Raw genomic sequence first — 288,358 nt, forward strand, 5'->3', positions numbered from 1 at the left:
AAGAGATATATAGTCTGCAACAATGAAAGGAAAAACAGAAATAGTATCTATCCTCTTATGAAATCTATATAAAAAATCCATCAGGAACTATATGACCAACCATCTACATTCACTGAAAACTTCTGTGTAATGTCAGCAGAACCAGTTTTGAAAGTAAACTGTGTCACTGATTGAGAACCTAATACAGATCCTTTTATGAGCCCTGTCTCATCAAGATTTCTACATAGAGTTCTGTCAACTTCAAAAACACCCACATTTCATTTAAACATTTTCCATACAAAATTCTGATTTCCCCTTTAATAGTTTCTTCACAGCAGAAACAACAAAAGAAATTGAAAACCCTGTGCAACGAATCTCAAATGATGCCCCCATTGGTGCCAATGGCCTCTATCAATGCTTTATCAGAATCTGCAAGAATTACATAGTAATACTTACTTTTCAACTCAACAAGTGTAACAGATCCATCCCTGCTATTTGAAGGTGACAATCATAAAAACACTGTCAAAAAAAGAGCATCAATCACAACTGAACAATTTCAGTCTCAGTCTGTGAAACCATAAACAGTTTTTTTCAATTAGAGAGACATATTGAAAAAGGTAAAGTGTGTATAATTATACAATTTTTGCGTATATACAGAAATTATATATAGTTATAGACATATACATATATGTGATTTCTGCTGAGACACAGACGACAGGTGAGAAGGTTTATAAAGCATGCATTGCATGGGTATAAACAGTTACAGACAAATTCATGTATCTTTTAACAAATATATATAGGTGGCTTTGGTTGCTTACAATACAGACTTAGGCTTTGAAGTACTTTAGCAGAGTGTGTGTGTGTGTGTGTGTGTGTGTGTGTGTGTGTGTGTGTGTGTGTGTGTGTGTGTGTGTGTGTATGCAATATGAGAGCACCTTAGAAACTGTGCTAACCCTAACCCTGCCTCTAACCCTAACCTTGCAGGAAATTTGAACAACAGCAACATCAAAGTGGTATATATAAATGTGGCCATTGTGCTTTATGTAAATACATTGCAGTGAGAGCATTATTTGAAGTTAATGGGATTATGTGCAGTATAAATAAATACCATAACTGTAATTCCACCAAGGTAGTTTATTGTGCTCAGTGCCAACAGTGTCCAAGATTTTATGTTGGCAAGATAGAGAGATGCTTACGGGATAGAATTTATGAGCACAGCTATGATATTAGAGTTAAAAAAAATTCTAATGCTCTCTCTAAGCATTTGTTGGATCATATGGATCGTGATTTTAAATTCTTTGTATTGAAGGGGTTAAGTCCTTCCAATAGGGGCGGCCCGTGGTCATTACACTTGGAAAGACTGGAACTCTGTTGGCAGCTAAAACTGAATGCTAACCACTGGCTAGGTTTAAATGATCAGATGTCTATTAGCTACATTTTAAAACTGAAATCTCTGGAAAGATAATTTATGTAGCATAACTGAGTGGGATTTAACCACTTATTTAATATTTATCATTATATTTTTTTATGAAAGGTTGTGGTAAAGTATGAGCTTATTGTCTTGAATAACGAAAACCACAGAAAAGAGTCACAGTCCAGTTCAACAAAACTAAAAATCCAAATCTTGGACCACAAAGGGCACAAAACTGCTGGCTGGTAAAGAGTAAAGTTTATTTAACGCCACTGAAATTACACACACGTTTTCGTCCAAATAACTCTCAGACTTCCTCAGAACTAAAAAAAAACATTCCACTTAGGTTGATTTATACAAGCATCAATTAAGAAACACTGGGGAAGATCAGGAAACAATACATGTGGTTAGTAGAGCTGGGTTCAACATATTCAGTTACAGTGGACTAGAAATCACTGATGATTTCTTCAACTTATTTATGAAAGGTTTCAAGTTTGTACCCAGTGGTAAAAGTAAACTACCACAAATCCTGTTGGATCTCAAAATGTTCACTAGATGGTTAAATCTTTTAAACATTTTTGGGGAAAACTCAAATTCATCGGATTCATTTCCCCCCAAGAAATTGAGTACTTTCAACCCCCCACTTCACCCTCAACTTAAAAATCTGGAAAACACTATTGAACATGAGATACGTAAAAACTTTGATTCTTTCAAAATTTTTTCCAACCTTGATATTAGGGACAGAAAGTTATTGGATTCCCTGTGTTCTAATCCCAATATTCGTGTTATGGAACCCGACAAGGGTGGGGGGGGTAGTAATCATGGATAAAATCTTGTATGATAGTAAAATGCATACTCTTTTACATGATGAATCCAGATATAGTAAAGTTTCTATCAATGAAATCAACATCTCATATAAGAAGATTGACTTAGCACTAAAAGATCTGTTTGATCAAGGTGTCATTGATCACAATACTTACCAATATTTGTACCACACTCATCCTTGTGTACCTTCTATCTTCAGGATACCTAAAGTAAATAAATGTGCAGATGACCCCCCCCCCCCATTCAGACCCATTGTGGCCTCAGAAGGAGGTAAAATCTACCCCATAGCTAAGTACTTAGGCTGGAAACTTAAATCTTTATGGGGTGGTGAAGTACACATTCTCAAAGATTCATGGGAATTTCTGAGCAAGGTCAAACCGGAACTGTCAGTTCATGATCTTTAATTTACTACAATAGATGTGGTTGATTTGTTCTTGGTCATTTCTCATGACCTAGGTTTGGTTTGGCTTGAAGAGGCCCTAAGAACTAGACCAGGGGTAACTGAAAATTATATTTTTCTATGTAATGAACTGGCAGAGCTAGTGTTGAAATAAAATTTCTATTCTTTGAGGGTGAATTTTATCGCCAGGAGTCTGGGGTAGCCATGGGAGCTAGTTGTGCTCCAACCTTTGCAGATATCATTGTATCTGTGTGGGAGTGCAAATTTGTACATAATTGTGTTTCCTTCCAATATTGGAATTTTTACTCCAGGTTCCTGGACGACATTTGTATTTTTTTGTTAGGGGGTGAGGATCTTTTGAGTGATTTTATTTCCTACCTCAGTCAAACTACTGATTTTTTCAGGTTTACTCATCAAGCCAATCCTTCTACTATTCACTACTTAGATGTTACGTTACAGAAAACTGACTATCGTTTTAAATCTGTTGTTTTCAGAAAGCCTACTTTCTCCAATACATATATCACTTACAGCAGCACAAATCCTTTTTATCAGAAAAAAGGTATCATCAAAGGTCAATTTGTATGCATTTGTTGTATGACTTCTGATGATTCTGATTACTTTTCTCAATGTGCTGTGTTGCAACAGATGTTTTCTGCACGAGGTTACCCCACTGAGCTTATCAACTCTATCAGGACAGAAGTTACACATGGTAGGAAAACTATTTACAGGCCCATCCTAGGTATGGGAAGTAGTTTTTCCAATAAACACAGCTGTATGTATTCCAGTGAGACAGGTTACAACAGGGCATTTGTTACCAACTTCAGCTCTAATGCCCAACACATCAAGAATTTAGTGTTAAAAGAATGGGATACATTCTCAAGTTTTACTGATCTGTCTAACTTAAAAGTTAAATCTATCAAAGTAGTCTTTAGGAAGGGGCAAAATATTAAAAACATGCTCAAGATGGTAGGATATGATGATGTGTTTGTTCATAGAAAGAAGGGCACCTTCAAATGTGGAGCCTGTAACCAATGTTCTTTTATAAACAATAAGGAACAGGTATCATTACCATGTAGACGAAAAACTTTAACTGCTAAGACTTACACCAATTGTAATTCCTAGGGTCTGGTCTATTTAGCCACCTGTGGATGCTGTGACAGTTTCTATGTTGGCAAGACAGAGAGATAGCTCAAACGTAGAATATATGAGCATACAAATGATATCAGTAGGTGTAATGTCAACAATGCATTGTATAAACATACTTTATCTTGTATCAATGCTAGAGGCGGACCCTGTGAACACAAATTGGAATACAAAGAAACCTATTGGCAGTTATTTTTGGAATCTAACAAATCTCTGGGTCTTAATGATCATATTTTACTTGTGCCCCTACTCAAATTGAGGGCAGCTAAATTATGATTCTATGTTTCTTTTATATTTTAACATGGTTGTTTTAATTATATAATTTTCAGTCCACGATGATACATACCCAGGTCATCATGTGATATTTGTGTATATTTTTAAACATACATCATACTTTTATCAATTTTAGTTATCAAGTTTCTTATTTCAAAGCAGTACATCAGTTAGATATTGCAGTTTATTTTCAATGTCCATTTGCTTTTCATGCCTGGCTCTTTACATTTTTGGTAGTTCATTAATTTTCTTAATTGATGCTTATATAAATCAACCTAAGTGGAATGGTGTTTTTTTAGTTCTGAGGAAGTCTGAGAGTTATTTGGATGAAAATGCGTGTGTAATTTCAGTGGCGTTAAATAAACTTTACTCTTTACCAGCCAGCAGTTTTGTGCCCTTTGTGGTCCAGGCTTTGGATTTTTATTGTCTTGAATAACTATTGGCTAGTGGTGTTAATACAAGTTAGCGAGTAGGTGCCATCATGGGGGGGCTTGGTTGTCATGTGATTGTCAAACATGGTAGTTTTGTATAAAAGGAATAGAACTTAGGTAAGATTTTTATCAGAGGAATTCTAAATTAATATAGACGCAAGTGCTTATCGCTTGTGTTACCTATGTTTGATTTTATTCACATTTCTATTGAGTTTCTTGAGTTAATTAAAAGTTTTTACAATTCATATTTCTACTCTGGGTTTCACATTCAGTTTTTTTTTTGTTTTTGAACAGTTTGCCTCTTGGTTCTTAAGTTTAATATATTAACCATTCCTGATCCAGCACATGCTCATCACCAGGTTAAGACTTTGTGTTCAGTGTATGATTTTTTTTTTTTTTTGTGTCTTTTCGGCTTTTCCTGGTTAGGGGTCGCCATAGCGGAAATCCGGTCTGCTAATGATTGGCAGTAGATTTATATGGTGCCGAGTTGCCAGCCCGACACCCAACCTTCAGTGAAGGCACGCCCATTCACACATGTCTTTCGAATGCCACTCGACCGCGGGGAGGACATGCAGACTCCACACAGAAGGCACTCCGGCTGAGAATCGAACATGAGTACCTCTTGCTGTGAGGCAACAATGCAACCGCTGCACCACTGTGGCTGCTACTCTCCAAATATTCTCCTTAAAAATAATATACATAACTGCTGCCTGTAAAATTCACTAAGTTGCATGTTGTTTTCTCTTTAGAAACTTCTACCTCTTTAAATCTTAGACTATATAAATGTAACTACTGTATATGTATAAATGTAAACAGAAGTGTAACTACTCTGTGTTTAACTGGAACTAAGTATAATGCAATGTAAACAAATGGAGCTTTTCTCCCTTGGCCTCTGCTGAAAATGGGTATTACCCAGATGGACCTTCCCGGTAAAGAAAGACAAATAAATAATAGCACTGTTAGCCAATCAGATTGTTTGGTTTGATCATTTTTGTTTATCTGTACTCATAGTACATCATGAAAAGTTACTCTCAACTCTTAACACATTACAACAGTTTCTTCATCATTGGTGTGTCAACTACCCTAGTAAAATTTCTCTAAACCTTCTTGTTTATGCTGCTTAATAAAACTAAAAGTCACACTGCCCACATGAAACACAGACACATACATACATATACAGAGCCGAATTCCAAAAGACTTGTTATTGGTGTAAGTAATTTAGTAAACCTGCTTTATAGGTAGGCCTTATGCCAGACTAAGTAATTTACACTGAGAGCAAGTCTTTTGGAAATGGGGCAGGCTTACACCACCATAAGGAATCTGCCTCCCACCCAACACACACACACAACACATACACACACAGCCCCAAAACACCCTACACCACATAAAAGAGCTCATACCCAAATATAATTTTAGTTTTAATGAAAAGCACTAAAACATGGCCTGTATCTCCCATTCAGTTAATTATTACAAAAGTAAATGCACATGTTGCAGATAGAAGATGCACATAACCCTTAACCCCCCCCCCCCAAAAAAAAAACTGCACATGCATCTAAATCTACTCATAGAAATGAAATTCCTTTATACTAAAATAAAAAAAAGTTGAAAGAATGAAAAGTGAAATAGAAAACACTGACCACAATTAACTAAATGAAAAATGCCATTACTGTCAAAATAGACACGGTTCTATGTAAACTAATTAAAACAATTTAATAAAAAACTAAAAACATGAACATACCCAAACACAACTCTAAATACACCTACTACAAAAAATAAAATAAAATGTCCTTACCACAAGCATTCATGAGAGGCTTTATGTATAAAAACTTGCACAAGCTATCTAAAGCCCTCTTCAAAGTAAACTTAGCCTACTAGAGTCACTGGGAAATACTCATCTAACCTAAAAACACAAAAACAATGTTTTGAATTTGATACATGAAATATCTAGCGCTGTAAAATTACAGAACTCTGTTCATGACATTTGTCTCTGCCAATCTCGATGAAACATGTCCCTAAAGCATCAGTGGAAGAAATGCCATGTACCACAATCAGGCCTTCACATATTCCATTGCCTTTAAATATAAAACTCATTCCCTAAGCCTACAGTGCAAAATACTGCATACACCAGATACCAACCCTCACTTATTCCTCAAATATTCATACAAAGCTTGTTCTCTAAGCCTACAGTACAGGATATTACATGTATTACATGCTAGGTTTCATGTCATAACATTACATATCCATCTCCACTTATTATAAAACGCATTCCCTAAACATAGTGTGCAATATATTACACCTATTCTATGCCCTACCCCCTACATATTCTATTGGTACTTATAATAAAACTTATTTCCTAAACTGCAGTGCAGAATATTCCATTTATCACATACCAAACCACCACATATTCCATATTTATGAGTCTAAGTAGTCTATCACTCCTTTAATAAGTATCTCCTTTCTCTCTCCATTTATACCACTCTAACCTTAATCAGGTGCAGACTTGTGCATGCATATGCATATACTCTGTTGGGAAGTGCCTCACTATACAAGCTAAGCAGTAGTAAGCTGGCAGGGAACCTGTAGAACCCCCTCTGTGGTCTGTTGTAAAACAACTCACTGAGGCGTTTGAGGTTATACCTTAATAACTTTATTGATAACAACCTGTGACTCATTATTCTGCATTTCTCTGAGATATTTGCTATGGTTATGCCCTAAAACCTCCCCCAGTGCCAAGCTAGGAGCCATCATATTGCAGAGCACCAAGATATTTTGTGCTGTTATGTTTTATCTTCTCAGCTTGCTGGAAGATTCTCCTAGGTGATTGTGCATATAGGCATTTCGGGGAATCTCCTCCCTCTGCATCGATGAGTCCTCCATTTTCCTGTTCATTCCATGCTCACTAATGTCTGTCACCTTTTTGTCTCCTCCAGGAGCTCTGCTGACAGGTGCGTCCAGAATGACCCACACTGTTCTCCTAAGAAGAGAGAAGGCATGATCCACACTGTCCCCCTGAGAAGAGTAAGGCATAACCTTCATCACTCCTCTTCTACTCCCAGGTGTCCCCTCCCCCAATGTCCAGGCCTCAAGCTGAACCAGTTCACCTAGAAAACTATTCCAGACTTTATTCCTCTTCACCATGGAGCTGACTTATAGCTTTGAAAAAGTCAAAGTCCAACATGGACATGGTAATTTTTTCAAAGTAAACCCCAATGGGACACAGTAATGTTAAAGAAATATAAGGATTCAGAACAGCAGGTAATGATGTCTTTGCTTGCAGCTCGAACAGCACAGAAGGAGCTCCCAGGCAGAAATGCTTGTACTCATGGCTGCATGTACAGGATCTTTAATACAATATAATATGCACCACTTTTCTTTCTTTTTTCAGAAATTGAAGTTCTGTCTCCAGAAATGTTCACCTAAACACCTAGATAAAATCACATCATGGATGGTATTTATTAAATGTCATAGTTCTTTATATGAAAGCATAAAACCCAAATGCTAATAGACTTTTCTGTTATACATGGTGCAATGTACTATCCATATTTAATTGTATTAAGCCTCTTACATATTTTGCTTTATCTCTTTTATGTGTCATTTCATTTATTATGTATATTTGCTTGCTACTCGGGCATATTCGTTGGAGTGTAAACCATGTGCAGTAGGACCCAGGAATAAAAAAATGCAAATAAATTCAGATGAGTTGCACAGGGTAGACAGTTCTGCAGCAGTTAGAATTGCTGTCTCACAAAGCTTATTGCTCTACTCTGATTCCAATAAGAGGTGCCTTCTTTGTGGAATCTGCATGTGTTTTTTTACCAGGGTCTCCAATTTTCTTCTTTTTCTAGACCTCAAAGAACTGTATTTAGGTGTGCATGCCATGTGTAAGTGTGCATGAGTGCGCATTGTGTGAGTGTGAAATGTTGGGGTATTTCATGTATAACTGTGAAGTTTAGGAGAGAGAGAGAGAGTGTGTGTGTGTGTGTGTGTGTGTGTGTGTGTGTGTGTGTGTGTGTGTGTGTGTGTGCGCGCGCATGTGTGCATTGTGTAAGTCTGAGGCACTTGAATGTTTTAGGTATGAGTGTGAGATGTAGAGGAGAGAGAGAGTGTGTGTCTGTGTGTGTGAGCGGGCGTGTGCATATATGCATTTGTATAAGTTCTATCACAGACTGGTCTCCTATCCAGGATTAGTTTCTCTGCCTTATAGCTGTTCAGTGCTATGATTGATTCTGGCTTCCATGTGACCATGAAATGGATAAAGTAGGTATCTGAAAAATGTAAATGCATGTATTTGTAGTATAATTAATACTATTAGCATAAGACAGTCATTCTAAAGTGTAGTTTAATGTATGGTACTAAGTCTATTGCATGTAAGCTAAACTATTAAAAAGTCCATCTTTAGCAAATACAGGTAAAATACTTCAAGCTGTTGAGGTCTTTCCCAATTTATAGTAAGTCTAAAGAAAGGTTCGTAAGCAAGTACAGACCACAGCAGCCTAATTCAGAAAAACAATATTGCTTCACCACAAAGAGCAGTTATAGCTAAACAGTGCCTGGGTTTGTTGAACATAAGCAGCTTGTGGCATGGCACAATTTGCTTATGCTCTGCAAACTCTTGTGGGTTTATGAGCAATTCATCCAATAATATTGTTTAATCGAAGCCAGAGATCAGGCTGCCATACCCTTCAGTATAGTAGAAGAAACATTGCTCTCCATTTTTGTGCATGCAGTGCACTGTAGAGGCTGCATTTTATTGCAGTAAGTTCTGATTGCAACTAAATGAAGTATCAGCATCTGTAGTGTGTGCATTAACTTGAATAATCAATTAAATAAATAAATAAATAAATAAATATACTTTTTCCTCATTTAGATAACAGTTTGATGCTGCTGCCCGCGCCACTGATATCATAGCAACATCAGGTCACAAGGTCAATGGCTCACTGATTTCTGTTGGCTGAGGTACACTACTTTCTGACACAACCTAACTTGCTGACCTACTTAATTATTCATTGAGCTCCAAAGACCTATTACTGAATCACAGTATTAGACTGAAACAGAACATAATAGTTTGGGAAAAGCCTTTTTCAATCTATTGGCTAAGCATAGTTACCATTTTCCATCCATGTTTTGACATTGTAACCTGCGTCTTGAACTAATTGTTGCAGCATATTCTTGTATCTGTAAATATTTATTTTTTAGCACATCCTTGTATTTGTAAATATGTTTTGTTCATTTCTAATGTGATCCTTTTCACCTGGGCTGTGACTGCAAATGGTTTGGTGAGCTACCCTGGTAAACAAATAGAAATAAATAACAAATAAATATTACTCTCAGTTTCTGACTCTAAAACATGGTCATTAACACTGCATTTTATTCTGGCAGAAACAAAGTAGTTATTTTTTGGGATTACTAGAAAGAATTTCTATTAAAAGTATGGGATTAACGTTAAATCCTAACAGTGCTGGTACAGACAAGCAGAAGGTGAGAGTGTAGAAAAGGGAAATATAACAAGTTTAACCCACAGTCAGACGTAGTGGAATTTATCTGAGTTTGGGTATTTGAATTTACTTAAAATGCCTATGTAAATTGACTTCTGAGAAACATTTTACTAGGAATTTGTAAACTGGATTACTTGAGTTAAAAGAGGTATTTAGAGTGACATTTAATCTAGGATTAGAAGAGTTGTGTGCTTTGTCCCTTTAAATGGAGGTGGTCACCTCTCAACACATTGTACTTCCTGTGCTCCGAAAATGAAACTAAAAAGGACAAAACTGCAATAATCATGGCTTGCAATGTGCAGAATGAAGTCTATGAAGCTATGAATATGCAATTATTTGCCTGAAAGTTAAGTGATTCTGGATTTTGACACTAGTGCTGCCTGCAGTCTGTGTTTTAACAGGATTAAAACAACAACATTGACCTGTTATGAATTTAGACAGGAACTTCAGATGAACAGTTGCACGGTGAACTGACAGCTAGCAGATATGGTTCGAAAGTCACAGAGACTGAAGCTGGAATACACAAAGCAAGAAGAAAAATGCAGAGAGAAAGCAGAGATGCAGAATCTGTGTGGCACAAATGGGAGACCAGAGCAGTGCTGTGGGGAGCACAGACGGAGAATGGAGTTGTTCTGCCAGGAGGATGAGGCCTTTATCTGTGTCCTGTGTGTTCCCAGGCATTCATGTCACAGTTTTGTACTTTTACGTGAGGTAGTCAGTGTGTATAAGGTAAGCTTAGTGCCTGATGACTAACATAAAATAACGTAGGATGTGTTTATATGCTTTTTTGTGAATTTTCAATCTTAGAAATCTATATTGCTTAGTTGTTATTATTATTATTATTATTATTATTATTACCACTAATACTATTTTATTAGTGCTTGCTGACAGCAGAAATATATCTGTTTTCATGTTCATGTTATGAGCTGGGCATTTATTACTGCAAGCTTCTTTTCAAATCGTGAGAGGTGCTGGGCTGTCCTAAACATATCTGCAGGTGTGTGAATTCATAATGTAGATTGATACATAGTCAGAAAAAGAGAAAACAGTAGGCTTTTACCATTGTGACGTTCGGTGGTTAGTAGCTTAGATAGTGGTAAAAGTTCAGGGCACCATATTAGAAAAAGAGGCTTCACTGCATTCAGATATTCCAAGGCAGGTGGGTTCATGTCAGACACAACCTAATTCAGTTCTTTTGAGTAGCAAACAAGGATATTAGAACACAAGGAAGCTGTGGATGTGCCTGATTAGACTTTCAAAAGGAATATAACATGGTTTATCACAAATCATGAATAAATTAGAATGACTTGGACTGAGTTCCTAGGTAGTAGCATGGATAACACATTAATTGGGTAAGGTCATAAAGGGTCATAGAAAATCCATCTCAGTTTGAAGAAGGCTGGTGACAAGTTTACCACATGGGTCAATGCTGAGGCTGTCCACCTCTGTGTCGGAGATGTTGTATAAGGACTGAAGGGGAAAGTTAACCTTTATGCCAATAGTGCAAAGTTGTAAAATAGGCTGATACAGCTTAGAAGTCAGTCACAAAATGCAATATAATGAATGCATCAGGGAAGAACGAGAAGGGATGGAGAGGATAGATAGACAGGAAGTAGTCATAGTAGCAAATCTCTGTCTGTCTCTCTTTAGCTAGGAGGACCCTTTTCAGCCATGACATGGGCCAGCAGACTGTGCTCATTGCACAGGTATGACAGTGCCTGGAATGAAAATATTAACAGTAAAATGGTGTGACACAGGTAATTGTTAATGACACTCTGAAAACAACAATCAATAGTCAGAAAGAAACAACACTGTGAAGTCGATCCGGGAGAAGACAGTAACATGTATGGTAGATAGACAAGTACATTAAATGACAAATTGATGTTCAGGTGACACTCGTAATTTTGGATACTCTTGGATAAAACATGAGAGCAGTAAGTGCAGCTATTGTACCTAGGTGTGAGGGGGCTTTGATCCAAAGTTTAAAAAGCATGCAGTGCGTGAGGACAGCAAGAAAGAAAGAAAGGCGGTGGGGGTACAGTGGATATATAGGAATGGTCATTAGTCATAGAAAACTATCTCCCTGAGGACAGCAAGAAAGAAAAGCTCTGGTGGTATACTGCATATACATGAACACGCACGCACTCACGCACACACACACACACACACACACACACACACACACACACACACACACACACACACACACACACACACACACCTATATAAATACATAGAAATGGTCATCAGTGGTAGAAAACTGATATTTCTCCTTTTGTATAGACCATTTTTAGATCCTATCTGGATCTCTTTGTGAAATTTTGGACGTTTCATCATTCTAAGAACAAAGATCCAATAGAGGAAGGTGACTCAACTGTGTGTGATGATGAGAGTGAGGCTGAGCAGTCTTTTTGGTGCAGAGAACAAGTTCTTGTCTAAGCTGTCTGCAACTCAGATGTGATTAGTGAACAGAGTGCGTAATGGGTGGGAATCCAGTATTAAAAGCCAAATCCTGTTTTGCTCAGGGTGTACATACCTAGCAACCTCACGTTAGAGATTGTGGGCTCTGTTTAGGCTAGAACATAAACTGGAGCATTTCGGGTATATGTGGTCAGTAGTAGTTTGCGTATATTGTCAGTAAACTATACTGATCTCACAACAAACAGTACACAGGGTCAGTGAGAAGGACATGCCGTAGCATAAACCCAGGGCTTCCAGTGTATCATTGATGGATCTGTAGTGTAGTCCCCAGGTTATCTAATAGACAAGGAAATGGGCAACATAGGTTAGGCAAGCAGTCTTCACATGCCATGAGAATGTACTGTCTTGTATCTGAGCCACACATGAAGCATAAAAAAGTTGAATTGCTTTGCAAGGAGGCCTGGTTCTTATCTTTTTCATCTGTAATGTATAAGATCTGTCCTTCCCATATGAAAGGATGCAACTGACATGTTTCCATTAAGATACAGTATAAACAGTTTCTTCTTTTGCACACACATTTTAAGTACTTATGGTCATGCTCTGTAGTTGGCCTTTACCTGACCTTTATTCAGTCTCATGCAAGGTGAAAAGTCTTTCTTAACCCTCAGACCAGTCACCTGGAACAGTTTCTTATTGAGCCATGATATGTACCGGATGCCCTCACCTTTAAGCATAAATTACTTTCTCACCAGAACAAGGATATTTAAACTTGTGCTGCTGTCAACGAGGGGGAAAATGGTCCATGTGACCGAGGTTCAAGTACTGGCTTGGGTGCTTCAGTGTACAGGCAGGGAGGTGGAGCATGCCCATCCTGAGGGTGGTTGTACTCTGGGAAATACCATTGTAAGATCCCTTGTGAAGGCTGGGGGGACATGTGAGGGGCTGTACTGTAGGGATGCAGGGCTCACGGCTGAGGCACATGCAGTGCCATGGTCAGTTTGCACTAGGAGCCCATTGCATGACAGTCCCTGGAATGAGATGGAAGTCTAAAGGGCAGGGAACTAGCATCAAAAACACTTGCAGGCAGCAGTGCAATGCTGCCCAGGTTTCTCAGTCTCCTGATTAGCTCCATACATGGTTCAGATTTACCCTAGAGGAGGTAAAGTAGGTCGAGTGGACCTAGTGAATGAGGAGAGGACCTGTTGTCAGATGAGGATCAGCTGCAGTGAGCCAAAAAGAAACATGAAGCCTTGTACAGGTATGTTTTGGCACTGATAGTCTTGTCAAGCTGTCCTGCAGATTTTCATGTAGTACTCCCCTGTCCTCTTCTGAGCCGAATGCTTTCCATCCTTATGTTATAAGTAATTTTTGGTTCTGCACAATAAGTTGTTGTAGACTTACCTTCAGTTGTGTGACTATGTGTTGCTGTGATCCGGATTAAGAACAACTGAAGTGCTGCCAACGACACAACCTGTTATGTGTTTGAACAACACAACTTTACACTATTATAGTGTAACAACAACACAGGGAGCCGGGAAACCTACAGCATTTACTTCATCATTCATAAGATATAATGGCATGTCCACAGGAACATGTGTGTAGATATGCTCATTCTCTACACAAAACAAGGTAAGGAAAGAAATGTAAAATAACAGGGGCCTACTACTTAGTGTTGAACATTTTCTTGGATTTTCTCAGATGTGTGACCCTTGGCTCTAGATGATTGTCACTGTCGAAGTGACACCCTAACCCCATGTGCAAGAAATGGGAAAATGGCTTGTAGATGGATGGATGGATGTACACTATTGGCATAACTTCTATGAACTAATGTCCTGATCCCCAGTTATTATCATAAACAATTTTTCATTATTTCTGAATTTGAACATGTAGTAGTTTTGTTGTTGATGTAGCAGTGCTTCATTTTGCTGTTTCATATCATTAGTAATTTTTAATAGTCTTCAACAGCACTTGTCAGGTTTTCTCTAACAGAACATATACTTCACTTGTTTATAAATAATCCTCTGAGCTCAGAATACCACAGAAAAAAAACATGACCTGCAGAAAGTGTGTGTGCAGATGTTAAACATGAGCCAAGGAAAAAAAAAGTTTGATAGCAAATCCAGCACTTTCATTGGGTCTATATCAGTTAATTGAAGATTCACCTCAGTGAACCTAACTTCTTCGACCCCAAACTACAGCAAACATTCCCATCTGTGAAAGATTTAAGTAGGGAAAGGAAGCAGTTGGCCAACAGCACAATGTTGCCCTTTTCCCCACTGTAGTCCAATCTCAGAATTGGTATGTATTGTTAGGTGGGTGTAGGGGGCTGTGCCCCCCACTTGGGTGGGCTTGACATACTGTTGTGTGTGTTCTGTTGCGCTGTTGGCCAAGTGCTTTCTTTTCCTGGTGAAATCTTTTTTTGATGTGAACATTTGCGGAAGTGAAGTTTGGTCATTTGGGTTCGATGAAGTCAGGTTCGCTGAAATGTGTCTTCAATTAACTGATATAGACCCCTTTCATTAAATGATTGAGCACTTTCTTCTATAATTTGTTAATACAAACACAGCCAGAGTGGTTAAAAGTTAAAAGTAAGCTTATGTATGGGTGTAGTGGATTTGGTCCACTCCTCATTAGGCTTAATGGTGTTTCTTTGTGTAAATACAAGTGAACACCAGTAGTACTGGCTTCGCATTAGGTTATCTGGAGTACTAACAAATGGTTTGAGTAAGTGCAGAGAGTGTATGCAGAAGTGGATAGATGAATGTGTGGGTTAAGTAAGGTTAGATAATGGTGCTGTTACTTGTGAGAGCTGGCTGGTGTCTGTTTTTTAAATGTGTGACTTCTCAGTGTGTGTGTGTGTGTGTGTGTGTGTGTGTGTGTGTGTGTGTGTCAGTGATTCCATTCTAGTAGGTGTTTCTCTCTCTCTCTCTCTCTCTGTTTTTTGTGTTTGTGTGACCTTGGAGTTAGCATATATAAGTTTTTGTGATGTGGCGGGCTACATTTTACATGGGAGTACAGGGTGGCTTGCCTCATGCAAAAAAAGGTGATAGGTGTTTTTATATGCTGTTGTATTTTTTACATCATAAAATTTTATAAACAGATGCTGAGAAAAAACAAAAACATTTTACTTGGTTACTCCTTCAGTCTTTAATGTCCTTCTAAACAATAATGACATAATGTGGGGTTTATGCTTTAGAATTTACCAAACAGTTAACAAAGTCAACGAACTTGCAGTCCTTCCCAGCCACTCCTTTCAAACCCACATTTCATGTTTCTAATCTTATGTTTAATGGGATTGATAATCTATACTCTCCCATTTATTCATTAATTTCACTTTGTTGCTGGTCTTCTTCCTGACCATCTCCTTTTCCCAATACCCTTTTGTGGTTCAATGTACTATTGATTCTTCTAGTTTGCTCTTTTTTTTTTTTTGTTTGTTTTTGTTAGCACTTTTCTTTGGGACAATGGAAAAGGTTTCTGTGACAAAGTTTGTCTGTGTGCATTATTGTTGTCAGAAGAATGAGAAGCAGAATTCAGTTTTGCTTGCTGGCTCATTGTTTGTTCGGTAAACTTTTTGTATCCTCCTTAGCCTGTTCTGCATCCAATAATGTCTTTGTGTTTCCAGGAAAAAAATATTCTGAAAAAAGATGGATATATCAATTAGAATTTCATGCCTGTTTCACGACATTCCCTGATTGCTGGGATAAAGTTGCTTCTCTTCTGCCTGGTGTACAGTGAATAATCATTTCCCACAATCTGTCCCCAACATATAATACTGTTCCCTTCAGCCATGGTTTTGTTAGGAGCAATTGTTTCTGTTGATATGATTGCATATTTAGGAATACAGGTCTTGGCTGCTTTCTTTTTTTAACACCTTTATTGAATTAACACAAGATGTAGGCAAACATACAGCTACATAAAAGAAAATAAACTTTAACATGTTCAGTTACAAATGTTATACATCACAACTATTCTTTTTTACAATTATTATAAATCCAACATTACATAAATTGTTTAAGTCCTTCTTTCCCTTAAACCTCATTCCTCCTCCAAAACATTATTATGCATGCATTGTTTATACAATTTCCATTTTTTCTATGTAATGTGATGCTACCCTTTTCTAAAGATCCCACTTAAAGATCTCACTTCCAGTTCTTTTATCTCTGTTACGATATTCACTACTTCAAATACAGATGATTTACAGTTTGATTTCAGTTTTCTAGTAATTGCTTTTTTGTTAGCCTCCAGAATTAAACTTAACAAAGCCTTACTATGTCTAGCCAAGTCAGATCCTGTATCCCAGCTCAAAAAATAGTTTCCTTAGTTACACCCATTTGCTCATCCAATATTTCTGACAGAGTACTCTATAAAGAATTTTTAAAGTCTGCCAGCTCATTACACTCCCAAAGCATGTATCCCCAGTTACCTCTTTCTTCTCAATCACACCTCCCACATTTGCCATCTACCTAGGAATATACTTTAGGGTTTGCTTGGGTTATATAAAAAAACCTATGCAAACACTTCCAATCAAAAATCCTAAATCTTCTAGACTTTGTTGTATATTTAGGAGCCAAACATACGTCTTCCCATTGTTTTCTTGTAAACTGGTTATCCAGTTTCTCCTCCCAATCTTTTCTAACCTGTTTTATATGTTCTACTAATTATCTGTTTTTAACAGTAGCTTCTGTTCTAGATTCAGCTAAAAGCTGTACCAGAGCAGGTCTTTAGTATTCCCCTATCCCTTTTTCTGCCTATACTCTGATAGCAATCCCTAATAGGGAAGGCAGTCTCTAGCCTGCAGTCTAAATCCTATTGTATTACCTTTCCCTCTCTAGTTATTTCCCCCCATTGCATTGGATCCTTTGCCAGTTTTCTGCAGTAAATTCCAGCCCCCTCTTGCCTGTTATCTGTACCTTTAATTGCAGTCATTTCTATAGGCAGAATAGCCTTTCTCCATTCCCAGGTTGGCTTATTTCTGCTACATTCTAAATATAATATTCTGTATGGCTGTTGTTGTTCTCCATAAGCATCCTTCCATTCTGAATTATAGCTTTCTGCTTATAGTGTGCACGTGTGTACATGTGTGTGTGTGTGTGTGTGTGTGTGTGTGTGTGTGTGTGTGTGTATATATATATATATATATATATATATATATATATATATATATATACATTAGTCTTAACTGTGTATCTGCCAAGTATAAATATCCCTTCAAATCAGGTAACCACCTTTTTCTGTTGGAAAGATTCTCTTATCCAGACTTGACCCTTGCCCTCTTCCCTTCCCTCATAAAATCTTTTAACTCTTTATATTTTTAAACACATTCATTAGCTATAACGTCTTAAGGAATTTCTACCCTATTTTTAAACTCCATTTTCATGTTATCCCACTCACTAGCTTCTATCTTCCCCAGTAACTCTCAATTAATTTCTACTACCCATTCCTTAAATTCCTCTGTTTTTCACAGGTAGGTGAGGAAGTGCCATTGTCTTATTTTTACTTCATCACCCTGCATTTTCATCTTGGTTGTTATTGGCACATGATCTGAAATAGTTATCAGCTGTGTTTTGAAGCTTTCAATTAAATGCATATACTCCTGTAAAATATAGTTTCTGTCTAGTCTAGACCAGTTATTGTACCTTGGGAAGTAACATGCAAATTCTCCCCAAGTTCCTACTACTGAGTTCATGTCTTCCATACCAAATATTTTTATAAAATTCTTCAGAAATCAACCCTCTTTTGTTATATTTTCCCTTCTACATCCCTCAAACACATCCTCACTGTTGCAATTCAAGTTCCAGGCCCACATATAAGTAATATTCCCTGCAGAAACTGATTATTTCCTCCCAATTTGTTTAAAGTTCCATAATAGTTTAAAGTGGAATATAAATATATACAGGAGTAATCCTCCTCCATTGCCAGTAGCTCCTTACTAACACAAATCTACCATTACTTTTTTCCTCTTCTGTAACTATTAGATCTCTGCCAGCAATTAGTATAATTACTCCCTTTTCCTTTGTCCCTGATATTGCACTGAATGTCTATCCTGACATCTTTTCTTTATTAAATTTACATGCTAACTTCTTTACAAAAGTGTTTCCTAAAGCAGTGCTGTTTACACTCTGCATTTCTAAAGATAATTCAGTACTTTTTGTCTATACCTGTAGGTCGTTCATGCTACAAAATAATATGTTTAGTGTAACTATTATAAAATAAAGTTGTTATTCTCAACTATTATATATGTCATCTATTTAAATATCTATTTTCAGCTTTTTTGTTACATGCATCCACTAATATTTGGCAGGTTGATACTTTATACAGTTGTTTCTTGTCAAGTCCATTTGAATATATGCTACATTTTACAAGACAGTTTGCTTTAATGAAAACCATCAGACAAAAAAAGCAGATACACCCCAGAACTCCCTCATAATCTGTTAACTTAAAAGACACAAAACTATGTACACATTCAAATAATGAAGTTTAACCCTTCTGAAAGGAACAATTGCACCCACAGGCATTAAAGGCATTAACTAACATAAAATTAAAGTTATACATGCTAAGGCACATGTTACAGCCTGTGTTCCTACTTACACTAATTGCTGTCTGCTCTTGTCTTATCTTTATTTCCCTCCCAGATATGACAACAGCTTGTATGCTTACAGAAAGCATTAATTTTTAGCCTTAAGAAAAAAGTGCTATTTTTAAATAAAACTAAGTTATATACTGTTCTAGTAAAATCATTAAAATGATTAGTTACAAAAAAGCTGCTATTTCTTATTCACTTCCAGTAATTTCTAGCTTTATTTTTTACTTATCTACTTTTCCCTGTACCTTATAATTTTACATTTCTCTTAGGAAGCAGTGTACATACCTCTTGATTTATTTCCTTTACCTTTAGTCAGCTTGTTTACATGGAAACATAAGAACAGAATGTACTTCTCAACTCTCACTAAACATTTATTTGCAAGAGGAAAACTATTTGTTACATAGCCTAGTATGAACCTATGAACATATGAACCTATCTGCCCTAGGGCATTTATAAGCCTAGACAGAATGTGTTTGGCTTTCACCACCCATTTTAAATTTATTTTGCTATGCCCTTTTTCGAGGTTAGTATACTGTGCCTCTGTCTAACAGTGACACAGAAGTGATAGCCGGGGTAAACCTACGATCTCCCATCCACTCATCAAGATTCCTCTTGAAGAGAGTCAATGAGGGACTCTGCCTAACCTGGACTGGGATTTTATTCCAGAGTGAAGGGAGCCTCTGGGTTATGAATCTGTCCCTCCAGCATGTCCTATTTATTTCAGTGCTGAGGTTCAAGTCTCTCGAGCGCGTAGCTCGATGGGATTTGGATTTTCTGAGGTGCAGCATGTCCATTAATTCGGGGTTGGACATGGCTTTATCGTCAGGCACAGATCGCCTCTGAACAGGTGGTATGCCACTGAGTAGAGCTGGAGTTTCTTTAACCGGGCAGCATATGGCATCTGTTTGAGCCCTTTGATCCTCTTGGTGAGGTACTTTTGGGGTCTTTCCAGTTGCTGCAGGTGTCTGGTAAGGTACATCCCAAAAGGGCATTGTACTCAATTATGGGCCTGATGAGGGATGAGTAAAGAGGCATGATGACCTCCCTGATCTAGATGTGAATCCCTTCATGATTAGGTGGGCTATATAAAATGTTTTTCTAACCACTTTGGCCACGTGGTTGTCAAATGAGAGATTGCTATCAACTTGGGTCCCCAGGTCCCTAATTACTTCTTCTGTACTTAATGGATTACCACCTATGTGGTAATTTGTGGGCACTTTGTTTTTGCCAAAGGGGATGACTATACACTTTTTGGCATTTAGCTTGAGGCCATGGCTCTGGCACCAGTTGTCTGTTTCTATGAGGCCCTTTTGGAGGTTGCTTGTGTCGGCTGGAGAGTCGATTATGGCGCCCAGTTTGCAGTCATCTGCGAACTTGGTCAGCCACAGTCCTTCCGTGTTGGCCTGTACCTCCGAGAAATATATACCGAACAAGAGAGGTCCCAGGACTGAGCCTTGAGGGACACCACTTGTAACTAGTTTGGAGTCTGACATGGCTCCAGCAATTCTAACCATGTGGGTTCTGTCCTTGAGCCAGTTTGCAATCCATCTAGTGACATAGGGGTATATATTTAAGCTGGTGAGCTTATCTATAATGCCCGAGTGGGGTATTATATCGAAGGCTTTAGCGAGGTCCAGGTAGGCTGTGTGGACCACCTTCCCCTCGTCAATCGCCTTGGTGACTGTTTCAAAGAAATCAACCAGGTTTAAAAGGCAGGATCTGCCCTTAACAAAGCCGAACTGGGTAGGATCCAGTGTCTGTAGGTCCCCAATATCTTTATTTATGAGGTCCATGATGATCCTTTCCATAGCTTTACAGACTAAGCTAGTCAGGCTTATGGGGCGATAGTTTCCAGGATCCGTTGAGGCACCACCTTTATGGAGAGGGACCACTGTTGCTGTACGCCACTCTTTGGGCACATATCCTGTAGTAAGGCTGAGATTGAACAGTAGTTTTATGTTTGGGTTTAGCTCTTCTTGGAGTTCATGTAGGACGCAGCCTGGGACACCGTCTGGTCCCACTGATGCTGTGTTTTTTTGCTTTGGAGAGGGTGGCTCTTACCTGAGCATCTGAGATGTCAGGGGGGCAGCACTCTGCTGGGATAGATATTTGCCCTTTGGTGGGGAGGGAGGAGGGAGAAGTTTGCTGAACCTGTCAGCTAGGATGTTGGCAATGTCTGTGGGTTCAGTGTATTTTTGTCATTTTGGACTAATTCTGAGCATATCTGAGAATTACCACCCAGGTTCCTAACATAACTAAAGAAAGCCTTGTGATTATCCTTAGTGTCCTGTGCAATTTTTCTCTCAAAGCTGGCCTTAGACAATTTTATGAGTGCCTGTAGTTTTTTGCTAATACTGATCAGTGATGCCTTCCCTTTTTGGGATTTTGTTCTATCATTTAGTAGCTTCCTCCTTCTATTGTATAGTTTGTTTATGGCTGGGGTCCACCAGACAGGACGTCTGCCTTTGGAGGATTGGGTCTTGGTTTTATTCGGGATCACATGATCCATGCATTCCTGAAGGTGTTCATAGAATGCGTTTATAAAGGATTCTGCGGTCTGGGCCATATTTTCCACAGGCCGGGGCTTTGAAGGATTCCACCTTGGTTTTGAGGAGTGTGAAATTTGCTTTAGAGAAGTTTTTCACTGTGGTTTTCTGGGCAGGGGGTGGGGTCGGGATGTGAATATCCAGTGAGATTAGTTTATGGTCTGATCTTACCAGTGAGGGATACACTTCTGGTCTGGAGCATAGAGTACCCATGTTGGTGATGATCAGATCCAGTATGTTTTCCCCTCTCGTGGGAATGGTAACAAGTTGTTCCATAGCATTTGAGTTTATAAATTCTAGGAACCTTTGGGCTAGGGTGTTGGAGCTAGAGTAATGCTCCCAGTCTATGTTTGGGTAGTTGAAGTCGCCTAATATAATGGTGTTTGGAGAGACCTTCATATTTTCCTGTGTTCTCAGGAAGGCCGAGTGGGGTTCCTGGGTTTGGGAGGGTGGTCTGTAGCAGGCTATAAACTGGAAGGCAGTTTTACCCACTGTTAGTTGCACATGGATAGTCTCTGATGCTTCGTGCTTTGCCACCAACCTGGAGGTGTGGGTATCTTTGATGAATATCGATACTCCCCCTCCTTTTGTGGTTGGTCCAAGTTTTGGGGCGAAAAGCATGGTATGAGGTATAACCTGGTAGTGCTGGGGTGCTCTCGGAGCCCTGAACCAGGTTTCTGTTACTGCACAGATATCGATGTTCTCCATGCTAAGGAGAGTTTTGAGTGCGTGCATCTTGAGGTTTAGACTTCTGGCGTTGAGTAGCATTACTCTTAGTTTCTTATCCCTTGTGATATCTATGGAGGTGGGTTTGTCTTTTGAGCCTTGCCTAAAAAGGCACTATAGGGGTAGCAAGAGCCTTTGCCAATATCCGAAAGCCCAGGGGTGACAGGTGCAAACCGTCCCTAGCGAAGCATCGTGGCTTGTCGAGCATATCATCCCAAGCTGACAGGCATTGGATCCCCTTTGAATGACACCAGTACTTAAGCCAATTGTTGAAATTGATCATCTTGTCTTCATATTGTGGCATCATTCTTGGTGAGGGTAAGATGCTACTCAAGGTCAGGGTCATACCGGCCTGGGCTACATGCTCATTGTGGTATCTCATACATTGTGGTATCTCATTTTTAAAACCCACTTGCTTACATAAAAAAAACATGATATTAGATTAAGCTATGTGTATTAATCCAGATATTCACCTATGAAACATTTCATTTCTATATACATTATAATCAGTGTGTACATTTACATCACCCCCCTGACCAAACAACCCAGAAATATAACCAATTAACTTAAACTTGCTGTTACTCATCCTTTCTTCTCTTTTCACATTGCCTACATTTCTTAAAACTGAAAAAGAAAAAATGCATTTATTTGGTATATTAATCACATACAACAACCACTGAAAATGCTTTACTATATAACATGCAGTTTTATATTATGATATGCTTTATACACACATTGTTTTAAGAACAAAATTGTTTTACTTACAGTTCCTTCCAGACATTAATAATACAAAGTGCGGCACAGGCCTGTCAGTCCCCCAACAAGTTTAACAAAGTCAACAAAAATCTAATCTTTCCCAGCCACCCTTTCTTGCAAAGTCATATTTCATAAATGTCACTGATGCTTTATAGTCTTACATGTATTCACTAATTCAGTGTTGCTGGTCTTCTTCCTGTTCATCTCCATCTACCGACTCCAGACTGTGCCTCAAGTTCAGGGCACTCCTTTTTCCTGTCTCTCAAGCATTTTCCTTTACAACATTGGAAAAGGTTTCACTGGCAAAGTGTCTCTATGAGCTTTATTAGAAGAATGAGAAGCAGAGTCCCTTTCTGTTTGATGACTCACTTTTTTGTTGGGACAGACGTTTGTATTTTTCCTCCTTAGCCTGTTCTGCATGAAATAATGACGTTGATCCTCCAGGAAAAAAGTATTCTGAAAGCAGCTTGATGCAATAACTTGAATCTCACACCTGACTCTTGACATTCCATGATTGCTGGGATAAAATTGCTTCTCATCCACATGGTATATAGTGAATAATAATTTTCAACAAACGACGTATTGTCTCCAGTTTTAAATATTTTGTCCTTCTGCCACAGTTTTGTCAGGATCAACTCTTTCTGCTGATATAATTGCATCTTTAATAATTATTTTGGTTTAAAGTTTATTTTGTTAATGCTGCACCTTTTTTGTATTTTATTATGATTGTATCTTTACTAATACAGGTCTTGGCTGCTTTCTCATGGCCACGTTTAGAGCATACGCATGATGTGCCCTTTCAATTAACAAATCCTGCTGTGGAATATTAGTCCAGTTACTTTTTTGTGGTTTCATAAAATTAATACAGTCTGTTCCTTCCAGTTTCTGTGGTGCAGCAGAAAATGTCAGGTTTTCTCTGCTTGTTCTGCCCTCTGTGTGCCATTTTTTGAAATGGCTATTCTTGAGCAGTCTCATACTCAGACATCCTTTTTTTCATTTCTACATCTTATTTTTTGTAGTTTTATCAGTTCATCTGCACAGCTCTTTAAAGCCTCTTCCAGCTTTTTTTCAGAATTTTGTTATTTGAATTGATATACTCCTTCAGTGTTGCATTTATTTTAATCAGCTCTGAGCACATTTGACTTCTTTTTTTTCCTCAAAATTACTGGAAGCCATCTCTTGTACTAAAGTTGGAGTTTGAATTGCTTTTTGCTGATCAGCTGCAGAGTTCTTCCCAGTCAGTGTTTTCTCTTCACCATTTCTAGTTGACTTTCTTTTGGGCTCTCTGGGTTTATTCCTGGCACCCAGGCAGTGTACTTACTAGCCAGTAACTGAATTTTACTAAATCAAGCAGTTACTGGCTCTTATACATCAGTTTCTTTTTTCCTACTAGGAGACCTGAAATTAAGCTGCTGTTCATTGTGCAGCCATCTTAGATGGCCCTTATATCCTACTGTTTTTGGTGTATGACACTGTATTGACATAACAAAACATTAAAACACATGCATTCAGTGCCTGCACAATAAAACATATTTCTCATAAAAAGAGCGAGATTGAAGCTGCACTAGTCACAAAAGGAAAACAAACAGTTGCCATCTGCTTTTGTGACAGTTTTTTTTTTGTTGACACCATTTTCAGTCACAGTGTTAATAGTAGTACTAATAGTAGTACTGTTATGTACAGGGATTTTTGTAAGGGAATGTATATCGTTTGTGTTAGGGATATGGATAGGGGCAGGTTAGCACATGTAAGGATGAATGGGGATGAGGGCTCCCCCACACCACCTAACTAATGTGCCTTAACCCAAACCCTGCCCCTAACTCCAGTCGTGCCTAGAACCTTATAAAAAAACTCTTCAGTAACAGCACCACAAAACAAGATACTTCACACACAGTAGCACACATGGACAATACTAAATCTATCCCCTTCCCTACTCCTTACTCTAACCCTAACCAACTAATAATCATGCATACTCACTCTCATCCATAATGAAAAAACATTTGGTGTATCAGAAGGTTTTGGAATTAGCACGCAGTCTGACATACTATGACTCCAAGAATATCACCTACAGGAAAAAAACACTCCGTATTCCTTGCTACTGAATTATGACATCAGTAAATTTTGTCTACAAAGTAAACTGCCCTGGTTTTAACTGTGATTTTTCACTTTTACATGTAGGTGATTGCTATCTATTTTCACTGATTGAAGGTTGCTCCCATTATATAATCATATGGATATAGTTCACTTCACTGTCAGGTTGGAATATTGACCATTGAATCATTGAATCATCAAAGGAGTAATACTGAAAGGGAAAAATGTTAAAAAAAGGCAAAAAAATATCTTTTTTGTAGGGTGCACAGCCTCCTTCATCCCAACCACTTGCTAGTTGTATATATTGACTCTCTGATCACACTACAGTCAGGAATAGCCATTCCCTGTTAAATGCTGTTTGTCAGTATTGTGCCTTTTTGATGATTTGAAAGTCAATATTCATGCCTGTGGATAACATGAAGTGGAAGCATATATATCATTGTCATCAACCCCCTCTTTCCCATTTTCATCACTGGTCATGGTGTTACGTCAACTGCTAGCATCTCTGTTGATGCAATGCCACTCTCCAACCTTCTTCACAGACAGACCCGACTGTCACAGATCTTCTCTCATGCAATCCATCCATCTCATTTCTTCTTGCCTTTTCCTTGCCTCTCTGAAATCTACTTCACAAGATCATTTGCTGTCTTGCACATATGCCCAAGCCACTGTAATCTGTTTTCTTTGACGTTATTGACAATTGGGAGCTTCTTTGGCTTCTGCTCTGATGTCCTTATTTCTTCATCTGTCCCACATTAAGCATCCATCTACCCATCTCAGGCACTTCATCTCCATCAACTCTATATTCCTTGGCCATTACTGCTCAGGTTTCTGCACCATACAGAACAAATGACCACTCTACTCTTTATATGTATATTTATATTTTATATAGAAATCTATGTCAACTATGTTTATCCATTTTATGATATATAAATGTACACATATGTGTGCACACACACACACACACACACACACACACACACACACACACACACACACACACACACACACAGGTGTATGTAGATCTCTATCAGCAGCAGGAGCTACATTGTCTTCTGCTTTGATGCCTTTATTTTATCATCTGACATTGTGCATCCTACCACCCATCTCAGGTACTTTAGCTTCTTCTGCCTTCAATGCCTGGGTTTATGCACTGACTTTACAGCTGTTTGTATTTATGCATGTGGGTGTATGTGTGTAAGAGGGAGATAGATGATTAATTTCTCTGTAAGGGTTGGGAGAAAGGAATAATGGATTGTCAGGTATTGCAACATTTAAAGGTTGATAATCCCAAGTGACATATGTTTTATTTGCTTCCTAAGATACATGTGTTGCATTCCTAGTCCTAGAAGACATGTTGTCACGGAACCCCTTTCAGCTTTTCTGTATAAACGTTTGATGCCTACTTTAAAAGAGCAAAAATATCATTTAAAAGATAGTGCTGATTTTATTTATGTTATAGAAAAGTGTAAAGTACAATTTACATCTGTTACGTGTACTTTGGATGTTCAGTCATTGTACATTAGTATCTTATGTTCAATCATTGTACAGTAATATCTTCCACGGGATGGGGCTTAAAGGCTGTTAGATATTTTTTGGAAAAGGCACAATTGCACTCTAGAAGGTTTAATGATTTTTTCTGTTACCAATGTGGGAACGTGTCTTGAATACATTTTTTTTTTATTATGGACAGAATTTTTCTACAGTTAAATGGTATGGCTATGGGTGCTATATTTGAAGCCATACGTGTCGACTTCTTTTTTATGGGTTGTATATAAGAAATATACATTATGAATGGTAAATGTAACTCATTTGTGAGGAAGATTTGTTTGTGGGAGCATGTTTTAGATGATTATTGGTTGATTTGGGATGGAGTTGAGGATCCATTATTAGCAGTGAGGTGCTGAATAGTAATGAATTTAATATCAAATTTACATTATATTACAGTTTATGGGAGATGGATTTTTATTTTTTGGTGTTAAAGTGGTAAAAGATGACGTTGGCAAAATAGTGACTAGAATATTTTGCAAGTCATTTGCTAAAAAACTCCCTCCTATTGGCCACTAGTTTTCATCCTAGACATGTTCTTAACACTATACTAGAATCACAGTTTATTAGATTAAAGATAATTTATAATGCACAGGAGGGTTACAGTAAGGAGGCAGAATAATTAAATATTTCTGGAGGGTAAGATTATACGCTGATGGAGTGTACTACAATATCATACAGATGATGATGATGAAAAGCAGACCTGTAGATTTTTTATACATATGGGGAAAATAATACTTTTATTAGCTCTGCTTTGAATAAACATTGGCATATATTGTTTGCTGCAGATTCTTTCATACTGTGGTTACAGACAAATGTACGGTTAGTTATACAAGGGGTAGAAATGTGGGTGAACATCGTACATCCTTTAATAGAGGGTGAACTGCCAATAACATTTGTGGAAATTATTCATATTGTCAATACATATTAGAAATGGACAGTGTTTCATTGGTGAAAAGCAGCAAAAGTTTAACAGAAATAAAATATGTTGGGGTACAAAGTGGGTGGTCTACACGGTCATGTCTCATTCTGTGGCATTATATGTAGGTCAAATCTGCTCTTATAAACAGAGCATAGTGTTACACTTCACTAACATTAGATGTAAGAGAGAGAGAGAAAACATAGTGTGCTATATAAACATAAGATGACACATGAGGGGACTACCTTTGTGCTTGTGGCAATAGATAATGTGATTGGGGAATATCCTTGACAGATAAGCATACCCTTCAATAACAAAGAAAGGAGGTGCATTATTTTATTCGGATCATTATTTTCCCTGGGTTAAATAGGGCATTTGTTTAAATAGACCCTTTTTAGGATAATGAAATAACAGTTAATATATAATTTTTCTTTCTGTATTTTATGTAATATATTTATAAGTGTAGAAAGTGTTTTGATTGATGCAGAGAATGTCATGTGGTCTACTTTGCATACTATATTTTCTGACTGTTGAAATGGGATTATACTATTAAGCATGTATGGTGAAAATCTGGGTCTACTGCTATAAAACGAACCTTGTTTTGCATGTTTTTGTTGGAGCTGGTTGCATTTTTTTTGCATTGTGCTGTATCTATTAATTAATTTATTTCTACGCACACACACACACACACACACACACACACACACACACCTGCAGACATGCACTGAGTAATAAGGTAAATTTATAATTAACCTACCATAGTTTTCCCTTGTTAAAAACTTGAAGCTTTACATCATTTTAAAAATGTCTGTCATCATAAGATACTTTTCAAACTAAAATATTTTTTTAAACCAGGGAAACACACTTTATCCAAAAGTAATCTGCCAATTTCATTCATTATGCTCTAAATCTGGAACGTAGCAAACACCTCTTGGGACCAGATTATAAGGCAATATTACAGAGAATAAACACTTCTTTTGCATTTGGCATGTCATAGTGTGCCTGCAAAGAGTATTGTTTGAATTCTTATTTTGTGTTACTATGTTCATATATGCATGAGCACGCTTTTGTTTTAGCTTTGTTAGTGCAATATATTGGCAGCAAAACCCAGTCCACTTCTGTTATAATTAAAGTATTCATTGGTACCATACATGTAGTTCAAATGACTATAAAACACCATTGAACCTCATATATGCAGACTCCTTTAATTGCATTGTTCTGTAAACAAAGTCATTCTGTTTTAACAATGGGCCAGATTCGATAATACCTACACTAAGTGTACACGATCTGTTTCAAGAAAATCCCAACCACATTTTTTCAGCTTTCTAGTCACTCAGAAAAAAAATTACATTAAGTGTACGTGTAGTCTACTCTTTGTGGTAACCTTTAGGAATCCCCCTCAGTATTTAAAGCTACAAGAAAATCAGTTGGAAAACTAAAATTAGGAGGAAGAAGATGTGAGTTATGCTTGTGTTGTCTGTTCACTCATAACAGTGTACACTTAGGTAGGCATTAATGAATCCCAGGGAATGTCTTTAAACTAGATACTTTCTTATTTATAAATTTGGGCCTATTTCCTACAATTTTATACACCTTTTGGTTGCTATTAAAATCTTTTGATTGTCAGTAGCTGATGTTTCTGATACTCCACTTAGCAGAATTGTAGGTAACTGATAGTCAAATAATATTCACTTTTTTCCTAGAATATTTTTGTTAACGCATGTTACAACTTTTATCACCTAAAATAGGCAAATGTTTTCTGTTCTTTCTTTTATTTTTCAACTGTTTTATGTACTGTGTCTCAGGAAACCATTTCGGCAGTTGCTCAAAGTATAAACCGTGTTCAGCCCTTTGGGGTGTCTTTTTGTAAATGCTGTATTGATGTCCTTGCTGACTGGTATGGAGTGAGTTTGATCATCCACCCTCTTTTAAAAAGGTCTGATCTCTCACCCTTGACTGCAAAACTGGTAAGGCATTTGCCCGGGAATTCTCTTGACTATACAATCCAAATTGGGATTGGACTTCATTTCTTATTTATAGGCAGTCATGAATTCAGTGGTATCGTCATATTCCCCTTGAGTGCCACATTAGCAAATTTGGAAGACTAGACATACAGCCCACCGTGGTACTGCCACTCTTTATGGTACAGTACTGTGGTAGAGCTGTTTCTGAATTGGAAATGGTTACCGTCAGGTTTATATCAAACTTACATTTCACTGCAATCTTTTGGAATTGCGCTCAATATGTTTTTCAGGCCTTTTTGATTTTTAGCAGGAGGTGAGAAACAAGAAAATATTAATTATGTTTTACAGCCATGTGTGTGTGTGTGTGTGTGTGTGTGTGTGTGTGTGTGTGTGTGTGTGTGTTTATAGATGTATATCCTAGCACTTGCACAGGCTTTACATCACATATATAATTATTTACTCTGGACAGGGACATAACAGTTACGCACACACATGTACATATACAAGATACAGTCAGAATGTCAAATGCTTATAGTATTGGTACACAAAAGATCGACCGCAAAAGGTTGAATCATGTAAATTCAGCCAGCTTTAGCAGTAGCTGTGCAGAAGCCAGTAACTTGTCTGAGATTAAGGTACACTGAGGGTTGGGCTTTTGCATTTCCTCAGTGAAGTGAGTTCTTGGTGTTGGTACATATAAGTAGCAGGAGGTGTGGGTCATGTTTACAGCTGAAGTTTTGTGACACAACCTTTTGTGGTTGATCTTTAGTGCATCATTCTAAAGGTATCCCATATATATCAATCTATTAATCTATCTATATATCAAAAAATATCTTTTTTTTTTACTGTGTTTCAGTTTCTGCACTTACCTACAACCTGGTCTGTTAGAAATTATGCCTTCCCAAAATCAAGGTTTTAAATGTCTCCCTAGTTAATCTTTAGAAAAAAATGTAATTCTGGACTTGGCTGCATTTACAGTGGTGATGTAAAGAGTGTGGGGGTGTGTTCAGAAAAATTAATCTTGCAAGTAGCTTCACATGGCCTGATGCAGATTAGTGATGGGTGATTGCAGGCATAGAGTCATCTCTGTCTGACTCGGTTGCATTGTACAGAATTAGATCCCCATTTCTGAGGTCCAATACTGCAACATATGCCAAAAACTTGAACATTGAGCTTGCTGTCGAACTTGCATTTTCTAGAGGTTTAGTGGCATTTGCTCATGTGTATCTGCACTTAGCATGTGTGTCCTACAGAAATCTGAGATGAGCAGGTTTAGAAGTAGGGTAGTTATCTCAACAACCAGCACTACGTGGGCGATGCCACAGTGCTCAGCAGATTGATGGTGATGTGATATGACTGAGAAACAAAGTAAAGCTTCATAGAGCAATGTCTCATTAGTGGCTCATCATCTTGTCTCTGAATACAACATTACGCAGTTACAGTTAAATGTGTGAGTATTCCCCTCAGCCAGTCCATGCAGTGCAGTTATACACGCACACAAACACACACACACACACACACACACACACACACACACACACACACACACACACACACACACACACGGCTTCAACAAGTACTTACCTCTTACAGAACTAACATCCCAGCCCTGTTATAGAACTGAATGGGTATACATCATCAAAAGATGTACAATTTTTTGCTTCATTCCCAAATAGCGTTGTTTAGCTATTCTTTGAATTATCATACTGCTCTGTTCTGATCTTGGTGATAATTTCCAGGGAAGTTCACACAACTGATCAGCCTTAGCTATGCTCCTTGCCTGCTGCATTTGTATTCAGCCTTCTTCACTGAGACTGGCATAATGCAGCAGACTCGAATCTTTATACAACTGTAGCACTGCAGTGTCCCTGAATCACACTGGCATAATGCACTGAGCAATCCTGCTACAAATGGGATATTGCAGTGTATTGTTGAATCCTGGCCTTAGCATTTCTAACATTAAAATTGTTGTTTAGCTCTTTCACACATATAGTACTTTTCCTGGGTGACTTACCAATTTATAATAGGCAGTACAAGAAAGAGAAATACATAAGTAACAAACCGGCATAGCATTAATAATTTAGGACACCCTGTAAGTGAGAAATTAATAACTGCTTGTCACTTGTTATTCATATTTTTAATCTTTCATAATACATGTATAAAAATGGTTCAGGCATGGGCAGCAATGCCCTTCTAGCCTGCCAACATACAAAAAGAGGCATTCCCATACTAAATATCCAAGCTGATCTTAAAAATATCTTAAGTAGTGTTTTCTTTAATATAATTCGGTAGTCTATTCCATGCATCAACTACGGTCTCAGAAAACCAATTAGTACAGCCTTCATTCCTATATAATCTTCTACACAGATTGCAAGGAGAGAAGTACTTTTGAAAAGCCATGCTGGCAGATAGAAAAATCCATTGTCATTGAAAACTCTTTAGATTTTGATACAGTTTTACTAATAATTATGAAGATATTTAATTTTCCATATGAACATTTAATATTTACAAAAATAAGTGACTTATATTCTCAAATCCCCTCATGTGGCGTTATGTTTATATTGTTAATTATACAATTAAACATAAATGTTCATATTTCTGTAAATATGTTGTGAAGAAAATTAAAAAACTGTCATCTGTGTTAGCATGTCTGGCAGGAGATTTGTGTGTATTTTCAGATTAACTTGCATTGTATTCCAGCATGTCTAATTGTGAAATGTAAACATTTTTTAAAATGTTGAGTATTTCCCTGTTTAAACTGAATGTTTACAGAATCTGACAGTGTTTTATATATTTCTAATTGTGTATGTTTGAGAGGGAGATTCTAAAGTACTATGGTGAATCAGCTGAACAGCAGGTGATGTCATTAGAATGTTCCTGGTTGCTAGGTGATTATTTGAACATCTGATTGACAGGAAAAGAACCTTTTCAAACAGTTTTTATTTTTAAAAATAAGACAGTTGAGGCTGTTAAGCTGTGCAGTTAGTCAAGTACTGAGCAGTTTGTGAAGCGCTGCAGTCAGTTACAGTGCTGTGCAGTGACACTCGAAGAAAAGAGAACTCACCAAAAACTGTAAGCCTGCCTTTGACTTGCTGTTATGTGCTAGATTAGATCAGGGACAATATTCTGTAGTTAGATTAGAAAAGCTTAGTTACTAAGATAAAGTTTTTCTGGAATGATGGATTTTTATCCTACAGTTTAATTTTACATTTGTGGTGATTGAATTCTTGTGTTTGTAAATCAATAACTTTCAATATTCTTGTAATAATTTTACCTATTATTAAATGTTTTTCATTACTTCACATTGTGGATGAAAATCAGTGTTTTTTTTTTTTTAGAGAATAGAGAGTGTTTATACCAGTTTGATACTCCCCAGGTCTCCTCAAAGGCCTGTCTGCTCTTGTCATAGCTGTCATTTATTTTGACATTTAATTTTCATAACTGGACACCCAGAAGGGTGTGAAGACACTCTGATTGATGGCAGCATTACCGCATTATTTTGGGGAAGGGACACAGCTGAAAATCTATATACGACTTTCCCAGAAGTGTTTGGATGTATGAGATTTAAATTTACTTTGAGTGCGAGTATATCAGAGGTATTAAACTGGGACACATTGCTCTGAAGTGTGTAATAAGGAGTTGCATTGGGGTGGACAGAAGTGTACAGTCCAGTCCCAGATTATAGAGCTTGTTCCTGTTGTGCTCTTAGGGGAATTGTGGAATTTCTCTCTGATATTTTCCGTGGTGCTCCCACACTCCGGTCAGTGGTGAGGATTGAGGCTCCTTAATTACTTATCTGGCTTTTAAGTGGGAGATGTCACATTTTATTGTTGGCAGTCCAGTGGGGTATTGGCCAGACATCACATTAATTGGTGGCTGTCTAGTGGAATATTTAGCTGCACTTCACATTTATTCATGTCAACGGTGTGAAATTTTTAATTGAATCTCAGTAGCCTGTGTGTAGTTGTCATTAATGTGTGCACTTTTGAATGCCACAAGGTAATGATTCAGAATTTCAATCCACCATTACTGTATAACCCCGAAAAAACTACAGCTGTCCAATGCTTACTACAACCTTACTCTAATACTCAAACATTATGATCATCCAATAAATCTTTATTACAACTCTCTAAAACTAATAACACTGCAGGAGACTCCTTATACTCTTCCAATATCTCAAAAACATGGAACTCCCTCCCCCATAATATGATTTTTCAACTACCACTGACAACACACACCAGTTTAAAAAACTACTCAAAAATTATCTGACACTTGGCTCAGCTCATGCAACATCACTGGCTGATCTCCTGTTATCATAAATACACTCTCCATTAATTATTTAGCCTGTCTCATGGACAATGATCTTATTTGTATTATGATTTTTCTTTTTTTCTTTTTATTCTTAAATTTGTGATAAATCTAGAATTATTTTCCCTTTACAAATGTAAACTAATACTCATAGGTTCTATGTTTATATCACTATGTTAAGCTCCATATCAGATGATGTATCTACTGTTAGATTTGCTGTATCTACTGTAACTTATGTTCCATATATTGTTTGTCATCCTGTATTTACTGTTACTAATGTTGTATGCACTATCACTTTTTGTGGAGCTTTTCTCTCTGGGCCTCAGCTGAAAATGGGCTCTGCCCAGTTGGACTTTTCCGGTAAACAAATGTAAAATAAATCAATAAATAAATAAATAAATTGGGAAGAGCAAACTGTGGAACATGCAGAAAGACAATGTGAAGGGTCTAGTCAGGTGGCGGGAAGAAGGGAGTTTTTTTTCTTTTTGAAACTGGTACATATGTTAAAAAGGGTCTATGGGATGACAGTTACTTTACAATCTCAATCACTGACAGAGCCTTCTTACAAAATGTATCAGTGGTATGGAATAAGTTTCCATATAATATTAGAAGCCTCACAGATAGAGCCGTCTTACATAAAACTATGGAAAGGACACGTGCTATAAGCCACCACCTGTGAGTGCTGTACCACACCAGGTTAGACATGCCTACACTACAACACAGTTTATACTATCATGACCTATATTTGTAATGAAGAATGTAACAGCGGATTCTCTTCTACTCTGTTTTTATTGTTAAGGTTTCGCCATGTATGTACATCCATGTTTGTCTTGCTATGCATCTGTTTGCCTTAAATATTCTGTAAAAGGACTACACTGTGATACAGTTTAGTTCTATATTTCTTTTACCATGTGTTGCTGTACCAACTTATTTTGATTTTTGTCAGTAAGGCATATGCAGTGGCTGGAAAGGGTCATTAAACCAGTGCAGCAATATGTTAGCAAATGGTAAGTAAATAAATTAAAATAAAACCAGGTGTGGGAAGTGGGTATAGGAAAGATGGCAGGGATTCCTAGACAAGTACATGCAAAGACTGACAGGATAGGTAGTGAGACATAATGGAGACAAAAGGGGATAGACATTGACTGACAGAGGATAGGCAACTGGTGATGTGGAGGGACAGAAAAGGATGTGGAACACAGTGCTGGGGATCGACATAGATAGGAGTATCTGACAGAGCAGCTTAGGGCTGAAATCCCTCAGGTCCAATTGGCAGTGCTAACTGGTCATGCATTTCAAACAGTCTCACAAGGAGATGCTCCAGGGTACCAGTTTGGGTATCTAGTTGTCAGTCCACCCCAGTAATCCCCAGCCATTACTCTTCCCACTAAATGACTCGGGGGGGGGGGAGGGGGGTTCTTCACAACTTTCTAGTAAGGAGTCTTTGCACTCACCTGAGAGGAGGCCACAGAGACCACCAGTTAACCCCTCTAGGTAGTCTTCCACAGGGTGACTTTCATCACCTTTTGAAACACAACCCTGTGGGCTGCTTTGGACCCAGCAGTAGGTGTGATGGCCATTGCAGAGGACAGCGGTCACTGCCTTTCCATATTCTGTACCATGGCTGATCCTGTAGGAAAAGATAATATGTGATGAAAAAGCATCAATAAAATTTAATAAGTACATAAAACAGAAAGAAATACAACAGATTGCTAATGTATGTTATACTTTGTTAAAACTGTACAGAATGCACAGCAGTACTGTACGCTTACCTCACTGCCTGTCAAGCCTGTCATACTTTGACAGGCCATCCTATTTGCCTGTATCTCCTGGACTAATAAACAATGTAAAATAAAGATTAATCAGCACAGCATGTCCCACCAAACTGAAGGCAGTTACAGCTGTAGGTGTTAGGCCTAATGTACAATGTCAAATCAAGATCAGAATGCTAAGAATAACAAGGGGGCTTCCTCTCCGTAACTGCTCTTTTCCACTGGTGTAGAAGGTCTGGGTGGTACTTTTGCAGGTCACTACATTTGTACCTTCACTGTTTGCAACAGTAGGTAATTCTGGTGACTTCACTTAACACTCTGCCAAACTGTTGCTAGGCATTAGCTTTAGAAAGGTGGCATTCATACTTCCCCAGCAGGTACTCTATATAGTCCCTGTGCAGCAGGTGAAGGAAGATTTTACACTGTCAGCTGCACCATTTAGGAGCCTTGATAATGTCAGTGTATGAAGAGGTCATGTCCACTCTGCTAGTTTGATTCAGAAGAAAAATGGTCACCTGATACACATGGTTGCACTTGATTGGACACCATGTGATGTACATTGACATGCAGCAAGGTAGCACAGTACTCATTCAATGTAGCATAATGGAAATGAACACTGGGGCCAAGATTTACAATGGCTGTGCACATGCACTACTTGTACATGGTCTTCCAGCCAAGGAATAGGCAGCCATGAGCACTATAGCATGGGTGTGGCTAACACATTATTTTAAGCCACATTTCAGAGATGACTGCACCAGATCACCTAATTAGAATAAGTGCAGCGCTATGAGGCCTGTTTGAGCATGACAAGATTTTTGATCATTGTTGTGCCAAAAAACAGCTTTAAGGTGAGTAACTAAATAGTGGAATACAGAGTCCCACATTCTGGCATTATACACAAGCTAATCAAACAAAATATAAAGCCTTATGTAATCCACTGGATGTCAAACTGACTCATTGATACAACCTAAACTGTTAAAAAGGGTGTTTCCTACTGGCTTCCCTCAGTGACTGGTCCTTGGGCCACATTTCTTCAGTATATACTTCTCTGCTGTCACAGCCAATGTTGAGGGCCTGAGGCTGACCAGATTTGCAGTTGACTGCAAACTCATTGCTATCATAAACTATCCAGCTGAGTCCCAGATTCCCCAAGATGATCTAACACATAGAAAGAAATGGTGCCATTATCATGTTCTTAAGCTAAAATTCAAAGAAATGCAATATAGCCATCTTTGGCAAATATATAGAGCCATGCACCTACTACATAGATGACACTTTTTGAAAACTGACACTTATTAGGGACCAGGACACATTCACTGATCATGAACTAACCTTTGATTACAGTATATCTACTGTGGTTAAGAAATCATTTTATGTAGCCAGACTGATTACAAGGAGTATATCTTCTAGGTCAAGGAAAGTTATCATCCCTTTTGTTATGTAGTTGGCCAAACATATGAATCAACTCAAAAGATGCCACTGTTTCTTCACAAAGAGAGTCAATAGTCTGTCTTCCATTTGCTACACAGAGTGCTTTAAAGCACCTTCTGTCTTTGCTGTTTTTGACAGATTTTTGCATCACCTAATATGGTCTCTCAACAGCCTGGTATGAATCTACTGCTGTATAGGCAAACTGACACCAGACAGGACTACAGGTAATAGACTTCAACACTATAGTGCCAGATAAAAACAGGGACAGTTACTGAGCAGGATCGTGTGGGAGTCATAAATCATAAGGTATTACAGGAGACTGACATGTTTTGAGAAATACTAACGGTGAAGAGTACAGAGCAGGGAAATTATAGTTTTCCTGGACAGGTTCCTGTTCTGCCTGTCAGGAAACGTAGTACAGGTAGGACAAGTAGCACTCCTGCACTGAGGCTGATTACTGCAACAGGGAATGGAAAATAGTACAGGACAGATGGGTACGCAGGGGGACCTTTACAGAGAAGAAGCTCAGTCTGGAGAACTATCCTGCTATTTAGCATTCACAACAGCATAGCATTTGTCCACACACTGCAAATCTCTGCCTCTGCTGTGGTCACAAGCCCAATGCTGCCACACTATAGGAAAGTATCTGAATTGTAGCTATATAGCAGCACACAGGGCTGTGGGCACTAACTAGGTGCAGGGGCCATTCATGCAGGCTTTAACTGATCCACAGATATATTGGCTGGTAGACAGATATTGTTATCAGACAAAATGAATGACAAAGGTTGGCAACCTTCACCACACCAAAGATGATATTTTATACTAAGTAGACACATATGGCAGTCATGTCATTGAGAAGGGCAAGGCAGACAAGGCCTTGCATGGCCATTGGTGAAGGATGTTAATGCTGTAGGTGGAGATTGTTTATAATACTGACAGCTTATGTGCATTACAGTACATTACAGCATGCTCTCTTTATACTGTACACAGTTGTCATGTAGTTATATGTGTTGTATTGTGGTGGGAGTTGTATCTCTGCTCCTGCATTGCCACAGATATGTTCTGTGTGTGCATTCAGTTTCTACTGATGGAGGGCCCATTGCATCAGTAGGTCACCAGTAGCTGACAGCGATGGCACCATGCAAACAGCATAGTCCAGCAACACACTGGCACTGTCAGCAGTGCTAACATTAGAGGGCAACTTTCCATTGATGCCTGCTGATATGACAGTGAAAGGTCAAGGTGAACCTCTGATATTCATGGTCTTTAATGGTGGGCAGCTTGTCCATGTTAGCCTAATCACCCAAACTGCAAGGAGCTGCCTCTGTGGTACATGCACTCAGAATAACAGATGCTAGATGGCCACGGTGGTGCAGCAGTTAGCATTGTCGCCTCACAGCAAGAGGCTTTCCAGTTCGATCTTCGTCTGGGGTGTCTTCTGTGCGGAGTCTGCATGTCCTCCCTGTGATCATGTAGGTTTCCTCCGGGTGCTCTGGTTTCCTCCCATATCCCCAAAGACATGCTACAAGTAGATAGGACATGCTAAAATTGGCCCTAGGCATGAGTGTGTGCAACTGTGTGCCTTCCGTTGAAGGTTGGGCGCCGGGCTGGCAACTCCACACCGTAAAAACTCTATTGCCAATCATAAGTGGACAAGGTGATCCGCTGTGGTGACCCCTAACCGGGAAAAGACAAAAGAGAGAGACAGTCAGTGACAGTTTCCTCATGCCTCTAGGGCATACCCATATCTGGGTGTCACCCTTGGCATCAGTCATTGGATATGCAGGTCATTGATTCAGACATAGACTCGCACCATGTCATAGTTACCAAGTTTGCCAAGTGGCACATGAACAGTTGCAACCACACTGTAGGGACTGAGTGATAGCCTGTAACACACATAGAGTAACATAATTCCACATGAGGATAGCACATTTGCTGACTCCCATATGATGTCTCTACCAGCATGGTAATGGTCTGTTATCGAGTTGATGTTGCGTTCATTGTTGACAGACATGTCTGCATTACAGGGGGTAATGATGTGCAACACTGTGGACACGGGCTATGAAGACGACCACTCTTAGATGCTGCTCAGCTGATTCTGATACTTCTCCTAGCATCATGTCACAATTATTGTTCATATAAACTGGGAGATTCTGCCACTCAGAATAGATGACTGATGTAGCTCATTGGTCCAAAAATGTATAAAATTAGAACACTCTCCTATGTTTGATTTTGTCATTTGCATATGTGATGGCTCTCATTAGCATGATGGCATCCACGTGCATGTCATTATGTTCCCATTTGCACTTCACAGCACTATTTCTGCAGTAGTGTAGTCACATTACGTGTCATTGAAGCACACCTCCCTCTGCAATTACCATTCATTATACTATCTCACATAGCACAGTGCACTAACATTCTGTGAGTGCACTGACATTTTATACAACTGCTGTTTGTTGTTGTTGTTTGTCTTTCGGCTTTTTCTCGGTAAGGGGTCGCCACAGCAGAACTCTGGTCCGCTAATGATTGGCAGTAGATTTTTACGAAACGCCGAGGTGCCAGCTCGACACCCAACCTTCAATGAAGGAACACCCATTTACGCACGCATGTCTTCCGAATGCTACTTAACCACGGGGAGGACATGCAGACTCCACACAGATGTATAGTTTGAATAGTCTTTACTGTTCAAATGATGTTTACATCTTTTTTATGGGAGACCAAAGATCTAAACTATAATGTCAGCTGATAACAGAAAAATTCTGTTTAGACATATACATGGTAGGGAATTGTAAATGTTATGTATATAAAAGACATACATTTTTCTACCTGTCCTATGTCTTTTTAAATGCCTTTGTGGATTCCCTCTTCATTGACCATTCCTATAGTTTACTACCTGGTTTCTTAACTCTCTGTATGAAAAAGTGTTAGGAATTCCAGAGAGTAGTTAACCCCAACAATCCATTACCTGTAGTCTCTACTTCCCTTCTGTTCTTCCTGTTCTAATGTCCCTTTTGCATCTCCCAGATCTAATCATGTTCACTAATGTCATCCTGCCCCCATCTTTTCTGGTTTCAATAGAGAGCAGCTGTTGCTTCAATAGCTTCTGGTTATGTTCCACCCATTTCATGGATTTTTGCGGTAGTTTTCCATTGAATCTCTTCCATCATTCTGATATCCTTGTCCATATATGACCTCCAGAACTGCATACATTATTCAAGGTGTGGTATAAAGATACTCTGTAGAGTGGAAGCATGCCCCTCTCTGTGTCTGGAATCTACCCCTTAAAATATACCCCAGCATTCTGTTTGCTGCTGCTACTACCCATTCACTGGACTCCAACCCAAATGTCATAATCTCACATCCTTTTCTCTTGTATTTGGTTCCATTCCTCGCAGCTGGTACTTCACATTAGTATCGCTGCGACCCAAGTGCAGGATGTTGGATTTGTCTGCACTGAACCACTACTGCCTCATTTCTACACACTTGTCCAGCCATTCCAAGTCATTTGCTAGACTCTTTCCCATGTCTTCCACTGCTGTATCTACCTTTGGGTCATCAGCAAAGAACTTGATCCTGTTTTCTGTTTTTCTTGTATATGTCTGAGATTAATACTCTTTAACTGAACAAAATTGACTTGTTTGGAAGCTGAGTTGACCTAGTATCTGTAACAAGTTGAATCAGTGTGGGCAGGTGGGGAAACACAATAAAGGAAGGAGAAAATTAATAAGTGGTTTTCAGTATTATTTTTAAATGTAAGGTAACAAATCTCTAATTGAGCTGTTGTTTGCTCCTAGAACTGTAGTACCCTTTATTAAGTTTGTTCTGTTGAGTCATTAAGAGTTACAGTCATTGAAATTTCTTCACACTGCTGGACATCTGGTGAAGAGGCTATTAACTGTACACTGACTATATTTACCAAATATATTTCCTTAAAAGTAGCAGTCATTACAGCTGCTTCTTAGTACGAAATCCTGTCAGAAAACACCACAAAATTGCTGTTGTGTCAGTGGTAAAGATATTTTCCTCTACTAGCCCCAGTAGAGACCCAAGCAGTCTCATTTCTAATGCTGATTTCCATCACATGTGGGTGGGGGGAGTGAGCCACCCCTATTTATTTATTTGCACATACTTAAATTTCTACTATTATGTCTTTGTATTTTAGTATTACTACATTGTTGTGTTGTACTGTGCTTAGTGTATAGCCTCTTAAAAAATCTGAAGATACAATCTGAATTTAAACTTCATAAATATACTAGATGTGACTTGACTTTGTATATTATTATTTATTTATTTATTTATATTTGTTGATCGGGAGTGTCCGACTAGGTATAGGTCCATTTTCAGCTGAGGCCCGAGGTGAAAAGCTCCACAGTTAAATATACAGACAGTAGTTACATTGGATTTACATAGCAATTAACAGTTTGATCAACATAGCAATTAAAAATTACATAGTTACAGATAAAGAACATAGTACATCAGTAGACAACTAGAATCTTTATCATCTGCGAAGTACATAACAGACATTAACCATTGTTACAATAAGAAGTTCCTGCTGTATAATAAGTAGTTAGGCTTATGAGCATCCGAGCATGCTACAATCAATGTAGTTAGTAGGGTGGAAAGAAAGGTAGTGGGTGGATGGGGTGGGTGATATTAGAGGGGGAGTTGCAAGGGCATAGCCAGCATGTTTTAGGTGCACTTTTAGTAAAGTTTTAAAGTGGGTGCATGATGGTACAGAGGTAATAGTGGGTGGGAGGGAGTTCCATAATTTGGCTATGGCGCAAGAGAATAGTGCTTCTCCAGCAGAATTATTGGCTTTAGTGACCTGTAAGTAATTTTTGTTGCTGGATCTTAGTGGTCTGGTGGTGCGGTAGGGCTGGAGTAGATTCTGGAGGGATGGGACTTTTAGTGGATGGTTTACTAGTTTGTGGGCGAGTGCAAGTAGATACCATTGAAAGAGGTGAGGGAGTTCAAGCCAGCCCAGTTCAGCAAGGGGGAGACAGTGGTGACTACAGTAGGATGCCCCTGTGGCAAATTTGGCGACTTTGTTGTAGCAGGTCTCAAGCTTGTTTAGATTGCATTGCCTTAGGTTGGTATATATTGGAGAGGCATAAAGTAGGGTGGAGATAAGGTGGGAATTTGCTACTGAAATCTATGCTGCTTTGGTGAGAAGTTGCTTATTTCTGTATAACACTCCTAGTTTTTGTGGACTTTTTTTATGGTCATAGATATGTGAATGTCAAATTTTAGTTTGTCTATTTCAACTCCTAGCAATTTGGTGTGTTCTGTTGGGTGTATAGTAGTGCTGTCTTTTGCTGTGATGTTAAAGTGAGAGTTGTTTTGAGTATGTTTGGTGGGTTGGAAGATGAGTAGTTTAGCTTTGTTTGGGTTGAGTATTAATTGGGCATTGGATAACCAAGTTTCAACAGAGGAAAAAGCTTCTTGTGTCACTTTTTGCAGTTTGGGTAGGGACTGCCTGAGCAGATGATGGTTGAGTCATCTACGTATTGTACGAGTGTGCCATGTTTGGTGGCAGAGGCTAGATTATTGGTGAAAGTAGAGAAGAGTAGGTGTCCAAAGATGGATCCTCGGGGAACCCCTATAGAGACAAGTAGTTGGGGAGATATGTCATTCTGCCATACAACAGATTGTTGGCTGTCAGTTAGGTAACTCTGAAACCAGTTGGTGACTGATTGAGAGAAGGATAGGTTATTGAGGACAGAGGTGAGTTGTTTGTGTGGGACCATGTCAAATGCTTTAGATAGGTCTAGGAAAGTAGCAGAGGAGAGATAGCCATTGTTTTTATGTTGCAGGATAGCGTTAGTAAAGGAGACTAAGGCAGTGGTGGTGGTATGGTTTGGTCAGAAACCATTTTGAGTACTGGAAAGGACGTTGTTAGTAAGGAGGTAGTCTGAGACCTGAAAGTGAATGCATCTCTCTAGCATTTTGGAGAGTGGAGAGAGAATAGCTATAGGGTAGTAATTGGTTAGTTCTGTGGAGGGGCCACCTTTGAGGTGGGGAATTATATGTGATACTTTCCATAGTGTGGGAATGTAACTTTCTGACAGAGATTGGTTAATCAAGATGGATACTGGGTAGGCTAGAGCATCAGCTGCGATTTGTAGGTATTCAGTTGGGAGGTTGTCTGCTGCTAATTTAGTGGGCTAAGTTTAGTTAAGAGTTTTTTTATGTTGGAGGTAGGAACAGGAGAAAAAGAGAAGACAGTGGGGAGATTACTAGTTGAAGGTGTGGGTTGGAGTGGAGGTGGGTTGTGTTGTCTAGCTAGTGATAGTATGGTTTGTGTGAAGTGTGTGTTCAATGAGATAGCAATATTTTCGGAGGAGTGAGGGATGTTAGGAGGAGGGGTACTGACTTTACCTGGGTGGAGGATGGAGTTTATGGAGGACCAGAATTGTTTGGGGTTGTGTTGGGAGGAGTTTAGGGCAGACTGGTAGTATTGGACTTTGTACTGTTTTATTAGCTTTTTGACCCTATTGTGTAGTTCTAGGAATTTCTTTCTAGTTGAGGGGGTTTTGGTTTTGTGCCAGTGCTCCCAGGCTTTATCCCTGTTTTTCATTTCGGACTTTGTGGTTTTCTGTAGCCATGGGGAGGGTTGTGCTTTGGTTCTGGAAAGTCTTATGGGGGCATGGTAATTAAGGATGCTTAGGAAGGTAGTATTAAAAAATTCAACTGCATCATCAAGACTGAGGTACTGTAGAGGATGCCAGTTACATTCTTTGAGGGATGAGATGAATGGGTTAAAGTTTAGTTTTTTACGTATTTGATGGTAGATTACAGGTTTAACTTGGTATAGGTGTTTTTTGAGTAGGAATGTTGTATATTTATTTAGTCATCATACTGAGCTCATTGTTAGCAAGCTGGTAAACCATCTGAAGGTTACTTATAAATGGATTATGCAGCTCACATCAAAGTCACTTGCTTCTTATCATCTTAAGCTCCTCCAGTTACACTTGTTTGCTTAAAATGTTCACAACATTATTATGATGTTAAAGGACACGTGGAAAGGGTTAAGAAAAAGATTCAAAGGCAGTGCTTTTTCATCTTTCCTTTGTTTATAACTTTATGTGCAAAGGTTTGGGAAAAAGTACATTTTTCTGTGGAAGGTTGTGGGACAGAAGAAGCTTTAGGCCATGTTTTTATACAGTGCAATAAAATAGCAGATTCCGGAGAAAATTAGCAGAAAAATGGCATTTGAGTAAAAATTAATAAGAAAGCTGTAACTATTTGTTATGGAAGTTATGAGAGATGTTCACAAGTTAATGAGAGGAAATCCAGTCTGAAGAATTTGAGGTGGGTGATGTTGATTTGTTGTATACAACAGATTATGGACAAGGTCTCACATAAGATAACATATTTCTTAAGTATGAAAAATACTAATTTATGGGTTGAATAGGGAGTTGTACTTGAGGATCTATGTTATTTACTGAATTGTTGATTTTTTTTTTTATTTGTTATTAATTTAATGTGTTTCCAGTAGGATAAAAGTGTGATTACACAAGCACGCCTGTTAAATAAAGCAGCCTTACTCATTCTAGGGTAGAGGAATTATGTTGGTGCACCTGGGTTGAACAGTTTTTGTTTTCACACCAAGATGCAGAAGCAGGAGAATCGGGGTTTGGTTGGAGGTGAACAGCCTTGTGGGAAATGATACTGTGAGTGAAGGTGGACTGGGTGATGCAGTTTCGATTAAATGGTTTCTAAAAATGAGCCAAACGTGGGAATAGAGTACAGTGCTGGAGTAATGCTGTAGAAAAATGTCATCAAATGAGGAACTGGAAAATGCAATTGTTGCTTGTTTTTATTAAGAAGCCTTGAATACAATGTCTAACAATAGTCAAGAAGCAGCAAAGGATCATTGGAGTGAAGGAATGCTACACTGTGTTCTAGGTAATGCTGGAATGCCAAGAAACATTTTTAAGACTGTCCTATGCAGAAGCATTCACAGAAACTTAGAAATTAATGCAGTAAAGGTGAGGGATGGGAGTATGATATGGATTAAAAGCAGGTGGACAGTAAAATAATTGGCTGTTTAATGTGGGAAAAGATTATTGGGCCTTTAAAATGTAAAGTTCATTATATTAGGTCCATAATACATCTTGAAACTGAGTCTTTCTGTAATATTGCATTTAAGACTTCTTTTTTGTCTGAAAAGTTTCTACCTGCTTAAACACAGAACAATATTTTCTGTGGAATAAATATGTGTTTGTAAATATAAATGTTAAAAAAATTATATATAATGCAAAACTGATGTGATTAAAGAGAATCTATGTATATGTTTTTAAAGCAGGATACCAGTTTATGTAATGAAAGTACCAGATAACACAAAATGTAGACTAGCATTTGAAAGATGTGGACTCTGAACTTTGGCACACCAATATCATTATTTAGAATAGAAAGCTAGGAAATGTAAACTACTGAGAGCAGCCAAAAGTATATTTCTTTTCTGCAGAGATACTTTAAGATAATTTTACTTAATTATGGAAAAAACAAGACAAGTAAGAAAAAACTGTAAGTTAGTATATTTTAAATGTTTCCAGGATGGTAACCTCCTGCTTGACCGTTAAGTGGTGGAAGATTGTAATGTAGAGGAAATTAAAGATGTGTTGTATGATATTAATAATTGTATGGATACTGACACTGAAATAATTGAAAGCAGTAATATTGTAGGTGCTCTATAGTAAAATGAAGATGTAAACTCTGTATGTAAAGATATAAAAACTTTTCTTAAATCTGTATAAGGTACAGAAATAGCTGCTGCTAAATTAAAAAAGAAGTGATGTACTCACCATAACGTTCCATGTTTGTTGTCCAGTATCTTGCCTTCATTCTTGCTGGTTGGGTTCGGAGCCGAATCTTGGCCCGACTCGGCCGTATATCAAAGCTTGAGAGCTTCTACTGGCTAAAGGCTATAACCTGTCCCTTGGTGCTTAGCGGCTGTTCCCCAGATCTCGTTTGTGGGATAGACCTCCCTATGATATGATTAACATACAGAAAGAGAAAATATATAAAATATATTGGTCATAAAGGTAAAAGGAAGGCAATCAGACCATATTCGCCAATTGTAAAAATTCCTCTAGATCCTCCAGGAGGGGGATGGCTGGGTGGGGCGCAAGAATGATGGTGAGACACTGGGCAACAAACATGGAACGTTATGGTGAGTACATAACTTCTTTATGTTATGTTGTCTTATCTCACCTTCATTCTTGCTGGTTGGGACAGAGTTGCCAGCACCTTTCTCTTGGGTGGCTCAAGGGAATAAACTCTTCAGGACAGAGGTACCAAAGGATGCCCTGTTCTGGGAGGATTGACCCATGTAGCAGCAGCACAAATTGAATCCAATGGAAGTCTGGATTGAAAGGCAATGGAAGTAGACACCGCTGTAGTTGAATGTCCTTTCACTTTACCTGGCGTTTTTTTATTATGAGATAGATAAACATATTTGTTTGAATCCTTTCTTGAGGCAGTTTTGCCAACATGTCGTTTGTGTTTAAATCTGCAACTATAAAGTTAATACGCTGTGATGGCAACAAAGCAGATTTTTCTGCATTTATAGTAATGCTTAGTTTTGAGAATAGATGGATGTTGTAGTCCTTGGCTTTGATTAGTAGCTGCTTGGTGGTGGCAGTTAGGAGCCAGTCATCTAAGTATAGAAACACCTGGAATCCTTGACGTCTCAGATGAGCCGTGACTACTGCTATGCATTTGGTAAACACTTTGGGGGCTGTGGTGAGTCCAAAGGGCAGAGCTCTGAACTGGCAATGACTAGCTCCCAGCCGTAAGCGTAGAATCTTCTGGAGCACCTGTCCATCTTTATGTGGTAGTACGCGTCCTGAAGATCTAACGAGCACATTCAGTTGTCTTGTCCCAGAAAAGAGAGTATAGACTGCAGTGTTACCATTTGGAACTTTCACTTCTTTACCGACTTGTTTAGTCTGCTGAGATCCAATATTGGTCTCCAGTTGACTTCTTGGATGACTCTTATTTCTAGTGTTGCTTTATCCCTTTGACCAGGTGAAATGTCTGAGATAAACTTTGACAGATGAAGTGAACAGTGAAAGGGAATGTTGTAACCCCTGGATATAATGGACTGTACCCATTTGTCTTGAGTCAAATTCAGCCAGGCTTCTGGGTACAGTGATAGCCGCCCCCAACTGCCTCCAGAGGCGGACAGTTGGGCCACCTTTCAGGAGCACTGGAAGGGCTGACCAGAGAAAGTATCTCTGTCACCCTGGTTCTGCGGACCCCCTCTGTCATGTGGATGGCATCTTCCATTATTATTTCCCCCTCTGCCCCTGGGGGAAGGATCACCACGAGCATTAGATAAGGCTCCTTTGGACTTCCAGAACCACATCTTTCTGCTCTTCTGACCTTTAGAGTAGGGTCTGGTAGGAGTGGAAAAACAGACTCCAATGGCAGACAGAGTCTTAACATCTTGTTGGCTCCTGGTGAGAGTCTCTTTCACTTTCGGCCTGAACAAGGACAAGCCATCAAAGGGAGCATCAATGAAGGAAGATCTGAAGGGTTCGGCAAACTCACAAAGGCGCATCCAGGAATGTCTCTGAAGAGCTATTCCTGTGCCTGCTGCCCTGCTCACTCCATCGGCTGCATAGGAAATGAGGCGCATGGAGGAGTTAGTGATGGAGTTTAAGGTTGCAAGCTGAGAATTAATCTTATCTGATAAATCCTGGGCTGTAGCACCTTGTAGGGTATCTCCCAGCTCTTTTAGGAGGTCCCTCTGAAGTCGGGTGAAATGTGATAAATAATTCAGTGACCACAAGGTAAAGGCCACTGAAGAGAAAGTACGCTTCCCATACCTGTCCATCATGTGATACTCCTTATTCGGTGGATGGACATTTGCAGATGCTTCAGCTAACTCCTTCTTTGTGGCCGCAGCCACCGCATCTACTGGAACTCCTTTAGATACTGTCTGTCTTCTGGGGCCGTAATAAATTTATTAAATTTATTTGGCATCCGCGGAATGGGGTCCACTGATCCTGGACAGTCCCACACCTTCCAACTCACTGCCTCCCAGGAGAGGATCGAAAGGTGAAGACAACCAAGAGATGGAGGGGCGAGAGCCAAATGCCTCCAGATATACCAACTCATCTTCAGAAGGGGAAAGGTACTTCCAGCTGCCCCTCTGCTTAAGGCTCTCCAGGATGTCTAAAAAAGAGACATCCTCAGAGGGTGACTGTGGGGACCCTTCTGAATTCTCCAAGTCAGTATCAGAAGTGACAGACTCAGGGGAGTCTACATGCTTCCTCTTACACTGTCTCTTCTGAGGGACCTCCTGGGGGGGATGTTCTGGGAGGTATTGGAAGAGGAGGTTCCACCCATTGGGGTTTCCTGGGGCACTGACTCTCTACTCTGGGGGTGATGGAGGGATGATGAAGAGGTGGACACCAGCCCTTTTTGACGAAGAGAAGCTGGAGCCAAAGGTGAACCAGATTCAATGGAGAGCACACTCCGCATCACCTCAAAAGCACCTCGATCATGGGCCAACAGAGACTCCGGTCCCGAGGGGCCAGGAGATCTCTCTGGCACCGAGGAGGGTGTTTCTGAGGCTGATGTGGGAGCCAAACTCACCCGAGCCAAAGTGCTGAGCGGGAGAGTTGGTTCCGATATGGGTCCGACTCGACTCTCCCCCTGGGAGCTGACCAGGGAGTGTCATAGGTTCATAGGTTCATACTAGGCTATCTGCCCTAGAGCATTTATAAGCCTAGCCAGAATGTGTTCGGCTTTCGCCACCCATTTTAAATTAATTTTGCTATGCCCTTTTTTGAAGTTAGTATACTGTGCGTCTGTCTAACAGTGACACAGAAGTGATACCCGGGGTAAACCTACGATCTCCCATCCACTCATTAAGATTCCTCTTGAAGAGAGTCAATGAGGGACTCTGCCTAACCTGGACTGGGATTTTATTCCAGAGTGAAGGGAGCCTCTGGGTTATGAATCTGTCCCTCCAGCATGTCCTATTTATTTCAGTGCTGAGGTTCAAGTCTCTCGAGCGTGTAGCTAGATGGGATTTGGATTTTCTGAGGTGCAGCATGTCCATTAATTCGAGTGTAAACTCAAATGCCATGGAGCAACTAGTCACCATCCCCACAAGAGGAGATAACATACTTGATCTCATCATCACGAACATGGGAGCACAATGTTCAACACCGGAAGTATACCCCTCACTGGTGAGATCAGATCACAAACTAATCTCGCTGGAGGTCCTCATCCCACCCCCACCTGAAATAAAAAAGACCACAGTAAAGAACTTCTCAAAAGCCGACTTCACACTTCTAAAGACTAGTGTGGTCTCCTTTAAGGCCCCCGAGCTGGTGGAAAACAGTACTCAAGCCGCTGAATCACTTACAGACGCCTTCTACCAGCACCTGCAGGACTGCATGGATAAGGCAATCCCAAACAAAACAAAGACTCTTAGTACCAAAGGCAAGCGTCCAGTCTGGTGGACCCCAGCCATAAACAAACTCTACAATAAAAGGAGGAAGCTACTACAAGATACAGCAAAATCCTTAAAAGGTAAGACACCCTTGATCACTATAAGTAAAAACTAAGAGCTCTCATAAAATCATCCAAAGCAAATTTCGAGAAAAATAGCTAAAGACTCAAAAGACAATCATAAGGCCTTCTTTAGCTATGTTAGACACCTAGGAGGAAACTCCCAGATATGCTCAGAACTAGTTCAAAATGATGTGAAGATTACTGATCCTACAGACATTGCCAACATACTGGCTGACAGGTTCAGTGCAAACTTCTCCCTCCCCAAAAGGAGAGATATCTATACCAAACGATTGCAGCCCCCAAACATCTCCAGCCCAAGTGAGAACTGCTCTCTCCAAAGCAAAAACACAGCATCCATGGGACCTGATGGTGTCCCCGGCTGTGTGCTCCACGAACTCAATGAGGAATTAAACCCACAGCTAGGACAGCTGTTTAATCAAAGTCTTACCTCTGGATACGCACCCAGGAGTGGCGCACTGCAACTGTGGTCCCACTTCACAAAGGCGGTGCCTCCACCGACCCTGGAAATTACCGCCCATTAGCCTGACAAGCCTTATCTGCAAAGCCATGGAGAGGATCATAATGGACCTCATAAATAAAGACATAGGGAATTTGCAGACTTTGGATCCAACCCAGTTTGGCTTTGTCAAAGGCAGATCATGCCTTTTAAACTTGGTTGACTTCTTGAAACAGTCACCAAAGCCATTGACGAGGAAAGGCAGTCCATACAGCCTACCTCGATCTGGCTAAGGCCTTCGATACAATACCCCACTCGGGTATCATTGAAAAACTCATCAGCTTAAATGTTAACCCATACATCACAAGATGGGTTGCAAACTGGCTGAGTGACAGAACCCACAGGGTCAGAGTTGCTGGCGCCATGTCAGACTCAAAACCTGTCACAAGTGGTGTCCCACAGGGCTCAGTCCTGGGCCCACTCTTGTTTGGCATCTACTTTTCCAAGTACAAGCAAACACAGGAGGGTTATGGCTGACAAAGTTTGCAGATGACTGCAAACTGGGCGCCATAGTAGAAAACACATCTGACACAGATATCCTTCAGAAGGGTCTCACAGAAACGGATAACTGGTGCCAGAGCCACGGCCTGAAGTTAAATGCCAAAAATGCATAGTCATACCCTTTGGGAAAAACAAGGTTACCCCTAGCTACCAAATAGGTGGCAATCCACTGAGCACAGAAGAAGTTATCAGGGACCTGGGGACCCAGGTTGATAGTAGTCTGTCATTCGACACCCATGTAGCTAAAGTAGTTAGGAAGACTTTCTACATTGCCCACCTTATCATGAAGGGATTCTCATCTAGATCAAGGGAGGTCATAGTCTCCCTTTACTCATCACTCATCAGACCAATGATTGAGTACAATGCCCCATTTGGGATGTATCTGACCCGACACCTGCAGCAGCTGGAGAGGCCACAAAGGTGCCTCACCAAAAGGGTAAAGGGTCTCAAAAATCTGTCCTATGCTGCCCGACTGAAAGAACTCCAGCTCTATTCAGTCGCCACCTTGCTCAGAGGTGACCTTTGCCTAACATACAGGGCCATGTCAAACTCAGATTTGATGACTATGCTTCACCTCAATAAATCTAGATCCATCAGAGCCACAAGGGCGGGAGACTTAAACCTCGACACGGCTATTAATAGGACGTGCTGGAGGGATAGATTCATTACCCAAAGACTCCCTATGCTGTGGAACAAAATCCCGGTACATGTGAGGCAGAGCACCTCGCTGGCCTTGTTCAAGAGAAATCTTGACCAATGGATGGGAGATCGCAGATATACCCCAGGGATTACCTCAGTGTCACTGCTCGACAGAGGCACAGCAAAATAATGGGTATAGTTCCCCATACTAAAGGGGTGGCGTAAGCCACAAAACGATGGGCTAGGCTTGTAAATGCCCTCGGGCAGATAGCCTAGTATAAACCTATGAACCTATGAACCTATAATAGTTGGACATGGCTTTATATGTCAGGCACAGATTGTCTCTGAACAGGCGGTATGCCACTGAGTAGAGCTGGAGTTTTTTTAACCGAGCAGCATATGGCATCTGTTTGAGTCCTTTGATCCTCTTGGTGAGGTACTTTTGGGGTCTTTCCAGTTGCTGCAGGTGTCTGGTAAGGTACATCCCAAAAGGGGCATTGTACTCAATTATGGGCCTGATGAGGGATGAGTAAAGAGGCACGATGACCTCCCCTGATCTAGATGTGAATCCCTTCATGATTAGGTGGGCTATATAAAATGTTTTTCTAACCACTTTGGCCACATGGTTGTCAAATGAGAGATTGCTATCAACTTGGGTCCCCAGGTCCTAATTACTTCTTCTGTACTTAATGGATTACCACCTATGTGGCAATTTGTGGGCACTTTGTTTTTGCCAAAGGGATGACTATACACTTTTTGGCATTTAGCTTGAGGCCATGGCTCTGGCACCAGTTGTCTGTTTCTATGAGGCCCTTTGGAGGATGCTTGTGTCGGCTGGAGAGTCGATTATGGCGCCCAGTTTGCAGTCATCTGCGAACTTGGTCAGCCACAGTCCTTCCATGTTGGCCTGTACCTCCGAGAAATATATACCGAACAAGAGAGGTCCCAAGACTGAGCCTTGTGGGATGCCACTTGTAACTGGTTTGGAGTCTGACATGGCTCCAGCAATTCTAACCATGTGGGTTCTGTCCTTGAGCCAGTTTGCAACCCATCTAGTGACATAGGGGTTTATATTTAAGCTGGTGAGCTTATCTATAATGCCCGAGTGGGGTATTGTATTGAAGGCTTTTGTGAGGTCCAGGTAGGCTGTGTGGACCACCTTCCCCTCGTCAATGGCCTTGGTGACTGTTTCAAATAAATCAACCATGTTTAAGAGGCAGGATCTGCCCTTAACAAAGCCAAACTGGGTAGGATCCAGTGTCTGTAGGTCCCCAATATCTTTATTTATGAGGTCCATGATGATCCTTTCCATAGCTTTGCAGACCAAGCTAGTCAGGCCCTAGATCCCTTGATGGAAGACAACATCGACAAAATCGGAGCAGACGTTGGAGCCGAGATATCAGGAGTGATTACTGGCTCTGCCGATTCCAGCACAATGACTTCCATACTCTCTGGCTCCGAGCTCATCTTAGACGAAGGAGGAATTAACTTTATCTGAGGTACAGTTGTTGGCTCCATGATCCGATGGGCTGGGCTCAAGAGAATTTCTGCTAGGGCCCATGTCCGTAGCAACCTCTTCACGACCCACTCCACATCATCATCCGATAATCTGGAGGATCGCGAGGAATGGCTTGACAATTTGTGGTTACATGCCACAAACTGTAACAAAGGAGATTGTGGCACCGAATGAACAGGTTCCAAGGATGGTGACCAACTCCTTTTTTGGCTCCACAATGGTTCCAAGGAGACAGATGGAACCGAGAGAGGATCAGATTTGTCAGAACTGATAACTTTTGGATCCGAGGATGCTGTATCTTTGAAACTGCTTGACAGCTCAGACACAGGAGCCGATGAAGCAGCCTTTTTAGACTTATCCAATTTTGAGGTGTGATTACCTTCTTCATCTTTCAACAATCCCCTTAAAATGAGCTTATTTTTCATCTCCTGTAAAACCCTTGCACTGAAGCTATGACAAATGGAGCAGGAGTCTTGCAGATGGACTGGTCCTAGATGACACAACTTGTGTGTCCGTCTGTTATAGACATTTTCTGAGTGCATGAATCACACTTTTTAAATCCAGATTGTTTGTGCGCCTTAACAGATTCTTTAGACATGATTACCTGTGAAAGAAACTAACACAACAGTAAATTTTGTGTACTGTAAAATGTAGAAGCAAGTTTTTTTTTTGTTACAAAAAAAATGGAAAGGATAAGGAGGAGGAGAAGTCTCTAAATTAAATGACAACCTCCTCCAACCCGAGGAGACGCCAAAAAATGGAAAGGATAAGGAGGAGGAGAAGTCTCTAAATTAAATGACAACCTCCTCCAACCCGAGGGGACGCCAAAAAATGGAAAGGATAAGTAGGAGGAGAAGTCTCTAAATTAAATGACAACCTCCTCCAACCCGAGGAGACGCCTCTAATATAAACGGTGACTCCTTACGGGAGATAAAAAGGTGAAAGAATCATCTAACTGAAACGGATGGAGACGCCTCTAATATAAACAGTGACTCCTTACGGGAGATAAAAAGGTGAAAGAATCATCTAACTGAAATGGATTCTTTAACTAGATAAGGAAATGAGAGAAAAACAAGGCCCAAAAGGATAGCTGCAAGGAAAATATAGTCAAGAATACTACAAACACACAAAAAGGCACTATAGTGTAACTGGGAAAGGTAAACTAAGAAAAAGTAGTAAGTTTTAGGAAAGTTATCCAAAAAGCAGAGTATAATACTAAATTTTACTAGCCTGAGCCAGCAAAGACAATTCTGAAGCTTCAAGCAGCAAACAAGATCTGGGGAACAGCCGCTAAGCACCATGGGATAGGTTATAGCCTCGAGCCAGTAGAAGCTCTCGAGCTTTGGTATATGGCCGAGTTGGAGCTGAGATTTGGCTCCGAACCCAACCAGCAAGAATGAAGGCGGGATAGGACAACATAACATCTATATTTGTATAATTAGAATCTAAGGAGGGTAATGGAACATGTTCTTCATTGGATATCGTTTTTAGTAGCTGATAAAAAAGAAGAGAGCTGCAAAAAGAAATCATGGTGACAAAATGAAATAAAATAATAAAGGAGGTAACAGAAAATAGTTTACCAGGAGTAGGTGGCATCTGGTGTGCATCTTATAAAGGAACAAAAGTAAAACACAAGGAATGTTTTGTACAAGTTCTGAATGACTGTCTAAGATGTGAAATAAAGGAAGAAAACAAATTGGTGAAAATATTGTAAAACATTTATTGATATAACTGGAGATATTATGAGTGATTGCACTTATGATATTAAATGAAAACAAGCAAAAGAAGGGAACAAAACAATTGTATATTGTTTTACTTTATGTGGATAAAGCATTTTATTGTGTTTGCCATGATTAATCTCAAGCAATAATGGGAAATTATGATGTAGGATAGGAGGAAATAAATGTGTTCAAGTTAGGTTATTAAAGGTCATGGGCAAAGATTTTGATTAACGGATGGTTTGGGCAAGTACTAAGATAGAAAAAAGGGGTGTGAGAAGAATGCTCTATGAGCAGTCTTGTCTTTATATTAGTAGTGAATGCAGTCATTGAGAACTGCAATAAAAATATAAACAGCTATATGGCAGAAAGTGAGAGAGATCCCATTGGTTATCTCCATTCTGATTATTTAGAGTTAATTATTGCGAATAAATGGTGAGGTAACAAAAGAGGCAGGACTATGGTTAGGAAACATGGGGTACAATTAAGTAAAGAAACTGTAAAAGTTCAGCTGAGAAGGTTAAAACAGGAGGTTTCTATTTTTCACAAACAGGAGTGTTTGTACTAAATGTAAACTTTGGCAAGAAGTGGTAAAAAGATAATAGGAGATATATTTGATAGACGAGAAAGACAAAATGGCTTTGTGGAGAATGTTAGCATTGAAAGTTACAGTTATAGTAGTCAGAGCTGTATATGTTGGAAGAATATATATATATATATATATATATATATATATATATATATGTATGGTTTACTATTGTTTGTTCAAATGGCAAAACATTTGCCATTCGAACAACGAAAAGTAAAACTGAACACAAACATTCTGAATGGCCACAATGTCGACCCAAATGATCGACACATTTCAGTTGACATTGTTAGCGAAACCATCACGTGCTAGCTGTATAGGAGCTGATGTAAATCAGACTCCTATATGGCATATCACATTTTTGCCCCCCTGCACCCCCCCCCCACTACTAATATATTCTAACTCCGAGATCTCATTACAGTGGGGATATGGATTAATTTCCAATCCTCACTGTACATCGATCTCCATGCAGATAGTCGAATACACTTATGTGAATGCACTACTGCATTCGCATAAGTGTGTTCGACTATCCCATCCATTTAAATTTTGTGCACGACATTCTGATTTTCTGCAGCAGTGCTGTCGACAGAATGTCATTCGCACAAACAATAGTAAACCTATATATATATATATATATATATATATGTGTGTGTGTGTGTGTGTGTGTGTGTGTGTGTGTGTGTGTGTGTGTGTGTGTGTGTGTGTGTTGTGCACATATATATATATATATATATATATATATATATTGCTTTCAGAAAAAAGAAATATGTGTTTTTGTGATGTATCAATTAAGCAAGAATTAAGAAGATGAATTATCTGTAATCATAAAGTAAAAGGGTTCTAGGATATTTTTCTTTTGGTAATATATGGCTCAAGACAGAATCCTACTAAAAAGATAAGTGATTTGTAATCGTAAAGTGAAATGATTCAGTTGTCAGATCCAGTGGTTCATTTAGTATCACTGTGTATTGTCCGTCTTGATTAAAGTGAGGTTTGATGAAATAATGAAGTATAAACAATTTAGGGATAATGTAAAACAGTAAACAAAAATGTTATGTGAGGAAAATTATGTATCAGAATATTAGAAAAACACTTTGATGTTCATCGTGTTTCACTGCTACAGTCATTACACTTGAGTTATCCTGCCATCAGGCGGGCCCACAGTCGGCCAGAGTTCCAAAGTCTTGGTCTGGCGTCGGTTGCTGTCGCTTCCTCCCTGACGTCAGTGCGCCAGGGGTATATAAGATGCAGCAGACGCCATTTTCTTCAGTTTTTCTTGCCGTGTGGTGCCCGAAGCAAAAGCAGTTCGCAAGTGCCGGTCGGCCGACTCCTAAGATATCAAATTAGATTTTCAGAACCGAAGTCTTCAATAAAGCTAAGTACCCCATTGGGGAAACTTTTTCTTGCCTCAGACTAATGTCAGTAAAAGTTAATAATTGTATTTCTTGTGGGAAGCAAATACCTCATAAGGATTTTCATTCTTACTGTATTCCATGCCTAGGCCCAGATCACGATGTCACTAGTTGTCGGTTTTGTGCTAGATTTTACAAACGCACTATTAAACGTCGGTTTGATTTTGCTCGCCATTACTTTGGCCGAAGATTTAATTATACCATGCCGTCTGAGCAACCGACGACCGGAATACACAAAAAACGCAAAGACAAGGATAAGGACAGGCATCCGAGGCCCAAAACTGACGATGAAGCCACTTCTAGGCCAGTCGCCAGTTCGCCGGTTCTCAGTGAGGTGCTTTCGCAGCCCCTGACACCCGCAACCTCAGAGCCACAGGCCGCCTCCGACTCCCACTTGGAGATGTCTAGGCCTCTGGATACTCAAGGTGTTGGGCCTACGGAGACTAACCCTTCAGATGGGCCCGGAGCCACTGAGCATGCATCGGCGTCTGAGGGTGTTTTCAGACCTTCACAGCTTACCATAAAAACTACAGCCAAGTCTAAAACTCCATTAAAGACAAAGAAGCAAGTACAGCATTCACCTGGACAGGCCTCCATGCCTAAAAAACAGATGCTCAAAATGGCCGAAGACTTAATTACTCTGATCAGGGGTACCCATCCCCCTCCGGATAAAAGGCCTAGGCAGGATATACAGACTATGATTCCTCTGACCAGGTTTCCATATATTCTGATTCCTCTTCAGACCAGGGATACTCCTTACTCCCCATATGCGGACTCTGATGCCGAAGAATCAATTCCTTCAGCCTCTCCTCCTGAGGAACATTTTTTTTGGGAAACTTTACATACCATGAGGGAGCATTTCCATTGGGAGGGCCAGGATTACTCAGAATCCAAGAAAAGGCTCAGAGACTTTCTTTTATTGCCTCAGCACAGGCCCCTTGCTATTCCGCCAGTGTTGGATATTGTGGATGATGTGTTTTCTGAATCCAGTTTAAATCCTGATTCTTTACCCCCTGCTCCAGTCAAGCCAGGCAGGTACTACAGAGTCCCTGACTCTCACAAATTTCTTCATAAAAACCCTATTGCTGACCCAGAAACTATTTCCCAGGGTCCCAAAGGGGTAAAGGCTTCCATGGCTAAAAATCCAGTTCCCTCTGACAGGGATTCTAGAGCATTAGACAGATGGGGGAAGAAAGTTTACACTTCTGCAACTTTAGCAGTGAGAGCTTTAAATTGCCAGTTTCACATGCTTAAATACCAACAATATTTAATGTCTTTGTTAAAACAGAAAATGATTACAAGTTCAGAACATCCTGACTATAAGGAAATGCAGGAGTTATTGCATGCAGCTGAACAAGTGGGCAAACATACTCTGCAATGTGGTTTTGATTCATTAGAGGCTTCTTGTAGAGCAACAGTTACAGGATCTGTGATTCGAAGGCATGCTTGGTTAAAAGAACAAAGTTTACCAGATCATGTTAAGGCAAAATTATTGGATGCCCCTTTACAGCAAGACATTTTATTTGGTGTTAAGGCAGAAGAGGTATTAAAGAAAATGGAGGATAAGGCAAAAATCTATGCAAACAGTGAAGGGTTTCTTACAGGTACAGCCACCACAATTTAGCAGAAATTGGCCTACAAAGAATTGGTCTTTTCCTGTGTCAGACAGGCCACAAAGAGGCAGATACAGACGCCCAAGAGGCAGATCTCAGCCCCAAGGCTCTTAGACCACGACAGTGGGGTGCTTCAACCCCAAAAGGAGGTGAAGACAAGTCACAACCTTACATACAGGAAACAGTCCCAATGACATCCCCCTTCGAATGCCAAGCACTTCCCTTTTGGCAACTCCCTTAGGGGGGAAACTAGCACTTTTTTCTCAAAATTGGCAAACAATCACCCAAGACAAATGGGTTCTGAATATTGTCTCAAAGTTACAGGTTCCACTTTCACACTTTTCCAAGGCTAAAAGGAATGCCAGACCTGCCACAAAATCAATGGGCAGAGGCACAAAAACAAATTACAGCCCTCATGGACTTGAGAGCTATTCAAAAAGTGCCACAGCAAGAACAAGGACAAGGATTTTACTCAAGACTTTTCCTGGTCCCCAGAAAGGACAAAGCCTGGAGAACCATACTAGACCTTTCTACTCTAAATACTTACCTGGATGTTCCAAAATTCATAATGTTGACACTACAGCAGCTTCTTCCCATGCTGGGCAAGAAGGCTTGGCTGGTTACTTTGGACCTCAAAGAGGCATACCTGCATGTCCCTATCAGACAAAATTGCAGAAGATACCTCAGATTCATAGCTGGTTCAATGCACTACCAATTCTCTGCACTGCCCTTTGGCTTATCTACTGCGCCCAGGGTCTTCACAAAGTGCCTGGCACCAGTAATTGCATTTGCAGACAAAAGGGAATTCAAATATATCCATACCTGGACGACTGCCTTGTTCAAGCAAAGAGCAAGGACATTCTTCTAAAGCATCTGGCATTTGTAAAAGGTTGCTAATTTGCCTAGGGTACACAGTAAATGAAAAGAAGTCAAAACTAGTGCCCTCACAAGAGATAATATTCCTGGGTGGCAGCTTAAATACAACGGCCCAGATGGCTTATCTCACGCCAGACAAACAAGGACAACTGACTCAGTATTTTCAATTGATGGCAACAAAGTCTCATCTCCCTGCAAGAAAAATTTTGCAGACCTTGGGATTCATGGCATCCTGCATACTACTAATTCCATATGCCAGACTGTATATGAGGAAATTACAATGGTACCTAAAAAAGTGTTTGGACTCAACACTCTCACAGTTTGGAAACAGTAATACCACTAATTCCCTGCCTACAACAGGAGTTTTGATGGTGGGCACAGGCATGTCACCTCAACAAGGGTCAGCCTTTCACTCTACCCACAGCCAGGCAGACTTTAACAACAGATGCTTCGGATTACGCCTGGGGAGCACACATGGCAGGAAAATGTATTCAGGGCAAGTGGACCACAGACCAAATGCATCTTCACATCAATCAAAAAGAGATGTTGGCTGTACAAAATGCCCTAACAGCTTTCCTGGACCTTCTGCATCCAGGACAATTATTATTAAAGACAGACAACACCACAGTAATGTGGTACATAAACAAGCAAATGAGCACTCATTCTTACCCCCTATGCAGACAAGCCATGACCTTGTGGAACAAAGCTCTTACTTATCAAGTTCATCTGCAAGCACAATTCCTGCCAGGAAAGAAAAATACTCTGGCAGACGACTTAGGCAGAAACATCATGGATCCTCACGAGTGGAAACTAAATCCACAAGTCTTCAGCATGATAATGCAAAAATGGGGGTGCCCAGACATAGATCTTTTTGCCTCCCCACTGAATTGCCAACTACAAAAATTCTACACAAGGACTTATCACACACAAGCATGGAAAGTGGATGCTCTTTCGTTCAGCTGGAAAAACCTAAAAATTTATGCCTTCCCACCACTGCCTCTCCTTTCAAAGGTACTCCTAAAAAACAGAAAACACCTCTCTCTAAAGCTGTTATGGATGTCATTTTGGAGGCCAGGAGGCCTAGCACCAGGAAATCTAATTCAGAAAAGTGGAAGAGATTCTGTGCCTGGAACCAGGCTCAAAGCCTTGACCCTCTTGTCCCAAACATTCCTCAGATACTACAATACTTAACTGAGATGCTGGAAAAAGGACTATCCTTCTCATCCATTAAGATCCACGCCTCTGCCATCTCAGCTCGTTACAACACAGATCCTCCTATTTTCTCTCATCCATTGCTAAAGCAGTACCTCAGAGGGGCTAAAAACATAAGACTGCCCCGGAGAGCACCAACACCTACTTGGGACCTCAATTTTGTCTTGGAAGAACTCACTTTACCTCCTTTTGAGCCAGCCAATTCAGCAGAATTAAAATATGTATCATGGAAAACTGCTCTGCTTCTGGCAATAACCTCAGCACAAAGAGTCTCAGAGTTACAGGCACTAATGGCAGTGGAGCCTTTCATCATTTTTCACCAAGACAGGGTTTCTTTAAGAACAAACCCTTCTTTTATGCCTAAGGTGGTATCCAGTGTGGCTCTTAACCAAACTATCCACTTGCCAACTTTTTATCCAGATCCCCAGAATAAAGGGGAGAGACTTCTGCATTCCTTGGACATACACAGACAGTTACGTTTCTACTTGGACAAAACAAAAGCTTTCAGAAAAACTGAGCAATTGTTTGTAGCATATGCTGCAGGATCACAGGGAAAGGCTATTTCAAAGCAGACCATTTCAAAGTGGATAGGACACTGTATCCGGTTCTTCTACACACAGCATGGGAAACCTGTACCTAGTAACATTAGACCACATTCCACCAGGGCAACTGCCACCTTAGAGGAGTACCTACCAAAGATATCTTGGAAGCTGCAACTTGGAGTTCAGTGCACACCTTTACCAAGCATTAACATTTGCCTCTTTATTCTAGATCGAGAGCTGGCTTTGCCACTGCAGTGCTGCAGGGCCTCATAGCCACACCAAATCCTCTATACAACCAGCCACCCTGACTCAGCTTTGGGATTCAACCCAAGGGTAAATAATGCAGCAGTGAAACACGATGAACATAGTACAGTTTTGTACCTACCATAAATGTAGATGTTCGAGTGTCTTCACTGCTGCAGTCCAGGTTACCCACCCGCCATCCCCTCTTTCTTAGCTGGGACTTATCTATACTACTCAACCGTATACTACCTATGTGGTGTATTTGCTGCTTACTGAAGGTTTTATTTTTACCTTATTGTATGTTTTATTAGCAATATGTATTGCCTACCATTTTTGGGGGCACCTGAAATCTGGGGCAAGAAAAACTGAAGAAAATGGCATCGGCTGTATCTTATATACCCCTGGCCCACTGACGTCAGGAAGGAAGCGACAGCAACCGACGCCGGACCAAGACATTGGAACTCTGGCTGACTGCAGGCCCGCCTGATGGCAGGATAACCCAAGTGTAATGACTGCAGCAGTGAAGACACTTGAACATCTACATTTATGGTAGGTACAAAACTGTACTTTTTGTAAATTCCTATACAGAATATATTATGTGAAAAGCAAACCATGGTATGAAAGTATTAACACTCAGTTTCATTAGATTGATTCATGGTACATAAATGATGATGTATAGTTTGTGTAATAATTTGTGTATTATAGAAGAAACTAGAATGTGTATTTTGTCACTGTAACAGAGGTAACAGTTTTTGGTAAGGAGGCAGATATCTTTAAAAATTAACATTTGAATGTGTATATGGACAAAATATTTACGGGTTGTATGATAGACAAAATGATACCGATGTTGACAAACAGAAGTGTTTGTACTAGGATAAAATTATGTTTGGCATGTTATGGTGTACATGGAAGGGAAAAACTAAAGCAGTTCTGTGTAGTAAGAAATGGAATGATAAGGATTGGATTAAGCAGATAGTTTTGGTTGTGACAAAATGGTGGGATTGTAAGATGTAAGGCTCTAAATGTATGCGATCATGGAAATGTATGAAATTGTTAAACATATCATTATATAAATAACTTTTTGACAAATATGATGTGATATTTAGCATCCACCCAGACTGAAATCAGATCAAGTAGATTTTTTTCCAACAAACATCGTTATTAAATGTTCACATATGATGTAGACAATCATACATTTATATAAATAAAAAACATCCAAAATGACACTTTAGTTGCAAACATTATACATCTCAGACACTACGGAAACAACTGTAGCTGCAAACATTGTACATAACTTATGATCTATCCAGTCATTGTCAGTTAAGCATTATATGGTTCATTCAGACCCTGCCTCTTAAACCTCGTTCCTTCTCTGCATATATTGTTGCCACAATTCCCATATTTTCTTATGTAGTTTGCTTCTTCCCTTTTCTAAAAATCCCAATTCAGGTTGTTTTATCTCTGTTACTATATTCACTACTTCTAGTGAAGTTGGTCTAGACTTTGATTTCCATTTTCTAGTAATTGTTATTTTAGCAGCCACCATAATTAGACTCAGCAAGGCTTTACTATGTCTTGGCAATACCAATTCTGTGTCATAGTTCAAAAATAAAAAAAAATTTCCATAGTCAGTCCAGTCCACTCACCCAGCATTGATTTATTATCTCATCCCAAGGTTGGCCCCTCAGGAATGCAGTCCCACCCTGCATTCCCAGGTACCCTGCAGTGTCGGTACTAGGACATAAACCCAAGTACCAACAATCTTCTGATCTTCCCATTCCCAAAGCCATGTTCTGAATGCACTACCAAACCCTGTTTATTCAAATCTCTTTTATGTTTTCCTTGGATTGCAGAATGTGTACTTTGCAATGCATCTGTTTTCTGCATCGTGTCTTCCTATTACTTCACTGAACTTATGATATGACGTCTTGTCTTTTTTCATCCTCCTGCTTTTCCTTGATTGCTCTGTTTTGTAGAGCAAACTACCAACATATTTTGTAGGAAAGGGCAGATATCTCTTCAGTATACTTTCCCAGTGAATTCCTTAATGATCTTTCTGATTTTTGCTTTTTCCAATTAATCAATGAGCATGGTTTGAGGAGTATAATTCTTTAATTTCTGTATGTATTTGTTTTATCTCTCAGAACTCTACTTGTTTCATTTTCCATCCTAAATTGAATCTTCTTTAATGATATATGATAATTTTTTTAGCTGGTAATCACCCAGCATGATTTAAGGGGTACAATTATTTTGTTTAATTTCTGTATGTGTTTATTTTATCTGTCAGAGATATACTGTTTTGCTGCCTTCTGTATCTCAAAGATGCTAGGAAATGGTAGAATGGCAGAATGTGATAGAAGTGTGCAATACATCACTGGTGACAATGACGTCAAAAATGAAGCCGCTTTTAGGGGAAAATGAAGTGCATCACAAAAATGAGTTTGTAGTTAGATCCTTTCAGCTTCTGACCCAAGGAAATCTTTTTTTCACAAAAGGGATTGTGAATGCTTAAAACTGCTCTCCTTGGGTAGCAGTAGAGTACAGAAGATGTTGGAATGCAAAATGCATACATCAAAAATAAGCAAGCCTTTTGTGGTGCTAGAGGAAACAGTTGTGTAGTGTTGTGTAGGTAAAACGTAGCATAACAGCAGATGTTTGAATGATTGCTGCTGCAGTAGCTTTAGTTATACTGGTTATATCCTGCCAAGGATATAACAGCCAGCCACCTTCCAAAGCTTCAGGGCCCCTTCCATGCACCCAAACTGTTGGACAGCTCAAGCTGAGCTGATTAGAAAATAAGTTTGGGTACGAAGTCCTTCATAGCTTTCTTACCAACAGAGGGAGGCTGAGCCTTGAAAGGACAAGGCTAGGAATAACAAAACTAAATGTCCACACCCTGGCATAAAAAAACAACAAAAAGCAAAGGGGGTGGGGGGAGGAGCGATTAATGCAGCAGTGATCATTCGATCGTCTACTATACAATTTGTACTATGTTCATCATATTGATCACTGCAGCAATAGCTTTAGCTATATGAGTAGATTACCTTAGATTAACTACATTTGGGAGTTGGAAGGAGGGAGGCCACGGTGGTGCAGTGGTTAGCATTGCCGCCTCACAGCAAGAGGTTCTCCGGTTCAATCCTCGGCTGGGGTGCCTTCTGTGTGTCTGCATGTCCTCCCTGTGGTTGCGTGGGTTTCCTCCGGGTACTTCAGTTTCCTCCCACATCCCAAAGACATGCTGTAGGTGGATTGGACACTCTAAATTGGCCCTAGGTGTGAGTGTGTGTGTGTGCCTTCTGTGGGAGGTTGGGCGCCAGGCTGGCAACTCAACACTGTAAAACTCCACTGCCAGTCATGAGCGGACAGGTGATCTGCTGTGGCGATCCCTAACCAGGAAAAGCCAAAAGAAGAAGGGCGGTGGAAGGAGAAGAGTCCAGAACCCCTGGAGAATGGTCTTAACACAGTTTGATGTGGACCTAGAGAAGGAACCAAGCTTATAGTGCTTTGTAAAATTATGTACAAAGGACCATATACCATCTTTTAAAATACTTCTAGAATGCAACCCTTTCAAAAAGAGTCATAGATGAAGCCAAGGACCTGGTAGAGTGGTCCTTGACCCTGCCAGGAATAGTCTTGTTATGGTGAGTATAACAAAGCTAATAGCCATAGGCAACCATTTGGAAATAGTCTGTTTTGACACAGATTGTTGCTTTTTCTTACCTTTTCAAGAAATGAGGAATTGATCCAAATATCTGAATGGTTTAGTTCTGTCAGGATGGTACCTGAGTTGTCTGTGGACATCTAATGTGTAGAATATCCTTTCTCCCTCATTTTAGGTTCAGGAAAGAAAACAGGGAGATGGATGGTTTGGCTAAACTCGGATACCACTTCAGGCATAAAAGAAAGATTAGTTCTCAAAGAAGCCCTGTCCCTATGGAAAATGAGATAGGGTTGTCTCACCATAAGAGCTCACAACTCAGATACCTTTCTTGCAGGGGTCAGGGCAATCAGCAAAACTGTTTTCCATGTTAAGAACCTGAAGTTAGCCATATTAGGTGGTTCAAATGGAACAAGTGTTTAACTTATGTAACACAAAATTATGATCCCAAGGAGGTACTTCCAGTTTTCTTGGAGGCCTCTTAAGCCAAAACCCTTTCAAGAACATTTTGACATGAGACTGCATGAAAGAAGAGGATCCATGCGCAGACATGCTGAAATGGCTAATAAATTAACCTTGATGGAGGAAATAAGAAAAGCCATAGAATAGTAACTCACACAAATATTGTAGTACCAGAGCACAACAAGGCCGGAATGGGTGCTGATTATGTTATTGGCACCAACTAGAAAACCCTTTCCATTTGCTAATATATGATTTTCTAGTTGCGGGCTTTCTTGCCTCCATTAGTACATGCTACTCATCCTCAGTAAACAGATGCCTAAAAGGAATTATGACTATATCATCCAGGCAGTCAATTGAGGATGACTGATGTTGTGTTGGGGGTGTATCAAACACAGCTTTTCTTGTGTGAGTAGATCCAGTCTATGAGGAACCTTATAGTAATTGCCCCTCACCATTTACAAAAGACACAAAAACTATAGTTACCTGGGCTAGCAGGGAATCACCACAATGATCTTGGTGGATTTTTTCTGAATCTTAAGAAGTACCCAGGATATTACTGGAAAAGGTGGAAAAGCATACAGAAACATTCCTGTCCAAAGAAAAGAAAAGATATCTGTCTTCCAGGCCTTCTTGCATGGAGTCCTAGAACAGAATCTTACCAGCTGATTGCAGAGACAGGAACTGAAAAGCTCTATTTGAAGAACTCTCCACAGAGGGATCAAATCTTGCAAGACTCCTCCCAATCTAGTTTCCATTCATGAGGGTCTGTCCTGCTCCTAATCGGCTTGTCTGCCACACAATCTGTCTGCACCAAAAGATTTCTCTTCTATCAAACCCAAGGACTGGGATTTGAAAAGATAAAGGGTGTTGATACTGTGACCAAAGAGATTTTGAATACCACTGTATCTTTCTCATGTGGTGTGTTTCCATGGGTATCATGAGAATAATAGATGCCATGAGGCCCAAAATCTTGAAGTATTTCCTTTCGGTGACTGAAATCTGAGTGGAATACCTTAGAAATAGATCTAGATAAAGATCCACTTTTTCCTGTGGAAGGAAAGCTCTTTGAAATGAGATGTCTAGTTGACATTCCAGGAACATAGTCCTGTGTGATGGAGTCAAAAAAGACTTTTGCATGTTCTCTTGGAATCACCCAAGTCTTTGCAAAAGTAAGCAGGTCATCTAAATGTGGAAAAATGTGGATACCCTGTAGTCTGCAATGAGTTATAACTGGAGAAAGACACTTTGGACTATCCACTGAACCAAGACTGTTCACAAACGATAAGGCAGAGAACTGATAATGTGATCAAGACACACACAACCTTAAGAAACATCTAAGTCTGGATGAATAGGGATGCGATGATAAGCATCTTTTAAGTTTAGTGTTGGCAAGAAAGTTGAAAGAGGAAGATGAGATAATTGTTAAGTGAAATAATTTTGGCTTTGGACGCTATCACAAACAGGTATAGGAAATAATGATCCAGAACTGGTCTCCAAGAATCTTCTTTCTTTGTCATTAGGAACATTCTTAAATAAAAACTCTTGCCTACCTGGGAAGGAGAAACTTGTTCTATCACTCCTTGGGCCAGCATTTGATAAAGAACTTGTGGGAAAAATAGTGTTATCTGAAGGATGAGGAATAATCCCCTGTAAAGGAGGAATTTCTTTCCACTGCCATCTGTAACCTTGATGAATGAGTAATTCCCAAATGTCTTGTGGAGGCTGCAACTAAACAGCAAATACTTCTCTACTTCTGAAATTTTTTAACTCACACAACAAACATAACAGCTGTTTAATAGTGAAGCTCTTTCATTCTGTAATTTATTAGAACTTCATCAGAGCTGAACTAAATCTAAAAACAATAATTTAAATAAAAAAAAAGTTGAAATACCATGCTTAAAAAAGAAACATATCATGTGACCTACAAGCCCAGTAACTTTTAAAAACATGTTAACTTAAATCAACACATGAAAACTTCCTAACAGGTGTAGTAAAAGTGAATATAAATATAAATGTAAACCAAAGAATATTTCATATGTTTTATTTATTTATATATATATATATATATATATATATATATATATATATATATATATATATATATATATATATATATTGCGATTTCAATAAGTACCTCATATTAATATTTTCATTTAAACCTGGCAACTTGTCTGCTTGTAGTAAACTCTGCTAGTTAAGTTCTTTAACTTTGAAAATATTATTAGCGTCCCCCAAAAAGGAGTTTCTCTCACACAAGCTTGATTTTCAGAACACATTTGTCTGAAACTATTTGTTGCCAAAGAGAAAAAGTGAGAGTCAGACTTTCTGGAATAAAAAGGTACCAGGGTTGGAGGGTTTCACAAGGTCTCTAGAATAGTTATTAAGCCTTGAATTGATTGCTCTTGGTTTTGGGAAGTTTGAGACCTAATTTAGGAAACCCCATTGACATTTCTTCTTAAATGTCTATTTACCTGTGTTTTGATGAGCCTATTTATTGTTATTGACATTAATTGCTTAGCAGCTGTGAGATCAACTGAAGCTATAGCTGCTAGGTCAGATTTGGGAATGGTGTATAAAAATTGAAAGGACTGAGGAACCTTATGCATCCTATCTGCCTTTATAACGGCAGCTAGCTAACTCCCAGGAAAATGAAGACAGTAACACAGAACAGGAGGAGTGGGTATAGGTTCTGAAAAACCCTTCTGCAATAATTCAGTGTATTTTCTGAGGGACTGAGAAATATCACTGTTCTCCCACTGAAGACACTGGCAGATTTAAGCAATGGTCTCAGAGAAAGTGACCCCCTCCCACAGGGAGAATTAGAAACTGAGCTGCTCTCCTCAGACTCTGAGTCTGAATCAGAAACCTGAGGGGAAAAAACTGCATCTGTCCCTGCATCTTCCTGTTCAGATTCAGTGTCTTGAATCTCTTCAGGAAAAGAGGTATTCCTCCTTCTTTTACCAGAAACTACTTTACTAGAAGCATCAGTAGCCTGAATTAAACCCTGAACCAGATCCAGTGAACTACTCCTATCCAAAGAAAATTGAGGAGGACTAAATACATACATGTTTTCTGTTTCTTTTTTACAGGAAAAGTTGGGCCAGCATTGTTACTAACAGCAGCAGCTTCCCCAGAAATGGGTACAGCAAAAATGACATAACCGGGAAACCTTCACTAACGACCACACAAAAAAAAAAAAAAAAATATATATATATATATATATATATATATATATATATATATATATATGAAACATGGTAGGCATGATTAGCGAAATTAAAACCTTGTTGTAGACATGTACATTTAATAAATATGTGCTGTACTCAGCAAACCGTATGTGCTGTATAACGTTGTACACTACTTCTGAGTTGCTAACATTAAGGACATGTTTATTCAATGTACATGTCTGCAACAAGGTTTTAATTTTGCTAATCATGCCTACCATGTTTTGGTAAGTGTAGTATATATATATATATATATATATATATATAAACAACAAACAAATAGCCAACAGTACCAAACAGTATAAAGTTTTGATAAAATTCCTTAGCTCCTCGGCCAGTAGGCCTTCCAAGAGTGATTTTATTACACATACAAAACAGCTTAAATAGTCATGGAAAAAATATAATTAGCAAACACTTAAACAATTATCCAATCACAAATATCCAATTACACTCTTTATTGAACCCAAAAGGCTCTAAAGTGCCATAATTTAAAATAAACAATGTCTCCTTCCTTAAAAGTTTTTACTTTAAGCTAGTACACTCACCCATACATACCTCAACTTTTTCCAACACACAACTTTTCAGAAATGCAGGATTAGCATGATGAAAGGATAGAAAATGACCCCCTAAAGGGCTATCCGGTTTCTTATTTCTTATATCCTTAACATGCTCCTGAAACCGTACTTTAAAACTCCTAGTAGTTTCCCCAATATAATACAAATCACATGCACATTTCAAGACATAAACAACTCCTGCCATATTGCACGTGTATTCACTAATAGCCATAAACCTGTTGCCATTAATATTTGGAAATAACTTAACCAAATGTTTACAAATAGAACATTTGCCACAAGGTATAGTTCCTTTAGTGACTGTAACTTTATTACTCACACTGATATCTGGTGGAAGAAAATGGGGGTTCATATTAGAACAACGAAAATGCATTTTGTCTAATGCATTTTCGTCAACACATGTAGGGCGAACAGGCAAAACAGTGAAGCTGCTTGACCACTTTGTTGCTTTGCCTGTTCTGGAGTGTAGTGTGGTCCCTTGTCCAGTATAGCTCCAGAGCGTGATTGTGCAACAGTTACTGACCTTAGGGTTAGGGTGCGGGTTAAGATAAGTGCATTTGTATGAAAGTGTTTACTATTTTCTATTTTGCGTTACATGTATAGTTGAGTTACGTGTGTGTGTTTTTAGCTGTTTACTTTTGTTTTGGGGGGTAGGATTAGGGTTAAGGTAAGTATGTTTGTGTTTGGAACTGTTTGTGTAAATGTACGAGAGTTACTTACCTTAGGGTTAAGGTGCAGGTTAAGGTAGGTGCATATGTTTTAAAATGTTTACTGGGGTTTTTTTTGTTAGATGTATGGTTGGGTTACGTGCATATGTGTATTTAGTTGTTTAATGGTTTTTTTTGGGGGGTTGGAATAGCGATTTCTTTCCCTAGGAAAGAAATCGCTGTTCTGTGGTTTTCGACATTTTCAGCGTTCGCTGAATATGTGTCGATGTAACACCGTTCGCTGTTTTCAGCATTCGGTGTTATAATATGAATCCATAAACGGTTATGAATAACCATAATGTTTTTATAACTGGGAAACCTTTCCTGTTCCCTCTTCCAGGACTGACAAGAGTAGCTCTCCCTTGCCAACTGATGGGGCCCTAAATGCTGCAGAGGATGTGGCTAACCCACAGTACATAGTGGCTGCGTAGGTGCTAGACTGGTGTGCTCCAGGGTAAAAGATGAGTGATCTGAGGTACACAAATGGCCACAGCAGAGTCACCCACCTGCAGCCGAGGCAAATTGTTAACTTGCTATGGTAGCAAAGGTTGTTTGCTTAAGTTTCTTTTTGTGGCTGGACCAACTGAGAGACTGGTAGAATGTTCCATGTTCAAGCCGAATATGATGCCTGTTTCCCACGGAAGTCAAGCAGCCATTACCGCTTATCACTGCCAGTCCACAAAAGTTACTTTTTGACAGAACAGCAAAGTAAAAAGCACTTTAAAATACTTTGCAAGCCTAACATAAGTAAAATAAACACAATTTCTCTGCAGAAAAAATATATTCAGTTATTTTACACCACTTTTAAACTGAGTGAAAAAATTAGTACTGCTTTAAAAAGTATGTTGCGGTTTCAAGACATGCATTAAAACACAACACACCTAGCTTAAAAATAACTTTCCTGACGAGGAAAGGAATAAAACATCAACACAATTAAGAAAACGGAAGTTTTTTTTTACCAAAATTTGGACTTATTTGTCTCAGCAAAGGAAAGCACAAATCAACCATCGATCCCTGAAAGTCCTAGAGGAGCATAATCTTTGGTGGCAGTAAAGCTCAGAAGGGCTTTTGCACGAAGTCTTGCCTTTTAGTCAGCTCAGCTTGAACTGCCTAACGGTTTGGGCTACTGCAGCAGTGATCAGTGTGATGAACATTGCAGAGTTTTAGAATCTGTCGCTCAATCCATTACATATAGAAAATGACCAGCTGTCAATTGTAGGATCTTTACCCATTGACTAGTACTGTTTCTGAATAGGACTACCATCTAAAGGAGAACTATGTTTTCAGTTATTTTTCTCAGTATTTGTCTCTTCCTTATTTTATTTGGATGAAAAATCCATTTGCATTCTGAGACTATACATTTACTGTCCTTTAAATGTGATTAAGGGATTTGTTCATCCTGTACTTAAGTTAAATATATAACATTTGTCATACCTGTGCCTGCATCAGTGGGTCTTAAAGCACACTGCAGTCTTTGTGTGTGTCATCCTCTTGATGGCAGGTGTAGTTCCCCCGCATGTATGTAAAGTTATCAATGTACATTTGCAGCCAACTGGTTTGTTATGTGGCTTAATCATCTTTTTTAACCATTGTTTTAATCCATAGGACAAGATGAAAACACCTTTGAGAAACTTAGAATCCAAAGTAGAAAATTTAAAATATGTGCAAAACCATCAGGAGAAGGAAATCCTAAGTATACAAGTGAGTGAGGTGAATGATTTTTTTCAAATATTCTAAATGCAAATAATTAATTACACCTGTCTAAAGCATCTGTTGTGCCTTTGTGGTATGTCTCATGTTATTTTAAAACTTATTAATTTAATGGCATGTATGTTGGACTGATTATCAATGAAAAGAGTTTACAAGAATCTTGTTGGCTGCGTCATATTTTTTATGACTGGATAGTGTTGAAGCTAAGGGGAACTGTTATAAACTGTTAACAATACGGGCTGGTATACTGTTGCTAAGTCTGACACATCTTAAAATTTATTTTTAACACATTATTTATTTTGTATGACAGTGGTTTGTATGAGGCATTTCATAAAATAAATGTTTGAACCACATAACCTATGTATTATGGCATAGAACTGATAATATCTTCCCACAGCTCTACCACAGTGTATTGTTATTATATAATGGCATTGTTTGAAATATAAATGACTTATCTGTTTAAAATTTTGCTATTATAATTTACACTTCCTCTTGGTTCCATCGCTGCATGTCTACAAGTCAACAGGATTATTAAATGATGCACTGCATCTGCACACTGAGGAATGCAGCAGTGCTTAGTATGTAGTTTGACACTGTAAGTCTGTCAGCCAGAAGTGAGTTAAGGTGTGATTCCCGATTGCACAGGATTGGCCTGATATACAATTGAAAAGCCGACTAAAATATATATCCGAAGTTATTTAAACAACAATTTCTCTGTTAAAAACCCTAAATATTAGATATTCCTTGATGCTTAAAGGTAAAGAAAATAGTCATTTTTGAAATAGTTAGATACATGAATCTGTTTCAGTTCAACAACTACCAAACTCTGTACATTGTCCTTTGACTTCTGATTAGAATGCGGTCCTCTTCATTAGGAGATGAAACCAAGCCGTCATGTAATACAGATTTGTTTTTCAGCTGCATAGATCCACACAAGGCATTCTGCATCATAGGAGTATGTATTACAAATCCACAAGCCCACATAAGTCTTATATTTCATAGATATTTTTCTATCCTCATTGATCATTCATGTTATTTTTGGCCAACAGACCAACATGAGTCATTCTGTATTACATATCTGCTCGTGAGACCAAAGAAATACCCAAGGTTCATCATGGATTTGCTCCCCAGTCCTACTGACTAGTAAGAAGTCCATATACCCACACAAGTGAATTCTGTCACAGATGTGAATAATTAAATCCTGTAACCTGCATAAGCATTTACCAGCACAACTGTATTCACCAAACTAACCAGCCATCTGACATGAACCATTGTGTATTTCACACATTTTCACAATTGCACAGGCCAACAGATTTATGTAGTTTAAACCCACAGGCATATTTGAAGCATTCTGTTTCTCATATTTATAAAGCCCAGACTGATAGAACCACATGAGACATTTTGAGACACAGATGTATTTCTTATTCTTACAGGCCTAGAAGATTCTTCATCTCTGCAAAATCACATGAGCCACTGTGTACCACAGGTGTATTTCCTACACCATAGGTACAGAAAAGCTATTCATATCAGAAACACTGGTGCAACCCCATTAACCTGTAGGACCACTTTAAATTTTATATGCCCATATCTCAGGCCCATTAATCAACATAAACTGTTCTATATCAATTGTTTGTTTCCCATCCTAGAAACCTACTGCTGTTCTGCATCCATGTGGACCAAGTCAAATTATTCTGTATCTCATACACACACACAAATATATATATATATATATATATATATATATATATATATATATATATATATATATATATACACACACACACACACACACACACACACACACACACACACACACATGTATCACTTCCTCAGCACCATCTTAGCTCACGTCTGGTTTTGTCACTTAGATGTCCTTGACTGGTTATGCATTGCAGATATGTTTTTTAACCACATAGGTTAGTATGAATCTTTCTCTCATCTCTTCTTTATCTAGTGTAACATGAAATGTCCTGCATCCTAGATGTGTTCTGAAACACCACAAATCCACTATAGTCATTCTATCTCACATGACTACTCCCAGACTTCAAACACAGACCACATAATGACCCTGTGCAAATAGTGACTGTTATATTAGAAACCCTTTGAGTATAGTGTGCTTGAATGACATAACAGATATTTTAGTGATGCATGTGAAGATTTTTTCACATTTTAGAAGTGGACCTTGGATTCAACCTCCCCACACAGTTCATTTTAAACTCTATTATAGTCTGTAAGATACATTGATGTCACAAGTATGGCCTTCATCTGACATTGTAACCTGCCTTCCACCAAAGTCACAGGTCTTCCTAATGGGGTTATTGCCACTTTGTGACTTGGCACGTCTTGTAAGAAGGCCTGGCCTGTTGCACATCAGAAATGTCAAAGGATAGTTTGTTCAATGTGGATCATATTGCTCAAAGAATGTTTTAAAATATATCCCAAAATATCTACCCATCAGGCAGCTGCATCCTTCTTTCTTGAAAATGTTTTTATCCCTTTCCATCTTCATGTATTTAAATGTGCAACCACCTCTCTGCAGTGATTCCTGATCTAGTTTGGGGAGCTATCTGTGTACTGGGATATACATCCCCATCTTCTCTGGAGAGCAGAGCATCTCAGGCTGGTTTTACCTCGCTTGACAGACATACTTTTTGACTTAAGTTTGATCCCAGCCTGAAGTCATCAATAATGCAGAAAGAAGACTTTTCTCTGTCAATGGGCTGCCATCTCCTCATATGTTATGTAAAACATATATTTATTCACCTAAACTGTAATATAGGTCTACTCGGTATAAAACATTCTCCTTTCATTGTTTCTTAGGAGGATATATTTAGTTTGGAGCTATATATTGGACAAGAATTTGCAAAACTGCATCAGTTTCTCAAAGACAAGGAACAGAAACTCATCCAGCAACTTAAGAAAGAAAAAGCAAACATTCTAAAAGAAACTGAAGAAAGCCTTAAGAGTGTTAAACACGGTATTTCCTTCCCTGTGACAGTGTCTGGCACCTTGGAGATCAAGAATAAAGAAACAGAAGCAGAGACTCTGAAAAAGACAGCACAAATTTTTGAATCCATTGAAAAAGATTTTTTAGTCACTCACAAGACATGTGACAGTTACTTGGATCTCAGACAGCAGGATTCTGTTAATATACTGACAGTAAGTATGCTTTTTATTTTTGCTTTTATTTATTTTTGTTCCAAAAATTGACTGTGGCAGTTGAGATGAAGAAAAAATATTTATAGTTCTTTTTTATTGCAGCCTATGGAGAACTCTAACTCATATATTTATATTTATATATTTTTTTCTTTTTCCAGTAGAATCTCAAAGGGTAAACTCCAGTATAGACCACATACAGTTGTGCACAATTACAAAAAAAGTGTGTGTGTGTGTGTGTGTGTGTGTGTGTGTGTGTGTGTGTGTGTGTGTGTGTGTGTGTGTGTGTGTGTGTGTATATATATATATATATATATATATATATATATTTCAAATATATAAATCAATCAGAGTTCTCCGTAGGCTTTCACTGTCAGTTATGTATTATCATTAATAATCTAGTATTACATGAGACTTTAGAGTTGGTAATAACTCATTTGTGTGACAGCTGCCTTACTTAATGACAGATGTTTAGAGACAGGCAGTTGAGTGTACTATTACTGATATGGTACTAATTTGAAAGAGAACTTCACATCGGAATGTTCTTTGGAGAAGGTTAACACGAACATTAATGTACTGATTGCATTTGGGGGGGTAACTATGGATGTCAGCAAACAGTTACAACTAAAATACCTCGGTAAGATCAGGTGTCCCCTTAAAGAGTTTGAAAAGGAGATGGTGTTTGCATTGTCTTTTAGATGATGCAGAAGATTGTTTCAGGCTTTGGATGTGGTGAGGGAGAAATGTGGGACAAAGTTGTGGTTAAAGTGGTGACTGTTCGAGGTATGGCAAAATTATACCATTGGCTTATTTAGTGGTGTGATGGGCATTTGTCATGCTTGTGTAGAACAAAATGAGCTATTGTAAGAGTTAAAAAGAACAAATTTTTTATTCATGTTAGGGTTAGTTATTAATCAGTAGACATAAGCAGGGATATAATGTAGGGAGTAACTGGAGAATAAATGATAGTCTGTGATCAGCACATCTGTAAAGGAAGAGTTTAGGTTGGTAAAGGTGGATGAGAAATATAATATAATTGAGAGACAGAAAAAAATAGGTATGTTTGGAAGTTCACAGTGGAGTATGGAAAGAGTCTACTTTATCACTGAATTTGTTTATAGCCAAGTCAATGTGGTGGTTTAGATCTGAGCTGGGGCAAACTGAAGCCTTAAGGGTTTAAAATTATGTAGTTGGATGTAGTTGTTATCTGTAATTTTAGGAACTATAGCATTTTTGGGGGTATGGTTAGATGGCCATGCTGTTACAGCAACTATTATTGCATTTGAATTTAATATTTTTAATGTATTATATTAATATATATTTTACATATTGTATATGATACTTGGCTACTGGATGTGAAAACAGGGTTGGTTTCATCTCTGTATTTTATTACTTCAGTTGGATGTTAAAAGGGGATATATTATTGACAAATATAGCAAATAAACAGTTGTGGCCCAAGAACACAACATTGGGATACACCTAGGCATACAGGGTGGAGAGTGAGACACTGGTATAGTATATGAGTGCCTGATTGCATTCAGCGAAGTAGCTGTTGAACCATTTTAGGGTTTGGGAATTAAGGCCAAGATTGGTAAGTCTAGATATAATGATATTATGGCTGACTATGACGAATGCTTTTGGTTGGTCAAGAATAATGACATCATTTAAGCAGATATCATTAAGCTGTGATGTAGTAACCATAAATACTTGTAGTCTCACCGCGATCAAACAGATGAATAAAATGCCAAATAAATCCAGAAATGCTTCAGATAAAAATACATTAAAACAACGCTTTTTTTAAATACGCACTAGAAGGAATTAGAACCATGGTTACTAAAGTATACAAACATCAAATAATATATGAAACTAAAACCAGAAGCTTCATTCTAAAAAGTAATTAAATTAAAAATCAATTAGTTTAGTTAATTGCACATTTGAAGCCATGGTTACTAAGGTATATACACATCAAATACAGCCTGCATAAAACACATAGAATAATCATTTCTATTTACATCAATGCAATTAATACAACCTTCCTTACACCTTAAATGAAAGGACATAAAAACTACGATGACAGCAAGACGCTGCTATCGTCTCCTTAAAACTAGTCACATGATCCCTAAAGATCAAGATATAAATAAATAAGTAAAACTGAAACCTAAATAACAAAGGAGCTTCATTCTAAAATATAATTGAACCATTATTGTGGTGGAAATAACATATTCTTTACTACAATGTCTCAAGCAAAGGAAAAAGATGTCCATCACCTAATACGTGAAGTAAAATAACAACACATTGACGTCCACAAATACAATGTACAGAGAGGCCAAATGATGTGAATGATGGACATGATCAAATGTCACGTAAGAAAAATGATATGTTGAGAGTATGAATGTATAAGTGAATGTGTGACTAAAACAGGAAAAATTGAAAAAATAAAATAAAAAGAAATGAATTGACACAGAACATGTGTCAAAGAATGTGGTGGTGTGTAGTGTGGATGAATGATGATGGAATGTGACAGTGGCATATCGAAACAAAAACCAGCAATATAATGTTGCAAAGCATTGGGCCACCAACAGAATATAATAAAAAAGCTGTGATGTAATCTGATTGTAAAGAGAATGAATGATGTTTGTGTACCATGACCAGGCTGAAAACCATGTTGACAGTCAATTAAAAGGCTGTGTTTATTGACATGATGTAGTAATTAATGGTCACATACTTTCCAAGAGTTTTGGAAAGGGAAGTATTGAAATAGATTGATATTATCCAAGCTCAGTTGGGAGGCCTTATTTGTAGAGTGGATAGTATACGGGGCTTTCTTTAATGGGTCTACTTAATAGTGTAGACAGTGGGTAGGCAGTGTCTTCTGTGCTAATTTTTAGACAGTTGGGAGGTAAGCTGCCCGATGCATGAGGACAAGTTAAATTTTTTTAGCATTTTACAGATTATTGTTTAGGGGTAGTCTGTTAGGTGTAGGCTTATTCCTCAGAATCTAGAGATGGAGCTTTATTCTTTGGAGTTTAGAAGTTTTCATTGCATATGACATTCTGCTATAAAATAGGATATAAAACAGGATTTGGTTTGATGGATATTTCCTTCTAGGTTGAGTGCATACTGGTTGCTGTACTGAGAATTATTGTCCTCAGTATTACTACAAGCCCTGTTCTCAGGATTCTGTCCACGATTTTCCCTGTGACTGGTATGAAATAAACAAGCCATTGGCTCACTGGGTTTGTTCTGCCCCACCACCACCACATTGCCCCCAGTGTACGAGGCTACCACAATTGCTATTTTCCAGTTCTGTGGCACATAACTGAAGTGACATTCAGCTTTATAGACATATGGCTGTTACAATTTCCTATGAACAAAGAGAAGTATGCTGTGCCATGCCCAAAGTTTCAGCCACCAAATGCACACGGCCTCCAAGGCAATAAGAGTCAGCAGGCAGTATGGAAGGCATCAGCAGCAAGCTGCCCAGTGGGCATATTAGTGGCAGTAAACATGTGCAGTGCAGAATGGGCAGTACCTTTATTGTTGGTTGATGTGGACCATTACCCCCTTCACTTTGTCTAGGGAACATTATCTAAAACCCATATTGGAGCATATGTGTTACTACTGTAGCATACATGATTTCCTCCATGCTGTATCACACTTCCGCATGTTGTACTGTACATCAAACAAAAACACAATACTTCCCCTGCTTAGATGCACTTGTTTATTGAAGCTGTGGGCATGGCACTACATGCCTTTCTTTGTTCACAGGGAATTTGGAGCAGCCAAATGTCTGTGCAGCTGAATGTCACTTAAGGTATGTGTCCCCAGTCAAATGTACCTTAGAGCCTGAATGTGGCTGGGGATAGAAGTGAGTACAGCAGCTGTTAGTCCCAAGGGCCTGCTTTTTGGCATTTCTTACTATAGCCTATGTGATTACTTTTTCGGAACATTGGAACATAAACTGCATAAAAAGTTATGTCTTTCTATTGACAAAAAATTGCAAGAAACATGTGAGGGTACTGTGAATTTTGTGAGATGTAAGGACAGGAGATAAACCCAAAGCTACTTTAGTAGTCTTGTCTCTTACCAAGGAAATGATTTCAGATGGTAGCCGTGGACATTTTCAAGCTTGTTAGCTTATCAGGTGTCATAGTTGGCCTAGCAATCACTTTTATGTACTCAGTGTACTGTCATCAAAATAAGTTTTAAAACACCGCTGCAAGAATGTTAAGAAAAACTGCCACATACTTGTTTTTCCTGTTCTCCTAGCCAATTCCAAGTGAATTCTGGCTAGTGACATCTGAAAAGCTGTCCTTCTCAAGGCCCTAAATGGAGTGGACTGCCCAGGCAAATATTGCTCCTTTTTAACAACTGCATGCTTTTTGTCTCTTTTCCCTCTAACAGGAGAATGTGCAGGCCCTTGTGGCATTATGGATCAGCTTTTGTCTCAAGATAACCATCGACCACAGTGATGACACTTGCATTAGCTGCCTCACATGGTGTTTGTTCCTCACCTTGTCAGTGTGGAGAGTTGGGACATACATGTCCCACTTGGTTACACTGCAAATATAAAATCCAAATACTTTTGTGTGTACTGAATGCAGTGGTCTCTCCATTTGCTTGTGGAACCTGCTGTGATGTTTTAGGCTACACTCGGTTGACATGCTTTTACCCATGTGTAGTGCTAAGTAAATCTTTCTTCTGTATTTGTGGCTTGCTGACTAGACAGAATTCACTGTTTTTGCCCATTTCTTCAGCAGTGTTTTACTCCTGTTCTGGCAACCAGATTCTTCCATTCTTAGGCAAAGTACAGAGTGCATGCTACCTTATCATAAGATCTCTAAAAATTTCAAAGGTAGTAATATGATATATGCTCATGTATCTACTAAAAATTAGTTCTGCAATGAAGTCACTTGTCCTATGTTTCTAATTATTTCCTATAAGCTTCAGTTCACTTAAAACATTCACATGAACAATCCCTCACTTTAATTCAAGACAGTAAACATGTTCATTTCAAATAAAATATTAATTTTCTTACCAATAAATAGATGGGTTAATACCTTACCCATTACACACAGTTAGACTGAATCTAATTACACACGCATTCCTGTGTGATAGCAAGACTGTTTGTCTTCCTGTTATACATACATATGTGTGTGTGTGTGTGTGTGTGTGTGTGTGTGTGTGTGTGTGTGTGTGTGTGTGTGTGTGTGTGTGTGTGTGTGTGTGTGTGTGTACTGAGGAAGCAATTTACTACTAACATTGGCATCCAGGACTACGTTTTCACCCCTGTTACTGGCAAAGACTGAGCACCTTCTTTTCATGCAGCTGTTGTTTTTCTCAATTTTGTACCACACCACTTCATGATAACAGACCCTTGTTTCCTCTGCAGTTTTGGACTCTTCCTGCTCCTGATGAATTTGCTTTCAGCCAGTTCACCTTTTCAAATTGCAAGTGTTTCATCTTCAGCTCCAGGTCAAGTTTGCACAGTCCAAAACGCTTTTTGAGGCCATCTGGAGATCTAATAAGTTATGTTAATGCATGATCTTTATTGCTATGCGCCATTGTACTCTCCCTGTTCAGTGCATTGAATTTCAGTGGTACCTGAAGTGGCTATTATCTCCTCCTAGATTATATGAACATGTGGGATTCCTTTTTATTTGTAGTTTGTGTTCATCTGTGACACTGACATTTTTTGTATTATATACACCTTATTTTGCATTTCATAACTCATTTTGCCTAAAATAAGATAACTGGTGTGCAATATATACTTTTGATAGCTACCTTGTGGCTGCAGAGGGTATATACACTTTTGGTAATAGAATTGTTTTGCAAGGTACACATGTCCAATGCACAATATCCACTTTGCTACCAACAATCAACATGTCAGAAGCATGTAGTGCATTGTCTGTCTGCATTGCTGTTCCTACTATGGAGTATTAACAATATGCATATGTGAAAGTGGTCCTATGAGTGCATAGAAATACATACTGCTGCCTTAGACTGTGATTAGCTCCAGTTACACCCAAGCAGGCTCCACATTGTGCAGCTAAGGGCAAAGTTATAACCACTGGCGTGACAGTGGTTTGCCTCCCTTACAGTGCTATATTATGAAGAGTATCTGTATCGTGGATACAACTCTTGTATTAACATATACACAATGATTTCTATGAGGGATTAACAGTACATGTCAATGTCACAACCCTTTCCTGATTTTTATGGGAAGAGACTACCTGCAGCCAGTCTAGTTTCGCATACCCAGACCCAATTACTGTGAACTCTTAAAATGAGTTAACTTATAATCTGCAACTAGTAAGTCTTTCTCTCTGAAAAAGGCAGATGCCAACAATTAAAATGCACAGCTGTGTAACTACTTTAATAAACTGCCAGACACAAGCTTTTGAAATTCATTAATGAAATTATTTGCTTTAAAATAGCAGTCCATCCACCCATCTATTCCCAACCCTTTTTCCATTTTTTTCAAAGTGTCTGGGATGTCATATCAACAGTGACCATCACCTAGAGGCCAATGTTCACATCACAGGTGGCCAACTCTGCTGTGGTTGTTATAGACAATGTAGTTTACAAATTAAATATACAAATACGTATGTATTTTCACAAAGTAACATGATATCAAATGTTCATACATATATATTTAGAGAGAGAGCACTAGAAAAGCACAACCAGCTTGCTGTTTTTGTCATTAATGGAACTAAAGGAGATTTATCTAGCCCTAAGTTAAAAGTAACTAACTGGCAAAGTCCATAAACATGAGCTCACAGGTTTTAGAAGCAGACAGTCTCTCTTCTCAACAGAAGTTCACAGCATACTTCCACTGGAAAATACAAAATCTAACTGGCCTGCTGGCTGTGAACTTCAAAAGTAGAATTATATTAACTTGAAGAGGTCCCAGAGGGGTATCCCAGATTTAGACAATACTGGAAAATATTCAGTTCATTCAGCCTTTTACAATCCCACTTCTGTATAGGAGAAAGAATTCAAGATACTTTACTTTTTGTGCTGGGTCAGTTTTTCACACTAAATAGCTTCTCCACCCAGAGCAAAGCTGCCTAGTTAACTGAAAAGGTTTAACCAAGTAGAGTAACTTCGAGTTAGATAGAAAATAAGATATGTTAGTGTGAATGAGGCAGTTTATTTTTCTAGGCAGTGCTGCATTTCTGTAAGAAAAAGTACTTACTTTCTACAGCTTCACACATTTCACATCTTGGCTGTACGTTTAGTACAAAATAATGTAGGTTTTTATAAAATGTCTCACACTTTCTACTCTGCTGCATGTTTACTAAAAACGATTAAACATTTTTATACAGCTTAACCAAAGGATCTTTACTACTGCTAGGAAGTCTACTTGCTTCTGTGTAATTTGTGCTTTTCTTTCACATCACATTTTGTTTGCATGTAGGCTTTTTCAGTATGTTTTGCAAAAGATGATGGTCTGTTTTCACGTGAACTTTGCCATAGACATTTGCAGTATACCTTGTATCCATACATCACAACTTACATGATGCTCTGATAGAAAAAGAAACCATATTTATCCATCTGTAATTACTTTTGATCCAGAAGTGACTGGTCTCTCCATTTGCCAGCTCACAGCTCTTGTGCCATTCTGAGTAGCATTTATTTACAAAATTAATTCCTTATACACCTCATATTATTTTAATGTTGGTGCATCTGTGTATAATTTTTTAAATGATTCACATTTTTCCTGATTGTGGTTCCACTCCCAGGCTGCATCTTGCTTTGACAGCTTTCTTAGAGACATAAATATTCAGGTCTATATTATAACTTCAAATGATTAAAAGAGCGAACGCTCTTTAATCGACCCCTTAAAATCGAAAGCACTAAATCCTGAACACATGGAACAGCGATTTTTTCCCTAGGGAAAAAAAATCTCTGGGCCGTTTTCGGGACTTTGCCATTTCCTCCACTGTGGTGCGATCTCGGAGTTGGTATATTTAAGTACAGGGGGAGGGGGGGGCGAAGCCCTCCACTTTATTTTGTGTTTGGATTTTTTTTTTTGCTGACCAGTGATTTTTTTCCCTGGAAACAAATCACTGTTTTGTTTATTCGGGATTTACTGCTTTCGATTTTAAGGATTCGATTAAAGAGCATTCGCTCTTTTAATCATTTGAAGTTATAATATAGACCCAAATATCCCAAGTCTTATTTTACATTTGATTTATTTAAGTTGAAGTTGCACTGTTTCACTCTCAATATTTACATAATCATGTTAGTGTATGTGTAATCACTTTTCAGCAATTCAGAGCATTTTTTCTGTTCCTATTCCATTGCTAGACCACACCTTGTGTCTAATAGCTTTCATACAGGCATAATTCTCTGAAAAGGTAGCAGTGTGAGTAACTCTGAATATTTTAAGTTATTTTTATTTCTATAGGTTACTTAGGCTTACTGGTAGATAAAGCTGAAACAAATACTCACATTGTGTACATTTTATATAGATTAGAAAAGTACTAATTGCAAAGAACAGTTGCACAAGTAATTGGGAGCTTGGAAGGTGTTGTAAACATAATCAATCTGTTAGTGTGGGGAGGGGATCTCCCCTTCTGCTACTTTCTCCATTTTCTGTGTTAGATCTGCAGAACACCAAAAGAGAGGCTTGTTTGACATTGAAAAAGGCAATCAAGTATCTGTTAGCCTTGCCTGTCTTTTGGTTGGTGAAATTCCCCAGGTTAGTAACATTCCTGGCGTTTCTGTTTTGGTTTTGATAGTGTGCGAACGCCAATGAGGGAATAGCTAGAGTTCTTGCAATCTTTAAAAAAAAAACAGTCATAAAGTACCAGCAAGTTCTACACAAAACACTAAACACACTTAAGGAGCCAAGCAAAAACATCAAAGTACTTTAGTACTTTTGTTCTTTACTTAAAATGACATGGACACCTTCAGCCATTTTGTGGTACTCCTATGCCTTCTTCCAGAAAAGTTTTCAGTTGTGACTCAGTCTGTTTCAGTGGAGCTTTTGACGTAGGTCCAAACTATAATACTACTGAAGGAATTGTGTCTTGTCTTCTAGTTTCTATTTGGGGAGGGGGAGGGGCAGGGGTAGTTGCATACCTGATTCTTTTGTGGTTTCAAAAGTGATTGAAGAATTCTGCCCTATGTATGACTTCATTTACTTCAGTCATTATATCAGGCATGTTTGAATCCAGATGTATACTCTGCAGGGGCTTATTTCACTGCTGTATCTGAAAGACCAAATGGTGCTGTTAGATGTGATGGATGTCTCTGGCACAGAGTTGGTTGGTGTCTAAACAGGAGATTCTTCCATTTTGTTGTGTGTAGTCATCAGTTCCAGTAAAGAGTGATGTTATTTGGGCTTTTTTTAGTGCATATAGTCTTGAGTAAGGTTTTGTCCATTGTGTCTCCTGCCTGTCAAAAAAATGGTCTGGTGTTCCTCTACCTAGATTCTGGATTCTTAGCCTCATCCAAGTGCATCTTGGAATATGCTTTTTTGGGTGCTCCATAGTGGCCTCTAAGGTCATTATAATTTAGATGTCCTCGCTGGTCCTAGCTTAGAGAAGGACATTCACTGGGCCAGAGGTGAGCACTCTAGTGTTACTCCTTATGGGCCCATGATATGATTCTCTTGGCCATTTGGATGACATGGTGAAAAGGGGTCAAGTTTCAGATTTCGATGCACATTCTGGATTCAGTGACTACTTAGTCTTAATAGTATAATTTGTCTTGAAGGAGCCTATGTTGTAGCTGATCGTGAAAAGTCATTGGCTTCAGATCCACCACCTACTCATGGAAATACTGTTAGTGTTGCACTGTTGTCATGATGCACTGGAATTGTGTACAATCTGCAGGAACTTTCTGGTGTTTTTCCTTCTTTTCTGTTGAATGTTCATTGATAAGACCAAGTTCACATGCAAGCTGTGGAGTTTACTAAGGCTATCATAGCATGAAGTGATTAAGGCCTGTCTGGGATGGGATTCCACATTAACTAATATGAGCTCAGAGCAGTTTTGGTCATGCTTTCAATTCATCATGTGGTATCTAAACAAGCCCGGGTCTACAAGGTCATGCCTGTATACAGACATGCTGTGTTCATGTGCCAGTGGGTCGTAAGTGGACAGTCCTTCCCTAAACAGTTCATATTATGACGTGAATGAGCATGTACAAACGTTCAGTCATCTGGTAGAGATCTAGAATAAAAGGACATACTGTGACAAGGTCTTATCAAAACAGGTGCAGACTGATCTCCACATTTCCTATGTTTAATAAGTTCAGAAGGCAAATGGGAGTAACTGTCAACACACTCTCTTCCAGTGGCACAAGGAGTTGTGTACTTTCCTGACATTTTCTTTAATTTCATACCTCGTTGCAAAGATAAGAGAAGAAAGACCACCACTCATTCTTGTTATCTTTTCATGGAAAAGAAAGTTATGGTTACATGTCTCAAGGTCTGTCGTGGTGCATGAAACCTCTCTCACCCCTAGCCAAGGATGTCCCACTTAGCTGTATTGTGACTGGCTCTTCATAAGGGAGTGGATTCTGAGAAAGACTTTGTTTTTGTCAGACTTGCCATGGGCTTTTAGGGCTGATTTGGGTTACAAGGAGGGCTTCTCCTTGGGGTTTGCCACTAGGTGGACAGTGTTCTCAGTTTAAACATGGCGGTACTTGGTTATCTCCTTATCATGTCAGTTTTCAGAGAATGGTGACATATCTCATGCACCTGTATCATCTGGGCCTCAGTTTCACGACAGTCAAAGTCCATGTATGAATAACTTCATATGTTAACCTACTGTTTTGGTTCCTCATAACAATCGGTCATTTGCAATTGCTGGTGCCCATTCTCAGCCTCTGGATCTTCCACTTTGGACTGACCAATTTACCTCTGACCTGTGGTTACCATGCTTGTGTTCTTAAGCCTGGCAGAGGCCATTTGTCATTGTTGGTCGGTAGTGAAAAGATTGGAACATGCTGGCACTAGGCCAACTGTATGGGGCTTTGTGATGTGTCTTGCTTGATTCTCTGGGTTACAGAGCATGCAGTGGCAGTAGATATGTATGCATGCATACTTGTCCACGTGATTCATATATTAACCAGTCTGTCCCTTACACTAATGCATGTTCATTGTACTCTTTTTGTTCTCTGCTCTTCATCAGGGGGTGACACAGTCATGGTACAACCATACTTTGCCCGAGGAAGACAAGCTGTCCATTGAGGGTATCGAGCCGGTCCTCTACCTTTCTATACTTTTGACTGCTTTGGGGTTGCTTGTGTTAAACATATATGTTATGACCAGCTGTCTCCTTCAATCATGACATTGTGGACAGTAAATCTGTGGTCCAGCAGTGCCTGTTTGGGCATTGCTTCATTAAGAAGCACACCTCATCTGTAAGACTCTAACTTTGTTATACAACTTTAGCTTTCCTCTGAGTCTGGGAACATGCTAGATTTGGTGACATCAAAGTGTGTTTCTTGGAAAACACTGTTCTTGATGGTCATCTGCTGTAGGCAATGCATCTGAGAGTTTCAGGCCATTATGTGCACAGAACTATATCTGATATTTCACAAGGATAACAGATAAGTATTACAGCAATATGCTTCACATTACCTCAGATGAGAACTGTCTCTACTGGAAAGCATTAGATTGTTACATATACTAAAAGCATTATACTATTAAACTTTGTATAGTGGCAGACTCCAAATCAGACGTCAGATCAGTGACAAGTGAAGTACCACAGGGTTCAGTCCTGGGTCCTCTCTTGTTTGGTATCTACTTCTCTAAAGTACAGGCTAACACAGAAGGTCTTTGGCTAACTAAATTCGGAGATGACTGCAAACTAGGAGCCATAATCGAAACTCCTAACGATGTGGACATCCTACAAAAGGGCCTCACTGGGACAGATGCCTGGTGTCAAAGCCATGGTCTCAAGCTCAATGCCAAAAAGTGCATTGTCATCCCCTTTGGTAAAAACTCTGTACCCATGAACTACCACATAGGTGGTAGTCTACTTAATACTGAAAGTGTGATAAGAGACCTTGGGACACACGTGGACAGTAGTCTCTCCTTTGATAATCACATCGCCACAGTGGTCAAGAAATCCTTCAACGTGGCACACCTCATCACAAAAGGTTTCTCATCCAGAAAAAAATAGGTCATTGTCCCCCTCTGCTCATCACTCATTAGACCCATTATAGAGTACAACGCCCCTTTTGGTGTGTACCTCACAAGACATCTACAACAACTGAAAAGGCCACAAAAATACCTCACAAAGAGGATTACTGGCCTCAAACAGATGCCTTACACAGACCGTCTCAAAAAACTCCAGCTTTACTCCGTCGCATATCACCTACTCAGAGGCGATTTCTGCCTAACATACAAAGCTATGTCAAACCCAGAGTTGTTGGACATGCTCCACTTAAAGAAATCCCAAACCCTCCGAGCTACATGCTCTAGGGACCTAAACCTTGTCACCACAATAAACAGAACATGCTGGAGGGATAGATTCCTGTCCTAGAGACTTCCCATACTCTGGAACAGACTACCTATCTATGTCAAACAGAACTCTTCATTAGCACTCTTCAAGAAAAATCTTGATGATTGGATGGGTAATAGGAAATTCACCCCGGGGATCACTTCTGTGGTTCTGCTTGACAGGGGCACAGGAAAATAATTTTCTTGGGTGGCAAAAGCCAGGGTACCTTTTTGGCTAGGCTTGTATAGGCCCTAGGGCCAATAGCCTAGTACCTACCTATGAACCTATGAATTCTCGGGTATTGTATGTATAACGACACAGACTCATAAAGACTGTATTGCCTACAAGCCAGATACTTTATTTCATTACAGATATGATTTGATTGTCTTCTATCCCAAGCTTACAGCTGAAAGGCTAGTGTAATATTACACTGTCCTCCCCACTAAGTACATTAGCAAAGGGAATACTGCTCAACTGTCCAGATTTTCACATAATGTCCAGATCTGTGCCTCATATTTTTGATCTATTTGTCATAAAATTTTGGTTTTCTGGCAAATCATTTGCAGATCATTGAGGAATGAAGTCAGAAAATAATGACAGATATTAGAGTTTCAGAATGTATTCCCTTCAGAAAATTCATGTAAATGCAAAACCTGTTATTCTGTCAACTTTTGAAGATTGTATGAACAATATTTAAAAACTGTCCCTATTTTGGGGTCTTTGTCCACCCATTATGTATGGCTTTGTTCATATTTCTTGCTCTAAAAGGTTGAAAGGTATAGCAGAGAGTGCTAATTGTTTTTGCTGAAAATTTACAGCTTGTACTGTTCATTTTAATAAATTAAAAGTTAAGGTCCACTTTGTGTCTTCTTAAGGTCCCAGAAACCTTTGAGGATGTTGCTGTTACTTTCTCGGAAGAGGAGTGGAAATTGTTAAGAAAACAAGATAAGGAGCTTTACAAAGAAGTGATGGTACAGAACTATGAAACGTTGGTATCAATAGGTAAGTAAATTCTGTCTTAGGAAGTGAGATATTCATTGTGAGAGTTACAAGTGTAACGTTAAGTTCTGTGCTACAATAATTCCGAATTGTACACTTTGCACTTGTAGCATATCTTATCCTTCTCACTTCGGATGATTCTGACAATATCAACATCTGTATCTGTACTGACCCCTTGTGGCCTTATGAGAGCCTTCTCATTCTTGTTCAAGTGTGCCTGTCATTGGTGAAACCGGGTCTATATTATAAGGCTGAATTATAAGACCAAAAGTTGAAAATCGCAAACACTGTCAATGCCGAATATGCCAGACCTCGAACTGCATTTTGTGAAATTGTAGTACTGTGAAGATTGGAATATTTGCCTTTTCCTCACTGTAGTGTGATCTCGGAGCTGGTTTATATATTTAGCGGTGGGTGTGGCGGGGTGCATCCCCTCACAATAACAAGTTCAAGATCCAGCATTTTTGACATTTACAGCGTTTGCGATTTTCAACTTTCAATCTTATAATAGCTATAGAAGTTTAGTATTTGTTTAGTCATTTTGCTTCATTTTTTTAATTCATCTGCTATACTACACAATGTCTTTGACAAGCTTTTCCCTTATTTTCATGAAGCAACCACCTATAAAGTTGTTTTTTTTCCTCTGTTACATAGTTAATGCCTCCTTTTCCCCTCCTGACTCCAAGGAAAGCATATTATGACCCATCATTGTCTCTTCATGAGTGGTATAATACCTTTTTTGTTTCAAACTAATTGTTTATCATGAGTGCTTGGCCTGCTAGCTTTCTGCGGACCATTTTGTAGATACCAAGGGCACTTTGGCTTCATTAAATTAATTATTCAAGTTTACATGGTATGAAATTGGGGAAGGTCTGAAAGATATGGCATATTTACAACTTTTTAAAATGAAACACTTATCTATGTTGTCATCCATATCTGCACTATCTTTGCGTCTATATCATAACATCGACAGCTTAGGCTGTTGAATGCTAAATCATCGACACCTAACCGTCGAACGCTTAAAATACCGAACGGCCACATCATCAGATTCATTCCTCGGAATTTGGGTGGCGGTCCATAAACAAAATAAACAAACACACCCAAACATAGTGGGGGGCTGCTCCCCCCACACCCACCCTACCTAAATATACCAACTCCGAGATCGCTCTACATTGGGTAAAGGGCAAATCCTTAATAACGGCCATGCAAATTCTTTCCCGAGGAAAGAATTTGATAATGTGGCCGTTCGCTATTGTAAGCGTTCGATGCTTAGGTGTTGATGATTAAGTATTTGACAACCTAAGCTGTCGACAATTCAGTAGGAACCCGTCCTTAGCTGTTCTTCACACCAATCCAAGTGGTACTTCCTATGTCAGATGTACAGTTACAACTACCACTCCATCCTGCTAAAGGTGCCTCATGTTTTGGAGTGATGTCACTAGTCCCACCTGCTGTCATGGTCTGTTGCACCTACCTCAAGATAGTTATAATTTATTTGTTTATTATGTAGTTACCTGAGGAACGATACCGTTTTTTTTTTTTTTTTTTTTTACCATTTCCAGATACGAAACTGTCCAAAAACAGGATGGCACAGAAGCCCACAGTAACGGAATGCATTATAATGATGTAGAAATGCAGTAAATAGTTGGGAGGGCATGACATGGGAAGTTATTTAACTTCTACTGCATGAGTACAGTCTGAAGATGGTACAGATAGAAATGCAGTAAATAGTTGGGAGGGCATGACATGGGAAGTTATTTAACTTCTACTGCATGAGTACAGTCTGAAGACGGTACAGATAGAAATGCAGTAAATAGTTGGGAGGGCATGACATGGGAAGTTATTTAACTTCTACTGCATGAATACAGTCTGAAGATGGTACAGATAGAAATGCAGTAAATAGTTGGGAGGGCATGACATGGGAAGTTATTTAACTTCTACTGCATGAATACAGTCTGAAGACGGTACAGATAGAAATGCAGTAAATAGTTGGGAGGGCATGACATGGGAAGTTATTTAACTTCTACTGCATGAGTACAGTCTGAAGACGGTACAGATAGAAATGCAGTAAATAGTTGGGAGGACATGACATGGGAAGTTATTTAACTTCTACTGCATGAATACAGTCTGAAGATGGTACAGATAGAAATGCAGTAAATAGTTGGGAGGGCATGACATGGGAAGTTATTTAACTTCTACTGCATGAGTACAGTCTGAAGATGGTACAGATAGAAATGCAGTAAATAGTTGGGAGGGCATGACATGGGAAGTTATTTAACTTCTACTGCATGAGTACAGTCTGAAGACGGTACAGATAGAAATGCAGTAAATAGTTGGGAGGACATGACATGGGAAGTTATTTAACTTCTACTGCATGAATACAGTCTGAAGACGGTACAGATAGAAATGCAGTAAATAGTTGGGAGGGCATGACATGGGAAGTTATTTAACTTCTACTGCATGAGTACAGTCTGAAGACGGTACAGATAGAAATGCAGTAAATAGTTGGGAGGGCGTGACATGGGAAGTTATTTAACTTCTACTGCATGAATACAGTCTGAAGACGGTACAGATAGAAATGCAGTAAATAGTTGGGAGGGCATGACATGGGAAGTTATTTAACTTCTACTGCATGAGTACAGTCTGAAGACGGTACAGATAGAAATGCAGTAAATAGTTGGGAGGGCATGACATGGGAAGTTATTTAACTTCTACTGCATGAGTACAGTCTGAAGACGGTACAGATAGAAATGCAGTAAATAGTTGGGAGGGCATGACATGGGAAGTTATTTAACTTCTACTGCATGAGTACAGTCTGAAGATGGTACAGATAGAAATGCAGTAAATAGTTGGGAGGACATGACATGGGAAGTTATTTAACTTCTACTGCATGAATACAGTCTGAAGATGGTACAGATAGAAATGCAGTAAATAGTTGGGAGGGCATGACATGGGAAGTTATTTAACTTCTACTGCATGAGTACAGTCTGAAGACGGTACAGATAGAAATGCAGTAAATAGTTGGGAGGGCATGACATGGGAAGTTATTTAACTTCTACTGCATGAATACAGTCTGAAGATGGTACAGATAGAAATGCAGTAAATAGTTGGGAGGGCATGACATGGGAAGTTATTTAACTTCTACTGCATGAATACAGTCTGAAGATGGTACAGATAGAAATGCAGTAAATAGTTGGGAGGACATGACATGGGAAGTTATTTAACTTCTACTGCATGAATACAGTCTGAAGATGGTACAGATAGAAATGCAGTAAATAGTTGGGAGGGCATGACATGGGAAGTTATTTAACTTCTACTGCATGAGTACAGTCTGAAGACGGTACAGATAGAAATGCAGTAAATAGTTGGGAGGGCATGACATGGGAAGTTATTTAACTTCTACTGCATGAGTACAGTCTGAAGATGGTACAGATAGAAATGCAGTAAATAGTTGGGAGGACATGACATGGGAAGTTATTTAACTTCTACTGCATGAGTACAGTCTGAAGATGGTACAGATAGAAATGCAGTAAATAGTTGGGAGGGCATGACATGGGAAGTTATTTAACTTCTACTGCATGAGTACAGTCTGAAGATGGTACAGATAGAAATGCAGTAAATAGTTGGGAGGGCATGACATGGGAAGTTATTTAACTTCTACTGCATGAGTACAGTCTGAAGATGGTACAGATAGAAATGCAGTAAATAGTTGGGAGGGCATGACATGGGAAGTTATTTAACTTCTACTGCATGAATACAGTCTGAAGATGGTACAGATAGAAATGCAGTAAATAGTTGGGAGGGCATGACATGGGAAGTTATTTAACTTCTACTGCATGAGTACAGTCTGAAGATGGTACAGATAGAAATGCAGTAAATAGTTGGGAGGACATGACATGGGAAGTTATTTAACTTCTACTGCATGAGTACAGTCTGAAGATGGTACAGATAGAAATGCAGTAAATAGTTGGGAGGGCATGACATGGGAAGTTATTTAACTTCTACTGCATGAGTACAGTCTGAAGATGGTACAGATAGAAATGCAGTAAATAGTTGGGAGGGCATGACATGGGAAGTTATTTAACTTCTACTGCATGAGTACAGTCTGAAGATGGTACAGATAGAAATGCAGTAAATAGTTGGGAGGGCATGACATGGGAAGTTATTTAACTTCTACTGCATGAATACAGTCTGAAGATGGTACAGATAGAAATGCAGTAAATAGTTGGGAGGACATGACATGGGAAGTTATTTAACTTCTACTGCATGAGTACAGTCTGAAGACGGTACAGATAGAAATGCAGTAAATAGTTGGGAGGGCATGACATGGGAAGTTATTTAACTTCTACTGCATGAGTACAGTCTGAAGACGGTACAGATAGAAATGCAGTAAATAGTTGGGAGGACATGACATGGGAAGTTATTTAACTTCTACTGCATGAATACAGTCTGAAGATGGTACAGATAGAAATGCAGTAAATAGTTGGGAGGACATGACATGGGAAGTTATTTAACTTCTACTGCATGAGTACAGTCTGAAGATGGTACAGATAGAAATGCAGTAAATAGTTGGGAGGGCATGACATGGGAAGTTATTTAACTTCTACTGCATGAATACAGTCTGAAGATGGTACAGATAGAAATGCAGTAAATAGTTGGGAGGACATGACATGGGAAGTTATTTAACTTCTACTGCATGAGTACAGTCTGAAGACGGTACAGATAGAAATGCAGTAAATAGTTGGGAGGGCATGACATGGGAAGTTATTTAACTTCTACTGCATGAGTACAGTCTGAAGACGGTACAGATAGAAATGCAGTAAATAGTTGGGAGGGCATGACATGGGAAGTTATTTAACTTCTACTGCATGAGTACAGTCTGAAGATGGTACAGATAGAAATGCAGTAAATAGTTGGGAGGACATGACATGGGAAGTTATTTAACTTCTACTGCATGAATACAGTCTGAAGATGGTACAGATAGAAATGCAGTAAATAGTTGGGAGGGCATGACATGGGAAGTTATTTAACTTCTACTGCATGAGTACAGTCTGAAGACGGTACAGATAGAAATGCAGTAAATAGTTGGGAGGGCATGACATGGGAAGTTATTTAACTTCTACTGCATGAATACAGTCTGAAGATGGTACAGATAGAAATGCAGTAAATAGTTGGGAGGGCATGACATGGGAAGTTATTTAACTTCTACTGCATGAGTACAGTCTGAAGATGGTACAGATAGAAATGCAGTAAATAGTTGGGAGGACATGACATGGGAAGTTATTTAACTTCTACTGCATGAGTACAGTCTGAAGATGGTACAGATAGAAATGCAGTAAATAGTTGGGAGGACATGACATGGGAAGTTATTTAACTTCTACTGCATGAGTACAGTCTGAAGATGGTACAGATAGCAATGCAGTAAATAGTTGGGAGGGCATGACATGGGAAGTTATTTAACTTCTACTGCATGAGTACAGTCTGAAGATGGTACAGATAGAAATGCAGTAAATAGTTGGGAGGGCGTGACATGGGAAGTTATTTAACTTCTACTGCATGAGTACAGTCTGAAGATGGTACAGATAGAAATGCAGTAAATAGTTGGGAGGACATGACATGGGAAGTTATTTAACTTCTACTGCATGAGTACAGTCTGAAGATGGTACAGATAGAAATGCAGTAAATAGTTGGGAGGGCGTGACATGGGAAGTTATTTAACTTCTACTGCATGAGTACAGTCTGAAGATGGTACAGATAGAAATGCAGTAAATAGTTGGGAGGGCATGACATGGGAAGTTATTTAACTTCTACTGCATGAATACAGTCTGAAGATGGTACAGATAGAAATGCAGTAAATAGTTGGGAGGACATGACATGGGAAGTTATTTAACTTCTACTGCATGAGTACAGTCTGAAGATGGTACAGATAGAAATGCAGTAAATAGTTGGGAGGGCATGACATGGGAAGTTATTTAACTTCTACTGCATGAGTACAGTCTGAAGACGGTACAGATAGAAATGCAGTAAATAGTTGGGAGGGCATGACATGGGAAGTTATTTAACTTCTACTGCATGAATACAGTCTGAAGATGGTACAGATAGAAATGCAGTAAATAGTTGGGAGGGCATGACATGGGAAGTTATTTAACTTCTACTGCATGAGTACAGTCTGAAGATGGTACAGATAGAAATGCAGTAAATAGTTGGGAGGCATGACATGGGAAGTTATTTAACTTTTACTGCATGAGTACAGTCTGAAGATGGTACAGATAGAAATGCAGTAAATAGTTGGGAGGGCATGACATGGGAAGTTATTTAACTTCTACTGCATGAGTACAGTCTGAAGACGGTACAGATAGAAATGCAGTAAATAGTTGGGAGGGCATGACATGGGAAGTTATTTAACTTCTACTGCATGAATACAGTCTGAAGATGGTACAGATAGAAATGCAGTAAATAGTTGGGAGGGCATGACATGGGAAGTTATTTAACTTCTACTGCATGAGTACAGTCTGAAGATGGTACAGATAGAAATGCAGTAAATAGTTGGGAGGGCGTGACATGGGAAGTTATTTAACTTCTACTGCATGAGTACAGTCTGAAGATGGTACAGATAGAAATGCAGTAAATAGTTGGGAGGGCATGACATGGGAAGTTATTTAACTTCTACTGCATGAGTACAGTCTGAAGACGGGACAGATAGAAATGCAGTAAATAGTTGGGAGGGCATGACATGGGAAGTTATTTAACTTCTACTGCATGAATACAGTCTGAAGATGGTACAGATAGAAATGCAGTAAATAGTTGGGAGGGCATGACATGGGAAGTTATTTAACTTCTACTGCATGAATACAGTCTGAAGACGGTACAGATAGAAATGCAGTAAATAGTTGGGAGGACATGACATGGGAAGTTATTTAACTTCTACTGCATGAATACAGTCTGAAGATGGTACAGATAGAAATGCAGTAAATAGTTGGGAGGGCATGACATGGGAAGTTATTTAACTTCTACTGCATGAATACAGTCTGAAGATGGTACAGATAGAAATGCAGTAAATAGTTGGGAGGGCATGACATGGGAAGTTATTTAACTTCTACTGCATGAATACAGTCTGAAGATGGTACAGATAGAAATGCAGTAAATAGTTGGGAGGGCATGACATGGGAAGTTATTTAACTTCTACTGCATGAGTACAGTCTGAAGACGGGACAGATAGAAATGCAGTAAATAGTTGGGAGGACATGACATGGGAAGTTATTTAACTTCTACTGCATGAATACAGTCTGAAGATGGTACAGATAGAAATGCAGTAAATAGTTGGGAGGGCATGACATGGGAAGTTATTTAACTTCTACTGCATGAGTACAGTCTGAAGATGGTACAGATAGAAATGCAGTAAATAGTTGGGAGGGCATGACATGGGAAGTTATTTAACTTCTACTGCATGAGTACAGTCTGAAGATGGTACAGATAGAAATGCAGTAAATAGTTGGGAGGGCATGACATGGGAAGTTATTTAACTTCTACTGCATGAGTACAGTCTGAAGACGGTACAGATAGAAATGCAGTAAATAGTTGGGAGGGCATGACATGGGAAGTTATTTAACTTCTACTGCATGAATACAGTCTGAAGATGGTACAGATAGAAATGCAGTAAATAGTTGGGAGGGCATGACATGGGAAGTTATTTAACTTCTACTGCATGAATACAGTCTGAAGATGGTACAGATAGAAATGCAGTAAATAGTTGGGAGGGCATGACATGGGAAGTTATTTAACTTCTACTGCATGAATACAGTCTGAAGATGGTACAGATAGAAATGCAGTAAATAGTTGGGAGGGCATGACATGGGAAGTTATTTAACTTCTACTGCATGAGTACAGTCTGAAGACGGTACAGATAGAAATGCAGTAAATAGTTGGGAGGGCATGACATGGGAAGTTATTTAACTTCTACTGCATGAATACAGTCTGAAGATGGTACAGATAGAAATGCAGTAAATAGTTGGGAGGGGAGGACATGACATGGGAAGTTATTTAACTTCTACTGCATGAGTACAGTCTGAAGACGGTACAGATAGAAATGCAGTAAATAGTTGCGAGGGCATGACATGGGAAGTTATTTAACTTCTACTGCATGAGTACAGTCTGAAGATGGTACAGATAGAAATGCAGTAAATAGTTGGGAGGACATGACATGGGAAGTTATTTAACTTCTACTGCATGAGTACAGTCTGAAGATGGTACAGATAGAAATGCAGTAAATAGTTGGGAGGGCATGACATGGGAAGTTATTTAACTTCTACTGCATGAGTACAGTCTGAAGATGGTACAGATAGAAATGCAGTAAATAGTTGGGAGGGCATGACATGGGAAGTTATTTAACTTCTACTGCATGAGTACAGTCTGAAGATGGTACAGATAGAAATGCAGTAAATAGTTGGGAGGGCGTGACATGGGAAGTTATTTAACTTCTACTGCATGAATACAGTCTGAAGATGGTACAGATAGAAATGCAGTAAATAGTTGGGAGGGCATGACATGGGAAGTTATTTAACTTCTACTGCATGAGTACAGTCTGAAGATGGTACAGATAGAAATGCAGTAAATAGTTGGGAGGCATGACATGGGAAGTTATTTAACTTTTACTGCATGAGTACAGTCTGAAGATGGTACAGATAGAAATGCAGTAAATAGTTGGGAGGGCATGACATGGGAAGTTATTTAACTTCTACTGCATGAGTACAGTCTGAAGACGGTACAGATAGAAATGCAGTAAATAGTTGGGAGGGCATGACATGGGAAGTTATTTAACTTCTACTGCATGAATACAGTCTGAAGATGGTACAGATAGAAATGCAGTAAATAGTTGGGAGGGCATGACATGGGAAGTTATTTAACTTCTACTGCATGAGTACAGTCTGAAGATGGTACAGATAGAAATGCAGTAAATAGTTGGGAGGACATGACATGGGAAGTTATTTAACTTCTACTGCATGAATACAGTCTGAAGATGGTACAGATAGAAATGCAGTAAATAGTTGGGAGGGCATGACATGGGAAGTTATTTAACTTCTACTGCATGAGTACAGTCTGAAGACGGTACAGATAGAAATGCAGTAAATAGTTGGGAGGGCATGACATGGGAAGTTATTTAACTTCTACTGCATGAATACAGTCTGAAGATGGTACAGATAGAAATGCAGTAAATAGTTGGGAGGGCATGACATGGGAAGTTATTTAACTTCTACTGCATGAGTACAGTCTGAAGACGGTACAGATAGAAATGCAGTAAATAGTTGGGAGGGCATGACATGGGAAGTTATTTAACTTCTACTGCATGAATACAGTCTGAAGATGGTACAGATAGAAATGCAGTAAATAGTTGGGAGGACATGACATGGGAAGTTATTTAACTTCTACTGCATGAATACAGTCTGAAGATGGTACAGATAGAAATGCAGTAAATAGTTGGGAGGGCATGACATGGGAAGTTATTTAACTTCTACTGCATGAGTACAGTCTGAAGACGGGACAGATAGAAATGCAGTAAATAGTTGGGAGGGCATGACATGGGAAGTTATTTAACTTCTACTGCATGAGTACAGTCTGAAGACGGTACAGATAGAAATGCAGTAAATAGTTGGGAGGGCATGACATGGGAAGTTATTTAACTTCTACTGCATGAATACAGTCTGAAGATGGTACAGATAGAAATGCAGTAAATAGTTGGGAGGGCATGACATGGGAAGTTATTTAACTTCTACTGCATGAGTACAGTCTGAAGATGGTACAGATAGCAATGCAGTAAATAGTTGGGAGGGCATGACATGGGAAGTTATTTAACTTCTACTGCATGAGTACAGTCTGAAGACGGTACAGATAGAAATGCAGTAAATAGTTGGGAGGGCATGACATGGGAAGTTATTTAACTTCTACTGCATGAGTACAGTCTGAAGATGGTACAGATAGAAATGCAGTAAATAGTTGGGAGGGCATGACATGGGAAGTTATTTAACTTCTACTGCATGAGTACAGTCTGAAGATGGTACAGATAGAAATGCAGTAAATAGTTGGGAGGGCATGACATGGGAAGTTATTTAACTTCTACTGCATGAGTACAGTCTGAAGACGGTACAGATAGAAATGCAGTAAATAGTTGGGAGGGCATGACATGGGAAGTTATTTAACTTCTACTGCATGAATACAGTCTGAAGATGGTACAGATAGAAATGCAGTAAATAGTTGGGAGGACATGACATGGGAAGTTATTTAACTTCTACTGCATGAATACAGTCTGAAGATGGTACAGATAGAAATGCAGTAAATAGTTGGGAGGACATGACATGGGAAGTTATTTAACTTCTACTGCATGAATACAGTCTGAAGATGGTACAGATAGAAATGCAGTAAATAGTTGGGAGGGCATGACATGGGAAGTTATTTAACTTCTACTGCATGAATACAGTCTGAAGATGGTACAGATAGAAATGCAGTAAATAGTTGGGAGGGCATGACATGGGAAGTTATTTAACTTCTACTGCATGAATACAGTCTGAAGATGGTACAGATAGAAATGCAGTAAATAGTTGGGAGGGCATGACATGGGAAGTTATTTAACTTCTACTGCATGAGTACAGTCTGAAGACGGTACAGATAGAAATGCAGTAAATAGTTGGGAGGGCATGACATGGGAAGTTATTTAACTTCTACTGCATGAATACAGTCTGAAGATGGTACAGATAGAAATGCAGTAAATAGTTGGGAGGGCATGACATGGGAAGTTATTTAACTTCTACTGCATGAGTACAGTCTGAAGATGGTACAGATAGAAATGCAGTAAATAGTTGGGAGGGCATGACATGGGAAGTTATTTAACTTCTACTGCATGAGTACAGTCTGAAGATGGTACAGATAGAAATGCAGTAAATAGTTGGGAGGACATGACATGGGAAGTTATTTAACTTCTACTGCATGAGTACAGTCTGAAGATGGTACAGATAGAAATGCAGTAAATAGTTGGGAGGGCATGACATGGGAAGTTATTTAACTTCTACTGCATGAATACAGTCTGAAGATGGTACAGATAGAAATGCAGTAAATAGTTGGGAGGGCATGACATGGGAAGTTATTTAACTTCTACTGCATGAGTACAGTCTGAAGACGGTACAGATAGAAATGCAGTAAATAGTTGGGAGGGCATGACATGGGAAGTTATTTAACTTCTACTGCATGAATACAGTCTGAAGATGGTACAGATAGAAATGCAGTAAATAGTTGGGAGGGCATGACATGGGAAGTTATTTAACTTCTACTGCATGAGTACAGTCTGAAGATGGTACAGATAGAAATGCAGTAAATAGTTGGGAGGGCATGACATGGGAAGTTATTTAACTTCTACTGCATGAGTACAGTCTGAAGACGGGACAGATAGAAATGCAGTAAATAGTTGGGAGGGCATGACATGGGAAGTTATTTAACTTCTACTGCATGAATACAGTCTGAAGATGGTACAGATAGAAATGCAGTAAATAGTTGGGAGGGCATGACATGGGAAGTTATTTAACTTCTACTGCATGAATACAGTCTGAAGATGGTACAGATAGAAATGCAGTAAATAGTTGGGAGGGCGTGACATGGGAAGTTATTTAACTTCTACTGCATGAATACAGTCTGAAGATGGTACAGATAGCAATGCAGTAAATAGTTGGGAGGACATGACATGGGAAGTTATTTAACTTCTACTGCATGAATACAGTCTGAAGATGGTACAGATAGAAATGCAGTAAATAGTTGGAAAGGCATGACATGGGAAGTTATTTAACTTCTACTGCATGAATACAGTCTGAAGATGGTACAGATAGAAATGCAGTAAATAGTTGGGAGGGCGTGACATGGGAAGTTATTTAACTTCTACTGCATGAGTACAGTCTGAAGATGGTACAGATAGAAATGCAGTAAATAGTTGGGAGGGCATGACATGGGAAGTTATTTAACTTCTACTGCATGAGTACAGTCTGAAGACGGTACAGATAGAAATGCAGTAAATAGTTGGGAGGGCATGACATGGGAAGTTATTTAACTTCTACTGCATGAGTACAGTCTGAAGATGGTACAGATAGAAATGCAGTAAATAGTTGGGAGGGCATGACATGGGAAGTTATTTAACTTCTACTGCATGAGTACAGTCTGAAGATGGTACAGATAGAAATGCAGTAAATAGTTGGGAGGGCATGACATGGGAAGTTATTTAACTTCTACTGCATGAGTACAGTCTGAAGATGGTACAGATAGAAATGCAGTAAATAGTTGGGAGGGCATGACATGGGAAGTTATTTAACTTCTACTGCATGAGTACAGTCTGAAGATGGTACAGATAGAAATGCAGTAAATAGTTGGGAGGGCATGACATGGGAAGTTATTTAACTTCTACTGCATGAGTACAGTCTGAAGATGGTACAGATAGAAATGCAGTAAATAGTTGGGAGGGCATGACATGGGAAGTTATTTAACTTCTACTGCATGAGTACAGTCTGAAGACGGTACAGATAGAAATGCAGTAAATAGTTGGGAGGGCATGACATGGGAAGTTATTTAACTTCTACTGCATGAATACAGTCTGAAGATGGTACAGATAGAAATGCAGTAAATAGTTGGGAGGGCATGACATGGGAAGTTATTTAACTTCTACTGCATGAGTACAGTCTGAAGATGGTACAGATAGAAATGCAGTAAATAGTTGGGAGGGCATGACATGGGAAGTTATTTAACTTCTACTGCATGAGTACAGTCTGAAGATGGTACAGATAGAAATGCAGTAAATAGTTGGGAGGCATGACATGGGAAGTTATTTAACTTCTACTGCATGAATACAGTCTGAAGATGGTACAGATAGAAATGCAGTAAATAGTTGGGAGGGCATGACATGGGAAGTTATTTAACTTCTACTGCATGAGTACAGTCTGAAGATGGTACAGATAGAAATGCAGTAAATAGTTGGGAGGGCATGACATGGGAAGTTATTTAACTTCTACTGCATGAGTACAGTCTGAAGATGGTACAGATAGAAATGCAGTAAATAGTTGGGAGGGCATGACATGGGAAGTTATTTAACTTCTACTGCATGAGTACAGTCTGAAGACGGTACAGATAGAAATGCAGTAAATAGTTGGGAGGGCATGACATGGGAAGTTATTTAACTTCTACTGCATGAGTACAGTCTGAAGACGGTACAGATAGAAATGCAGTAAATAGTTGGGAGGGCATGACATGGGAAGTTATTTAACTTCTACTGCATGAATACAGTCTGAAGATGGTACAGATAGAAATGCAGTAAATAGTTGGGAGGGCATGACATGGGAAGTTATTTAACTTCTACTGCATGAATACAGTCTGAAGATGGTACAGATAGAAATGCAGTAAATAGTTGGGAGGGCATGACATGGGAAGTTATTTAACTTCTACTGCATGAATACAGTCTGAAGATGGTACAGATAGAAATGCAGTAAATAGTTGGGAGGGCATGACATGGGAAGTTATTTAACTTCTACTGCATGAGTACAGTCTGAAGACGGTACAGATAGAAATGCAGTAAATAGTTGGGAGGGCATGACATGGGAAGTTATTTAACTTCTACTGCATGAATACAGTCTGAAGATGGTACAGATAGAAATGCAGTAAATAGTTGGGAGGGCATGACATGGGAAGTTATTTAACTTCTACTGCATGAGTACAGTCTGAAGACGGTACAGATAGAAATGCAGTAAATAGTTGGGAGGGCGTGACATGGGAAGTTATTTAACTTCTACTGCATGAATACAGTCTGAAGATGGTACAGATAGAAATGCAGTAAATAGTTGGGAGGGCATGACATGGGAAGTTATTTAACTTCTACTGCATGAGTACAGTCTGAAGATGGTACAGATAGAAATGCAGTAAATAGTTGGGAGGGCATGACATGGGAAGTTATTTAACTTCTACTGCATGAGTACAGTCTGAAGACGGTACAGATAGAAATGCAGTAAATAGTTGGGAGGGCATGACATGGGAAGTTATTTAACTTCTACTGCATGAATACAGTCTGAAGACGGTACAGATAGAAATGCAGTAAATAGTTGGGAGGGCATGACATGGGAAGTTATTTAACTTCTACTGCATGAATACAGTCTGAAGACGGTACAGATAGAAATGCAGTAAATAGTTGGGAGGGCGTGACATGGGAAGTTATTTAACTTCTACTGCATGAATACAGTCTGAAGACGGTACAGATAGCAATGCAGTAAATAGTTGGGAGGACATGACATGGGAAGTTATTTAACTTCTACTGCATGAGTACAGTCTGAAGATGGTACAGATAGAAATGCAGTAAATAGTTGGGAGGGCATGACATGGGAAGTTATTTAACTTCTACTGCATGAGTACAGTCTGAAGACGGTACAGATAGAAATGCAGTAAATAGTTGGGAGGGCATGACATGGGAAGTTATTTAACTTCTACTGCATGAATACAGTCTGAAGATGGTACAGATAGAAATGCAGTAAATAGTTGGGAGGACATGACATGGGAAGTTATTTAACTTCTACTGCATGAATACAGTCTGAAGATGGTACAGATAGCAATGCAGTAAATAGTTGGGAGGGCATGACATGGGAAGTTATTTAACTTCTACTGCATGAGTACAGTCTGAAGACGGTACAGATAGAAATGCAGTAAATAGTTGGGAGGGCATGACATGGGAAGTTATTTAACTTCTACTGCATGAATACAGTCTGAAGATGGTACAGATAGAAATGCAGTAAATAGTTGGGAGGGCATGACATGGGAAGTTATTTAACTTCTACTGCATGAGTACAGTCTGAAGATGGTACAGATAGAAATGCAGTAAATAGTTGGGAGGGCATGACATGGGAAGTTATTTAACTTCTACTGCATGAGTACAGTCTGAAGACGGTACAGATAGAAATGCAGTAAATAGTTGGGAGGGCATGACATGGGAAGTTATTTAACTTCTACTGCATGAATACAGTCTGAAGATGGTACAGATAGAAATGCAGTAAATAGTTGGGAGGGCATGACATGGGAAGTTATTTAACTTCTACTGCATGAGTACAGTCTGAAGATGGTACAGATAGAAATGCAGTAAATAGTTGGGAGGGCGTGACATGGGAAGTTATTTAACTTCTACTGCATGAGTACAGTCTGAAGATGGTACAGATAGAAATGCAGTAAATAGTTGGGAGGGCATGACATGGGAAGTTATTTAACTTCTACTGCATGAATACAGTCTGAAGATGGTACAGATAGAAATGCAGTAAATAGTTGGGAGGGCATGACATGGGAAGTTATTTAACTTCTACTGCATGAGTACAGTCTGAAGACGGTACAGATAGAAATGCAGTAAATAGTTGGGAGGGCGTGACATGGGAAGTTATTTAACTTCTACTGCATGAATACAGTCTGAAGATGGTACAGATAGAAATGCAGTAAATAGTTGGGAGGGCATGACATGGGAAGTTATTTAACTTCTACTGCATGAATACAGTCTGAAGATGGTACAGATAGAAATGCAGTAAATAGTTGGGAGGGCATGACATGGGAAGTTATTTAACTTCTACTGCATGAATACAGTCTGAAGATGGTACAGATAGAAATGCAGTAAATAGTTGGGAGGGCATGACATGGGAAGTTATTTAACTTCTACTGCATGAGTACAGTCTGAAGATGGTACAGATAGAAATGCAGTAAATAGTTGGGAGGACATGACATGGGAAGTTATTTAACTTCTACTGCATGAGTACAGTCTGAAGATGGTACAGATAGAAATGCAGTAAATAGTTGGGAGGGCATGACATGGGAAGTTATTTAACTTCTACTGCATGAGTACAGTCTGAAGACGGTACAGATAGAAATGCAGTAAATAGTTGGGAGGGCATGACATGGGAAGTTATTTAACTTCTACTGCATGAATACAGTCTGAAGATGGTACAGATAGAAATGCAGTAAATAGTTGGGAGGGCATGACATGGGAAGTTATTTAACTTCTACTGCATGAGTACAGTCTGAAGATGGTACAGATAGAAATGCAGTAAATAGTTGGGAGGGCATGACATGGGAAGTTATTTAACTTCTACTGCATGAGTACAGTCTGAAGATGGTACAGATAGAAATGCAGTAAATAGTTGGGAGGCATGACATGGGAAGTTATTTAACTTCTACTGCATGAGTACAGTCTGAAGATGGTACAGATAGAAATGCAGTAAATAGTTGGGAGGGCATGACATGGGAAGTTATTTAACTTCTACTGCATGAGTACAGTCTGAAGATGGTACAGATAGAAATGCAGTAAATAGTTGGGAGGGCATGACATGGGAAGTTATTTAACTTCTACTGCATGAGTACAGTCTGAAGACGGTACAGATAGAAATGCAGTAAATAGTTGGGAGGGCATGACATGGGAAGTTATTTAACTTCTACTGCATGAATACAGTCTGAAGACGGTACAGATAGAAATGCAGTAAATAGTTGGGAGGGCATGACATGGGAAGTTATTTAACTTCTACTGCATGAATACAGTCTGAAGATGGTACAGATAGAAATGCAGTAAATAGTTGGGAGGACATGACATGGGAAGTTATTTAACTTCTACTGCATGAGTACAGTCTGAAGATGGTACAGATAGAAATGCAGTAAATAGTTGGGAGGGCATGACATGGGAAGTTATTTAACTTCTACTGCATGAGTACAGTCTGAAGACGGTACAGATAGAAATGCAGTAAATAGTTGGGAGGGCATGACATGGGAAGTTATTTAACTTCTACTGCATGAATACAGTCTGAAGATGGTACAGATAGAAATGCAGTAAATAGTTGGGAGGGCATGACATGGGAAGTTATTTAACTTCTACTGCATGAATACAGTCTGAAGATGGTACAGATAGAAATGCAGTAAATAGTTGGGAGGGCATGACATGGGAAGTTATTTAACTTCTACTGCATGAGTACAGTCTGAAGATGGTACAGATAGAAATGCAGTAAATAGTTGGGAGGGCATGACATGGGAAGTTATTTAACTTCTACTGCATGAGTACAGTCTGAAGATGGTACAGATAGAAATGCAGTAAATAGTTGGGAGGGCATGACATGGGAAGTTATTTAACTTCTACTGCATGAGTACAGTCTGAAGACGGTACAGATAGAAATGCAGTAAATAGTTGGGAGGGCATGACATGGGAAGTTATTTAACTTCTACTGCATGAGTACAGTCTGAAGATGGTACAAATAGTTTACAAGCATTGCCCAGTTAGACAAGGTGTACATGATAAAACTGTATATTCCTGGTTCCCCTACAAAAATTATGAAGATATCTGACAGTATACTAACATCCTCTAGCATGAATGGGGTAACTTCATGAGTTACAGCCATGTCACGTGACAGTGAATGATATCAGATGAAAAGGGTCTTATCCACAGCTGAGAAGTGAGAGCACAGCATCATCTTAAAGGGCCCAGAGATGTAGAAGGCAGTGCAGTGCACATGTAAGTATAACAAAAACATAGGAGACTGAGGAATTAGCATACATAATGTATGGTCTGCATAATTCCACAAAATGTTAGCCATCTGTGTGGCAGTGTCCTCTCACAGTGACAAACCAGCACTCTTTATTGGAGATACACCTGTTACAGGTAGAGATGAAGTAAGAACAAGAGCAGCTGGTGTGTCACTTTAGGGGTTCTGCAGCATGTAAGGATAGAGCCACCCATACCAACCACAGCTGATGGAGAGGAGATTAAAAGGTATTGGGACAGAGCCAGTCTGCATCATTCCCACTGCTGCAGTAGCCTTTAGGCTGTGTGGGTTCTGTCTTGCCAACTTACCTGCCATTTTTTTCTGTCAGACTAATTTTTACTTCTAAGGAGAAATGTCAGGATTTTGGTGAACTGCTTTTATATTACAGTGTTTTGGGACTTAGTCTTTATGGATAAGTGTAATTGTGCTGCTTGTGTAAACTTTAGACAACTTACTTTCTCACTGACTCATTCCAATGAGTCTAACAGTATCTGACGCATCCTGCTCAGTCACAGCAAGGATACTTACCCCACTCCTGATGGCCCAACTTCTGCAATTGCTTGAAAAAAAAAATAACTTACCGAAGAGAGCTCTTGCTAACTACACAGGCTCAGTCTGCACCTCAGCCAATAGTGGGTGAACCTGCAGTAGACATTTGTTGCTCACCAAAACAATAATTTACCCCTCTCTGGCTTCCTCTAATGTAGAACTTTTGGCTACCAAGAACCGGGGATCATCGACGTCCACTTTTGCTGCTTCCACTGACCACATCCGGGCAGAGGACAACCATCTTTACTGGGACACAGAGTATGTCTAGGGAATTCTACTGGATATTGCCTAGGGAATTCTACTGGATATGTCTAGGGGAAACAGTCCTATTGAAGGGGCACAGATTCCTCTTCTATTCAGTCACACAAGATACCTATTAGGAAAAAAAAGTTAAACATTATTCACCAGAAGACATGGTACCAGTAAGAAAGATGTTTTTCTTATCTTAACTGAGTAGCTGTTTCAGTTAGTCAGTCCAGGATCATAAATTTCAGTACCTGCCAGGCAGGTCAGTCATAATTTTCTGAGGAACACAGATCAGACGAATCTGGCATATGTGGAGACAGGGCTTTGTATGCTACAGATTTCTGAGCTCATTGCTCAGATGTAGAGGAAAGCTGTTCCAAACAACTTCCTTGGAGGTGATTTCTTTCCCAAATTACTGCCAGGATGAATGAGATGTCTTTATGGGAACTAACTGATGTTCCCACTATACTGAGGATATATTTTTAACACGTTTTAAGTGAATTTGCCTCATTCTGTGCCTATTCCTCCTGTATTGCCAGCCTTAGAAGAGGTATATTATACTGCCTGTAACAACCCTAACTGATAATCTACAGTCCCCATAAAAGCAGATAGGTAATGGGCTACTGTTGCATTCCAATACTTACCTTTGTATATAGACAGGAAGGCATAGAGACAGATTTGGCATTAGAATTTTTTTATTCTTCCACTTTGGCATATGAAATTCTTATCTATGAGCCCCATATGTGGAACCTAATGTGTTTGTTAATCTTAACTATTTTGACAGGTCTTCATTTGCAAAGCATACCTTAAAGTTTTTGGTAACTGTGCAGAAGTTATATCTAGGGCTCCTACTGCCTGTCTTTGAGAAGATATACCTGGGTGTAATATTGGATGTTTTTCGGGTAGCAGCTCCATCAGGGCTGGATTTGAGAGTACTTTGTAGGTAAGGCATAGGTCATCCCTTAATAGTCAAACGGAGACAGAGAAAATGGAAAGGGCTTTTAGTCTATCAGCAAAGGACATGTTGTTTACACCCTGTATTTTATTTGTGAGGAACCTCTGAGGTTGCTGCGGCTGCTATAAGTGCCTAGTCAAGTACATGCCAAGTGGTGCATTGTACTCAGTCATTAGTCTAAGGAAGGCTGAGCATATCTGGACTGTAATTTCCTTGAGTATGGAGACCATACCTTTACTTATAAGTTGTGTTACATAGAAGGTCTTCCTCACCACTGTGGACACATGGTGGTCAAAGTTCAGGCTACTATCCATCTGTGTACCTAGATCAGTCACCTCTGAATCTGCTCTTGCAAGTGTGCTATTGATGTTGTAATTCACAGGGGAATTTGACTTCCCAAACGGTATGATAATACATTTTTCTGCACTGAGTTTTAGGCCATGGCTCTGGTACCAATCATTTATGTGAGCTAGATCCTCCTGAATGATATCTACATTGTTGGGGGATTCAGTGATTGCCTCCAGCTTGCAGTCATCATTAAACTCTGCCATCCAGAGGCCTTCCACGTTAGCCTTGACTTCAGAGAAGTATATTTTAAACAGAAGTGGTCCCAGCACTGAGCCCTGTGGCACACCACTAGTAACTGGTCTGGTCCCAGCACTGAGCCCTGTGGCGCACCACTAGTAACTGGTCTGGTCCCAGCACTGAGTCCTGTGGCACACCACTAGTAACTGGTCTGGTCCCAGGACTGAGCCCTGTAGCACACCACTAGTAACTGGTCTGGTGCAAGCACTGAGCCCTGTGGCACACCACTAGTAACTGGTCTGGTCCCAGCACCGAGCCCTGTGGCACAACTCTAGTAACTGGTCTGGTCCCAGCACGGAGCCCTGTGCACACCACTGCTTACTGGTCTCTTGCTGGATCTGTATTCACCCACTTTAATCACTTGTCCTGTCAATGAGCCAACTGGCTATGCATTTGGTGATGTAGGTATTTATGCCCAGTTTTGTGAATTTATTTATAATACCTGAGTGGAGAATTGTGTCAAATTCCTTGGCCAGGTTAAATATAAATCTTAATGGGCCTGATAATTATGATTAAAGCTGTTTAAGAGGCAGCTTCATATATTGTCAGGCCCCATTGAAGCCATGTTTTTAGCTTTAGAGAGCACATTGGCACAGCCTTTTGGTCTTTCAATTTCAATGGGTGGTTTGAACGTAAGAAAGGCATTATAGCCATGCACTACTGGAGTCTTTTCCATGTTTTTGAACCATGTTTCAGTAATTACACAGACTTAACCATTCTCCAGGGTGAGGAGAGCTTCTAGGGAGTGCAATCTCTTGTTGATACTTATATTCATATTCAGTGATTGTGCTAATACAGGCTGAGTAAATGGAGTGCAATCTCTTGTTGATACTTATATTCATATTCAGTGATTGTGCTAATACAGGCTGAGTAAATGGGACAATGGCATCCTTAGATCTAGACACAATCCCTTTGTTTATAAGCTGTACAATATATAAGAACTTTCTTACAACAATGGACACATGTTAGGTTATAACAAATGTTTAAGTCACTGTTGCATAGGTTCCCAAAACCAGAACAACTGGGTCAGCTCCTGGGGATGTATTGTCAATAATGTAGTTCCCTGGAGTAGATGACTTCCTAAAGGATACAATAATGCATTTTTTGGCATTTAGTTTCAAGCTATGATTTTAACACCAGTTATTTTGTTCTTGCAAACTTTCCTGCAGGATGTCCAAATCATTTGGGTACTTGTTGACTGCTCCTAGCTTACAAGTCATCTGCAAACTTAGCCTGAGCCCTTTGGTATTGTTTTTTTAATTTAGAAAAGTAGATTCCAAACTGGAGAGGCCCTAGCACAGAACACTGGAGGACTACCACGGTGACTAGTATCTTTGTGGATAGAACTTCCCCTGTTTTGAATTCCTATCTGTGAACCAGTTGGCAATCCAGTGGGAGGTATAGGGGTTTATTCCCAGTTTATTTAGATTTTCTATGCCTGAGTAGGGAATTGTGGCAAAAGCTTTACCAGGCCAAGGTGTATGGTGTGTACCATTTTACTTTCATCCATTGCTTTGGTGACCTTTTCAAAAAATCCAGCAAATTGAGTAAGCATGACCTGCCCATGATAAATCCAAACTGAGATGGGTCCAGTGTTTGGAAGTTCCATATGTCCTGATTGGCTAGTTTTTGACTGCTTGCAGGATACAGGTGCTTTTTCAAATAAGGATCTGCCCTGTTTTCTCTAAGGCTTTTGTTTTTGCACTTGCTTAACCTGCATAGTAGAATTAGGCCCGGATGACACTATCATAGTTTGCATATGCAAAAGGAATTTAAACTTACTTTTTCATAGCACAGTCTGTCTAAGCAATTTATTTTTCTTGTTTCACTTTGCGTATTTGTAAACTGGAACAGTGAACTACATCAGAATTGAGTGCATTTATTTATCATTTTTCAGTAATACTGTGTGACTGCCTAACTTCCAGTATGGCACTGAACTAATTGCCAGCTCTGTTCTTAGAACTATTCTTGATCTGCATCACTTCTCCCAATTTACATATGATGATACATGCTTAATATCCACAGCACAGGCACCACATAATATGCAAGGATGGGCAGCACCAGGACAGAGTTATGACCATTGGTTTTCCATTATCCTACACACCTTGCTGCCTTCCCACTTTCTACCATTGCTGTCTTATGAACATTAATAAAAACTTTATCCAAGATTATTTTGAATACACATACATTAATTTTCTGAAGGAATTAATGATATCTATCCAGGAACAACACCTGCTTTCCTGTCATCAGGGTAACATGCTGCCATCAGTCAGACCAATCTGGCACACCAAGAACACAGTGGCTGTTTACCTTAAAATAAGCCAGCTGGTAAATATTCATATGTAACAATACCAGCCACTTTTCGAATAACAGATGTCAAACAGCTGAAATATCACCAGATGTACAGGCATACCTGTATACTAAGAAATGAAACACCACCTATGACTTACTGAATTAAAAAAATATATAAACAATGGTGCATTTGCAAAGTGAAATAGAATATAAACACACAAAAGTTAACATATGAGTGACAAGTAGCTCTAATAGATTTGCTAGTCATGTCACTACCACTAGCCAGATATGTTGTAGAGTTCTGTCTACCTGTGATTTGCAGTTTTAAACACCAGTTATGCAGCATCATAGGTAAAGAATTCCAGGTTTGAGCTTCTGTCCTAGAACTACAGTTCACTGTGCGTACTTCAAAATCAAGGCAAAAACTAATCAGCTAACACCTGCTGTGTTTGCTTAAGTGCCACTGGATTTATGTTTCCTTTTGGCATTAATTTTGAATGCTCAGTGCATTTTCTTATCTCTGCAGCCAAATGATGCTGAGGGGGATGTAGTGTAAATAAGTTAATGCATCTTTTGACAAACATTGAGCTTGAGGCATTGCAAATATATGCACATTTCAGATGCAAGTTTCACTTTTTAACAGTCTGTACAAAATGTAAAGTGTATACAAAATATTTATTACTTTCAATGAAAATGCAGCATTCTGTATGTTCTGCTTGTTGCAAGATTACTGAAAACTACAAACAGTTTAACAGTTTTTCATGAAAGAAAATAATTGCATTTAACTTGGCATAATATAGTTTTTTAGGTTCTACTGAAAGGCAGTTGCAAGCTTCACTCAGCCTTTCACAGTCCATACACTTTGAAAGAATTGTGTTCGTATATTTACATAGTTCATACGATTGTATATCAGAGATGGTCTGTTTAAAATTCAATGTGAAAGTGGTAAGAGGTGGTGAATTTATAGGTTTATAGGTTGCTTCTAAGCTAACAACCACTAGGGTTTTATAAGCCTAGCAGTGCACCCCAACCCAATTTTGTCCCCGAGTAACTTAAAAATCTATTAGGAGGGGGAGAATGTTAGTAAGGTGGTAGCTAAGGGACTTGTTAGGAGGATGTTAATTGGAGAAACATTATAACTTACTAATGGCCTCTGTCCATTAGATACATGGTAGCTATACAGGAGGTAAATTTACTGTTTCCCATCCAGTGGTCAAGGTTTCATTTGAATGGAATCAGTGATGAACTCTGCTTCATATGGATGGGGATTCTTTGTATAGGGCAGGGAATTTAAGCCCTGGATTCTCCTGGTGAGGAACCTCTTTCAAGTTTTGCAAGTGTCTGGTTAGGTACATGCTAAGGGGGGCAATATACTCAATAATGGGTCTGATAAGGGCTGAGCAGAGTGACACTATAACCTCCTTGGACCTGGATGCCATACACTTACCTATGAGTTGGGTGACATAGATTTTCTTACTATCTTTGCTACATGTTGATCAAAGGCCAGATTATTGTCTACATATGTTCCAAGCTCCCAGACTCTTAGGGATGTTTTCCTTGATGGAGTAATTAACTTGAGTGGACAATTTCCCAACAGAATTGTAGTGCATTTCTTGGCATTGAGTTTTAAACCATGGCTTTGACACTAGTCATTTGCCTTTGTTAGACTCCCTTGCATGATGTTGGTGTCATGTGGGGAATCTGTGGTAACTTGATGAGCCAAAGGCCATCGAGATTTGCCTTGTCATATACCTCTCAACATCTTAGAGCAAGAAATCTGGACAAAGCCATAAATAATGGGGGGACAAAGGCCCAAAAATAGGGACAATTTTTAAATATTGCTCATATAAACTTAGAAAGTTGATAGAATAACAGGTTTTGCATTAATATACATTTTTGAAGGGTATGAATTCGGAAACTCAAATAACTGTCATTATTTTCTGACTTCAGTCCTCAGTGATTTGCCAGAAAACCACAATTTTATGAGAAATACACCAAAAATATGAGAAAAAAATCTGGACATTCTGTGAAAACTGTACAGTTGAGAGGTGTGCATTGACATCTGAGAAGTAGATGCCAAACAGGAGCAGCCCCAGCACAGAGCCCCGAGGTACTCTGCTGGTGATTGTTCCCTTGTTAAAGGTGGTCTCACCAGTTCTGACTTCTTGGGTCCTTTCATTGAGCCAGCCAACAATCCAGTGAGTTATGTAGGGATTTCTGCCTAGTTCAGATAGTTTACCAACAATACGTGAGTGGGTGTTGTATCCGTTGTCTTAGTGACCTTCTTGATGAATCAACCAGGTTATGTAGGCATCCCAAACTGGGATGGGGCCAGTGTCTGTAGTTTACCAATGTCCTTTTTTTCTTTTTTTTTTTTTAAACAAGAAACATCTTTATTAAACTATCACTTATGACATAAGCAATCAGACATTTATATAAATGAAAACAAACCACACCAAAGCATTCCTAGTTGCAAGCATTTTATATCACAAACCATACTGAAACACTCCCAGTTGCAAACATTATATATCATGTATAATCTACCCAATCATTTTCAGTCAAACATTACATAGCTCATTTAAGTCCTGCCTTCATTTAAGTCTCATTCCTCCCATGTATGTATTGTTCCCACAATTTCCATTTTTTTCTATGCAATTTTCTCGTACCATTTTCTAAATCTCAGTTCCAGTTGTTTTATCGCCGTTACTATCTTCACTACTTCTAATATAGTTGGTTTAGATTTTGATTTCCATTTTCTAGTAATTGCTTTTTTGGCCACCACAGTAATTACAGATGGCAAAGCCTTAACATGTCTAGGCAATTTTCATTCTGTATCATAGCTCAGAAGAATCATCTCTCTTGTCACACCAGTCTGCCCAACCAGCATCTCCAACAGTACACCCCACAAGGGATCCTTAAAGTCTGCCAACTCACTGCACTCCCAGAAAATATGTTCCCAATTACCTCTTCCTTCCCCATCACACCTCCAACATTTGCTATCTACATGAGGAAAAATTACCTGCAGTCTACTTTGGTATAAAAATATCTATGTAAACATTTCCAAGCAAAAATCCTAAATCTTCTAGATTTGTTGCATATTTGAGAGCCGTACATATATCCTCCCATTGTTTCTTTGTAAATTGCTTATCTAGTCTTTCTTCCCAATCTTTTTAACCTCCTCTGATTGATTCTTATAGTTATCATGCAATATTTTACATGCTGTACTAATTATTCCTTTTTAATGGCAGCTTCTGTTCTAGATTCTACTAAAAACTCTACCAGCACTGGCCTTTCATTTGGGACCCCCCTATTTCTTTCTGTTTGCCTATTCTCTGATATCAATCCTTGATAGGGAAGGCAATCTCCAACATGTAGTCAAACAAATTATTGGCATCTTTACATTCTATCATCTTTCCCTCTCTAGTTATTTGCTTCCAATACCTTGGTTCCTTTGCCAGTTTTCTCCAATAAATTCCAGCCCCTTCCTGCCTGTCTATATCCCTAATTGCAATCATCCTTATCAGCAGAATCTCCTTTCTCAACTCCCATGTTGGCTGATCATTTCCAAGATAATTTATTCTATGACTTTGCATATTAAATTTTACAGACTGATGGGTCTGTAGTTCCCAAGGTCGGTTGATGGTACACCCTTATGAAGAGAGATGACCGTTATGGTCCTCCATTCACATAACCTGTTTTGAAGCTGCAGTTGCAGAGTGTCTCAAGTGGTCCTGATGGGTTGTGTTTCAAACTATTAAGGAAGCAACCAGGGATATTTTCAGTGGCCCACTGAAGCAGTGTTTTTGTCCTTAGCAATCTCTACCAGAACCTGATTCCTGCTAATATTTGAGGAGATTATGCTAGTAGGACATTCACAGTGGGTAGCTGGGGTTGACATTTGAGTTGAATTTATCAGCCAGTAGATTCATTATGTCTCCCTGATCAGTGAAGGTGGTGCCATTAACCACCATTTCAGCACAGTGCTGTGTGTTACCTTTATATTTTTTTAGAACTCTATTTATTTACCTTAAAAAAGAATGGATTCCTTACCTGATATCCTGCAGTGTGTAAAGCATGACATCTACATATTCATTTATGATAGGGAACTTTGAAAGCGACTCACACACCATGAATTAATCCAAGATGGTAGTTATGAAAGAACACTTATAAGTTGACAAAAGAAGTTGCTTCAGGTAGACATAAATCAAGTAATACATGCACTCTGAATGAAAGGATAGAGGTCCATTGTAAAATACATAGAGTTCTAAATGCAAAAGTAAGTAAAATTGCAGAGGCAAAAATTCCAAAGGCATTACAGAGAGATATAAGAGATAAGGTGAAAGAGATATAAGGGATGAAGAGATAGAGTTCCAGGAGTGGGCTACATAGCAGGTAACTCTGTATTGCAGCTATGTAACCCACTCCTGGAAGTCTATCTCCTTATCCATTAAACAGGCAACCTTTCCAATTTCAAGACCAGTCTAAGAAAGTATTTATCTGAACCTGGAACTGTTCAGGCACGATGCGCAAAATGGATACGGGACCACCTACTCACTATAAATATGCCTTTATCACTCTAAATTCACTAACAACTCCATATCTTAGCATGTATTTATAACCTAACATCAAAATAAGTTCTCTCTTTAATGATCCCATGTTACTAATGTATACTGTTCTACCTCTTCAGCCGACACTTTCTACTATTTACTTTCGTCTCTAATGTCCTTCAGTAACATTCTCATCTCTCTAATAATAGACACTCTCTCTCTCTCCATGTCCCTGATTTTTCTGCCAGGTCATTCCTCCTCATCTCATTCTATTACACTGTTTTGGCAGTAGAACACTCTAATATTCCTCTGCTCCATATATTATCAGAAACATAAACAATATTTAGAAAACTGTGCATCATTTTACTCGACATTGGCTATCCACTTATGCAAAGCGCCTTGCTATTTAGAGTTCATATTGTGTTCTTGATCATAGTTTATCCTAGTAGTTTTCTGAAAATGTATCTCAGTCTGTTTGCGTTTCATCTGTTGTGGGTATTTCCTGTCATTGTATGTAAGTTACTTATTGGCTTTTGTAAAATGTGTTTTATGTATGTTTTGTGGACCCTTTTCTCTCCAGCTCATTGTAAAATATTTAATCTGTTACAGGTCTTTTCTTCCCTTGTATACAATTACTCATCAGCTACTGTTTAAATGTTTTTGAATTTGTTATGGACCTTTTCTCCCCAGGCCTCCACTGAAAATGGGCCATCGGTACACTTGAAGTTTCCTGGTTACCAAAGATCAAATAAATAAATAAATAAATATACTGATCTTACTGAATGCCTTTTCAAAAAAAAACCACACACGCAGAAAGAGAGACCAGTTGTTCAGACAACCAGAAATGTGATTTACCCCATAGAGAGGAGAAATTAGAAAGACACAGGAATCTTCTGGTTTAAGCATGTCTTACAGTTGAGAGAATATCTGCAAAAAGAAAGTACCATTGAGAACCCTGATACTAAGGGAGGGCAGAATAAAGGACATTTGAAGTCACAGAGATATTTTCAGATGAAATTAACAGATATGAATATGTAGGGGGATATGTCCATAATAGTTAAGCTGCACGCTGGCCATTTTGTAAATTTATAGAGCAGTTATAGACATAAAAATATGACTTACCTGGGTCTTCTTCCACTACAGGCTGTAAGGGACCTGGAAATCCTCCCTGGAAAGATGTTGGGCAAAGAAGAAGGGTGAGGGGATACAACCTCATTATGTTAAAATGAATTCCCCCTCCTGAAGTAGACTCATGAGTATATAAAATGTGCACCATCTAGCCTTTACATTTAAATCCTGAAATGCCATAATACAAGCTTCACCTACTCCTAAATGGTACAGATTCTATGAGACTAACATGCAGTACTTGTGTATAATTAGTTTTAGATATGTGATGAGTTATAAACCTGAATATCTTAGGAATTCTTACTCTGCAATCATGGTGAGTTCCAGTTTCCAAAGGTTTAGATGGTTGTCGCTCTGGCTAGGAAACTTGTGAAATTTACTTATCATTTGGATAAAGGGGGTTTGCTCTATACTGACTCCTATTGGTGGGAGACACGTTACATCACATAGTGTATGGGACCATTGAGTATGGCTCTATACTAACTCCTATTGGTGGGAGACCTGTTACATCACATACTATATGGGACCATTGAGTGTGACTATGGTAATGTGTTGCTGTGATTAGTGTAATGTCCAACAGAGGCACTTATGGAGCACTTACTATATTGTTTTCTTATTTTCTTTATGCATAACATTGATATTTTCTGCTAAAAAGTTTGCACAGCCATGTTCTATTGTGCATATCATCAGTTTTTCAGATGGGATCTAAATCATAAAGGAATGTTAGGCACCATTAACAATAGATGTTCATCATTAAGCACATGACTACTAGATGTTATAGATGTTATTTATGGTTATTTATATGGATTATCAAAAAATAAAAAAAAATGGCTAATTTATTTATTTTAAAAATTTTAAAACAAAAACTCTTTCTTTACTAAAAGGTATATCCCACAGGGACAATTCATGAGAATAGTTAGAAACACTACAGACATATCACTGGCAGAAACAGAACTGGCTAATGAAAAAAACTCTTCTCTTTACAATTTTTACTAAAAACCTCAGCTCCTCAACCCAACTAGCCTCAAAAGTCCAACAGACTTTACATTAATCTGCACCCCCCCCAAGGATCTACAAACAAAAATGCAAAAATCTTTCCAGGACATACAAATCTACCTCACTAGCCATCAACTTAACTTAACTTAACTCCAACAAAACCAAGTTAATTGTCTTCAATTACAATAAACCCAAAACATGTCTGACTCCACTTTCTATCCTTGCCACAAATGGAAACAAGATAAATCCCACCAGCCAATCCAAACTTCTAGGCGTCACAATCAATGATAACCTAAGGTTTGACACCCACATCTCCCTCACCATCAAAAAAGTCGACTCCAAACTTGTCACCCTTTACAGAATTAAACCTTACCTTACAGAGAACGCCGGACTAGCCACTGCCCGCACACATCTACTCTCCACCCCCCTCTATGGCTTCCTAGTATTTACAAACATTCGTAAATCTGACCTAAATAATCTGGAATCATGCTACAAAAAAATCACCAAGTTTGCCACAGGCCACCCTTACAGAACCCACCACTATTCTGTACTGTCCCAACTTAAAGGTTAGAACTACCAAACATTCTGACATTTAACCAACTGTCCATAGCCCACAATATAATTCACAAACCTAACAACTTCCCGGCACTCACCAGTCTAGTCTAACCCAACAGCAATCCTAGAGCACTAAGATCCTCAAATAAACTATTGTTAAAGATTACCCAAGCCCACAACACACAGGGCACCGCCCTCTTTTCCCATAAAATTGCCAAACTGTGGAACACTCTTCCTCAACCTATGGCTAAAACCCCAGCATTCATGAGTTTAATAGCCTCCTTAAGGAACATCTAGCAAAAGACTGGCTCTGTTCCTGCCATACTCCTGGTTAAGCTATCTACTACTCCCTTACATTACTCTAAACTAGCTCAGTCTCACAGCTACAACTATTAACTGCTGAAGGCCATCTTGCTACACTTGGTTTCAGTTATCAATGTATACATACATACTGCTCTGTCTTTAACTGTTATGGTGACTACATTTTTCTATCTTGCAATTACTGTATCACACTGTTTTCACTATAAACTCATGCAGCCAGTTTTTTATCACTGTGCTATTTTTTTTGTTAAATTTAATTCTTTGCTAATTATTGTTATATAACTAATTTCTTTACTGACTTGCTTTGTACATTGTTGATTAGTAAGTGTTCATTTTGATTAATACTGTCTATTTTATGTATGGGGTTTTCTCCCCGGGTCTCCACTGAAAATGGACCTCATGCCCAGTCCGACATTACCCAGTAAACAAACAAACAAAATAAATAAATAAATAAAACTCATTTAAATAAAAGTCAATATCCAGGTGGCTTGTTAAATAATAAAGAAAGGAAGGTGAGCAATACCCTAAGGGAAAGTGTAATTAAGCATTTAATTGAGAAATAAAGTTAGAACGAGGAGTAAAAATTAAGCATATAAGAAGAATGAAAATTTACGAGGAACTCCAGAGATGTTAAGATGTGTTATGCAGTTTGGACTACACAGTTGAGTAAGGAAAATTATAAGAACCGGGACATTTTACAGGCGTATGATGAGTTTAAAAACTTAATTACTTCAAAGCCACTGTTTACATATAGAAGGGTAAGCAATGTAAAGGAACTGTTTAAATGAAATATTAGTAATAATAGGTACAGAAGGGGCACGTGCTAATGTAATGGGTGTACAACGTGTGGATATATGGAAAGTGGAAATGCTTTTATTCGTCATATTCTGCAACATGTGAGGCAGAGGAGCTGGTTTACTTAGTAAAATGCAAGTGCAGCAGTTTTTTGTTTATGTAGGGAATACAGAACACATTTTTAAGTCAGAATAAAAGAATATATTTTAGATACAAAGAAAGAACAGAGACAAATGTACTTCATAAACATAGCAAACCTGCAGATCGTTGGTAGAATTTAAATTTCAAGTTTTACAGGTAGCTAAAAACTCTATGAGAGATGGTGATTTTAGAAATAAACTTCTAAGTGCAGAATCAGAGTAACAATTATGTTTGAATAGTGTAATGAATCAGGGATTTATGATGCTGTATGTCTAAAACCATACATCAGGAAGAGATTTATAAAAAAAGTTTGATTCTTAATTTTTATTTTAATGTGCAGTGTAGAATATTTATCTGTCTGCAAAAATGATCATGTGTAATTTTCATGCAAAGTGGTTTGCAAATAATAGATACGAAGGTTGATGCTCTGATTTCCTTCATGATTTTAAGTATAGTCATGTGAATAAGTTTCTGTTTAAATTTATTGATCTGTTATTGGTTTTTGATGCCTGAAGAAATATTTGTATCAAAAACAAGTGATGAATCATTGTTGTGCACAGTGAAGGATGCTTAATAATGTATAATTTTTGGTTTACTATAATAATTTCGAAGACAACTCGGTTGACTGCTCTATGTTCGAACACGGAAAGTCGAACACGGCAATGTCCAACTTCAAAAGCAAGCCTAGGAATGGATTTTAACATGGGTCGAGATAGGGACGAGGTTTGTAGTTTGGCAATAGCAGTGAACCCCTATCTCGACCCATGTTAAAACCCGTTCCTAGGCTTGCTTTTGAAGTTCGACATTGCCGTGTTCAACTTTCTGTGTTCGAACATACTGCGGTCGACCGAGTTGTCTTCGAAATTATGATAGTAAACCATAATTTTTATATAAAAGATTTGAAAATAATAGATATCAAAATTTTATGCAGGACATTATGATTCCACATGCAGTGAATCAAGTGACAACATTTTTGTTTAAACTGACTGTTACTGCATTTGATTCTTGAGGCCTAAAGGATTTCTGTTCTATCCAAAAGCAAGTGCTAGCAGTTTGTTTTAGTTGCATTTCAGTTTAATAAAAATTTTAAGTTTTGTGAGGCTTACAGGTTATGAAGTCCTCCAACAGATAGCTGTCAACCTCTTAAGAGGCCAGTGACCAGCACAGACCCTAGCAATGTATGACAAGCAGTAAAAATGTGGGACACCCTGTTTTCATAGTATTCAAAAACGTACCATATCCGTAGTGCCAGGTTGAAGTTGTCTTTCAATCAAAAACATTAAGCTGAAGTATAGCTCAACCAACAGTTAACACTGTGCAGGTATAAATATCTTCTATAAAAATACAGCTTGTATCAAGACAAAAACTTTGTTTTATAATCTGCAAGAACATCATAACCCAGTATGGAACAGCACTACTATACATTGTTGTTTGGTAGTAGTGTTACCATTGTTTGACAAACGATTAATCTGCCCATTAATACCACTTCCTGCAGCATTTGCATGGCTCTAATATGTTTTCTAGACAATATTGTCCTACAAAATTTGTATGAAATGATTCAGTATTTGTACAATGTTGTCAAGCGCATAGACAGATTCACACTATGGACATATGTACGATTCACACTCCCTATTGTATGACGTTGGGGCTTTCTTAGCAGCATCTAACACATGCTTTGACTGTTTAAGCTCTTTAGTAGTGATATTAGTGTCTTTACATCAGGGACTGACGCAGTTCCATCTTAGCTTTCTGTACCATGCCGGAAGCTCTTTTAGCTTCAGCATTCGAATGTGGTAACCAAGGTAAAGTTATCAACTGCTTGGAAAGTGTCAGTTTACCATCACAACAAAGGTCCTTCAGAAGGTGTGACATGTACTTTAGAGTACAAGCGGGGGCCATTAAGTGGACCAGACAGTTTCATGTGTCCTAAATCTGATACTGAGTAAACTCATCAATTAATTGTTCGGCATCAGCATTGTTTCCACAGACACCTACTCAGAAAATAACATCCCTGACATGTCTGGAAGATATGTTCAATTTCCTTGCAGGGTTAACGAGAGATGCAGCATCATCCAGTAAAGAGTTGTGACTTTTTTGTAAGAGTAATATCTTCCTCATGACTACCAATATGCTGCTCACAGTTTGGAAGAACAGAGCATTTTCAGCATTTTCTCTACAATAATCAGTAACTGACAGCCTGCACTGTAATTCCTTTAAAAAGTTAATGCAACATATTTTATTTTATCATTAACCAACATTTTCTTTAAAAAATCACTGTGGACCTCATCAGGGTTTATATAATTCATGTAAACAGTTAATATAACAGCTGCTAATGAAACATGACAGTCTGAAATTACTAACATCCTGCAGTTCTTACATGTATTTCTAAGGGAAAGAAGAATTTTAACATGGGTGCAGGGCAAGTGTAGAACAAATAACTTAACTATCCGTCCAGCACTCTTTTTTTTGTTAAGGCAAACCTAGACCTATTCATAATCAGCAGTGCCTGAGCTAATCTATTACACTTAATATAACTTCAGGCACTTACCTTTAATACAGGTATCAAAATAAGCTTTACCACTATAGCATGTCAGCAGCAGGAAATCCCAGTCCAGAGTTCCAACACAGGCACTCAATCCCAGTAACCACATATCATAAGTAGTTGTACTACTACAGCAAACCAGTAGCAGGAAATTCCAGTCCAGGGTTCCAACAGAGGCACTGAAACACAATAACAGCAGACAACAAAATATCCCACATGCTCCCATACAGTCCAGCAACAGTAGTAGTACCTTCTGCCCCAATTAAGCTCTCCCAAAACCACAGATCTTGTGTGTACAGTAAGTGGGGATATCTTGATGGACTACTACTAGTATACTTCAGGCTCCAAACTCCAACTTCTGGTGATTATCTCCTTTTTCTTAGTGCTGAACTCCAGATACTCCAATATTCAAAAAGGTGATCCTCTTCTCCCAAAAATGCAAAGCAGCAGCACTCTCTGCCCTGCAGTACCCACTTTTCAACGTATCGCAGTGGTGCAAAAATTGCAGCAGCATCATGATTGGCCACATTGCTGCAGGAAGTCATTTGACAATTGGTCAATTTCCACATATCTTCAATGACTCAGTTTGCTACAAAGGTTGGATTTTGATTGGCCAATCACAACATGCAATTCAGAACTACCACCTGTGAATATGGACTCAGCAGAAATCTGCTGTTCTCTTATCTAAAATGTAGAGTCTTCCACACAAAGCTGAGCACTTAGATGGTAAGCTCCTGCACTTTTATGCCTCTGTGTGGTTAATTGATCATTTTTATTTAAAATAACCCACCCAGAGACTATTCTGTGTAAGGGGAAGTCTGATACAGAACATTGGAAAAATAGAAATGTAATATATTGGTTAGAGTGTTAATTCTTAAAAAGAATGTATAACATTAACAGTACAACGTTTGGAATTTCAGTGGAATAAGTAACCGTTTTCCATCATTTGTGTGGAATAGCAAACTCTACAGATTAGGTTTACCTAAACCAATCCAAAGCTCAAGGGAGAGTTCCATATTTCAAATTTAAAACTCTTGTTATTCTATTATAAGATCACATTTGAGGAAGCAGAGACCCTTAAGGAGAATAGCAACAACCATACAGAAAATTTGGTCCAGATAGAGAGATGAGGGGTCCGGTTGGAGAGATGATAAGTCAGTAAGCAAAGGACAGTAGTATTGCTGAAACTGAATTCATCCTCAAGTCTTGGTGAGTACCTTCACGAGGTGGACCCTGTTTTTCACAAAATATCACCAAGATGACACTGATATATAGACTGTATTTATATAGCATATATCATGGACAGAAGTAGGTCAAAATGAAAAAAGATAGCCGGGTACACTAGACCCCAGATAAAAATTGCCCAATCCTGGTAGACACACTGGTGCCAGAACTAGAAAAAAATGACAGTGTAGAATCCTCAAAATATGGAAACATTCCTAGAATGGGGCCAGGCCAGGCCCAGGGGGATCGTCTCACCCCCTGTTGTAGAAGAATGTAGCAGTCCCAAAAATCACAAAAATTGGTAGGCCAAAGGAGCCTTAAAGACAATAGAGTGGACTGTTGAGGATAAGAAAGAAATTATGTATTGTTACTATTGTGCAAAAAGCCCAGAATTTCCAGACACAAGATATACAGAAATATTAAGAGAGAAATTAGAGGAAAGAAATACATTTCCATAGGAAAAATATATCAGAAGCTTCAAATAAAAATTTGTGTTCATTAATACAACAAATTTGTAAAAAAAACAGTTTATAGACCAAGAAACTTTGATCTGTTTGGTAAACGAACTATCTGAGGAAGTGCAAAAATATAAACAAAAAAACCCAGAGATTTTTGAAAAGTATAAAAAAGAAATATGGACATGGGAAAGAAAGAGAGATTTGATGCAGTACAATATTTATGCAAAGACGAAAGCCAAATTAGTCAGTAGAAAGAAGGCAGCTCCAAAGATATTTAAAGAGAAATACAGGCGAAGGCATACAGATATGGAAAATTTCACAATAAAAAAATAATATCACAAATAGGGAATGTAGAAAAGAAGATTAGTAAAGTAGACATTAAAAAAATAGAAGTTGAAGTTATGGCGTGCCTGTGAAGTGAAGGATTTGTTTTAGAAGGTCTAGCACAGGTCACAGCATGATGGAACGAATCCCCAAAGTAAAGAGAAACAGGAAGATCAGGTGACATCTGAAGAAAAATTGGACAGGGGAAAGGAAAAGAGATTTAATATGGTGTACTATTTATGCAAAGGAGAAAGCAAAACTTGCTAATTCAAAAAGAGCAGCACCAAAGATATTTGAAGAAAAATAAAGGCAAAGAAATCCAGACATGGAAAACTTTACAATACAAAAAATAAGAAAGAGGAAATGCAGAAAAGGAGATTAGTAATGGAGATGTTAAAGAAATAGCAACTGAGGTTATGGAGTATTTGTGAAGTTAAGGATTTAGTGCAGAAAATCTAATTCAGAAATCACCACAACAGGATAGAGCAATCGACATCCAAATTAAGGGGAGGCCAGTGGAACAGAAAGCAATTGGTCAGGTGCCATATGAAGATATTATGGAGCCTTTCACAGGAAACTAGCATAAATGTTCACTTGAAGCCGGACAGGAAACTGGAAACTCTGACACAGTTGATGTTGAGGAGTGATAGGCCAGTGAGTTCCCATATGACAGAGCAACGGATTACACAGGATGAAATTGAAGAGAATGTGCCACAGGAAGATGCTATAGAATGTTCTATAGAATGCCCGCAGGAAATGGAAGACAAAAAATGTGCCTTCACTTTAGAAGAAAATAAGCTAAGAGAAGAGTTGCTTGATTTAATACGGATAGATAGGTATATTAAGCTCAATGAAAGAAATAGACTGCAGAAGGTCAATAAAACCCAAAAAATCAGAAGTTTAATAAAACAAATGAACACAGTAATTAGGACTCTCCATAGAGTTTCAAGTGAAATAACAGAAGTAAGCAGGATATATTACTGTGCAGGTAAATTAATGACAGATAAAATTCTACCACAAGAACACAGGGTAGTAAGGGAAAGAAAGGGGAAAAACTGAATACCTTCATGGAAGTATTGAACTGAGAAAACTATAAAGCAGTTAAGACAAGTAGTGTCATTGTTAGAGGACTATAGAAGAAGTAACAGATCAACAAAAATACTCAGAAAGACAGACATGATAAAAGCAATGCACAATATTACAACAGATCAAGATTTATCATGCACTATCACAATTGAACTAAAATGTCAGCAGAGGCAGAAAAACTTAGAAGATAAATGTAAAGGAAAAGTACAAAATAAGCAATTTACGGATGACCCCAGAAAGTTCTATAGAGAATTGGGAAACAAGGTAGAAGGAATTGAAAGACGAGCCAAAAAATAAGAACTAGATATATTTTGAAAAATTATTTATGAAGATCCTGTGGAACATAAGAAAGATGCTAAATGTATAAAAGAAGTAAAAGACACTATAAGAAGTTCAAATGTACAGGATATGAAATGGGACAAAGTAACAGCTACAGAGATTGAAACAAAGTTAAGAAAAGCCTCTAATTAGAAAAATCCAGGCCCAGTTGCAGTACCCAACTTCTGGTTAAAAGTATTATTATCTCTGCATGAAGATTTAGCAATAAGTAAGAATTATTTATATGCACACCCTGAACAGACACCAACCTGGCTAACAACAGTAAAAACAATGCTCTTACTTAAGAATGAGCCTGCAAGCTACCCTAAAAATTATAGACCAATAACTTGCCTTCCGATGAAGTATAAACTATACATGGAAATTGATGCCAACAGAGTTTATAATTATTTAGAAGAAAATTCAATTATGACAATAGATAAACAAAGAAAGTGGAAAAAAGTGCCAAAAGTAAACTGATAACCAAAAATAAGGCACTGGAAGGTTCACCAGAATAAAATCCACTGTTTTATTGATCGCACACGATATTAAAAAACATAAAACACATCCATAACGCATTAACTGCATCACCGTGTTTTCATCACAAAAACTTCTTCAGATGAGCATTCCAGCTTCTGAAACCCCTTTATATACAGAAACATCCCCAATTAATCAATTAACAAACTGTTATACTTTTAAAAACACAGTGCAAAAAAACTATATACACAAAAAATGAAACACAATAAATACATAGAAAATCATTTGTTGGTCAAGCAGGAATGTTGTAAAAAACATACATTATTTACAATTTGTAAAAACTTATAAACAAAAAATGTTTAAAAATGTTTGAAAATATAAAACCTTTTTAAAACCACATTTAAAACACTGTTGTGTAGGTCATACAAAATGTTAAACACCACCATCTGCTGGAAAGTCACATAATTTAAAGTTTAGCTGACCTAAGCTTTAAGACTGGCTTCAATGAAACCATCTCATTCAAACCAGGATACCTAGTAGCTTCAAGGACTAGTTGCCAGTACAGTTCCCTGTATTCTAGGCGTGTTACCCAAGGGAACCCCTAGGATCAATGGGCAATCTTTCTATTACATAAAAATGAAAAGCAGCTCCTGCACAGTTCAGAGTATGTTTATACAGAGAATTGTTACTGTTCATCTTTTTTATATTGTACCTGTGTTCATACATTCTTGACTTTAATTTTCTGTCAGTTTTGCCTATATAGAATGCTTCACATTTGTCACACAAGGCTAAATAAATAATTCCATTAGTATTGCAATTAGCAAATCCATTTGTCTTAATAAGTCTGTCTCTACTTTTCAGATGAACCATCCTTCCAACTTTGACATAAGGGCATTAGGCACAACAACCACACTTGTATGTCCCCCTTTTGTTAGAAAGGTGTTTAAATGTGGTTTTAAAAATGTTTTATATTTTTAACATTTTTAAACATTTTTGTTTATAAGTTTTTACAAATTGTAAATAATGTATGTTTTTTACAAGATTCCTGCTTGACTAACAAATGATTTTCTATGCACTTTTGTATTTATTGTGTTTCATTGTTTGTACATATAAACTGGTAAACACTTGAAAAAATCCACAAACGTCTGAAAGCAAGGAAACCAAAGAACAAGGCAGAAGCCCTCACAGTATAATAGTTTGTTAATTGATTAAAACAGAAATTCACAGCGTTTTTGCCACACACATATGGTGGCTTCTTCAGAGGATACAAAGGCAACCAAACGCAAGCAGTTAAATACTTATGTTAATTTAAGTCAACTGCTATCAATTGACCACAAATTATTCTGGTGAACAAGATGCCTGCATTAAACTGAAGAAGTAATAAATGAATCATATCGAACAAAGGACCATTTTGTTGCTAAATAAAGTCAAAACAGAGAACTGTAAAAAGGGGAAGAATCTAAGTATGGCATGGACTGACTACAAAAAAATGTGATATTATCCCACATTCATGTATGAAAGAGTGCATAAAAATATATAAGATACATCCTACACTGATCAACTACATTACAGTGACCATGAAACAGTGGCAGATCACTTTTCAATTAAGCCACGGTAAAGGGAAAATTGTTATTCCAGTGATAAAAATCCAAAGGGGGATATTCCAGGGTGACTCCCTGTTACCTCTGCTATTTTGTCTTGCCCTTAACCCATTAAGCTGTCTAACAGATTAGGCCATGGCTGTAATTTGGCCCCTAGAAAACAAAGTCTAATTTTTTCTATGTCAATGATTTAAAAGGTTTACTATCAAAAGGGTGATCAAACTTTGGATTGGACTTCAGTCAAATTCCGGATGCCCAATTGCCCAATTTGACAATCTGAAATAATGAAAAAAACAATACTGAAATGCACAACAGTGAATGCTAGTGTGCATTCATTGTTTTGACTTAGTCATTTTGCATTAGCCCACTATGTGGAAATCTGGGTATACTGATTCTCTCACTTGGTGGCACTGTTTATATATATATATATATATATATATATATATATATATATATATATATATATATACAAAGTATCAGGGGTGTGGGTGCAGACCTAGCAGGGTTGCAGGGGCTTGTTATATTCACACTTAGTACTTTTACTTAATTGGAAGTGTAATATTTTTGGTAAAGTCGACATTTCTGAGATGTTGACTTTACCAAAATGCTGCATTCTAAATTTATTTTGTTTGTTCTTGTGATTTCCGATGTTCGGATTCGGAAATCTGAACACTCGCACAATGTCGGTGCGAGGATATGACAGTAAACCAATTTAAAACTATATAGCTCATCAGATGAGGAAAGCACAACTGAAAGTTGTCAAAACTTTTTAAGATGATATAAGAATGTCATTTGGTCTTGATAAGTGTGCAAAAGCAACCTTTAAAGCAGGAAAACTGCAGCACCAAAAAACATCAGTTTGGGAAAACAATGTGATAAAAAAGAACTTGAGCAAGAGAGAATGTATAAATATTTGGGAATTGATGAAGGATCAATAATAAAACATGAACAAATGCAAATAAAACTTAGTAAGGAATATTTTAGAAGACTTAAATTAATCCTGAAAACGGTGTTGACATCTAGAAACAAAATTCAAGCTATAAACCAATTTGCTCTTCCTGTCCTAAGTTTTTGAGTGATTGACTTGCCCCAGAATGTGTTAGATTAGATAGGAAAACAAGAAGGATGCTTAATGCTTACCAAATGATTTATAAAAATCCATGCATACCAGGATTATATATTCCCATTCCAAAGGAGGTGTGGGCTTCCTTGAAATTGATTACATGTATAGATCTGCAATCGTGGGACTAAACACGTATCTGCTGACCTCACAAGACTCAAACATAGTATAAGTTTTGAAACATGAGGAGAATAAATTTAAGATGACCTCCCTGTTTAGTCTAGCAGAAGCATATTGGCATCAAGCAGGAAGCGGAATCAAACCACAAGTAGGTAAAAAAAACAGGTGGCAACTGTATGTGCCAAAAAGCAAAATAATTAATATAAGGTAAAGGACTAGAGAAGGCCAGAAATGTGGAAAATGCATAAATATAGTTGCAAGTATAGAAAACTTCTGTAAGAACCTCATGTTGATCAGGATTGAAAGCAGGAATGAATGGTTAAGGAGAGGCGAATTCAAATCAAAAGATGAAAGGTTAATATTGGTGGTCCAAGATAGTGGACTATGTACACATTGGTTAATAAAGTCCACTGAACATGTGGGAGAAACAGACAAATGTAGGTTTTGTAAAACAGTATTGGAAACAGCTACACACCTCATTGCTGGTTGCATCAGTTGATAACAATGGAAAAATGCATACTAATTATATTATGAATAAATTTGATATAAATAAAGAAATGTGACTAGATATACAAATTTGCAGACAATCTGTTAAACATTAGATTGAGTTAATGCAACCAAAATAAGAAACACAGTTCCTAAATTTATAGAATCTTTAATTCGTTTAGTATGTCAGAGCATAATAAGAAAAGGTTATTTATCTAAAATATACAAAATGGTTAAAAGTATGAAAATATATTATAAAGAATATTGCTGAGACTGTTTTAGATCAGCTAATAGTTATTCTCCAAGTGAGGATGGTAAAAATAATGTTATCATCAAAACAAACTACTCTTTCATTACACTAGAGACTATTCTCGTGAAATTTTGACATAGAAATGCCATTACACCACATAAAGTTTAACTAATATACAAAAAAGAACTTGGATGTTGGAGATGTAAATCGGATATAAAAGCTGATTGGCAACATATGTTTTATGATTGTATATTGCTCAAGCCATTTTGGGATAATATGAATTCTTTATTACAGGCAATTTTTAATGATAAATTTATTTTAACTAAATTGTTTGTTCTGTTTAATGTATCATTTCCTATTTGTGTTGATAGAACAAACTACTCTCCTTTGGAGTATATTGGCAATGGCAAGAAAGGTCATTACCAAAAATTGAAGAATGAGACTACTCCTACTTTGAAAGAATGTATGACCTTTGCTAATAATGCATGTCAACTTGAACTAGCCACAATCAAGAAAAGATCAGATAGGCTCACTTCACATTATATTACTTGGTTGAAATTTAATGATCTGTTAGAAAAAATAGATAATAGCCAAGTAATGTTAGAAGCTGAAATTATCAATAATGTTTTATTGTTTAGCAGACACCTTTGTAAATAACTGATGTTGTTATTTGTAGATAAGAAATGTTGTCTTTATGGTTATTTATTGTGTTAAAGTTTTAATGGTACATATTGTTAATTGGATTTTAAAAACTTAATAAAAAGAAGTAATAAAAGAGGATAATAAGTAGGGCATATAAAATATTGCTTGGTATATATAGGAATTGATCAGAAGAAGTTAGAAAGGATCTAGAAGAGCCATTGTATAAGCAATTCCCAAAGAAGCAATGAGAGGATATATGTATGGCTCCCAAATGTAAAACAAAGTTGCAAAGATTTAGGATATTTTCTTGGAAGTATTTGCATATATTTTGTTATACCCCAAGCAGACTCCAAAGAATTTTTTCCTCAGTTAGACTGCAAATGTTGGTGGTGTGATGGGGAAGAAAGAGGTAATTAGGAGCATGTTTTAGGAGAATAATAAGTTGGCAAACTTTAAAAATTCCCTGCAGACTACTCTGTCAGAAATACTGGGTGAGCAAATTGGTGTAATGAAGGAAATAATTTTTTGAGCTGTGTTACAGAATCTGATTTGCCTGGACATGGTAAGGTCTTGCTAAGTTTAATTCTGGTGGCTGTCCTAAAGCAATTTCTAGAAAATGGAAATCAAAGTATATACCAACTGCACTATATGTAGTGAATATTGTAACAGACGTAAAGGAACTGGAAGTGGGATCTTTAGAAAAGGGTATCAGCAACTTACATAGAAAAATGGGAATTGTGGGAACAATGCATACAGAATAAAGTTTTGGAGGAGGAATGAGGTGATAATTCAATAACGATGTTTCTTGTTTAAAAATGTACAGATTAAAACATTTTGTTATCTGTAAACATGTTAGCTGGAGGAAATGACTTCATAAACTAATAGTATGTGTTCTCTGCTTCTGGCAATAAAGAGCCATTATCCAATGTCTGTTAATGCACGCAAAAGAAATGGCCAGGTACAGTGCAGTACTTGAAAGACAGACTGCTGGATGCTATGATAAGCTTGTATAATATATGTTGTAATTACTAAAGTATTAGCCTTCTTATCATAGATATTAACAACTCTATTCCTTATTTATGGATAGAATGGCAGAGTATCAAATGGATCAGAAAAAGAAAGGGTAGCACCAACACATGAAAATGTACAATTCAGATGAGATGAAACTATTGACTAACAGTCCAGTTTGTAACACTTTATAAATAAGTGAATAGAAGCCCCTGCCTCACCTTTGTATTTAGCCAAAAGTTGAAACATTCCTAAAGGAAAAAGGGTGCAATCATAACTTCTTTAGCAGAGAAAGAGAGTGCTGACCACTCCATTTAAAAAAAATGTTTGTTGTAAAAATAAATTGCAGTTAGTAACCATGTGGAAAGTGTTTGCTTTACTTACTTGTTTTGCTTTCAAATTTTGTGAAATAGATACACAGCTGATAAGAAAATGTGATAACCTCAGTTATTTGTGTGTAATTCTTAAGTTATCTGTAGATATCAAAAACACTGGTAATTATAACCTCATTTTCCTAGTTTAGAAAGAACACTGGATTCTGTAAAAATATATTATATAAAGATGATCTGGAATGGTTAAGGTGGATGTAAGCAATAAAAGGAAAAGAATTACACCACATTATCATGGCAGATAACATATGTAACCATCCCTTGTTATTTTAAATTTCTGTACTTTCTAATTATTTAAGTTTTAACTAATTTACTCCAATGGGGCTCCAGAGGTTTACACCCTAACTTCCAGTGCCTGTATCCTGGGCTTTTTGACAAAATCAAATTATGTTCTCATGTTTTCAAACAAATGCTCATATCTCTGGAGCCATAAGGGTTACAAAAGAAATGCAAATGGCAAATTGTTTAACACAAATTGACCCTTTTTCTACAACAGTGTGCTCTTGGATTTAGTTTATAGGTTTATAGATTAATACTAGGTTAACTGCCCTTGTGAGCTATTTTAAGCCTAGCCAATTATCCCCTTGAGAGAATCAAACCCTGCACCTTATGTTTGTAAGGCAAACACCTTAACCATTAGGCCACTCTCCCAACCCAAAAATGTTTGGTTTTCAAGGATCATCGTTTCTGATATTGTGGTATTGCCTTGTAGGCCAGAGTAGTCTTTTATTTATTCATGTTCATAGATTAGTATTAGGCTATTTGCCCATGTAGACTATTTTAATCCTAGCCAATTACCCCATGTGAGAATCAAACCCTGCACCTTGTGTCTGTAATGTAAACACCTTAACCATTATGCCAATCTCCCACCCAAATAAATTCCCACTGTCAGTCTCGAACCCAGGACCTTGGTAACACTAGTCTGTATGACCTACCACTAAGCCATGACTCTCATAGTATATGTAATTAGCATGTGAGCAGGGGGCACAGGGGGATGTCCCCTGCAGAAATATTTTTTTATTGTTTTCTATTAGGATTAGAACTTCTGACTATTGATGTTATAACAATTATAGGTTCATAGCCAAGTACTAGGCTAGCTGCTGTTGTGGGCCATTTTAAGGCTATCCTAGTTCCCTTTTCAAAGGTAAGAATCCATCCTTGTACCTTGTCTTTGTGAAGTAAACACTTTAATCATTATGCCAACTCCAGAACTTAGACTGACCTCCCAGACTCATGGAGCCACAGGCAAATGGATAACAGATAATAAAATAAAATAACGTTATTGACCAAATGCACTAAATACCAGTTAAGCAGTTTCGCCCTCAAGGGGCTTCATCAGAACTGGATATAAGCCTTCCTCCACAACATTAAATTTGAGTTCAACCCTTATTATGACGCTATAGCACATTATAGCCTTATTATGTTTTGACATTTAAATTAGTAGCATGTTTTCCAGCCTACCACAACATTGTCCTACGCCATGCAAACATCCTGCTATAACATTTTAAAATCTGTTATCCTGTTATCATTTCAAGCCAAAATATTGCTGTATTCTGCAGAGGTCGCTACCCAGTACTATCCATCTTTACGTGTTATTTAATTTAATATCTATAAGCAAACCAAAACTGCCTTATGGTAGGAATTATGCTATTTTCATTGGTTACATTGGCCTCATTTTTAGTTTAATTTAGTAATTATTTAACAACTTCTGCCCTGAAATGATTGTATAGTTCAAACCTCAGGTTACACCTATATCTCATAGCTTTTTCTCAACTATTTCAGTTCAAGTTTAAAAAAAACATCAGTGGTGTCATTTTTTCATTTGTGGGATCAAATAATTGACTAATTCTGACACAATTTAAGAGGCTAATTCAAAATGAGTTTATTTCCTTAAATTGTGTCCACATTTTATTACATAATAGAATTCCCCCATTATAATCTATTCCTAATACTCTTCTAACTAACTACTGTTAGCCTTGACATCACATTTTGCCTTCTTACCCAATGTACTGTCATGGTGGTGCTGCGGTAGTGCTGTCGCCTCACAGTAAGATGTTCCGTTCGATTCTCAGCTAGAGCGTCTTCTGTCTGGAGACTTGCATGAATGGGCGTACCTTCGTTGAAGGTTGTGTGGCAGGGCTGACAACTCGGCACGTAAAAAAATCTACTGCCAATCATTAGCGGACCGGAGTTCTGCTGTGGTGACCCCTAACTGGGAAAAGCCGAAAGATGCAACAATAACCCAATATACTGTCCTACTGTTTACCTAACTGCAGTAATGTCTTCCAGTGCTACTTAGTTCTCGGATGTTTTCCTGTACTAACTAGTCCATAATGCCTACTTTGTGTTATGCTCATGTCCCACAGCTTCCTTTTTTACCCTGTTTTGTGCTGATCACCTTCTGTTCTTACTTATCTCCCCTCTATTAACTCCTCCTCACAACCACACTATAACCCACTGCTCTGCCTCTGTCAGTGTCACAATATTATTTCCATTGCCTTTTCTTATCACATAAGTTATTTAGTTCTTAACTTCTGTCTGTTCTTTCCTAGTTTCCTTCACTTACTACTCATGGTGTCTTCTTTTCACAGGGTCCTTACACATAAATTCATTTGCCTATGTCTGTGTTTTTTGCCTCCTTCTTCTTGCTACACCCTCATATTTTTTTACTTGTTTCTGCTCTGCTCTACTTTCTGTTGAACTCCTTTGGCATTGCTGGATCCATTTCAGGTAACATATACCTGTGACATAAAGTCTGGTCTGCAGACCAGTATCAATCTTTGAACTGTTTGTTACCAGTTTGTGAGCTATTTTTATATTTTACTTTATTTTTTTAAAGAAATGTGGTATTTTTTTAGTTAGAGATAAAATATAAATGGCATATGTAACACATTAACTGGGATGCTGGCAGCAGTTGATTTGTTAAATGCACTGACCTTTGGGAGATCAGTGCATTAACCAATCGATTTTACATCTTTGTAGTCCTTGCTTTAGCAGTAAGTCTGCGAAGATAAATGAGGGAATGGATGTTCACTGGCTGGAGAAACAGCTACTGGGACATGAGCTAAGGTTGTTGTTATTATGATGATGATGATGGTTATTGCTATTATTATTATTATTATTATTATTATTATTATTATTATTAATGGTGCATTCTCCAGGGAAGCTAGGGCTTCAAAAATGTGACTTTTTTCCTGCCAAATCAACAAGTACTGCATTCAGTTAATAATGACAGACACTTGATTTTCAAAGTTGGTATCCTTCAGAAAATGCAATTTAAAGCCTTTTGAAGCACCTTTTTAAATGCAAAATCTTGAGCTAAGGGGTTGAGAAAGCAAAGAAGGTTTGCATTGGCTTGCCATGTATGGTTTGATTAGCAGCAAGCTGAAAAATGATTTTAGGCCATTATTTTATGCATGTATTTGACTGCAAGCAGATATCTTTTGTTTATCAAATTATACAAGTGGCTATAATTTCATGGTTGTATGCATACATGTTCATGACTGGGTGTGTTTGTTTGGGCTGGGGCATTGTTCTTAACCGTCTCTGATTATAACACATGATTTTGTGTGTTCCGCACAAAATTTGTGTTCTTCTGTCAAATTATTGTAGGTTGCAGTAAAGAAATAAAGACAGACATGAATTTCTAGAGTTTGTATCATCCAGAAAATGCTTGCAAATTCAGGACCCTTTATTCTAACAACTTTTTTAGCTATGAGACCAGTATTTAAAATCTGTTCCTGATCTGGGCCTTTGTCCCTAACTGTTTTGGGAGTAGGGGTGAGGAGATATGTGTGATGGCAAACACTTCAAAATATATCGCTGTGTCCATTTGTTCTTTCACTTTAATCCCAATCTAACACCAGATGGTTGCATAATACGTGCCTGTTATTTTCTGGGATAGGGTGGCAGGCGGTATTTCCATGTATACCTTCTTTGTATCCTTGTAATCATCTGTCATATAATTTTATTGGGAAATACTCATTTTGTCAGCTTTGAATATTAAAGCTTGGGCACAACTTATTTCTTCCTTGAAAGAAAATAAGACTGGATTTCTTTCCTTAATCAAGACTTTTGTTAAGAATGTCATTGAAGCAAAATGTTGGGGAAAAATGTCTGAAAAATTCACTGACTATCTAGAATCACATGGCTTTGGGGATAATAGTGGACCGCAAACCCAGTGGCTTAATTCAGTGCAGTTTTAGCCAGTCTTACCACTTAGCTTAAGATGAGGTATGGAAACACAAGAAAAGAGTCATCCAGGTGGTGTGATTTCATCACTGTACATCTCTAAGTACCATAGTCGTTTTATTATTTTAGAGAAGTACCAATCCATAATGGGTCAGAAATATTAAAAAAAAGGTCCTTCAGCTGACAGTTTGAGAAGCACTGGTATATAGCATTGACTAATTAAGATTATTAATAACCTGAATTTGTTTTTGTAGTTTGTCTACTGTGCAGTGCCTATGTTGTGTCTAATGTGCTATGATATTTTGTACTATTGTTTAGAATTTTCTAGTGATAAATACATGTGTGTTACCCTGTTAATGTGCTGCTGTCAGCGTATATAGGGTTACCGTTTGGTCCTCTGTTGAAATTAGTCTTGTTCATTTGGACACTCTGTTTAATAAAGTAAAGTAAAAATAGTATTACATTTATATTTTAATATGCAGGATACAAAATTCCCCAGAAGAAGTTATTACTACTATTCAAAGCAGATGATGAATTGCCAAAGGATGTTTTAAGGAGACCAGGTAGCACAGAACAGAAGGATAACCTTGGAGATAACATCCACAGTAAGGGTGCAACATATTGCTCTTTTTGCGTGATTTTTATTTCACCTTTTTTACTGATGTTACAAATATAGAAAAGTAAAGACAATGCATGGTGCTATATGTTTAAATGTTGTGACATAACAAGGAAGCGACACAACAAGAAAGCAATGATACGTGTGGAATGCTTGGAGGTCTTTGTTAGAGAAAGATTATCACAGTGCTAGTGGGAGTTAGGAGATATGCATAAAATATTGGCATTACAGGAAAGAACACTAACATTTTAAATAAAGTTTAGTAAAATGCAGAATTGGGACTGTGTGGACAATTGTAAAACAAGAATTTTCATGGAATTTGATGTAACACATGGGCCTAAATCTTCAAAATTTGCATCTATTAATTATCATTGGATTATGTGACACCAAGGCAGGTCATGCCGAAATCTTTGTTGTCTGTCTGGGAACTTCACTGGGCACCAAATAAACTGGAACATTTAATGAGCTCAAAGTGATTCATTTGGTTTGAAACTGCCTTAGTCCCAGTTCCCAATTTTATAGAAGCTGGGTCGGGGACACTGCTATCCCAAGATATTCAAGATGAGGAGCACTTTATGTTCTATATCAGCAGGAAGCTGAGAAATACAGAAAGGAGATACCGTGCTATTGAACTAGACTAGAGAGTATTAGAATTTAGTTTACCTTCTATGCTTTGAATCATGATCTGTGAGAGAGGTACTTCACAATGGATCCTGCCCCTTTGCAGACTTTAAGTAAGCAAACTGATGGCAGTACAAGGTAATGCTGGTGGGCACTGTCCCTTCAGCCCTTTCAGTTAACTTTGACCTACAAACCAGGCATAGTCAACAGAAAGGTTAAGGGATTGTCCACAAGGCCTACAACCCAACATCATGATTTCAAACCCCTGGTTTTATGCCAGGAGGGAGTAGTTGTAAGATGTTGGGTGTGGTAAATGTGCCTGTGCCTTTAAATGTGTTCTCAGACTGTATGAGTGTGGGAACATTTTCACAGCTGTAAGCTAAATCACAATGTTTTAACTGCCAGTTACTGTAGAATTAAAAGTAAGTAGCCTGGAGGGCTAAATTTAGGTAGTTAGTTCCTCATTTACTGACTGTATTGGGTTTAGCGCTAGAGTTCTGAGACAAGGTTATTACTTAACAGCACGAGTAACACAGATGAAGACAGGGGCATGAAACTCCAGCATAAATAGCTCAACAGAATTTATTGTATAATATCTACATGTTAAAGTAAGTCTATTTTATGTAATACTGTAAAGCATTTTACAAGCTAAAATGAATGAAGTATTCAGCAGTGTGCTCATGATTAACTTCAGAGAAAAGACACCCTCTATAATTAACAATGACATATAGCTTCTTGTTGTTTGCTTATTTAATTTACTTATATCCTTTTCGTAACTGGGTAAGTGGACTATTGACAGACTGTTTTTAGTCACAACAAAGGCCCATTGGGCAGAAGTTTCATTGTCAAAGAATTTAATCAGAATTTTATATAAGAAGCAAGTATGGTTGTTATAGTGATTATCACGTGAAGGTTTGAACTATAGAAATTGCATCATTACATAAAAGTTAATAATGATATTTACAATGAGTAATTTGAAGAGCAACTTTTACAATGAGCACTGCGAGACACATCGTATGGGTTGAGGAAGCAACAGTCATGTTACAAATATTAATTTAGGAAATTCCCATTCAGAATCACTCGCATTCATTTATGACTGAAGAGTCAGATAGTATAGACTGTGTGTGTGCAGAAGCCAAACGTTGAATAAAGGTTGTTCCTAGCCTTTTCTTTATAGCAAACCAAGCTTATTCTTTCAGTGAGTATTATTTTAGTCTGCTTTTAAATGCTTCTGTGGTACTTTCATGCATGTCTTTTTATAGGGGTTGGTTCAAAACTGCAGGTGCTAGCTTTGAGAATGCCTTTCACCAATTGCTGCTGTGAATTTAGGCCTAATGAGGGTACGGCTCTCCATGTGCATTTCTTTGTGTACTTTTGTTAATTAATGTGTAGTTTTGTTCTTAATGGTGGGCAGTGTCCTAGATTAATAATTTTAGGTATGTTTCTGTGGAGAGTTGCCCTTTCATTAACAGGTAACCATTTAACATGCTATAGATGCTAACTGTGATGGGTTAGTTTATCTTCAAGGAAAGAAAATATGCAAATATTTACTGGCATTTGAATATTTTGTATGTTGCCACTATTGTGGAAGGTTGGTAGTAGGAGACCATATTCAATTTTGGGAATTCATACAGTCCTTGGTATGGAAAAATGATCAGTGGGTTTGAGAAGATGAACAACTTTGTAGTACAGCTTAAGCTGTCCCAGAGTTTTGTGGATAATGTTGTCAGTATGTGAGAGAGAAAGAAATGGTTCTAAGGTCAGTCCCAGCTGTTTCTGTTCTGTTACAGCTGGCAAGCATCTGTTATTTTTGTTGGAAGCAAATACGGGGTCTTTTGGGAAGCTTTAGCAGGGGTCCAGAAATTGTAGTGGTAGACTATAAAGTATTAATGAGAAGGCTGTCCCTCTAGAGGCATAGCATTTTGAAGCTGATGGGTAGTTTCTTCTGAAGGATGGATACGTTTTATAGAATTCAGGCAGAAAGAGGTCATCTCTATACATGATTATGTATACTTACAAAAGGCCAGAAGGCAAGTCATTATTGAAAGGTGAGATTGACAGTAGCCCTAGCTGTATTCCATGAATGAAAAAGCACTTGGTTGGGTTAACCTGAACTGTCATGTCCTCCAAATAGCTTCAGCACCATTTAATGGCTGGACAACCAAAGTTGAAGTTTCTTAGTTTATTGAGAAGAAGGTTCTTTTTGACTGTCTCAAAGGCTCAGGTTTTATCTGAGAGCAGGTACATCTTAATTTAAATTCATTCAGATTGTTCCATATATTATTAGTGGATGTGTACAGGGCAATCACTGTGTTGAGGGTGTTGTGGAATCCATGTTAGTGGTCACAGAGTAGCCCATACTGATGAAGGTGTTCAAAGAGTTGTTTCTAGTTAAGTTTTTCAGATATTTTGTGAGAGAGCATAAGCTGGCTATTAGTCTACAGTCTTTGCATTTGGTGAGGCGAGGGGTTTTAGATAATTAGATAATGACTGCATATTTGAATAAGGCAGGGAGTATTCCAATAAAAAGTGAAAGACTGATCATATATGTTAGGGCCCGGCAATATGAGTGGCTGCCATTTTTTTATATTTGGAGTGCCATTTAGAGAAGCTTGCACTGCTTTTACAGTTTGTTAAGTAGGGATTTTTGCTTTCTTTTTGTTGGTGTGTCTGAAGCTGAAGTGGAGTTAAAGTCATTCCAGAGGAGTTCATTCCAGAAGAGTTTTGAATTACCTGCTAGTGATTTTTGTATAGAGCTGGGAGGGGTATAGCAGGACTGAGAGGTGTTTATAAAAGGTAGGTTTCTGAGGAATTTATTGATTATATTCTGATTTGTTTTGACTAGGAAATTCTGTAGTCATTAACAACATTTTGGTTTTCAGGTGTACGTCTAAGAAAAACATTTCCCATGAGTTTTTTGAGTTCATTCCAGAAGAGTTTTGAATTACTTGCTAATGATTTTTGTATCTTCCTGAGGCAGGAGGCCTTTGCAGTATGAACTCACTGTATGTATTGTGCAGCATTGCATTAGTTTCCTGCTGTTTCCCAGCCTGCCAGGATTAGTATGTCACCAGCATGTTTTGTTTTTAATCTTGGTTGAGCCAGGTGCTTTTTTGTCCCTGGTTCTTCTTTTTACCAAGGTTAAAACTGTATCTTATATGAGGATTAGTTTATCTAGGAAGCAGTTCAAGGCACTATTAGAATGTCTCTGAATGAAGACTGGACACTGGTATTTAGAAGTTAAATGTGTGCTTAGAAGGGTAGTTTTGGATTCTGTGAAGGGTCAGTTTGTAATGATAAGGACTGGGTATTTGTTTTGAAGAATTTTGTTGACAGTACTGGGCAGTGATCACTCAACTTGTTTGGGAGGATATTGATGTAGATACGTCCGTTTTATGTTGGAGATGATGAGGTTAAGAGATAAAATTTTTCCCTTTAAGGAGTTTGGCCTGGTAGACTGTTTCACTGTTTATTTGTGATTATGGTTTGTGAGCATTTTATTTAGTGGATGTAGGGATATATATTGGTGGCAGTAATACAGAAATCACCTAGGATGATGGTATCATGTGGAATACCTGAAGAAAGAATATCAAGGAGTAGTTGTTGGTGGATGGTGACTGAGGCAGGGGGAATATAGGCCAGATAAATTAAGGTGACCTCCTAGTGTTATGTCAGTTAAGATACATTTATAGGTATAACTTTGATTTCTTTCTCTCTTGCTAACTCTTTCGATAGTGGCTTAGAACGATCCACCTCCTTCCCTTCTGCCTGCTCTGTTTTTGTAGTAGGAATTGTACAGAGAATGGATATATTGGGAGGGACAGTAGTTATATTTTAGCCAAGTATCTATTATGCACAGCAGTTATGGTTTCTGCTTGTGTAGCCAAGTCTTCAGATTTGCAAATTTATTGTTAATTCTATAATGTTTGTACATTCTACTTTTAAATTGTTTGGTTTGCCCTGCACTTGGTTTAGGAAAGTGTTAAGAGTATTTGCATTCCATGGGGGTAATAAGGATGCGAAGTTTCCATTGTCAAAGAATTTAATCAGTAATTTTATATAAGAAGCAAGTATGGTTGTTATAGTGATTTATCACTTGAAGGTTTGAACTAAAGAAATTGCATCATTACATAAAAGTTAATAAATGATATTTACAAATGTATACAGTAATTTGAAGAGCAACTTTTACAATGAGATAACTGCGAGACGGCATCGTATGGGGTTGAGGGAAGCAACAGTCATGTTACAAATATTAATTCTAGGAAATTCCCATTCAGAATCACTGTGATTCATTTATGAGACTGAAGAGTCAGATATATATAGACTGTGTGTGTGTGAAGCCAAACGTTGAATAAAGGTTGTTCCTAGCCTTTTCTTTATAGCAAAACCAAGCTTTCTATTCTTTCAGTGAGTATTATTTTTAGTCTGCTTTTTAAATGCTTCTGTGGTACCCTTTCATGCATGTCTTCTTATAGGGGTTGGTCTTCAAACTGCAGGTGCTAGCTTTGAGAATGCCTTTCACCACCAATTGCTGTTGTGGGAATTTAGGCCTAATGAGGGTATGGTTCTCCATGTGCATTTCTTTATGTGTACTTTGTTAAAAGGATGTGTAGTTTTGTTCTTAATGGTGGGCAGTGTCCTAGATTAATAATTTTAGGTAGGTTTCCTCTGTGGAGAGTTGCCCTTTCTTATTAACAGGTAACCATTTAACATGCTATAGATGCTAACTGTGATGGGTTAGGTTTATCTTTCAAGGAAAGCAGAAAAATATGCAAATGATTTACTGGCATTTGAATATTTTGTATGTTGCCACTATTGTGAAGGTTGGTAGTAGGGAGACCATATTCAATTTTGGGAATTCATACAGTCCTTTTGGGTATGGAAAAATGATCAGTGGTTTGAGAAGATGAACAACTTTGTAGTACAGCTTAAGCTGTCCCAGAGTTTTGTGGATAATGTTGTCAGTATGTGAGAGAGAAAGAAATGGCTCTAAGGTCAGTCCCACCTGTTTCTGTTCTGTTACAGCTGGCAAGCATCTGTTATTTTTGTTGGATGCACATATGGGGTCCTTTGGGAAGCTTTAGCAGGGGTCCAGAAATTGTAGTGGTAGAATATAAGGTATTAATGAGAAGGCTGTCGCTGTCCATCTAGAGGCATAGCATTATGAAGCTGATGGGTAGTTTCTTCTGAAGGGTGGATAAGTTTTATAGAATTCAGGTAGAAACATATCATCTCTATACATGATTATATATACTTACAAAAGGCTGTAAGGCAAAGCTTCATTATTGAAAGGGCAAGGAGATTGACAGTAGCCCTTGAAGCTGTATTCCATGAATGAAAAAGCACTTTGGTTGGGTTAATCCTGAACTGTCAAGTGTCCTCCAAATAGCTTCTTTTGAGCACCATTTAATGGCTGGACAACCAAAGTTGAAGTTTCTTAGTTTACTGAGGAGAAGGTTCTTTTTGACTGTCTCAAAGGCTCAGGTTTTATCTGAGAGCAGGTACATTTTAATTTAAATTCATTCAGATTGTTCCATATATTATTAGTGGATGTGTACAGGGCAATCACTGTGTTGAGGGTGGGCAGGAATCCATGTTAGTGGTCACAGAGTAGCCCATAACTGACTTAAGCGTGTTCAAAGAGTTGTTTGTAGTTAAGTTTTTCAGATATTTTGTGAGAGAGCATAAGCTGGCTGTTACTCTACAGTCTTTGCATTCAGTGAGGGGTTTTAGATAATTAGATAATGACTGCATATTTGAATAAGGCAGGGAGTATTCCAATAAAAGTGAAAGACTGATCATATATGTTAGGGCCCGGCAATATGAGTGGCTGCCATTTTTTATATTTGGTGTGCCATTTAGAGAAGCTTGCACTGCTTTTACAGTTTGTTAAGTAAGGATTTTTGCTTTCTTTTTGTTGGTGTGTCTGAAGTTGAAGTGGGGTTAAAGTCATTCCAGAGGAGTTCATTCCAGAAGAGTTTTGAATTACCTGCTAGTGATTTTTGTATAGAGCTGGGAGGGGTTTATAAAAGGTAGGTTTCTGGGGAATTTATTGATTATATTCTGATTTGTTTTGACTAGGAAATTCTATAATCATTAACAACGTTTTGGTTTTCAGGTGTACGTCTAAGAAAAACAGAGTCTGTAACATTTCCCATGAGTGTTCGAGTTCATTCCAGAAGAGTTTTGAATTACTTGCTAGTGATTTTTGTATCTTCCTGAGGCAGGTGGCCTTTGCAGCATGAATTCACTATATGTATTGTACAGCATCGCATTAATTTCCTGCTGTTTCCCAGCCTGCCAGGATTAGTGTGTCTCCAGCATGTTTTGTTTTTAATCTTGGTTGAGTCAGGTGCTTTTTTGTCCCTGGTTCTTCTTTTTACTAAGGTTTAAACTGTATCTTATATGAGGTTTAGTTTATCTAGGAAGCAGTGTCTAGGGGCACTATTAGAATGTCTCTGGAATGAAGACTGACACTGGTATTTGTAGTTAAATGTGCTGCTTAGAAGGGTAGTTTTGGATTCTGGTGAAGGGTCAGCTTTGTAATGATAAGGGACTGGGTATTTGTTTTGAAGAATTTTGTTGACAGTACTCAAGCAGTGATCACCAACTTGTTTGGGGAGGATATTGATGTTGATACGTCTGTTTTATGTTGGAGTATTGATGAGGTTAAGAGATAAAATTTTTCCCTTTAAGGAGTTTGGCCTGGTAGACTGTTTCACTGGTTTATTTCGGTGATTATGGTTTGTGAGCATTTTATTTAGTGGATGTAGGGATATATATTGGTAAGCAGTAATACAGAAATCAATTTCCTAGATGATGGTATCAAGGTGGGAATAACCTGAAGAAAGAATATCAAAGGAAAGAAGTTGTTGGTGGATGGTGACTGAGGCGGGGAATATATAGGCCAGATAAATTAAGGTGGACCTCCTAGTGTTAATGTCAGTTAAGATACATTTATAGGTATAACTTTGATTTCTTTCTCTCTTGCTAAACTCCTCTCGAGAAGTGGCTTAGGAACGAATCCACCTCCCTTCCCTTCTGCCTGCTCTGTTTTGTAGTAGGAATTGTACAGAGAATGGATATATTGGGAGGGGACAGTAGTTAGTATTTTAGCCAAGTATTTATTATGCACAAAGCAGTTATGGTTTCCTCGCTTGTGTAGCCAAGTCTTCAGATTTGCAAATTTATTGTTAATTCTATAATGTTTGTACATTCTACTTTTAAATTGTTTGGTTTGCCCTGCACTTGGTTTAGGAAAATGTTAAGAGTATTTAAGCTTTTTGGATATTTAGATGAGTGCATGTTTGAAGGCATTGGTTTAGGTTAGTGGACCCAGGGCTCACCTGAATATCTCCTGCTAGCATTTGTTTCTTTAAGACATTTTGTAAGAGTCTTTATAAGAATGCACTAAGATATTGTGTAATTTTAAAGGAGATGCTGTTGTATAGTATAGTGCTTTCTATTTACTTAAGTTGGAACATTACTCCCACCTCGAGGGCCTTTATAAGCCTAGCCATGCAAACCAAATGTGACCCATAAATTTGATTTTTACAGGGAGTGATTTACTGACTGCCTCTTTCCATCAGGGACATAGACACTAGACCAGTGGTGAATTTCTGATTACCCATCTATTGGTCTGAGTTGCACTTAAATAGGTTTAGGGAAGAACTCTGCATCACATGGATGGAAAACCATGGGAATTCTCTGAGAAACATATCTGTCTCTCCAACATGTCCAATTTATGGCACAAGTAAAATTTAAGTTTTTTTTAATCTAGTAGTTCTGATGCTGTTTATTTTGCAGATGTGCAACAGGTTAATCAAAACAAGGTCCAGGGATGCCTTTTACACCAGTCAAAGGTCATCTCTCAGACGTCTGTATGATACCAAGTAAAGAGACAGTGCTTTGAGATGATCAGAGTAAGACTTTATGTTTACTCCCTGTATCCTTTTTGTAAGGAACCTTTGTGGATGTTCTGGTCAGGTACATACTGAAGGGGGCATTATACTCTATGTTGGGTCTAATGAGGGACAATTAGAGTGGTACAATGACCTCTCTGGACCTAGATACTGTGTCCTTACTTAAAAGTTGAGAAACATAGAAGGATTGATTTTTTACTAACTTGAACACATGTTGGTCGAAGGCTAGGTTACTATCCACATGTGTTCCCAAATCCCTGACTAGTGACTCAACGTTTAGCGGTCATAACCTCGAAAATGAACTACAAACCAAGAAAATTCCGATAAGGTGGACAAAAAACAGGAAACCAAACTGCTTGGATACACAAATTCACCAAGGCAAGAAATGTCTTTAGATTTTGCACTCGCCAGTAGAAACCACTGAAAAAAGAGGCTAAATTCAAATGTTTATTTAAAGCGCTTTTCGTTTGCCTCAAAGGCAAACTTCTTCAGAAAAAACAGAAAAACTTTTAGCTGTGTTTTATTAATGACAATTACCGAGGGTGACCGACTTCCCAAAAGGTACTACAGTGCATTTCATGGTATTGGGTTTTAAGCCATGGCTTTGGAACCAGTGTTTGTCTGTATTAGACCTTACTGAAGGGTGTTCTCATGTTGGGGAGATTCAGTGACTGCTCACAGTTTGCAATCATCTGTGCAATTGATTAGTCAGAGGCCTATGACATTGGCTTTGATATCTGAGAAGTAGATGCTAGGGAGGAGTGTGTTTAACAGACCTTTGAGGGACTCCACTGCTGACCGGTCTGTTTGTGGAGCTGGCCTCACTGATCCTAACCTCTTGGGTCCTATCTTTGAGCCAGCTAGCTATCCGGCATATTATAAAGGGTATTATGCCTAGTTCTGTAATTTTTTTGACAATGCACAAGTGGGGTATTGTATAAAATGCTTTAGCCAGATATAGGTAGGCAGAATGCACTGTTTTCCCTCGTCCATTGCCTTAGTGACCTTATCAATAAAGTCCACCAGGTTCAGTAAGTATGACCTTCCTGTGACAACCCCAGACTTAGATGGATCTAGTGTCTGGAGGTTTCCTAAGTCCTTGTTGGTAATTTCCATGATGGTTCTTTCTATAGCTTTGCAAATAAGACTAGTCAGACTAATGGGACTGTAGCTTCCAGGATCTGTTGAAGGTCCTCCTTTATGAAGGGGGATGACTACCACAGTCCACCTTTCTCGTGGTAGAAGACCTGTTTTAAGGCTGTTGTTAAGTAGTGACTCCAGGGGTCCTGATAATTCATATTTTAGACTATTCAGGAGGCACCTAGGATGTTATCAGGCCCCATTGAGTCTGTGTTCTTGGCATTAGTGAGCACAAGCCTGTACATGCTCCCTCATTATAGTTGGAGGGGTTATGTTTTATGGTTGGAGTGAGGTGAGGTTAAAGTTGGAACTGGATTTTTCCATTACTAGGTTCGCTATATCACCAGGCTCAGTGAATGTGGAGCCATTAACTACCATTTCAGCACGTTGCTGTGTGCTGCCCTTCAGATTTGTGACATAGCAAAAGTCCTTATGGTTATGTTAACCACACTGTAGGCTTTGTTTGACCTAATTGTTTCTCTTAGTTGCCTGTTGAGTTTGATTAGAGAGTTTTTATTTTTATACGAATTACCCTTGATTTGTATCATATTTTTTTTCCTTTTGTTGCATATCTTGTTTAATTTTGGGTGCCACCATGGTGGTTAGTCTCTGGGGCTAGTGCTGGGCTTACTTTTGGTAGGTACAGGAGCCTCTATGCAGCCATTTACATGTTTTTTACAGAGTTTCTGAGAGTAATTCAACTTAGGCTGCTGTATTCTTGGGGGTTGGAGGATCATTGAAATTTGACAAACCATCACTTAATAAAAGGTAATTTGCCTTGGAATAGTTCTTAACTGTTACTGGTTTTACTGGGATTATGGAGTTGATTTTGATTTAGAAGGGGACAGCTTTATGGTCAGACCTTACGAGGGCAGATGAGACATTGGAGGCTGCAACATTCACCCATATTTGTGAGAACGAGTTCCAGTATGTTAGAGTCTGTAGTGGACATAGGTTCATAGGTTTGGTACTGGGCTATCTGCCCGAAGGCATATATTAGGCCAGCCACATTGTGCGCTATTCACATTGTCACTATTCGGTTATTGTTTGCATTTACGAAGTCTAGGAATCTCTATGTGTATAGATTTGAGACTGTGTAATATTCCCAGTCTATAGAAAGTTAATTAAATTCTCCCATGACTACAGCGTTGGGTTGGAGAATAAGTGTCGTCAGTAGGTCCGAGTATGCATTGTGAGCTTCTTGGGACTAAGAGGGTGACCTGTAGCTGGCTAGAGTATGGTTTGGAATTTTGCCTGTGGTGATCTGCACAGCGCGGAACTCCAGCATCTCATCCTGTATGACCCCCCCCCCTCAGAAGTATGCTTGTTACTGATGTATATCAAGACACGTCCACCTTTTAGAGCTCATCTATGCAGCTGCTGATCTAAATATGGAAGACACTGAAACCTTGCACTGACGGGATACTCTCTGGTGCTTTAAATCGTGTCTTAGTAACTGCACAGATGTCTATATTTTTGAGTGCGAGGAGGGCTTGTAGGGGGTCTCCTTTTTTATTTAGGCTGCTGGCATTGAGCAGTAACACCTTGAGGTTTAGTTGAGTTGATTTATGCTATACCAGTAGGTTTGTCAGTTTGGCATTGTTTAAACAAGGCACTATTGGGGGGTGGGCGGTGGATAAAATGTAGCCAATATTAGAAAGTATACAGGGGACAGATGCAGACCATCCTTGGCAAAGCAATGTAGTCTGTTAATGATATCTTCCCAAGCTGAGAAGTATTGTATCCCCTTAGAATGACACCAGGAAGAACACCAATTTTTGAAATCTGTTATTTTCTTGTTCATATTGTGGCATCATCCTCTGTGATGGTGATGTGCTGCTCTATGCTAGGCTCATACAAGACTGCAATACATAGAGCTCCATAATATCTCTCTTCATATAGTCCATGAAGGTACATCTCAGGTCATTTATACCTAAATGGACTGTGACAGAATCATTCTGGTACCTGTGGTGTAATGACTTCAGTGCGTGTGTGATTTGGTGGATTCTGGCTTCAGATAAGCAACTATTTTTTTCTCCTTGTTCAGCCTGGTTAGAGGGGTATCAGTATATATTACAATAACAGTCCCCTATGATGAAGTTCTGTAACTCTGTTTACTTGCCTTAGGGGCTTAATATTTGTGGGTCCATTGAAAGTGACTCTGTGTGGTATTAGGTATTGTTTTTTAGTGCATTTGGATGTACTATGACATGGCTTTGCCAAAAGGTGGTCTAGGTGATCTTTGTTGTTTAGTTAGCAACGTTGTTTTTAAGTGCCATAAAGTGTATGTGAGTTGTATGCTATGTGAGGTGAGTCTTATGTGCATTGTTTTGACAATCTGATATGTGCATGTGTGTGAAACTTTAGCCTCCATTGTCTTTGCTTAAGTACACTTTTTGCATACCCTGTCTGCTTCTTTAAAGATTAAGTGGTTATCAGAAAACACGCAACAATTGCTACATTACCTCAAGATGTCTGTATCCACCAAGCTGGATACAGAGAAGTTGGGAAATTGCATATTCATGCTGTCCAGTCCATTGTTTGGTGAGCTACAAAGATTGTGGTTTATCTGGCTTAGAAGGCTAATAAGGTTGCTTTTTGGGCAGATTAAGCTAAACGGTGCTAAATTCTACTGACACTAATGTTTACACAATACTAAATTCTTCTAAATATATTGGTGTTGCCACTTGATGCCCAAACCAAAGATATAGCTATTGGCATGTGGCACTGAGTGGTGGCAAGTGTGATTTTATTAGTTTTTGTGGGAATAGAATCTGCCAGAAACAGAATTCGTAATAGGAGACAAAGAATTTCGAGAAATGTTGGTATGTAGAGGAGGGGGTCGGAACTGAAAGGTGAGGTTGGACTGCAGAGATGGTCTGAGTGTTTTGGTTCTGCCATTCAATTTGTGCTTGTGGATATGAATATTTAGGGGAAGACTTGGGACTGTGGAATTTTGAACTAATTACAAGAGACACAGCCCTTTTTTCAACAGTACAAAAACATTTTTCACATCAGTGCTATAATGGCTTTACAGCATTCCAGCAACAGTTATTTTTTTTTCACCAGCCTCACAAAAAATGCAATAATTTCTTAAAGCATCAGTAATTTAATAACTAGGCCTTACAAGTACTTACATTTGAGATAAATCTCTGCTAGACAAACTGTATTAAATTATTATTATATACATTGTGCTGTTAGGGTGTGATCCACAGAACTTTAAGCAGGTCTACACAAACAGCAGGGTATTGCTCTATTAAAGTTTATTCTCTCACATGTCAAGCTGGTAGAAACAGAGCATTCTGAGTAAACCTCATTATCTTACTGTATATCTTTCCTCGTGTCTGGTACATACCTTACTTCTTCTCACACACAAGCTGCTGAGAATAAATCAATCTTTTTAAGGCTAAGTTCATCTTGTTTCATACAACTACCCTCAGTGCACTTATCTCTCTGCTATTAAGAAGGTTACTGCAGGCATGGCTTAATAATGTAATGTTCTTACAAAGCTAAATTTCTACAATGGTACTAATAAAACTACATTTACTGCACAGCTCGATAATGTACTGCTATTATAACACTAAATGCTTGCAGTGCTAATGTCAACTGTAATGCAAAATTATAATATTAATGTGAGATAATGACACACAGTCATACTCTGCTTATGCGGGGCTTGAACCTTGTATAGAGGCAAAGTGTATGAGCCCTCAAACTCCACTGAAATGTATTAAATGCTTCAGTGGTAGCATTAACAGTAATCCAACTATGTCACACTTCATTGATAATATGATGCCAGAAGTACTCCACACAAGGCACGGATTATTGCTGTTGTCTGATCCATCTGCAGATTGCCTCTTAAATAGTGCAGCCACTTCACAAACAAGGACAATAATGTATGGAGAGGAGAATACATTAGTTACTGAGCAAAGTCAGGTAATACTAGTATAGTATCTCCAGCTCCATCACACATTACAGCGCTGTACTCATCCCATTGGTTGGAGTTGTTACCACTTCTCTATTTCCCAGCAACTTCCTTGATTTGATAGGATGATAATGTTATAATGTACACATATTTGTATATTTATGTCTGTGATAACAGCATACCTTGAATTAATAATGGTTCTCTTGGGATTTGTTTTCCAAAAAACATATTGTTAGTTTATGCACTGAACTGTATCCCATAACTTCTCACCCAGTTGCTTACTTCAGACAAAAAAGAAATAATGCTACTGTACTCATTTACATCCATTATTATAAAACCTAATTTACAGTCATTGGCATATTTATTGTATTTATTTTACCAACAAATTTTATTCTTTGGCAAAGTTGAAAACACAATATGAAACAACAGTAGGCCCAATACCAATCCCCATCCATTCATTACTTGAAAATGTAGCGTTATATTTTTATGCTGAACTGTATCCCATAAGTTCTCACCTAGATGTTCTTCGTGTTTCACTGTTGCAGTAATCACATTTGGGTTATCTCCTTGCAGTAGCCCTCAGTCAGCCTGATTATCAAAGTCTTGGGTCCTGTGTCAGTTGCTGTCTCATCTTCCATGACGTCAGGTAGTCAGGGGTATAAAGCATGCAGCTGATGCCATTACATCAGTCTTTCTTACCGAGCGGTGCCTGAAGCAGAAGCAGTTCGCAAGTGCCAGTCAGCCAACTCCTGAAATTTTCGTTTTCGAGTTACAGAACCAAAGTCTTCAACTAAGATAAGTACCCCGTTGGAGAAACTTTTTCTTGCTCTAAACTGATGTCAGTAAAAGTCAATAATTGTATTTCTTGTGGAAAGCAAATACCTCATAAAGATTTTAATTCGTACTGTATTCCTTGCCTAGGCCCTGACTACGTCGTACCTCACTGTCGGTTTTGTGCTTTATTTAAGCAATGAACTATTCTTTGTCAGTATATTTACACTTCTAAATATTTTGGTACTCAGTTCAATTAATAAGATATGGCTTAGGTGAGCCACCCGACTACCGACATTCCGAAAAAACGCAAAGATAAAGACAGAGACAGACCACCGAGTTCCAAAGCTGCCGACGACGCTTCTCCTAAGCTAGTCGCCAGTTCGCAAGTACTCAGTGAGGCACTTGATACCCGCTACTTCATATTTGCAGGCTTCTACTGAGACCCATTTGCGGTCTGGTATGCCGCAAGATGCTTCAACTGTGGAACCTGCGGATGTCTCTACCTTGGATGGGTCCAGAGCCGCTGTGCAGGCACCAGCTTCTGAGGGTGTATTCAGGCCTACTGACTTGCATATTAAACTAATGCCATCTTCTTCTTCAAAGCCTAAAACTTGATCCATGCCTAGAAAAACGACAACCAGACCGCATGGTCAGGCCACTATGCCTAAAAAACAAATGATAAGAGTGGCTGAAGACATTATTACTTTAATCAGGGGAAGCCAGCCTTCCCCCTCTAAGAGACCTAGGACTAAATTTACTTATGATTCTTCTGATCAGGACTCTGAAATTTCTGTCTCCTCTGATGACCAGGATTTACCCTTATCTACCTATGAGGATTCTGATGCAGAGGACTCTATTCCCTCTGCTTCCCCTCCAGAGGATTTCTCTTTTGGTGAAACCTTGCACTGTCTTAGGGAGAATTTTTGCTGCGAAAGCCAGGATTATTTATTTATTTATTTTATTTTATTTATTTTACATTTGTTAACCAGGATAGTCCAACTGGATGTGTGCCCATTTACAGCGGAGGCCCGGGGAGAAATGCTCCAAATTCTTATACAGAAGTACATAAACGTACATTGTAGGTAAAGCTCTACATTATTTATGATTAGCATTTATGTACACCTTATTTTGCAGTGCAGCTCAACAATCATTGACCTTTACAATACACATGTTTTTATATCAGCTTACATTTATGATAAAAAGGTTTCTGTGTGTATAACAGAAAACAAGCAAATACTGGTAAAAGATGACTTTACTAGAAGACAAGAGTTAAGAGTTAACCCGAAAAAGGGAATTTCATTTTTTAGTGGGAGTACCTGAGTTTATAGCAGAACAATAGGAGACTGCATTAATCGTGGCTGCAGTGGGAGTATCTGAGTTTGTAGCAGAACAATAGGAGACTGCATTAATCACTGCTGCAGTGGGAGTACCTGAGCTTGTAGCAGAACAATATGAGACAGCATTATTCATTGCTGCAGTGGGAGTTACTGAGTTTGTAGTAGAACAATAGGAGACTGCATTAATCATTGCTGCAGTGGGAGTTCCTGAGTTTGTAGCAGAACAATAGGAGACTGCATTAATCATTGCTGCAGTGGGATTACCTCAGTTTGGAGTAGAACAATAAAAGACTGCATTAATCATTGCTGCAGTGGGAGTTACTGAGTTTGCAGTAGAACAATAGGAAACTGCATTAATCACTGCTGCAGTGTGAGTTACTGAGTTTATAGTAGACAATTAGGAGACTGCATTAGTCATTGCTGCAGTGGGAGTTTCTGAGTTTGTAGCAGAACAATAGCAAACTGCATTAATCATTGCTGCAGTGGGAGTACCTGAGTTTGCAGCAGAACAATAGGAGACTGCATTAATCATTGCTGCAGTGGGAGTTACCGAGTTTGTAGCAGAACAATAGGAGACTGCATTAATCATTGCTCCAGTGGGAGTACCTGAGTTTCTAGCAGAACAATAGACTGCATTAATCATTGCTGCAGTGGGAGTTCCTGAGTTTGTAGCAGAACAATAGGAGACACCATTAATCACTGCTGAAGTGGGAGTTACTGAGTTTGTAGCAGAACAATAGGAGACAGCATTAATCATTGCTGCAGTGTGAGTACCTGAGTTTGTAGCAGAACAATAGGAGACTGCATTAATCGTTGCTGCAGTGGGAGTTACTGATTTTGTAGCAGAACAATAGGAGACTGCATTAATCATTGCTGCAGTGGGAGTACCTGAGTTTGTAGCAGAACAATAGACTGCATTAATCATTGCTGCAGTGGGAGTTACTGAGTTAGTAGGAGAATAGGAGACTGCAGTAATCACTTCTGCAGTGGGAGTACCTGAGTTTGTAGCAGAACAATAGGAGACTGCATTAATCACTGCTGCAGTGGGAGTTACTGAGTTTGTAGCAGAACAATAGGAGACTGCATTAATCATTGTTGCAGTGGGAGTTACTGAGTTTGTAGCAGAACAATAGGAGACTGCATTAATTATTGCTGCAGTGGGAGTACCTGCGTTTGTAGCAGGAAAATAGGAGACTGCAGTAATCACTGTTGCAGTGGGTGTTACTGAGTTTGTAGCAGAACAATAGGAAACTGCATTAATCACTGTTGCAATTGGAGTTACTGAGTTTGTACCAGAACAATAGGAGACTGCATTAATCATTGCTGCAGTGGGAGTTACTGAGAGTAGAACAGTAGGAGACTGCTTTAATCATTGCTGCAGTGGGAGTTGCTGAGTTTATAGCAGAACAATAGGATGCTGCATTAATCACTGCTGCAGTGGGAGTTACTGAGTTTGTAGCAGAAGAATAAGAGACTTCATTAATCATTGCTGCAGTGGGAGTTACTGAGTTTGGAGCAGAACAGTAGGAGATTGCATTAATCACTGCTGCAGTGGGAGTTACTGAGGTTGTAGCAGAAAAATAGGAGACTGCTTTAATCGTTGCTGGAGTGGGAGTTCCTGAGTTTGTAACAGAACAATAGAAGACTGCATTAATCATTGCTGCAGTGTTAGTTCCTGAGTTTGCTGTAGAACAATAGGAGACTGCATTAATCATTGCTGCAGTGGGATTTCCTGAGCTTGTAGCAGAACAATAAGAGATGGCATTAATCACTGCTGCAGTGGGAGTTCCTGACTTTGTAGCAGAACAATAGGAGGCTGCATTAATCACTGCTGCAGTGGGAGATGCTGAGTTTGTAGCAGAACAATAGGAGACTGCATTAATCACTGCTGCAGTAGTAGTTACTGTGTTTGTAGCAGAACAATAGGAGACTGCATTAATTACTGCTGCAGTGGGAGTTCCTGAGTTTTTAGCAGAAAAGTAGGAGACTGCATTAATCACTGCTGCAGTGGGAGTTACTGAGTTTCTAGTAGAAAAATAGGAGACTGCATTAATCACTGCTGCAGTGGGAGTTCCTGATTTTGTAGCAGAAGAATAGGAGGCTGCATTAATCACTGCTGCAGTGGGAGTTACTGAGTTTGTAGCAGAACAATAGGAGACTGCATTAATCACTGCAGTAGTGGGAGTTACTGAGTTTGTAGCAGAACAATAGGAGACTGCATTAATTATTGCTGCAGTGGAAGTACCCGTGTTTGTAGTAGAACAATAGGAGACTGCAGTAATCACTGCTGCAGTGGGCATTTCTGAGTTTGTAGCAGAACAATAGGAGACTGCATTAGTCACTCCTGCAGTGGGAGTTACTGAGTTTGTAGCAGAACAATAGGAGACTGCATTAATCATTGCTGCAGTGGGAGTTACTGAGAGTAGAACCATAGGAGACTGCATTAATCATTGCTGCAGTGGGAGTACCTCAGTTTGTAGCAGAACAATAGGAGACTGCAGTAATCACTGCTGCAGTGGGAGTACCTGAGTTTCTAGCAGAACTATAGGAGACTGCATTAATTACTGCTGCAGTGGGAGTTACTGTGTTTTTAGCATTGCAATAGGAGACTGCATTAATGACTGCTGCAGTGGGGGTTACTGAGTTTGTTGCAGAGCAATAGGAGACTGTATTAATCACTGCTGCAGTGGGATTTCCTGAGGTTGTAGCAGAACAATAGGAGACTGCATTAATCACTGCTGCAGTGGGAGTTCTTGAGTTTGTATCAGAACAGTAGGAGACTGCATTAATCACTGCTGCAGTGGGAGTTACTGAGTTTATAGCAGAACAACAGGAGACTGCATTAATCACTGCTGCAGTGGGAGTTACTGAGATTGTAGCAGAATAGGAGATGGCATTAATCATTGCTGCAGTGGGAGTTACTGAGTTTGTAGTAGAACAATAGGAGACTGCATTAATCACTGCTGTGGTGGGAGTTCCTGATTTTGTAGCAGAATAATAGGAGGCTGCATTAATCACTGCTACAGTGGAAGTTACTGAGTTTGTAGCAGAACAATGGGAGACTGCAGTAAGCACTGCTGCAGTGGGAGTTACAGAGTTTGAAGCAGAACAGTAGGAGACTGCTCTACTCAATGCTGCATTGGGAGTACCTGAGTTTGTAGCAGAACAATAGGAGACTGCATTAATCTTTGCTGCAGTGGGTGTACCTGAGTTTGTAGCAGAAAAATAGGAGACTTCATTAATCATTGCTGCAGTGGGAGTTACTGACTTTGTAGTAGAACAATAGGAGACTGCATTAATCACTGCTGTGGTGGGAGTTCCTGATTTTGTAGCAGAACAATAGGAGGCTGCATTAATCACTGCTACAGTGGAAGTTACTGAGTTTGTAGCAGAACAATGGGAGACTGCAGTAAGCACTGCTGCAGTGGGAGTTACAGAGTGTTTGAAGCAGAACAATAGGAGACTGCTCTACTCAATGCTGAATTGGGAGTACCTGAGTTTGTAGCAGAACAATAGGAGACTGCATTAATCTTTGCTGCAGTGGGTGTACCTGAGTTTGTAGCAGAACAATAGGAGACTACATTGATCACTGCTGCAGAGAGAGTACCTGAGTTTATAGCAGAACAATAGGAGACTGCATTAATCATTGCTGCAGTGGGAGTTACTGAGTTTGTAGTAGAACAATAGGAGACTGCATTAATCATTGCTACAGTGGGAGTACCTGAGTTTGTTGCAAAACAATAGGATACTACATTAATCATTGCTGCAGTGGGAGTTCTGGGGTTTGTAGCAGAACAATAGGAGACTGCATTAATCTTTGCTGCAGTGGGAGTACCTGAGTTTGTAGCAGAAGAATAGGAGACTTCATTAATCATTGCTGCAGTGGGAGTACCTGCGTTTGTAGCAGAACAACAATAGACTGCATTAATCATTGCTGCAGTGGGTGTTACTGAGTTTGTAGTAGAACAATAGGAGACTGCATTAATCACTGCTGCAGTGGGAGTTACTGAGTTTCTCGTAGATAATTAGGAGACTGCATTAGTCATTGCTGCAGTGGGAGTTCCTGAGTTTGTAGCAGAACAATAGCAGACTACATTAATCATTGCTGCAGTGGGAGTTCCTGAGTTTGTAGCAGAACAATAGGAGACGCCATTAATCGCTTCTGCAATGGAAGTTACTGAGTTTGTAGCAGAACAATAGGAAACTGCATTAATCATTGTTGCAGTGGGAGTACCTGAGTTTGTAGCAGAACAATAAGAGACTGCATTAATCATTGCTGCATTGGGAGTTACCGAGTTTGTAGCAGAACAATAGGAGACTGCATTAATCATTGCTGCAGTAGGAGTACCTGGGTTTTTAGCAGAACAATAGACTGGATTAATCATTGCTGTAGTGGGAGTTACTGAGTTTTTAGCAGAACAATAGGAGACACCATTAATCGCTGCTGCAATGGGAGTTCCTGAGTTTGTAGCAGAATAAAAGGAGACACCATTAATCATTGCTGCAGTGGGAGTACCTGAGTTTGTAGCAGAACAATAGGAGACCGCAATAATCATTGCTGCAGTGGGAGTTTCTGATTTTTGTAGAACAATAAGAGACTGCATTAATCACTGCTGCAGTGGGTGTTACTGAGCTTGTAGTAAAATAATAGGAGACTGCATTAATCATTGCTGCAGTGGGAGTACCTGAATTTGCAGTAGAACAATAGGAGACTGCATTAATCATTGCTGCAGTAAGAGTTCCTGAGTTTGTAGCAGAACAATAGGAGACTGCATTAATCATTGCTGCAGTGGGAGTTGCTATGTTTGTAGCAGAACAATAGGAGACTGCATTAATCACTGCAGCAGTGGTAGTTACTGAGGTTGTAGCAGAACAATAGGAGACTGCATTAATCATTGCCACAGTGAGAGTTATTGAGTTTCTAGTAGAACAATAGGAGACTGCAGTAATTACTGCTGCAGTGGGAGTTCCTGATTTTGTAGTAGAACAATAGGAGGCTGCATTAATCACTGCTGCAGTGGGAGTAACTGAGTTTGTAGCAGAACAATGGGAGACTGCAGTAATCACTGCTGTAGTGGGAGTAACTGAGTTTGTAGCAAACCAATAGGAGACTGCATTAATCACTGCTGCAGTGGGAGTTACTGAGTTTTTAGCAGAACAATAGGAGACTGCTCTAATCAATGCTGCCTTGGGAGTACCTGAGTTTGTAGCAGAACAGTAGGAGACTGCATTAAACTTTGCTGCAGTGGGAGTACCTGAGTTTGTAGCAGAAGAATAGGAGATTTCATTACTCATTGCTGCAGTGGGAGTTACTGAGTTTGTAGCAGAACAATAGGAAACTGCATTAATCATTGCTGCAGTGGGAGTTTCTGATTTTGTAGCAGAACAATAAGAGACTGCATTAATCACTGCTGCAGTGGGTGTTACTGAGCTTGTAGTAAAATAATAGGAGACTGCATTAATCATTGCTGCAGTGGGAGTACCTGAATTTGCAGTAGAACAATAGGAGACTGCATTAATCATTGCTGCAGTAAGAGTTCCTGAGTTTGTAGCAGAACAATAGGAGACTGCATTAATCATTGCTGCAGTGGGAGTTGCTATGTTTGTAGCAGAACAATAGGAGACTGCATTAATCACTGCAGCAGTGGTAGTTACTGAGGTTGTAGCAGAACAATAGGAGACTGCATTAATCATTGCCACAGTGAGAGTTATTGAGTTTCTAGTAGAACAATAGGAGACTGCAGTAATTACTGCTGCAGTGGGAGTTCCTGATTTTGTAGTAGAACAATAGGAGGCTGCATTAATCACTGCTGCAGTGGGAGTAACTGAGTTTGTAGCAGAACAATGGGAGACTGCAGTAATCACTGCTGTAGTGGGAGTAACTGAGTTTGTAGCAAACCAATAGGAGACTGCATTAATCACTGCTGCAGTGGGAGTTACTGAGTTTTTAGCAGAACAATAGGAGACTGCTCTAATCAATGCTGCCTTGGGAGTACCTGAGTTTGTAGCAGAACAGTAGGAGACTGCATTAAACTTTGCTGCAGTGGGAGTACCTGAGTTTGTAGCAGAAGAATAGGAGATTTCATTAATCATTGCTGCAGTGGGAGTTACTGAGTTTGTAGCAGAACAATAGGAAACTGCATTAATCATTGCTGCAGTGGGAGTTACTGAGTTTGTAGTTGAACAATAGGAGACTGCATTAATCATTGCTGCAGTGGGAGCACCTGAGTTTGTAGCAGAACAATAGGAGACTGCATTAATCTTTGCTGAAGTGGGATTACCTGAGTTTGTAGCAGAACAATAGGAGACTGCATTAATCACTGCTGCAGTGGGAGTACCTGAGTTTGCAGCACAATAGGAGACTCCATTAATCATTGCTGCAGTGGGTGTTACTGAGTTTGTACCAGAACAATAGGAGACTGCATTAATCATTGCTGCAGTGGGAGTTACTGAGAGTAGAACAGTAGGAGACTGCTTTAATCATTGCTGCAGTGGGAGTTACTGAGTTTGTAGCAGAAGAATAGGAGACTTCATTAATCATTGCTGCAGTGGGAGTTACTGAGTTTGGAGCAGAACAGTAGGAGATTGCATTAATCACTGCTGCAGTGGGAGTTACTGAGGTAGCAGAAAAAATAGGAGACTGCTTTAATCGTTGCTGGAGTGGGAGTTCCTGAGTTTGTAGCAGAACAATAGAAGACTGCATTAATCATTGCGGCAGTGTTAGTTCCTGAGTTTGCAGTAGAACAATAGGAGACTGCATTAATCATTGCTGCAGTGGGAGTTCCTGAGCTTGTAGCAGAACAATAGGAGATAGCATTAATCACTGCTGCAGTGGGAGTTCCTGAGTTTGTAGCAGAACAGTAGGAGACTGCATTAATCACTGCTGCAGTGGGAGTTACTGAGTTTCTACTAGAAAAATAGGAGACTGCATTAATCACTGCTGCAGTGGGAGTTCCTGATTTTGTAGCAGAAGAATAGGAGGCTGCCTTAATCACTGCTGCAGTGGGAGTTACTGAGTTTGTAGCAGAACCATAGGAGACTGCATTAATCACTGCTGCAGTGGGAGTTACTGAGTTTGTAGCAGAACACTAGGAGACTGCATTAATTATTGCTGCAGTGGAAGTACCCGCGTTTGTAGTAGAACAATAGGAGACTGCAGTAATCACTGCTGCAGTGGGCATTTGTGAGTTTGTAGCAGAACAATAGGAGACTGCATTAGTCACTCCTACAGTGGGAGCTACTGAGAGTAGAACCATAGGAGACTGCATTAATCATTGCTGCAGTGGGAGTACCACAGTTTGTAGCAGAACAATAGGAGACTGCAGTAATCACTGCTGCAGTGGGAGTACCTGAGTTTCTAGCAGAACAATAGGAGACTGCATTAATCACTGCTGCAGTGGGAGTTCCTGTTGTAGCAGAACAATAGGAGGTTGCATTAATCACTGCTGCAGTGGGAGATACTGATTTTCTAGCAGAACAATAGGAGACTGCATTTATTACTGCTGCAGTGGGAGTTACTGAGTTTGTTGCAGAGCAATAGGAGACTGTATTAATCACTGCTGCAGTGGGATTTCCTAAGGTTGTAGCAGAACAATAGGAGACTGCATTAATCACTGCTGCAGCGGGAGTTACCGAGTTTGTAGCAGAACAATTGCAGACTGCATTAATCACTGCTGCAGTGGGAGTTCCTGAGTTTGTATCAGAACAGTAGGAGACTGCATTAATCACTGCTGCAGTGGGAGTTACTGAGTTTATAGCAGAACAACAGGAGACTGCATTAATCACTGCTGCAGTGGGAGTTACTGAGATTGTAGCAGAATAGGAGACGGCATTAATCATTGCTGCAGTGGGAGTTACTGACTTTGTAGTAGAACAATAGGAGACTGCATTAATCACTGCTGTGGTGGGAGTTCCTGATTTTGTAGCAGAACAATAGGAGGCTGCATTAATCACTGCTACAGTGGAAGTTACTGAGTTTGTAACACAACAATGGGAGACTGCAGTAATCACTGCTGCAGTGGGAGTTACAGAGTTTGAAGCAGAACAATAGGAGACTGCTCTACTCAATGCTGCATTGGGAGTACCTGAGTTTGTAGCAGAACAATAGGAGACTGCATTAATCACTGCTGCAGTGGGAGTACCTGAGTTTGTAGCAGAAAAATAAGAGACTTCATTAATCATTGCTGCAGTGGGAGTTACTGAGTTTGTAGCAGAACAATAGGAGACTGCATTAATCACTGCTGCAGAGAGAGTACCTCAGTTTATAGCAGAACAATAGGAGACGGCATTAATCATTGCTGCAGTGGGAGTACCTGAGTTTGTAGCAAAAAAATAGGAGATTTCATTAATCATTGCTGCAGTAGGAGTTCCGGGGTTTGTAGCAGAACAATAGGAGACTGTATTAATCTTTGCTGCAGTGGGAGTACCTGAGTTTGTAGCAGAAGAATAGGAGACTTCATTAATCATTGCTACAGTGGGAGTTACTGAGTTTGTAGCAGAACAATAGGACACTGCATTAAGCAATGCCGCAGTGGGAGTACCTGAGTTTGTAGCAGAACAATAAGAGACTGTATTAATCATTGCTGCAGTGGGAGTACCTGCGTTTGTAGCAGAACAACAATAGACTGCATTAATCATTGCTGCAGTGGGTGTTACTGAGTTTGTAGTAGAACAATAGGAGACTGCATTAATCGCTGCTGCAGTGGGAGTTACTGAGTTTCTCATAGATAATTAGGAGACTGCATTAGTCATTGCTGCAGTGGGAGTTCCTGAGTTTGTAGCAGAACAATAGCAGACTGCATTAATCATTGCTGCAGTGGGAGTTCCTGAGTTTGTAGCAGAACAATAGTAGACGCCATTAATCGCTTCTGCAATGGAAGTTACCGAGTTTGTAGCAGAACAAAAGGAGACTACATTAATCATTGCTGCAGTGGGAGTACCTGAGTTTGTAGCAGAACAATAGGAGACTGCATTAATCATTGCTGCAGTGGGAGTTACCGAGTTTTTAGCAGAACAATAGGAGACTGCATTAATCATTGCTGCAGTAGGAGTACCTGAGTTTTTAGCAGAACAATAGACTGGATTAATCATTGCTGTAGTGGGAGTTACTGAGTTTTTAGCAGAACAATAGGAGACACCATTAATCGCTGCTGCAATGGGAGTTCCTGAGTTTGTAGCAGAACAATAGGAGACTGCATTAATCATTGCTGCAGTGGGAGATTCTGATTTTGTAGCAGAACAATAGGAGACTGCATTAATCACTGCTGCAGTGGGAGTTACTGAGCTTGTAGTAGAACAATAGGAGACTGCATTAATCATTGCTGCAGTAAGAGTTCCTGAGTTTGTAGCAGAACAATAGGAGACTGCATTAATCATTGCTGCAGTGGGAGTTGCTATGTTTGTAGCAGAACAATAGGAGACTGCATTAATCACTGCAGCAGTGGTAGTTACTGAGGTTGTAGCAGAACAATAGGAGACTGCATTAATCATTGCCACAGTGAGAGTTATTGAGTTTCTAGTAGAACAATAGGAGACTGCATTAATCACTGCTGCAGTGGGAGTTCCTGATTTTGTAGCAGAACAATAGGAGGCTGCATTAATCACTGCTGCAGTGGGCGTTACTGAGTTTGTAGCAGAACAATGGGAGACTGCAGTAATCACTGCTGTAGTGGGAGTAACTGAGTTTGTAGCAAACCAATAGGAGACTGCATTAATCACTGCTGCAGTGGGAGTTACTGAGTTTGTAGCAGAACAATAGGAGACTGCATTAATCACTGCTGCAGTGGGAGTTACTGAGTTGGTAGCAGAACAATAGGAGACTGCATTAATCATTGCTGCAGTGGGAGTTACTGAGTTGGTAGCAGAACAGTAGGAGACTGCAATAATCATTGCTGCAGTGGGAGTTCGTGAGTGTGTTTATATCATGTTATCAAAAGATGAAAATAGCGAACGCTATTTCATCGACCCCAAGACATCTATACATGAAAATATCGAACATTCAGAACAGCAAATTTTTTCCCATGGCAAAATTGTGCTACTCCGAAACACATACACACAACACAGGCACATCAAACAAACAGCAACCACATGCATACACTTAAATTCCTACATCTAACACTACACTATACTAAACATACACTACTATCTACCCACTTACCTTTACCCAAATCCTAACTCTAAGGTCCGTCACTGTTGCACACTCACCTAATCCGCACCCTACCCCTAACTCACTTAAACCACCCCTAACCCTAAAGTCTGTCACTATCACACACACGCATAACCTGCGCCCTAACCCTAACTCACTTGTCTCGCCCCTAACGTACAAACAATCGCACACTTACCTGAACCCAACCCGTAACTTTCCACTACAGTGCTAAGAATAGCAAAGCCCTAGAAACAGCCAACCAAATTCTTTCTTGAGGAAAGAATTTGCTGTTCTGCAGCTTCGCTATTCTTAGCGTTCGCTGAATAGTGTTCGATATCAGACCATTCAAAGTTTTAATACTTCGATGTTCTGATATAGACCCTCCTGAGTTTGTAGCAGAACAATAGGAGACTGCATTAATCATTGCTGCAGTGGGAGTTATTGAGTTTGTAGCAGAACAGTAGGAGACTGCATTAATCATTGCTGCAGTGGGAGTTCCTGAGTTTGTAGCAGAACAATAGGTGACTGCATTAATCACTGCTGCAGTGGGAGTTCCTGAGTTTGTAGCAGAACAATAGGAGACTGCATTAATCGTTGCTGCAGTAGGAGTTACTGAGTTTGTAGCAGAACAATAGGAGACTTCATTAATCATTGCTGCAGTGGGAGTTACTAAGTTTGTAGCAGAATAGGAGACTGCATTAATCGTTGCTGCAGTGGTAGTTCCTGAGTTTGTAGCAGAACAATAAGAGACTGCATTAATCATTGCTGCAGTGGGAGTTCCTGAGTTTGCATCAGAACAATAGGAGACTGCATTAATCATTGCTGCAGTGGGAGTTCCTGAGTTTGTAGCAGAACAATAAGAGACTGCATTAATCATTGCTGCAGTGGGAGTTACTGAGTTTGTAGCAGAACAGTAGGAGACTGCATTAATTTCTGCTGCAGTCAGAGTTACTGAGTTTATAGTAGAACATCAGGAGACTGCAACTACAATACTTTTATGCAGTATCAGGACAGTGTCTTTTGTGATGCATGGGCAAAACCAGGAGTTTAATAGGCGTGTCTTGGGAGAATTTTTGAACTGTACAGTTCAGGGGGCTGAGGTCAGAGAGGTGGGGCAGATGTTCCAGTTTCTGGCAATGTTGTTGGAGAAAAGAGCTTTTTCTGCAGAGTTATTGGGTTTAGAGATACAGTGAAGAGATTTTTCTCAGGGGAGGGGGCAATTTGGGTTATACTGGTTTGAAAATGGAATATAGCACCTGCCCCACTGCAGTGTAACCCTGGAGTGAGAATATTAAATAAGGGGTGTGTTGGGGGCACAGCCCTCCACAATGGGGGGTGTGGGTGGCGTAGCCCCCCAAATAATGTTAATGTATTCACTATTATAAGATGGTATATCCATTAGAAATGCATTGATATATATATCTTTAGTAAAAACTTTTGGCATAATGGCTGTGCCCCCCCACACCCTCTTATTTAATATTCTCACTCCAGGGTTGCACTGCAGTGGGGCAGGGGCTATATTCCATTTTCGACCAAATGAACTTCGACCAAGTGAGCTTTCAGTCAAGTGAAATGCCTGGAATCATTTTCGACTGTAATTCGACCAAATGTATGGAATCCATATATATATATATATATATATATATATATATATATATATATATACATATACATATATGTGTGTTAAATTTAAAAATCTATTTAAACTGGTACTGTTTAAGTAAACAGATGAAAAATATTTATTAAATTCAATTGCATTCTTAGTAGAATCCAGGATTTCCATTCCTTTAATAAGGCTTCCCATTAACATCATTTGCAAGCTTAATTTCATATTCTATTCTTTCATCTATTTTAATTTGCAATTCTTTACTTATCTTAATTAAGTTTGTTTTATTTGGCCTTGTAGGATACCTTTTAAAAGTGCTAAACAGTCTTAATTGTTTGTATATTGTTTTGAAAGGGATACATTTCACCAGTGAAGTAATTGTTTAGTTTTATTAAAGTACCATCTTGATGTTATTTCTACCCCTTCTCTTAATATATTTGCTAGAAAAATATTACTACAGTCGGTGTTCTCCATGTTATTTGCTTCTTTCCAATTACCTTTGCATACGTTATCATTAATAACACTGTAGTCAGTCTTACCATAATTATAGCACTTCCTGCCTCTATCAAAATGTGTACATTTTTTTAATACAAAGCCAATAAAATTATATTCTGACTCTCCAAACAGTGCAACCATTCCACCTTAGACTATAATCCACTGTTTATTAGTTAATACTGGATTCAAAATTCTGTCATACCCAGTGTTGTCTTCAGCCATCTGCTTTAAATCCTAAAAAATTACAGTATCGGTGATGAGTAAAGTGAATACCACAAGTGTAAGTCTCTCAATTTATCAGGGTAATTGAAATTAGTTGTACTATCAAATGCTTACATCCTGAAAGTCTGTGCTTCAAGAACAACAAATAAATGCCCCCAAACTAAAATGGTTAAAAACTCCATTTTTTTTTTGTTTTTTGTGGAGGGGCTTCATCTGTTCCACTTGATGGGGGGCAAACCCCATACCCCTGAAGTTATATATACCAACATTATCGACATACTTACCCAAATCTCCCTAGAAAGTTAATCACTGCTAACTTACTGTAAAATTAGAAAACACACCAGCAATGATTTCCTATGGAGAAAAGCATTCAGCCTTAGGCCTTTTGCATTTTTTTTTCTGTGAGGTACTGATGCTCAGAGAATTTCTTCTCAAGATTCTTTAGAGGACCCATTTAAATCACCCCAACAAAGAATATTTCTGTGAGGCAGACAATTGCCAATGTACTGTAAAAGCTTTGTGTGTGTTGTACCATCAATATTCGGGTTGCAATTAGGCACAACCCTTGCTTTTTCTGAAGCACTAAATAATTATGTTACCAGAATTTACATGTCCTTATTTTTCAGTACTTACTTTGAAGGAATGCATTAATATACTAACATGCTACCACCTCAAGATTTCTCCCTCCACGTTTATGCTTTAAATAACCAGAAAAGCTCATCTCAGCATGAATTATGGGTAGTGACCTGAATTTAATTTGTATTAGTGATAATATATCAGAGGACACAGAAGGGAAATTGCTGCTAGGCATGGTAGATTTTTAAAGATATTTATGAATGTATTTAGTTTGGAGGATACTATTCCAGTAGCCAGAGCTTAAATAGAATTTGCATATTATTCCAATTTGCATATTATTCCACAAGATACAGCAGCTGAGACAGGTTGGATAGAAGATGCATAATCACTGAAGCATGTTTGATTGATTGAATTAATGGAGACTCATCCATTAAATGTATCTGAGCATGTCTTTGTGAGGACTAGGATGTAGATGTACAGATGTGCGGTAATAATGTAAATGAGACACCCAACATTTGTCTTCTTACTTATTGAAAAGAAAAAAACTGCTGTGGCTGATAGAAACTGTCCCTGAAGGGGTAGCTAGTGTTTGGGACAGTTTGAAAAGGATTTCAGAAATATAGTAGATCTAAGTGAGAAGGAAACTACAAAGGAAGGGAAGTAACTGTTTAGCAGGGTAGGCTAAAATAAAATCTCTGCAGAATAAAAAAAAGGAAGTCTTTTTAGAGCAGGAGGAAGAACATCTGAGTGCTAGGAAAAAAAAGTTGAGCATTGAGATATTAATATATAGGTTTAAAAAATCCCATTCAGGAGCTTTTTACAATAATCCCAAAGTGCAGAATGTTTTAGCACTATGTCAACAGAAACCAAAAGAGTTGTTAAACTCAGGGGCCCTTTGACAAAAAAAAAAAAAAGTAACTAGGCATTCTGAGGAGATACTGGAGATATTTCTGAAATTTTTATGAACATTTGTATAAGGCTGAGGAATGAGGACGTAAGGATACATATGTTTGAAAATAACTGTGAAGGATTTCCCAATGTCAGAGGAGGAAGATGAGGTTCAATTGCTGATAGGTAAGAGAGAAGGAAGGAATTGTTTAAAAAAATATCCTGAAAGGGAGAGAAGTCCCAGCATCCCTAAGGGAATCGGTGGCACCAGTATTACAAAAAGTTTTTGTCTGTAATATCTAAGATAATAACAAACATCCTACCAAAAGTAATAGAAATGGATCGGTGTGGTTTTGTGCAAGACACGTGGGCTGGAAGAAACTAGCTAAGGAACCAAGGCACTAGGAACAGATACACTGTGATGGAAAAATAACAGTGGGAGGAAGCTAGGCAAGTGTGTGACTTGGAGGTTAGTGGTTGCCTGCCATGTCAGGGACAGAGAGAGCGAAGAGGGAAATAATACATGAAAGGCTGACCCTGGTGGGGTTTTTGGTGACACCAGGAACAGGTGCTGTCATCAGAAGAAGAATATGATGCAGGGGATACATGCTTTTACCTAATGATAAGAGATCATCGGAGCTTAGAAGAGAATGAAAGAAAGGCAATTAACAGACGAATTATGATGGAACAATTGGAAGAGATTTGGAAAGCACCTACGTCTTTGACAAAATCCAGATGGTTTGGGATATTTCCATGGAAATGTTTGTACTTCCCTAAGTGAGGATTAGGTATTAGATTTGCAGAGAGAAAAACAGAAAGAAAACTGAAAACCTGTTTTGAGAATGTATGAGGCTGATTGATGTGAATGATTTCTTTCTGAATGCTTTCATGAAATCGTGGGGAAGTTATGTTTTTTGGTTGCTGTTTAGGGTGAGAAATACCAAGATGTATTAAAGACTTGGGTATGATTGTGTTGATGGACAAAAATAATATGAAAATGATAATAAAAAACTAAACCATCTTTAAAGGATATACTGGACTTTTAAGAGAAATAAGCTGAGGTGATACTTCTAGAGGGAGTATGTAAAGTGCATACAAATAAATAATATATACAAATAATATCTGAGAATTATGCAAATAAATTACTGGTCAGGATGATGTGCAATATGATAAAAGGTTTGATGGGAAATGGAAAATGTGAAGGATATAAATAATATTGAAGTTATGGATGTATAATGCATGAAAAGGTCCCTGAAAAACATTCATGACATTTTTATGTGAACTCATGTTGCAAGTGAAACTGAGGAATAAAAACATTTTGTTAAATAAAACCTTTTGTGGTGCAAGGCTAGAAAAAAAGAGAGTGCATTTTCATATCTGACATTATGTGACTGTGTAGCCCAATGGTCCTTTTTAAAAAATAGTTATTTGAAAAGGAGTACATTCTATGAAATGTCATGAGCTCACACCGTCACAAACTGGAAAACTTAAATATATTCTTAACTCTGTTTATGCTTTGGAAGGAATTGGAATAGGTGTTGATTAGGGACTGGAGTGAGGCAAGATGAAGATAGGGTCATAAGGCAGTGTTACAACATTGGGGGGTAGCAGGTGAGCTTGCAGTTCAGGCTAACTGAGGAAAATATATAGTAAACTAAACACCTACTCACAGGAAAAAAAACGTAAGATAAATGTAGGTCAGAACTGATCAAACCTTTCTTTTTTTATCAGCAGTGTTAGTAACAGCAAGAAAGTACTGTCACTGAACAAAAAAAAAAAATCTAAAACAATTTGTCTAAATGAAACTGCAAAAACAAATGTCCTAGAAAATAAATTTCCTCTCAATGTACTAAAATAAACTTCCCAAAAAAAACAAACGTACAGGTCAGAAACACTGCTCTGGTGTAGAACATTTATTAAATGCACAGTTCAGAAAGTAGATGTTCATCATGTTTCACTGTTGCAGTCATTACAATTGGGTTATCCTGCTGGCAGGCTACCCGCAGTCGACCTGAATTCCAAAGTCTAGGTCCAGTGTCGGTTGCTGGCACCTCTTCCCTGACGTCAGTGCGTCAGGGTATAAAAGATGCAGCCGATGTCATTTTCTTCAGTCTTTCTTGCCGCGTGGTGCCCAAAGCAAAAGCAGTTCGCAAGTGCCGGTCGGCCAACTCCTGAGATTTTCGTGTTCGAATTTTAGATCCGAACTCTTCATTAAAAGCTAATTACCCCGTTGGGGAAACTTTTTTCTTGCTCCAGACCGATGTCAGAAAAAGTTAATAACTGTATTTTTTGTGGGAAACAAATACCTTATAAGGACTTTCATTCCTACTGTATTCCTTGCCTAGGCCCTGACCACGACGTTGCTAATTGTCGGTTCTGTGCTAGATTTAACGAACACACTATTAAGCGTCGGTACGATTTTGCATTTCACTATTTTGGCAGAAGATTTAATTACACGATGTCATCAGATAGCCATCCGACTACCACAATTCACAAGAAACGCAAAGAAAAAGAAAAGGACAAGCATCTGAGGTCCGAAACTGACGACGAGGCTTCTTCTAAGCCAGTCACCGGTTCGCCGATTCTCAGTGAGGCGCTTTCGCAGTCCCTGACGCCTGCTACTTTAGAGCCGCAGGCCGCTGCCGACTCCCACGTGGAGTCGACTAGGCCGCTGGTTACTCAAGGTATTGGAACCTCAGAAACTATTCCCTCAGATGAGTCTGGAGCTGCTGAGCAGGCATTGGCTTCTGAGGGTGTTTTCAGGCCTACACAGTTGTATGTAAAAACGACTTCAGCTTCAAAGGCAAAGACTAAAGCATCTTTAAAGACAAAGAAACAAGTACAACAGTCACATGGACAGGCCTCCATGCCTAAAAAACAGACGCTCAAAATGGCAGAATACCTAATTACTTTGATCAGGGGTTCCCATCCGCCTCCTGATAAGAGGCCTAGGCAAGAGACAGAATATGAATCTTCAGATCAGGTTTCCATTTCATCTGATTCCTCTTCTGTTCAGGAATATTCTCTTCCTCCCTATGAGGATTCTGATGCTGAAGAATCTATCCCTTCAGCCTCTCCTCCTGAGGATTACTCTTTTGGGGAAACTCTGCATACCATGAGGGAACATTTCCACTGGGAAAGCCAAGATTATTCAGAATCTAAGAAAAGGCTCAGAGACTTCCTTTTACTACCCCAGCATAGGCCCCTTGCTATTCCACCTGTTTTAGACATTGTAGATGATGTTTTTTCAGAGTCTAGTCTCCAGCCTCCAGCTCCTGTTAAGCCAGACAGATACTACAGGGTTCCTGATTCACATAAATTTCTTTTTAAAAATCCTGCTGCTGACCCAGAAACTATCTCTCAGGGTCCCAAAGGGGTCAAGGCTTCCACTGCAAAAAACCCTACCCCCTCTGACAGGGACTTTAGGGCACTGGACAGATGGGGAAAAAAGATTTACACTTTTGCAACCTTGGCTATAAGGGCTTTAAATTGTCAGTTCCATATGCTTAAATATCAGCAATATATTATGTCACTGCTTAAACAGAAAATGTTGATAAATTCTGAATGTGCAGAAAACAAAGAAATGCAGGATTTGTTGCATGCAGCTGGACAAGTTGGAAAGCATACTTTGCAATGTAGTTTTGGTTCTTTGGAGGCCTCCTGCAGGGCCGCGGTTATGGGTTCTGTCATCAGGAGGCATGCTTGGTTAAAGGAACAGAATTTGCCTGATCATGTTAAAGCAAAATTATTAGATGCTCCATTACAGCATGATACTTTGTTTGGTGTTAAAGCAGAGGAGGTGTTGAAGAAAATGGAGGACAAAGCAAAATGTATGCAACCAGTCAAGGATTTCTTACAGGTACAGCCTCCAAGATTTAGCAGACACTGGCCTACAAAGAATTGGTCTTTTCCAGTGTCAGACAGGCCACAAAGGGACAGATACAGATGCCCTAGAGGCAAATCCCAGCCCCAAGGCACATACAGGTCTAAACAATGGGGTGCTTCTACCTCCAAAAGCGGAGAAGACAAATCACAGCCGTACAGGAAACAGTCCCAATGACTTCCCCCTACCTAAGCCAAGCACTTATCTAATGACAGCACCATTAGGGGGAAAACTAGCACTTTTTCATCAAAATTGGCACATAATAACCCAGGACAAATGGGTCTTGAACATAGTGTCACAAGGCTACTAGTTTCACTTTCATACCCTGCCAAGGGCACACGGTTTGCCAGACCTGCCAAAAAATCAATGGGCAGAGGCACAAAAGCAAGTTTCATCCCTCATGGACATGAGGGCCATTCAGCAAGTACCAGAGCAAGAGCAGGGACAAGGTTTTTACTCAAGCCTGTTCTTGGTGCCCAGAAAGGACAAAGCCTGGAGACCAATACTGGACCTATCAATTCTAAACACATATCTGGATATTCCAAAATTCAAAATGTTGACTCTGCAGTAGCTTCTGCCCATGCTGGGCAAGAAAGCTTGGCTTGTGACCTTAGACCTAAAAGAGGCATACCAGCATGTCCCAATCAGGCAATCATGCAGAAGATACTTCAGATTTACAGCTGGCTCAATGCACTACCAATTCTCTGCACTGCCCTTTGGCTTATCTACTGCACCCAGGGTCTTCACAAAATGCCTGGCTCCAGTAATTGCATTTTACAGAGAAAGAGGAATACAAATATATCCTTACTTGGACAACTGCCTTATTCAAGCAGAGAACAAGGACTTTCTACTACAGCATCTGGCATTTGTAAAGAGATTACTAACATGCCTAGGGTACACAGTAAACAAAAAGAAATCAAAACTAGTACCCTCTCAAGAGATAATATTCCTGGGTGCAAGCTTAAATACAACTGCCCAGATGGCTTATCTCCCGCCAGACAAACAAAGGCAACTGACTACTTATTTAAAATTGTTGGCAACAAAGGCCCAGTTATCTGCAAGAAAAATTCTGCAGGCTTTGGGCTTCATGGCATCCTGCATTCTGCTAATTCCACAATTCCCTATGACCCCCCTGAAAACACCAATACTGAACTCCTTATAACTAAATTTCAAATTTCAACTCAAAGCTAATCTACATATCTGTACCCTACCTACCACCCTGAAATAACTCCACAAGCATAGAGTATTCTAGCTGGGCTTCTTCCTAACTACCACTAACTACCCACAAGAAACCATAATACTTGGAAACCTTGATACTCAGTTAATTAAACAACCCATCCTGCCATATTAATCTCATAATAACTTAAAACTACTACAACTACTAATACTAATAAAATATAACAACCTTAAAAACAAGTGATTAATCTTTGATTTATCCTTGTTAACAAACAACCAAACTAAATTACCAATGATGATATCAACTGATGATATCAGTGACCATATAACTATATATCATAGAATATCAAAAAAATCACTCAGTAGTCAGGATCTTCAGTCAGGATTTTAACCCCACAAACATTAAAACTGAACTCTCTCCCTGCTGAAACTCTTCCACTCAAATGCTACTACTGACTCCACAAAAACTTCCCCTAAAATGAAGCAGTTCACTACTTTAATACCAATTTCTAACTATCTTAGATACCCATGCTCAAAAGCCAAGCTATAAGAATAAAAAAAAAAAAAAGAAAGGCTATCAAAAGAAAAAAAAACAGAAAAATTTACTCAAAATCAAACCTAGAAGCATTGCTCAAAGACTTAAACTACTACAGATCATCAAAAAAAAACCTCTTCAAATAAAACACTAAAATAGTAACCTTCAGCAATCTAAAAAAAAACTATAGTAAAAATTCACTTCAACATCATAACAATCTTCAAAATTCTGGAAAAACTTCCACTCCTCCCTTCCCTTCTGACAAAATTCCCTCCCTCCCCTTGGGATCTGACCCAATCTTCCTTTTTTCACTTTTTCCCTTTTCACCCTTTTCACTTCTAATTTTCCCTGATAACTACTATCTACTTCAACATATTCATCTCATAATTTAGCGAGCAATTCTACCTATTTCACTAATTTACACCCCATCCCTACCCTACAACCTCTCTCTTAAAATCTTCCTAAAAGCAATGTCCATGTCTCCATCATCATTCGATCAACAATTCTCATTCACCATCTGAATTTCTTCATTAAATTTCCCAGAAAATTTCCATTAATGAAAGAAACATCCCTGACAAAAAAAAAATTTAACATCACATCCTTACATTTCACACCTTTGGCAACACAACTCTAAAGGAAATTCTCTAGAATATCTACTGTATATTAACATTGCATAACCATCTAATTACTGTTCAAAAACATGGAAAAATTCATAAACAAAATCCCTGCTCTCCTATCTTCCCACATTTCATATCATTAACTAAAACTTACATAGTACTACCTTCTGCACTTTTATTTTTTGCTCTCCTTTCTTTTTTTCTTTAACATTCTTTTCTTCTTCTCATCTCAATCTTTTCAACTTAATTCTGACCTATCTCCTATCTCTTTTCAACTCTATGCTCCTAAGAGATCTAAAAAGCTCTTGCTGGAAAAAGATCTTCTCTCCTCTCCCACCAAACTCCTTTCACCCAATATCTCCTCAAATCCTACTCTTCTCTTTTCACCCAAGAATTTTCTCTCACCTCCAACTATTCCCTCGGGCCTTCTTTTCTCCCTATCAATCTCATGCATACAATTCCCTCTCCCTCATCATCCCCCAATAAAAATAAATGTTTCCACTGCTTGTTATACAAACATCTGCTCCTCCACAAAGCGATGCTACTTCAAAATGCAACCCAAAACTTCCAAATGTTACACAAAATGTATCCCTTTAAAAATGCAAAAACAAATAAAACTTTTCCTTTTCAACTGAAGATCAAACTCACTGCTTCTGAAATCTCTACTATTAACAATCTACTGACAACCCACTTCTCTCTCACCTACTGAACACTATCAAAAACTACTAACATTACTAATATTATACCATAAACTACAATAGATAACAATCAACAATGAAATTAACACATAAAGCTTCTCCTCAAAACTCCACATAAACAACACTAGAAACTATGCCCCACACTCCAATTCTAAATCACACTCCTCTCATCTAAAATTACTACTACTCTATCTCACTAGATTCTCTACTGGTCCACAATTCTTACACCAACTACATGAACTAACAAACCTACTAATCCACTCACTACAACACTACAACAATCATTCTTTCTCAACTTCAACAAATTCACTGGCAATGACTACAAAACATTAACAAATCTTTCTCTCACTCCTTCCTCTTCTTCTTCTTCTCAAACTCTCTCCTTCATCAAATCTTTTTTCCTCACAAAAATCTCCTACCCTCACTTCAACCGCTCTAACCCACTTCCTAACTCTGTCTCTGCTACCAACCTCTAAAAACTCTACTTCTCTCTCTCTTTTCCAAACTCCATTGCTGAACAAACTTACTTATTGCCCACTATGACAAACTTCTATTTTATTGAACCCTTCTTTAACCACTCTTCTGTCTTTCCTTTCTCTTTATCTCCCTGTGTCTCCTTCTTACTTTTTTTCATTCTACATTATTTTTTCACTCACTAATCCTCCATGTACCTCTGTATATTCCCCATCATCTTGGTTTATTTTCACTATTTTTTTTCTTTTTTTTTTCAGATCTTTTTTTTTCTTATACCTTTTTTTTTACTTTTCTATCCCTAATTATATCTTTCTAATCCTTTCCTAACTCCTAGAAATTACTAATATTATCTATCACTCCTCTTTGTTTGTCTAATTATTTTTTCCTACTTACTTAATTATGTTTGATTATTTTTTTTTCTTATATATGTGTTGATATATTAAATTGCCCATTAGTATGTTCTGCTTCTAAGAGCCATAAGTTCTTTTTTGTACAACTTTTGTATTTTAATCTCTATTGCATAAATATGTTATAATATGCTGCTTTGTGGAGCAATTCTAATTTGCCTCTGCTGAAAGCCTCTTATTGTTTTGCCAATCTAGCCAGTTCTGAAAAAAATGGATAAATAAATATGCAAGACTGCATATGTGGAAATTTCAATGGTATCTAAAAAGTGTTTGGACTCAACATTGCCACAGCCTGGAAACAATAATTACCCTTATTCCCTGCCTGCAACAGGAGTTTTGATGGTGGGCAAAGGCCTGTCACCACAACAAGGGGCAGCCATTCACTTTACCCACAGCCAGGCAGACATTAACAATAGATGCATCAGATTATGCCTAGGGGGCCCACATGGCAGGAAAATGTATTCAGGGCACTTGGTCCACAAGCCAAATGCATCTACATATCAATCAAAAAGTGATGCTAGCTGTTCAAAATGCCCTGACCGCCTTCAAGGATCAACTTCATCCGGGACAACTACTGATAAAGACGGACAATACTACAGTCATGTCGTACATAAACAAGCAGGGAGGAACTCATTCCTATCCCCTTTGCAGACTAGCCATGACTTTGTGGGACACAGCATTGACTTACTAAGTACATCTGCAGTCACAATTCCTGCCAGGAAAGATAAATACTCTGGCAGACGAACTAACCAGAAACCTCATGGATCCCCACGAGTGGAAATTGGATCCGCAAGTCTTCAGCATGATAACAAGGAAATGGGGATGCCCGGACATAGATCTATTTGCCTCCCCTCACAACTGCCAACTACAGACATTCTGCACAAGGTCTTATCACAAGCAAGCATGGAAAGTGGATGCTCTATCTTTCAGCTGGAAAAACCTAACAGTATATGCCTTTCCTCCACTGCCTCTCCTCTCCAAGATACTCCTAAAGGTCAGACAAGAGAAGCCAAAAATGATACTGATAGCCCCAGACTGGCCCCACCAGCACTGGTATCCAATCCTAAGGAACCTGTCTCAATGCCCAGCCTGGACATTACCTCAAATTCCCCACTTACTGTCCCAACAAAACAATCAGATCCTGCACAGCCAACTCAAGACCTTAAATCTGGCAGCATGGCAGATAATGTAGTCATTTGGAGGCCAGGAGGCCTAGTACCAGAAAATCTTATGCAGAAAAATGGAAGAGATTCTGTGCTTGGAACCAGGCACAAGGAATTGACACAATTGTACCAAATATTCCTCAGATTTTGCAATACTTAACTTAGATGCTGGACAAAGGCCTATCCTTTTCATCTATTAAGAATTATGCCTCTGCGATTTCAGCTCATTACAATACAGAGCCACCTATTTTTTCTCATCCTTTACTAAGGCAGTACCTCAGAGGAGCCAAAAACTTAAGGCCTCCAAGGAGATCACCAATACCTGCATGGGACCTCAATTATGTCTTGGAAAAACTCACCCTGCCTCCTTTTGAGCCAGCCGCAACAGCTGACAATAAATTTTTGTCTTGGAAGACAGCTCTGCTCCTAGCAATAACCTCTGCAAGACAAGTCTCAGAGCTACAGGCACTCATGGCTGTGGAACCTTTTATCATTTTCCATCCAGATAGGGTTTCTCTGACGACAAATCTGACATTTATGCCTAAAGTAGTGTCCAGTGTGGCCCTTAACCAAACTATTCATTTGCCTACCTTTTATCCAAACCCACAGAATAAGGGTGAGAGACTTCTGCATTCTTTGAATATACACAGACAGCTGCGCTTCTACTTGGACAGAACCAAAGCTTTCAGAAAGACTGAGCAATTACTAGTGGCATATGCTACAGGATCACAAGGAAAGGCCATCTCAAAGCAGACTATTTCAAAGTGGATAGGCCGCTGCATTCATTTTTGTTATTCACAACATGGCAAATCAGTGCCTAAGGGCATTAGGCCACATTCAACCAGAGCAGCAGCCACTTCAGCAGCCTTCCTCAGAGGAGTACCAACCAAAGACATTTTAGAGGCTGCAACCTGGAGTTCAGTGCACACTTTTACAAAGCATTATCACTTACCACTCTGCTCTAAATCCAGGGCAGGCTTTGCCACTGCAGTTTTGCAGGGCCTCATAGCTGCTCCTAATCCTATTTAGCTCCAGCCTCCCAACCTTAGCTTTGGGATTCAACCCAATTATAATGACTGCAACAGTGAAACATGATGAACATAGTACAGTTGTGTACCTACCATAAATGTAGATGTTCGAGTGTATTCACTGTTGCAGTCCAGGTTACTCAACCACCATCCCCCTTCTCTTTGCTGGAACTTATCTGTACTTCTCTATTCTATACAACCTAAGTGGTGTATTTGCTTGTAGATGAAGGAATAATTTACTTTGGTGCATGCATGCTTTATTGACATATTTTTAGCCTACCCTTTTAGGGGCACCTGACATCTGGGGCAAGAAAAACTGAAGAAAATGGTGTCGGCTGCATCTTTTATACCCCTGGCACACTGACGTCAGGGAAGAGGCGACAGCAACCGATGCCGGACCTAGACTCTGGAATTCAGGCCAACTGTGGGTAGCTTGCCAGCAGGATAACCCAATTGTAATGACTGCAACAGTGAATACACTCGAACATCTACATTTATGGTAGGTACGCAACTGTACTTTACATTGTCGGCCTCCAAAAGTGCCAACCCTGTGAGACATTATCTCATGCCTTCTGTCTTTCTCATAACACAATAACCGTTTCAAAGATTTATTGTTCTTATAAGCAAAACCAGGTTCCTCCCCCATTAATTATTTCACCTTCTCATCTGCTATAAGTATCCTTCAATTTCTATGTATAGCTTTTCCTGAACCTACTTGCCAAGTGGCTGCAAATTAGTATGGATATGAGCTTCAGTTATATGAAGCTTTTGATGGAGCATTATATGTCTATAGAAATGAAGTTGACAGCAGAAATATCGCACCTCCAGCAAGAAATTTTGTTGTCACTATCACCAGATGTACAATGTTTTCTGAGGATTTATCAACAAATGTTATGACATCTGAGTATAGATTACATCTACAAAAAAAGAAGAAATTAGAGAAGGACTATAATAATTTTTATCTAAGGCCAGGATGTTTTTCATCTCACATTGCTGCAGTCCTTACACTTGGGGTAGTCCGCTGTCCTCGGTCGGCCCGAATATCAAAGTATAAGGCTGACGTCGGTCAAGGCGCATTTGACTGACATCAGGACGTCAGGGTACAAATGCGCATGACCGACGTCATATCCTCAGTCTTTTTTGCCGCATGGTCCGATGCAGAAGCAGCGTTGCAAGTGCCGGTTGGCGTTCTGAAATTTTTCGAATTCGGAGTTTCAGACCGAGTCAAAGTTGGCTAAGTACCCCGTTGGGGAATATTTTAGTTTTTCTTGCCTCAGTGGTTTACCGGATGTCAGAAAAAGTGAATAACTGTATTTCTTGTGGGAAACAGATACCGCATAGAGATTATCATACTTTGTGTATTCCTTGTTTAGGGCCTGAGCACGACGTTGTTGGGTGTCGCTCTTGTGCTAGATTCAATAAGCGCACTATAAAGAGAAGGTTAGATTGTGCCAGGTTAGTCTTCCCGAACCCGTGTAATTATAAAATCCCGTGGCATGCTGCGGCCCGCGGTTCTTCGAAGAAGCGCAAGGACAAAGCTGCTAAGCCTAGGTTAGAAGAACCGTCCGTTCGGACGCCGGTTCTTTAGAGGTGTCGGTGGAGCCGGTGGTTCCGCCGGAGGTTTCTTTGGAGTCCCAGGGAGAGACTTTGTTATTGCAGGATGTGGCCTCTCAGGAGGCAGGTCAGGCCGAAGGGGCTTCTCAGGTTACTGTACTCCCTCCCTTCCTAGGGTGGTTAGGCCCTCTCCTTCTGTTTCCAAGGCTTCTCCCAGAGGCAGGCCAGGTTTAGCTTCAGTTGGTGTCACCCCTAGTTCTTCTGGAACTGTGCCCAAGAAGCATATGCTTAAAATGGCAGAAGATTTGATTACTTTGATTAGAGGTTCTTTGCCCTCCTGATAAGAGACCAAGGGTGGAACCTGAGCTAGGAGTTTTGAGCAGGCTTGGATGTTTCAGAGTCTTCGGCTGAAGACTTGCAGGAGTATTCTCCTTATTCTGATTCTGATGTGGATGATTCTACTCCTTCTGCTTCTCCTCCTGAGGATTTTTCTTTTTCAGAGACTCTTCATTCCATGAGGGAGCATTTTAAGTGGGAAGGTCAGGACTTCTCTGATTCCAGGAAAAGGCTTAGGGAATTTTTGTTTTTACCCCAGCATAGGCCTTTGGCTATTCCTCCTGTTCTGGATGTGGTGGAGGATGTTTTTGCAGAGGCTTCTCTTAATCCTGATTCTTTGCCTCCTGCTCCTGTTAAACCGGATAGGTATTATAGGGTGCCTGAAGCTCATAAGTATCTTTTTAAGAGTCCTAGGGCAGACCCAGAAACTGTTAGTCAGGGGCCTAAAGGTGTTAAGGCTTCTGTTGTCAAAAATCCGGTTCCTCCAGATAAAGAGGCCAGGGCTTTGGATAGATGGGGAAAGAAAGTTTATACTTCCTCCACCCTAGCTATGAGGGCTTTGAATTGCCAGTTTCACATGTTGAAATACCAAAACTATCTCCTTTCACAATTGAAGTCTAAGGTAGATGCTCTGGCGGAAGGTATTGAGTGTAAAGAGTTACAAGATTTAGTACATGTTTCTGAACAGGTGGGTAAGCATTCTTTGCAATGTGGTTTTGATGCTGTACAGGCCTCGTCTAGGGTGGCTGCCACTGGGTCAGTTCTTCAGGCACGCCTGGCTGAGGGATCAGAATTTATCTGACCATGTTAAGACAAGGATTTTAGATGCTCCTTTACAATCTGATGTGTTGTTTGGTTCTCCTGTTGAGGCAGTCTTAAAGAAAATGGAGGACAAGGCTAAGTCTATGCAGACTGTTAAAGATTTTTTGCAGGTTCAGCCTCCGAAGTTTAGTAGAAATTGGCCTACCAAGGGGTGGACGTATCCTTCTTATGATTCCCAGTCTAGGGGTAGGTCTAGACGTGGTAGGGGCAGAGCTCAGGGTTCTTTCAGGCCTAGAACAGGGAGTTCACCTGCACAGTCTTCGGGTGAGGGCAGGGGTCAGTCCTTTCATAAACAGACCCAATGACCTACCTTTTCAGCTGCCAGACCCTTCTCGTCTGGCAGCACCTTTGGAAGGAAGGTTGGCACTTTTCAAGGAAAATTGGAATTTGATTACCCAAGACAGATGGGTATTGGATATCATACACCACGGTTACAGGTTTTATTTCCATACCTTGCCTCCTTTCAAAGGCATGCCAGACGTTCCTCCTCAACAAAGAATAGAGGCTCACAATCAAATTTCTCTGTTACTTCAAATAGGGGCCATACAGCCGGTCCCTATGTCAGAGATGGGCCTAGGATTTTATTCTCGCCTGTTCCTAGTACCAAAGAAAGGGAACACGTGGAGACCAATTTTGGATTTATCTACCCTCAACACTTATCTGGACATTCCCAAGTTCAAAATGTTGACGTTGCAACAGTTTTTACCTCTGCTGGGCAAAGATCATTGGATGGTAACTTTGGATCTCAAGGAGGCTTACCTTCATGTTCCTATCAGACTAAGTTGCAGGAAGTATCTGCGTTTTCGAGCTGGGACCTCTCATTATCAGTTCTCTGCATTGCCCTTTGGCTTATCTACTGCGCCCAGAGTGTTCACGAAAGTTCTGGCTCCAGTGATAGCTTTCCTCAGGCTAAAAGGAATTCAGATCTATCCTTATTTGGACGATTGCCTGATTCTGGCTCAAGGAAGGGACGAGCTTCTTCATCATTTGGAATATGTGATAGCAGTGCTAAGATGCCTGGGGTATTCTGTGAACGAAATAAAGTCCAGTCTAGTACCCTCTCAGGACATGTGCTTTCTGGGTGTAAGACTGAATACAGCATCCCAGATGGCCTTTTTGACCCCGGACAAAGAAAAGAATCTTTCCCTTTACTTTCATCAATTGTCTCATCAGTCCAGGCTGACTGCAAGGACAGTACTTCAAGCCTTGGGGTTCATGGCATCTTGTATTCTGGTGCTTCCCAATGCCAAACTGCATATGAGGAAGTTACAATGGTATCTCAAAAATGTATGGACACAGCACTGCCAGGATCTAGACACTGTCATTCAAATAATACCTTGCATTCAAAAGGAATTGTTGTGGTGGGCTCAGGAATGTCACCTAAACAAGGGACTCTCTGTGACCCGGCCAGAGGCGAGTCAGATTCTAACGACAGATGCCTCAGACAAAGCTTGGGAGCTCATCTGAATGGAAAGTGGATACAAGACAAGTGGCCTGCCAGACTACAACATCTACATATCAACTTGAAGGAGATGTTAGCAGTCCAGTTTACATTAATAGCTTTCAAGGATTTACTTCTTCCAGGGCAGGTGTTGATTCTAACAGACAACACAACTGTCATGTGGTACATCAACAAGCAAGGGGGAACACATTCTTATCCTCTATGCAGGCAAGCAATGATTTTGTGGGAGACTGCTCTCAGTTTACAGCTAAATCTTCAGGCAAGGTTTCTGCCGGGAGCACAGAACTCCTTAGCAGATGTGTTGAGCAGACAAATTATGGATCCCCACGAGTGGAAATTGGATCCTCATGTATTTCAGAAATTGACAGTGTCATGGGGAACTCCAGACATAGATCTGTTCGCTTCTCCACTAAACCACCAGCTGCCAAAGTTTTGCACGAAAAGGTTTCATCCCACAGCTTGGAAAGTGGATGCTCTTTCTTTCAATTGGAGCAATCTTCATGTGTATGCCTTTCCACCTCTGCCTCTCCTCCCAAAGGTACTACTAAAGGCCAGACAGGACAAGCCAAGGATGATTTTGATAGCTCCAGATTGGCCTCGACAGCATTGGTACCCATTACTGAGGAGCCTGGTACGGGAGCCTCCATGGCCTTTGCCTTCGATTCCACACCTGTTGTCTCAGGAGGACAGTCATTTGCTCAATGTCAAGCTTCACTCTCTTCACCTAACAGCCTGGCATATTCTGTTTTGAACCATAGTGGGTGTCAACTTCCACAGCAAGTTTTGAATGTTATTTTGGAAGCTAGAAGGCCTAGTACAAGGAAAGTGTACGCAGATAAATGGAAGAGATTTTTATTTTGGAGTGCAGCAAAGGATTTTGATGTTTCTGAGCCTAATTTAAGTGTGGCTCTTCAATATCTTACTGAGTTACTGGACAAAGGTTTGTCCTTCTCTTCTATTAAGGTTCATGCTGCAGCAATTTCGCTCACTATGATTGTGACCCACCATTGTTTTCTCATCCTTTGTTCAAGCAATTTCTTAGAGGGGCAAAGAATATAAGACCCCCACGTAGAGCTCCTACTCCTGCTTGGGATCTCAATTTTGTGTTGGAGAAACTCACTTTACAACCTTTTGAGCCTGCAGCTACTACCGAGTTGAAATATTTATCATGGAAGACTGCTTTTTGTTGGCCATTACCTCTGCAAGAAGGGTTTCTGAGTTGCAGGCCCTTATGGCGGTTGAGCCTTTCTTAATTTTCCATAAGGATAGGGTATCTTTACGTACTAATCCTTCCTTTATGCCTAAAGTGGTTTCTAGTGTGGCTTTAAACCAAACTATTCATTTGCCTACTTTTTATGCAAATCCCCAAAATAAAGGGGAAAAGATTTTGCACACTTTAGATGTACACAGGCAGTTGCGATATTATTTGGACAGAACTAAAGGGTTCAGGCAGTCTCAGCAGTTATTTGTTTCTTTTGCTTTGAGTTCTCAGGGCAAGCCTGTGTCAAAACAAACTATTTCTAAGTGGATTGGGTTTTGCATTGCTTTCTGTTATTCCCATCATGGCAAGGAGATTCCAGCTGGGATTAGGCCTCATTCCACTAGAGCTACTGCCACTTCGACAGCTTTTTTGAGGGGGGTGGCAACTAAGGATATTTTGGAGGCAGCTACTTGGAGTTCAGTACATACTTTCTCTAGGCATTATCACCTACCACTTTATTCTAAATCTAGGGCTGGTTTTGCCACTGCTGTTTTGCAGGGCATTTTGGCAGCTCCTGCTTCCTTATAGTTTGGCCATCCTCCCTTACCTCTGCTTTGGGATTCTACCCAAGTGTAAGGACTGCAGCAATGTGAGATGAACAACATAGTACAGTTTTGTACCTACCATAAATGTAGATGTTCGAAGATCCACATTGCTGCAGTCCAATTTACCCTCCCTCCTTCCCCTCTGTAGTTAGAGGTGGTTGTGTGGGTTGGGTTGTCAATATGGTGTATATTGTATATATTGTACATATTTTTAGTGCTAGGATGGTTGGTTGTTTGTTTGCTGTCTTTTGGTTTTGACCTTTCTTTTTAGGGTCTTCTGACATCTGGGGCAAGAAAAGACTGAGGATATGACGTCAGTCATGCGCATTTGTACCCTGACGTCCTGATGTCAGTCAAATGCGCCTTGACCGACGTCAGCCTTATACTTTGATATTCGGGCCGACCGAGGACAGCGGACTACCCCAAGTGTAAGGACTGCAGCAATGTGGATCTTCGAACATCTACATTTATGGTAGGTACAAAACTGTACTTTTTTCTTCTGGCCAAGACAACCAATGAGATTTGAGGAAGCTGGCCAAGACAACCAATGAGATTTGAGGAAGCAATACCACCAACCAATAATGTGCCTACTTGTCTCATGCTGCTTCTGACAATACAGTGTTTATCCAGTTACAATTGACATTAAGCGTTCCTTGTACGTCTGCTGATGTACCAACACCATCAACAACTAATAATATGCCTCCTTTCTTGTCTTATGCTGCTTCTGACAATATCGCGTCTAGCCGCCTCAATCAAAACCAAATGCTCCTTGCATTTCTGCTGATGTATGAAGGAAAACTAATAAGCCCCCCATTTCAAATAATAATCTGTGTTTTCCCTGTTTCCCATTACCAATCAAGAATTACCAGCCAAGACAGAGATCCAACACCAGAGGGAGGAAAAGACAGAAGACGTCGACGGACAAAACAAAGTGGAGACCAGAACAGAAAAAAACATGAAGAGAAGTGAATTCCAATTAGTGTTAAATATTTCTAGACCTAAATTAAGTACAAAGAGTCTCTTTTACAAAAAGGTTGGTCTTTTATTCCTTCCTTATGAACTGATATCTCTGAACTTATTATTGATATCAAATTATTTGTTAGGAATGTGATGTTGAAGTTGATGTATAGGGATGGAAGTGATCATTTAGTTTTAGGAAACCGAGTACTTATGTACCAACTCTACGCCCATTGCTAGAAACATTTGATAAATCTTGTGAGAATGCTTAAAATTCATTGATGAATACTGGGAAACAAGGAAAGGCTTTTTTACAATTAACTGTTGAAGAATGTAGAGCTGTCACCATGTTTCAGAATAATGACAAAATAGTCATAAGACCGGCTGATAAAGGGGAAGCTATTGTTATGGATTGTGATATGTATGAAAATAAAATTTCAGAGATGTTAAGTGATGATGAAATGTATGCTCCCCTGACAAATGAACAACTTAATAGAATTATCAAGAATGGCCATGCAGGTCTGTATGACAATTTGATGTTTTTAGTTGAAACTCCAGTATTTCCCTCTTTTAGGGGCTTACCCAAAGTACACACAGATCTACTAAATCCCCCATTAAGATATGCATTGTTTCCAACAGTGATTGGCTAATAGAATCAGCATCAATATTTATAGAGAAACAACCGAGACCAATAGTGGACATTGCCAGTACTGTTTTGAAAGATACAGAGCATTTTCTTTCCTCTTTATCTGAATTTTTTTTTTTTTTTTTTAGTAATTATGTCTCTGATTTTATATTTGTGATGCTTGATGTAACCTTATTTACAATGATTTGTAATGAAACTGGCAAAGAGTATGTTAGACATTTTTTATCCAGTACCAGTGATATGGCTCAAGATAAAATCTTGTGTACCATGTTGCTAGAGTTGGTTATGATGAATAATGTGTTTTTGTACAACTACAAAAATTTCCTGCAGAAGAAAGGCATAGTGATGGGCACACCCTGCGCAAATTCTTACCTCAGTATAGTTATGGCTTATTGGGAAACTACACACATTATAACTAATAAGGACTACTCAGGGCATATTTTATATTATAAAAGGTTTATAGATGATGTATTTTTGTTACAGAGAGGTATACAGCTAGAGTTAGGAAACTTTATTACTTATATTATCACTACTACAGACTTTTTACGATTCACTGGCAAATGGTCTAAAGTTAGTATAGATTTCTTGGACGTTCTTATGAAAGAGGGTGATAACATGTCTACAGTTATTTATAGGAAGTCATGTAAGAAAAATAATTTATTACATAGTGCATGCACCTGCCACACAAACACACACACACATATATATATATATATATATATATATATATATATATATATATATATATATATATATAAAACAATATAGTGAATGGACAAGGCCTTAGAGTGTCAAGACATATGAGCACAGTAGAAGATTGGGAGGCAGCTCTGAAAAAATTAGAGAATGATCTCTTACACAGCGGTTACAATGTTAATGAATGTACTTTATCATTAGATAACAGTAACATAGATAGAGGATGTAAAGGTAAACCATTCTTTACAGATCGTAGAACAGAGACTTATTATTCTAGAAATGACAAGTCAAAAGAGTGAAACAGGTGTAGAGTAATTATTCTTTTTACATCTAATAATGTGGTGATATGTGATGTGATGTATAGAAATTGGAGGAAACTTATAGCAGATGAGAAGGTGAAAGAATTAGTGGGGGAGGTACCTGGTTTTGCTTATAAGAACAAATCTTTGAAACAGTTATTGTGTTATGATAAAGACAGAAGGCCTGAGATAACATCTCAGAGGGTTGGCACTTTTGGATGCTGATGATGTAATTACTTTTTAACCTGTGCATTTAATAAAACTTCTACACCAGAGCCGTGTTTATGACCTCTCTGTTTTTTGGGAATTTTTTCTAACTGGCTAAAACAGTATGTTCTTGTTATTCTGATGAAACTGTCTGACATAGTTGTTTCCTTTGCTGTAATAAAGTAATAGTAATAGTTAATCTGTTTTTTAGGTATTACATACATGGAATACAGTATGAGCTGTAGACAGCAGCCATCACTTGAAAGACCCCAGTTACATCACCCAGCAGAGAACCTACAGCAGTGTGCTCAGCCTTTGAGGGTCTGTGACAAGTTTCCTATCACTACTGTACCGCAGCTTCATTTGAAACATAGCAACATGAACCTTAAATGTGATAAAGGAACATTCCAGTTACATCTAACAGAGAACCTGCAGCAGTGTACTGAGCCTGAAAAGGGATATGACAAGCTGAATCTCACTTCTCTACCAGAGCTTCACTCAGAACACAACTGCAGCAAGAATTCTGAATGTGACACAAGTCTAATATCTCACACAGAGAAGAAACTGTACAAATGTACTGAATGCAATAAGTCATTTATATGTGCCAGAAGCTTCCAAAACCATCAAGCCATTCACACAAGAAATAAACCATACAAGTGTGCTCAATGCACTAAGTCTTTCAAATATCCCAGCTATCTTCGATTGCATCTTGTCTGTCACACAGGAATTAAACCATTTGAATGTGCTCAATGTGATAAGCGTTTTATACGAAAGCCACAACTAATTTGTCACCAGTACTCCCACATGGGGATCAAACCATTTAAATGTGCAGAATGTGATAAATCTTTTACACGAAAGTATCAGCTAATCCACCATCAGTACTCTCACACAGGGATTAAACCATATAAGTGCACTGAATGTGGTAAGTGTTTTACAAGAAAGAGATACCTAGTACGCCATCAGTTCTGCCACACAGGGATTAAGCCATTTAAATGTGATGAATGTGATAAGTGTTTTAAACAGAAGCGACAGCTAATACACCATCAGTACTCTCACGCAGGGATTAAACCATATAAGTGTACTGAATGTGATAAGTGTTTTACACGAAAGAGAACCCTAGTACACCATCAGTACTCTCACACAGAGATTAAACAATATAAATGTACTGAATGTGATACATCTTTTAAACAAAAAAGATCACTAATGCAACATCAGTATTCCCACATAGAGATTAAACCATTTAAATGTGATAAGTGTGATAAGTTATTTACACAAAAGAAGCTTCTAAAATTACATCAGGACACTCACACAGGGAATAAACCACATAAATGCCCTGAATGTGGTAAATCTTTCACACAAAGCCATCATCTAAAATCCCATCAAGAGTCTCACAGAGGGATTAAACCATACAGATGTACTGAATGTGACAAGTCTTTTACCCAAAAGGAAACTCTAAAATTGCACCAGAATACTCATACAGGGAACAAACCTTATAAGTGTGCTGAATGTGGTAAGTCTTTCACAAGTCCCAGCATTCTTCGAAGTCATCTTGCTTCTCACATAGAGGGCAAGCCATATAAGTGTGCTGAGTGCAACAAGTGTTTCAGGCATTTCGGCAATCTTCGACAGCATTATGCTGTTCACAAAGCAGTGAAACCATATAAATGTGCTGAATGTGATAAGTGTTTTAGACAAAAGCACCATCTATCACGCCATCAAAGTTCTCACACAGGGATTAAACCATATAAATGTGGTGAATGTGATAGGCATTTCACACGAAAGGAACATCTAACACAGCATCAGTACTGTCACAGTGGGGCTAAACCATATAAATGTGCTGAATGTCATAAGTGTTTTAGGCAAAAGCACCATCTAACACACCATCAAAGTTCTCACACAGGGATTAAACCATATAAATGTGATGACTGTGATAGGCATTTCACACGAAAGGAACGGCTAATACAGCATCAGTACTCTCACAGGGGGACCAAACCATACAAATGTGCTGAATGTGATAAGTATTTTACACAAAAGAGAGACATGGTACACCATCAGTACTCTCACAAAGGGATTAAACCATACAAATGTGCTGAATGTGGCAAGTCTTTTACACAAAAGTATTATCTAAAATACCACCAGAACTCTCACACAGTGACTGTGGGTCCGAATGCAGAGAGGATGAGTCAGCAAGCAAAGGAAAGTAGTATTGCTGAAATTGAATTCATACTCAAGTCTTGGTGAGTACCTTCAAAAGGTGGACCCTGTTTTTCACAAAATCTCACCAATACCACACTGATATCTAGACTGTATTTATATAGCTCACATCATGGACAGAAGTAGGTTAAAAATTAAAAAAGATAGCTGGGTACACTAGACCCAGGATAAAAAAGTGCCCAATCCTGGTATTCACACTGGTGCCAGGACTGGAAAAAATGACAAATGTAGAATCCTCAAAATATGGAAACGTTCATACAATGGGGCCAGGCTAGGCCCAGGGGGAGGATGGCCACCCTGTTGAAGCAATACTCCCCAAAAATCACAAAAAATGATAGGCCAAAGAAGAGCCATAAAGACAAAAGAGTTGACTACTGAGGATAAAAAACAAATTATGTATTGTTACCATTATGTAAAAAGCCCAGAATTTCCAGTCACAAGATGTACAAAAAGATTAAGAGAGAAATTAGAGGAAAGAAAAATACTTCCACAAGAAAAACTGTCAGAAGCTTCAAATAAAAATTATGTTCATTAATACAACTGATTTGTGAAAAACAGTACATATACCAAGAAACTTTGATCTGTGTGGAAAAATGAAAATATAAACAACAAAGCCTAGAGACTTTTGAAAAGTATAAAAATGAAATATGGACATGAGAAAGAAAGAGAGATCTGATATGGTGTAATATTTATGCAAAGGTGAAAGCCAAATCAATCAATATAAAGACAACAGCCCTAAAGATATTCAAATAGAAATCCAGGCAAAGGCATCCAGATGTGGAAAATTTCTCAATAAAAAATATATATCACCAAGAGGGAATGTAGAAAAAAAAAGATTAGTAAAGTAGAAGTTAAAAAAAATAAGAAGCTGAAGTTATGGAGTATCTGCGAAGTGAAGGATTTGGTGTAGAAGGTCTAACACAAGTTACATCACAGCATAATGGAACAAGTTCCCAAAGTAAGGAGAATCAGGAAGATCTGGAGACATCTGAAGAAGAAATATGGACATGGGAAAGAAAAAGAGATTTAATATGGTATAATATTTATGCAAAGGAGAAAGCAAAACTAATCTATACAAAAAGAGCAGCACCAAAGATATTTGAAGAGAAATATAAGCAAAGGAATCCAGGCATGGACAAAGTTTACATTGCAAAAAATAAGACAAAGAGGAAAAGTATGCAAGAAGATTAGTAGTGGAGAAGTTAAAGAAATAGAAACTGAGGTTATGTACCTGCTAATTGAAGGATTCAGTGTAGAAAATCCAATTCAGAATGCACCACAACAAGATGGACATCCAAATTAAGGGGAAACCAGTGGAATGGGAAGCAATTGGTCAGGTGCCCTATGAAGATATTTTTGAGCCTTCCACAGGAAACAATTGCAAATGTTCACCTGAAGCTGGACAGCAAGGGAAGGAACAGGAAACTGGAAACTCTGACACAGTCAATGTTGAGAAGTGATAAGCCAGTAAGTTCCTATATGTCAGAGCAACGGATGGCACAGGATGAAATTGAAGAGAATGTGGCTTAGGAAGATGCTATTCAACTTTCTATAGAATGCCCACTGGAAATTGAAAGCAAAAAAAATGTGCCCTCAGTTTAGAAGAAAATAAGCTAAGAGAAGAGTTGCTTGATTTAACAGAGATCAATAGATAGATAGATAGAGGGCAGCCACGGTGGTGCAGTGGTTAGCGTTGCCACCTCATAACAAGAGGTTCTCCTGTTTGATCCTCAGCTGGGGTGCCTTCTGTGCGGAGTCTGCATGTCCTCCCTGTGGTCGCATGGGTTTCCTCTGGGTGCTCCGGTTTCCTCCCACATCCCAAAGACATGCTGTAGATGGATTGGACAACTCTAAATTGGCCCTAGATGTTAGTGCGTGCATGTGTGTGCCTTCTGTGGAAGGTTGGGCGCCGGGCTGGCAACTCGACACTGTAAAACTCCACTGCCAATCATGAGTGGACAGGTGATCCGCTGTGGCGACCCCTAACCAGGAAAAAGCCGAAAGAAGATAGATAGACATATTAAAATCAATGAAAGAAATAGACTGCAGAAGGTCAGTACAACCCAGAAAGTCAAAAGTTTGATAAAACAAATTAACACAGTAATTAGGACTATCCATAGAGTTCCTTGTGATATAACAGAAGTAAACAAGATACATTACTGTGCAGCTAAATTAATAACTGATACCAAGTTGTACCACAATATCACAAGGTAGTGAGGAGAAGGAAGGGGAGAATTTAAATACCATTGTGGAAGTATCAAATAGAGAAAACTATAAAGCAGTTAAGACAAGAATACTTAGAAAGATAGACACGATAAAAGCAATGTTTAATATTAGAACAGATCAGGATTGGTCATCCACTTTCAGAAATAAACTAAAAATCTCAGCATAGGTAAAAAAACGTAGAAGATATGCAGATAAATATAAAGGGAAGTAAAAAATAAGCAACTTATTGATGACCCAAAAATTTTTCTAGAGAATTGGGAAACACGGTAAAAGGAATTGAAAGACCACCAAAAAAGAAGAAATAAATATATTTTGGAGAAGTATTTATGAAAATTCTGTGGAACATAAGAAAGATACTAAATAGACAAAAGAAATAAAAGGTACAATATATAAAATGGGATGACCTAACAACCAGAGAGATTGAAACAAAGTTAAGAAAAGCCACTAGTTGGAAAACACCAGGCCCAGATGCAGTACCTATCTTCTGGTTAAAACTATTTACATCTTTGCACAAACCTTTAGCCATGAGTAAGAACTATTAATATGCGCATTCCGAACAGACACCGATCTGGCTCACAACAGGAAAAACAATGCTCCTACTTAAGAGTGAACCTGTAAGCTACCCTAAAAACTATAGACCAATAACTTGCCTTCTGACAACGTATAAACTATAGACTGGAACTGATGCTGATAGAGTTTATAGTCATTTAGAAGAAAACTCAATTATGGCAATAAAACAAAAGGGCAATAAAAGAAAGTAATATGGAACAAAGGATCATTTGTTAAATAAAGTCATAGTGGAGAACTGTAAAAAGGGGAAAAATCTAAATATGGCATGGGTTGACTACAAAAAAGCATGTAATAGTACCCCACATTCATAGATAAAACAGTGCTTAAAAATGTGTAAGATACACCGTACACTGATCAACTACATTACAGTGACCATGAAACAGTGGAAGACTACTTTGCAATTAAGCTATGATAAAGGACAAATGATTATCCCAGGGATAAAAATTCAAGGGGCTATTCCAGGGTGACTCTCTCACTGCTACTATTCTGCCTTGCCCATAACCCATTAATGTGTCTACTTAACAGCTTAAGCCATGGCTATAATTTGGCTCCTAGAAACCAAGAAAGTGTAAAGACTTCTCATCTTCTCATTGTCGATAATTTAAAACTGTATAGCTCATCACATGAGGAACTGAAAGCACAACTGCAAGTTGTCAACAGATCTTCAAAAATCTTTAGAAAGATAGATGTGGTAAAGCAACAAGTATCAAAACAGACCAGAATCTATCATATACTATTTCCATTGATAAGCTAAAAATATCCACACAAGCAGAAAAAAAAACAGATAAATGTAAAGGAAAACTATAAGATAAGCAATTCATTCATGACCAAAAAAATGTTGTATTGGGAACTAGGAAACAAATTGTAAGGAATAAAAACTCCACCAAAAGGAGGAGAAATGGGCACATTTTGAAGAAGTATTTATAAAGACTCTTTTACAAATAACAAAAATGCTGAATAGGCAGAAGAGTTAAAAGAAATAGGAGCTGCAATGTAGAGGATATGAAATGGGATGAAGAAGTAACATCCAGAGAAACTGGAACAGAATTAAAAGCTCCTAAATGGAAAACCACAGGCCAAGGTGCAATACCCAACTTCTATCTAAAAGCATTAATATGTTTATACAAAGATTTATCCCTGAGTAAAAATTACTTATATACAGATTCCAAGCAGCCACTGACTTGGTTAACAACAGGAAAAATTATATTCCTCCTTAAAAGTGAACCCGCAAGCCAGCCTAAGAACTATAGACCAAAAACTTGCCTTTGGACAATATACAAACTATATACTGGAATCGATGCAAACAAAGTTTATAGTATTTTAGAAAAAAATCAGTTGTGGCTGTATAATAAAAGAAAGTAAAATGGAACAAAGTGTCATTTGTTGCTAAATAAAGCCATAAAAGAAAATTGGAAAAAGTGGAAGAATGTTGGTAAGGCATGGATAGATTAGAAGTAATTTGAGAGGATCCCACATTCATGGATAAAGGAATGCTTACAGATTTGTAAGATACACCCTACATTAATCAATTACATTACAGTGACCATGGAAGAATGGCAGTCTAATTTGCAGTTGAGCCATGACAAATTATAAATTATTATCCCAGGGTTAAAATTCTAAGAGGATTTTCCAGAGTGATTCTTTGTCAGTGCTCCTGTTTTGTCTTGTCTTGTCCTTAACCCATTAAGCTGTTTACTTTTTGTTATAATTTCTCTCACAAAATATCCTTGTTTAAAGATGTATCATCTACTTTTGTGGATTACTTAAAATTGTATAGTTCGTCAGATGAGGAGTTGAAAGCACAACTGCAAATGCTTAAAATTTCCTCCGTTTATATAAAAATGACATTTGGTCTTGATAAATGTGCAAAAGCCCATTTAAAACTGGAAGACTGCAGCACAAGGACAGGAACTGGATATTTAGAATGTGAGCAGGTGAGAGTGTATAATATTGGGAATAGATGAAGGGCCAAATATAAACAAGAACAAATGAGAGTAAAGCTCAGGAGTATTTCAGAAAACAAAAACCGATGTTGAAAACTGCCTTGACATCTAGGAATAAAGTCCAAGCTAAAAAATCAATTTGCTCTTCCTGCTTTAACTTTCAATTTTGGGATGATTGACTAGTTCTAAAAAGTATTGAATTGATTGAACACGCAAACAAAGGATGTGCTTTATACTTGACAAATGATATGTAAACCATGATGATATATTCCTCACTCTGTAGGAGGCATGGTCATCCTCAAAATTGAGTACTTGTTTAGATCTGCAGTCGTGGGACTGCAAATAAATTTGCTGAGCTCCTCAGGTCTAACCATAGTGAAAGTTCTCCAATACCTAACAACCATTGAGCTCCTTAGCCAACTAAAATGGTTTTCGACCAAATCACAGTACCTCTACAGGTCTTTTAAAATGTATTGATTACATGTACAAATCTGCAGTCATGGCACTGAACACATCTGCTGAACTCACAGAATCCAAACATAGTGAAAGTTTTCAAACATGAGGAGAATAAATCTAATGACTTCTACGGTTAGTCTAGCAGAAGCATATCGGTGTCTGCACCAGACTAACCTCTCCAGCAGACTGTGCTATTACTTTGTTTCACTTACTGACAAATCCATCACCTCTGTCTATTGTGTTGACTATGTCTCTCTACAGACTAACACTTCATAGTACTATAACGCTGTAGAGCTGATGGCATATTAAGACTTGACAATTCAATTTCTTAGTAAATTGTCTTCAGAATTTGTGTGATTGTCATATTGGTCTCTATTTTCTTATACAGAAAGGTTTAACGATGCAATGTCTCTACTTATTGTTAATCTTCTCATTCTATTGACTAGGTTAAGAATTACTGTGTATCAGCTAAACTGTGATATTCTTAACCAGTCTGTATGTATCACTGCTTGTCCAAACTGCATCTAGGTAGGATTTTAACTTCTGTGCCCTATATATTCTAAGTGAATATATAATATAAAACCAGAATGGGTGGAGTGCTATGCCTCCCACACCCCCCAATGGTTCTACATCATCCACTTTACAATTCAGAATATTGAAATTTAGCATTGTAAGATTTCAGCATTACGGGTTTCAGTCAAGTGATTTTTCAGTATTTTGAAATTTCAGTCTTATGTTCTCAGTTAAATGAGCTTTAGTCATATGAAATGTCTATCATATGATAGGGATCCATATATATATATATATATATATATATATATATATATATATATATATATATATATATATATATATATATATATATAGATATATATATAGACATATATGTGTGTGTGTGTGTGTGTGTATATATATATATATATATATATAAAATTATATGTGTGTGTGTGTGTATATACATATATATATATATATATATATATATATATATATATATATATATATATATATATATATATATATTTATATATAAAATATATGTATAATATATATAATTATACATTATGTGTGTGGGTGTGTGTGTGTAGATGTAGATATATATATTTGTGTGTGTGTGTGTATATATATATATATATAAACTACACATGTGTGTGTGTGTGTGTGTATATAGATTCACTTCATAACACTGAAAGGTCAAAACACTGAAACTTCAAAATCTTGAAAACTCAAAACACTGAAAACACATATCATACATATACTGAGTTTAAACAACATAAGTCATAGCATAGGGAAAGTGGCCTAATGGTTAAGGTGTTTGCCTTACAAACACAAGGTGCAGGGTTTGAATCTCACAAGGGATAATTGGCTAGGCTTAAAATGGCTTGCAAGGGCAGTTAGCCTAGTACTAACCTATGAACCTATGAGCAGTTTCCACTAAGTCCAATCTTGGAGGTGATATATTTAAGTACCAGAGGGTGTGGGGGTGCAGGGGGGCTTGCCCTCCTGCTTACATTTGGTGGAAAGTGCTATGATTTATGTTGTTTAAACTCAGTATATGTATGATAAGTGTTTTCAGTGTTTTGAGTTTCAGTGTTTTGAAGTTTCAGTGTTTTGGTCTTCTATATTATGATGTTTTCTCATTTTCAGTGTTTTGAGCTTTCAGAGTTATGAAGTAAATCTCTCTCTCTCTCTCTCTCTATATATATATATATATATATATATGCATACATCATATAAAAGTCCAAGGCTGTAGGAAGCACACCACTAAAATGAAAGGCAATAAAAATGCAGAAGACATAAAGCGGGTCTATAGTTTTGCAGACCTTAATTTAATAATGGGGCAATAGAAATATTCTCATTTATATGTGTGTGTATATATATATATATATATATATATATATATATATATATATATATATATGCGTATTCTCAAAACCTGGTTGACAAACTACTAAAGGTACTTGAATAGGAAGAAGGACTATGCTTTCATTCCCTTTTTATTTATCATCTGGGAACTTCTTCAGAAACATGGACATTCCGCAAAACTCCCCTTATTTAAGCAAGAAAATTTCCCTCCAAAATTACCTAATTTCCAATAGGATTCAACATTTAGAAAGTGTCACTGGTGCATCACGTCCTTGAAATAAGAAAGCAGTACCTTAATTGGTTGCCATAGTAATATATACCACATTTACAATGTCTTGACTAACTACTTAAACACAAAATTATTTTTTGTGGCATAAGCCCTAAACGTACAAGTTAAAAAATGAAAGAAATGTTTGTAAAAATTCTATACAAATGAATGTAGAGCAAGTAAAGTAATTTGAACGTGGGTAATCACGTAGCATTAGTGGCTTCATTTAATCCAGAGAATCTGTCAGCTTTGAGCATAATCTGCCATTTCAATTCTCTGACTTCTAAGAACCTATTATAACTAGTAATAAACTTGTCTTGATTTATTTGTTCCAAACAGTGAAATGAAACTTCCAAAATCCATTACATTCAGAACTGTACTTAATGATTTTAAAATCAAGGTTCTTAATTGCTGTTATTTCCTACCTTATTAATAACCTTAACCTTCTGTAACTTTTTCTCAACATAAAATTGGGGACATTTACTACAAACAGCTAAATAGACTATACACTCCCTTTGACAAGTATGCCTCTTATAAGCTTGAATGGTCCTGTTGTACAAATGTGTAAAAGTAACACTACTGCTATTAAGTATAAACCATCACTGCTTGCAGTGTCCACATGCAAAGGTGTCAGCAGTCCTAGAAAAAAATCTTAGTGTCTCTTATTATGTCGTGTTCTAACAGTCCCTTTAAATTGCAGGTTCTTTGAAAAATGAAGTGTGGCCTATAAATTGCAATTTTGGCTAGATTAGAATTACCCTGAATACTTTTCCAATTCTGCAAACTAATGTTCTTAATACTAGGACCGTAAACATTAGCGGGCAAAGGAAAGGCACAGGTTTTTTCAACAGGAGATATTTCTCCATCCTTGCAGCTGTTGTTGTTTTCAAACCCTTTTACAAGAACAGGGGGAAAACGAGTCCATCTCTTATAAAAAATCTCATTACTTATGTAAAAAAGTTTTTCCCTAGGATAACCTCTTTGAAGGAACATCTTGATTAAATTTTTGACCACAGTCTTGTACCACTCATCATTTCTAAAGATCCTACTGAACTGAATTGCTTGGCCCCTAAACACATTAAGTTCCATTTGCTGAGGATGGTGGCTCTGAAAGTGCAACTAACTGTTGGTGAAAGTACCCTTTCTGTGCACTGTACTGTGAAAACGAGACAATTCAACTTCCATTTTTATTTCAAAGTCCAGAAATGACACTATGGTACCTATTTTTCCCACAGTAAATTGTAACTATGGAATACTAGAATTAACCTCCTTAACAAAATCTTTCAGAGCACCAGTGCTACCCCCCCCCCAAATAAAAAGAGGTCATCAATGTAGCTTCAGTAATACTTAACGTATTTAAATAATGATGAGTTAACTAAAAAAGACCACTCCCACCAGCACATTACAAGATTTGCAAATGAAGGGGCTACTTTATTTCCCATAGCAACCCCACTCATTTGGTGGTAGATGTCTTTGCCAAACAGAAAAAAAAAAAATTTTAAATAATTTTTAATAACAGCACTATGATGTTAATTTGAACTTTGTCAAATTTACATATTTTGTCCAGGTAAAATTTAACATATTCTACTCCATCCTCGTGGTTAATGCTGGTTTAAAGGGAAGTTACATCTAAAGTACACAAAGTGACATCTTCCCCAGTAAATTGGTAAATCTTAAGATCATTAAGAAATAACCAGGAATCCTTTAAGTAAAACTTTCTTTCTTGTACTATTGTGTTCAAGAGTTTGTCCAAGTATAAAGAAATATGAACAGTCTTGTGTTTGGTTGCAGACACTATAGACCTATAAACACAAATCCTTATGGATTTTTGGTATTCCAAAAATTCTATCTAATTGAGGTTTTTCCACTACCAAAACGTCAAACACAGAAAAATCAATATACCTATAGTTAAACAATTCAAATAGACTTGTGTCTACATTCTTAAAACATGTTTTAACACAACTCTTGTTGACTTTACAATAGCTATCCTGTATGTTTAAAATTTCATGTTGATACATAGTTTCTTCTACTACTACCATTTTTTTAGCACTTATTAGCTTTCATGAACCTTAAATGCTTATAGTTGCAGAGGTCTCTTAAAGCTTTTTGTTCTTGATAACTTAAGTTATACATTTTTCTTTTAGGTTTATTTTCAACAAGTTTTTCAAAATCATTTTCACACACTTTACTAAAAACTTAAAGAGTCTTGTTTAAGGGAGGATTGAACAAACTAGGTTTACTTACTAATGAAACAGTGGAATTTCAGTTCACATCATGTAAAACATATTTAAGATTAAGCTTACAAATAAAAAGCTTAAAATCTGTAACCAATTCAACATATATTACATGTTTTTTAGGAATAAAAGTAAATCCTTTTAATAAAACACTAAATTCATCATCAGAAAAAGAGTGGTTCAAAAGATTATACACTTATGAAATAGAGCAAGTTTTTGGTGTATGTATACATATATGTACACATACTCACACACACACACACATATATATATATATATATATATATATATATTGAGGTAGATATTGACTGTGTGTGTATATATAGCATCTATATCATTACATTGACAGCTTAGTTTGTCCAATTCAAATTCACTGACACCTAAGCGTTGAAAGCTAAAAACAGCAACTGGCCAAATCATCAAATTCTTTTTAGGGAAAGAATTCACTTGGCCTTCTGCAAACAAAATAAACAAACACCCCCCACACCCACCTAAGTTTACCAACTCCAAGACCCATCTACATTGGGGAAAGGGCAAATCCCCAAGAACGGCCACACAAACTCTTTCCCGAGGAAAGAATTTGATGATGTGACCATTCTCTATTTTAAGCGTTCGATGCTTAGGTGTCGATGAGTACACATTCGACAACCTAAGCTGTCAACAAATCAATAGGGAACCTATATATATATATATATATATATATATATATATATATATATATATATATATATATTTCTATATAGTGCCACAAGAAGATCATTCATCTACTGCTAAAGTTACTTGCTCATAAAACTCTGAAATTTGTTAATACTGTCTTACCCTTTATAAACCCATACTGATGCAGATCTGTGATTTCTGGAAATTTGTTTTCTTTTTGTTTCAGAACCAGTACATTTCACTCAAAGTATTTACAAAAAAATAGACGTCAAGCTCACAGGCTTGTAGTCATTTATATCTGGTGCTTTACTTTTGTTATTTTATTTTTTTTTAATCAGAGTGGTATTTGAAATTTCCACATATATGGAACAGTTCCAGTCATTAACAGAATGTTAAAACATGAAGTCATAAATTATATAAATCACTAATTAAATTGTTGATCATAATGACCATAATACAATAGGTTCCCATTGATGTGTTATTTCTAACCTTCTTAAGAGAATTGTTAATTGTTGTCAAAGTTATTAATGGACAATATTCACCTGATTCCACATGTTTTATTAAACATTCAGTGTTTGCCATGTGTTGATCCATACTGCTAAACTGATTATTAAATAATGCCACAATTTTGTGTAAATCAACAATAATTCATAATTAAATTCTGATACTGAAATGGGGTTTCTGAGCTTCATAAATGCATTAATGTAACTATAGTATGCTGTATATTTTATACTGTACGACTTGTTTTCATATTGTATCTTGCCTCTTTTTTCAATACATTTTTGTGGATTCTTTGATGATTTATTTCATTACGAGGTGCAGCAACCTTTTTATATAATTGAAAAGAACATTTTTGTTGTTTACATTCTTATTATCTCCACCATTTAGGTAGTCTCTGATCTGAAATTTTACTTTGAACTGATACAAAAAAAAGATCAAGGGGAATGGAGAAAAGAGATTTAGTAATCTAGCAGTTAAATATAAAAGAAAATCAATGAGCAATCTGCTTAGTGAAAGGCTTAGTGTGGAGACTAACATGATGGAATAATGGCTCCCTAAACTAAAGAGAAGCAGGAAAGTGGGAGGCATCTGAATAAAATCTGACACATGGCAATGCCCTAGAGTCATCTGTAGTAGACCCTTATTTATTTATTTATTTATTTAAGATTTGTTAACCGGGAAAGTCCGACTTGGAACAAAGCCAATTTTCAGTGGAGGCTCGGGAAGAAAGGCTCCAGATGCATGTCTTTGTAATGTGGGAGGAAACCCACACAAACACAGGGAGGACATGCAGACTCCACACAGAAGGCACCCCAGCCGAGAATCAAACCAGACAAACTCTTGCCTTGAGGCAGCAACACTACTGCTGCACCACTGCGCTGTCCATGAATATTATGAATTATTATTATGAACATATGTTATATTATTATGAATTATTATGAATATATATTATATTATTATTATTATTATTATTATAATGAATATCCAGATCGACTTGCACAGCAAGAGAAGGAGCAGGAGACAGTGGCAACACTAACACAGAAAATATTGCATGATGGCCCAGTGGGTCCATATATGGAGGAGCATCAGATGAATAAAACCGTATCTGAAAGAGGGTATGATATGTCACAGGATGATGTTCTGGAAACTTCTTTAAAAGATTCACAGGATATACAAAAGAAAGTGATTTTTATTCCAGAAGTAAATGATGTAAGGGAAGACCTTGTTGACTTAATAAAGATGGATAGTCAAATTAAGACAGATGAAAGAAATAGATTAAAGAAAGTAAACAAGACCCAAAATTTTAGAATATTGGTAAATCAGAGGACTACAGTAATTAGGAATATTAACTTATTACATCCAAGTGACTCCTCCAGGTGCATTTGCAGTTAACTCCCACTGATGCTTCTAGGCGTTAAATATTACTTGTTCATATTTGCATCAATAATTCCAAAACCAGGCTATGTAGAAGGTTTTATAAGATTTCATTCTAAAGCTTACACAATGGCAAACTCACCTGCATTAATATTTGACCTCTGTCTAGTGCAGGTAAAGATATATTAACTGTTGTTTTTTATGATATTAATTTATATAGATATAATTTTCACATTTTTCTAAATATCTCAACAACTAAATATCACAGAGCTTTGTAGCCTCATATAAAGGCTCTCAGCTAGGTGAATAAAATGCTAGTTACAGTATGTGTGTAAGGTGAGTGGTTGCTGAGATATTATAAATTGTTAAAATATTACAAACATAATACTTACTGTGTTTACTGTGACTTACAAAATTCCATTTAATACTTTGTGCTGAAGAGTTTGTCATTTATACTTCTTTCATAACCCCATATAGTTCCAGAGATATGAACATTTGCTTGAAATGTGAGGACATAATTTGATTCTGTCAAAAGACTTAGGCTCCTCCCACTGTAACTCACAGTGCAAACTTCCTGAGCCCCATTGGAGTGAATGAGTTAAGTAAAAGTCAGGTGATATAACAGAAATAAATACGATATATTACTGTGCAGCTAAACTAATACTGAATAGACTGTTACAACTACAAAGGAAAGGAAGGTAACAAGTAAAATGCCACAACGGAAGCATCAAACACAGAAGACTAAAGCAATTAAGACAAGAAGAATCTCTGTTAGGGCAGTATAGAAAAAGGAACAGATCTTCAAAAATCTTTAGAAAGATAGATGTGGTAAAGCAGCTCACAGTATCAAAATAGACCAGAATCTATCATACACTATTTCCAATGATAAACTAAAAATGTTGGGAGGGTGGCCTAATGGTTAAGCTGTTTGTCTCACAAACACAAGGTGCAGGGTTTGAGTCTCACAAGGGATAATTGGCTAGGCTTAAAATGGCTCGCAAGAGCAGTTAGCTTAGTACTAATCTATGAACCTATGTCCACACAAGCAATTCATTCATGACTAAAAATATTTTACAGAGAACTAGGAAACAAACTGTAAGGAATAGAAACCACACCAAAAAAAGAAGAAATTGGCACATTTTGAAGAAGTATTTATGAAGACATTGTGACAAATAATAGAAATGCTGAATAGACAGAAGAATTAAAAGAAATAGGAGCTGTAATGCAGAGGATATGAAATGGGATGAAGTAACATCCAGAGAAAGTGGAACAGAATTAAAAGCTCCTAACTGGAAAACCACAGGCCAAGATTCAGTACCAAACTTCTATCTAAAAGCATTAATATGTTTATACAAAGATTTAGCCCTGAGTAAGAATTACTTATATACAGATTCCAAGCAGCCACCAGCCTGGTTAACAACAGGAAGAATGATATTCCTCCTTAAAAGTGAACCCGCAAGCCAGCCCAAGAACTATAGCCCAAGAACTTGTCTTTAGACAATATACAAACTATATACTGGAACTGATGCAAACATCAAAGTTTATAGTCTTTTAGAAAAAAATCAGTTATGACTGTGTAATAAAAAAATGTAATATGGAACAAAGGGTCATCTGTTGTTAAATAAAGCCACAAAAGAAAATTGGAAAAAGTGGAAGAATGTAGGTAAGGCATGGCTGGATTACAAAAGCAATTTGAGAGAATCCCACATTCATGGATAAAGGAATACTTACAGATTTATAAGATACACCCTGCATTGCTTAGTTATATTACTGTGACCATGGAAGAATGGCAAACTAATTTGCAGTTGAGCCATTACAAATGATAAATTATTATCCCAGGGGTAAAATTCTAAGAGGATTTTCCAGAGTGACTCTTTGCAGTGGTCCTGTTTTGTTTTTTCCTTAACCCATTAAGCTGTTTACTTATTGTTATAATTTCTCCCAGAAGGTATCATTGTTTAAAGATGTATCATCCAGTTTTGTGGGTTACTTAAATTTTATAGAGTTCATCAGATGAGGAGTTGAAAGCACAACTGCAAATGCTTAAAATTTCCACAGATTATATAAAAATGGAATTTGTTCTTGATAAATGTGCAAAAGCCCATTTAAAACTAGCAGGCTGCAGCACCAGGACAGGAACTGGATATTTAGGACTTGAACAGGAGGGAGTGTATAATATTTGAGAATAGATGAAGGGCCAAAAATAAAACATGAACAAGTGAGAGTAAAGCTCAGGAGTATTTCAGAAAACAAAAACTGATGTTGAAAACTGCCTTGACATCTGGGAATAAAGTCCAAGCTAAAAATCAATTTGCTCTTCCTGCTTTAACTTTCAATTTTGGGATGACTGACTAGTTCTAAAAAGTATTGAATTGATTGGACACACAAACAAAGGATGTGCTTTATACTTGACAAATGATATATAAACCATGATGATATATTCCTCACTCTGTAGGAGGCATGGTCATCCTCAAAATTGAGTACATGTTTAGATCTGCAGTCGTGGGACTGCAAATAAATTGGAGCTCCTCAGGTCTAACCATAGTGAAAGTTCTCCAATACCTAACAACCATTGAGCTCCTTAGCCACCTAACATGGTTTTCGACCAAATCACAGTACCTCTACAGGTCTTCTAAAATTTATTGATATTATCAATAAAAATAAAACTCAGGTTATCTGGTCTGTTCCCTTTTCCTAGCATCAAAAGCATTTAAAACAGTCTCACATGAAAAACTCTTCCAAAAGCTTGACACTTTAGTCCTTTCCTCGGCCTCTTAATTCATTACCTTCTGTCAGAAAGGCATCAAGGAGTGAAATGGCAGCATTGCTACTCGCCATTCCTACCTATCACAGTTTGAATGTCACAGGAGTCAATCCTAGGTCCTCTTCTACTTAACATATTTAAAAATGACCATACTGCTGTTAAACATGCTGCATTAATTCAATATGCAGATAATTCAGCATTCACCAGTGCTGCTCCCAGTCTAAAAAATCTAAGGCAACTAACCCAAGAATCCTTGTGTTCCATAGAATTATGGTTAGAAAATTCACAACTAGTATTAAACCTCTCAAAAAAACTTGTATTATTTGCCCCTAAATCAGTTACTCATAATAACACCTCTTTATGCATCTCCTCATTAAACAATAACAGTTGAATAAGAGCCACTTACTAAACTACTTGGAATCACAATAGATAAAATTAAGTTTGACATCCATTTTTCAAACTGTTACCAAAAAAACACACACCAAAATCTCGACCTGATATATAGAACAAAACCCTTCTTAACTGATCAAACAAGAGTAACTCTGCCAAATCCTTCCTCCTCCCCACATTACTGTATTCCTTCCCACTTTTCACTAGCAGTCTAGTACCCTAAATAAATTAATAAAATAGCCAAGTTTGCAGATGATAACCAATATAAATGATATCTCTGCACAACTCTTAAAAACATCAGCTGGATAGAACTCCCCAGTCATATCAGATTCAGCCAGCTACTACTGGTACACAATCTAATTTATAACCCTGAAAAATATCTCGCACTTAAAGGAATGCTCCAAACTTGCCAAATAAATAGAGCCTTCCATCGAAAAATGTACAACTCACCCTCATAAAATCACACAATATAGCTGCTACCTCCCTCTGTTCCAGCTATGTATCAGATCTCTGGAATACCCTCCCAAAAAGTCTAAAACAGAATTATTGTACTTTCAAAACATATCTCAAAGAATGTTTAGTAAAAAACTAGATCTGAAACTACATATCCCCTGGCTAACCATTAGTACTTTACTTCCTGAATGACAGCCCCATCCATTTCTCTCACCCAGCAACATATAATAAATACTCCTTCCCATCTTAATCATCTATAACTCACACTACATCCTGTCCCTTCTGTGTACACACCATGATTTCATTTAAATTCTGCATTCTAAAGCAAATATACTAGGTAAAGAACATTGTGCTAAGTGTTTTGTTTATGATTTTTACGTACAAGGATCTAATGTGTCTGAATATTCTAATTTTGCCTGGTTAAATGACATCTATATGACTAAATTAAATTAAGTGCCAATGGCAAAATGCAGTCATATGGCTTGTATGTAATAATATATCATAAGTGATATATCATAAGTGAACTGCATGGATTGGATGACTACATTAATCAAATGTACTGTGTTATGTAAAAATGGCACTGTGATCTCTTTGAAGCTTTTCTTGTATTGTTATATGAAATATCTCTGTAATTGTTTGGAGCTTTTCTCCCAAGGCCCCTGCTAAAAAGGGGTCTCCATGCCCACTTGGACCTCCACATTAATCAAATGTGAAGTAAATAAAATGAAATAAGCATGTGTATAAATATATGTATGCTTATAAAATGTCACTCACTCTGCAACTCCTTGGACTCAAGTACATGGTATAACGGATGGCAGAATTCACATGTAGTGCTGTTTCCAGGATATCCATTCCTATGGAGAGAAATATGTATCTCTCTGATATAGATGACTGAAGTGCCTGTCCTGTGTGAGCTATTGTTGGTGTACAGTCCTTAATAATATGATCAAGTTTTCTTTAGTGTATACAGGACATATAACCATACAATATCCTCTATGTCAGATTATTTTAGCAGTCCTTCACAGAATTCCCTTGTGATATCAGGCATGTTTTACCATGGCAGAGCTAGCCACCCGGCAGTGTAAACCTTTCCTCTAGATTATTTTCTTTGTTAAAGTGACACCCCAACAACATGTGCAAAAATGAGAAAAAGGGCTGTGGATGGATGGATCAGACAAGTTTTGCTCTTGCAACAAAACCACACCATTCTTCGACACACGTTTTTGTATTACCTATATCTAGACATAATTTTTTGCTAACATTTTATTTTGCACATTTGGTAACCAGGTAAGCCCACTAAACTTGTGCCCCTTTTCAAGGATGAGCTGGGAACACTGTCTTATCAAGTTGCTTGCTCAGAGTCACACAGTGGTCGATTGGAGGTGGACGGAATCCAACACTGTCTCCTTGACTACAGAAAGCAGCTTATTAATAGCACTACTAAAACAATTTGTGTGAGTCCACTTTCAGGACTGAGCAACACATATTTGCACTTCTACAATTACTACTGCTTTTGTAGCTGTTAAATGTAATTATTCATCTTGGACATATATTGAACAGAGTTAATGGGGAAAAGATCCAAGGAACAGAGAACAGTTATATCATACATAATACGCTATACATTCAGATAATTCATTCAGTCATTATTTATGGATATACTTCAGAAGCTCAAAGTTTCAAAACTTTGAACTTCGAAAGGCTGAGACCATAAGATCGAAGTTTTGAAACTTTGAACTTTTTCACTGGAGATCGCCATACAGAGTGGAATGGGATATTCACCATTTTCCTCACTGCGGTGTGATCTCAGAGTTGGCATATTTAATTAGCAGGGGGTGTGCAGCATTCAGGGGAGCTTGACCCCCTGCAAAAACATAAAGGAAAAATATATATTTTTTACTAGGTTTTTGAAGTTTCACAAGAACTTCTGAAGTAATTCCATAAATATCGTCATCTTTTCTGTCATCATAGTACTTTGGTCAACAAAACACATGATCAATGATGTGCAAGACTGACAATCCCTGGGACCGAAGAATTTACCTCTTCCACAGGGACTGTGCAATCTCAGGGTTAGTTATATAATTTGCAGGGTGGTAGGTTCAGGAGGGTACTGAATGTCTGCATACTTCAAGGTTTTTATGTGCCAACATTCTTGGTGTCAACATTTGAGAGTTTTGGTGTATTTATGTTGAGATTAAAGTAGACAGTAGATCTTGGGTATCTGTCACTGTGAAGTGTTAGAGCTACAGTCTTTCAAATTCTGTATAATGAAACCTTTACTTCCTATTTCACCTGCTTTTTAGCTGAAAAGGTATTTTTCCAGTTACTATTAATCCAGAATGTAAAAACTAAAACAAAAATCTAGCCAAGCTAGAGTTTCCACTGTGTGAGTCCTTAAACCTCTTGTATTAGAGGCACATGGGATATATGCAAATGACCCTTTAAGGACATCAGGTGTTTCAGCTATATGGCAGTTCTGAATGCCCATGTCTTTTTTCTCTCTTCATTTTAAGCCTGTTGTGGACAAATTCAGTCTAATAAAGCCAAACCACACTAGGTGTGGACATGCATGTTTCAGCCTTCTTATCACTTCATCAGCATAGCATAAGTGGACTGTTTGGCTAACCCTTTAGAAACACAGGGTTGTCGTACCCAGCTGATGTCCATAACCATTAGGGCTTCTGCAAAATATCCCAATTAACAAACTAAAACATCTGCAAAATATCCCAACTAGCAAACTAAAACCATGAGTAAACAGGTCACACAGACAAACCAATCAGAAAAACTAAAAGAAAACTCTAGCCTTATTTACCCTTTCACTAGCAGCCATATCAACCAGTCATTTCACTATCACTTAACTGCTCTCTACTTTCACATAACCTCTCCATACCAAAAGATAGGTAATTTTGGTAATCACTTGATGTGATAGTGTTCAATCTCGCCGTTTGTTCTTACACATGGGTTCGGAGCTGATTCCCGGCTCCGTGTCGGCCGCTTGCAAGCTCTGCATCGAGAAGAAGCTCGAGACAACCTAATACCCACAATCCCCCTCTGCCTTTACCTCAGATCTAGTTTGCCGCTGCTGCGTTCGCATCACTGGGATTGAGCTCGAGCAACTTCAGATAAGAAATAACTTTTATTATTGTTATTTTTCAGGAAAAATTTATTCTAAAGTACTATTTGGTGACATAGTGTATGTGTGTGTGGTAAGGTAGAAATACTCGGTACCGTTAAGTTTAATTAAACTTATTAGAGTTTTTCGGGGCCTACCACCCCTTACTTGAATTTGACAACCGGACTGACTAGTATATCGGATTCGACATATTTACTGGATTTGTCACTCTACTGGACTTGACCTTTTTTCTCTTACCTGTTTCTTCTTTAAGATGTCTGAGAAAATTAAATCAGGTTTTAAACGTTGCCAGTGTGGCCAAAAAATGTCAGTTACTGACAACCATAGTTCCTGTGTCTACTGCCTTGGCCCTCTCCACTTACAAGAGGACTGTTCAATTTGTCACTCTTTTAGTGGGAGGGTCATGACAGATAGGCGCAGGAAACTCATGGACAGGGGGTTATTAAAACCTTCCTTTCAGGAGGCTCTGGATGCTTCAGACCAGGCATCCAAATCCTCGAAGGAATCGAAGACGTCGGAGCCCAGGTCATCAGCTCCGAGCTCTTCGAGTAAAGTTAGATCACCGGTTCCACAGACTTCGGAACCGAGTGTTCAACTGTTGGCAGTTTCGGAGCCTCAAGTCTTGGAACCGGTGATGGAGCTCCCTCCACCAACTCTGTTGAGGTCGGCTCCGTCTTCGATACCTTCAACTCGTTCTTCCAGACCTCTCTCCGACACCGATGTAGACCGTGTGGTGCAGAAGTTAATGGAGAATACGGCCTTATCCAAGCTCATCTCCGTCTCCTCTCAATTGGTGTCGAGACTTGAAGGCCTTCCGTTATCTCCATCTGTTCCTCCTCCGAGACCTGTCCAGTCTTCGGAGCCGGAAGAAGCTGAGCTGCTGATTGTGGAGCCCTCGGTGCCAGAACCGTCCTTTTCTCGGTCGGCTCCGTTCACCTCGACTCCGTCCAATTCGGTACCGGAGTCTCGGAGCCGAAGATCCATCCTTGGTTCCGGGACCGAGAGTCGGACCGATGTTTCGGTTCCGACGCTCCCTCTCGGGGCCTCGGCGCGGATCGACTCGGTTCCGTCCTCGGGGTCGATGCCTTCGGTGCCTGTTTCGGGGATTCTTCCCATTTCTTCGGAACCGGGAGATACCTCGACTCGGGACCCGGGGGCTTTCGACCTCATGAGGAAGGTGTTGTCTACCCAGACAACCACGTCAGCAGGATCAGCTTCTCCTCCCCATAAAGGTCCGTTATCCTCCTCTGCACCCATGGCTACATCCAAGCGTCGAGCACCGGTGTCTCAGCCACCCCTGGAGGGTGCCCCCTCTTCCTCGGAGGCTTCTTCGGATGCTCCCCACGAAGAAGTCCCTAGGAAAAGATTGTGTAAGAGGAGACACTTAGATTCTCCACAAGAATCTTTGACATCCGATACTGATTGGATGAGTCAGAAGGGTCCCCTAAGTCACCTTCAGAAGATGTCTCTTTTTCTGACATATTGGAGATCCTGAAACAGAGAGGTGACTGGCAGTCCCTCCCCCCTTCTGAGGATGAGTCAGTCTTGCTGAAGGCATTTGGTGCTCGCCCTTCCTCCTCCTGGGTCACTCCGCCCTTCGATAAATTAACGGAACTTATTGCTCGAAGGGCGTGGGAGGCTCCTGACACAGTGGAACCAGTCCCTAGGAAGCCTAATAAGTATATCACTGCACCCCAGGACAAGACTTACTTGACAAAAGGAGTTCCAGTGGACGCTATGGTGGTGGCAGCGGCCACGAAAAAGGAGATGTCGGAATCTTTCTCATCTGTCCATCCCCCTAATAAAGATTCTAGGACTATGGACAGGTATGGGAAGCGCATTTTTAGTTCAGCAGCTTTTTCCATGCGATCCCTGAACTATTTGACCCACTTTACACGACTACAGAGGGATCTAGTCAAAGAGTTGGGAGATACCCTCCAGGGTACTACAGATGCTGCTGTCTCAGAGAAAGTGACAGCGCAACTTAATACCCTTACATCCATTGTGAACTCGTCCATGAGGCTGATCTCTTACGCGGCGAAGGTTCGAGTAGGGCAGCGACTTCAGCGATTGCTCTTCGCAGACAATCCTGGATGCGCTTATGTTCATTTGCGGAAGCCTTCAAGTCTTCCTTTACTAACGCCCCATTTGACGGTGCCACTCTTTTGGCCCCAAAGTAAAGGAGACCCTTACCGGTGTGAGCAGGAGGAAAGACTCTGTCTGCTGTCGGAGTCCGTTTTTCCACCCCATCCAGACCGTACCCCAAAGGGCAACGTGGTGGAAAAATGTGGTTTGAAAACCCCAAGGATCTTTCCCAGGCACACAGGGTGATGCCCCTTCTAGAGGCAGAGGAGGGGCAGAGGTGGAAGACGCCACCCTGGCGGCAGAGGGTCCGCAGAATCAAGGTGACAGGGATACACTCCTGGTAAACCTTTCCAGCACTCCTGAGAGGAGGCCCGACTGTCCTGCTCTGGAGGCAGTCGGGGGTCACTTAGCTTTATACCCTCAGGCCTGGCAAAACATAACTACAGACAAGTGGGTAAAAAGCGTGGTTACCAGAGGTTACAATATACCATTTCTATCCTATCCCATTCCAAAGAAAAGACTCCCAGATGTGCCGCCCCATCTGCGAGAGCCAGCAGCTATAGAAATTTCAAAGCTGCTAGAAAAAAAGAGTCATCCAACCAGTCCCAGCGGACCAAAGAGGATTCGGAACTTACTCAAGGTTCTTTTTAGTTCCAAAGAAAACAGGGGACTGGAGGCCCATTCTGGACCTAAGCGACCTCAATACCTTCGTCAAGAAAGAAAAGTTCCAAATGGTCACGCTTCAATCGATCCTTCCATTCTTACAGAAGGATGACTGGATGTGCTCAATAGATCTGAAGGATGCATACTACCACATCAAAATGGCCAGGGCATCCAGAGATCATTTGCGCTTCCGGCTGGGTGCCAGTCACTTTCAGTTTTGAGCCCTGCCCTTTGGTCTAAATGCATGGCAGTGGTAGCGTCTCACTTGAGACGCCTAGGATTCCAGGTGTTTCCGTATCTGGACGACTGGCTCCTTTCTGCCACCACCCAGCGTCAACTAGTACAGGCCAGAGACTACACTCTTCAACTGTGTGTTCACCTCGGAATTTCCGTAAACTTCGGAAAATCCTTACTACAGCCATCACAGCGTATCTTATTCATAGGAGCGGAATTAGATACACATCAGTTAATTCTAAGACTTCCTCCAGAAAGGATACTTTCACTTCAGACTCACATACGTCTTCTTCTTTTGTCCAGGAAATCCCCAGCAAAACTGGTACTGAAGGTTTTGGGACTCATGTCAGCTTCTCTTATTGCAATACCCTTGGGAAGACTGCACATGAGAGTCCTACAATGGCTACTGTTTGCACAATGGTCGTTCCAACAACTACCTCTGACACACGAGATTCTTATAACGAACACATGCAAATCACACCTAAACTGGTGGCTTCAGACTTGCAACCTTTCCAAGGGGAGACCATTCGTGCTACCCACACCGACAGCTACGGTTACCACGGACGCTTCCCTGATAGGGTGGGGGGGCATCTTTCAGGGACAGACAGTCCAAGGCGAATGGACCAATTTAGAGTACAATCTGCACATCAATGTTCTAGAGTTGAGGGCAGTGTTTCTAGCGTTGCAACACTTTGCTCCCCTTCTTCCTCTGGGAACTATTGCAGTTCAGACGGACAACATGTCTGTAGTCTGGTACATAAACAAGCAAGGGGGAACCAAGTCCTATCAGCTATGCAGAGAGGCCATGAGAATCTGGCAATGGGCGGAGTCCACGGGTCGCTTTCTGATAGCAACGCACATCCCGGGGTCATCCAATGTCATAGCCGACAGGCTGAGCAGAGCAATACTGTTACCGCACGAGTGGTCCCTAAAACAGTCAGTTGCGAAAAAGATTTTTCGCACGTGGGGCCAGCCTTCCTGCGATCTGTTTGCGTCTCCAATGAACGCCAAATGCAGGAGCTACTTTGCCCTATTACCCCCTCCAGGGGAAGTCACCAGGGACGCACTGATTCACGATTGGCCCCCGAGTCTCCTGTACGCATTTCCTCCCTTCCCCCTGATCACAAAGTTTCTCCAGAAAGCCAACAACCTACACAGGACAATAATCCTCATTGCCCCATTCTGGTCTCGTCAAATTTGGTTCCCCTTCCTCATGACACACTGCATTCGGGGACCCTGGATCCTGGACCCAGAGCCAGATCTATTGACTCACTCGTCAGGGGCTCCCCACCCCTCGCTCTTGTCCCTCCATCTAGCAGCTTGGCTGCTCCAATTCCCAACTTAGCCAGGTCTGATCTTCTTTCACCTGCAGTTCAGAATATATTAGTGGCTTCTCATAAAGCTTCCACTACTAAAACTTATACTAGTAAATGGAAGCGCTTTGTATTCTGGGCAAATACACAGCAATTGGACCCTGTTATAGCTCCTTTGAATACAATATTAGAGTTTTTAACAGAATTGTTCCATCAGGGTGCTTCTCCTGCCACATTAAGAGTTCAATTGGCTGCCATTTCTAATTTCCATGTGGAAGAATGTGGGGCTCCTGTTATGGCCCACAGACTTTGTAAAGCCTTTTTAAAAGGGTCTTTTCATATTAGACCACCAATTAGATCTCCTACGTCACCTTGGAGTCTAAACTATCTAAGTTGATGCTGCCCCCCTTTGAACCAGCCTCCTCTTGCCCATTGAAATTTTTGTCGTGGAAGACTCTTTTTGGTAGCCATTACATCCGCTAGGCGAGTATCTGAACTTCAAGCTCTCTCCATTAAACACCCTTATTTGATCTTTCACTCTGACAGAGTTTCTCTTCGCACTAATTCATCCTTCCTTCCTAAAGTTTGTTCTATTAACAATATTAACCAGTCCATTGAATTACCCACTTTCTTCAAGAATCACTCCAATAAAATGGAGTATATGTTACACAAATTAGATGTCCACAGACAACTAAGGTTTTACTTGGATAGAACAAAGGATCACAGGAAATCTGATCAACTTTTTGTAGCCTTTGCTGATAACAGAAAAGGAGTAGCGGTTACTAAAAGAACTCTTTCTAAGTGGTTAACTGATTGTATCATCTATGTCTATGATTCTTCAGATCAAACTCTTTTGCACAAACCCAAAGGACATTCCACAAGGTCAGTGTCTACATCCCTGGCTCATGCAGCTCGCCTACCACTAGATGCTATTTGCGGCTGCTACTTGGTCTAAACCACATACATTCATTTCTCATTATAAGGTAGACAAGGTTTCTAGGGACAGGGCAACCTTTGGTTCCACTGTGCTCAAGAACGTCCTTCCGTGAGTTCCTCAGGAACAAGGAGCTAGGGACGCTACCCATGTGTAAGAACAAACGGCGAGATTGAACACTATCACATATAGAAGTTATGTCCTTACCATAACGTTCCATGTGGAGTGTTCATCTCGCCTTTGTTCTTACATCCCCACCCTCCCACCCTTAGGAAGAACGTTCAGTTTGGTGCCTGGTCTGGGGCATTCTGCTTCTGCATTGCAGTTGTTGTATATATGGTTGACATGTATATATATAGACTCTTAGTTTCTGTGCATATGTGATATTGGCATGAGTGTTTCTCTCTCTGACTGCTGGTTTGCTTGCAAACTAGATCTGAGGTAAAGGCAGAGGGGGGTTGTGGGTATTAGGTTGTCTCGAGCTTCTTCTCGATGCAGAGCTTGCAAGCGGCCGACACGGAGCCGAGAATCGGCTCCGAACCCATGTGTAAGAACAAAGGCGAGATGAACACTCCACATGGAACGTTATGGTAAGGACAAAACTTCTATTTTTATGTTATCATGGCAAAAGTGAAAGAAACAATTGTTATGATATTTGTGTCTCTTACAAAACCATAACATATACATAAATAAGCAAATGATCAGCTAATTCCCACCTGTCAAAAAACAAAATGACTCAAACTGAATCACTGTAATATATTCAATTAAACAAAAAAGAACTGAAATAAAAATAAGTCAAAAAATGGAAAACTCCATCCACATGTAAATAATTTCTAACCCACACCACAGTTGAAGTAAGGAATTTGTGAATTACACAAAGTCAAGGATTTCTCATATGTATGCATCCTTTGTATCACCAGGTTGGACACTCATGAATTGAGATCCTGCCATTGGCATTTAATTGCCAGTTGAGTCATTGCTCAGTGTAATATCTCAGAGCCTGGATATGCATGTTTGTATTCTATTAAGGATTCAGAGAGATTCTTTCAGGCTATCCTAATTGGCTGGTGTAGGTTGGTCAATTAATGTGAAACAGAAAATCTACAATTCAGTGTTAATTTCTGACTTTTGTGCAGGCTGGTTTTCTGTTGTGCAGGGCTGCTGCTGTATATGCTATCCAGGGCATCTGCCAAGACAAGAGTATAACAAGTGTAGTAACCCCAGCAACATCATAGACAAAACTGATGATTGCAGGTGAGCCTGTGACCCGCTTCTCAGGAACTAGCTTGGGATGCATGTTACTGCATTCTTTCTGGTGAGAGAAAGAGCAAAGTATCATTGAATCCTAGCTGTATGTAGCTACAGTTAGCCAGGTATTAATCAATAGACAGATCACTGCTATTCATCATTCTTGGCACGTCATACTGTCTTTTCACTAAGTGCTTCTAGATTAGCTACTGTCTAATACAACCTTCATAGTATCACCCAAAATATGTTGTTCGTAAATCTTCAGGGTCTATACAAAATTCCTAACAAGCCCCTCAAAATAGTCCAAACTAAGAGGACTGCCGCATTCACTTCTGACTACTGTCCAAAACAGCTGAATATAAATGTTAGTACATGTCCATGCTAAATATGATGCATTCAATAATAAACCTCTCTAGTTGCACTCTGTTATTAAACTGTATGACAAAAGAAGGAAAATAATAAGAAACCCCCAACCCTTTATCTCAAGATCACACTGAAACATGTCTGCAAGGGACTTAAGAGTCCTATTAGAAACTGTGAATCAGATATCGCCAATATATTAGCAGATGAATTTAGTGATAACTATATCACACCTACCCACATTTCTACCTCCATTATTCCTGAAAATGTTATTCCCCTGAAATCACCTGACAAAGGCTAAACATAATACTTCCATTGAACCAGACAACATATGAGGCTGCATTCACATCAGTGACAAGTATGCATTATCAGCGGATCTACTTAAACAATTCAACCTCAGACTATCAACAGGGTATGGCCAATTCCTGGAGAACAGCCACTGTGACTCCCATATGTAACTCCTCTGCAGATCCAGGTAATTATAGGCCCATCAGCCTCACCAATCTTGTATGCAAAGCCATGCAGTGTATCATATCAGAACTCATTTCTGTAGATGGGTTCTAACTTCACAGATTATATTACAACATTGAACATTTAATAGTTTGAATCACTTAACATCGAACTTAAGTGATCGAACCATTAAAACGTCAAAATGATGTGAATGGCAGTTTTCAATGTGGACATTAAACATTAAGGGTGTAGGCAGGGTGGCAAGCTCCCCCTGCACCCCAAACCCCTAGCTACTTAAATATAACAACTCTGAGATCACGCTACAGTGTAGGAAACTGAAATCTTTCATTTCCACACTGTAGTGCACTGAAGTGCAATCTCAGAAGTGGTATATTTAAGTAGCAGGGGTTGTGGAGGTGCAGTGCCCCCCCCCCCACATGGAGCAGTTTGTTTTTGATTTACACTTCACATTTTTCTTTTTTTTCAATTTCGAAGTATTACAGTTCGATCATTTACATTCGATGTTATGTGATTCGAACTTGTAATACTTCGAAATTATGATATAAACCCCTGTAGATAATAGTGTACTTAATTTATCTAGACCACAACCATTCTGGTTTTGGGGGGGTAGTTCCCACCTTCTGAACATAACAAGCATCTTTGAAAATGTTTCAGAGGCTGAGGCAGTGGTCACTCAGTGCATACTGCTTATCTTGACCTGGTCAAGGCTTTTGACACTATCCCTTATGCTGGTATTATAATTAAATTAGACAAATAAGTCCATATGTTAGGCATTGGTTTACTATCCAACAGATCCCAGGTTGTAAGATACAGCATCTGTGGTTTAGGGTAAAATGTAACCAACCTCTGCGCCCTGCGAAAAGGACAAACAAAAAGTAAGGAAAGCCTTGGGAAGGACTTTTGCAAGGAAAATATTCCTCATGGATGTTCCAGAACTTTGGACGTATGACCTGTACTGACAGCTAATTTTCCATCGAGTGCAGAGTATTGCTTTATGATTTTCCCACCCATCAAAATTAAACACAGTATTCAGATATTTATTACACAGATCTTTTATTTATTAGATGAGTGCCTAGCATGATGAGGCTGGGAAAGTTCCTGAGACCCTTTCATAATATAAAAGTTTAACTACTGGAGTACCACAAGGATCAATGTTGGGCCCTGTTCTGCTTGGCATTTATTTTGAAGACATCCAATCCAATATCCTAGAAGTGTGGTTGACCAACTTTGCTATTACAGAATATGTTACCATTACAAGTCAAATAAAGTACTATTTGACTGCCTTTAAGGCTAGTCTTGAATATCAGATGTGCAGACACAAATATGTACCATGGTTATTTTACATAGCTCTGCTCAATTTGAGAGGTGAGCATTATTAATAAGCATTTGCTTAAAAAGGAGGCACAAAGTTTAACATTAGCCAAACTCTTTTTTCATGTAGAGTTAACAGCTAATTGGACTGTTTGGCATACTTGGAGACTATGGGTACAGCACATGTTATGAGGCTATGAGCAGAAGAAAAGGCTGTCAGTCTGGGTGGGAAGAAAGCAGATGACAGACTCCGGGATGATCATATTAAAGTAAGCACTGTTGTGGCTTGGTGGAGAAGGGGAGAGAGCAACAGAGCATAATATCTGAAAGCCACAAGTGGAAATACATTACTGAGCTTATTTGTTGTTTTACTTTTTCATAGCAGGAAACAAGATCTGTATTCAGTGGTAGCAGTACACACTGCCTAAAACAGTTTTTATATTTATTTATTTTTGATTTTTACTGATATCAATATGGTGTGAGGCACCCTGGAGTAGTCAGTGAAAATGCATTACTGTGGCTATTTCACCACTTTTGGTAATCATACATCAGAAATGATTACCCGAAGTAGCTGTGTCTTTGGAGTTGGTGGCAGCTATAAATCAAATGCAGAGGTGTGCTGCAGTGGAATCTGTGAAGTTAGAATTGTAGTCTTAAGGCTGCTGTGAAGTTGAACACCCTGTTCTTCTCTGTGAATGTTTTGTAATGAAACCTCAAAGGGGCAGTGATGTGTTTTTCTTTGTTTTTTTTTTCATTCAAAAACCTCATTGTTTAGTTTATGTGCTTTTACTACTACAGACTTACAGTTTACATCATGGTTGCTAAGCAAACTTCTCTTCAGTATGCTGGGTACAGTAGTATCTTAAAATACTTGTATAAGTTTTCATTACATCCTGTTTGTCATGAATACAGAGTTTTTTTGTCTCTGGAGGTATTACCCCCCCCCCCCGCCCCCAATTAAGTTCATACTCATGTCATGCAATCTGTATTAGATGAAAATTAAGTTGTATATATGATTTTACTGCTGAATACACCTGCTAAATATATTTTACAGCTGAGGATCTTAATATATTTTTCAGAGAAATTTGCTTTAGTACTTCATAGGGCTACAGAAAAATGGTTTACCACCAGTAGTCTTACATAACCATTTGGGTGCTGTTGTTTTGCCATTAACTTCACAAATACAAAAAAATATATATATTTTTTCAAGTTGAAAAACTCATTGTGTGCCTGAATCATATCAGTGGTGTGTTCTTATTAAATGAAAACCAAAAAAATAATACTATTCTCTTAGATAAAGTAATATTTTATCACTTATATTTTATAGCAAAATACACGCATAATTAAATGGTGTTTTATCTTGTACATTTTACAGCAACGTATACATATAATTAAATTGTGTGACAGGCTATAGAAATTTGAGATTCTCTTGCCTGTTTTCCCTAAAAGGTTTTAGGATATGTAAAAGAAAACAACAGTAAAATTATCAAGAGGTCTTGTTCTGAAAATTTATTTCATATTTATGTTCATATTTTCATAGCTGAGAGCATTACATATTATTGAGGGGTATGGTATGAAATGCCATGGTGAGAAAGAGGAAAATTAATTGTCAGTGTCTATTTATATTGCATTATACCTGAGATATGCTGTTTGTTAGTAATTCTGAAAATAAACAATATTTCCATATGTACATACTTTTTCAAAAAAACAAGTGACTTACAAATTGTCACAAGACATCAGGTGAAATCTTAGATGTCCTTTAAGAAAACTATCCTTGATATTTGCACTGTAAGTTGCATGTCTTTACAGCTTTTTGGTGTTATTTATATGGCCAATTATACAGTCATACATATGTTTTATAGTTCTGTAAATATTTCAGTAAATATGCACCCAAACAGAAATTTCTTGTCATTTGAAACCTAATGTCTGGTTAACAAAAATGTTTTAACAATATATGTTTAGACTGTATAGTTTCCAAGATATGACAATTTGTTTGTGAAAGCTTAACAAATATAATTTGGGGTTGCATGTATTATTATACAGTAGTTATGGAAAGATTATGAGTGCAGTGACTATTATCACTATAGAGAATGCTTACTGATAACATTGCTATGTGAATAGTTTTAATGGCTTTTATTATTCACAAAATATTTATATTTGCCTTTCTTATGCTTTCCAAGTTTATCAGAAAATGCTCTGGAATCCAAGATATGTGTAGACTGCTACAGGTGTGACATTCAACACCACATAGGTGTTAATGAGTTAAAGCAATGCACCCTTAACTAAAACAGAGTTATGAAGGGAAGAGCATAAATAAAGAAATAGAACTGGGTTGAGGAGCATATAAAGGAGAAATATATTTTCAGACTATGGAAAATTGGTTCATGCAACACTGTCTACTCCTGAACCCCAAAAAAACAAAATTATTACTCTTTGCACCTACTCAAAAATCACCACAAATTCACTTCACAATAACCTCTAACAATGGAACTACCATATCCTCTGATACTACAACCCGTCTCCTGGGGATCACCATAGATAACAACCTCACCTATGACGATCATATTAACACTGCCATAAAATCTGTCAACAAAAAATCTAGGTTCCCTGTATAGAATTAAATAATTTCTGACCCCAACAGCTAGAACCACTATTGCCAGACCCACCTGATCTCTACCCTGTACTATGCTTCTGCCATTTATACCAATCTTTCTAAAAACAACTTTAACAAACTTGCAACTAGCTATAACAACATAGCCAGATTTGCCACTGGTAAACCTTTCAGAACCCACCACTGTCTCAACCTCAAACAATTGGGATGGCTAGAACTGCAGCACCAGCTACTCTGTCACCAACTTACTATAACCCAAAAGATACTTCACCACCCTAATAATACCCCTATCCTCACTAATCTGACTACCACATACAAAAACCTTACAACTCTTCGCTCAGCCAATAGGCTTCTAGTCTCCACTATTAAATCTAACAACAAAGCTGGGGACTCACTTTTCACAAACACAGTGGGAAAAGCCTGGAACCTGCTACCAAGTGAACTGTCTTCTCTCTCCTCCACACATCTTTTTAAAAATCATCTCAAAGAACATCTTAAAACTCACTGGTTGTGTCCTTGTACTAACCCTGACTGATTATCCACTCCACCCACTCATGCTCTCCTTTTATTCCACTTCTCTACTGTAGTATATCGCTCAAACCTTTCTCTGTTCTACACTACTGAACTATGTTGCCTGCCTGTTTTAACAATTAAGCTAACCTCTGTAAAAAAAAACAAAAAAACAAAAATAATTTCACTATCCTTTTTTTCCCTTATTCTTAGAGTGTTAGAAATTACTACTCATTGTGTATTTCCCCTCTAATATTCTATATTATTCTATATTTTATGTTCGCTCTCTCGTCACCAAATAATCTCACGTTTATTCTCTCTTTCTCTCAGTTATGGTTATTATCTGCACTATAGTATGCAGCTTAATATTTTGTATTTCATATTAATATTGTTGATGATATTTTTGTCTATACTTGGAGCTTTTCTCCCCGGGCCTCTACTGAAAATGGACATGTATCCAGTTAGACTAGCCCGGTCAACAAATGTAAATAAATAAATAAATATAGTAACAAGGAATTAAATGGAGGAAGAAATGAAAGTGATATACATATGTATGTGTGTGTGTGTGTGTGTGTGTATATATATATATATATATATATATATATATATATATATAAAAATATATGTATGTGTGTGTCTTATAAAACAGACAACACTGATAAATGAAACTCTAAAGAACAGTGAGCACTCAAAAAACAAAGAATTGTTACTTTTCTTTTGCTGCACCACCCTCCCACACCCCCTGCTAATTATATGTACCAACTCTGAGATCACACAACAGTGGGGTAAGGACAAATTCCCTTACACCACTGTATAGTGATCCCATTCAAAAGATTGCCAGCAAAAACTCCATTAGGAAGAACATTCGCTCACATGAGCATTCACGTTTTTACAACATAAAAAAGCATTCACTCAAATGAGCGTTCACTCTTCCTAATTGTAACTGTATATATATATATATATATATATATATATATATATATATATATATATATATATGAAAACTTAAAATTCCTTTTTTTGAGATAGCTATGCAATATTAGAAAGGTGGGCAACTGTGAAACAGAACAGAAATTTAACTAGAGTGAGGTAGAATAAATGAAAGTCAGAAGCTAATAATTAGAAGTTATGTACATACCATAACGTTCCATGTTAGTTGTCTTCTCTCGCCTTCTTTCTTGCTGGATGGGTTCGGAGCCGATCCTCGGCTCCGACTCGGCACTTGCTAAGCTCGAGAACTCATTTTACCAGCTCGAGGCAACCCTATATCCCATGATGCAAGGCGTGACTACCTCAGATCTCGTTTGGTAGCTAGAAGAAAACCCTGCCAAAAACACTTCTTCCCCCGGAAGAAGATTACTAAATGTAGGAGAGACTAGGGCAATAGCCACTAACAATTATGACTCTTCCTACTGAGAACTCTTGGAAAGAGTGACAACACCCCCAACAAAAAGAAGGTACAACCTCAAGATCAGGCCAGGGGGAAGGAGGGAGGGACGCAAGAAAGAAGGCGAGAGAAGACAACTAACATGGAACGTTATGGTATGTACATAACTTCTAAATGTTAAGTTGTCAAACTCGCCTTCATTCTTGCTGGATGGGACCGCATCCCTAGCACCTCTATCCTGGGTGGCTCAATGGAACAGACTCTTGAGAACTGTGGAACCAAACCTAGCCCTGTCCCTGGAGGCCAAGTCCAATTTGTAATGAGAAACAAAGGTGTGAGGAGTGGCCCAAGTGACTGCTGCACAAATGGTGTCAATAGGTAGCCTATCCTGAAAGGCTGTGGATGTGGACAGGCTCCTGGTAGAATGTGCTTTTGGTTTTGAGGATAGTTGCTTGCCTCTAAGATGATAAACATAAGAAATGATAGAAGACAGCCATCTGGATAAGGTCACTTTAGAGACTGGGAGACCTTTTCTGTTCTCTGCATAAGAAAGGAATAGTTGATCAGATTTTCTGAATTGTTTAGTTCTGTCCAAATAATATCTGAGCTGACGATGGACATCTAAGCAATGGAGTTTTTGTTCAGCTTTGTCTGAATAATTAGGGAAAAAAACTTGCAAATCAATAGATTGGTTAAGATTCGTCTGGGAAGCAACTTTGGGCAAAAAAGATGGATTAGTTCTTAAAGATACCCTATCTTTGTGAAAAATCAAGTAAGGGGAACGGACACAGAGGGCCTGAAGTTCAGAAACCCTTCTAGCTGAAGTAACAGCAACCAAGAAAATTGTTTTCCAGGAAAGAAACTTTAAGGAGCATGTAGCAGCCGGTTCGAAGGGGGGTAGAATCAAGGATGCCAGCATTAAATTCAAATCCCATTGTGGAGGAGGATCTCTGATTGGAGGCTTCAGGAGAAATATACCTCTCAGAAAGGCTTTGCAAAGCTTGTGGGATATTATGCTTTGATCCGCCAAACCAACATGAAAATTAGAGATTGCTGCCAATTGGACTTTAACTGTAGAAGAGGAAGATCCCGAATGAAAAATCTCTGCTAAGAAGTCTAAAACTGAATGCAGTGGAGCAGTAAAGGGATCTATGTGTTTAGACTTCACCCAGAAAGAAAAACGTTTCCACTTACTAGCATAAATCTTTCTGGTGGAAGACTTAAGAGAAGCTACTATGATGTTCCTAACGGGGTTAGAAATCATAGGAAGCCTGGCTAAGGAAGGAAGTGGAGCAACCAAGCAGTGAGGTTGAGAGAATGAATGGCCCGGTGCAGTTGACCCGACTGGTGGGTCAGAAGATCTGGAACTGGGTCCAGATGCCAAGGCTGGGCCAGGAGATGATGATGCAGGGACGGAAACCAAATTTGTCGAGGCCAGTAAGGGGCAATGAGGATCAACTTGGCTCTCAATACGGTAGCTTTCTGAATAACTTGTGGTATCAGTGGAAATGGAGGAAAGGCATACAGAAGTCCCCGGGGCCAATCCTGGGTTAGAGAGTCTCTCGGGGAATGGCCTGGTAGAGGAAAGAGGGTGAAGAAGTCCAGGCATTTGCTGTTTTGGGGTGTAGCAAAAAGGTCGCAGGAAGGGAAGCCCCACTTCTGAAAAATCTCGTCCACTACCAATTGCTTGAGAGACCACTCATGTGGCATGAGAATAGCTCTGCTCAGTCTGTCCGCTAAGAGGTTGGATCTTCCGGGGATATGCATTGCTATCAGAAACCGATGAGAGGAGATTGCCCATTGCCAAAGTCTGAGAGCTTCTCGACACAGTGGGTAGGACCTGGTCCCACCCTGCTTGTTGATATACCAGACTACAGACATGTTGTCCGTCTGAACTGCAATAGTCCCTAAGGGAAGAAAGTCGCTGAGGGCTTGCAACGTTAAAAGCACTGCTCTCATCTCTAGGACATTTATGTGCAGATGGTATTCTATGGGTTGCCAAGTCCCATGGACCATCCTGCCCTGATAATGCCCCCCACCCGATCAGAGAGGCATCCGAGGTGACTGTGGCAACCGGAATTGGGGGAACAAACAGTCGGCCCTGATGGAGTAGAGGAGAAGACATCCACCAGGTTAGATGACTCTTGCACAACTGCGTGACAAAAATCTCATGACTCATGGGGAGCTGCTGGAATGACCATTGAGCAAACAACATCCACTGCAGGAGACGCATGTGGAAGCGGGCTAATGGCAGTAGAACGATGGCCGCAGCCATAAGACCCAGAACTTTCAGGACAAATTTGGCTCTGATCTTCTTGCTGAGTAATATGATCTGAACATACTTCTGAATTTCCAGAATTCTTTGTTTTGTGAGTCTGGCTGACATATTGACAGTGTTTAATTCTGCGCCTATAAAGGTAATATATTGGCAAGGCGACAAAGAAGATTTTTCGAAGTTTATTGAAATCCCCAATTGTTTGCAGATTTGCAGAGTATAGTCTCTGGCCTTGAGAAGTTGATGCCTGGTGGTGGCGGAGAGGAGCCAGTCGTCTAGATATGGAAACACCTGGAATCCTTGATGTCTCAGATGAGCCGTAACCACTGCCATACATTTGGTAAACACTCTGGGAGCTGTAGTGAGGCCAAAGGTCAGGGCTCTGAATTGAAAATGACTGGACCCCAGCCGGAAGTGGAGAAACCTTCTGGAGCGCCTGTGAATCTTTATATGATAGTACGCATCCTGAAGGTCTATTGAGCACATCCAGTTGTCCTTGCCCAAAAAGGGTAGCATGGACTGAAGCGTGACCATCCGGAACCTTGCCCTCTTGACAAACTTGTTTAGTTTGCTGAGGTCTAAAATTGATCTCCAATCTCCCGTCCTTTTGGGGACCAAAAAGAATCTTGAGTAGATGCCAGATCCTACTTGGTCTGCTGGCACTATTTGGACGGCTCTTTTTGCTAGGAGCTTTGATACCTCCTGCTTTGCCAATTCCCTTAGACCGGGTGAGACGTCTGGAAGGGATTGATGAGGAACGGGATACCTCTTGAAAGGGATATTGTAGCCCTCGGATATGATCGACTGTACCCATTTGTCTTGAGAGAGGGAACGCCAGGCTATTGGGTACAGCAACAATCTTCCCCGACTGCCTCCAAGGGTGGACAGTCGGGCAACACCTCAGGGATGCTGGAAGGGTTTATCAGGGCGAGTCTCCCTGCTACCCTGATTCTGCGGACCCCCTCTGCCCCTAGGGCGGCGCCTATTATTATTACCCCCTCTGCCTCTGGGGGTAAACTGACCACGTGTGTCCAGCATGACTCCTTGAGATTTACAGAACCACATTTTCCCTCCCTTCTGACCCTTTGGATAGGGTCTTGAAGGGGTGGAGAAATGGACTCCTACGGCAGAAAGGGTCTTGCCGTCTTGTTCACACCTGGTCAATGTATCCTTCACCTGAGGCCCGAACAAAGCTGAACCGTCAAAGGGGGTATTGGTGAAGGACGCCTTAAAAGGGTCTGCAAAATTACAAAGCCGCATCCAGGCCTGACGCCTAAGTGCCACTCCTGTGCCTGCGGCCCTACTCGCCCCATCGGCTACATAAGAAATGAGCCGCATGGAGGAGTTAGTCAAAGAATTGAGGATTCCTAGCTGTGAGGCAATCTTTTCCTGAGCCCCAGTCGCCGAAGGATCCTGAACCACTTCACCTAGTTCCTTGAGAATGTCTCTCTGAAGTCTGGTAAAGTGACAAAGGTAGTTCAGCGAACACATAGAAAAGGTCGCTGAAGAAAACATCCACTTGCCGTACCTATCCATGGTCCTAGAATCCTTATTAGGAGGATGGACAGGCACAGAAGGATAAGCAAGTTCCTTCTTGGTGGCCGCCGCCACCACCATAGCATCAACAGGGACGCCCTTAGAAAGAAACTGTTTGTCTGCAGGGGCTGTAATAAATTTGGAGGGCCTCCTAGGAACTGGTTCCACAGAATCCGGAGCTGCCCACGCCTTCTGAGCCACTACTTGCATGAGTGGGTTGAAAGGCGGAGACACCCAGGAGGTCCAAAAGCCTCCAGGTATACCGACTCATCCTCTGAGGGGTCAATGGAAGGCCAGTTCCCCCTCTGCTTAAGGAGTTCCAGGATATCTGAAAAGGAGACATCCTCAGAGGGGGACCGTGGGGAACCCTCCGACTCATCTAAGTCGGTATCTGATGTAGTAGACTCAGGGGAGTCTGTGTGCTTCCTCTTACACGTCCTCTTACGCGGGGGTTCTGCTGCAGGATCAGGAGAAACCTCGGAAGAGGAAGTTATTCCCAATGGGGAAACCTGGGGCGATGGATCTCTGGGTCTGGGAGCAAGAGACTGGCAAGAGACATCAACAGGCACCGAAGATGGAGGAGCTAAAGAAATAGACCATTGACCTAGCTCAGGGGCTAGGACACTCCTCATCACCTCAAAGGCTCCTCTCTCAGGGAGGCCAGAAGAATCCCGCTCCGAAGAAACAGGAATCCCCGGCCCCACTGAAAGAGAAGGCTCTGAAGCCGATGTCGGTGCCGAGCTCACCAATGCCGAAGCTCCAAGAGGGAGAGCAGGGTCGGACAAGGGTCCGATGCCACTCGCCCCCTCGGAGCCGACAAGGGAGACTCGATGACTGGATCCCTCCAAAGAAGGTCTCATGGAGGAGATCGGAGCCGAAGACGTCGGAGCCGAAAGGGGAAGTATCGGCTCCGGCGCACCCACGGTCACCGTTCCGAGAAGCTCCGGCTCCGAACTCTGAAGGAGAGTCGGAGGAGGAAGTTCAGGGGGATGAGAAATAGCAGACGTCTGTTGAGACGGGCTATGGAGCATTTGGGCTAGTGCCTGTGACTTCAACAGTCTGCTTACCACCCTCTCTAAATCGTGGTCTGACAGCCTGGAAGATCTTGAAGATCGGCTCCGATGGCTCCGCTCCGACAAAAGAGGAGATCCCGGAGCCGAACGAATCAACTCCAGGGAAGGAGACCGAGATCTCTTCCTGGATGGAGCCATCGGAGCCGACGACCCCTCGGTTCCAGATGGAGCCGAAGACTTATCGGCTCCAATAGTGGATAAAGACACGTCGGCTCTGGCCGGAGCCAACAAAGAAATGGGTATTTGTGTGTTGGAGCCAGACGGAGCAGACACAACTTCCAAAGTGGAAAGATCGGCTCCGGCCGGAGCCGATCTCGACTCCGAAGGAGTTGGAGCCACAGCCGAAGGCTTGGACACTACAGCCTGGGCTTTTGATGGCTTAGAGGGTTTAACTGACTCAGCCTTGGTCGGTGAACCCTCTGGCTTTAACAAGCCACGAAGAATCAATTTGTTTCTTCGTTCCTGCAGGACTCTCTGGCTAAAGGAGTGACAAATGGCACAGGAGTCCTGCAGGTGTAAAGGCCCCAGGCAGTACACACAAGAAGTGTGACCGTCTGTCAGAGACATTTTCTGACAGCACGAGTCACACTTCTTGAAGCCTGAGACCTTCACTTCTTTAGACATAATTATGTCCAAAAAAAAACACAAACACAAACACACAACAGTCACACAGTTAACCCCCAAAAAACAGAAACACACAACCTGACAGGAATTAACTGAGAGGGAGGCTTAAGGCCTGAAGAAAGGAATAAATCCTAATGTAAAAGAAGGGGAATATAGGGTAGGAGATTATCTATTAGTATAAAACTATACCCAATAAATGAAAAATAGGAGGTAAGGGAGAAAAAACCCTGACTAATCTTTACAAATTGAAGCTTTACCTGAGCTGGTAAAAAAGGAGACCTCTTCGCGAAGCGGCAAACGAGATCTGAGGTAGTCACACCTTGCATCATGGGATATAGGGTTGCCTCGAGCTGGTAAAATGAGTTCTCGAGCTTAGCAAGTGCCGAGTCGGAGCCGAGGATCGGCTCTGAACCCATCCAGCAAGAATGAAGGCGAGTTTGACAACTTAACATCATACTCTAAGGCCTGTCAAAAGTTACATTCCTTATCAGAAAAAATCTTATTGGAGTTACTTTGAAAAAATTAGTAATCATCCACCACAAGATTAAGAGAAAAAAATACTTCTTAAATCATCAAAACTTTCAACATTATCTCCCCATTGGCACTTGTTCACATGGAGATTTCTACATAGAAGCTTTTATACTCCATATAAAATATTTTTGATGTTTAATAAACAAAAAAGTTGTTGGAGATGTAACTTGAATTTAGAAACTAACTGGGAACATGTTTTCTATGACTGTATACAATTAAAATCCTATTGGTATAATATTAACACCTTCTTTCAGATTATATTTAACGACAACTTTGAGTTAACTAAATCACTAGTGTTTAACTCACCAGTACCTAACAGCATTTCAAGAAACAGACAGTCAATATTAAGGACTTTATTATCCATAGCCAGAAAGATAATCACAATAAATTGGAAAAAACAAACTTCTCCAACATGTAAAGAATTTAAAAATCTTACCATGACTGTTGGACAGCTGGATTTGAACACAATAAAGAAAAGGACCAGCAGAATTACATCATTCAAGAACTCTTGGCTAATAGTAATGGATGCATTGGAAAGAATGGACAATATATCTAACTAAACAGATATGTTCACCTTTGCTGTATATAACACTTTCAGATGATTAGACACCTATGTAGTTACTTTATTTTATGTTTTCTCCTTTGATTGTTTATAATTATTACTGCAATTCTCTCCCATCATTACCTGTATAAAAGTATTTTTTAATGATTGCTATTATTTGCTTCATGATTTTCAGTTTACCATATGCAAGCTTTGACAGAATATTGCATTTAGATTTGTAAAATAATAAAAAAAATATTAAGGAAAAAAGTTACATTCCTACATTATGTTTCAGTAACAACACATGCATTAAGGAAACCCAACATGTCTTGCAAAGTTAGACTTCATTGTTATTTTGGAACTATGTCCCTGCTTTTCAAACTGAGGCAGTAAATGCCAATAATGCATTTCAACAGATAATATACAGTAAATGTCCTTAAGCTGAAGCAAGTGGTGGAGGTGCATACCCACAGAAGTGAGGAAACAAGCTTTGATACGAGTGCATATAGTAATTGTTTCTTTTTAGCTTTACATTTTTTTTCTTTTCTCTCACAAATTCTCTTCAGCAAACTAGCAACAGAGTTATTTTAACTGACCTGCTGACCTCCACAGCCTTCTATAGAATGTAGATATAGAAGTATTGCTTCCAGAGATGGTACAGTTGTCTAGGACTATACCATCCCATGAGGGGTTACAAAACTACAGTCACTAGTGAAGTAGGATGCTTGAAGTACTCAGGAAGAATTTATAACCTTACACAATTTAGCAACAAGGTACTGTCTCTCATATTAGCAGCCATGTCAGCTAGTCTCAAATCCTACTGTCACTGCCTTCCCTCCACTTTGATGACTTTAGGAAGCCATTTATTAGTACCACAACCCCAGTATGGTTTTCCTTGTTTTTAGTCCAAAACACCACACCCCGCACGTACGACTGCATGGCCAAACCAATATAGAAAACACACTAAAGGCCAGCAATAGCAGTTCCAAATTGTTTACTGATGATGAAAAAGAGCATATAAATGCATCAATATATATACTGATATACTCAAACTAGTTTCGGCATATGCCTTCTTCAGTGAGAATAGTATAAGTAAGACATTTCACCAGTCAACCATAGATCCATATATATGGACCCCTGACCAATATGAATAAAGGTATGTTCCATACCTATACATAATACATGAAGATGTTAACAGGCTGTAAATTCAAAGGACTAAAAATAGCTAAATAAACATATACCAAAAGTTCTCTGTTAAATGTACATAACAATGGGAAAATAATATTGGGAAAATAATAATCATAGGAAATAATAATGATAATCCACATTTAAGGATATAATCTACAAGAAAAAATGAATAAAAATCTAATGCATAAAATAGTGAACAATACATATCAATGGTAAAGGGCTACAGATGTAACAACCATAAAGACCAAATAGGCTATATCCTGGTTAAAGTAGATAGAGCCTATGTAACATCCTAAGGGAATAATTGCTTACTATCAAAATGATAAACTTGGGAAAGACAAAATATAAGGAGGCAAAATATAAATACTATCATCCACATGTCAAAAATTCACCCTCTGTATGTATAGATACCAGGAGATGTAAAACATAGTAAAGTGTAATATCCAAATACACATAGGATAGGCAAAATATTAATAGAACATCCACATATGTTTTTAGCCCTTCATATACTCTGCCTCTCCTGCCTGGCTGCATAATATTTCTTTGTCTCCCCTCCCCCACCAACTAATTAAGCAATTGGCAGAACAATTAAGTGTTTTGCAAATAGTAAAGAGAAATGATGTGGGAAAAGAGTGGCTAGGACCAGAGCAATAACAAGCTGTCACGCTCCTTGAATGTATACGCATTCATTAGCATAGCATATGCTTGCTGATGCCATTGGTGAGACTGAATACCTTTCCGATGCTAGAAAGGTAATTAACAAGCCTTCCTTTTCCAACATTGCTCCATGGACTATGACTGCTTAATGGAAAACATAAGGAGATATTGGTTGTAGCTTGCCAGTCAATTACCATTGGTGTTGTTGAAGCTTTTAAAGATGTTACAGATAAAAAAATGAGAATATAATGAAAAATGCATGCCCCTTAGTTAACATGCAAAACATCATAATCAAATTAATGCAAATTAAAGTCATCACCTCAGCAAATCATATTACAGACCCCCCAAAACTACAATGCAGTCATTGTTGTAGAAGGGGTTGCTCCCACCTGCAGTCTCTCTAAGGTCAACAAACCCAACAGAAGTATATGTTTTAATAAGAAACTCACTTTTACCTTCTGAGATGTAAAACCTCACATTCAGCTATAGGTCCGGTGACAAAGCAAGTTTTGATATAATGATACATTGATAATATCCATTGTTATTAATTTGTGCCAGCACCCATTGCTAGATTTTACTAATGGACCCAAAATGTCCATAGCAATGTGTTTGAATGGCACTTCTATAATAAGCATAATAATCAATGGACTCTTAAATCCAGTCAGTTTTCTAAAATTCTGGAAATGAACACAGAATTTTCATTTCTTTGGTTATACCTGGCCAACAAAAATCTTAGTTTTATCCACCCCAGATGACCTCCTAATACATAACTATATATATATATATATATATATATATATATATATATATATATATATATATGTAATAGTGTCCTATCAAGTTTTGCTGCTAACAACTGATCTAGAATTTCCTCCCTGTTTGTTCTTATTCTGTTTAAGAGGTAATCCTTTTAACCAGTGGTGACATCAGGATCCTTTTCTTGCCAAAAAAAAAAGCAGAACCACAGTTAGGTCATCTAATACTCCCCTCAAATCAAGCAGAAGACCAAAGAAAACTGTACATAGTCCATACATACAGCAAGCTATTTGCTATGTTTGTTATAACTGTAACATGTGAATTGCAGCCATGATGACATAAAAAGTCATTGCCAGCACCTGCCTATAGTGCGTACTGGCAGTTTTTCAATAGAGCAGCCACCTCTTTTGCCCCACCATAGTTACATATCTATATCAAACTGCATAGTACACAGTTAAAATAATTCTTAAAGTTTCATACTGTGCTTGTAGAATTAAAAGACATACCTCATGTTCCATGTCTGTAGTAGCCAAGTGAGCCTTATTTCTTCATAGAATTGTAGACTGTGCCATATTCTGTGCAATACAACAATACAGATAAAATAGTAATCTATACAGTGAGTAGAGAAGCCATGTTAGGTAGGAAGTCTGTATCCATCCATCCATCCATCCATCCATCCATCCCTCCCTCCCTCAACCCCTTTTCCTATTTTTGCACATGGGGTCAGGGTAGGAAGTCTGCATACATCTGTTGAAAATGTCATAGATAATGTATCTTTCATTGCTATTTTATTTTCTGGATTCTGAAGCTTGAGGACACATAGCTAGGCCATTTGGAGCCCAGAGCAAGACCCTCATTTGGTGCCCCCCTCCCTGAAGAGCAAAACAAAAAAAAAAATTGAACTGTGTAAAAAAATGCATTGACTACTTCTCACAAGAACATAGCAGAGACCAAGATCTATTCCAAACAGGATGTTTTACTGAAAGTTTAAAGCTTTTCAGAGTAAATCATTCAACTTTAATGTGCATAACAAAACACATTGCTTTAGCAACTTAAAGTACTGCACAATTAACTTTCCCTTAACATATTAAAAGAAACATGCGTACCACCCAAAGTTTTAAAACACTACTGGACACAAGTATTAGTTCCAGCGTGTTGTATTCTTATTCTTAATTCGCCCTTCCTGTAATCCATCATGATATGTATAAGTACTGTACAATTAGTAATCATTGGAAAAACTCTACAGTATAACTTGCATCCAGGAAGGAACCAGTGCCAATGGAAAATAATTGGTGTACATAGCAAAGCAAAATACAATGATATTGCAGGCCATTCTCTGATAGCCCTTATTCATTCAACTTATAGCAGTAGATAAAAGCAACCTTGATGAATTAAGAACTCATCTATCACCACCACATAAAACAGTGTAGCATTCATTTAAAGTCAATCAATTAATAAATAAGTAAAACCAGCCTTGAGGAATTAACTCATCTATCACCACCCCATAAAACAGTGCAGCATTCATTTAAAGTCCATCAATTAATAGATAAAAGCAGACTTAATGAATTAAGAACTCCTATCTCTTCAACCCCATTAAACAGTGTAGTATTCAATGAAAGTCCATCACTTCCCCCATTATTGAAAGTCAAATCAGAAAAAATAATAATCAACTAATAGATAAGAACTGCCTTGATGAATTAAGAACTCATATCTCTTTACTGACCCAATGTCCCACCTACCTATAAAATAGGGTAGCATTCATTGAAAGTCCAATCAATAGAAATAGTCAAGTAATAATCCATAAAACAGTACCGATGAATTAAGAGCTGTTATCCACACCACACCCCCCGTTAAAACAGCCAACACAGTCCCTATCTGCCTACTATAGCAACAGTGATAACCAGTATTGGGAGTAATGACAAAAGGATACCCCACAATTTTGCCTGTATTCCATTCCTTTCAAATCAGAATTGGAGACAAATCCAGAAGTAGTAGACAGGGAGAATTCAGGTACACTTAATATATTAGTACTGTCAACTTGAGTCATTGACAGTATAAGAGAATGCAAATTAATATATATTCTTCTAATTTAAAGAAATTTATTACAATTGCAATTATTGTCATTATTTACTACATGCAATTCACCACCTATTTCTCACAATGGAACTTTTGAGTCAATTCAGCAATAGCCTAAATACTACAGTCCAGTATCCAGTTATACACAGATCAACAAAAAAAAACTTTTCCAAGTCAACAAAACACTTACAGGTCAGGAAAGCAAAATGGAAAAAAAAAAAGAAGAACAAGAACAAAAAGTGCAGTCACTTGCTTTATGTCAAAATTGTGCACGTGTTTACAGTCCCAGCATCTCATCTCCATTAAAAGTTCCCACTCCAATTAGTACTGGTCTGTGAGCAGACGCCCAGCATCAATAAACAAGAAAAAGAAACCAATCTTTAATTTTTCTAGTTCTTTAACTCCAACCAACAAAACAACCAAACAAAAAAGACTACTTCGTAAGTCCTAGCAAGTCTACAACGTGCAGGACTATCTTCTTCATCTTAATCTAACAACTGGTTGTGGAGACATAGCTCTCAGTTGTCTACCTCCAGAATCAGAGTATGTTCCAGAAATAACCAGTGTCATCGGTTTAAGTAGAAACATAAACTGTAAATAATCACTGCTGAAGAAGTAATACATTACATGGGATCATTCAGTAATCCAATGCTGATAAATAAGAAAATGTAAGAAAGCCAGATATCAACAAAAACATAGGTAGGAAAGGTACCATTATTCACGGATCTAAGCATCAATAATGACTATATTGTTCTGCATACTGAAATACTTAAAACCAAACTATCAGAGCATGCAAACAGTATCTAAAGGGGTGTGGAATAAGGACAGCTGGGTAATTCTAGTAATCTTCTGAGTAGTTGTGATAGTATAAAAGAATTTTCAAATATTTTAAATATTTAGCTAGAAGCAAGCATATATAAAACACTAAAAAGACAGTCCTAGGCACAATGTATGCACTGAGAACACTTGGCATTGATATTTAGTAAGACGACTTGTATGTTTTGCTTTGTGATATAGTATGGTATTATTTTAAAGTTCTTATTTGCTTATTGTTCGTTTGTTAGGTATTTGATGTCAAACAACTGAATAAAAAATAAAACTTTAAACATTAAAGATCGAAGAAGTAATGATTTCTAGAACTTCCATTATGTTTTATGTGATGATGTGAGGTAGTGCCAGCTATACCAGAGGGAGTAGGGCAGTCCATGTGTAACATATGCCAGCATTGCTAGCTCAAACTTTATAAAGAATTATACGTCATTTGTATATCAAACTGATTTGCACAGATGCTTGTGTTAAAAATTTATTTGTAAAGTTGCTTGTGTTAAAAATGTTTTGCTGGACGGAGAAATAATATACATGTATGTTAGACTTTATTGTAGAAATGGATGAAATGTATATATTTTAACAGAAGATACTGGAAGGGAAAGGGTTAAGCTCAGCCCAGCTAACTTTAAGAAAAATTGCCTAAAACTGAATGACTTGGTTTAGGCCACAAAGATTTTTTTTTTTATCTGACAGGCTTTAATGCAGCCAAAGATGCAATGTCTGTGAAAAGCCTGGACTGGGGTCCTGCTCTGTTGTCCTTAGTGGCGAAATAATTGCTACCCTGGGGTGCCACAAAGTAGTTTGTTAGTTTCTGCAGGAAGGGTGGAAGTGTTGGAATATTTCCAGATGTTGTAATAAACCTTAGCTAAAGTTCTATTGTCTGTTGTGACACATCAGTTCCTGATCCTGGCTCAGTTTCTAATAAGGAGGTAGTATGGGAACCACAGAGTTAGATGACCTGATGGGATGTCATTCTGTAACTAGCACTGAAATGATATTTGAATACTAGTGTGAGATGAGAGGTGTGCACTGTTTTGGACCTAACAAGACACTCATCTACCTTCACATTGCCTTGCTTTAGTAAGTAACTAGGGAACTGTGATGAAACTCTAGTGTTTGTTGTAAACAGATATTCAGTATTTTCATGTTTTTTAATTATTTTAGTTGGGTGTTCTAAGCCAAGTTCTCCACCACCCTCTCTGTGAAATCAGTGCCCTCAGTGTCCCTGTTCAAAGTAGCTGTCACACACACTTTGAGATTTGATTTTCACACACACACACACACACACACACACACACACACACACACACACACACACACACACACACACCTGGGAAAGGCTGGTACAGCTTACCTGCTTGGCCATTTCCACCCAGCTATAAGGTAGATTTGCTGCCACCAGAACACCCAAAGCCAGCAACTTTAAGGCTCTTACCAGGGTACCCAATGACACTCAGTAAAATTAATATTTATTCAAATGGTAGTGTTTAACCAAGCAGCAAGACTTTCAAGAATATGGAGCTACAGTGCCAGCCCAGTAAATAAATGCAAGTACTCTCAAAGGTTAAATATTTTCTAAAAGACCAGCCACAATGAAGGTTTTGGATATATTTAATTTAATTTTTTTTTAAATAAAAAAAATCAAATTAAATATATCCAAAACCTTCATTGAGGCTGGTCTTTTAGAAAATATTTAACCTTTGAGAGTACTTGCATTTATTTAGTGGCACTGTAGTTCCATATTCTTGAAGGTCTTGCTGCTTGGTTAAACACTACCATTTGAATAAATATAAATTTTACTGAGTGTCACTGGGTACCCTGGTAAGAGCCTTAAAGTTGCTGGATTTGGGTGTTCTGGGGGCAGCAAATCTACCTTATAGCTGGGTGGAATTGGCCGAGCAGGTAAGCTGTGCCAGCCTTTCCCAGGTGTGTGTGTGTGTGTGTGTGTGTGTGTGTGTGTGTGTGTGTGTGTGTGTGTGTGTGTGTGTGTGCGTGTGTGTGTGTGTGTGTGTGTGTGTGTGTGTGTGTGTGTGTGTGTGTGTGTGCGCGTGTGAAAATCAAATCTCAAAGATAGTGTGTGTGACAGCTACTTTTAACAGGGACACTGAGAGCACTGATTTCACAAAGAAGGTGGTGGAGAACTTGGCTTAGAACACCCAACTAAAGACCTGGCTCTATAATGGTCAGGAGGAAGTTTTATTTTTGACCTGGGGAGAAGCTCTAGCCTCAGGACTGGAATGTGCATTCCCCGGGTGCTCTTAAGGTAAATTGTACTTGGTATAGAGAGCTACATCTGGAAATACTGTCTGTGTGTTTTTTTTTCTCATGGTGTACGTTCCCCATGAGTGTCAGTGGTGAGGAGTGATCCTTGATCACTGGTCCAGAGGAGGGATGTCACATCTTGAATTTGAAATGGGTTTATTCCTACATCATTAGAATCACATTATTAGGAAAATAAATCTGAGATATCCCCATGCGTTAACAGATTACATTGCGTTTGCTATGTGATGTAGTATCTCTAAAAATTCACTGATTGATACATCAAGATGATTTATTATCACCAGTTTTTCTCACTGTCAGTCCAGCAACTTACCTTACTTATTAGGGTTTAAATATAGTCTGACTGGTGCAAAACTGAAAAAACTGAGCAACATTGAATTTTTCTATGATTTGCAACTTAATAGTTCATCTGATGAAAAGTGAAACTGCTGCTACATTTAGTTACTCTTTTCATATGCTGTACAAATGATGTTTAGCTGTGATAACTGTGAGAAACAACATTTTTATCAGGAAAATTGTGTGCAAAACAATGTGGCAAAAGTACTAGTGCAAGATGAATTGTTTACATAGTTGGAAAGAGCAGAATACTCGGGCAGTGCTTCATCAACATATAACAATAGGTATTTCTAAGGAATATTTCACAAGTCATTAAGCTAATACTGGAAAACTATTTTGACATATAAAATTTTTTAAAATCAACTTGTCCTCCTATTTCTTCCATATAGCTTTTTTGTGAATTAATTATTCTACATACCTAAGGTTGGAGGCTGACATGGTACCCTTAAAGACCATTTGCTAGTGTGTTTTTGCAGTGATGGAGTTATTTATACATTTGTTAGAAACTTCAGATGCTAACATAATGGAAGTTCTGTGGAACATCATTAATCACACTTCTTTGCGGATAACCTCCCCCATAATCATACCATTTTTCCTACTATCCAACCACTTCTCAGCCAGTATCATTAACTCATAATCTGCACCTGTCATCTTCAACTTCTATAAAAACCTCATAGAAGGCACAGATTCAGGGCCTCATAAATGCCCAAACAAAACATTTACAGTAGCTTTCCCTCACCAATTTCAGCAGTCACCTGGTAATAGCTTGTGTAAGATTATCATGATTTGAAATTCTGATGATTATTCTGAAGCTCATTTTTACCTAGACATCTTTTCAATTTTACTAAAAAATACTCTTTCCACCATTAAAGTCATAACAATAGGGAACTAATAAATATTTTTATTACTTGAGTCCCCTCTGTTATATGGTGGTATTATTAGTGGCCTTTGCCAGCCCCTGCTGGTGACATAGATAACGTCCTGGCTGTTGCCCAGACAACCTGAGTGTGATTAGCAGATCAGGCAGTTGAAAGCACATTCATGGATGATTGGCATGCCCATCCTGGAGATACATGAGCATGCTGGGCAGTCTTTCATTGAAGCTCTTGAATAAAAGCTCAGAATGAACCATTACACTGAAAAAAGATAGTGATGGACAAGAACCAAACAGTCACAGTCACTCTCTGATCTGCTCAGCCTGGCATATATATGTCAGCACACTGCAAGAATTAATTCTAGGAAAAAACGGAGATACCCTCTGTCTCAGTGGTTCAACCTTTGTCTCCAAGAATAAAAAATATCCATCTTTTGAAGCTGTGCCCTCATTCTGGAGGAACAAATAAGCCAATTAATCCGTTGAAGGGACGAGTGATGGTCAGGTGGAGTGCTAGACCAAAAGTAAAAAAATAAAACAAAATAAAGGCGTTTCCAGCCCCCTGACACAATTTCTTGATTTAGTTATCTGCTAAACAAAGCCATGAAAGGACCAAATAAAACCTCACTGAGAAGCTTCAAATTCTGTGGAAAAAGGTGAAACATCAAGTCCTTGTGCTTCTATATCTTTTAAAGCTGCAAGTTACTCCTCAGCCTTCCCTATATTATATTTGTCATTAATCCAATGTCTTCTCCCATAAAAGTATTGTCACCATTCTCACTTGTGAAAAATGAGTCAGAAAAGATGTTTAGAACCTCTACTTGTTCACCTGCTTCTTTAACACCCTGCCCTCCTTTTTAACTCATGTATTTCAGATCACAACTTCTGCTCTTGCTTGAAGTGCAAAAAGAATATTGTTTATTATCCCTGTCTCATTTTCTAACTTTACTAAAACACACCTCACCTTCCTTATGTACTTTTAAATATTCATATTCTGTTTCCTTTCACAGGTTCCATTTTAGCTTCCATTTCCTGCATGCCCTTCAGATTTGTTTTACAAATTTTTTAAACCACACAGATGTATCTTTCATCATTATTTCTCCGGTCTGTTAAGCCCTTTCTTCATACCCTTGTAAACTGCATTTATGTGGCCTGGAACTGCTTCTTTACCTCATTTTTCCCTTGGATGCCTCTGTTTTTCTCAAACATAATTACCTGTTTTCTTTAATCTGCCCCAGTAATCCTAAATCAAGAAATTTGTCCTAATATTGGAGGTTAGATTCATTTGGTTTGCAGCGGTGTTATCTTTCTTTCCTTCCTTTCCATTCCATCATCTTTTCTCAGAGGATCTTATGTTAAGTAGGACATAAACCCCTCGCCCTGTGCTTATGCATGCTGTGATATCATGCTGCACAGTAGAAGAGCTTGCTTTGTCCCTGAGCTTTCTCTATCATTCACACAGTTCTGCTGTCAAGCCTGACCTCTGACCTACCAAAGATCACATGCTTTGCAATTGAAACACCACAGCAATCTAAATGTTAATGTGGCTAACAAAGTAGGAAGCAGGTTTTACACAGCACTGTCTGGACTGCTCGTGAGAATAAAAAAGTGTTTCGGCTTTTCCCGGTTAAGGGTCACCACAGTGGAACTCCGGTCTGCTAATGGTTGGCAGTCGATTTTTACAGTGCTGAGTTGCCAGCCTGATGCCCAACCTTCAAAGAAGGCACACCCACTCACGCACACACCTACCTGCATGTCTTTAGATGTCACTCGACCACGGAGAGGACATGCAGACTCCACACAGAAGGCGCTCCAGCTGAGAATTGAACGGGCGAAACTCTTTCTGTTTTATAAAGCACAGTATAAGAGTCAATGGTCTAACTGAGGTGTCTATGAAATGTAGGATGAAGACTGTCCCTGCTTATTTAATTATTGAGATGATGGCTACATGTAGTTTCCCATGCTTTTTTATGCATTTCTATCAACGTTGTGGACCTAATGAGCTTAAAAAAGTCAGACCCCTTGAGACAATCCCTCAGAAATGTGCTGGCCAATTGTCTTGTTGGAAGTAGAGTTGTAAGATTAGACCACTGAAATTCTTTGCATGATCATGTCCATTCCAGTGTTGGAGTAGGTCAGTTTTCACCTCTTTCTTCCTTCTGGAGAGTCACAGGATCCAGTGACCATTATCTTTCAGGTAGGTAAAGATAACAAAATGTCCCCTGGATAACGTCTCCTTTGGAGAGCCTTTAAGCTGATGATGTGTACTGAAGATTGGTCAATGGCCTCATTCCTTCCCATGAGGAATACCTAAATAAATATCCAGAGAAAGGAACTCATGATGCCTGTGCTCTCTCATTCCTTGTCAACAGAAGTGCCTGAATACATATGAGGAAAAGAAGCAAAATGAGGAGAACTGGTTCATCCTTTGTGTGGTGATCCTCATTACAAATGCCATTTATGCAGTTTGAAGCACCTGTATTCTGCTCCTGAGAAAGTCAATGGTCTTGACACATAACATATATTGGCACAGAACTAATCAGCTGAATGAGTGAAATCCTCACTGCATTCTAGAATGGACTGTCATGTGATTTCCTATGTTAAACAGAAGATATCCAAACCAGAATATTTCACCACCTTGTCACGTGGTAGGGTCTAAAAAAATATCTAATGATTTGTTCTCCTTTGTCACTCTAGGATTTAGACCCCTCAAGCATATTTGTCTAATGTGCTCAAATTCCTTTCTTCCATAGTAGATTATGGACTATAAAATCTTTCAACTGAGCACAGGTTAAAGTAAATGCTGATGAAGAATGTCTACGGCTTTCATACTGGGCTACACTAAAGTTTACTGTGATTCAGAATTTCATGGCACTATGATTACAGTGGCAAGCTCTGGTATTTGTTTATGCTGGATGGTTTGGCTTAGACTCTTCTTTCTTAAGGGCATGCTCATCTAGTCCAGTGTGGAAAGTGGTTTTCTTCGTCTAGCCTTCATAGACTTGGTGAATAACCTCCCAAAGAAGATGATGGCCCTTGCCATTGTAGAATATCTTTATATCTCCTGTCTTGGGCTTCTTTCTTTCTTTTTTTTTTTTTCTTCTTGGCTCATTTGACCCCCTAGCACTTCCTTACAGACAGAAAAGGGCCTTTAAGTATCATATGCTTCATTTAAATATCTAACCTCTGCTCCTCCTAGGTGCACTAATTCTCCTGCCATATCTGCCAGCAGTCATACCCCCCCTGTTTTTACTATCTTTGTTCTCTACTGTTTGCCTCTAACTACTGTAGCTCCCCTTCTGCTTTGTTACACCCCTCTATCCTCTTTTACTACTTTACTTTATCTTTATATCCCACTGCTTCCATCTCTTTATAGCTCTTATAGACTTTGGCCACTAGATGGCAGTCTTCACCCCACCTGTAATCTCACTTCATTGGTTACCCTACCACTTACTCTAAAGCTTTCACGCTTGCTGCACTCTTCTCTTTATCTTCTTTTGGCAAAGTCTTCTTAACCCTGCTACCTATCTCCTTCCTAGTTCTTATACATCTCTTTACCTAGTCCTCCCCTCTACCTCCACTCCTCTCAGGCATCCCCTTACTCTCCCAGGTTTTCCCCCTCTCTATCTACGTCCTCCTTCCACAGACTCTCACCTTGACTTCTCTCTTACTGTCTCCTGTGCTTACCTTCCTCCTTACTGATTGTTTCTTCTCACTGCTCCCCTTACTTGGGTCTGCCCTGTTCCGTTCGCCCTGCGGGCTCACTCCGCTCCCCTACCCTACCCCCAATTCACACCCACCCTCACTACTCCGAAACTTATACTTCACTAATCACTCCCCTCTTACTTCCCAACCAATCACAAAACCCCATAACACTAGACCACTCCCTTATCATTTTCTGACATAATTAAAACTAATTATCACTCACCTGAACTATACCCTTATTACCTATGCTAATCCATCCTCTGCTCTAACTACCTCCCTTTTCAATTCCTTCTCAACCTCCATTAATTCTCTAACCTTATACTCTTAACCCTCCTCATCCTCTGCTAGCATCCTCTCCTATTTTTCTACCCCATCTACTCACACTACCTACTTTCATCTAATAACTACTCTCTACCAAGGCCATAACACAAAGAACTATTTTCACATATATGCTACTCTTAACTTGTATAATAGCCTCTCTAACCATACCTTATTCCCATCATCTTCATTGAAAACCTTACTATTTTTAAACAAAACCATCATTTCCAACAAACTCTATCATCTACTTGTATCAACACCCTTACTCATTGTAACATAACCTCTACCACTAACTACATACTCTCAAAATATCACAGAGCAACACATGTAACATACCTCACTTCCAAAAAAGGTTTCAATAACTTCTATAAAATTTTTAAAATTCATCTACTTCACCAATGTCACCTCCTCTCAGATGGTGATATTCATCCAAACCCAGGCCCCAATTATAATAATACCAATAGCCTAGATAATATAACTTTACCTATACACTCCACATTATTTAAAGCACCTAACTCCCTCCTAATAGCTCATCTTAATATTAGAAGTATCAACAATAAAATCTCATGCTTACATGCACTCCTAGACCTGCACTCTTTTGACATCTTATGTCTCACAGAAACATGGCTAAAACCTTCTACCCTAGACCAGGAAATTGCCCCTCCAGGCTACAACATCCTTAGACATGACCGCATAACCAAAAAAGGTGGAGGAATTGCTATTATCTATAAAGCTAATCTCCAGATTTCCCTATTTAACGAGATCCCATTACTTGACACCAAATCCGAAATATTATCAACCAAACTCCAAATAAACAACTCAAAATCTGTCTACCTTATTTGTATGTATCTTCCCCCTGGAAATTATACTAATACTCTCGAAAACCTACTTAATTACCTATCAACCCAACTACCCCAAGAGACCATTGTACTGGGTGATTTTAACATAGACTGGCTCACCTGTAATTCCCTGACCCCAACTAACCACTTAAATCTTTATGGTTTCTCTCAATTAATAACTACTCCTACTAGAATTCACAAACCTAACAAGAAATAATCTACCCTTGATTGGATCCTTATCAATAGCCACCCTAACAACTATACTCCAGGAACCCTCCCTGATAAAATCAGTGACCATATGCTCGCTTACATTATCAGACAAAAAGTTCACATTCCAAATACTCATAATCTCATAACTTCATGCTCAAAAAATTATTTAATCCTGACAGTTTTCTAAACGAACTAAAAGCATGTGATTGGTCACCACTAACTTATCTTGAACTTAATGAGGCTGTAACCTACTTTAATACTAACTTTTTTCAAATACTAAATCACCACTCACCATACCCCTCCATTAAAATAAGAACCAAATCTGCCCCTTGGCTAACTAAACAAACTAGGCAAAAAATGCTCCTTAGAAACAAAATATGGGCTAAATGGAGAACTACCAAATGCCCATCTGACCACCTCCTCTTTAAACAATTAAGAAATGCTGCCAAGAGAGATACCCTTAGGGATAAAAAGACTTCTACCTAAACCTCCAACAAACTACACAACAAACACCAAAAAAATTTTGGTCAGGAATCAATAAACTTCTTCAGCCAGGAAACACTACTACTCCCACCCCAGCAGGTTTCAACCAAACTAATTCCAACCTGATCCCTGATGTCTTTAATAACTACTTTACAGAAGCCATTCAATCCCTAGCCAACTCACTACCACCTTTACCTGCTTCTCCATCGAATACCTCTAATACTCTTTCCCCAACCTTTCATATATACCCTGTTCCAACATCTCTTATTTACAAGCTACTTACTAAACTAAAACCTTGCACCCCATCTGCTGACCGTCTCCCATCTGAATACCTACAAATTGCCGCACAAGCCATTGACTACCCCATATCTATCTTTATTAACAGAACCATCTCTGAAGGCAAAATCCCTACCATATGGAAAGTATCTCACATTATCCCTCTACATAAAGGTGGAACTTCAATTGACCTCACTAACTACCGACCCATTGCCTTACTCTCCCCATTAGCTAAGATAATGGAAAAATGTATTCACAAACAAATACTCAACCACCTTCTACAAAATAACCTACTAGCCAACTGCCAACATGGCTTTAGACCATTCCATAGCACTACTACTGCTCTTCTCTCCTTCACTGACACTATAAACAAAAACTGCAATAATAACTCCTTTTCCTCTGCACTATTTATAGACCTGTCAAAAGCCTTTGATATGGTTAATCATACCCTACTTCTTGAAAAACTAAAGTACCATTCTCTCGATCTACAAGCATTACAATGGTTCAGATGTTATCTTCAAAATAGACAGCAAGCTGTACTCTGGGATAACAATTTGTCTTCCTTACTTCCTGTAAATATTGGAGTCCCTCAAGGCTCTATCTTAGGTCCACTTCTTTTTTCCATATTTATTAACGACCTCCACTTGAATATACCCCATGCCACTTACATTCAATATGCAGATGACTCTACCTTAATCTGTGCTTCCAACAACATAGCCTCACTCCAATCCCTAACCCAAACTGTATTCCAAAAAGTAGAAAACTGGTTCATGCAACATCGCCTTTTCCTGAATCCAAAAAAAACAAAACTACTACTTTTTACACCAACTCATAAGTCACCCACTCCATTCTTCTCTATAACCTCCAATAATGCTACTAATATAGCACCAGATACTACCACCCGCCTACTAGGTGTCACAATCGACAATCATCTTAACTTTGATGACCATAGTAACTCCACCATAAAGTCTGTCAACAAAAAACGTGGTACCCTCTACAGAATTAAACCCTTCCTTACCCCCTCAGCCAGGAAAACTATTGCACAAACCCACCTCATTTCTACCCTTTTCTATGCCTCTGCTATATATACTAACCTATCTAAAAACAACATCGCTAAACTTTCTACCTGCTATAATAGTATAGCTAGATTCATCACATGCTCTCCCTTTAAAACCCACCACTGCCTTAACCTTAGACAACTAGGATGGTTAGAAATACAGAACCATATACTCTCTCAACAGTTACTTATCACACAAAAGATCCTACACCACCCCAATGATACCTCCATCCTCTCTAATCTGATCTCTCCATATAAAAATCTGGCTACACTAGGTTCTGCAAATAAACTCCTTGTCTCCTCAATTAAATCTAACAACAAAGCTGGTGATTCACTTTTCTCAAACACTATAGGGAAAAACTGGAATCAGCTCCCTCCTGAACTATCTACCCTAGCATCTGCATCTCAATTCAAAAAACACATAAAAGAACATCTAAAAACTAAGTGGCTTTGTCCTTGTGCAAACCCAGACTGAAACTTTTATTTCACACCTGTTCTTACCCTCCCCCTCCCCCCCAACTCTTTGCCTCCAAAACTAGTTACTTCTCTTCTTGCTTTAATCTTAGTAATATGATAAAATTTAAGAACTTTAATCTTTCTACACATACCCTAATTCTATCTAATGCATTTGATTATTTATATTTAGTTTAACTTTTACCTGAATGTTTATAGTCAATATTTTTTAATGCCATTTTACTTTTCTCCTCTTACCAATGTTACCATATTACTGTTACCTTATATGACTTTATTACACTTGTTTCCTTTCTTTTTACATTGTTATTGCTTATGCTTGAAGCTTTTCTCCCCGGGCCTCTACTGAAAATGGACATGTATCCAGTTAGACTAGCCCGGTCAACAAATGTAAAATAAAATAAAATAAATGTAAAATAAAATAAAATAAATAAATTCTGCCCTGGTGATGCCAGACAAGCGAGCCATATGAATGACTTCTAACACAGCCGTCACATTACTGGCTATCCTCCAGGGCTATCTCTGGGGCAAGTTGCTGGAGTTTGCTATGGCTTGAAGAACTATTATAAAGCACCAGCTTGAGCTCACTGGTGATGAAAATCCACATCATGGAATTCCTGCATCTGTCTTTCCAATGAAAAGCCTCTGCTAAGAAACAAAGCAGTGACTGCAGCTATGTTATCCTTATAGGGACCATAAATTCTATCCTTCTTTAGGAAAAGGTCAGTAGTAGTACTCCATCTGCTTCATAATTGTAGAGTGGATGGAAGATTTGGCCTTTTCCTGGATCAAAGTAGCTATAATGAGAACATCATATGCATCAAGTTTAAAGTAAGTGACTTTCCATGGGATGTTGTACCTGTTTCTAGGGGGCACAGTACCTCTTATCCTCTTAACTTTCAAAATAATAACAAAGATCTATCAAAAATCATACCAGAAGGTCTGAAATCATAGGACAAAAAATTTAGTTATATGTAAATTTGCAGTCCTGTAGAAGGAATTTGCCCTCTTGTGGGCACATTCTATAAAATGAAGTTTGCTCTTTTGTTGACATTGTCATTCAACGTATTGATGTATGCAGTTTACTTTTCCTGTGTGTTATGGCAAATGATTTGAACAAACCTTTTGGGTTTCAAGTGGTTCACTTGGGAAAGACCAGACATCAACCTTAAATAAAGATTAAATTAAGACAATTTGCCATTCAGCTTTTTAAGTAGCTACAAACATGCAAACAAGTGCGTGCGTGCACACACACACACCCCTACAGTGCCACATTACTGTTACTGTAATGCCACAATTCCTCTCAAATTTCTTCAAGCTGCCATTCCTGCATTTGAGCTTTTCATTTGGAAACAGATGGGAGAATATGGTACATGCACATGGGGCACAGTCTCTATCTCAGAGCTTCTACTTATTGGGTGATCATGCCATTGACTGCAGAGGCTTTTTGCTAAATCCTGATCCAGCCATTACTAGATAAGTATTTTACGGTGCACTATATTGGGACATACATACAAGTGGTGCTGTTGTATTAGTGCATTTTACAGAGTTTTTTGCACTTTAAAGCTGCTTTTAAACATGATTGTTTTTACCACTGTATTTGTTGATTGTGTTGTATCCGGATTCGTACAGGGCTGTATAATAACTCTACGTTGCCAAACTGTGCTTTATCATATTTGTTACTAGTACTGCTGTAATATCAGTGCATTATTTACTCTGTCCTTGCTGTCTGATCTACGTTTTAGTGCCTTGAATAATTGTTATGAGTTCCTGTACTTCACTTTGGTTTTGTAGTTTAACTTGGTTAGTTTTCCGCACTTTGTGTGGCTCCAGACAGTGTTTTTACATTACAGAGTCTTTGGTCTGTTCCATAATAACATCACAGAGTAGACAAATATTTTCTGAGCTGGAAATCACTGTTTGAAATCTCAGAAGTGTGGGTTTGCCATTGGCCAGAGGGCTAGCTTGTTTGTTTGTTGGTTTTCTCCTGTATAATGTCATCATGCAGCAGAAGTGAGCAGTGCCTTATGTAGATGCAGGTGCATAGAAATGCAAATTCCTTAAAAAAAATACCCATTAAGGGTCCCTGAGCATGTATGATGTCATCATGCAGCAGCAATGAGCAGTGCCCTATACAGATGCAGGTGCATAGAAATGCAAATTCTCTATAAAAACTACCCATTAAAAGTTCCTGAGCATGTATGATGTCATCATGCAGCAGCAATACCCTATATAGATGCAGGTGCATAGAAATGCAAATTCCATATAAAAAACTACCCATTAAGAGTTCCTGAGCGTGTATGACGTCATCATGCAGCAGCAGTGAGCAGTGTACTATATAGATGCAGGTGAATAGAAATGCAAATTCCCTATAAAAACTACCCAGTAAGAGTTCCTGAGCATGTAGCTGTTCGATGAGCACATGACATTGCTCCACGAAATTAGAATAAGTTTGTACTTCTTAATCAACTATCATCCTGGCAAATCTTTTTCCCTACACTGATTTCACAAAGAGAAGCATAAATCCATTGATGCTGCACCATTGAAACCCACTATATTTGTATGTGAAAGCAAGGAGCTGCACTTTCTTACTATCTCTGTAGCCAGGCTTGTTAAAATGGCTGTCTGACAACCACATAATTCTTAAACAAACAATGTAGTAGTTGGTTGATGTTGTCTGACAACCACCTAATTCTTAAACAATCTGATACAGTATGTGAGAGGTGTGCTTATACACTGGCTCTGGAGGTAAAGTTCTCACACACAGCCACAGCACATACCAAACAAGTTGTCAGAAACATACAACACTACACAATACTTTCCTCTCACTCTATAAGACAAAAACATAGACTCCCTTATGTTGAGGCTTTCAAAGGTAATTTATCCAATACAAAACCTCAAAGGCCTTCCAGACACAGTAGTTACAATAAACATCCCAGAAACCTCAAAAACCCACTACCAAAGCAGCATCTCCCATGGTGCATTCATCCTCAACTCACAGTGCCTCTTAGGCCAAATCCATAAGGCAAACCACCACACAATCCAACATTTTGGTCATAGGAGACTCTGTTGTGAGGTCCACTGATGTCCTACTTACCAGACTAAGCAGGGACAGGGTTTCACTCAGTTGCCCCTGAGGTGCAAGGATCTGTCAGATCATATATACACTCATTGACTGACAAATACCAGTATGACTGTCATAGTCCATGTGGGAGTAAATAGTCTGAGTTGAACTTCCCTGGACTATATGACAAGAGACATGATGGAGCTCTCTGAATGTATGTCTCATGTGATTATGAGCCTTGAATTTTTTTAAACAAGAAGCATTTTTGTTAAATTATCACTTATGACATAGGCAATCATACATTTATATAAGCAAAAACAAACCATATGAACATATTTTTAGTTGCAAATATTATACATCATTTATGATCTATCAAGTCATTGTCATTCAAACATTGCATAGCTGATTGAAATCTTGACTTCTTTTAAACTTCATTTTTCCTCCAAAGGTTTTTTCAGCATGTATTATTCCCACAATTTCCATTTTTATATGTAATTTGATTCTACTCTTTTTAAAGATTTCATTTCCAGTTGTTTTATCTCTGTTACTATATTCACTACTTCTAGTGTATTTGGTTAAGACTTTGCTTTGTTGGCAGTCACTGTTATTAGGCTCAGCAAGGCCTTACTATGTCTAGGCAATTCCCATGCTGCATTACAGCTCAAAAAAAATATTTCCTTATTTATTCCAATTTTCTGACTTAGTATTTCTGATAAAGTAGTCTGCAGGGGATTTTTAAAGTCTAAACACAAAGACAGAGGCCTTCGCAAGTACGGCAGGTGCAAACGGCCAAAAAAGTCCAAGTTCAAACAAGAAAAGACCAGCACCAGAGTGTTGATGCATAAATGATTTATTGATTACATAGCATCATACCGGTTTCGGCACTCTTGCCTTCCTCAGTGAATAAACATGCTATGACACCAAGATACATATATAGTAATTAGAACATCACTTCCTATTGAGTCATTTCCTCCAATATCATTAATTAGCATTAATAATATATTCAGAAAAATAAAATATGTTTATGAATGATCATTTAACCCCAGTGAAAAAAGGCCTCCTAATTTAACAATCCAATATTTTTCTTTAGTATTCAGAATAGAATGCCAGCCTAATGTATTAGATCTATCTCCTTGGATCTTATCTATCACAGTGAAATGAAACTGGGCAGTAGTGTGTATAGTACTGTGTCTGTATAGGGCATTAGTTAACCATTTGTTATGGATGTCACTATAATGTTCAGACATCTGAATATGTAGAGGTCAGTATGTTTGTCCAGCGTAGAATGCTGAGCAGGTGCAGGTAGCTAAATACACCATCCAGTCAGATCCACAATTCCCAAAACATTGAATGTCATAAATGCGTCCCGAATTTTTACTTGTAAATTCTTTAGATTTGTATATGTGTTTGCAAAAGGTGCAGTGGCCACAAGGAAATGAGCCCAAAAGTTTATCCCCTGTAATAGTGAGTTGATGGTACATTAGCTGTCCACTACCATGCTTTTTGTAATGTGCAAAATTTGATCCCAATGTTTTGCCTCTACGATATGAAAATTGACACTGGTTCCCCAATGCCGGGTTCAGCTCCTCATTAGCCATTAGGATATTCCAGTGCTTGGACACAACTTCCCTAATGAGATTGATATTACGACCGTACGTCATTATAAATCTAATCAGTTCCAATTCTCCCACATGAGTTCTGTCTTTGTATGTAAGCAACTGAGTCCTATCTTGAACAGATGCCCACTGGCTAGCAGATTGTATGTCCCGTTATCAATAGCCCCTAACCTGAAACCTATGTATCATATCTTGTTGAGAAACTGCAAATTCTTCCTGATTGGAGCATATTCTCTTAATACGCAGGAACTGAGACTTAGGTTTAGTACATATGGTATGGTGTGAGTGCAAACTAGTGACATATAACAAATTGTTATATTGGGGATATTTCCTGTAAGTAACACAACGGCCAGCAATTATTGTTCCAAAATCATTTAATAGCAGATTTACAAAGGATATATAATATATATCCTGCTCCAAACCGGTTTCGGTTCCCCTTCTTCAGTGGAGCTAAGATTTGTAAAAAAGCCAACATCTGATTCCCTTTAATAGTGTCAGTACACATTATAGACCAATCAAAATTCAATACTTCTTTTCAAACATATATTCTTAATATAAAGTAGACCCAACAACCATATTCTAAATATACCTTAGGGCTAACACATTGCCCTATATGTTTATATATAAACTAATATATATATAAAAAATATATAAAATAAAAATAAAAATAAACTTGAAAAATAAAAATAAACTTGAAAAATAAAAAAATAAAAATTAGAAAATAAAGAATAAAGTACACAGAAATATTTGCACATTGTCAACCTCAAATCTAGGTATATGAAGCAATTGGTTTGGATATAATAACATTCTTAAAAAACATATATCTTTCAATATTAGATAAATAATCTATGTTATATAAGATATATCAATCATAATAATGCATAAATATATATCACAAGAAATATATTATAGATGATCATTAATACCTGGCGGGAATAATGCACCCAAATGTATGATCCAGTATTTTTCTTTTTCTGTCAAAATGTTGTCCCAGCCTTGTTGGTGACTCCTATCACCAACAACCCTGTCAATAATAGTAAACTTGAATTTTGCCGTGAAATGTTTCATAGTATGTAAATAAAGGGCATTAGTAGATATTTTGTTTTTAATGTTACTTCTATGTTCCCCAATTCTTATTCTAAGGGACCTGGAAGTTTTTCCAACATAGAATGCAGAGCATTGACACGTGGCAAGATATATCACCCAACTCATCGAGCAATTACCAAAAAATTTTAGATCATAAACTTTACTGGTATTGGCACTACTAAAAGATTTAGTTTTATTAATATCCAAACAAGACATACAATGTCCACAAGGATAGGTGCCAATCAGTTCTTTGCCCATAATGGTGAGCTGTTTATACCTTGCCCCTCCACTGCTATGATGTTTAAAATGTGAGAACATAGAAGCTAAAGTTTTGCCCTTTCTGTAAGAATATTGACAACATGTTCCCAGATGTTGTCTAAGAATATCATTAGCCATTAAGATATTCCAATTTCTCTCTATCACACCTCTAATAACCTGATTATTTCTACCATAGGTAGTGACCAATCTCATAACTTCATCTCCTTTTTTATCTTGATCATAATCTTGATATTGTATGAGTTGGTCCCTACTTTTTTTGTCAGACATATGTTTAGCAGATTTGATATTGAACATAGAATACCCTCTATCATGGAATCTATTGGTAAGATCCAAGCTGGCTATCTCATAGTCTTCATGACTAGAATTAATTCTTTTAATGCGACAGAATTGAGATTTTGGGATGTTCCGGACATAATGGTAGGTTGGCCTAAGGGATATGTGAAACGACTATATTAGTTATATGTTCACTTACTATGTGTTCATCTATAATGCGATCTGTCCCCAGTATTTAGGCTTACGAAATACCCAAATTGTAATTATGTTGGGACCATTTGGGTTATTTAAACTTAATATTTAGGGATAGATTGTGGTTTTTATACTAAATGTAAATGTTTGGGTCTCTATACAGGGTACATGTGTTTCGACATATCCTACGGTATTCAACGGAGTGTAAGGTAGCGTGATGAGTGTGTTTTTCCGTCATTCACGTTGCCGGGAATTCATATATATGGTGGTTAGCCATAGGGATATATGAAATAATTACACTAGTTTATATATTTTCCTACATCGTGACTTGCACCCAGGTATCTAGATTTTTGATATCCAAAATTATGCTGACATACGGTTATATTATGTTGGGATTATATTTTACACATAATTATAGCAATTTGTTATAGATAATATATTTGTCTATTTTCTAATGCACTATTATGTTATGTGTTAAGGTAAGGATGTGAATAAAAAGGTATGTTAGAACCTAGGGTATAATTATGTTTACACAATAATAAGTCTACATTTGGGGTTACTTATGTGCTCTGTTTAAATACTGACAGGCCTGAGGCTCTAGGAATTGTGGATATTGGATGGATAGATTATTATCACATGCTAGAGAGGGATAGATTATGCTAGTTTTTTGGTATAGTCTAGAGGCCTTTATAGGTATATGCTAGTATACTAATAATACCAATATTTGTTATTTTTGATATACAGTATAGGGTGATTTCACCTTTATATACTGTGTCACATTAATATATTGGTATATTGTTGGATTGAATCATATCTAAAATTAGAATATAGATTGTGTGTTCTATTGGTTGCTGATATTTAGAATCTTCTGCATTACCTAAATTTGAGCATGCTGTGTTCATATAGACTACCTGACAGAAGTTGATATTTGAGTTTATGTTAGAATAGTTTCATTTATTAGTCAATTGGTTATTGTGATATGAGACTGTATTTTCAGATGGAAATTTATCTTTCAATATTTTTGTTTTATATACATTTTGCAAGGCAGAGATTGTTTATCTTACTACTGCCAAGACTATGTTATTTAAAAATATAACTGGACTAGATTAGTTATATATTTTTGAACTGATTCTATTTTGTAGTTTGAACCATTATTCATCCATTGACCATTTTTAGATCCTTATAAGATTTTCTATCTATCTGGATTTATGTAATTTGGTCAATATTGGTTAGCTTAACATAGTGTAGCTTACGTTCCCCTGAGCTGCTGGTATTTGTATATGCTATAGATTCCATTGTTATTGGATACTATATTGTTGTGCCTTGTTTAGGCATAAGTTATCTGGGTCCTCTTTCTTAGTTTTGGCACTGCTGCCTCCCTATTTTGGACTTGCTGAGATAGTTATTATGAGTTTGGATAGTATTTTGCAGGGTATGTGTGCTGATAGAGAAGATATCCAGGTCTTTGGACTGGAATCGATCTCAAGCAACAGTTCTAGTACTCAACAGACCACTCCTTCTAGTGATGGATGCCAATTTGCATTTTGTAATTTGGAAAAAGCCCTTAAGGGGTTGAGAGCAAATATATGGCATTTACGCCTATTTAAGGCTTATATGCACAAAAAATTAGTGCCACGTGGACTTAGAATTAAGTTGAAGTCCATGGTCAGCAGATCTGAAGAGAGGCTGACCAATGAGTGGTTTGAGGCAGTTCAAGAGGGATCAATGAAGTTTGTACAAATATTGACAGATTATTATGAAAGGATAATAGATTTGAATATTGTTGAGGTTAAAGAACTAAGTAGTATTTGCAAACAATTTGAATCTAATACCAATTATGGTATGATGGTTGCTAATCTATCAAAAGAATTGACCCAGTATGACAAATTGACGAAAGAGAGGAAAGTTAAAAAATTTCACAGGGACGTTAATGATTATGCTAGGGGGCGTCCCTTTGAGCTTCAGAAATCAGTGAGATTTAAAGAGATGTCTATGGGTAGGAGTGGTGCCAGGGCTAAGAAACGACCCAGACCCATTTTGAAAAATAGAGAACAGACATATGCTAGCACCTCAGGTGATGAGTCCTCTCCCACTGATAGTGAGGTGGTTACTTCTGACCTCTCACCTTATAAAAAAAGAAGCAATATACCTACCCCTTTTGGGGTAAGAAGACAAGACGCGGGGGGAGGAAACACCGTAATAGGTTCAGATCTGGAATCAATGGATGGAATAGTTCAGGCTCTTTTGAAATAGATACAACTACCACATTTCAAAATGTGCTTAATCTGTCCAAAGTGGAACTAACATTGGAACAAGAAAAATATTGAATAAAGGTTTAGGGTTTGTACCCGGATTTTTGTGATCAATATCAAACTGTAAAAGATATTTTGGAATTTTGCCGTCGTTTAAACCTTAAGATATTTTTTCAGATCAGACAGCTCAAAGATCTACTGAATTTAGATTTCTCAAATCTACTTTTCAACCTCCTGCTAATATGCATGTTACAGCCTTTCAACAGGCAGTACTTAGGGATTTACATTTTCCACCATATGGCTTTAATATTTTGTCAGACAATATTCAGCACACTGAAAGACAGGCACTTGAGGAACTAAAAAATAATAATGACATAGTTATTGTCAGGGCAGACAAAGGTGGGGCAGTAGTGATTTTGGATATAGATTATTATATACAGGAAGGATTAAGACAATTATCAGATCAAATATGTTATAAGAAAATGGACATTGATCCTACGACTAATTTTAAACAGGAAATTGATGAGTTCCTAAGTAGTGCAGTTGAAAATGGTATTTTGTCCAACACCATTGTTAAACATTTGACTGTTAATGATCCTAACAAACAGATACTATATCTATTGCCTAAAATCCATAAATCCCTGACTTCCCCACCAGGCCGTCCAATTGTGTCTGGCCATGGTTCTTTGACGGAACCTCTTTCAGTTTTTTTGACTGAATATCTAAAACCTTTGTTATCTCAGGTAAGAGCTAGAATTAAAGACACTACACAGTTCTTACAAATTATAGAAGAGATGGAACTTGAACCAGACTGGCTACTCTGTACTTTGGACGTACGATCTTTATATACAAGTATTCCACATTGGGCGGGTCTTCAAGCATTACAATATTGGCTGGAGAAATCAAACTTATATAGGCCTGGATTTAATACACTTTTGATTTGTATGTGTGAGCATGTTTTGAATAAAAATATATTCTTCTTTCAAGGTGACTGCTATTGGCAGTTACAAGGTACTGCTATGGGTGCATCCTTTGCACCCATATCATGAACCTATTTATGGCGTATTTAGAAGAATACTTAATTTATGACACATCTCACAATATTTACATTGTGGAAATAGATATCTGGCGCAGATATCTTGATGATTGTTGGATGGTGTGGCGGGCGGATGCGGAATATCTTAAAGAATTTGTGGATTACCTTAATAGTAACCCCTGGGGCATTGAATTTACTATTAATAGTAGTAGGTCCAATATTGAATTCTTGGATGTCAGTGTATACAGGAAACCTGATGATACACTAGGTACTAAAATATATAGGAAATATCCTCAATATAATACACTGTTACATGCCTCGAGTATGCATCCCCGCCACACTGTCCGGAACATCCCAAAATCTCAATTCTGTCGCATTAAAAGAATTAATTCTAGTCATGAAGACTATGAGATAGCCAGCTTGGATCTTACCAATAGATTCCATGATAGAGGGTATTCTATGTTCAATATCAAATCTGCTAAACATATGTCTGACAAAAAAAGTAGGGACCAACTCATACAATATCAAGATTATGATCAAGATAAAAAAGGAGATGAAGTTATGAGATTGGTCACTACCTATGGTAGAAATAATCAGGTTATTAGAGGTGTGATAGAGAGAAATTGGAATATCTTAATGGCTAATGATATTCTTAGACAACATCTGGGAACATGTTGTCAATATTCTTACAGAAAGGGCAAAACTTTAGCTTCTATGTTCTCACATTTTAAACATCATAGCAGTGGAGGGGCAAGGTATAAACAGCTCACCATTATGGGCAAAGAACTGATTGGCACCTATCCTTGTGGACATTGTATGTCTTGTTTGGATATTAATAAAACTAAATCTTTTAGTAGTGCCAATACCAGTAAAGTTTATGATCTAAAATTTTTTGGTAATTGCTCGATGAGTTGGGTGATATATCTTGCCACGTGTCAATGCTCTGCATTCTATGTTGGAAAAACTTCCAGGTCCCTTAGAATAAGAATTGGGGAACATAGAAGTAACATTAAAAACAAAATATCTACTAATGCCCTTTATTTACATACTATGAAACATTTCACGGCAAAATTCAAGTTTACTATTATTGACAGGGTTGTTGGTGATAGGAGTCACCAACAAGGCTGGGACAACATTTTGACAGAAAAAGAAAAATACTGGATCATACATTTGGGTGCATTATTCCCGCCAGGTATTAATGATCATCTATAATATATTTCTTGTGATATATATTTATGCATTATTATGATTGATATATCTTATATAACATAGATTATTTATCTAATATTGAAAGATATATGTTTTTTAAGAATGTTATTATATCCAAACCAATTGCTTCATATACCTAGATTTGAGGTTGACAATGTGCAAATATTTCTGTGTACTTTATTCTTTATTTTCTAATTTTTATTTTTTTATTTTTCAAGTTTATTTTTATTTTTCAAGTTTATTTTTATTTTTATTTTATATATTTTTTATATATATATTAGTTTATATATAAACATATAGGGCAATGTGTTAGCCCTAAGGTATATTTAGAATATGGTTGTTGGGTCTACTTTATATTAAGAATATATGTTTGAAAAGAAGTATTGAATTTTGATTGGTCTATAATGTGTACTGACACTATTAAAGGGAATCAGATGTTGGCTTTTTTACAAATCTTAGCTCCACTGAAGAAGGGGAACCGAAACCGGTTTGGAGCAGGATATATATTATATATCCTTTGTAAATCTGCTATTAAATGATTTTGGAACAATAATTGCTGGCCGTTGTGTTACTTGCATAGTTTGGTTGGCCGTGCATCGCTCTTCGTGAGAGGTTTGTGTGTTTGGATATTTCCTGTAAACCTTGGTGGCAAGGGAACCATCCTGTTGCTTAATAACTGTGACATCCAAAAAGTTGATATAATGCATCTCACAATTCAGTGTAAATTTAATAACCCATTTATTTTCATTTAAGTACTGAACAAAGTCTGCCAGATATGGTTGGTCAGCACGCCACACCAACCCACAGTCGCCAAGGTACCTCCTCCAGATATCCATCTCATTGATGTATATGTTATGTGTGATGCCATATATCAGATGTTCCTCAAGGTACCCCATAAACATATCAGCATAAATCAGGGCAAAGGAAGCCCCCCCATTGCTGTACCTTTGGTTTGCCAATAACATTCCCCATTGAAATAAAAAACATTCTTAGATAATACATGTTCGGCCATGCAAAGTAATAAGGTATTAAAACCAGCCTAATAAAGATTGGCTTTCTCCAACCAATATCGGAGCACCAATAACCCTGCCCAATAGGGAATGTTGGTATAGAGTGACTTGACATCTTCCCATTATATTACCTTTCCCTCTCTAATGATTTGCTCCCAATATCTTGGTTCCTTTGCCAGTTTTGTCCAATAAATTCCCTCCCCCTCTTGCCTATTGTATTTATCCCTAATTGCAGTCAATTCCTATGGGCAGAGTCTCCTTTCTCCATTCTCGTGTTGGCTTAGGTCTTAGAATACTTTCTGCTACTTTATGAATATAGTATTCTGTATGGTTATTGTTATTCTCCTTAAGATCTGCATCCAAAATCCTAGTCTATCCTTGTTTCTTGAACTTTCATCCTGTTTCATCATCATCCCTTTCCACTGTGAATTATAGGAGCCTTAACTGTGTAGCTCTGAAATACACAATTATCTACCTTCTTCAAGGATACTACCACAATACAAAAAAGTAACTGACTTTAATAATTGGCTTACTTTTTGTTGTCTTTCAAAGGGGAATACAAAATTCATTGACCTGGGAGGATATGGCAGATAGATCCTGATGTTTTAGCAGTTATGATCTACTTCTGTCCCCTCTAAGCTTTTTAATATTGGCTAAAACCTTATCCACTTCCATAGTGCCTTTTAGGCTTTGCTAACCTGATAAGTCATCCAGTATAGCTGAGCTAATGCAGAACGGTCTATAGGGGATAGTGCTCAATATCAGGACTCTAAACAAAATCCACTCTCTGCAAGCTCTCCTGACCATGGAGAGTGTAAACTTCAGTGCAGTTGCTGAGATATGATTTGAAGCTGTGGTGAGCACCCCAGCAGTGCATCCATATAATGTCTTCCACACATTTAGATCATCTACTGTCCAGGAAGGAACAAAAGGTGGAGGCAGTTTACATAAAGAAATACACTTCAAGACAGGTCAAGCAGTATGATGCACTTGAGGTGCTCCACGTACAACTTACCATAAGCAAAGTCCCATACCACACTGTGAAATCTATATGTCCACATCTAAACCCAGGAAACTTCATGTCACCTAGTAAAATGAGCTTGAGTCACTCTCCCTTCAGCTCAACTCCATACCAATGGATGCTGTCAGCTACTCACCATGAATTTGGAATCATACTCAACCTCTAACTTGTAGGCACAAAGATTCCTGAACTTCATCAACACAATTGCCATGGACCAGCTAGCCCATGCATCTACTAGGTGTATTGTTCTCACTTGTTAGGTGGCACCATAAAGCTGTCTGTTTCAAAATAAAAATAATACTGGGAACACCAGCTAAACCTGAAACTTTTAGAAATTACTGCAATGCAAATGTATTACTTTTAACTGACATCATGGCAAAATGTCATGCTCCCCAAACACAGGGAGCACAGCAGCATACACTGAGTCATTGACAGAAACCCTCTACAGTCATGCAACATGCCACCCTGGTGGAATCCCAGCATCATTATGTTATATAACAAAAGGAAGAAAATGCTAGCCAAAAACAAGAAGTGCAGAGCCCAGAAAGGTAAGAAATCCCTCATCAAACTATAAAAACCACACTGGGGAGTAATTAAGGACACCAAACACAAATCTGAAGTAAAAGTAGCCTTTCAGGTAAGGGACAACCCCAAGTCACTCTTCAATTATGTCAGAAATCTCAAAGGTAATACACAACAACAATGTGCCGAACCAATTGTAAATGGAGCCACTTATACTGAACCTGATGATACAGGAAACCTACCTGCCAATAAATTTAGCTCCAATTTTACCCTGCTTTCTCCCACATGCTACCTTAGAAGCATGGTTGAAGTCAAGTGCCATTCTGTTCTGCAATACCATAGTATGCATAGCAATCATCTCCACCGTTATCTGATCTATTGATTGAAAAGTGACATTAATTAATATTTCTAATAATTTAGACAGCTTTTTCAATTCCAATATTGATTTTACTGCACCATAAGGAAAAACAATTCCTGCTCCTTAAATAACACCATCACCAAGATCCATGCATGCTAATCCTTTAAATGCAGTCTTTTCCACAGTATGTTTTCGACTGGATTTTTAATATCCTTTGCCTTCCTCTTGCAGTGAGCATTGCAAGTCTTCTCGCTAGGTAAAGTCTCACTATGTCATACGGCTGTGATGACATGTCCTACATAGCAACAATTTGACCAGTTTGTCAGTAACCAGGGATAAGCCTGCCACATCCAACCCTCCAGCCACATCATATATTTTCTGGGTGAAATTGCAGATATTACATCTAGCATAAAGTGTCCCATTTTTGATGTAACAAATTTACAGTCACTGAAAATTAAAGCGAAACTACTGAAAAGGGAATAGAATTATGTTCAGCTTTTCAGTTTCTGGTTAAGAAGATGTATGAAATGCTAGTCCAGTTTCTATATCAGTTGCTGGTACTGGGAATAATGCATACTGTCACCATCTGTAGTGCGTATATTCACACACACCCAACAGTTCCTAATATTTATAGTTTTTGTATAGGTATATTAGACAGCAGTGAAAGTGTTAAACTTAGGATGCCAGTCTGAGGCTGTTTCCTCAGTTTTAACCAAATGTCTATTCCGGAATTTTTGTTTAATGTTTATCTCTGATAAAGAGATATTGCTGATATATCAGATAAGAAATTGTTCGGTACTTTAACAGTTCCAATGGCTCCAGATGAGAAAATGTAGTAAAATGATAAAAAACACAACAGTCATTCTGATAATAAGTCCATACAAATGTCAAGCAGGTCAGAGCTGGAGAGGGTTCTCAAAAAATTGGAAACATAGATGATGAGTTGTCTTTCTGTAGTAGAAGTTTCTGTTGACTTTAACTCCACAAGGAATACTTGATCACCTGCCTCACTGCCCAGATCTTGGGCTGACTTCCAGTCATAGTACATTGAAGATAATGTTGTTGAATCATTAATCCTGACTTCCGATTGAGATTCTCATGAAAATATTTTTGATGTTGAAGAAGGATCAGTAACGCGTATTTCCAACTATGATATTGGTGAATCACTAGACTTAGCTTCCTGATACAACCACAATTGTGTTGTTGAAGAATCACTAGGCCTCACTTCCAAATACAATAGTTTCCATGATATTTTTGTATGTTGCAGTTTGCAATTGATTTATCATCAGTGAAAGGAATTATGTCGATGGCACCTTGTCAATACTTCTCACTGGGGGGGGGGGGGTTCTTGATATGTGACACATGAATTCAAGTCAGTGATCCTTTACATCTAATGGCAGTAGGTACTGTGACTAAAGCCATGAAGGTTCTTTTCATTCTGGTTAAAGTGAATGTTTTTTTGAGAAAGTTCAGATGAAAATGGGGGTCTATATCAGATCATCGAAATAGCTCATTATCAAATGCCATAACGTCGAACTGCAAAACCCGAACCCTAACAATATCAAAACCTCAAAACAGCAAATTTTTCCCAGGGAAACAATTAGCTGTTCCGAGAAACACACACACACCACAAGCACACTAAAAAGTAGAAATCCACACACATACATTTAAAAGTTACATCTAACCCTACAGTACACTGCACATACACTACTATCTATCCACTCACCTTAACCCAGACCCTAACCCTAAGGTCGGTCAGTATCGCACACTCACCTCACCGTGCCCTAACCCTAACTCAATTAACTCACCCCTAACCCCAAATTTTCACTATCGCACACTCACCTCACCCGTACCCTAACCCTAACTCACTTAACCCGCCCCTAACCCCAAATTCTCACTATCACACACTCACCTCACCCGTACCTTAACCCTAACTCACTTAACCCACCCCAACCCCAAATTCTGTCACAATTGCACACTTACCTGACCCGTGCCTTAACCCTAACTCACCCAACCCGTGCCCTAACCTAAACGTCCGCACAATCACACACTTTCCTTGACCCAACCCGTAACTTTCTACCGCATCGCTGAAAACAGTGAAGCCACAACGGCCAACCAAATTCTTTCCCTAGGAAAGAATTTGGTTTTGTGCAGCTTCGTTGTTTTCAGCGTTCGCAATATTGGGTTCGATATTATATCATTTAAATTCTGCCATTTCGATGATCTAATATAGACCCGAAAATGGTACTTTAGGGTTGCAGGTCATGTTGAAAGGCTGAATTGAGATGCTTTGAGCCTTAAACACCTTCTTGTGCAGGTAATACAGGACAGACAGAAAACCCTGGCAATAAAGCAAAATAGACTCATTAACAGTTTGTAACTCCAAATTTTTATGCAGGGGTGTGGTGGGCATTTTTGTAGATCTTTTCATGAGAATTTTGTGACAGGAAATTTCATCACACAATTTTGCAAGTCTGACTTTTACTGTTTCATTCATCTCTTAACAATTTCTGAAATTTTGGAGTCTGTGTGACAGTGATATTGTACATTTATGTTCAAGATTTTACTTATTTGTTGTATCACTTGACATGTGTGCCTCTGTTTGACTGGATGCAATCTATCAGTTCAAATAAGATCTTTTTTTGGCAACAGTAGTCACATCATTTTAAGCACAGAGATAAGCTTCATCCCATCCAGAAAAAAAGACAATAACAATCATTAAGACAAATTCAAACTTAAAGAAATCCCATTGAATACAACAAAAAAGATTTTAATGGCTTTTTTAAGGACTTTGTAGGAACAGGAGCACTTTTTGACACATTGTATTCTAAACAAATAAAACATCTATTAAAAAATGCCGCATGACTTCTGAATGGTAAGGGGCGTACCAGTCAGTCAAAATTTGTCTTATTAATACATTTTCCTAAATGAGAAGGCAAATGATAGGCCCAAACCAATCGAACTAAAAAAGAATGAGAGGCTGCGAGCTTCCTTTCCTGATGGCAGCAAAATGAATTTGGAGGGCAGATGAAGCTGTCACAGATCCACCATACCCTTTGAGAGTCATCAGTCTGATCTTGAAAGGACAACAATCCTGTAAAGAAATGGGTAAATTTGTTTCATGTAACTGATGCAAAAAAGGAAGTCTGAACAGGAGAAGACAATAAAGTCTGTCTAGTTGCTATATCTGCAAAGCTGCTGCCCTTTAGAAGGTACAAGTCATCAGACTTATGTATGGCACATTTAACCACTGTATCTTCTTTACAAATAGAAGTACATATAAAAGTTCATGAACAAAGCTAAAGTTTTTTTAATAACATTGCCCGCTGATGTTAGGCCCCTGTTTTTTCTCCAAAGTGTCCCGAAATCATGAACTATCCCGTAGTCAGTAGCATGAGTCCGTACAAATTGTTGCATATTTTTTTCCTTTGCTAATTTACATGCTTAAGTAATAGCTACAGAAGAAAGTTGAAGAGTAGGCAACCAAACTAGACAGTTAAAAATAATGTGTCTCAAATGTAATACAAAAGGGAGTTTCTTTAGTTTATTTCTAGGGGTAAGTGGATTGAATCACTTTATTTGTAGGGGTAAATGGACTGAGTCACTTTATTTGTAGCGGTAAGTGGACTGAACCACCTGAGTTCATTTTTAGCCACATCCTTATTATACCACAAATGGAAAAGATAATCACAGAACTAAAAATATTATAGAACATTATGACACTGGTTCATCCAGATAAAATAAGACCTTGACAACATTTCCAAATAAGTCAAAATAGTTAGGAGATTAACATCTGCATAATAGATAATATCCCACACCAGGCTTGAGCGACACCTGTGGTTTAACAGTCAAACACCTACTCATACAAAATGTAGGTCACCGTTCCTGAACAGCTACAGGTTTGCCTTTGAGAAACAACTTTAAGGCATTTGTAAACATATGGCAGGGCATTGCTTAAATTTCCAGGAGTGCATTTTGAGTGAGTGAGTGAGTGAGTGAGTGAGTGAGTGAGTGAGTGAGTGAGTGAGTGAGTGACAAAATACTGAAAACAATTGATGCATGATTATGCAAATGCTGTGAATTGTCGGGGTTCATTAATTCAGAGCTGCTGGTTTTAAATGTTTTTTTTTTTGGTTTGTTTTTTTTTAAGTATTTTTATTTCTCGAATTTTATGTGATCCATACTGGTTAATATTACATTATTTTGTATATAATAACAGTTACACCCCAAGACTAAATTTTGAGTCACTCAGATTCAATGACTGTGACGCAGTGGTGTTCCTTGCAAAGGACAGCAGCACAGAACCAAAATATTTTGTTTTTGATTGGCCTACAGATTATTTGATAACTTCTAACAGGCAGGGCGCATTCCAGAGAGGTGATATATACCTTGACATGTGGCCAAAAAGTCATTGTGACATGCCTGTATTGTAAGAGGGCCAAAACCCTCATTGACCCATTCTAAACCTATAGATTGTGGAATTACTATATACAGGTCACAAACATCTGTTGTTACTAAAAGGTCATCTTGGTCAAACTGAACACTGTTCATATAGTGCAAAAATGACCATGAGTCTTTACATATGTGTTGTTCTTTTTTTATTATGTTTTTTAACTCATAATCTATGTATTTGGCACAAGCTGAGGTAATGGAATCCCTACCATCTACTATTAGGTGCATGGGGTGCATTCACCATAAGGTTAATCAAGATACAATTAACTTCATTATGGAATTGTTGGAATTGGTCTTAAGCAATAATGTTGTTACTTTTAATAAGAAATACTATCTACAGAAGAAAGGCATAGCCATGGGGTCACCATGTGGAGGGGCATAAGCAAATATAGTTATGGCATATCGGGAGAATAATTTTGTATTTAATTCCAAGTATAATATATTTTTGAAGTCTTATTATAGATTCCAGGATGATGTAAGTATTATTTGGACTGGAACACAAGAATCATTGAATGAGTTTTTTACATATATTAATGCGACTACAGACTTCTTCCAGTTTATTTGGAATGTCAGTGTGGAATAAATGAACTACTTGGATGTCCATTTAGAGAAGGACAGATTCAATGTAATGTTTAAAGCAGTGATTTATAGAAAAGTCACCTATTCAGATTGCTTTCTGCACTATAGTAGTTCCCACCCAGAGCACCAGAAGAGATCTGTTGTCAAACGACAACTTGTTAGGACAGCATGGATGGTAACAACACATCATGAGTTTTTAGATGAATGTGTCACATTGCGTACTATGTTCATCAACAGAGAATACCCTAGTACCCTGGTAGATGCATTAATTCAGGAGGTGGTTGTGAAAAGATTGAATAGGCATTTTAAGCCCATCTTGGATCAATCGAAAATCAATTGTGATTCTTTAAGTCCAAGACACTGTGATACGGAGTTGGTACAACAGGAACAACATGATGTAGTGCAGATAGAGTCTGTCTTTTCTAAAGTGCTGGTGATTACTTTTTCTCAGGATTATAAGGCAATCAGGGATTTATTTATGAAAAATTGGCCCATCACAACAGAAGACCCCCACATTAGGACCCACATGGATGAGAAACCCAAAATTGTGTATCGAAAAGGAAAGCGTTTTAAAGAGATATTTAAACCAGTTATGTACAGGTCCATCCAAACAAATTTGGGTATGTCAAAATGTGGGGCATGCCATTGGTGTCACAAAATCAATATTGCTGACAGCTTTTACTTAAGAGATGTTAAATATTTTGTAAAGAGCAGATATATTTGTAATTCAAAAGCAGTGGTCTATTTAGCTGTATGTAATTCTTGTCCAATATTTTATATTGGAAAAACTGAGCGGCATCTCACTCAAAGAATATACAAACATGAATATGCCATAAAGAAAATGAACTTAAACAATGCTTTGGCTAAACATGTCAGTGAATTCACTAGCTACCAATTATTTTTCATGGCTATAGACCATGTAAACAACATGGAAAAGGAACCATGGGGGGCATACCTAGAACTCAAAGAACTAAGATGGCAAATTAGAGTTCAAGCCGATAAGTGGCCAGGAATTAATGAACACACTTCCATAGCACCTGTATTAAAATTAACAGCATTACAAAGAAAGAAAATTGTTTAATGACATGCATTTTAAGTTATTTTTGTATGCTATTATAATTGTTCAGTTTTGTGCATGCTATTATAATGGTTTATTTAATAGCAAATATTTACATCCTTCTTGTTTAACATCATTTGATGCAACATAGTTAAATTTTTACATTTTATCATATATGAAAAAACGTTTTATGACATTTTAAACATTTTTAAGTTTTAAATATTTTAAAAATTCCAAATGTTAAATTAATAGTATTTAAAATGCATATTGTGTCAGAATTTCAAGTTATTTGTGAGCAAATCCACATAATGGGTTGATAGGAAGTAGTTAGATAACTCAATGTCATTATTTATGTTTTATATATATATATATATATATATATATATATATATATATATATATATATATATATGTTAATATATGTTAATGAGAGTCCAATGGAAAACAAAGTGGCGACATAAAAGGAAATGATGTAACACATTTTAAATGTCTGAGGAAGTTTAACAGAGATTTAAATGAAAGCCCTAACATTGTATGTCTTATTATTAAAGTATTAATTCTTTTTTACCATTCAAGTTAGTGGTTTGTAGCTGAAGAGACGTGATGCATTGGCATTCATTTAATTTACCAGAAGCTAAGCCAATTGTATAAGTCATTCATCTTTTGTATTTACTGCAGCATCATTCTTGATTATGACAGAATGCTGCTCAAGGCTAGGTCCATACCTGCCTTACATACATATTCAGAGAGCACCATCATGTCTTTCTTTATATAGTCCGGAGCAGTATGTAGCAATATGACTGTGTCGTATGTGTACTTGTGGTGCAAGGACATGAGTGCATGCATGATGTGGTGAATGCTGTCACCTGCCAGGCAACTGATAGTGACTCTTTCCTTGTACACTCTGCAGGGTGTTGCCATTAGTATGTCTCACTATGGAGCGACCTTTGACTATGATACTGGAATGTAGGGAGGTTTGCCTTATGAATTACTGAATTTAGTTTGTGTCACTCATAGATGTATGTTTCATGCTTGTATTGTTTGTGAGGATGCTGAGGGTACTTGTTTCTTATGGTTATAATTAGGAGGCTTTTGTGGTTTAGGTAGATTAAATTTAAGAGCTTTAGCATATGTAGGTGTAGGTGTTTGGCTGAGCTGTGTGATGTGTGCTACTGACAACCTACATGTTATTTGTTGTGGTTTGTGTGAGAACTTTGCCTCCAATAACATTATATAACTGCATCTCTCACACACCGTGTCAGTTTAAGTAGTAGGTGGTTGTTAGTAAACATGAGCCATTTACTACATTGTCTCAGGATGCTTACTTCAACAGAGCTAGTTGCAGAGATGTTTGGAAAGTGCAAGTTCATGGTTCCATGTGCTTATAATGTGAACTGAAAGGGGAGCAGTCCCTATGAGGTTTGATTTGATTACTAGAGGTGTTGTCCACCTGGTATTGGGTATACTGCTGGCCTCAACAAAACTTCATGCAGCTTGGAATTAATGGATATTTGTCACTTCTCTCATCAGAAGCAAAAGAGTAGCCCTAATCCCAAGCTGCTTCCTGAGAAGTAGTTTTAGCCTAGCTGGCTTCAATGTAATTGCTATAGTCTTCTCTAGGTAGATATCCAATCTAGAACCTACAGCAGCTGGATAAAACAGAAAGCCAAGGTACACAAAGGCTGTGAAATGTTTCTCCCAAAACTGAAACGAAAACACTAAGTGAAGTCCCATACATGCTATATAATCAGAAGCTAGCAGGAATTAATGCTTCTCTGTTCCTTCTGTCACCAGGAGTAAAGCAGAAGCATTAATCCCAAGATGACTCTTAAGAAGAACATTTCAGACTTTCCAGTGACTTGTACTGTCGAGGAAGGCTAGAAAATAATGCCCCTCTGCTCCTTCTGTCACCAGGAACAGGACAGAATCAATAATCTCAAGATGATTCTCAAGAGGCAGTTCCTCTCACTGATTGGTAGTCTAGTCCCAGATGTTAAAGGGATCAATACTCTCAGTACTGCAGTGTACACTGAGAGGGATGATATAAAACACAGTCTAACTCAAACTTTAAAAGTTTAATTGGAGGGCATTCTCACTTTGATCTTTCAGTGCCCAGTAGAATGATCAGATGAGATGAGACTTGGAGGGTCTCCCAAAGTCAAATTTACAGTATAGGTGGGCAGGTCGAAGGTTCCAAAGTTTAAAGGCAAAGCTTGGAAGATCTATCTTATTAAGGATATTATGGACCAATTTCCTTTACTATATCCTCCAAATGGCAATACTTTTTAACTGCTTTGCAGTCAGTTTTAATTGCTGATTCCATGGTGATCTTTGTTTCTTTGTTTTCTTTCACTAATTTATGCTTTCCAGATAATTCCTTGCTTGCTATTAGTTTAATTCAACAGCAAAGTATTCTATTTACCTCTGTTATAATCAAACTGGAAATAAATAAATAAAGAAAGAACATACTTGTTGTGCATTACTATAAATGCTTTTTTATTTAAATTACTAAATTGTAAACTGCTTTTTCATACAGAGACTTGTATTTTTCTCTTTGTGGGTGTTCCTTCTATGCTTTTAAAGTGAAGTTTTTGTGTTCTTCTCAGGTGGCATAATCTTGATTGAGGCCTGTTGTATAGGCTGGTAGTTTTGTTTGAGTTTCCTGTGTTTCTGGAAGCCATTTTCTGCTGATTATCTTCATTATTATTGAGACTAACAAGGCCTCCTGACCTTTTCTAGTACGAGTGATTGGGTAATAGCAGGGGCTAAGTAGTAATCTGATCTTCCAACTCCTCCATTCTTACTGCTATATAAACCCTGTGTCTTATAAAGGTTCTGCTTGTATTGTCAGGCTCTGGATTGCTTTGCATAAGTGGAAATTCCTTAAGATTCCAACAGCAGGCTAAGTTATTTCTTACACTTATTTCACTGAACAGCACTACTGAAATGCTTATAAATGTGCTATACATTTGATCTACTATATTTTTGCACTGTTATAAAGCTTTTTTTTATTGTTTCACTGCATTTATGTACTGATTTATACTGTTTTAACATTACTTAACTGTAAACTGATTTTTCATACTGAGAGTTGTATTTTCTGTTTGTGAGTTCTGTGCATTTTTGTGTGTTACAGTTAAAAGCATTCTCGAGTCTGCTCCTTGATCTGTTTAAAACTTTCCTTTAGTGGCTACAGCTAGGAACTGTAATAGTGTGCATTACTATAATTGCTTTTTTTATTTAAATTACTAAATTGTAAACTGCTTTTTCATACTGAGACTTGTATTTTTCTCTTTGTGGGTTCTCTTTCTATGCTTTTAAAGTGAGGTTTCTCTGTTCTGCTCAGGTGGCATAATCTTGATTGAGGCCTGCTGTCTAGGCTGGTAGTTTTGTTTGAGTTTCCTGTGTTTCTGGCAGCCATTTTCTGCTGATTGTCTTCATTATTATTGAGACTAACAAGGCCTCCTGACCTTCTGTAGTATGAGTGATTGGGTAATAGCAGGGGCTGAGTAGTAATCTGATCTTCCAACTCGTCCATTCTTACTGCTATATAAACCCTGTGTCTTATAAAGGTTCTGCTTGTATTGTCAGGCTCTGGATTGCATTGCATAAATGGAAATTCCTTAAGATTCCAAGAGCAGGCTAAGTTATGTCTTACACTTATATCACTGAACTGCACTTCTGAAATGCTTATAATTGTGCTATGCAGTTGATCTACTATATGTTTGCACTGTTATAAAGCTTTTTTATTGTTTTACTGCATTTATGTACTGTTTTAACATTAGTTAAGTGTAAACTGCTTTTTCATACTGAGAGTTGTATTTTCTGTTTGTGACTTCTGTGCATTTTTGTCTGTTACAGTTAAAAGCATTCTCAAGTCTGCTCCTTGATCTGTTTAAAACTTTAATTTAGTGGCTACAGCTAGGAACTGTAATAGTGTGTATTACTATAATTGTGTTTTTAATTTAAATTACTAAATTGTAAACTGCTTTTTCATACTGAGACTTGTATTTTTCTCTTTGTGGGTGTTCTTTCTATGGTTTTAAAGTGAGGTTTCTGTGTTCTGCTCAGGTGGCATAATCTTGATAGAGGCCTGTTGTCTAGGATGGTAGTTTTGTTTGGGTTTCCTGTGTTTCTGGCAGCCATTTTCTACTGATTTTCTTCATTATTATTGAGACTAACAAGGCCTCCTGACCTTCTGTAGTAAGAGTGATTGGGTAATAGCAGGGGCTGAGTAGTAATCTGTTCTTCCAACTCCTCCATTCTTACTGCTATATAAACCCTGTGTCTTATAAAGGTTCTGCTTATATTGTCAGGCTCTGGGTTTCATTGCATAAGTGGAAATTCCTTAATATTCCAAGAGCAGGCTAAGTTATGTCTTACACTTATTTCACTGAACGGTACTTCTGAAACGCTTATAATTGTGCTATACAGTTGATCTACTGTATTTTTGCACTGTTATAAAACTTTTTTATTGTTTTACTGCATTTATGTACTGTTTTATACTGTTTTATCATTACTTAACTGTAAACTGCTTTTTCATACTGAGAGTTGTATTTTCTGTTTGTGAGTTCTGTGCATTTTTGTCTGTTATACTTAAAAGCATTCTCAAGTCTGCTCCTTGATCTGTTTAAAACCTTCCTTTAGTGGCTACAGCTAGGAACTGTAATAGTGTGCATTACTATAATTGTTTTTTTATTTAAATTACTAAATTGTAAACTGCTTTTTCATACTGAGAATTGTATTTTTATCTTTGTGGGTTTTCTTTCTATGCTTTTAAAGTGAGGTTTCTGTGTTCTGCTCAGGTGGCATAATCTTGATTGAGGCCTGCTGTCTAGGCTGGTAGTTTTGTTTGAGTTTCCTGTGTTTATGGCAGCCATTTTCTGCTGATTGTCTTCATTATTATTGAGACTAACAAGGCCCCCTTACCTTCTGTAGTACGATTTGGTAATAGCAGGGGCTGAGTAGTAATCTAATCTTCCAAAACCTCCATTCTTACTGCTATATAAACCCTGTGTCTTATAAAGGATCTGCTTGTATTGTCAGGCTCTGGATTGAATTGCATAAGTTGAAATTCCTTAAGATTCCAAGAGCAGGCTAAGTTATTTCTTACACTTATTTCACTGAACTGCACTTCTGAAATGCTTATAATTGTGCTATACAATTGATCTACTATATTTTTGCACTGTTATAAAGCTTTTTTTATTGTTTCACTGCATTTATGTACTGTTTTATACTGTTTTAACATTACTTAACTGTAAACTGATTTTTCATACTGAGAGTTGTATTTTCTGTTTGTGAGTTCTGTGCATTTTTGTCTGTTACAGTTAAAAGCATTCTCGAGTCTGCTCCTTGATCTGTTTAAAACTTTCATTTAGTGGCTACAGCTAGGAACTGTAATACTGTGCATTACTATAATTACTTTTTTTAATTTAAATTACTAAATTGTAAACTGCTTTTTTATACTGAGTGTTGTATTTTCTCTTTGTGAGTGTTCTTTCTATTCTTTTAAAGTGAGGTTTCTGTGTTCTGCTCAGGTGGCATAACCTTTATAGAAGCCTGTTGAATAGGCTGGTAGTTTTGTTTGAGTTTCCTGTGTATCTGGCAGCCATTTTCAGCTGATTATCTTCATTATTATTGAGAGTAACAAGGCCTCCTGACCTTCTGTAGTACAAGTGATTGGGTAATAGCAGGGGCTGAGTTGTAATCTGTTCTTCCAACTCTTCCATTCTTACTGCTATATAAACTCTGTGTCTATAAAGGTTCTGCTTGTATTGTCAGGCTCTGGATTGCATTGCATAAGTGGAAATTCCTTAAGATTCCAAGACCATGCTGAGTTATTTCTTACACTTATATCACTGAACTGCACTTCTGAAATGCTTATAATTGTGCTATACAGTTGATCTACTATATGTTTGCACTGTTATAAAACTTTTTATTGTTTTACTGCATTTATGTACTGTTTTATACTGTTTTAACATTAGTTAAGTGTAAACTGCTTTTTCATACTGAAAGTTGTATTTTCTGTTTGTGACTTCTTTGCATTTTTCTCTGTTTACAGTTAAAAGCATTCTCGAGTCTGCTACTTGATCTGTTTAAAACTTTCATTTATTGGCTACATCTAGGAATTGTAATAGTGTATATTACTATAATTGCATTTTTTATTTAAATTACTAAATTGTAAACTGCTTTTTCATACTGAGACTTGTATTTTCTCTTTGTGGGTGTTCTTTCTATGGTTTTAAAGTGAGGTTTCTGTGTTCTGCTCAGGTGGCATAATCTTGATAGAGGCCTGTTGTCTAGGCTGGTAGTTTTGTTTGGGTTTCCTGTGTTCCTGGCTGCCATTTTCTGCTGATATTCTTCATTATTATTGAGACTAACAAGGCCTCCTGACCTTCTGTAGTAAGAGTGATTGGGTAATAGCAGGGGCTGAGTAGTAATCTGTTCTTCCAACTCCTCCATTCTTACTGCTATATAAACCCTGTGTCTTATAAAGGTTCTGCTTATATTGTCAGGCTCTGGGTTTCATTGCATAAGTGGAAATTCCTTAATATTCCAAGAGCAGGCTAAGTTATGTCTTACACTTATTTCACTGAACGGTACTTCTGAAACGCTTATAATTGTGCTATACAGTTGAGCTACTATATTTTTGCACTGTTATAAAGATTTTGTTTATTGTTTTACTGCATTTATGTACTGTTTTATACTGTTTTATCATTACTTAACTGTAAACTGCTTTTTCATACTGAGAGTTGTATTTTCTGTTTGTGAGTTCTGTGCATTTTGTCTGTTATACTTTAAAAGCATTCTCAAGTCTGCTCCTTGATCTGTTTAAAAACCTTCTTTTAGTGGCTACAGCTAGGAACTGTAATAGTGTGCATTACTATAATTGTTTTTTTATTTAAATTACTAAATTGTAAACTGCTTTTTCATACTGAGAATTGTATTTTTATCTTTGTGGGTTTTCTTTCTATGCTTTTAAAGTGAGGTTTCTGTGTTCTGCTCAGGTGGCATAATCTTGATTGAGGCCTGCTGTCTAGGCTGGTAGTTTTGTTTGAGTTTCCTGTGTTTATGGCAGCCATTTTCTGCTGATTGTCTTCATTATTATTGAGACTAACAAGGCCCCCTTACCTTCTGTAGTACGATTTGGTAATAGCAGGGGCTGAGTAGTAATCTAATCTTCCAAAACCTCCATTCTTACTGCTATATCAAACCTGTGTCTTATAAAAGTTCTGCTTGTATTGTCAGACTCTGGATTGTATTGCATAAGTTGAAATTCCTTAAGATTCCAAGAGCAGGCTAAGTTATTTCTTACACTTATTTCACTGAACTGCACTTCTGAAATGCTTATAATTGTGGTATACAGTTGATCTACTATATTTTTGCACTGTTATAAAGCTTTTTTTATTGTTTCACTGCATTTATGTACTGTTTTATACTGTTTTAACATTACTTAACTGTAAACTGCTTTTTCATACTGAGAGTTGTATTATCTGTTTGTGAGTTCTGTGCGTTTTTGTCTGTTACAGTAAAAAGCATTCTCGAGTCTGCTCCTTGGTCTGTTTAAAACTTTCATTTAGTGGCTACAGCTAGGAACTGTAATACTGTGCATTACTATAATTGCTTTTTTATTTAAATTACTAAATTGTAAACTGCTTTTTCATACTGGGACTTCTATTTTTCTCTCTGTGGGTGTTATTTCTATGATTTTAAAGTGAGGTTTCTCTGTTCTGCTCAGGTGGCATAATCTTGAAAGAGGCCTGTTGTCTAGGCTGGTAGTTTTGTTTGAGTTTCCTGTGTTTCTGGCAGCCATTTTCTCCTGATTATCTTCATTATTATTGAGACTAACAAGGCCTCCTGACCTTCTCTAGTACAAGTGATTGGGTAATAGCAGGGGCTGAGTTGTAATCTGATCTTCCAACTCCTCCATTCTTACTGTTATATAAACCCTGTGTCTTATAAAGGTTCTGCTTGTATTGTCAGGCTCTGGATTGCATTGCATAAGTGGAAATTCCTTAAGATTCCAAGACCATGCTGAGTTATTTCTTACACTTATATCACTGAACTGCACTTCTGAAATGCTTATAATTGTGCTATACAGTTGATCTACTATATTTTTGCACTGTTATAAAACTTTTTTATTGTTTCACTGCATTTATGTACTGTTTTATACTGTTTTAACATTACTTAACTGTAAACTGCTTTTTCATACTGAAAGTTGTATTTTCTGTTTGTGACTTCTTTGCATTTTTGTCTGTTACAGTTAAAAGCATTCTCAAGTCTGCTCCTTGATCTGCTTAAAACTTTCCATTAGTGGCTACATCTAGGAACTGTAATAGTGTGCATTACTATAATTGCTTTTTTTATTTAAATTACTAAATTGTAAACTGCTTTTTCATACTGAGACTTGTATTTTTCTTTTTGTGGGTTTTCTTTTAATGCTTTTAAAGTAAGGTTTCTGTGTTCTGCTCAGGTGGCATAATCTTGATAGAGGCCTGTTGTCTAGGCTGGTAGTTTTCTTTGAGTTTCCTGTGTTTCTGGCAGCCTTTTTCTGTTGATTGTCTTCTTTATTATTGAGACTAACAAGGCCTCCTGACCTTCTGTAGTACGATTGGGTAATAGCAGGGGCTGAGTAGTAATCTGATCTTCCAACTCCTCCATTCTTACTGCTATATAAACCCTGTGTCTTATAAAGGTTCTGCTTGTATTGTCAGGCTGTGGATTGCATTGCATAAATGGAAATTCCTTAAGATTCCAAGAGCAGGCTAAGTTATGTCTTACACTTATTTCACTGAACTGCACTTCTGAAACGCTTATAATTGTGCTATACAGTTGATCTACTATATTTTTGCACTGTTATAAAGATTTTGTTTATTTTTTCACTGCCTTTGTGTACTGTTTTGTACTGTTTTAACATTACTTAACTGTAAACTGCTTTTTCATACTGAGACTTGTATTTTTCTCTTTGTGGGTTTTCTTTCTATGCTTTTAAAGTGAGGTTTCTCTGTTCTGCTCAGGTGGCATAATCTTGATTGAGGCCTGCTGTCTAGGCTGGTAGTTTTGTTTGAGTTTCCTGTGTTTCTGGCAGCCATTTTCTGCTGATTGTCTTCATTATTATTGACACTAACAAGGCCTCCTGACCTTCTGTAGTACGAGTGATTGGGTAACAGCATGGGCTGAGTAGTAATCTGATCTTCCAACTCCTCCATTCTTACTGCTATATAAACCCTGTGTCTTATAAAGGTCCTGCTTGTATTGTCAGGCTCCAGATTGCATTGCATAAGTGGAAATTCCTTAAGATTCCAAGAGCAGGCTAAGTTATTTCTTACACTTATTTCACTGAACTGCACTTCTGAAATGCTTATAATTGTGCTGTACAGTTGATCTAGTATATTTTTGCACTGTTATAAAGATTTTGTTTATTGTTTCACTGCATTTATGTACTGTTTTATACTGTTTTAACATTACTTAACTGTAAACTGCTTTTTCATACTGAGAGTTGTATTTTCTGTTTGTGACTTCTGTGCATTCTTGTCTGTTGCAGTTAAAAGCATTCTTGAGTCTGCTCCTTGATCTGTTTAAAACTTTCCTTTAGTGGCTACAGCTAGGAACTGTAATAGTGTGCATTACTATAATTGCTTTTTTATATAAATTACTAAATTGTAAACTGCTTTTTCATACTGAGACTTGTATTTTTCTCTTTGTGGGTTTTCCTTCTATGCTTTTAAAGTGAGGTTTCTGTGTTCTGCTCAGGTGGAATAGCCTTGATAGAGGCCTGTTGTCTAGGCTGGTAGTTTTCTTTGAGTTTCCTGTGTTTCTGGCAGACATTTTCTGCTGATTGTCTTCATTATTATTGAGACTAACAAGGCCTCCTGACCTTCTGTAGTATGATTGGGTAATAGCAGGGGCTGAGTAGTAATCTGATCTTCCAACTCCTCCATTCTTACTGCTATATAAACCCTGTGTCTTATAAAGGTTCTGCTTGTACTGTCAGGCTCTGGATTGCATTGCATACGTGGAAAATCTTTAAGATTGCAAGAGCAGGCTATGTTATTTCGTACACTTATTTCACTGAACTGCACTTCTGAAATGCTTATAATTGTGCTATACAGTTGATCTACTATATTTTTGCACTGTTATACAGCTTTTTTATTGTTTCACTGCATTTATGTACTGTTTTATACTGCTTTAACATACTTAACTGTAAACTGCTTTTTCATACTGAGAGTTGTATTTTCTGTTTGTGACATCTTTGCATTTTTGTCTGTTACAGTTAAAAGCATTCTCAAGTCTGCTCCTTGCTCTGTTTAAAACTTTCCATTAGTGGCTACAGCTAGGAACTGTAATAGTGTGCATTACTATAATTGCTTTTTAATTTAAATTACTAAATTGTAAACTGCCTTTTCATACTGAGACTTGTATTTTTCTTTTTGTGGGTTTTCTTTCTATGCTTTTAAAGTGAGGTTTCTGTGTTCTGCTCAGGTGGCATAATCTTGATAGAGGCCTGTTGTCTAGGCTGGTAGTTTTAGGTTCATAGGTTCATACTAGGCTACCTGCCCTGAGGCAATTATAAGCCTAGCCCAATTCTGTATGGCTTACGCCACCCCTTGATTTGAGTATACTTTGCCCTTTTTAAGGTTTAGTTTACTGTGCCTCTGTCTAATAGTGACACGGGAGTAATCCCTGGGACAAACCTATGATCCCCCATCCACTTATCGAGATTCTTCTTGAAGAGATTCAGTAAGGTGCTCTGCCTCACATGAACTGGAATTCTATTCCAGAGCAAAGGGAGCCTCTGGGTTATGAACCTGTCCCTCCAGCAAGTTCTATTTATTTCTGTGCTGAGGTTCAAGTCCCTCGAGTGTGTGGCTCTAAGGGATTTAGATTTACTGAGGTGGAGCATGTCCATTAATTCTGGATTTGAGATAGCTTTGTATGTCAGGCATAGATCGCCTCGAAGTAGTCGGTATGCAACTGAGTAGAGCTGGAGTTTTTTTAACCGAGCAGCATATGGCATCTGTTTGAGACCCTTGATCCTCTTGGTGAGATACTTTTGGGGTCTTTCTAATTGCTGCAGGTGTCGGGTAAGGTACATTCCAAAAGGGGCATTGTATTCTATGATGGGCCTGATGAGTGATGAATAAAGGGGCAAGAGTACCTCTCTTGATCTAGATGTAAAACCCTTTGTGATGAGGTGGGCTATGTAGAAGATCTTTCTAACCACTTTGGCAATGTGGTTTTCAAAGGAGAGATTGCTATCAACTTGGGTCCCCAGGTCCCTAATAACTTTCTCTGTACGTAATGGGTTTCCGCCTATGTGGTAATTTGTGGGCACATTGTTTTTGCCAAAGGGTATGACTATACATTTTTTGGCATTTAGCTTTAAACCATGGCACTGGCACCAGTTATCTGTCTCTGTGAGACCTTTTTGAAGGATGTTTGTGTCAGCTGGAGAGTTGATTATGGTGCCCAGTTTGCAGTTGTCTGCAAACCTGGTGAGCCATAGTCCTCCCACGTTTGCCTGTACCTCAGAAAAGTATATACCGAACAAGAGTGGTCCCAGGACAGAACCCTGTGGGACGCCACTTGTGACCGGTTTCCAGTCTGACATGGCTCCAGCAACTCTCACTCTGTGGGTTCTGTCTTTGAGCCAGTTTGCGACCCATCTTGTGACATAGGGGTTTATATTTAAGCTGGATAGCTTATCTATGATGCCCGAGTGGGGTATTGTGTCAAATGCCTTTGCAAGGCCCAGATAGGCTGTGTGGACTACCTTCCCTTCATCTATGGCTTTGGTGACTGTTTCAAAGAAGTCAACCAGGTTCAAAAGGCAGGATCTGCCCTTGACAAAGCCGAACTGGGTAGGATCTACTGTCTGTAGGCCCCCAATGTCTTTGTTTATGAGCTCCATGATGATCCTCTCCATAGCCTTGCAGACTAAGCTAGTCAGGCTTATGGGGCGATAGTTTCCAGGGTCCATAGAGGCTCCACCTTTGTGGAGTGGGACCACTGTTGCTGTACGCCATTCTGTGGGCACATATCCTGTAGTGAGGCTGAGATTGTATAGCTGTTTTATTTGAGGGATTAGTTCCTCTTGTAGTTCATGTAGGACGCAACCTAGGACGCCATCTGGTCTCATGGAAGCAGTGTTTTTTGCTTTGGAGAGGGCAGCCTTCACCTGAGCATCTGAGATGTTTGGGAGGCAGCCCTCTGCCGGGATAGATATTTGCTCTTTTGAGGGGGAGGGGGTGGAGTAGTTTGCACTGAACCTGTCTGCCAGGATATTGGCGATGTCTGTGGGTTCAGTGTATTTTTTGTCATTTAGAATCAACTCAGAACAAGTCTGGGAGTTGCATCCCAGGTTTCTAACATAACTGAAAAAAGCCTTATGATTGTCTTTGGTGTCCTGTGCAATTTTTCTGTCGAAGCTGGCCTTGGAGGATTTTATGAGGGATCTTAATTTTTTGCTAGTACTGATCAGAGATGCCTTCCCTATTAGGGATTTTGCTCTATCATGTAGTAGCTTCCTCCTTCTGTTGTACAGTTTATTTATGGCAGGGGTCCACCAGACTGGACGCCTGCCTTTGGATGATTGGGTCTTGGTTTTGTTTGGGATAGCATGATCCATGCATTCCTGGAGATGTCTGTAGAATGCATTTATATAGGATTCTGCAGTTTGGGCTGTAGTTTCCACTGGCCATGGGGCCTTGAAGGATTTGAGAAGTGAGAAGTTTGCTTTTGAGAAGTTTTTCACTGTGGTTTTCTGGGCTGGGGGTGGGGTCGGGATGTGGACATCCAGTGAAATTAATTTATGGTCTGATCTTACCAATGAGGGATATACTTCTGGTGTGGAGCATAGAGTTCCCATGTTGGTAATGATCATGTCTAGTATGTTGTCCCCTCTTGTGGGAGTGGTGACTAGTTGTTCCATAGCATTTGAGTTTATAATTTCCAGGAATCTTTGGGCTAAGGTGCTGGGGCTTGAGTAGTGCTCCCAGTCAATTTTTGGGTAGTTGAAGTCACCCAATATAATGGCGTTTGGAGAGATCTTCATGTTCTCCAATGTTTTCAGGAAAGCCGAATAGGATTCCTGGCTTTGAAAGGGTGGTCTGTAGGATGCTATAAACTGAAAAGCAGTCTTTCCCACTGTTAGTTGCACATGGATGGTCTCTGATACTTCGTGCAATGCCACTAACCTGGAGGTGTGGATATCCTTGATAAATATGGAAACTCCCCCTCCTTTTGTGGTTCGGTCCAGGTTTTGGGGCCAAAAAGCATGATATGAGGTATAGCCTGGTAGTGCTGGGGTGCTCTCTGGAGCCTTGAACCAGGTTTCTGTCACTGCACAGATATCGATGTTCCCCATACTGAGGAGAGCTTCGAGTGCATGCAACTTGAGATTAAGACTTCTGGTGTTTAGCAGCATTACCCTTAGTTTCTTGTTCCTTGTGCTGTCTATGGGGGTGGGTTTGACTTTTGAGCCTTGCCTAAAAAAGGCACTATGGGGGTGGCAAGAGCCTTTGCCAATATCCGAAAGCCCAGTGGTAACAGGTGCAAGCCGTCCCTAGTGAAGCAACGTGGCTTGTCGAGCATGTCATCCCAGGCTGACAGACACTGGATCCCCTTTGAATGACACCAAAATTTTAGCCAATTGTTAAAATCGATCATTTTGTCTTTGTACTGTGGCATCATTCTAGGTGAGGGTAAGATGCTGCTCAAGGTCAGGGTCATACCAGCCTGGGCTACATGATCAGAGAGCTCCTCTATGTCTCTTTTCATGTAGTCCAGGGAGGTACGTCTCAGGTCATTCACACCAGCATGTACAATGACTGAGTCATATTTGTATTTGCTTTGGAGTGACCTGAGTGCTTGCATTATGTGGCGGATCCTAGCACCCGACAGGCAGCTCACCGTGACCTTCTCTTTATTCAGCCTGGTGAGTGGGACGTCAGTGTGTCTGACAATAGAGTCACCTATTACAAGAGTATCAGGTGTGTTATTCAGCCTTAAGGGCTGTGGCTGCTTGGCACACTGACTTTGTGGGCTATGTGTTGTGCATGTTTTGTTTTGAGGTAGCGTTTGCTTGGATGTCTGCTTTGGAGGTCTCTGTTGCTTAGGTAGATTTTTATTTAGAGCCTCCGAGTATGTTTTTGTGTATTTATGTGTTTGGTTCGCTGAAGTGGTGGGACTATGTGATACTGGAATTGTGTTCTGTGAGGTTACCTTCTCCTCCTGACTGGTTACACCAGTTTTGAGATGAGAGAGCTCAGCCTCCAGTTTGGCTAAATAGTTGCATCTCTCACATATATTTGAACCTGTTTGGAGGAGGAGAGGGTTGTCCGTGTACATGAGACAGTTGTAACATTGCCTCAAAATTCCCAGATTCATCAGCTGGACTGGAGAGGAAACCATTGACTGACCTTTGGACATGCTAGAGTAATATAGGGAAACTGAATTTAAGACGGACCAATAGGGGACAGGGTAATCGTAGAGAGTATAAGAGTAAGTAGTGCTTATGGTTTAATAGTGCTAACTTGTAGGATTACTTAATTGGACCAGTGAAGGACCTTAGAATGAGAATATGGTGTTTAAATTGAGAGATAGAGCAGTTTTAAAGGAAAAAGTGAAGAGCAAACTTTGTGGAGCCAGGAATAGTTTAAACCCAATTAGGCGTCGCTGCCCGCTGTTGAGCTATGCACAAAAACGCACAAAACCACGCAAAAGAGGGTTTTAAGAGAGGAAGATGAAGGAGTTGTGGAATTGAACCAAAATGGCCAATAAAACTACAGTTTCAAGTCAGTAACCACTCCCACAGGGCCAGGCAGGCTGCTCAATGTTTTTCACTGCCACTGTTCAACAGAGAGACTTTCCTTTAGCCCAAGCAAAAAATGGTCTCACAGAAACTTATAAACAGTTCAAGAACAGCAAGCCTGTAACTGAACTTTTTTAAATCTCAGAAAAGTTGGAAAAAAGCAAGATTTTTTTTTGTTTTTTTTTGTTTTTTTCAGAGATAGCAGAGGTTAACAAGTATCAACAAGTTATAACAGTTCAGTAAATGACCCCGCACAAGAGTGCTAGGCCAAAGACAGATAAAATGCAAGTTTTGAGAAAATAACGATTTTAAAAATAAGTGCAAACAGGAAATTCAGTAAACAGCTCTAGGCTGTGCTCTAAATACAGTTACTAATGCAGAAATCAAATTTAACAAGCCAGAAAATGCTCAAAATAGGTGGCTATGCAGAAAAACTTAGCAAATAAACAGAGGAAAAATACTTAAAGTCTCGAAAGTGGCTCCTTTCTTCTCTCAGCGTTTTCTCCTCTTGGTGGGTGCTTCACCAACAGCCAACAAGCCTGAAAAGATGTCAAAACTATGAGGCAGCCAGGTTTTAAGAGAGGAAGATGAAGGAGTTTAGGAATTGACCCAAAATGGCCAATAAAACTACAGTTTCATGTCAGTAATCACTCCCACAGGGGCAGGCAGGCTGCTCAATGTTTTTCACTGCCACTGATCAACAGAGAGACGTTCCTTTCGCCCAAGCAAAAAATGGCCTCACAGAAACTTACAAACAGTTCAAGAACAGCAAGCCTGTAACTGAACTTTTTTAAATCTCAGAAAAGTGGGAAAAAAGCAAGATTTTTTTTTGTTTTTCTGTTTTTTCAGAGATAGCAGAGGTTAACAAGTATCAACAAGTTATAACAGTGCAGTAAATGACCCCACACAAAAGTGCTAGGCCAAAGACAGATAAAATGCAAGTTTTGAGAAAAAAACGATTTTAAAAATAAGTGCAAACTGGAAATTCAGTAAACAGCTCTAGGTTGTGCTCTAAATACAGTTACTAATGCAGAAATCAAATTTAACAAGCCAGAAAATGCTCAAAATAGGCGGCTATGCAGAAAATCTTAGCAAATAAACAGAGGAAAAATACTTAAAGTCTCAAAAGTGGCTCCTTTCTTCTCTCAGCATTTTCTCCTCTTGGTGGGTGCTTCACCAACAGCCAACAAGCCTGAAAAGACGCCAAAACCACAAGGCAACCAGGTTTTAAGAGAGGAAGATGAAGGAGTTTTGGAATTGACCAGTATTTTTGTTTGAGTTTCCTGTGTTTCTGGCTGCCATTTTCTGCTGATTGTCTTTATTATTATTGAGACTAACAAGGCCTCCTGACCTTCTGTAGTACGATTGGGTAATAGCAGGGGCTGAGTAGTAATCTGATCTTCCAACTCCTCCATTCTTACTGCTATATAAACCCTGTGTCTTATAAATGTTGTGCTTGTATTGTCAGGCTCTGGATTGCATTGCATAAGTGGAAATTCCTTAAGATTCCAAGAACAAGCTAAGTTATGTCTTACACTTATTTCACTGAACTGCACTTCTGAAATGCTTATAATTGTGCTATACAGTTGATATACTATATTTTTGCACTGTTATAAAGCTTTTTTATTGTTTTACTGCATTTATGTACTGTTTTATACTGTTTTAACATTACTTAACTGTAAACTGCTTTTTCATACTGAGAGTTGTATTTTCTGTTTGTGAGTTCTGTGCATTTTTGTCTGTTACAGTTAAAAGCATTCTCGAGTCTGCTCCTTGATCTGTTTACAACTTTCCATTAGTGGCTACAGCTAGGAACTGTAATAGTGTGCATTACAGTAATTGCATTTTTATTTAAATTACTAAATTGTAAACTGCTTTTTCATACTGAGACTTGTATTTTTCTTTTTGTGGGTGTTCTTTCTATGCTTTTCAAGTGAGGTTTCTGTGTTCTGCTCAGGTGGCATAATCTTGATAGAGGCCTGGTGTCTAGGCTGGTAGTTTTGTTTGAGTTTCCTGTGTTTCTGGCAGCCATTTTCTGCTGATTGTCTTCATTATTATTGAGACTAACATGGCCCCCTGACCTTCTGTAGTACGATTTGGTAATAGCAGGAGCTGAGTAGTAATCTGATCTTCCAACTCCTCCATTCTTACTGCTATATAAACCCTGTGTCTTATAAAGGTTCTGCTTATATTGTCAGGCTCTGGATTGCATTGCATAAGTGGAAATTCCTTAAGATTCCAAGAGCAGGCTAAGTTATTTCTTACACTTATTTCACTGAACTGCACTTCTGAAATGCTTATAATTGTGCTATACAGTTGATCTACTATATTTTTGCACTGTTATAAAGCTTTTTTTATTGTTTCACTGCATTTATGTACCGTTTTATACTGTTTTAACATTACTTAACTGTAAACTGCTTTTTCATACTGAGAGTTGTATTTTCTGTTTGTGAGTTCTGTGCATTTTTGTCTGTTACAGTTAAAAGCATTCTTGAGTCTGCTCCTTGATCTGTTTAAAACTTTCATTTAGTGGCTAAAACTAGGTACTGTAATAGTGTGGATTACTATAATTTTATTTAAATTTCTAAATTGTAAACTGCTTTTTCATACTCAGACTTGTATTTTTCTCTTTGTGGGTGTTCTTTCTATGCTTTTAAAGTGAGGTTTCTGTGTTCTGCTCAGGTGGCATAATATTGATAGAGGCCTGTTGTCTAGGCTGGTAGTTTTGTTTGAGTTTCCTGTGTTTCTGGCAGCCATTTTCTGCTGATTGTCTTCATTATTATTGAGACTAACAAGGCCTACAGCTAGAAACTGTAATTTTTCCCACCCACCCATCCTCATGCACTTGCCCGCCTATACTGTATATTTGATCTGTGACACTCCTCCCAGTCTAGTGTCATTAGTTCACTCAATCTAATAGAGAACAGTTGTGAAGGCCAACCCATTCAGATTCTTAACGTTGAATTAACTTCTGTTCCAGCTTTCTCCACTTCCACTTTACTGGAAAAAAAAATTCTAAGCTTGATTCCCCCCTTTCCTGTGGCAGGTCAGATACGGATTTGCTGTGTCCAGGACTGTTTCTGAGATCCTAAGCCCCCCCTCCTTAACTGGGGTTAAACTATTCCTGGCACCATAAAGTTTATTCTTCAAAATTTCCCTTGCAACTAGCCAGCTTTTTTAGTTTTAGCACTCATCTGTTTATTTGATCTCAGCACTTGTTCAGAACTCATTGTAAGCAGTAAATAAGTTACAAATTACTACAGCACTCAACTTTCCTCACTTGTCTAGAGGAAAACAGTTTTTAGTACTTAATAAATAAGCACCTATTCAGGCATGCTTAAAGGTCAGCTCCCGGTGTTTTCTCCTGTCTACCTGATGCATCTGGGCATCTTGGGACAATGCAGCAATTGTCTCATGTACACAGACAACCCTCTCTTCCTACCACCCAACCTGTGACAGATGCACTTATAGAGCCAAACTGGAAGCAAAACTCTCTTCACCAAAGACTGGCCTAGACAGTCAAGAGGAGAAGGTAAACACTTGCACCGCACCACACTCATCACATAGTCCCTCAAAACCTACACCACCAAAACACACACACAGAAGCACAAAACACACACCTACATTCATGGAGGCTCTCATTACAAATCTGCCCAAACAGCAGAGACCTCCAAAGCAGAAATGCAAGCAACCTCCACCCCCAACACAACTAAAATGACACATAGCCCACATACTCAGTGTGCCACTCAACTATAGCCCATAAGACATAACGTACCCAACACTCTAGTCATAGGTGACTCTATAGTCAGGCACAGTGATGTTCCACTCACCAGGCTAAACAAGGAAAAAGTTACTGTCAGCTGCCTGTCAGGTGCCAGGATCCACCACATAACACACGCACTCAGGTCACTCCACAACAAGTACAAATATGACTCTGTCATTGTCCATGTTGGTGTGAATGACCTAAGACGTACCTCCCTGGACTACATGAAAAGAGACATGCAGGAGCTCTCTGATCTTGTAGCCCAGGCCGGTATGCCCTAGCCCTGAGTAGTATCCTGCCATCACCCAGAATGACACCACAGTACAAGGACAAAATGATTGACTTTAACAATTGGCTAAGCATCTGGTGTCATTCTAAGGGAATCCAGTATCTGTCTGCCTGCGATGACATGATCGACAGACCACGCTGCTTTGCCAGAGATGGCCTGCACCTGTCACCCTTGGGATTCCGGATACTGGAAAAGGCTCTTGCCACACCTATAGTGCCTTTTTTAAGCAAGGTTCAAATGACAAATTCACCACTGTAACAGGTACAAGCAAGCAAAATCTGAGGATAATGCTACTCAATGCTAGAAGTTTAAACCTCAAAATGCACTCACTCGAGGCACTCCTTAAAATGGAGAACATTGACATCTGTGCAATGACAGAGACCTGGTTTAAAGCTCCAGAGAGCACCTCTGCATTACCAGGCTATAATTCATACCACACCTTTCAGCCACCAAACCCGGACCAAAACAATAAAGGTGGAGGCGTGTCCATATTCATTAAGGATATCCACACCTCCAAGCTAGTTGCTCAGCATAATGCATCCGAGATTATCCAAGTTCAACTAACTCTGGGCAAAACCACAATCCAGACTGTAGCTTGCTACAGACCCCCCCCCACCATGCCCTAGGATTCCCACTCCTCTTTTCTTGATACACTGGAAAATATTAAGGTACAACACAACACTCTAATAATGGGTGATTTCAACTACCCTACCATTAACTGGGAAAACTATTCATGTACCAACTCTTTTGCTCAACGTTTTCTGGAAATCATCAATTCAAATGCTTTGGATCAACTTATCCACACCCCCCACCAGGGCCAGCAATATCCTAGACCTGGTCATCACCAATATAGTTCCACACCAGAGGTCAGCTCCTCATTGGTCAGATCCGACCACAAGTTAATCATCTTAGACATCCACATCCCGCTCCTACCCCCCATTAGGAAAACAACCATAAAAAATTTCTCCAAAGCCAACTTCACGCTTCTTAAGACAGAAGTGGCAAACTTCATGACACCCATGCAGATGGACAATATAGGTACGACTGCTGAATCTTACACAAATGCACTTTATAAGCACTTACACGAGTGCATGGATCATGCTATCCCTAACAGAACCAAGATGCTATCCTCCAAAAAAAGGAAGCCAATCTGGTGGTCTTCTGCCATAAACAAACTCAACAACAGAAGAAAGAAACTGTTGTAAGAAAGAGTAAAATCCCACGATTGGAGCCTCAGTAAGAAGCTGAGATCCCTCATAAAATCCTCCAAAGCTAGTTATGAAAACAAAATCGCCACTGATTCTAAAGACAACCACAAAGTATTCTATAGCTATGTCAAAAATCTCAATGGCAACACTCAGATCTGCTCTAAGTTACAGCACAATGACACTAAATATACAGAACCAACTGATATTGCCAACATCCTGGCAGATAGGTTCAGTGCTAACTTTACCTCCCTCTCACCCCCTAAAGGGCCCATCTTTATACCGGAAGAATGCAAAGTTCCTGTAATCACGGCTGCACAGGTAAAAACTTCACTCTCCAAAGCCAAGAACACAGCATCCATGGGACCTGATAACATCCCAGGCTGCCTTCTACATGAACTACAGAATGAACTGGCACTCCACCTAAGTACCATGTTCAATCATAGCCTCACCTCAGGCTTTGTGCCCATTGAATGGCGCACCGTGACAGTTATCCCACTCTACAAAGGGGGGCCACAACAGACCCTGGGAACTACCGCCCCATTAGCTTGATGAGCCTCATCTGCAAGGCCATGGAATGTATCATCATGGAACTCATAAACAAAGACATTGGAGATCTCCAAACTCAGGACCCCACATAGTTTGGGTTTGTAAAAGGCAGATCATGTCTCCTAAACCTGACAGACTTCTTTGAAATAGTCACCAAAGCCACAGATGAGGGTAAGGTGGTTCACACAGCCTATCTAGATCTCGTCAAGGCGTTCAACACCACCCCCCACTCTGGAATTATAGATAAACTCACTAAGCTAGGTATAAATCCCTATGTCACAAGATGGGTTGCCAACTGGCTTACTGACAGAACCCACACCGTGAAAGTAGCAGACTCTAAATCAGACTTCAGACCAGTGACAAGTGGAGTACCACAGGGTTCAGTGCTGGGTCCTCTCCTGTTTGGTATCTACTTCTCTGAAGTACAGGTTAACACAGAAGGTCTTTGGCTAACTAAATTCGCAGATGACTGTAAACTAGGAGCCATAATTGAAACTCCTAACAATGTGGGCATCCTACAAAAGATCCTCACTGAGACAGATGCCTGGTGTCAAAGACATGGTCTCAAGCTCAATGCCAAAAATTGCATTGTTATCCGCTTTGGTAAAATCTCTGTACCCATGAACTACCACATAGGCAGTAGTCTACTTAACACCGAAAGTGTGATAAGAGACCTTGGGACACAGGTGGACAGTAGTCTCTCCTTTGATAATCACATCCCCACAGTGGTCAGGAAATCCTTCTACGTGGCACACCTCATCACAAAAGGTTTCTCAACCAGAAAGAAAAGAGGTCATTGTTCTCCTCTACTCATCACTCATTAGACCCATTATATAGTACAATGCCCCTTTTGGTATGTACCTCACAAGACATCTACAACAACTGGAAAGGCTGCAACAATACCTCACAAAGAGGATTACTGGTCTCAAACAGATGCCTTATGCAGACCGTCTCAAAAAACTCCAGCTTTACTCCGTCGCATATCGCCTACTCAGAGGCGATCTCTGCCAAACATACAAAGCTATGTCAAACCCAGAGCTGTTGGACATGCTCCACTTAAAGAAATCCCAATCCCTCCGAGCTACATGCTCTAGGGACCTAAACCTTGTCACCACAATAAACAGAACATGCTGGAGGGATAGATTCCTGTCCCAGAGACTTCCCATACTCTGGAACAGACTACCTATCTTTGTCAATCAGAGCTCCTCATTAACACTATTCAAGAAAAATCTTGATGATTGGATGGGTAATAGGAAATTCACCCCAGGGATCACTTCTGTGGTTCTGCTTGACAGGGGCACAGGAAAATAATTTTCTTGGGTGGCAAAAGCCAGGGTACCTTTTTGGCTAGGCTTGTATAGGCCCTAGGGCCAATAGCCTAGTACCTACCTATGAACCTATGAAATGTGAATATCTTTTGTTAGTTTCAGTTATTGTATTTATTTGTTTTACTAATCAGTGATGAGTCTGACATTTTAAATTTCTTTAGCTTATCATATTACATTATACTATGCTATGCTATATTTATCGATTTATGTTAATTCCTTCAAGTTTTCCTTTATGTTTTTCTCTTCATGACTAAGAAATCATCTAGATTAAAAATTCAGTTGTAACAATTAAGTCTCGAGATGAAGTTTCTGATATCTCATTTTCTGAATCACTAGAATAAGGACATATGTATCCTTAGAGGGTTTTACATTAGTCGTTCTGCAAGCTCTGGTACTAGCATTTTTTGTGAGGGTTTGTCAGTTTTTTTTATCATGGAATAAGTGTAGATAGTTCCATTTTATGCTTAACATTCTTCATGATATATACCACAGTTGCTATTTATTTATTTACTTAATTAATTTACCAGTGACATGCACTGATCAACAAAGGGTACTTTCAGACACAGCACAAGTGAATATATCACATGATGTGCTTTATTTGTAATGTGATAGAGAAGAGCGATTTTACAAAATAAATACTGAGATGGGTGAAATTAAGCATACATTGTCAACATATATGAAACTAGACACAAATGCAAAATCAGTGAAGAAAATATATTCAAACTGTTGTAGTATAAAAAAAAGTTTAAATTATTTACATTGTTTACATTTTATAAAATGATAGTTTCTAAGGTAATCAGAGGAGGGTGGAAGAAGTGAATAGTAATTAGAGACAGAAGAAAAAGAGTTAGGCCTTTAACTAAGAGGTTTCTTTTAGAAGCAGGAGTATTAGTTTTCCTTCAGTAGGTATGTTTAGCTGTGCTCTGAATGTGGAGCAGGAGAAGTGTGACTTTAGATACATGGGTGGGTTGTCCAAAGATTGGGTGCTGGAGAGAAGGAGGAGTTCTTAGTCCTCTGAAGCTTAATTGAGGGCACATAGGATAGGAGCAGACAATGAATATCCATTGAGGATGTACAAGGTTGTTGTTTTTTTTTTTTCAATCACTTTGGCTGCTAGAGGGGATACTATACAAAGTGATGATAGTCTAAAGAATTTAACACTTAGCAATAAAAGCTGCTTTTTGTTGAAAGAGGAGCCATTTTGCTTTGTCTAGTCTGAGGAAGTGATCCTCATGGGCAGGTGAATCACTAATAAATCAGCAGATATTGTTAGTAATGGCTTGGAGAATATTGTTTATATTTGTCAGCTGCTGTAAGTGGAAGGGCATATTCGGAATGGGACAGAAGGATCTCTGTCTACAACCTGCATCTTATAGGAACTGTAACATAAGTTGATATTCTGATAAACATAAGAAGGGAGAGTGTTTTTTTTTCCTTGTTTTTTCAATATGGAGTTTATTGTTGGAATGAGTCAGTAAGAACCTGAAGTATTTGAGGTGACAGCTTCAATAATGATGTTGTTAAGGTCTGCAATCTGTAAGCTTGTACGGGCTTGGAAAGTTTCTGATAACTTCCAAACATCCTAGATTTGTTTTTTGAGGGGGAGGTATTAATTAATGGTTTACTGGTCAGTAGTGAAGGGAGAACAAATCAAATGAAGCTGGGACCAGCTGACACATATATTTTTATCAGTTTTGTCTGAGTGAGATTTGTTAAATGTATATATGTGTGTGTGTGCATGTGTATATATATATATATATATATATATATATATATATATATATATATATATATATATATATATATATATAAATGCTTCTGCTGTTCTAAACAAGGATGTTATCTTAGATTTGTTTTTTTCCTGGTTTAAAACTTTTATTCTATTTGGATTTGATTATGTCAACAAAATATATATGCAGACTTAGTATTACTGTCAGTTTTAAGGAGGATGACATCCCCTTCAGACCAAGGCATATGTAAGGTAATATTCATAAACACTGATGCCAAATGAGCAAAGTACTCTGCTCAGTTTGGCACAGCTGTGCTGCTGAGCTATAAAGCAATATAAAGACCTGCATTTGAATCACATTAAATGCCTACTTCAGCCATCATTAAACTGCATACCATGCAGGTTTTCTAATACCATATAAGTGCTGCAATGGCTAGACCATAGCTGCATAGCACTCAAGTGTGACCTAGAGTCTGTTCACTTAGGCAATCTGCTTTCCTCCTTGAGGTGAGGAGGTGCAACTCAGGTACCAGTCATGTGCACCCATCACATAAGTTATATGGAATCAAAGTCTTGGAAGTGTTGTACTGTGCAACTTCATAATGCACAAGAATATGATGCATACAGACCTAAATTTCATAAGCCATACTCAAAATATCCTCACACGGTTGCTTAACTTAGCAGCAAGGTTTTATTCAGTCTTCAGGTATGTAGTGTTTTTTTTTTTTTTTTTTTAAGAAACACTTTGGTTTTGCAGGTTGTACAAGACTGTAGATAGTGGCCCTACATAGTATGGAATGTTTTATGAAAGCACTAGTTTTGATATATCAGGCCGTTTTCTTATTTTAAGACTTGAACAGCTGTAGGAGTTTCTGTGCTAAAACACAACCAACTGGACAATAAATAGCACATATAATACAGAGAGGAAATAACACTCAGAAATACATATGTTCTATAATGTATTTCATTCATTTAACACATTCATCTGTGCTTTTTTTATGTCTCATTAAAGTTTTCATTAAATCCATACTGCTCCTAGTAAAAAAAAAAACTCTTAACTTCATTATAAATTTTATCACTAGCAAAAATATTGGGACATTTAAAAATTCTTAGTCTTTTAGGCACATTATTTAAACTCACACAATGACCTAGATACAAATTATCATAAAACAGAGATTTGTAACTTCATGTACTCATTTCATACAGTTTAATGAGTTCTCTTAATGTACTTGACTCACCATTTTCAACAGTAGTTGAAACACCATAACCTTTGAAGGCCACAAACGGATTACTTGGAATGTATAAAACCTTGCCAAGGTTTTCATGACAACATGATGAAATAGTTCATACAATTAGTATCCAATGCATTTTTGGCTAACATTGATACCTGGATTTTCCAAATTCTGTTGCCCCAATGGAAGAGAAACAATCATTGCTCCTGTGTTGTCAGCTGACCTTTCACTGAACAAATATTGAGATATTTCCAAAATGTACGCTATGTTTTAACAAAAAATCTTCTCTTTGACTTTAATCTTAACATTGATGTCTAAAAAAAACACAGCTGAAGTCAAAAATGCCCCAATTCAAAATTCAAAAAATAAATTATATTGTTGCTATCCTGAATGAACTGTAAACACTTCTCCTTCATACCTTTCCAAATAATAAATAATCCAAAAATGAGAATAATATAAAACTTTTTCAGGTTGGCAAAAGCTGGTACTATAGTCTCCTACTGCTACCTCCTTCATCTGTTGATAATATTTTCCTTTAAAAATAAAAATTATTTAAAATCATTTTCATTAACATATAAACCGTGTTTACATTTACATTTTCCAATTTAGTCTATTAAATCAAAAATCAACAAAAAATAATCTATACCTTGTATTATAGGGATTAAACTATGTAAAGATTGTCCATCTAATGTAAATAAAAAATGCTTCTTGAGCATTAAAGGTATAAGCTTTAAATTTCTTTATAAAATCCTATAAACCGTTGTTAAATTAACACAATTCCTTAATAACAGGATGACAAAAAAAATATTCAAATAAACTGAATAGTGTCTGAAACAGATCCACTAGCTGAAATATATGTCTAAAATGGGACTTGTCAAGATTTTTTGGATTTTAGGTATACCAACCCACACTCATACTTGGGTTTATCATTATATAAAAAAATCAAATGTCTTAACTTCAATATAACTTGATCTAACAACTGTAACAGAGCATAATATATTTCTTTATATTTTTTGTTGATAATAAAATAAAGTAACCATCTTATGTTGTGTGTCTTTATGTAACATGTCTTTGATGACATCAATATAATACTCCCCATTTGCTTTCATAATGTGTAAATCCTCCGTAACCTGAAGTTTGTACAATGCTGATTTTTCTGCTTGAGTCAGATCATAATATTTATACCTAGGGATTCCCATCTTAAGCTGTACTGATGAAAATCTATGTCTGTGAAAACAGAAATAAACTATATACATGAAAAAAATCTAGTCAAAATAACACCTTTTCTTTTTCTTAGAAGTAAAGAATTGGTAAGACAAAAGCTATAGTAATGTTTTTACTGAGATGTTGACATATAATTTGCTTACATTTTGCATGTTAATAGCTTATGCTGTACTGTTACCTGTACATATTAACTGTACATATTAACTGAAAAGTACATTCAGATGTTTGTTACTGATTACTACAGCTTAAAAATAAGAAGAATGAGGAACTTATACAGGAAATTAGCAGCTGCTGTGAGTTGTCACATGCATTTTTCACATGCTGTAGTCAAATTCTGATGTCAGGATGTGAAACTTAGATCAGAATAGCAGTTCACAATGGCTAAAAATACACATTCAAATTAAATAAGCAGGAATTCTTTTATATGAAGTCAAGATTGCTTATAATACTAGAATAAAAGAGTAAACATCTTATGAATAATATGCAAATGAACAAGGAATGAAATATTTGATATGTAAGCTTAACAAAAGAGCAGCATCAATAAGTTAAGAAATATGTGAACATACTGTAATCTTAAATAGATACACGATGATTAAATAGCTCATTGACTGAATATTGTAGAAATACAAGATATATAGAGTAAGGTAGAATATTAGTGGGAAAAAAAGACAGAAAAATATATTTAAATAAACTGCTTTTAAGAAAGCTGTCTCTGACATACCAGCATATGACAGAAATGTGAATGTATAAGATGTCATATAATTTACATAAAAAGGAATTTAAAATATTTGAAAATAATCTGAAAGCTGAAATTTGAGTTTGGTCATGTGAATTTTGAAGCTTTTTACATGTTGTATGTTAATAGATTCACTAAGACTACATGAAATAACTCATTCATAAGTTAAAGCTGAAATTTTTGTGTTAATTGCTGAACCAGTACATCCATTTTGATAGAAAGTAAAGTAGATTTCTCAATATGTCTGAATCTGTTTATGGAGAATGGAATTTCAATTGAACACACTAACTGTTGAATACAATGTAGAATGCAAATATTTTCTTGACTCCATAGAAATAGCAAGACATTTTCTTTGACCTTATTAATGTACATATTTTTATGAAGAAGTTTAATAAGCTATAACACAATTTTGAGATATAGACTTGCACTTTAAAAATTGATTCACAGCTTTTGTTAGATCTATAAAATATGTATGTAACTTCTAGCATGATAAATATATATGACCATTGATTTCCCTTTTGTATTATAGTTTAGCATGCTAAGTTTACAGATGGGCCAT

General features: G+C 38.5%; 1 protein-coding gene across 1 annotated transcript; it reads left to right on the forward strand.

Moving 5' to 3' along the window:
• Positions 1-10,209: 10,209 nt before the first annotated feature.
• LOC122813885 (zinc finger protein 420-like) lies at positions 10,210-186,113 on the forward strand. The gene is made up of 6 exons (XM_044086425.1): positions 10,210-10,686; positions 71,163-71,258; positions 74,088-74,426; positions 87,763-87,889; positions 135,276-135,398; positions 184,034-186,113. The coding sequence occupies exons 1-6, from the start codon at positions 10,444-10,446 to the stop codon at positions 186,061-186,063; spliced, it is 2,958 nt and encodes a 985-aa protein (XP_043942360.1). The 5' UTR covers positions 10,210-10,443; the 3' UTR covers positions 186,064-186,113.
• Positions 186,114-288,358: the final 102,245 nt, after the last annotated feature.

This window comes from Protopterus annectens, chromosome 10.part0 (assembly GCF_019279795.1).
Source record: "Protopterus annectens isolate FY-2018-M chromosome 10.part0, PAN1.0, whole genome shotgun sequence".
In the NCBI taxonomy this organism is placed as follows: domain Eukaryota; kingdom Metazoa; phylum Chordata; order Ceratodontiformes; family Protopteridae; genus Protopterus; species Protopterus annectens.

Bases quoted from the DNA above. Each gene is read 5' to 3' on its own strand.
- LOC122813885 (XM_044086425.1), top strand. From the start codon at position 10,444: ATGGTTCGAAAGTCACAGAGACTGAAGCTGGAATACACAAAGCAAGAA. The intron at 10,687-71,162 runs GTAAGCTTAGTG...TTTAATCCATAG, and splicing joins AGGTAGTCAGTGTGTATAAG to GACAAGATGAAAACACCTTT. The intron at 74,427-87,762 runs GTAAGTATGCTT...TGTCTTCTTAAG, and splicing joins ATTCTGTTAATATACTGACA to GTCCCAGAAACCTTTGAGGA.